Below are 231,496 nucleotides of genomic sequence, written 5' to 3'. Positions count from 1 at the left end.
GAATTCTACAACCCTTCAAGCATTCATCCAGCACCACAGAGTTATCACTCGTACCAAGCCCAAAGTGGCCTTACACCACCCAGAACATCAATCAATTTGATTACGAGTCCAATCTGCAAAGAAACCAACGTCCCCTAATACAAGAAAGTTCCTCCGAGCACATCGGTTACAGCAGCCAACCAGCAGCTGCAGCAATAGTGAACTCACCTTATTCCCAATTTGTGTTAGCAGCAGCCCTTTCGCTAACGGACAGTAGCATTTCGCAAGCTAACTAAAATTTTTCAGATATTTACAACTAATTATTTTCTTTTTGGGCCATTATGAATTATTGTAATGAATAAATTACCTTAATGTTACAGCGAGCTTTTCTTCTGGTGAAATCGCATCCCTCACTAAATATTCACAAGGTAATAAGTCATCTTTGACTAAAGATAACAATTCATCAAATGATGTTACATTCATACGGAAGTAATTAAAAAAAACTGTTTAGGGTGTTCCCTCAATTTTGGGTATAGCGTCACAAATGAACCCATGGTTAATCTATCATCTATTACAGGATGCACCCACTATCTTCTTTGTCTTCTTCGCCTTGCGTTGTATCTACGGTATAACAACCAAAGACATGTTAACTCCTCTAACTCCATAGTGGCACTGGTAGTAGACTGGTTCAACTAACGCCGCGTCTAGCGCTGTCATGTGTACCGGATTCACATTTGCTGACGCGCGCTCAACGCGGCGTCTAACGTGTACGTGCACCTACGCAAGACTTCAGTGCTAATTTTTAATGTTTATTATTTCACGGCCTGAACATTTTCAATGCGACTATGACGGAATTACAAGGTAAGTTTACAATATTTTTAATTTCGTTCATTTGTAATGGACATAAACTGGAAAATCACAAATTTTTATGTTTTTTGATAACTCATTTAACTTATTTATAAGGCAACTTTCATGAAATACTGCGTTATTTAATTTTATGTCATCAAATAAGTTTTTCTATTATAGTTTTGGTAAATATGAGATTTGTCGTTTTAATACAACAAAGACTAGAATTAAATTCTTAAGAGTAAATTTAAGTCAGCAAAATATATGATAAAATATTTAATTAGGTCATTTAGTATTGTATAATTTAATTATATTCAATAAATACAGTTTAATTTAAATGCAATAAATAATATAGTTTTATCACGGGCTAGAGCATATCACATTTCACTATGCTAAATTAAAGGTTTATAACATGATTCCGTTTCCAAGATACAGTGATCGATCAGTCAGGCAGTTCTTGAGGGAGGTTGGTTGACTTAAAAGACAAAAATCTCAACAAAAGACCTAATGCACCTTCGATGACTGAAGTCTATGTTTAGCGGACATAATAACTCGTAGATATAACACTATTATTGTCTGGTAATAAATGTACTATTTTATAATATATATTATTACAACCTCATATATATTTATAGGACAAAATTAAAGTCGTGCTACATTTTGAGAACTAAATTTGTATTATCTTCATCCATTCATAATACTGTGGTTCCTCTGAGTCGGGTTCCTGTTAGCGCGTTGCACAGCACTTTTCGTAAATCTATTAAATTCTTCATTATTTAACTTGGCCATTGGTAACACTGCAGGAGTGGAGGTCCATAATACATACTTTGGATTTTTATAAACTGTTGAATATATTGTACAGTATTAATACCATGTCAATAAAAATATGAAAAATCAAACGTACCGTGAACTACTAATTAAAGTGGAAATTGTGTGTAAGAAGTATTTTAATCCGATAGTTAATTAGGAAAAGTGTATAATTACGCGCGCACTGACTGGAGCGACCAATGTCGTTACCGAGTGCGTAGTTCTCACAGCGAGTTTTACAGACGTTGGGCACATCGGGGGTGCTCGGCTCGCTTCCCACCGCGCCGTGTGGGATTGTTCAGTCCTAGCCAGTGGCGTAGCCAAGGGACTTGGGGGGATTACAGCCCCTCCCCTCTTGAAATATCATTTGGGACCTCTAAGTGTAACGAGAAAAAACGTAACAGTTCAATCTTATAAAAATAGACATTTGCCAACCATAAATTTCTGCTTAATGAAAAGCACAACCAGTATTTATCTTCTACTATTGTGTATATACATAATACCTCCTTTCACCTGTTTGAAGGCCAAGACTACAATACTGACCTTATAGGCCACTCTTAGTATCGGTTAGAACCAATAGGATGTTTTGAAGTCCGAGTCGTTTATAGTTATTCAGTTCAATAGTAAAAATGGTCCTAGCATGCTGTAATATTAACCTATCCGCCATGTTGGAATTCAGTAAAGAGATTCGTATTAGGACGAGGCCGGTTTTTGGACAATTTTACCGGGGCCCCACCACACGTCTATGAGGGGCCCTCCAAAGCCGAGTGCGGCGCTGGTTGAGCACAAGATGAGACAGCATGGAGCGGATCAGAGACCCAATACAACATCCCTACACCACGAATAGGCTTCGTCTAACTGCAAGTGTGGACATAATGTTGGAATTCAGTAATGACGGCATAGCGTGCCAACTCCAAATAGTTTGGTGTCGGCACGAATCACAAGTGGAGAGAACGTTTGTTTTACTTAAATTGGCGCAAACTGTGACCCATTTAGTTATTTATTTTATAAAAATAGTCACAGTATTTTAATATATCTTTTCTAGAAAACATGTAACATTGCTCTGATCATTCCACAAGAAAATTAAAAGAATTAAAGTAATATTCCGGGTATCTTATAACCAGGCCCACATAAAAATATATGAAGATTAAGAAAAATAAACAATTAAAGTATGTACATAAGACGTAACTGAAGGGCATAATTTGTAAACAAATTGTATTTTCCTTAAGAAATTAGAAGATGATAATAATGTATACATATTCATTTATATACTACTGTAAAAGATCCATTCTGTTCTTCATCAATGTTTGTTTAGGCGTAGTTACAAAATTGCATCAACTCTTAATTTAAATAATGTCTCGTGAAGTAATGAAAATTTGAATTCCTATTTTTCTGTTTTAGGGACTTTATCTTAATACCTTAAAATGAACAAAATCAACCCTACAAATAACCTACTATAGTACCTTAAAGTTTGCATACAAAATGGTTTAAATTATACGCTCTTCATAAAAACTACATTAGTGTAGCAGCCGTTTTAGATTTTCAAATAGCCTGTTTATAATTGATTTATGCAGCATCCACTCCAAAAAACCAAATATTTATATCAATATGACGACATATTTTCAAAATATATTATACATTTAAATAAAAATAATTAATTATAATTAAAGTTAAAATAAACTGTGCTAACCTCATTCAAAGTTACATTTCTGGCTGTTAAGAAAGTAATAATGAAAACTGCTGAACTATATTACAGTTAAGATGTATACGGAATCAAATGCTATCAAACGCTTGCCCAACTAATAGGGTTTCCAGCAATACCAACGAACCTTTATTATGTATTAGGCAGGCTTATGAGACTTACAACACCTTCAATGTTGAAAACAGATTAAATCCTGTCTTAAAATGTTTTTCTATGCTCTTTATAAATCCATATTTGACTATGTGTGTGAAATTTTCCAATATTAAACACCGACTTAAAATACGAACGCGTTTTACAGTGCCTTCTAGATTAAAGATACAGTACAAGATACATGACTGTGATTTTTACTATCCACTAACATAGTGCAGGCATTCGTTACCTTGATTATGCCTTCCCTGGATTGTTTATTGTTTTCTTACATCCATATACACAATCTGTTGTACGTATATAGTTTCCATTTTTCATGGAAAATTAACTTTGGAGCATCTTGCGCAAAAAAGTAGATCTCATGAAATGCTTTATAGAAATTTGTGAATACAGACATACTTATCTAACAATATTTATCATTGTTAAGACTAAAAGAATTAATGCCCAAATTTGGTATCTAGGTGTAAAAACTTGTACAGATTGGAGATCATTTATGTATATATTTTTATTTTTCCTTAGAATCGACATGTTTTGTAAAACAATACACATTTTCTTTACAACAAGTTTATTGGTTATATCATTTGAACATTAGTAATCTATTATGTACGTGTTTTATAAAAATAAACTTTTTTAATTATATAAATGCCTTACGGCTGACTTGGAATTACACCATGGAGTCAATTTTCACTTGATAAAACTTTTGCACTGATTTCATCTGCGATTGCCCTCAATCATTGTCCTAGATTAGGCTATACGTTTCTTTTTATGGTTGTCAGAAATCGACATTTCCTTATTTAATGTTGCGTTAAATCTGGAGAATTTTTTTTAGTTTTTCTGAGGTATCGTCATCCGGTATCCTCCTTATTTGTTGGAAACATGAGTTCCTTGCATACTGTGGGCATTTCATTAGAAGATGATCCGCAGTCTCCTTCACTCCTGCAGTGCAATTTAAGCACAGAGGAGTGAAATAAAGTTATCAGATGAAGAGTCTTGTTCACTGTGACATGTCCTATTCTTAATCTGATTATATTTACTATTGCCCTTCTGCTAAGTCTCATATCTTGGTACCATGGCAGTAAAGGACTGATAGGTTGTATACTCCTATACCACCTGGCCTTTGTTGTGTTTAGTAACAAGTTGTTTTTTCTTCAAGTATCTTCCTCTTTTGGAACGATTTGATAACGGAAGGGCCATGAGTCAGATATAAATTCAGAAACAATGAAAACGTCTGATTTTATCATGATCAGCATGCAGGTCTATAATTTGTAAAATACGGCGGTACGTACAGTAAACAATTTTGACATACCTTATTTAGGTTCTACCACAAGGGGTTTCCAAAAGTTGTTGACCTAAAACGCCCGCCATTAGGCCTATAACCGGCTTATTTTCGGTAGCAGCGCCTTTCACACTAATCAAGCAATATAAGACTTACCCCAAATGCTACGATTTTACGCCACAGAGTATCATGTTTCAATTTAACTGTAATTATCATATAGGGGGCTCGATTAAAAAATAAACTTTGATAGGTACTACTTATTGATAAAAGTATTTTAATCAATAATATACTACAAGCAACTCCGTAGCCAGATAAGGGTTTGAGGGTTCACTACCACTCCCCACCGTCGAATTTCACTACAGTATATTATTATAGCTGAAGTTTCATAAAATCGAAGTTTGATACCTAACTAACCACCCCCAAATATTTCTTTTTCTAGGTATGAACTCGATTACACGGGGTTAAAAATGAAGAAGTAAATCTTAAGAAATAAGAACAAATAAACATTACGTATGTTTGTAAAACAAACATTAAGCATTTATTATATAACTTTACTGAATGAAAACTATTTCTGCATGAATATTAAATAATAGCCTAACGTTTAATTTTCTACCATAGAGAGAACGAATGGCATGTTGAGTGGTTGATCCTTCTTCAGTTCACGAAATATTATTAGTATAATTTTTGACAGAACAACACAAATTTCCTTTTTGGAGCTACATAATAGGCCTACCTTTACATAAGTACTAATTTGGCTGTTTGCGCGTTCAAACGAGAAGGCGTCGACCGCGGCAAATTAACAATATATACTAAATTAAATTGGCATTAAAATTCACTTTTTAAATAGTGGTTTTTAAATGACCAACATAATTATTTTTAAAACTCGATAAAGTGACATTGCCAAATGTTTTTCAACCACTCTGTCAATAAGTTAAGAAATAACGTAATAACGACTTTATACATATAATTCTACAGTAGTAAAATTGCATACTCAAATACAGCACGCTAGTAAATATCTTGTACAATCATTTTATTTTAAACGGATAACGCGTTTCCGAGTTATGAATGTTCAAATATTGCAATATGGTTGAAGAGTGCCAAAACCAATACCTGTTTTCGTTGTTAGCGTCATAAAAACTTGAAGTTAATAGTTGTTATTTATTTGCCTGATATGTATAAACACAGAAATAAACAAGCAAAATTTTAATGAGACCTCGATTATATAATTTTTTTATCCGAGAGTAGATCTACTTCTTGACTGCCATTTATTTTATCGATGGTGTTCGGTGGTGCCAAATTGTGAAATCAACCACAATGGCTGAAATACATATTCTTACAACACAATGATTGTATTCTAAAAAACCGATTGAGAGGAAAAAAATAAAATCATGTACTGATTACTAAGTGATAAGTTTGCATAACTACTTCTGCCCATTCTTAGGACTGGGATGAATTCCGATCGATTCTTAGTCGCGGAGTACAAGCTTGCAACAATTCAGTGTAGTCATAATTTAGATTCGTACACTTAATTATTTTACTAGGGCACTCCTTTTTAATATAGGCTAATAATGTTTGCGATTTTAGTAAAATCTGTTTTAACTACGGTAATTTGTTAAGTCTATGGATTTTATTACAACTAACACCTCATTCAAGTATTCCCAAAGACAACCTACCACCAATACAAGTTTAATGAAAATACATGTTCATTAATTCATCCGTCGCACATAGCATTATATATATAGTATATAAGTAATCTCTTGGGTAGTGTATATTGTGTTTCACAGACCTAGAAGATAGTTGATAGAAAAATAAAGCTACAAATAATTATGATTTCATATTAGCCTAATACATACGTAAGAACATGAAGTGTAGATGGCCCAAGATTCCATGTAAAGTACCAGGACTAAGTGTTTATATTGAAACACTCTGTGGATGACATCAATACAAATGAGGAATTTCAATGTGATAATTGGCGTTAAATTAAGTGGAGTGGATGCTTGTACATGACAGATGTGACAATCATTGGGTTACTGTATACCTATAAATTTTAATTATACTTAAAATCCACATTTTGCTATGCATTTCTGAAAAGAAATGTAAAGGTCTTTAATGAGAAGGCAATAAAAGTAAAGTAAAGATTGTCGTAATTTACCAGGTGAAGTTAGGGCTAAGAACCCCTCTCTAACACTTAACCTAAGGACCAACGGCTTAATCGTCACTTCCGAACCAGCACCAACGGCCGGGTAGGTGAACAGCTGCAAGGATAGTATCGCTCTGTGGCCACCCTCTAATCAGCAGCTACGCTCGACGATGCTTGATTTGGTTATCTTGCGATAAACGTTCTACCCGATACACTGCGCTGTTCTGTCAATCTCATAGTGAAACATCCTCAAGTGTTTTAATACCTGCATGTTTTAGAAAAAATCACTATACCAAAATATAGTAATTTTTAATTTTTATCAAATTTATATATATTTAATATCGTGTTACAATGAAACATTTAGGTTCTGCAATATCTGCTGTTTAAGAATCTTGTACAAAAATATGGAATTTTAATACCAGACTAAAGAGGAGATGTCATATTCTGCGAAGTAAAGTATTACAAAAAAGTATTATTGTAAAGTATTACAATTTTGCGATATGTACTCTTCTTTTCAGAAGCTTAACTTATACCAAAGTATGGAATAATATGAAATTTTTAATTAATCCCATGGTTGAGGTACTTTATTATAACATAAATATGTTTTATTCGCTACATCAGTGCTTCCAAAAAAGGCACATTGGGGCGTCGCTGTTGAGCAACAGTGATTAAGAAAATATATTCATGTGAAAAAAGTAAAAATATATATTTATTATTGCTAGACTAGATTTATAATGTTATATTCAATTATCATTAATATACCCATAGCTCCATAAATTACTAAATCGATTGATTATGTTACTACTTCTTAGGACGTGTTACCTTTACAACAGGACACACTACACACAGACAAGCCAATAAGCATGACACTGACTGGCAAAAATGTGTAGCAATATGTAACCTACTGATAGTGGCAGGTCGAAAAAAGGGACTTAAAGTTCGGTTCGAGTGAAAGTGACCATTAATCAATTTGGTCCCATTGCATGATCCATAGAGAAGCATTAGCCGCTGAACATCTCATTTAGGAACTGCACAATATAATTAACATTTAACATTTTTATTGGTGCAATAAGCTAAATTTAAAACACTGCTAAAAGGTAAGACTTATTGGACAAATGTACAAAGACATGGGATCTGACCACTCATGTTTTATTCTACAGTAGTATTTGATGGTTGCATTTTGGTAACTCAGGGTGTTTGAGCTGAGGTACGAAATATGTTTGCTTACGAGAAGGATACAAACATGTTATTGCCGATAAAGATTTTGACAAGAACTTTCTGTTGAGAATAGCTTTTTTTACTGAATTGTTTGAAAAGTTGAACATACTAAGTAAATAATTGCAAAATAAGATAAGAACACAAATATCTTGTCAGATAAAGTAGAATGTTTTACAAAAAAATTGATTTGCAGAAAGCTATCATAGCTAAAGGTAAATAGATTTTCTGCCTTGAAACCGTATATTGAAGACCTTTCCAAACTGAGTGTACTCGTATTTTGATGAATATCTCCTTATCGACTATGTCAACTCATAATGAGGGTAACAAATTCATTTAACAAAGAAATGCATCTAAATGTTGAAGAGAGTTAACAACTGGTTGAATTCCAAACTGATACTTTGTTAAAGACTGGATTCGAAACGAATATTTGCTAGACTTTTGGTGTAACATGGAAGAAAATGAATCTGCTAATTGCCAGGAAAGCGCTGCTTGTGTTGATGTCCTTTGCAACGTCCTATCTTTGTGAGGCAGGCTTCTCAGCTGGGAGTCATCAAATCAAATTACACATGAAACTTAAAAAAATAAGTGTGTTGAACATGAGTCCAGATTTCTATGTACTAATTAAAGGAAAATATCTCATCCTTCGCATAGACTTTTATCAAATATGTCCGATTGACTTGTGTAAAACTTTAAATGAATATTATGAACTGTGATGAATTTGAGTAGATATAATCTGACTGGCTAAACTGTAATTTGTATGAAGGAATTATTAAAACAGTATTTAAAATGTTTAAAGATTTGTATTTTACTTACTTCCCTCCATATATTTGTACCATTGTACTTTGTACTTGTACCACTTCATGCCAAACAATAACATAATAATAGTGTTTTTCTTTAAAAATCGGTAATAGTGAATAATAGTTTTTACTTGAACTTTTTATGATGGCTAATTTACAACAGGCATACAGTTAAATATTTTACCAATGTAAATGAATTATTATGTGAACTATAGAGTCACAATACTTTATCACTTTTGTTTCAGGATTGTCTGGAATGCAATTTAAAAAGAATATGTTCATGGTCTCCCTGTTTTCAAAATGAAATTGTGTGTAACTGTTAATAATTTACAATTTAATGGTTTTCATAGGATTTGTTTCTTTTATAAGCACAGTTCTATCGACTCATACTATGGAACAACCAAAGTTTGTTTAGTTAGTAATAGGGTTGAAGAAAATGGCTTAGTTGATTTCAGTGGTTTTGGCATTGTTTTTCCACTCTTTAGCGCATACAGAAAATCATCCAATTTTAATCAATGTTTCCAGTAATGTTTATATCTGTTGTAAATAAACTTTATAGAAAATATAAACAAATCATAATATTTTCCTTTACTACAAAATACAATTACTAACGTTTCAAACATTGTTTACAAGTAACACACATGATTATTTTACAACGAAATACAAGTTTCCATATTTTCAAATTGGAAACCTAATGCATAGAAGAAATTCAAATAAAACATGTTTTTGATGCATGAAATATTACAATACAAAGCCAAAAACAACGAGGAAGGAAAGTAAAGGAAGTAAAAAGACTGTTTGCAGAAACCTACTCTGTGGTCGAGTGGTAGGGCTGCCGCTCTCTCTCTAATGAGATTGATTCCCGGAGAAGCCACGGACTACTTTAGTATGTTAATCAATGTACTTTGATAACAACACGGCTAAACATAGACTAATCAATATTTCATTACATTAGTGTCTTTTTCACTGTTTTTTGTAATGACATTTTCTGAGCATATATTGTTAATCATGGATAGTAGAGACAACACCAAGACCACTAGAAGGTGGGGATAGAAGGGAGGGTAAGTTAGTAAGGTAACCACTTTACATAAAGGGATGATAATTACTGTGCTTTCTTTGAAAATGAAATCCACTGTTGGCCAAAATTAGTTTGCAGGCTGAACAACTTGCATCTTTCTTGGTGATCTCTATGAAGTATTTATATCCATTTTAGTGATCTTGATCTATTACTATTGTATGCAGTTTAGACACGAGTGTTGGAAAGATAATGTCCTTAGGAAACCATATTGTACTGGTACAGAACTGTTTAATAATTACTATTTATTTACTGCATAATAATTTACTATTTATGTGGAACAAATGAATTCATCACCATTTCTGACACGTTTTCAGAACATATAAATAATCAATATTGACAAGTTAAGTGCTAAAATAGAGCGCAATTATTCATTTATCAACTACACAACAGCAAAGAAGACTTAAACTTTGCCTTCATGATAAGGAATCAAGGACGTGATTCTAAGACTGCCTTCATGGTTGTGTATTATGTTACAGCAGTTTTTTAAATTTTAAATTATGGAATACTGGACTATTATTCCTTTCTGCTTCCGAGGGAACATGTTTCAATATGTAACAGTGGCTATCACATTGAGTGATTTGTATTATGGTTAGTTAAACACGATTTGCCAATTATTTACGACATGCTACTTATGACTTTTACAGACGTTGTCATGTTTCTATGGGACTAAAGTATTATAATAGTTTGTGACATCTTGTGTTGATGTACAGGTTTTTACTTCTTCAAGTTTAACAGTAAAAAAAATCATTAAGCTGTCCCAAAATTGAGATTAACCCATTCAGTACTTTAAGCTGATATATTATAATATGATTTGTTAAAATAGCCAATGACAAATTAGCACCAGAATTCATTTAAACAATTTCTTCGTTATATTGAAAAATAATTTCTTTTTGAAAATGTTCAAATTATTTTATCAATATTGACATTTTTGTACATCAGAGATTTGAAAACAATATCAGATCTTATGTGAGTTTTTTATTTTAAAGTAACTAACAACTAGTAGCTATGGTGGTCAGGGTTGATTCAATGTGAACTAGAGTTGAACTCAACGTTCTCATTTACAAAAACAGAAGTTGTACCACATAGGATTTTTATACCATATTTTTTACTGAACAACAAGAACAATAATAATAAGAAAAAGAAACCTGAAGACAGGTTTAGGTAAATAATACTCACACATGTAAAACAACAAACACGATTTATTAATTAATTGTAACCATATTTACACAATTTTCACACATCTATTACGAGCTACAAAATTAGCAAACATGTATATTTTCTAAACAAGATTTTTTATAATGGTAACATAAAACATGGTTTTTTATTTTCACTTCAAAACATTTTCATAAATCATCTTGTATGTAAATTAGAAATTATTTGTACTATGTGAATAATATAACCATTCACAAATACAGAAAACAATATGTTAAGTATTTTCTATAAAATATTTTAAACAATCAATATTTATACAGAATCAAAATAACGCAATAACAAATAAATGAAACAGTTTACACCTAAATTTATGAAAACATTGTGCAACTGATACATAGACATGGAAAAAACAATTCAGTCAAAAAACAATTAACATTAATCTACAAATTTGTTGCAACAATTCCCAATATACTACAATCCTGACAAAAGGCTACGCATATTTATAAAGAAACCAATATTGATGGGATTGCAAAATTTGGATGATCCAAATATAAATATTTTCCAAATGGAAAATATTTATCAATTACCACTATTAGAAAAAAAAACTTGTACCAAAAAGCATGAAATAAATTTTAAAAATTAATTACAAATGTATGGTTTCTTAAAGGATTTTCATAAATTAATGAATCACTTTGTAGTAGTATTAAAGATGTTCATGTAACAAAAATTAGAACAATATAAATTTGTTCCAATGTTTTTCTTTAGAATCTTGAATCTTGTCAAGATCAGTATATGGTAGTTATAATTGAACTGGAATTATATATTTAAAATTTATTTCACTGCTCTCACCACTTTAATCTTGTAATGGTCAGTGAATTAATGACCTCATTAGCTGGCTTCATGTGTGAATGAGCACTATTAATGCCATGCTCTTCATCATTTTAAACTATTAGTTATGTTTTTCGTTATATGGTATATTAAACTTGTGTTGATTAGTGCGCATATTGGGTTTTTAGTCAAAAAAAGTGAAGTGGTGACCCGTAAAAGTTGTAATGTAAATATCAAACTATATTTGTGTGAGTTTATGTTTGTTATATACATACATTAATATATATTATATTTTAATTATAATTGACCATTACTTAGTTTCAAAATACGTAATACAATTATTATTTTATTAAATTTTTCATTGAACAGTATTTTACAAATCTAAAAAGATTAAAACTGTCTTTGAAAGTTACTGTGAGGTAATGTTTTAATGATTCAAAAGACAATAATTCATCAACCGCATCATTTAGCTGACAACTTCGGTGTAGGTGGATAACCAATAAACTAAAAATTCTGTTTCTTTGGAGCTAATATGTCAAAAACATATTTGACATCATCTAATTTAAATTTCATTGAACATTTAAATTTGCTTATCTTAAACTAAAGGCTGTATTTGAAGACTATTATATTATACACTCTCCTGAAATATTGAGTTACTTGATAAAACATGTTCCATCTTTATCTACTACTATGACTGATTATTTTTAGCCAGACTAAAAATTAAATAATAATCTAAGATCTGAGACTCAAGCACTCCAGGAAATGTTTGATAAGATTTGATAACTTTAATCAGGATAAAGAATAAACCATACTTTTACTACATAAAAGGTCTAATATAACAAAACCAAATAGGTCTACTTAAAAGGTCTACTTTAAAATACTTTCTAAAAATAATTATTCACTCATGCAAACATTTCTAGACATTAAGCTCTTTGCAGATCTAGAACTATTTCTAGACACACAAATAATTTGGAAACTTCTAAAAAACTTCTGAAAATTATGTTAGTTACCAGGTTTACACGTTGAAAATACTTCAAGGCTAATTGCATGATTTTATTAATTTTGATTAATTCAGTATTCTAAAACATTAAGTGTGTAAATTCAGGAGAGTAAATGATTTCAAAACCACTGATGACTTCAAAACTCATGATTCAAACTGTACAAGATATGTACAGTTTATATAAATAATGTTTTGTAAATTAAAATTAATTTATTGAGAGAAAACAATACAGGTATAACATTTCTTTGTTTGTTTTTACCTGTGCTACAAACATGAAAAAAGAAACAACACTTTGGCAAATTATAGGTAATTAAAATACTGAATTTGTATGAATGAAAGTGCTTGATAGAAAAAATACAAATGATTTTCAAATTGGGCGTTGGTTCTTTCCACTGTAAAATGCAATGTTCAATAGATTGGATGTTGCCGCTCAAAGGGCGACAAGTTATATAGCGTAACTAAACAACCAACCCCAGAAGGGTTCACTTCTGACTGGTTTATCCCTTCTAGTTGACTCTACACTGGGTATCTATAATACTGATATGTTACTTAACCCTTTTAGTGCCAGAGCCTAATAAAAAGGTTTGTCCGAAAAATGCCAGAGATTTCTCTCACGGTACTGCCGAAAAATTATAAGCCTATTTCAGTGATTTTGTAACATCCGTAAAATCAAATCTGTTTTAGACAGGCTCTTAATTTTTTAACTGTTTTTACAGATAAACTATGTAATTAAAAATACATAAAATATGCATATTTGCTACTTTACTATTTAAAAAAATATACAACGGTACTTACCAAAAGTTTTTGAACATTTTTTCCAGTTTTATAAACAAAATAGAACTTGAAAATAAATTTCCTCAAAACAACTGATACTACTATGTACAAGAGTACTATGTACTAAAATTTGTACACATACACCAAACAGTATTTTACTACCCACAAAACTGTTAAGATTTGTGTAAACATACATTTTCACTTTTTCTCGTAAGCCCAATCTAAACTCATGAAATTTCTAAATACACTCAATAAAATTCACAGGCTATCATTGAGTTATGAATAAGTTGAACACTTGAATTTAAAAGTAATTTAATTTTTAAAATAAAAAAATTTCCTACAGTACATATTTTTCAGTTTCACATGAGTAATAGCATTTTTTTAAAAAAGTATGGGTAGAATACAGTTAGTGAACCCGGGTTTTTAAATCAAAATTATGAATTGATATTTAATTATTATACCCATAGATATATTCAACCTATAGTAATTCATTTGAACAATGCCTAATCATCTGCACCAACTGTACACACATTTTCATATTCTAAACAAAGTTTGTTTTGTAAGTAACTTCTGTCAATAAGAAGGGTAGTTACATTTTACAAAACTACACAAAATAACACTAAAAGATGATTTACGGTTTTTTATCGGTTTTAATAATATGCTTGTTACGTTTTCTTTATTATTCAAATGACATTTTTCCTTTCACCTGTTTTAATTGAAGAGAGGGCTTCTTAGCCCTAACTTCACCTGGTAAAATAAGACATTCTTTATCTTTTTTTTTTATTTTTTATTTATTTATTTTTTATTTGATTAATGGTTATGGTTCTTTTATTATTTATTACATTAAATAATTATTGTTTAAATTATTTCTATTAATTTGAACATGTGACTTTAATTTAGTATTATATATATGTTGATATCAGTTAATAGTCCTGTTATTCGATATATATCGAATAACAGGACTATTAACTGATATCAACATATATATATATATATATATACAAAGTACCGATGATTATAATAAGCGATATAAAAACAACATCTAATTAATCTTACAAAATTGCTATAAATACTTTTGTCTTGTAATTTGGTTTATTCTGATTTTTTATATGCAAACAAATTTATGTAACAAATACATAAAAAAATTATTGCAGTACAATTTTTACCTCAAACGTCTGTATATACGGATGTAAGCATTTTTCATTAGTTTTCACGTCAGTATTTACAGACATTGGCATTTCTCTGTAGTTTCTCAAATGTCTGTATATAAGGACATTGGCACTAAAAGGGTTAAATCTGGGCTACCCTTTGGATGTCCAGGAGCAGCACATTACTAACATGAATGTCGAGACATTGGGGTGCAAGAGTTAATCAAAAGAAGATGAACGCTGAAGTCAGTGGTTACTTGCAGTTGTTAGCCTACATATAAGAGCGTGATTTTGTTTTGAAATTAATTTTGAAATTTAGAATTCATGATGTGAAACTGTATCTTTAAAGACTATCCTTGACAGAAATATGTATTTTAAGGATCAATACTAAATTAAGCAATGCAATTTACATTTTAGCAACACACTGTCATTCTCAAACTAGAACTCAGAAAAGTTAATAAGAAAAGTAAGTACAAAAGAATGCAACAGTTTTGTACATCTAACTTACAACTAACAAATGCTAAATCCTATATTTTAATCTTTTAAACAGCCATATCTTAAACACTCTTATTTACAATACAGGGTTTCCGATTTCAATCAATTCCTAAATACCATGACTGTTATATTTTGTTACTTCTCATCTGATGCTATGTAAACATTTGTTAGCGTAAATTGTCTACTATTTTAATACTATATGTTAGAAAATATCTATTTTCATAGAACTGGAATAGTCATATTTGAACCACTCATCTACAGAATTTGCAGTAGTCACCAATTCATTAAAATGTTGGAATAATTTAAATAATCTATAAATTAAAATGTTACAGTAGTCATATAAGCTATTTATCGAGTGTCATGACGTGCCAATGTACAGTATTTGTGTGGAAAATTTTCTGGCAGAATAAAATTCTTATTCTTATCAAAATGTTCTTCCACTGATTTTGCTGTATTCATACAACACTCAAGCTTATGTTTAGGGCCAGTTCCAATCCTTTAAACCAATAAGTTTACTACCACAAATATAATTTAATTGACAATTAATTTTTCAGGATAATCTTTTGCATATGACTATATAACAGCCTGCATCAGAACAGGCTTATACGTAAAATGAACACAACTCCACAGTAGTACTGATTAAATAAAATTAATCTCTATAATCCAATCAGATGTTTTACAAATAATTGATCATGGTAAGAATATATATAATACACATGTTAATTGTCTGTCTTGCAGATTTTTGGAGTTATCAGAAACAAAAGAATATTAAAATTGTCAGCTGTTAATTTGAGACATAACGTGAACTCTTTAGTGTCCTCCAATGCCAGTTTAGTTAATAAAATAGCAGGTGCAATATGAATGGCTCCTTTCGTAATCCAATCTCCCATCCAAACACAAACTCATTTCTCCTATGTATTGCCTCTTCCACTATTTCTCTGATAGGGTTGTAGAGACAAACGATCCCCCAACAACAACCTCTATGAGTTCAGAGTGTCTAAGAAATTATCTTATTAGACCATTTGGAAAAGGATAAAATGATTCCAGGTGAATGGTAAGAATTCCTTTGGGACTAAATGGAGAAAAGATGGACAGTTTACTTAAAATCTTTTCTCCATTTAGTCCCAAAGGAATTCTTACCAAGCCTGGCTCATAAAAAGGTCAACTCATTCTTCTAAAGTTTTGACTGGCTAGGAATAGATATTTTATTAAACATATGTTTCAAACTGCGGAAGCAATATGTATTTTGTGTACTTTTCCACAAAATAGTGATAAACATATAGTGATAATCCAAACCTCTGAAAATTAGTGTCAGATGCTACTAACTGAAAATAACTTCAGTATAAATTAGCCCTCTCATCATTCTGGTTCCTTACCTACCACCTCCTCATAGTTCGTAGAGTTTACTTACTTTCTGAGTAACACAAAACAACCTTTAGTTCCTAAACAAACTAAATTACTATTTATTTTTCTTTACGCCTTTCCACAACTTTCCCATGCGAAGGGGTTTCTTGCTGTGACTAACCTTGGCCTTATGGTTATGATTTATGATTTACATTTATCAGTACTACTGTGCATCCTCTCCTTTCTGAAAAACTGTTGTTTAGGTCAATCATGATCGACAACAACCATCTATACTCAAAACAGGAAACCCTGAGAGCTACACTACGACAAATAATTTGCTAAGCATTCGTAACTCTTACAGTATCCAATACTGTATGGAAAAGGCAGTTGGTAGTGGTGGGAGTCAGTCTTGCTAGGTTGAGGACCCTGTTTAGAAGCCGGTGGCACCCAACATGTGCCTGATCTGCTCGAAGGACAGCCAGAAAGTAAGGGACCATGGAGCCATCCTGATCCACACTGGCAGGAACCCCTTGTAGAGCGCAAAGGCTCCCTCGTTGTGCACAGTCTTCATCAGGCAGTCAATAGAGCTTTTGTAGAGAACACCCCTGCAATCACAGCATAACAATGTACCTTTATTGTTTCCAACACTCATAATGAACTACAATGTAAATCTTTCATTATTATTACTAGGTATCTCATCACTCCCCTTTAACACCTCTCCTCCAGCATCCATTTATCTTTTATCCCCAAATGTGACAGCAGTTGGATATCTGTCAAATTGGGTCATTATTCCGAGGTCATTGATGGATATCAGGTCTATTTATGTATACTCGTGTATTATGACTTTCGAAAAAGTTAATATTATTTTAAAGCAATATATTTTGTATATATTTAAAATATTACAATATTTCATTATTAAAGATTTCAAAAATAGTTAAAGCTCAAGTCCAAAATTAACCACTGTTCTGGTGTTCTTGGCTTATCAACCAGCTCAATTACCATTCATCATTGTGTAGTGATGAATAAAATAAAAGCATTCAATCCAGTACCATTTCACATGCTTTTACCCTATCTCAGTAAATTTGCTCAGTGCAATTTAGGTAACAAAGCGGTGTGATTCTAGATGATGCATCATATTTATAGAGAAAAAATACATGAGGTTGAAAGGGAGCTTGATAGGAAAACAATTAATGATTAGATAAAATGTGTTATACATGCACTTTTTTCATACTCATTATTTCATAATAATTCAAATATTGTATTAATTAATTAATTAAACTAACTGTTATACAACGTTGTGATGAGTCTATATAACTTCTACTAGAAGAATATTTCTAATACATTTGAGGGTGAATTTACTAGATGATTCAAGATGTCTAATTTCCTTAATAAACCAAAGTGTAGTTACTTATGTAACTAAAAACTATGTCTTAATGTCAGGGGAGACAGGAGGTAAAAATCCTCAGGGCCTGGCAGCTTTAGAGAAAACTCACAGCTTTTAATATAATAATAGAACAAAGATTTAAGTTTCAGATTTTTTAACGTAGGCCTAAATAAGAGTTTTTATTAATAATTTATAATCCACAGTGATACAAAAAATAATAATTTAGAGAAACAGAGGAAGTTATTCTGATCGGTAGGTGAGTCATAATATAATAGCTAAGCTATCCGGAGTCACACCACAGCACACGATCCTCAAGGTTGATCGATCTTGGAATTTTATTGAGTTTTTCACTCAATGTATTGCTAGATTAGACATGACAACTGTCGTACAAAATTACTACAACATGTAAAAATTCGTTCAACATTTTTTCATCAGTTTAAAATAACTCTAAACACACTAGGAAATAGTGTAGAAAGAGTACAACCTTTGCGTTTGGTTGTGGGGACTACCAAACACAACATTACTATATCCAGTTAGTTTAAAAAAACCTCAATATTTAGTCTCACACTTCTTATTTAAAAAGTGTAATAAAATAAAATTATGATGATAAAAATTAAGCAAACACAATAATCTATTAGGTTACAAACAATGTACCAATTGTTATTAACTTTTTCGTACTGTTCTCATTGTTTATACCTACTTTCTTCCACAATGTAATGGTAAAGGTAATTACACTTCAGATATAGTATACATACTAGTATATACAAAAATATGGCTGTTTACTACAATATTTAGTATCTAATTATTAAGTACACTCATTTAGTATAACATGAAGAGTTTATAGGTAAAAATAATCTTTCCAGCTCAGTCAGAAGAAATAGGTAAATTTCATATATACTTAAACACTATTGATTTGTTATCATAAGATTTACATATCTGGAAAACTATTTGAAATACAAAAAAGATTTTTTATGAGAAAACCTTAAGGAAAGTAAGTTAAGGAAGTAAGGTGTGGTTATAAATATTCCAGAAGACTTTTTTCTAAGTTTCATAAATAAAGGAGTTCTAAATTTTTCAAAGTTTGAACGGCTGCTATAATGGGGCAAAATGGCTTACCAAGCTGGCCAATAAACTTAGTTAAGACATTTACAAGATAAATTTTTGTACCAAGCATGAACCAAATTTTGGTGATAAAAACATTTCTGTGTGATTACATTTCATGTAATCGATATCTCGAGGACATGTACAAAAGAAGTGTTTTGTACAATGTCAAATGTTTTGAAAATATTAGCATTCCAGAACACTTTTGAGCCATATTGAAACGAAATGGTACACCAGGCTAACAAACTTAGCTGAGATATTTACAGAATAAATTTTCGTACTATGTTGCGTATAAGTTTCAATATGTTTGGGCTATTTTGGGACAGTTATCATTTCCACAGCATGCATTATACAACATAACATTTTGAATGGGGGTAGTTTTGGGTTGTGGGGGTCATGTTTGGTGAAGCTATTATAGAAATGTCTCTAAGGTGCTACTATGAGGACAATTAATTACAATGGCCTGATTTTGTAAACAACATCTAACTAAAACTAGATTCCAGTATATGGTGGGCCCTGGCCAGTATTTAACCCCGGGGCCCACCTTGGCTCTCGGTGGCCCTGCTTAATATCGTCCTACCAAAACATCTATAGAAATTAAATTAAGCAATTTATGCAAAATTATTCCCTTTAGCCATACTTAACAAATTAAAATTTGATGCATGCAACAGTTTATGTTAGTCCAAATATGGCAGGGAACAACCTGACACATACCGGCCCTGTGCATCTGTAGGCTGATTCATTATTCTGGTTTTCACTACGTCAGCAGGGGTTCCCATTGTGGCAGCTACTAAACCAGCACAGGCACTGCAACCAATTCATGACAAGATGAAGGTTCCATCAGTTTAAAATTAGATGAAACAACCATTTAACAATAAATAAGATAGACAACCAACATTTAACGCTCCTTTTGGCAATCATGGGAAAGTAATATGCTTTGAAAACGTACTAATTTAAAAAAAATAAATCTAAGATAGCCATTAGCTAGCAAAATTTATGTAGTTTTTAAAAAAGATGTAGCATTTGATGCATTATGTCGAAAACATCCTAAAGTTACAATAAAGATTAAAGATGTATAAAACTGAAACACTAACAGCAGATATTTAGTATATGTCCGTTCTATTAAATACAAATACAAACAAAAATATATTGTATTGTGATTACGCATTTGAAAACTGTTGAACATAGTGTATAAATAATAGTTTAATCATAGCTATTCAAAGATGATATTACAATACTAAATGTAATGACATAACACTATATAATACTAAATAAAACAATAAATACAACAATCGCTAAGTAATTTACTGCAATCAAACGAACCACGTCGAATTGGCATGACTAAAACAAAGTTGAATTTCAAAAGCTAAATACATCACGGTTTGAATTCTGGCAAAGAAGAAAAATTTAAATTGTAGCTTATATTCTTATCCTTGAAATGTTTCTTTAATCATGTTGAAAAGTTATATTTCACACTATAACAAATACAGAAGTTAGTACATGTTGATTACAATAAGAAGTTAAAATAAGACAAACAGCCAGTTTATAATAAAATGGACATTTTAGAAATGAAGACGAAAAAGGAGAGGTTGAAAATAAGTTAATCATGAAAGTACAAACGAGGAAGAGACAATGATCTAACCAGGAGAGCATGCACACTAGATGATTATCAGGTAGTGATAGTTAACATAGTAGCTATAAAATTAGTTAGGTGACTATCAGGTAGCGATGTATAGCTCAGTATAAACTGCTTGGCAGTGTCGTATATGGTGATGTCTCTGAGATTGACAAGAGGCTGTCCTCTGCATGTTAGGGATAGAGCCCTTCCACAAGCTCCATAGTCCTCCCTTGCTTACAATTTTCTGGAAAGTGTGGACTGTACCATGTACTCTAATGCATCAATGATAAACAACTGACCTGGAGAGCATGTGCACTAGATGACTATCAGGTAGCGATGTATGACTCAGTATAAATTGCTTGGCAGTGTCGTATGTGGTGATGTCTACGAGATTGACAAGAGCTGCCCTCTGCATGTTAGGGATAGAGCCCTTCCACAAGCTCCATAGTCCTCCCTTGCTTACAATTTTCTGGAAAGCATGGACTGTACCATGTACTCTAATGCATCAATGATAAACAACTGACCTGGAGAGCATGTGCACTAGATGACTATCAGGTAACGATGTATGGCTCAGTATAAACTGCTAGGCAGTGTCGTATGTGGTGATGTCTCCGAGATTGACAAGAGCTGCCCTCTGCATGTTAGGGATAGAGCCCTTCCACAAGCCTCGAAGTCCTCCCTTGGTTACAATTTTCTGGAAAGCATGGACTGTACCATGTACTCTAATGCATCAATGATAAACAACTGACCTGGAGAGCATGTGCACTAGATGACTATCAGGTAACGATGTATGGCTCAGTATAAACTGCTTGGCAGTGTCGTATGTGGTGATGTCTCCGAGATTGACAAGAGCTGCCCTCTGCATGTTAGGGATAGAGCCCTTCCACAAGCTCCATAGTCCTCCCTTGCTTACAATTTTCTGGAAAGCATGGACTGTACCATGTACTATAATGCATCAATGATAAACAACTGACCTGGAGAGTATGTGCACTAGATGACTATCAGGTAGCGATGTATGACTCAATATAAACTGCTTGGCAGTGTCGTATGTGGTGAGGTCTCCGAGATTGACAAGAGCTGCCCTCTGCATGTTAGGGATAGAGCCCTTCCACAAGCCTCGAAGTCCTCCCTCACTTACAATCTTCTGGAAAGCGTGGACTGTACCATGGACTCTAATACATCAAAACCTGATTTAAGGCCACCAATATAATAATAATACAAAGTACACAGTAATTGATTAGATACAATATATACAAACATACACCTCATAAATAGGTTTTAGGAATAACTGTATTATAGACATCTGGCATTATTAACCCTTTGAGTGCCGGAGCATCGATGTCAGCGATCCCGCATTATATGCAAGAAATGCCAGAATCGCTGTTAGCGACTTCTGCAGTAACGCTTATATTTTATATAGTATTTATCTAAATTGGCTCAATGACTATACATACGCATTCCAAAGGCTTTAACGTAACTTTTGATGTAGGTTTTGTTGCATTTTGGTTAGATTCAGATTTTTACGGCGGTTGTAAAGTGAGCGCATCAGTCGCATGTAGAATCGGCCGCTACGTGGACGAGCCGTCACGTATTTTGTTTGCGCTACTGTTTATTTCACAAATGATATTGAAAGCTTTTAAGTGTAAATGGGTTTGTAGTGTTAGTATCTTCAAATTATTTCGTTTGTGTATGTTGTTCTAGTCTGTGTGTAAGTAGAACAATGACGGCCGCGAGTTACGGCGATCGTAAGCATCTAGTACTTTACTAAATACGTTTGTATAGTTTTTATGTTTTTGTGTTTGTTCAGTGATATTTATAAACAATGAGTCGTAAAAACATTGCTGACAATGAAGACCTAGTATTGCAGGCATTAGATTTAAACATTATCAGTGTAGACAATACACAGAGTGTTAGGTTAGGTTAGAAAATTTCTAGTATTGTAGTGGTTCATATTTTCATATTTATTTTCCAAACTTTATTTATAAGTATAAAAAATGTTTATATGTCTTTTTGTAAAGAATTAAGTGAAGTATAAGATAGAATAACTAAAAATAAAAAAATGAAATATTTCAATAACACTAAGTTGTGTCGAAATAAAAAACTAAATCTTTTTGCTCATAAAGTTTTTGTTAATGATTTTTTTATTTGTGTAAAAACGTTAAATAAGTGATCAATGTATTATATTTATAAATAAAATATATTTATCTAAAAAAACTAAAACCAAGACATTTTACCAATAAATAAATTTGTTATGAATTTTTAACCAGACCCTTGCAGAATCAGGCATTTTCGCTCTGCATTTTATGCATAACATATAGCAAAATGCTGCGGCACTCAAAGGGTTAAGTGTTACAATAACAGAAAACATCATTTCAAGGACTGGTGTATCTGCCATCTTCTTCAGCTATAAAATTCTATTAAAAAAGTGAACAATTCAAGATATGCTGATTAACGCACCAATATCATAGTGTACAACATTGCTATTTGGTGTATTTATTGCGATGTGGTCATTTTTTATAACCTTTTTCATGCTTAACACATTTACTGTAAAATTCATCAATAATATTAATAAAATATGATAAAACTCAACATTCATGTGTATGAGTCAGAATTGATTGTTAAATTGCCACAAAACAAGACACAAAATTAAAACAGGTTGTCTTCCAAATTCTTAATAGGGTATTATAACACTGTCACTCAATTCTAAATACTTCCTCTTAATTGGTAGGATGTAACACAAATATTTTTCCACTTTCCTGATTGCCAATTTTGTAATCAAAACCTATATTTTTTTTAAAAGATGGACATTAAAGTATCATTACTCCTTACCTAGGTGCTTTTCCCATTAATCGGCGTTTGCCTTCCATTTGTATCTGCACCTTAACAAGATCGGTGGGGCTGGCGATAAACTGAGCCAGAGCACCCGAGGTAACCCCAGCAATTGCTGATTTCCTGGAAACAACAGGAAAAATACTCATATTTCTATCTATACAAGAAAGTTCGTATTTAGGCAAGTCAATTAAGCTGATTGTAATGGCGACCATAACTTTAGTCTAAAGTTCTATCTGAGATAATGAGGTAGTTGGCATGGTAAACATTGGTCCCAAAATACAGGAATTTGGGGGAATATGTCTTTGTTTGAAGGAAAAGTGTAGATTCAGCAGTGTTTATAATCCGACAACTAATTTATGCCTGAGCTGATGCCCACTTAAATCTAATAAAATATTGGGTTTTTATTCAAAACTTTAAGTTTTAGAGGGTTAAACTGAGATAAAAAAAAACAAATATTACTACATAATATTTTGTAAACCAAACTGAAATAATTCACATATCTTTTTATTTTTTTTACACTTATGTCAGAGGAAAAAAGCCAGAATTTCATTATCTTAATGTGGAATAATTTCTTTATCTCTAAACAGCTATTTTTCAAGACTAATTCAAGTACCCAAAACCAACATTATGAAATGGCAACGTTACCTTGTGACACCTCAAACTAAAGCTCATAAAAATGCTGTAGTTTGATAAAAAAAATTGGAATTGGCTAAGCCGTTTGGTATCAGCAGCCAATAATGTAATTTCTTACACAACAATTACTCAAAAACTACTGTACTACTGCTAATAACAACTAAATTACTCGCTGAATACTGTTGTGACACTATTGTTGGACCTGTATTTATTGAAGGAAACTTAAATGGAGAATCGTACTTAGATTTGCTAGAAAACACTATTGACCCTGTTATCGTGGAAACACTTAAAAACCAGGTAAATGAAGTAGGCCAGTTAAATTTTGATGCGAATATGTTTTATTATCAACAAGATGGAGCTCCTCCACATTATGCTCTTCCTGTGTAACAATAGCTAGATGCACACCCGGATCACTGGATCGGTAGAAGAGGATCAATTGAGTGGCCGGCAAGGTCTCCAGACTTAACACACAAACTTTTTTGTCGGGGTCACTTGAAATCAGTACCGGTATTTTGTTTTAAACACCCCACTGATGTCCAAGACATGAAAACAGGATCACTGCTGAGTGCAGACGCTTAACCAGAGAAACTTATAGATAGGTTAGGCAAGAATATGAAAACAGGTAATTGTTTTTACTTGATCAACAATGGCTACCAATTTGAACATTTGATTTAAAGTTGACAAAGAATTTACAACAGTATTCAGTGAGTAATTTTGTTGTTATTAGTAGTAGTACAGTAGTTTGTAGACTAATAATGGTTGTATAAGAAATTACATTATTGGCTGCTGATACCAAACGGCTTGGCCATTTCAATTTTTTTAAAACCAAAATACAGCATTTTTTATGAGCTTCAATTTGAGGTGTCACAAGGTATTAGTTCACATTTCAAAATTTTGGTTTTGGTACACGGGGGGCATGGAAGTGAGCACTCCCATTTTAAAAATAATATTTTTAAAAGATTATAAATATTTTTAATAGTTTTTTATAACTAAGAATTCATCTTCACTTTCTAGTAGTTCTTCATCTGAATGTTCAGGTGATGATTCTTCATTGCCTGACCATTGGCCACATTTGTCACTTAGGGGGTAATTTTCTAAGTTTTCATGTTTTACAATTTCATGTAAAAAATTGTAGTATACGTTGGATCTAGGATCATCATATTGAACATCTCTGCTTGTTGACAGCAGATCAGACATATTAGAAATATTAAAACATAAATGAATATTACAACATTAAACTACATTAACTTCTAGCTGGTTTATATCTTCCAGTTGAACCCACACTGGGTACAGCAAAAAATGATGTGTCACTTAAATCTGACTAAACTTATAGATGTCAGGAATGTCCATCACTGACCGTAAATGTTGATATTCTGGCTTCCCTTCTTCTGACGGGACATGACATTAGTGCCCTAAATTTTTCCTCATGAATCTAGACAGAAGGTGGCTCCTACCCCAACCTTACCCATCCAGAATATCCAGTACTCCGGAAGCAGCGCAAAGATCTTTATAGGACTAGGTGCTATTTTCTAAGCTTCTTGTCCTAAGAGAACAAAAAAAACCTACATAACACGAACAGAAACACCCGATTATTGAGAGCCATCATTTGTAGCCAAAGAATGCTAACAGAAACACTTGGTCACTCTGACTCACAATTCGCACTCAGAAATCAAAACACGATCTCGTATAGATGTACAATTTCACTAATGGATCGATAGCCAAAAGCGGTTGTGACTAGGCCAAAATAGGTTCTAGTTGAAGAAAGAGTAAGTGGGCAGCTACTATGACGGACAGCGTCACACGTACTGCAGGGCTACCAATACAATAGAGTTGAATTTCCTAGGGAGTCTCACTCACAGATTAGTGCTTCGGTAAGAGTGTTAACATGCTTTTTCAGTTGATAACATTTTATGCTGTAATGCAACATTAGAGACAAGTGGAGAAATTTTCAAAATAGGAATAGGCCTTTATGTTAACCAGGGACTCTAAAAATGTGCATTTAAAATTTCAGTACAATCTGTACAGTTTTTAACGTGATTGAGTACACACACACACACACACACACACACACACACACACACACACAAAACAAACACATACGCAGAGAGATATCATTAGATATTTATATTATAGTATAGATTAGATGATAAATTGTGTCCCTAGAATTATATATCACCCTTTTAAGTGCTTAAACTGTTTTCTAAAGTCAAATACGTACACTAAGCTCCAGGCTGTTTATAGTAGGTTGCAAGTGTTTGTGAAAAATTGTAATATTGTAAATTAACTATCCAACCCATCTTAATGATAACAACTCAACTTACCAAATAGGAAATGCTCCTGTACTGTCTTTCTTGAGTACATTATCACGCATCTTTTCATAGGCGACAATACGAATGCCACTGTAAACCACGTGTCGGTATATCGCTGGTGTCACTCCTTGCCAAAGCTTGGGGACTCCTTCTTCCTGGACAATACCAAGTGCCGTCTTCAACATCCCACGGTATGGTGCCTGGAACAAGTACAATACAATTGGTATCTGCAAGACAGTATTTCAAACATTTTAAATTACAATTAAATAAAATATCTTGGTCTTTTAAAATGTAATTTTGTGTTACATCATAGACCTATCTGGGTATAGGTTTGAGATTGTTACACTAAGATTGTGAGTATTTACGGTTTGTAGCAGTTCTATGAAATTTCCTTTGTGATACTTTTCGAATTAATATATATATATATATATATATTAAAAACTTGAATATTTTTTAAATTATACTTTTTTTCAATTGTTGTTATCGAATAAATTGAGGTATATCAATCATACAAAGAGGATTGAAAGAGATATGTGTTTAAAATTAAGCACCTAAAAAAACTGTTCCTAATGTTGAGATTTTGAAGTTTTTGGAAAATCAAGCCAAAATAGGAAATATTTTGTTTATTCACACATCATCAATCCCTTATTATTCTTGCAGTGACATCCCCCAGAGAAGATTTCTGGGTCCACCACTGACCTACATTAATATTTTATGCAAGTCTGCATTTGATAATGTTGTGTGAAATGCACGTTGTAACTTGTATGCACACACAAGGATAGCCAACTAGATTCCTACAAGTGATAGGTATTCCTCGAAATATGATTCATCATCAAACTCATCTTAAAACAGTTTTTTGAGGTTATAAAAGCCTAACTGGTGGTGTCTATTTCCCATTTAATTGATGTAGAGTCTTTTACAAAACTGTATATAATGTTGTTTAAAAAAAATTATAAATCAGGATTTGTACAGATTTATGGTACACATTGAAAAGCATAAAATTATAATGAAACAACTTAAATAAATTATATTATTTCCACACTCTTTTCACATTACTATTTGAGCTCTGCTACAGTGATATAAAGTCAGTAAGGTTAAGCTGAATTACATCAACTGAAAATTCTATATACTACATTAATACAGAATTCACAACAGTGATAAAACAAGGAAGGAATACAACACACCACATGTCACGTAACAGGTTTCACTAAGGTTGAATGTTTCATTCTTGTACCATAGAATACATTCATACATTCTCTTAATGTACCATCATAATCCTCATTCTTGTCTATATAGTAATCCAGTTTAATTCAAAATTTTAAGTCTACAGATAAAATATTCCTCTAAATGTATTGCCACATGATACATTCACATTTTTGTTAATTAAAGTGGGTTTCATAAAGTTTAAATAATAAAGGTCTACACAAGAAGTCACCATATAATGCTATTGTATCATATGTACTAGGATAGTTTACAAATTTGTGTATTCTGCCATCTTCACGTTGTCTCGTTGCCATTACGTTTTCGTTCAGTTTGTTTTCGAGATATCGTGTGGATAGATAGAGAGATAGATGGAAATGAAATTTGTCCAGCCCCTCGAGAGATAGGCTTCGCTAATGCTCAACCAAACATAAAAATGACCTCAGGTTGTAAAGTTGCAGATAGCCTCTTGGATGTAGGGGTTGAGTTCCAGACTGATTCATTAAATTTACCAAGCTATGATCAAACTGACATGACTACAGCTGTAAAGGAACATAACCTGGTTTTTTTCAAAATCAATTAGGAATTTTCCTAAGAAAGAAATTGATCATAGGTCATAGTAATTTTGGTGGGTGTCGAAATAGGAGGGTTTTAATAGGTTTAAAACTATAAAACGATAGTTTTTTTGCACAGATTACATGTTACCTAACTGTTACGATATCTGATAAAAATAAAACTGGTGCCTCGATTATTTTATGTAATGATTTTAATGTAGATATTTTAAGTGACAGCTTGCATAATAGGGTTTTAAACAACTTGTTTTTGAGTTTTAACTTGAGGAATACTGTGTATGATATTACTAGACCTAGCCTATATGGTTATTCTGTTGGTACATGTATTGACAACATAGCTGTATCTGTGCATCCTGATAGAATTTGTTCTGCTTTTGTGCAACCAATGGCAATGTCTGACCACCATAGCGTGGTTTTTAAAGGTAAATTGGATCCATGTCAAAATGATGTCTCAATTGGTAACAAAAATTTTAAAAGTAGGCCTAATTTTAAGATATCCAGATCAATTGATAATGTCACTAGTGCATATTTTGGGTTCCTGCTAAGCAGGGTTAACTGGTTGGTATTGTATACGTTAGGCTCAGTTAATGATAAGTTTGAGTTGTTTTTAGCTAAGTTTTTAGAAATTGTTGATATAGCCTGCCCTATTAAATACAGTAGGGTTGTTAAAAATAAGCCTAAAAAGCCAAACTGGTATAATGAGCAGCTTAGATTAGTGAAAGAGCAATGTTTGTTTATGTATGAATTGTTTAAAAATACTGGTCAGGTTTGTTTTAGGGATTCATACAGAGTTCTGAAATCAAGGTATAAATGCAATGTAAGGCAAGCCAAGCGAGCTCATTATGGTAATAAAGTTAAGAATGCTATAGATAAACCTAAAGCAATCTGGTCAATTGTAAAAGAAACCTTAGGTGCTAATGAATGTTCCTCTGTTAGTAAGGTTGATGTAAATTTAACTAGTAGTGGTTTTAATAATTTTTTCGTAAGTAAAGTTGAGTCTATTGTCCAAGAAGTGCCTCAGCAAATACATGATATGTCATACTATCTTGATAAGTTAAGATTAACAAGTGTCATTAAAGGTAATAATGTAAATTCAACTTTTTCATTTGGCTGTGTTAGTGTTGAACAGGTTCATAAAGCTATTTTATCTTTGAGTAATAGTTCATGTTTAGATGTATACAATCTCAACTCTCATGTTTTAAAATTGGCATCACCATTTATTGCTGAAATTTTGTCATACTTGTTTAATATCTGTATTGAAGGGTGTATTGTCCCACAATGTCTTAAGTTAGTGAAGGTTGTTCCCTTGCATAAGAAGGGCTCAACAGGTGACTATGTTAATTATCGTCCCGTGTCAATAGTACCTGTTGTATCTAAGGTTTTTGAAGTTCTTTTAAATAACCAAGTAATTAAGTATTTTGAACATAATAATCTTTTTTCCAATAGTCAGTATGGCTTTAGACCAGGGAAGAGTACCAGTATGGCATTAGTCGATTATGTGAAGGAGTGTACAATTAATGTAGACGCAAGAAAATTTGTGGTTGGTAGTTTTTACGATATGTCGAAGGCCTTTGACACTATTGATCATGTGATACTTTTAAATAAACTCAAATTTTATGGATTTGATGAAAAGTCTGTTAAACTTGTTCATTCATATTTATCTGATAGGTTTCAATCAGTGTTTTATAATGGTTGCTTCTCTCAATACTTGGAAGTAATTACAGGTGTGCCACAAGGGTCAATATTAGGACCAACTATGTTTATTGTTTATATTAATGACTTGCCCTCTGCCCTTAATAATGTTTGTGTATCATCTTTTATGTATGCAGATGACTTAGCAATACAAATTAGTTGTTCAAATATAAATCTAGTAAATCAAATAATGTCTCATTTTAACTCTGTAGCTGAGGATTGGACTGCGGCCAATGGTTTATGTCTAAATAAAGATAAAACTCAATGTATTAAATTTAGTTTGAGTAACTCTATTGATGTCAATGATGTTAAGTTTTTGGGTGTGTTGTTGCAGTCAAATATTAAATGGGAGGCTCATATTGTAAATGTCTGTAATAAGATTTCTAAAGGTACCTTTATGATTAGAAGACTGAAACAATATGTAACTCTAGATGTATTATTGTCAGTATATTATGCATACATACAAAGTCATTTATCTTATGGAATCATTGTTTGGGGCTGTGATAGTAATATACAAAAACTTTTAATCTTGCAAAAGAGAGTTTTAAGAATTATGTGCAATGCTAGCTGTAGGACTCACTGTAAGCCTTTATTTAAAGATTTAGGTATTCTGACTGTTACATCATTGTATATACTACAGTTATTATTGTATGTTAGGATAAATTTAAATGTTTTACCTACAAATAGTTCAATTCATGATCATGATACTAGACAAAGAAACTTGCTTAGAATCAGGCAATGCAATTACCAAGCAACCATTAAATCAACATATGAAATGGGGATTAAAATTTATAATATGTTACCTAGGGAAATTAAATGCTTAGATGACAATAAATTTAAAATTAAGCTTAAGTCATTGTTGATTGAATTAAGTATCTATGATGTAAAAGATTTCATTTTATATTGTACTAATTATTAAATACATTTATTAGTATCACTGTTTAAATATTGACGATGTCATACATGTATACAATGTGTTTATGGCAATAAAGAATTTGACTTTGACTTTGTATACACTTAAAACCAACCGCCATACAAATAAATAATAGTTATATAATCATCAGACAGGTAGATAAAAAGGGTGAAAGTCACCACTCTGAGTCTGTATATGGTTAGATTATGTTAATTTAACAATTATTTACATGTCAGATAGTTGGTTATAATTGGTTGGCTAAGAAAATCACTACCTGAGAAAAAATTGTTCATATCATATCCTTTGATATTCTTCTATTTCAACCTCCACCAAAACTAGGACGGCTGTCAATTGATTTTTTTTTTAGTTTCTCTAACAATATCAAGAAAACCCAGATTGTGTGCTTATACAATGCTAATTGGCTCTCTGCTCCTCAACGACAATAAGCTACAATGTCAGGAAAGGCTTCCTTGTATGTAAATTATTGTAGCCTTATCCTATACTGGCACTAAGGTTGTATTAGGGTATTTACATCTGAGACAGTAGCAATGAGGAGACAGGTTATCTTATCTACTGACAATGAATGGTATTTCTCGATAATTATAGTTGAATTGATTACAAAATAGGACTGGGACCGGTGGGGGGGAGCGCGGCCGACGGCTGAGAGCAGCCAATCAGCTTTGAGTAAACCGCACAGCGTTGCCGTTTTCATATCCGCATGTGACTCCTCAGTCTGTCTCTGCCCAGAAACCGATTCGTGCGTTTCACTTTGTAATCTCGTATTCTGTGCAACTGTAGTGGTGTTACCGTTGTTTAACAGTCCTTTTCAGGACTTAGCTGTGACTTAGGCCTACAGTAGTGTAACAAACTATTGTGTACTTTCATAACCTTCGTAATGGTAGTTAATGATTATTTACATCATGAATGCAGAAAATCAAACTGTGAATCGTCGTGGGCGTCCGCGCATTCATCTTAAGCGTTTACATTACAAAACGTAGGACGTGGTGTACCTCTGCGCACTCAAGCCAGAAAACTTGTTTGCACTGCCAAAGAATATTTCCAGCAGGAAAAAACAAACAATGGGCCACTCTTACTCGTTGCCAAAGTTGTACAATGAACTGCAGCGGCCCTGGGCATAAATAAAAATACCGTTGTAAAAATTTGTTTAGAGAAGAAGAAAAACATTGATGAGAGAGGAAGTGGAGAAGTACATACCCCAAACAAGAAGAAACTTCCACGTCAGAAATGAGTTACAAACCTGGATAATTTCCAAAAACATGCAATCCGTCGTCATGTGTATGCATACTATAGACGAAAGGAATATCCAACTTTAAAAAAAACTAATTCAATCATTGAAGGATGCTGATTTATTTAACGGCTGCAAATCTTCTCTTTCAATTGTTTTAAAACAACTTGGCTTCAAGTACAAGTCAGTTGGGAAACGGAAAGTACTTCTTGAAAGACCAGATGTAGCTGCATGGCGCTGTAGATTTCTTCGTCAAATGAAGAACTTAAATTTAGATGAAGTAGTCTGGATTGACGAGACATGGGTTAACACAAACCACTCCCAAACAAACGCTTGGACAGATGACTCTGTACAATGTCCGTACCTCTCGGTAAAGGGAGAAGAATGATATTGCTTCACGCTGGTAGTTCTAAAGGGTTTATTCCAAACAGCCTTCTACTTTTTTCTTCGAAAAAAACGAGTGATTACCATGAAGAAATGGACCACAAAAAGTTTTTAGGCTGGTTTGTAAACAATCTTCTTCCAAATTTGGAAGAATCCTCAACCATAGTATTTGATAATGCTAAGTACCACTCAAAAGTATTGGACAAGGCCCCAACAATGGCTTCAAAAAAATGTTTGATGGTGGAATGGCTAAAGAAATTCAACATCCCTTTTGATGCAGACATGAAGAAAGCAGAACTTTTGGAAGTTATAAATTTAACAAGCCTCGCTTTCCAAAAAATGTTATTGATGAGATAGCCAAGGAACGTGGCCATACTGTAATTCGTTTACCTCTGTATCACTGCCACTTCAATGCTATAGAGTTGATTTGGGCCCAAATCAAAGGACACGTTGCAAAAGACAATAAGACGTTTACATTGATGGAAGTAACAAGATTAACCAAGGAAGAGATAGACTTAGTAACAGGAGATGAGTGGAAAAAAATTGTATCACACACAAGGAAAACTATAGAGGATGCGTGGGAAAATGAGGGTGTGCTGGAAACTGCAGTTGAAGAGCTCATCATCACGTTAAACAGCGATGACGACTCCAGTGACGACAGCAGTGCTTTTTCGGATGACCAAAATTTGGGAGAAGATCGGCCACCTGCTATCAGATGAATCTCAAAATGACAATGAAGATGAAAGTGACAGTGGCTTAAGTGGAGTGCAATAATTATGCCCAGAAGGTAGAGTACTACAATTTGAGGAATTTTAATAAGTGTACGTAATAAACAATTTCAGAGTACAGCTACTTAACTATACCTAATTAAACGTTATTGTTTTGAATGACAGTAATATGTATATAAATAAAAATATTTAACGTTTAATGCTTGTTGATTGTTTTCTTATCCTGCTTACTTTGATAGATTTACTATTATATATATATTCAATTTTTTGAAAAAATAAACCGAATATATTTTGAATTCTATTTCCGCATGCAAATACGACAAAACTATACACTTAACCCTTTCCGAGCCAATGACGTTACTAGACGTCATGCCTAAACTAGCGCTGAAAGCCAACGACGTCCACTGACGCAAAATCAATTTTATTTTTTTAATATTATTTAAAAGCATTTCTGGGTAAGAAACTTAGTAAAAACTGTTAAACAAGGGACAACCGTTTGTGTCTATTTTGAAGGTCACGGCTCTTGTTTGAGCGACAAAATGGCGGGCGGCCGGATGTTCATAGTCTCCCGCAGAGCCAACGACGTCTACTGACGCACGCTCAGTCTGCCTGTAGCCTTCCGTGAGGTTAGATGTTTATTCGCCCTTCCATTTTCGATCCGCGTATTTATCTTTTCAATTTTGATGTTAATCAATATTTTTAATCAAGAGGGGGTTGCGTCGTGAGACGAAATATGCCTGCAAGACGTGCGCGTCGAAGCCTGCCTTGCATCCTGACCTGTGTTTTGAGCTGTACCACACACAACAAACCTACGCCTAAGGATCATATATATGTAGCTCACTTTTAATAAGTATCATTTATAAGTTATCTCATGTTATAATATTGTAAAATGTAGTGTGTTCTTTATTTTATACTTGGAAAATTGAAATTTTTTAGTTTCATTGCTTTTATTTAATGTTTACATATATACATATATATATATATATATATATATATACATTTTGTAATATTAATATATATATATATAAAATTTATATATATATATAAATTTGTACAATATTCTTTATATTTTGTCTAAATAAAAATTACTATATGCTTGTTTTTTGTAAAATATTACAATAATTGTGGTCAACTATTGTTAATTTTATATATGAACACATAGAATGTCAAAATTAAATTTTTTCCATTTTTCCAGTGAAATTATGATTTTACCATTTTTTTGCTTTAAATTAACAATAAAGAGTGAAAAAAATATGTTGTCATTTTTTTACCTCTTATGTTATAAGAATTATAAAAAAAATTTGTTTTGGTATGTGGGAATTTTTTTTATTTTTAAGGTGTATGGCTCTTAGAAGTAGTTTTGGTTATTTATTTGTGGCTCGCTAACGGTTTAAAAACCCATATTCTAAATCATTTTTATGAATACTGGTTTAAAATTGCATCATAATTATTATCTACCCAATTGTAATGATATTTAAAATAAAATGTGCAAGCAAATATTTATGTCATTATTTTAATCAATATTTACGTGAGTTTGTTTCATTTATGAACACCAAAACGGAAAGTATGAGCAAACAAGTTCATACAAGGTCATGAGTGAAATTGATCATAATTTTGTGTAAATGATCAAAAGTCACTAAAAAATATTAACCGTAATGAAGTAATTAATAGAATAATAATATAATCAATTGAAGATTCAATAAACGGACAGTGAAACGCGTGTGGCTAGCAGATCTGCTGTACCCTGTAACACCAAGCAACGTCAACGTGGCAACGCCGCTCCCTCTCCTATGCCGAGCGCCAGTCCTATTTTGTAATCAATTCAACTATAATAAAAAGATGCTTGATATTGACATGGCCTTACAATAATCTGTTATTACATGACAAGTAAATACTTCTTTGAAATGATCACTGGCTTATATATTCTTAAGGCTTAGTATCTTGTAATGATGATTTGTTATAATCAAGTTTTAAATTATGTGCAAGGGACATGGCATTCTTTGAAGACGAGACTGAGCCAAGCTGATTATGTCTGTTATCAGAAAAAGAAAAAGACTTCTCTCTTGAGTCCAAAGCACACAAGAGATGACTCAACAGAGTAGTGTAGAGAACCTTTCAAGTTTAAATGCACAATAAATTGTCTTAACATGTTGACGTTAGTAATGTGCTGGCTAGTGTAACGTAAGTCATTCCATATAGAGCTACAGTGAAGGTGTTAACAGATTTCTAAATATAAATAAATTGCATTGTATGTTTTTTACGTAATGCAGAGAGTTTCCTCAATTCTTAAAATAAAATAAAAACTATAAAAGTTTATCACGTAACTAATTACTATAAAATGGAAATTCTACAAATTTATATTAAGATATAACATATTTGTAATAAATAATGCAGAGAATTACATTATTAGTAACGAATCACAAAAAAATTTTAAATTTCATTGTTAACCTAATTATGTTTTAAATATGTACAACTACACGGTTATATTAATGCCATCACAGGATTAGCCTGAGCTGAAACTAAATTTCTAGTATCGTTGATAATTACATAAAAAGTTTGTAACAATCTATTCTATAGAATCTAAATTAATCACAAATTCTGTAATACAATGGTCTCTGAAAATGAATGCTGGGATTTAGAATAGCCGTTTCTAAAAAATTATTCAAGATAACTTAACTATTTAAACGACAAATTGAAGTTGAAATAACTAAGTTTTGTTATCCATGTAAGCACGGAAGGAAATGTTTGTAGATGTTTTAACCAGTTTCGTAACACAGAAGTGTGTTGAAAGGACATGCAACTGTCTAGCCAAAAAGAAGTGACGACAAAATTTAAAAAATCAACAATCTTGCATCAGAAGCGAGAAAAAAACAATTGTCCGACGAATTCTTCAAATAAAATACCTAAATCAACAGTTCACAATGTTATTCTTAAAACATTGAGACTTCATGCCTACAAAATTCAGTTAAGACATCAGATTAAATCCCCCAATCACCTAAGTGTACAGACTGCCAGTTTTATGCTCAATGAGATTGATGACAATATTAAAAGAATATTCTCAGACCAAGATACATTTCACACAAGTGGTATTGTTAATCGTCAAAATTGTCTTATATGGGATTCACAACAGCCTGGCATTGTGCAAGAACATATGTGCAAACATGACCTTCAAATGGAGCTCACGTTGAAATGTACTAAGGAACAAAAACAACATTTTTCTCTTCTCTTAAATTTGACGTGTAGTTATCTTGAATAGTTTTTAAGTAACGGCAGTTCAAAATCCCAGCATTCTCTTGCGGTGAACCTGAATAATTATATAATGTTATTATTATACTACACAATTAAAACTATTCAGTGCATCCGAAAACTAACACAACATACAGACATTTTTGTCACAATATACCATACAATGACCAACTACCTATGCTACAGAACCATACATAGTAGCTCAAATGTTGTCCAAAAATGCAGATCCTGCTGCCAATGCTAAAATGATAAGTTCCAAGTCTGGCATAAATTCTTATCTTTTCATACTAAAAATTGTATTTCCATTATACCACTAGGAGGTCTTAAGGTTGATGTTGAGATGTTGTTTTGGTACCCATTGTTTCAATTGTATTTCTAGATACAAAAAGAGTAAAAATTTGGATATAATACTTTTATACACATATGGCTTATACATTTTTAACCATTTCACTTGTTTATTAAATAATTAAAAATGTAATAAACTGATAGAACCTTTTAATAAATAACCTTTTCGATTAAAACATATTTGACTAAGAAAATTATGATCTATTGGAATAAAGATTTATTTGGACTTGCACGATGAATTTTGTCAAAATCAGATAATCTATAAGGAATATCATTGTAAACATCCTAATCCGAATCCTAATAATATTATAAATGTGGAAGTGCCTTCGTTTGTTTGTTTGTTTTACTTTCACACAAACTATTCAACCAATTATACTGAAATTTTACGTGGAAATTCTTAGGGTCCATGAGATGAATATAGGCATATTCTTATTTAGAAAATTTCTCCAGGCTACGCCCCACTGGTCTCTACAGCACTTAAAAATCCCATCTTTGTCTCTAAAGTTGTGAAATATTAATTGGAAGGGCCTGTCAAATGTAATCAACAGGTTCTGTGTAAACATTATACTATGACAGCACAATCATGTGTTTAATTAGTTCAACTACTATTTAAAATCTGCTTACATTTATAGTATGAAAGCATAACAAAAGTAACAACATTTCTTATTTCAACATCGTAGCAACAAGTCTAACCAATTAATGTATTCTGTATTTTACCTCAATGAACTAAATGTTAATGTGTTCAAGTAAGGTATTGAATTTAGTTTCTTTAAGACATTGTGGGACGGCATATTTACAACACCTTAAGAAACAAAAATGTAGGGACTGGGCATTATTGTGATTCAACAAACCACTCGCGACTACAATTGCAGTGAGTCCATGATTATAGCAAGTGGAATCAAAAAGCAATACATGAGAAAATAAATGTAATTTTTATGACTGAAAATCGCTGAGGGGACATTGAATCCATTTCTCATTGATGAGGTATACAATACCGATTAGGTATATAAATACTGATATAATTCCTACACTGAACCGAGGAAATAGTATGATTACTATTGAACATTAGTTGGGAAGCATGAACGTGTGCTTCACTGTATCATGTATCATCTTTAAATATGGATGACAACTTCATATGTAAGTATTAAAATATGTTGTATTATTGATGTTGATTTTAGTTTTTAATTTACAATAACAATATCTACAAAACAACAATAATGTTTTGAATCCAACCTTATTAAAAAAATTATACATCGGTAATGTAATATATATATATATATATATATATATATATATATATATATATATTGTTTCTTGGGGTAAAATGGTATCCTCCAATTTTGTGTTGGAAATATAATTAACTAGAACTAGAAGTGCAAAACCCAAAAAATAAAAATTACTTGCAATTTTGCTTAAACTCTGGACCTCTTCATCATGAACACTGAAAAATAGGTATCTGACGCAAGATATATAACTAATTTCATTTTTAAAATATCATAGGATCTTATCGTATTACATCATAAGTGCTTTCACTAAAATGCTATGAACTTCTGACTTTGGAGTTCCTCTAAATTGATCTAAAATAGTCAAGTGTTACTAAAATCGTGGGAGTTATTCAATCAAATACGCAGAATGTTGCATATAAATTGCGGGGAAAGCCACAGGTATGTGCTAGTGTTATATCATTATATGTTATGTTATAATTATACCCTATAACATATAATTGTTTAATACATAATGATGACAAAAGTCTGAAATCCTGTTGTCCTTTCCAAACTGTTTGATTACAGTCACAATCCTAACTGCATAAATCTTGTAAAATAAAAATTTCATCTTTTATAACTTTTAAACCTAAAATAAGATGTATTTTATGCTGCTTTTTAACGTATAATAAACAATATAAAACAATAAAAATTACTTAAAATTCATTGTGCCATTTAAAAAACTTGTTTTTTAACCCAAAAAACATAATTTTCAGGAAAAGTTTAAATAATAAAGACATGAAAAACATCATCTGGGTATTCACTTATTGGCATGGCAAATTTGTCTCTTTAATGTAATTACTGCTTTTTCTTATTTAAATACTGAAACAAATATTTTTATTGAAAACAAGTAATTGTTGTTTTACTATTATAATTCTTTAAATTAGTCCATTTATAGAGGAATAAGAAAAAAATATAATTTAATACACATTTTACATTTATTTTTTTTGTTTCTTCCACCTAATTAAAAATGTTCCGAGACACAAATTATTTTCTTGACATAAAATTTGTCTTCTGTAAATATTTTAGATTAAAACAAAACAAAAATGGTGAGAAGGTATGTTTTTTTAATTTTAACAGATTGCATGGCAGATGTGCATTATTAATAGTGAACCTGTCATGGGAAGGGAGGGGGTTTACTGTGTTGTTGGGAAAAGAAGAAGGGTGTAAATTGCTTGAGACAGGTCTAAGTGAGTTACGTATTTGTATAATGTTTTGTTACGGGCAATGTATTATTTGAAAATATTATTTAATTAAATTGGAAAGTGGTAATCTTAATATAAGAAAAGCTCGTAATCTACTCTAGTACCTCACAATGGTAAGTAGCCAAATCAATGCTATCTGATGGCTTACGTGGGAAACTCCATTAGTGCCGGCTGCCAACTCCCCTTGGATCTGCAGCCGAGTCTTGGTCAGATCCAGAGGGTAGGTTACTGAAAAATAACACCACATATTGTCGGCAATACCCTCACTCATGTTCCAATATACTTGAGCGATGCGTCAGTAACACATCAAGAAGAAAAGTTTAGAGGTATTAAACATTGAAACAAAACAAAACAAAGACAACTGAAGAATGAACAAAGCTTGTCTAGGAAATATTCAAGCTTGTGCTGTATGTACCTTGAGGATGAGTAATGCTGCAAAAATTGTGAACCACTATGATCAAGGTATCTCTACAAGCCAATGCTCCTCCCACTTCTGGAAATCTTCCTTAAACACAAATGTAGGTTCATCGTTGCACTTGTTTTTAATTTCTCCTACTTTCTCAAATCTAGTGCCTATAAGGGAATTTTCAATTAAGGAAAAGCCAAAAGTGACAAAGGAGCTATGTCAGGACTATAGGACCTGTCAAAATTGTTGCATAGAATCAGATAGATGAGGAACCTATGTGGAGTCATTGCCAAAAACCTCTCTCTAGAGTTTTCACTGTTTAAACTAATTTTTAAATCATTGTGTACAATTTTACTCATAAAATATCAATGTCGCTGCGGCCTTCTTAAATCCATCAAACACAGTTGAGTAACAGATAAGGCTTTCCATATAATTCCCAATATCTTGGTGAATTGTTTCAGTCAATATTTGACACAAATTTTGTTCATTATACAACACATGCTGATATACAAAGAAAGAAAAGTACTGGTAAGGGCTACCTCTTTACTAGGAATAGCTGTTAAGTACAACTTACTACTACTCAAAATATTACTTCTTACTATTACTTGCTCCAAACACAACATGTTACTTACTATACAAACCTAAATTCAGACTCAATGTTTCTATGAAAACTTAAAACCTTAGCAGATGACCAAAAATTAAAAAAATATTTAGGTTTGGGATGATAATTTTTGATAAACACTTTTCCTGACACATTTTGATGTAAAACTTAGTGTGGTAGTAAATTTGTACCAAATAATTATTTTGACGGTTTTGTAGGAGAAAAAAGTATACTAATACATCTGACTGTAATGTTACCAATTCAAAAAACAGATTTCCCTTAAAAATAATTATAATTCATGTATTGCAAGTGTTTACTTACATACTTATGTTTTTACTTTTCGTAAATACATTGGTATGGTGTTGATCTGATTTTGTAGATATATTCGCAAACCGTCTACTACAAACACAGTCTTTTGCGGATGTATCAGCATCCGTCTGCAAAGGGTTAAAGAAAGGGAAGCAATTTTTTCATCATTTACTGTCACTTTAGGTCACTGATGCTTTGAAAATACAGTAGGACCTTGATATATCGAACCTCAAGAGGATTTACAAAACTTTGATATATCAAGAATTTCGATATAATGAGGTTCGATATATCAAGGCTGTTTGGGGCAGACTTCGATATATAGAGGTTTACAACTGTTGTTGTATTATTCATTATATCAAGGTTAACTCTGACAGACTTCGATATATAGAGGTCCACACCCACTACAATAATACAGTACAATTAAGAATCGTACATTACTTTATCGGGAAATGTGAATAAGAAATTATAACAAGTACACCATACATCAATTTAAATTTATTTATTTTTTAACTAAACGTATAGAGTAATATTATTACATAAATATGAATATGAAATACTGTAACGTCTTAAAAAGTTATGTTGTACAGTATAAATACACAAGTCTGAAATACGGTTCTACTGTACTGTATTTTAAATGTTTAAAATGCTACTGTAATGTACATGTCATAAAGAGTTTGCAAAACTTATTTACTGTTGTTAAAAAAAATCTGAAATTGTAGTTTGTCTACCTGTGAAAGTCACTTTGTCCAACGCGTCGTCTAAAATGGATAAAGACTGGATTATTTTGTCATCCATAGACGTCTTCTTTTGGAGGAAACTTCGCAACGTGTTGATGGCACACCGGGCATCGCGAAGGGTGGGGTCAGGCGTTTCGACTTCGTTGTCGTCATCATCCTCGCCGTCCTCGACTACACTGTCTTCTACACTCGTGTCCTTGGAAACGGATGCAATAATGTCTGCATCGCTTAATTGGCCGCAAGTAGCAAGCTCGTCATCGACGGCCACAAAGTCTTCGAAAGACAGCCCTTCCAAAGTAAGGGCCTGAGTCACTTGTCTCCACAGTACAGGACTAGCAAGTTCACCGTTATCCGTTTCAACAATTGAACAGTCTTCTACAACACTTTCCTCTTCTTCGTCAACTTGCTGTTTAAAGCCACTTTTCTTGAAGCAGTTCTTTATAGTATTTTCGGTAACATTGTTCCACGCCTTAGAAGCCATCCACATTGCATCAAGTATGCTTATTTTTGTAGGGTTCTTGTCCTCGAGGTCACGAAGGAAGAGGCGTACAACTTCCTTCCGGTAATGAACTTTAAAGTTCTTAATTATTCCTTGATCCAATGGCTGTAGCTTGGATGTGGTGTTTGGAGGTAAGAACTCGATTTTTACGTTTTTCATTTTTGGGATGTCACCGTGAGCAGTAGCGTTGTCAATAAACAAGAGTATTTTTTTCTTATTTTTCTTCATTTGTCTGTCCAAGTCCGTTAGCCATTTCTCAAAAACCCCTGAGTTCATCCATGACTTTTTGTTTGATGTGTAGTCCATTGGAAACCTTTGAACCCCTTTGAAACACCTTGGATTTTTAGATTTTCCTATCATCAATGGTTTAAGGTTCACGGTGCCAATTTGATTTGTTCCAAGCAGCAATGTAACTCTTTGTTTACTATTCTTACCTCCGTGGCAAGTGTCACCTTTAAAAGTTAAAGTTTTGTCAGGAAGACACTGGTAAAAAAGACCTGTTTCGTCGGCATTAAAAATATCGTCAGGTTTGTATCCCTTGACAAGATCAGGCAGTTTTTGCGACCATTCTGTGCAAAAATTGTCATCGACACTCGCACTTTCGCCAGTCACCTTTTTGAAAATCATTTCATTTCTTTTTTTAAAGTTTTGGAGCCAACCGTTGCTTGCTCGAAAGTCAGGTTTATTTAATTGCGCAGCAAACTGTGCTGCTTTTTCTTTTAAAATTGGGCCACTTACAGGAAGGTTTTTATCACGGCACTGTTTAAACCACTGATAAACACTTTCATCTACGTCCTTGAATTCGGGTCCTTTTATTCTCTTGCATGAAGTTCCTTGGCATTCATATTTTTCTCAATTTTTCAATATGGTCGAGAGAGTATTCGCTGGTATAACAAACTCCTTTGCAATGTCACTCTTTTTCTTATTCCCGGCGTCCACAGTCTCTATAAGTTTAACTTTATCTTGATAAGATAAAGTTTTCCGTTTTGCCGTCGCACTTTTAAACAAAACAGTGTCACAGTTGAAAATCTGCCACGCACAATAATTCACTAAGATAACCTCAACTCGCACTAATCGCGGTAACGTCCAAATTAAACTGAGGGTGGAGTGGTGATCCACCACTGGCGTCTACAGAAAACAAAGGAGTGTCGGTGGTGGGGGTTTCAAGTCTCGACATGAAAAATACGGTACCTACTCTACTTTGATGGTTGTTCGTTTGCACAACACGACAATACAGTACTAAAGTTCGTTTCGTTGATAAACTGAAACTTCGATATGTTGAGGTAATTATAAGAAAACTTCGATATATAGAGGTAAAAAATAGGCAAAATTATTGGCGAAAATTCGATATATTGAGGTTATTTACTTGAAATCTTCGATATGTAGAGGTAAAATTAGCATTGAAGTAAATGGGACATTCAAGGGGAATGACAAAACTTCGATTTATCGAGGAATTCGATATATTGAGGTTCGATATATCAAGGTCCTACTGTATTGTTAAGGGGGTATGGGTTATTTCATGTGATGACTATTGAAGAGTCAGGGATGTGTGACAACTTTTAACAGTTAGGGCTCCAGGGAACCTAAATTTAAAATTTAGTTGTTTGAATGCTACAATGTCAAAAAATTACACTGTGAGAAATAGTGAGAAATTGTCAGCCTTGAATGTATTCAAATTCTTTCTTAGAGAATTTATGCAAATCAAAACTATTTGAGGATTCACTGAAGATAGTAGACCAATCGCTGAATTAAACCACTTTTGTTACCAATCATAAAAAAGAATTTATAGAAAATATATAAGACAAATAATAAGAATTAAAGAGACTTGAGCCAATAAAATATGGACACACACAATGACCTTGAAATCCAAAACAATAAATTGGAATGATCATTTGGCCAAATGTATCTATTCCTTACTCTCTACCCAAACCTCAAGGGTTCCCGAGCAGCAATGCTAGTAGTAGACCCAGGCCTTCCATGGTGTGGGCTGGACAGTGTAGTCTTAAATTACCAGTGGTGGGATGTGTACCAAGTATTTCAGCATTTCTTGTTTTGAAACGGTGTGGTGTTGTGATTTTTTTTGGTTTGTGCTTCCCTTACATTCATGCTGGTTTCCAATTACATGCTCGTGTTTTTGGCTTTGATGGGGTCATCGCCATGTTTTTGTATGATTAATTTTATGTTTCGGATTTGACTCATAACGGACAGAACAAATACCAGGTCTTGCACTCACCATTGTGTTTCTGTTGTAACACAAAGCAATAGAAAGTGTTCAAAATTCTGTTATACATATAACTTATCTTTTTTTATCCAATAATATTTAAGTCCCAGATGATTTTATTTACATAATATGCTGCTGTGTCAGCCATATAACCAGATATTGACATTTGCTCATGTTTCAATTTATTTATTATTGCCAGTTTGATACATTTTTCATTCATCTTCCTTAAGTGTGAATAACTCTGTAGTTATGGTGTTATTTTGATCTGTCAGCTGGTATACTTTTATGACATTTTAAGTTATATCATTGATTTATGAAGCGCCGTATTAAAATGTTTTTGTAAAAACAACACACAATACAACTGTCTTTATGTGTTATATGCATACTTTGTGCTTTTTTAACTTTATACTTATGATTATAATACTAAAAATACAGATATCAAAGTTTATTTATATTGTCATTGTTGCAATACACCAAAAAAAAGTTCGAAGGCACAATGTTGATATTATTTTACAATTATATAAAATTACTTAATCTTTTTGACTACAGGTAACAATTTTTAAACAGAATGTAAATCTCTTTTACAAACTGAATTATAATTCGGAGCTAACAGAGTTAAAACAACGACAAATAAATGTTAAAACTGGAAAAAGATTTGAATATTGGTTGGATAGTTGGTAATAATTTCTAAAATACTGTAACATCTTTTATACTCACTTTTGAAGTTGTGAATTTCTACTTTTATTTTCTTTTTACTTCTTTTACAATACCATGATTGCTTTTATTGTCATACAGGGTTATTCCTAAATTTTACAATTTCAACTAAGTTTATAGTTAAATTTCTTTAAATGTATTATATATGGTTGATACATATATAACACAAATTCAACTACACATTTGTGTAGTTGCCTACACACAAGCTGCCTAAGTAATAATTTTCTTAGCTGCTATATAGTGCAACTTAACTACTTAAAAAAATACGTAACTCAAATCTGACATCCAACAAAAGTTGTTATCACACATTAGACCTAGTTAGGCTACTACCATTTGTTGCATACAGAAGAAATTGATTTAATAATTATTTAACTATTTTTTATTTCTTGCAAATTATGAAAGAATTGTCAATTTGTCTCGAAATAGGTGTGGTCTCAAAGGCTAAAACAACAGTTTTAGCACATTTTAAAGTTGGGATACTACAATGCCCCTTGCTCACTTACACATCTCCGCTATACTGGCCGCCACCACGGACACCAGGTAAGTACACCAGAAGCTGTCGGCATAGTTGTACTGGGGAGCCTTGTGCTCGAGAGTGTTGTGGACCGCCATCTTGTCAGCGCTCCATTCCTGGCTGCTACAATACAATGGATAATTAGAAAAAAGTGCAATCGATTAGTAAAAGATTACCCTTAAAATTCATAAAAGGGCCAACTCTCCTTTCTAACAATAACACTATGTCTAAACATGAGCCTACACTAAGATAATATACCAATAATATAGTTATTTACATACTACTATGACTAATTATAATTACTAAGACGAAGAGGATAAAATGAATGTTCAGTAAAAAAATGCATGATATACAAAATTTTGGACATTCCAAACTCTTGAAGTTGTTTATATGAATATGTAAATGTATTTATATTGCCATCACACAATGGTTTCTTTTTTAATAAATTGTATTGTGGTGTGGTGTAATGTTCTTGTATTATGGAGAAGGAAACAGGATTTTTCTGGAAATTTGCCATCATTCAGTGAAAAAAAAAAACTTTTCTTCACTGAACGATGGCAAATGTCCGGAAAAATCCTGTTTCCTTCAAAATCCTTCCATCGTCATAAATAAACTTCAAACAAAGAATAATGGAGAAATTATAGAACTTGTCTCTAATAGAAATGTGAGCTATAAAAACTGATGAGTTATTCACCCTTTATATTAAAATGCAAATTATAATTATTGTTACTCAAAAACTTGGATCACTATTTTTAATTTATAAAAAACACATTTTTAGGAAATTATCGATAACTACCACTTTCTCGTAGAATCACACAAAAGATATGGCCTGGTTGTATAGAGTCAAAGTCAAAGTCAAAGTCAAAATATCTTTATTACATTATCTTCAAGATAAGTACAGTGTCATAAAGTTTATCTTAAGAGCTAATGCTGTGGTAACATTTTACATTTAGTTACAAATTAGAAGTTCTGTCAAAGAATTCGTTTACAGAATAGAAGGGCCGGTCTTGTATCCGACCGGTCGCTGTAGAGAGCGACATTACAACAGAAACTCGATAGAATACTGATTCTTGGAGGCTATCAGGTCACTGGCTAACCTCACTCCGACAGAGAGTTGTATATAGCTCTGTAGATCACTGACAATTATGACTTTCATTGCCCTCTATATTTACTCAGTAGTTGTCTATACAGACCAGAAAAAGCTCTTAAAAGGGGAAAATATCCACTTCTACAACACACAATATTGCAAAAATCCTTCATACTTTGTGCAGAAAGTCTTCAATGTGATTCCACAGAATCTGAACATTCAAAGGCCTACAAATAAAAGGACATCATCAAACTAGCTAATGATGCAACCGTTTCACTCAATAAACAAATATTTTGAATCAAGATGATTTACACTGTAAAGCAAGACTAGAACTTCAAAAAAACTTTTGTAACTCATGTAACTTTTTAATGAATGTATACTTCTTAACAAAATCTTAAAAAATTTTTTTTTTATTTATTGGAAATTTTAAGATTTTCTATTAAAAACGTTTCTGATCTAGCGGTCCATCACAAAGATCTGCAGTTGTTTAAAAACAATTCTCAGTGAAGAAAGACTACTGGCCCAAATGTTATCGAAATTCCAAATTTCACAAATTCTCACAATACAAGGGAAGATTTTATAATCAAAAAGGTACACTGTATTTTACACAAATCTGTTGATAAAATTTAAAATGTTTAAAACCGTCCTTTAGCAAATATCTAAGAGGTAACACTAATTCAAGTACACAATTCCATCTAAATCCATTTGATGGTTTCAGAGATACAGTATGTCACCGAGTGGTATTTGTCTGATTAATATTTTTGTTTATTGCGAATAACTCTAAGAACTACAGTAATAATAAAACTTTAATTACTTAGTAATACTATATTGAATGAAAAATGTGGAAACACACACAAACAGCTGATTATGTTATTACAAAAATGATAAATTAAATACCAACAAACTCCATATTGTAATTAAATAAATACTGTAATACACTCTGTAATTCTATAATCACCTATTTTTGCATTTCCCATCATCAGCACTTCGAAAAATCAATGACCTTTTGCTCATCACAAAACTCCAATACGTGTCAAAACAAATTCATCACCTTCAACACTTGACCACAAGAAATAGTTGGCTAGGCCACAGACCATGCAGCAATCGTAGACCTTTGAATGCCTCTCTGTTTGTAATCAATTGGGTCAAATTATATTGACATCGGCGTCACACTGTGCCATCGTGATGTGATGTACGATTCATCTACTATCTCATTTCATTAGTGATTGTAAATATTAGTGATATAATCTCTTATGTCCCAAATAAAAAATATTATCTGTCTCAATGAACTTACTTAGTTTATGTAAAACGTATCTTTTTGTTGCTGAAGTATTAATTAAATTCTTTTTAATGTATACACTTGAAAACCCTCAAAATTTGTCATTGCACATTTTAGTCAATATTGCTCACATTTATCAATAAAAACTTCATTCTAAAAAAGTTAGAATAGATAAGTATGTAATAAGTTAGAAATAAATGATAAAATAGTATAAACAATAGAACAATTTAATACAGTTGGGACTGACATAGCCCTCAGATCCCTTTACAAGTATTGAGTTTTATTAATTTTTTTACTTGCTCTTATTATAAATGGAATAACAACAAAAGAATCTGGTGGTTTGGATATAAATTTTATTTTCAGCAGAAATATCAATTGCATCTCTCATCTGCTCATAAAAAAGGACATTTGTTGAAAATACCTGTTTTTTTTTTTATTATAAGTAACAAAATGATAAAGCTGATATTTGTATGCACTGAAGCTGATTATGACTAAATAAAGTTATGGCATACAGATGTAATTGGTAAAAACCCAGTTACACAAATTCACTTTTTAAGTATTAAGTTATTTACTCAAAAACCTATTTTATCCAAAAATAAAAATAAGCTAATAAAACAGATCCAATAATATTCCATTAAATTTCTATAATGTACAGGCCACTGACCAAACAAAAATGCACAGCGTATATTGAGGAAAATTTATTTCACAAATTAAAAGCCAATATTAAATTTTAATTAAAATACAAAAAACCAAATAAAGCTGTAAAGGAAAATACTATATGTGTACGGTGGTGGTGAAATTGCACATATTTAATACATAATTTTCCTTTACTATAACTTTTTATTCTGAATTTTATTACTGAAAACCAGTAAAAGATTTTTTGTCAGAGAAGTAAAATTAATTAATATAAATCAAAGCTAATAAAATTTTAATCATTACAATAGCTGACAAACTCCTATTAGACTGCGGAAGGCACACATTACTACTATTCCTGCTGTCCTAAAGTCGGTACAAGAATCGTGTCGCAGTTAACTTGTTAAAAATCTATGACTGGTAATACGATTGTATGTGTATTCTACCACTGAGTCTAACTGGCCATGAAGTGGTCGATTGCACTTAGTAAGCAACCAGATTGACCAGAAATTTACTGATTGATGCTCTTACGGTTAAATGGTCAACAACACTTATAATTTCTACTATTTAGTTATTGACAGTGTAAGTTATTGTTGAAGTTTCATAGTTACAGTATTTTATTAACATACTTTACTGTTACTTTTATGAAGTCTACCATATAAAGATATTAACAAATTATCCTTAACATTATAGTCACATACAGACTAACCTGCCTAGAAGGATAATACAAAATGTATTTCTTTCATGGTTTACATACTAAAGAATGATATAAGTACAAACCACACAAGGAAATTATTCCAAATTTCTCAAATGTGTAATGTAGCTTTGTTTTTCAGTATGCCTTTTTCATTAGATTTATTTTTGTGTTTCATAAATACTTTGCTTGAGCTGGCTCTATTGCTCAATAGAATAAATAAAACACACACACACACACACACACACACACACACACACTAATGGAAAAATCATGATATGTTACACTTGCATATTTTCATTTACACATTGTTTTAACTGACATAAATATAAACTGTAGTTTGTTTAAAACATAAATTAATTATACAATTACTCCAATTCATTCTTAAATTCAAACGTATTACAAATAATTGGACTGGTTTATTTGTATATTGTAGGCTATTGTATTATGGAATGAGAAGTCTATATTTTCTATTTCTACTTATTTATAGTTTTGTTTCTATTTATGAGCAAGACATTATCCTGTACACCACTTATCTAATTTCATTGCTAGTGTTGGTTACATAAGGCCATTATTATCATATTTGAACTAATGAGGGAATATCACAAGCATATTATAGTTCTGATCTATCATAATGTAGACCATTGTATGCCTATTTTGTAATTTTTCTTACCTGTCAACCTACAAGGTAGTCATGTACCAAATTTACAAACAACCCACACTAGCAAAAACATTATATGTGAATATTAATTTGTTGATTAATTAAATTGATTTGACTAAATAAATAATATGTAGGGTCTTAAATTGATTTATTTCAATAGTAAAAATACATTAATTATTTATATTACTATAACATTAAAGTTGCATATTTGATTCAAATTATGAAATGCTCAGCAACAAATAAAATATTTAATCTTTTAGTTTCTTTTTTAATGTATTTTTCCAATAAAGCTCAACTTGCCAATTTTTATAAATACAAGACTGATTACATAAAGAAAACAATTGTATGTGCCTATATCAATCCTCTTAACTAACTATATATCAGCTAAAGTAGTTGAACATATCTGCTGAATCAGCTGATAATCCACCTGTCTATATGTAAGGCTAATGTAATGTAAGGTATTGGCCACTTAACAGTGTTGTGTTTTGAGAGAAAAATCTAACACACTGTACTTTATAATTGTATAATTCAAATAATAGAACAATTAGCCCTTTGTGATCGGGAGGCCATTAGTATGACCAAAATTATCTCTTACTCAGTTAGGATGGTCTCAGGTGGTAGTACTTTCAGCTCGCCTAGGCATCTAGATAAAGTCTCTAAACGTTCTCTTCTTTCATTACATTTTTTTAAATAAAATAATAATTGTTTCAATGGTTTTTTTTTATAGCAACATTACCTTGCATACGGTTTGCTAACAAAATGGCACAAATATACAATTTCTTTTGTGAAATTCTTGTCTGAAAGTTAAATTTTAATTTTAGTAAAAAATGCAATAGAAACCGTAATAGCATACAGATGTCTATTTTGATGAAATTTAAATAAATTAAAATACAGTATTTTTTTAAACCACAATAAACAACTCATAACTCATATTTTTATTGAATTGAATATTTTGATTTTCTTCTTTTATAATCAATTAAAAGCTTACTTAAGAATACAGTAAGCAAGTCACATCTACACGATAATTCTTTTTACAACAAAATTTTTTTGGTTTTATGTAAATTAACAATTAAAGCGGTTTGGTCCTGAATTATTCTCAAACTTAGATTTTGTAGAACTCTTTTTTTGTAGTGCAGAAAGAATAAAAATACAGTGTCTGGAATAAAAAAAAGGAGAAAGTTTGTACAGTATATCTACATTACATATTTTTAATCAAAAGGCAACATAAAATCCTCTACAAAAAAAATTCAATCAAACATACAAAAAAACTTACATTTTTAGATATATAGAACTAATATTATAATTGATTACAATAATATAATTAAGATTAAGAACAATTTAATTGATTTGGTTTACTCCTCTTCATTCTCCTAAAAAAGACTGCAAATGTCCAAAGGAACAGGAAGAATTATATTAGTAAACAGGACTATGAAAACATACCTCATTCTGTTGAAGACATGAGCCACTGCTTTCACTACAAAGGCCAACAGGCACACTGAAGCAGTACTGTTAAGATTGTTTGCTTTCTAATTATGAAGGCTGGCCTGTCCATAACCTTGGGTAAACACTAGGTAAACACATAATTTCTCAAGTCAGAACACTTCCTAAATATTCTCTTCACTTTACATACCAAGCTTTTAAAACTACAAAAATTTCTATAAACTGAAGAAGAATCGTTAATTTTCCTTAAGCCCTTTTTTGAGTATATCTAAAATGTAAGTACATAACTTTTCTTATGAAGTTTGAAAACATTCTTATTAAAAATTAGTATAAAAAACAATATAGTTATTGATAACCCTAAAAATACTTATATCCATAAACATAACTGTAGGAAATCTATATTTCTCCCATAGTCAGGTTGTTTAAAATACTGGCTATTTTAAAATCTTCGTCATAAATCTCACAAAAACCAATATTGAAACAGAAAATGGTACAAAAACACTAGTTCATAAAAAGGCAAACTTCTCAACACTATTATTGGATGATACGAGAAAATTAATTTTTACTATTTAAATAAACATATACTACATTTAAATTTGTAATAATATAATTTCACAATTATTTGCCATATGATTATAACAAATGAGATACTAAACATTTAGATTTCCATTTGCTAGTTTTATTATGTCTGGACAATTTTAGTTATCAACCAATACAAATTTAAATTAATTTGTAGTAAGATAAACTTTATGAGACACGTGATACTATAATTTGTGTTTTTAAGTCAGGCATTTTTCAAAATTTTGCAAATTTTTTAAAGATAGACAAACAAACACTAAAGTAAACGTAATAGGATAGTGATCACAGACACTATTTGTTTATATCTAAAGCCACGTTTACACTGGAAACAAAACATGTTTATAAACATTGTTTCTGGAACTTTTGTTCCAGAAACAATGTTCCTGGAACTTTGTTTATAAACTTTGTTTATATTTTGCTACTATCATGAAATATTTTGCACACAATGTTCCTAAACATTTTAGGACAGCCACTCTTGAAGATGTCGTCTGACGAGGAGGATGTTCTTCTTCTAGCTGCCGCTACCTGTGTTTTGTTATGTGACAGAGAACCCAGGAGGTTCTGGGTAAGGCCTTCACTTACGTCACAAGGTGTTTATAGTGGAAGTGACCTATTCAAAGACCTTAACCCTAGAGAGCTAACGTGTTCAAAAAGTTACGTTAAAGCTAACGAATCGTAAAAATTACGACAGGATTCAAAAAATGTACGAATACATTTTATTGTATAAAAATGCCATTTAATTGCGCATAAACACTTATAATACAGCTTAGTAAACCTTTTTAAAACTAAGTCTATGGTTAAATCTCATCTATACAATGGACACAGCATCTTCCGCGATGCTCGGAACAGATTGGCTTGACACATCGGCAGCAAAAGATTGACGTCATCCTCCGTTTTGCTGATGGACATATTCCACAAATTGTTCGACAGGGGTGTTGAGGGGCATTAACTTTGTTTGTTTGAAGAGGTGTCTTAATTATTTCAGCAATTGATTGGCGGAGTTTTCTTGGCAAGTTTGGGTAATTCATACTGTGCTGAAGCATATATGACCATGGTGTGATGAGGTCATATTGGATTTACATTGCAAAGTTTCTCCATGAAAGCGGTTTCGGGCCCATTTTCTGGTTACTAGTGTAAATAACAGGAATTTACTAGCATGATATTTATCATGCCAAAAAATACACATGATGGCCACCGCCTCGTCTTTCGGCTGCGTCTTGCACCTCGTCATTTCACGGCACATTTGATCCAAAGTATCAACTGCACCTTTGGTTGCGTTGTATGTCTCAATGATTAGAGGTTTTTTTGAGTCCTTATCAATTGATGGCTTTTCATGACAAGTCGATAGAAGCAACACATTTTTGGAATTCTTGACTTTGTATGAAACCATTGTTTTCATTCAATCGAAAAAAAAAAAAAAACATACTGACAACTTGTTCTACCAACAAAACGCATAAAAATTTTTTTGGTAGACCTGATGATTTATGTTTCTCAATAATGTTCCTATATCTAAACGTCTTGTGTTTCCGAAACATTCCACAATGTTTATAAACACCCTTTGATCTTACCGCGTTCTACGGGAAACAAGAAACATGTGGAGAAACACTGAATTTCTGTTCCGAAACATTGTTTACAAATGTAGTTCTACTACATAAGTTCTACTACATAACTACATCAATAGTTATTCTTCGATTTGAGGAACATTGTTCCGAAACACTGTTTATAAACATGTTTTGTTTCCAGTGTAAACGCGGCTTAACCCATTAACCCCCCATGTTTCAAAGACCTTGCACACAGAATATCCTAGGACTCACTGAAAGTTGTAATAATGCTTCTTAGGCTGAGACCATTATGTTAATTACAACATAACATGGCTCACTTTTAATTATTGTTCTCCCATCTCTTAGCATTTTTTATAACCCAACAATAATTCATTGCCTTTAAATGTTTCTATTTTATTGTTTTATTTAAATTAATAAAAATAATATTTTTTTATAATGGCTATTATTTTAAACATTTCATGAAAATTAACAAAACACAGAAAATGTAAAAAACCAAGCAGTGTCTGGAATGTTCATTCCAATTAACTGAGAAAGTTTCTAGAACTTTCTTCATGTATACTATATCAATGAACTTGTAGTTATTCACTATAATAATATAATTTTTTTAAATTTGATACCATTTTTGTTTTTTGACACATTTAAAAATAGCTGCTAATTTGAAACTATTTAGAACATTATTTTTCGCATTAAATTAAGTGCCAATAAGACAAAATACAACGTAAAACTGCAATGATTGTTTTTTACAAAATCATGAACACTTTATTACTTAAAAGTACTTAATTCAAAAAACTTTTAATTACAGCTTAGCAGTCATTAGACTGATGTCAACAACGGATCAAATTAATGCATCTGAAAACTATGTTGTAATGAATGATATCAAGGTCATTCATCCCAAATTCAGGTCTAAACCTTTGCTGATCATCTACAGAGAAAACTATTTTTCTGAAACATGGGAAATATATAGCCATTTAAATATATAGCCATTTAAATTAATAGCCATTGAAGTAAACCATTAATACACAAAATTCAGGAAATACATGCAGTATCTATAAAACAAGATTTTAGTGAAAAAAACCCAAAAACTATTGGAGTGACCAATGTTAAAAAAATGTATGAGTTATAAATAGCATCTAGTAACACATATGAACATGGATGCTGAGCTGTTCACTTTAAGTATGTTGTACTATGCAATCTTTGCTTATCCTGAGCATCATGTAAAACCTTGACTGCACTTTACAGACACTTAATAAAAAGACATAAGAATTTTCTTAATGAAGTATGTATTATAATGGTTTTATTAATTCAACTCTTTTACATTAGTGTTTAGTTAACATTCAGGATGTTTAAAAAATAAAATAGAAAAAGTATGTAATACAGTATATCTTCTTGGCTAAGTAGCATAACTTATGTGTAAGTAAAGAAAAAAGTTCAAAATATTTCAAAAATGGTATGTAAGTAAATACTTTAGTTAGACTGGTAAATCACTATCATAGTTCTACGACATAGGTATATTACCATATATTTTTATAATATGTTTTCTTTAGAATATGACCATAGACATATGATTATATTTCGACCTTTTGTCATAGAACTAAGATAGTGTAATAACGCCCTTCAGTTACATAATGATGTGGACTCTTTGGATCTTAAGGTTTGCCAAGTTTATAGACCTACCTGCCCTGAATCCAAAGTGAGTCTGTCAGTGAATTAAAGTAATAAAAATACTGCATAAATTGCTTATGCATGAACGACTCACATTTTTAGAAATATTGAAATGTTACACATTCACTACCAGAGCTTAAACAGCAGTCATTTGTGGGGCTCACATACTAACCACTGAGCCACATGGTAATCAACTGATGGTTCCATAGTACCGATCATTGTGCTACTTGAAAGCCACAGTGTGACCCAGTGGCATAACTTGGTCTTGGCTTTGAGGAGATAAATTTGATTGAAGAGAATAAATCTAAATTAAAATATATATAAACATATATATATATATATATATATATATACAATATAATATATAATATACAATGTATAATGCGATTCAATGTTTATTGAAATTAAATAAGGCAATTGCCATTTATACAATTTAATGTAAATAAAAGTCGTTTGACAGGTATTTGGTCTTCCGATCATATGTTAGTTTGCTTATTTAAACGCATATGTGACAAATACGGCCAAATACAAAATAACTGACTCGGAAAAAGTAAGCGCTCTGTGGTGTAATGGTAGCACATTCACCCGGCAAGTGAGAGATCCGGGTTCGACTCCCGGCGGAGCAAGTACTTTTTGCGATTCAATGTCTATTGAAATTAAATAAGGCAATTGCCATTTATACAATTTAATGTAAATAAAAGTCGGTTGACAGGTATTTGGTCTTCCGATAATATGTTAGTTTGCTTATTTAAACGCATATGTGACAGATACGGCCAAATACAAAATAATTGAATCGGAAAAAGTAAGCGCTCTGTGGTGTAATGGTAGCACATTCACCCGGCAAGTGAGAGATCCGGGTTCGACTCCCGGCGGAGCAAGTACTTTTTGCGACTCAATGTTTATTGAAATTATATACAGGGTGAGTCAGAAATATGGTAAAATATTTTAAGACGTGATTGTAGAGCTAAAAAAATAAGAAAAAAATGTTATATAAAGTTAGGTCCGGAAACGCTCCATTACCGAGTAATGGCTGGCGAAAGATTTTGCTTTGTTTTCAGTTCACCTGGTGAAATTAAGTGATTCTGAAAGGTTTTGTTCTTACTTTTTAACTCAAATAAGATGGATATATGAGGAAAATCACCTGAAAAAATCAAATAAAACCACTCTAGAGGTTGTAGTGTGATCAGTTTTTGAGAAAAAGTATGAAATTTGCCCAAAAATCTAATAACAAAAATACCATCTAAATGTTTGAAGTCGAATAACATTGTTAAATGACCAATAAACAAATTGTTTTTTCCTAATACAGATTGTAGAGAATTTAATTCTGAAAACAAACCGTAAATTCTAAATTTTTACTCGTATTCGTGCTTCCTCCCAGGCTTAATGGCGTGGTGTACTTGAACTTTTAAGAGACGAGCTACCTAACCTGCTTGATGATGTACCTCTGCATTTGCGCCAAAACATGTGGTTTTATGCATGACGGGGCACCTGTGCACTACTCTCTGGCTGTTCATGGACACCTAAATGAGAGTTTCACAAATCAATCAATAGGCCGAGGTGGACCAGTTTCATTGCCAGCAAGATCACTGGACTTAATCCTTTGGACTTTTTTACCTTTGGGGACATTTAAAAACATTAGTTTACTCTTCCCCAATAGATACCATTGAAGAACTCCGATTAAACATTTCTAATGGAATAGAAACCATTAAGCAGACACCTGGAGTTTTTTGAATGGGTCCGAAACTTGATGAGAAGATGCCTGAACGCGTGCATTTTGAACGATGGAGGTCATTTAGAGCATCCTTTTTAATCTTCCGGTGAGACTAAAAGCGATTGTAGATGTTTATTGTATTTAAAAATAAAATTTTGAATTAAAAATGTTTATTTTTTCAACCAGCTGTTACCAATCAGATACTCATTCCTTATTATAAAACAGCAAAAGTTTTGCTGTGTAGTGTAATACGTGGGGGAGTCAATTTTCATAACTTTTTGACCACAATTAGTTAACTTTGTTTATTACGGTTGTTTTCAGAATTAAATTCTCTACAATCTGTATTAGGAAAAAACAATTTGTTTATTGGTCATTTAACAAATGTTATTCGACTTCAAACATTTAAGATGGTATTTTTTTGTTATTAGATTTTTGGCAAAATTTCATACTTTTCTCAAAAACTGATCACACTACAACCTCTAGAGTGGTTTTATTTGATTTTTTCAGGTGATTTTTCCTCATATATCCATCTTATTTGAGTTAAAAAGTAAGAACAAAACCTTTCAGAATCACTTAATTTCACCAGGTGAACTGAAAACAAAGCAAATCTTTCGCCAGCCATTACTCAGTAATGGAGCGTTTCCGGACCTACCTTTATATAACATTTTTTTCTTATTTTTAGCTCTACAATCACGTCTTAAAATATTTTACCATATTTCTGACTCTCACCCTGTATACAGGGTGATTCATGAAGTTCTCCCCCCCACTTCTAACAGCACATTGTACTAGTAAAAATAATGAAAAAATGTTATATAAACATAGGTCCGAAAACGCTTCGTTAGCGAGTTACAGCTAGCGAAAGATTTCGCCTGAATTCCTGGGTAAAGAGTAAAATAAAGCCATACTGAACTTTTGGAAAGGTTAATTAAGTAAGAAATATCGTGGATTCTTATGTATTTTTACCTGATAAAGCTAATAAAATAGGTTTCAGAACTGTACCTGTAGTAGTTTTTGAGGGATTCAGGGTTAAATGCAAAAAATTGGGGCACGAAAACAATGTTTTTTTTTAAGTTTGATGTTCAATAACTTTGTTAAATTGGTAATAAATACATAAAATCAACAAACATTAATTGTAGAGAATTTAATTCTGAGAAAACTGATATAATCAAAGTCTAAAATAAAATAGAAATAAGTACCAAAAAAATCGATTTTATTCAGTATAATACATTACTAGCTGTAAAGAAATACCGTACGGTATTTAGTTAAAATAAAACAAAAACTAAATGTTTGTTCCTTAATGATATATGAACTAGCTGTAGAAGAATATGAACTACTTTACCCTAATAGGAGGATTCCAGATACCAAAACAATTTCAGGAACTTTTCGTACTCTTCGGGAAAACAGGATCACTACTAAGTACTAGAACCAATTAATGAACGAGCTGTCCAACTTGATGATGATATTGTTATTAATGCTGTTCATCGCAGTCCAGGTGGTAAGTACACGACGTATTTCTAGGCGGATAGGAGTTTCGCAGTCAACGGTGTGGAGGTCACTTAATCGAAACAAATTTTATCCGTTTCATAAAACAAAAGGTTTCAACATCTACAGCTAGGGGATGGTCCGCTTCGCTTGGAGTTTTGCAACTTTTTGAATATTTAATAATCAACTCTACAAGCGTATTTTGTTTACGGATGAGGCACAATTCACTCGGGATGGTGTCAATAACTTGCACAATGAACACTCATGGGCAGAAGAAAATCCACATGAGGTAGTGGAACAGAACTTTCAACACCGATTTAGCGTCAATGTCCTAGTGTGGCCTTTTGCACAATCGGCTGATTGGACCTTTCATATTACCTGGACGCCTAAATGCTGAGTTCTATTTGCATTTCCTTCAAGAAGAGTTGCCGCAGCTGTTAGAGAATGTTCCTTTACATCTCAGACAAAATTTGTACTTCCAGCATGACGGAGCACCTCTCCACTTTTCACGTGCCGTTTCTGCTTACTTAAATCATCAATTTCCTGGACACTGATTGGTCGTGGAGGGCCTCACCCTTGGCCACCAAGATCACCAGATCTATCTCCATTGGATTATTGCATCTGGGATGGATGAAAGACATTGTATACAAGACAAAAGTGAATTCTCGTGATGAATTAATTGCCCGTATTATGGATTCGGCTGTGCAGATACAGGGTCCTGAAAAATTAAAGAACGCAACAAAAGCAATACACAAACGTGCTGCAAAATGTATTGATAATGATGGCCTCATTTTCGAACATCTATTATAAAAAGGTGCGTACGGTTGGCCCAACCTGATTAATTTTGCTTAAAACTAGTAATGTATTATACTGAATAAAATCGATTTGTTGGTACTTATTTCTGTTTTATTAAGACTTTGATTATATCAGTTTTCTCAGAATTAAATTCTCTACAATTAATGTTTGTTGATTTTATGTATTTATTACCAATTTAACAAAGTTATTGTACATCAAACTTAAAAAAACATTGTTTCGTGCCCCAATTTTTTGCATTTAACCCTGAATCCCTCAAAAACTACTACAGGTACAGTTCTGAAACCTATTTTATTAGCTTTATCAGGTAAAAAAATACATAAGAATCCACGATATTTCTTACTTAATTAACCTTTCCAAAAGTTCAGTATGGCTTTAATTTTACTCTTTACCCAGGAATTCAGGCGAAAATCTTTCGCTAGCTGTAACTCGCTAACGAAGCGTTTTCGGACCTATGTTTATATAACATTTTTTCATTATTTTTTACTAGTACAATGTGCTGTAGAAGTGGGGGGAGAACTTCATGAATCACCCTGTATATATTGTATTAGTTTTAATGGTTTGGGAGGGTTCTATCCCCTTAGTTATACCTTCGGAGTGAACATTGCAGACCTATAAGGCCTATATTATAGCTAGGAACAGTATTGACATTTAACTCATTCACTACAGAATTTACACAACAGTCAATTGTGAGACCCACATTACTAACCATTACATCATTTGATATTTACACTGTTCACATTGTATACTACAACTATAGAGCCATTTGTTTGCTCACTGTCTCACCTTTTTCAGCAAAGTAATCTTCAATGCCAAGTTTCTGTAGTGTTTGTATAGCGAAGTCAATTGTTGGCCTGATATCCTCATATATAATTACGGGCTAGTCGCTGACAGCCCCTTAATTATTTTGCTTCCCTTGTTGACATAAACTAATTCCTGTGAAGGGCTTTGTTAATTTGGTCAATAGCAATAAAGAAACCTCTCATGGGCAAAAGACACATGAATTTGAAGTAAACCTGTTTTATTAGCTCTGTGCATCTACTAATGTTTCTAAATTTTGTTTTTTTTTACTCCTCTTTGTTTTGTTGACCATCTAGTGTCACTATAACCTTTTAATGTAATGCAAAGTGTGGTTAGGATTACCTGCCAATTCCCGGTAGAACCTCTAAATAGGGTGATAAACTAACTTATGTACTATTCCAAAATAATGTAATGATCAAGGACGAGACAACTGCTCCATGTGCACTGTCAGATTTAAACTGACACAATCAGCTGCACATTGCACAAAATAAGTTTTGTCAGAGGTTTTTGCTTGCACTCCATTATATTTTACAGGCATATTGCTGCTATTATTGAAATCCTATTTCATCATTTACTAATTCTCAAACCATTATCGCTTGGTTTTTGCAGTATTTCCGTAGAAATTCCTTATCTTGGGTTCTCATACATGTTTATGAAATCTATAAAGCTCTCCTTGACTTAACACATTCTTCCTGACAAATCAAAACCACAAATAAGTGAGCACTGTCTGCAGTTTATTCAGATATGGTAGAGAAATATTGTCCACTTTTTATCAGATTCAAGAATGTCTTCAAATGTATGGGTTTATTTTAAACTGTGGGAGATAACTAGCTTGGCAAATTTGTTTACTTAACGTAGGCCATATGGCTAACTTAGAAGACAGACAGCTCATCCCATACGCCCTCTACCCTTAATCATATCATATGTCTCCTCTTCTCTTCTGCACAAACTACAGCCACCAGGGCTTCTGGATGTGATTCATTGAACTTCACAGCATTATATGATAATGACACCCATTTCCTTTGTTTTTCAGACTTGTAAAATGCTAGAAATCTTTTTACTTGTAGCCTAGTTTAAGACTAGCCAGTGTAATCATATATCTTTATTTTATCCCAGTCTATGTTTTCGAATTTTATAATGTAAAATTTTTTCAATGATATAAGTATTAAAATATGGTGATACCAATAAATGTGACGATTAAGTGAAACAGTAACGACAGTGCCCCCTGTGCCAGGGCCCCTGACAGGAGCTTCCTCTACCACCCATTTGCTATGCTAATGAGAGCCTTAGTTTGTTTAATATCATTTATAAATACACTGTTATCTTGCACAAAAGGCTAGGAATATTATATTTTTTTTAAATTAATTTCAGCAATAATGGGCTAAAATAAAAAAAAAAAAACATAACTAAACAACATTTAATTAGCCATCATATATCCTTCGGATAAAGATCATTTAGAAAGATTAATCATGTACTATTGTGATAATAACCATTTAGGCTGTCCATTATAGGCCTACAAGGACATTATCATTTCCGCAAGAGACTTTTACACAATTAATTGCTATTACATCAATGCAAAATGAAACCAATAGAAGACGTAGCTGAAATGCATATTTGATCCTACTACTGATAAGTAGTACAGTGGTGGAAGAATAATCTGCCCACCTCAGTATGTGCGAACTGACAACACATCCACTGAGTTTATAGTTTGCTCTTGTCTGTATTATAGTACTAAAAAAAGTGAACAACCACACGATTTATATACCATTCAACACAAGACGAGAAGCTGAAAAATGTAATACCTTTATATTTTTTCTTTATGTTAATTGTAACTTCAGTGACAGTCACCGAAAACCAGTAACTTAACTAATGCTAACATGTTTGGCTTTGTTAACATAATTGATTTGAGATAAATATATTAAGTTTATTGATTTATCTATTAAAATATTTATAAGAAGCACTCAATAACATGTTATGATAAGTTTGATGTTTTATTGTTTAGTTTTAAATGTTATAATTTATTTCTATAAAACAAATTATGAATTTCACATATTATTTCCAACTGATATAGGCTATTATGCCATATATTAAAAAATAAAAAAACATAGGTACATTCTTTAAAAAGTAGAATAAATTTGGAACTTTCTATGCGACCTTGGGTATTTTAATTCATATAATTATTTTTCCTGGATATACTCCCACACTCTTATTATTTTGTACAACTGATTTTATAATTTCAACTTACGTCTGCAGTATAATAAGCTGCCAACAAGACAATTGAATCAACTATCCATTAGAAATATCTAAACTATCGATTACTGTACAGTAAAAACATATGGTCATAAATATTTATAACTAATAATTGCCAGCTGTTTTTATTTTACAGAATAACAATATTGTTTAAAATTAAGTTAATTAAAACAAAGTAAAATTATTTGCATATTGAGTAATGACATCTGCAAGGACGATGGCGATGAACAAGTGATTTGTACCAAAATTTATTTTTAAACATTCAACAATTTTTCAAATAGCTACAAGACTATGATCTTGCTCCTTTAAATCTAAAGTGTCCAGTTTGTAGTGAGGAGATGAAAACTATAACCAGGCTAAAGGTGGAAATCAAAAAGTGTTTCCTTGAAAGGAAAGTCAAAACAAACACGACGTTAAAAAAACTCAATCAAGAGGACTTTTTGAACACTAAGTAAATTTGGTTTAGTGTATTAACAGTCATTTTCTATTTTTTTTAATGTGATCTGTCATTGGAAAAGCTGGACGTCGTGGGATGTATTCTGAAGATGGGAAAATGCAGATCTTAAATGCACCTGGCCATCAGTGCGGGCTTCCGTGCCCCAAGCTTTTGGAAAAAAAGTAACACTTCCCTTGATACCTAAATTCAAGCTCAGATCACGTGAGCTCTCTTAAATGTTAACTTTTAACTTTTTCTACTTATAATATCGAGGATTCAATACTTATGGATATCAATGATTCGATTGATTGGTGACCGCTTATAAAACTGCACCCCAATCTACAAAGAAAATTTGACATAAGCTATTTATATTTTGGAGAGTATTATAGGCCTACGTTATAGTATATATTATAAATTTCATTTTGAATAAAAGGGGAGAAAAGAGGCCTACACTCGTTTTTCAACTGCTATTATCGATCAATTCAATATATTATCTAACTTTGATTTGTAAAAGTAGTTCACAATAAGAGTTATAATAAATTACCGTAACAAGAAGGATCTCGTATATTACAATTTTAAAAACGTAAATTTAACAATAACATTAAAAAACAACAAAACCGACTATGGGCTAGACTTAGATATAAAAAAACCTTACAATATTTATAACTTGTTCAGCGTGATATCAATGAGTAACTGCTTTTGTGAAATGAAGGAAAGAATTCTCCCAATGTTTTACCAGGCGCAAACCCACATGTTGAAGTCACTTAAACAAATCTCGTCACTTGTGAAAAAATATCTCACACACTGTATTTTCCTCACATTCATCGCCATTTTCAAGTCCCAAAATATTAGTTACTTGTTGTTTACATTCAAATTACTTTAACTAATAAGTTGAAATCATACGGTAAGTTAAATAAATTGTAATATCGAATTATTTCTTTGGATAAAAACAATCGAACCATTTGATAATAGCAATTGAATAACGAGTGTTGGCCGCTTATTAAAGTCTATCCAAATTAAATGATTTACTACCAATTATATAAATATTTACAGTAAACAACGATTATATACACATTTTATAAATATGGTCTGCAAACAGGCTGCCTTTTACAGAAAAATCAACAGTTGAGTCCAGAGTTACAATAAAATTAGTGAGATAAATTTACATTAAAATTCGAAAGTTTGGTAAACAGATAGGCTATAAGACAAAACATATACACATAATACTTAAACATACTAGAAGTTTATAGTTCTACATACTGGGATGTATAGTATCTTTCATTTTCTGATAACATGTAAACTAAACATTGTGTTATAAAACATTTCAATAAAATATAAATATACACTCTGTGTTCCAATACTTATTGATAGTGCTTCAGAACATTAATTACACTGTAAGAACAATACATAATGTATTTTTGTTCACTATAATAGAGAGTTCTTTTGTTATTGTCAACAACAATTCAATAAAGATAATATTGTTATGTAGGCTCAATAATATTATTCTCAGGTAATCCATTAAAAATTATGACTTACTTTATTACAGTAGGCTCGCCAGAAAATATGATTGGTAATTATCATATTAACCGCCGGGGCGGAAAAATACGAGTTTTGCGTTCTTAACTTATTGGAATCGTCCTATATAAAAAAAAGTATAAGGTTTGATGGGGTGGAAATGAGAAATAACGAAGTTCTAGAAAATAAAAAATTAAATAACTTTCCAGTAATATCTCCATGTTCTACATCCACGTCTAGCGTCACGTGACCTTTTGTGGCCAATGATTGAACCTCGTGATGACGTCATCGGTTGCGCCGCCATCTTTGCAAACGTAAATGAGAAATTACAGAAATGAGCAGAATTTTGATCAAAATTAATAATGTTTTTCTTAATTTCGAGAAAAAAATTAATTACGAGTGCCTCCGGCCATCAGCGCGGGCTTCGGCAGCACCTTCGGTGCTGCCCCGCGCTGATGTCAATAAAAGAAAAACATCCCTCGAGATAGTACCTATCAGTAAAATATAAAATTCTAGAGGGGCTGATCAAAAATATAAATTGAAATGTAATGCAAAGGCAATTATGTAAAGTTTAAAAACTAAATAAATCATTAAAAAACTCAAATATATAGATGGATATTAACAGAGAACACTTACCATTAGTGTGTTGGCGGATATAGCTAAACAGCAGCAACAAAAAAGTGGTCTATCACAACGAAACGACACAGTCTCCCGGTTTAAAAACACCACTCGACCGCACGACGAACAAATACACTCATTTTTAAAAATGCCCTGTTCTATTAAAAAAGAGATAATTTCGTTTCGGTTAAAACGTAAGCTCTTTACGTGCCCTACGAAACACTCCGACACACACACAATTCACTAGGGTTGGTTGAACTAGTGGATGGTTGATTCATCATTGTAAACTCACTCACTCAATCCGACCTACTGAACACGATATCTTGTGTAGAACTGACCTATGCCCCGGACAACTCAGATAACAGGTATGCTATCAGGCTGCTATCAGTCCCGGCCGCAGATAATATTCAAGTAAACAGATTATCCAGACACAGCACACAAACTGAACATTAAAACATTAGAAACTTTACCACTTATCAATATACCCCCTAAAATCATGTTATTTGTCATTTGCACCCCATAGTACTATATATATTTTTTGTTCAGGAGGGTGAGCAGAATACGTTGGTAACGTCAAATTCGTAATTTGCCGCCCCGGCGTTTAATCTTACTGGTACCATATGATTTGTTAGATATATTTGACCAAAACTATAACATATTTCAGATAGTGCTCTATAATGTAAATGAATACCTTTACATAAAACACTACATCTTAAAATCAGCTGATATCAGAGAAAATATTAACACGTCCTTCCATAACCTGTAAACATTACATGACAATATGTATTCAGTTTCTTAGTCAAATTTGAATTGACTTACATGATATTATATTGAGGAACACAGTATTACAAGTAAGCTCATTCGGCAATCTTATATGTCTTTGCTAATTTTCTGATAATCTATTTCTGTTTGTTTCACTTTTCTTTCAATAAACTGAATTTTACATAGACCTTCTTGGAAAAATGATAGCAGACAGCTGGGGGGCTGGGGGCTGTTTAGGACTTTTTCATTGCCTAATAGTAGCTCGACTTTAGTTACCTATTTATGTTACCTATATTCTTCTATGAGTTAATTATATGATACTAGTTGCTCGTAACCGTAATTACTGCAGTTTCTGAAAGATTTTGCTCTTTAACATGAATCAGTAGTATTCTAAAGTAATTCCGATGTATATAATTTGGTTCAACAGCATACACACGTCCTATAATTTTGTTTCCATCTATTTGTCAGTTTCAATGTGTAGTGATTATATAATATTGACGAGATTCTTGATCTTGATTGTTGTCAAACCGAATTTGTTATCAGCATTTTGAAGAGATACGGCCTCTTCTCCAGGTGTGTAATAACTTGTATGCAATCATCTACGTCCAAGAGAAGACTAGTTAGTGATTGTTTATGTGGTACTTCATTTTGATGCAGTCTCCAAATACATCTATGAACTCTTAGACATCTCATATTTGAATAACACATTATTCCTTCATTATACGTTTCATTTGTTTAAGTCTAGTTGCTTTTACTATAGTATACTGGTAAACAAAATATTGTTAAAACAGTTGTCTACTCGAATGTAAGTGAGAAATATCATACCTAATAGCTAATCTGATAACTCAAAAATTGCAATAGTTTATTTCTTCTTGCTATACTATGTACCATGTTTTTATCCATCTCGAATCGCCATAAGGAAGATATAAAGGATATATCATTGGATCACAGTGGAGGCTGAAGACAGAGTCATAGCAACTTCGAATCTCTTTCTCGTCCATGTAAAACTGTATGGCGATGTTTTGACTCATATCTAGATGTGAACACTCCGGCTATCTCATCTGCAATGAGTCGGTTACAGAAGCGTTTGTCCCGTGAAATCTATCAAATTTTATCAACAACTGAAATCTAGTTGGCGAGTTTTGATTTTGTTCATTTAATAACATCTGTTTTGCACGTATATATGTTCGACTGTAAGAATTATATGCTTAAATATTGGTTATAATTTTTAAAGTTCCTCCATTCAAATTTTGGTTGGTAATAGTACTTTGGTATTATCTGGAAGTAACTATTTTTGGAAGAGTTTTTCTTATTTAAAAAAACTACATTATTAGAACGAACAGACTTTATTTGACTTACCGTGAAAATAACATGTCATAAGGAAGGAATATCCCAAAAGAAAGTGATGTCGGCGAGAAGGAGGCCACTCTGCTCCTTTCTATCATTTGTTATTAGGTTATAATAAGTAGGTAAATACATAGGTACGTATTATAAATATAACAAGTTAACAATTACTTACGCGATCTCAGATTGAAGTTAGGTACCATCTCGAGGGATGTTTTTCTATTTTCGCCAGAAGAGCGGAGAGGCGGAAGGTGCCACTGATTTTCATTTCCGATCGTTACTTTCCCTACCTCAGATCACTTACAGCTCGTCCATCGTGATCTGAGATCGTTCATTTGAAAGATAGATGTGCGAGATTTTCTATAAATTTGTCATTGCACCTTAAAAGTATAAGACCATTGCCAGGTATATCTTTGGTACATGCTGGGAATGTTGCTAACATCAAGTTTACTTTGAACATGTTACTAAAATTCTGGTTGTTTATTCACTAACATATTTCTTATGGAGATTTCTTCAATTTTAGGGGCATGTGGAGCGGAGTCTAAATAATTCTCATAGTCAAGCTAATAATCTAATAAAGATATATTATTCTTTCACAGCATGAGAAATTATCTGAGAACCGATTCGCTTACAGAATTAAATATATAGATATCCATATTGTTTTATAGATACGCCATGTTATATTGAGAGGCAAGGCAATTCAAGATAGACAGCCGCCTGACTGGTCAGTTTTGGGACACCACCTCACATTCACAGTTACGCTGGGCTTGAGTCACCGTCATAACTTGAAAGCCAACCGATCCGAATATTAATTTATTGTAATATTATATTCTTAATGTATAAAAAAAAACACGAGGAAACTTGAAGATTTATATGTCATTTCAATTTGTATTTTGTTTTCCATGACTACGTTAACTACTGTTATTAACTTATTGAAGTATTCGGACTTGTGTGAAGAGTATGCTGAAGATAGCCTTGCAATAATTATAAAATGTTAGTAAACGTAATAGAAGATAAGTAACCAATATAAGATCTATATTCAATACCACTAAACTAATTCTTCTCAATATTATTATAATGTAGTTTTTGTCCTTTTATTTAGACAGTCAAAAACAGCTATTGACTTCGGCGATGTTTTCGGTTAATTGAGGTCCAGATGAGAAGTTAGCCTGAAGTTAACAGTATTTTGATAATTATTTAGTTTTATTGATTTTTCTATAAATTATCTACATATTTAATTTAATTACCTAACTAAAAACTAAAGAAAGTTCTGAACTTTTTCCCAACATTTCTCAAACTTATATACTAGATATTTATAAACTATCAAATGCCCGTTTAATGTAATGTCTGATCTGACCGAACACGCACAACAAATTAACGTTATTCGAAACACATGATTTTCTGGCCCATTCTTAGGTCAACGCTATCGCGGTATATTTCTCTTAGCGTTAGCCACATGTTTAATTGCCCGATTAAACGCTTAGAGATGTTTGAGCTTGAAACTTTTCTTGTAGATGAAAACCAAGTATAAATTCGTTTCATTGCAATAGGACTTCAAATAATCGGACAGCGCATATAAGAAGGAATGACTCCCTCCCTGAAAACAGTCTCCTTCATAGTCTCACAGATTCTCTCCGTATTAATATTCTCTTATTGCTTTTCATTTACTTAAAACTGATATTTTGGTTCCTAATTTCTTCTCCCCAATTTTCATAAGTAAAAACTTTGTGGAATACGACCGCAACAGGCGTCTGAATTTCCGATTCACAAACTCACCCCTTGTTCCGTGAGAAGTACTCGCGGCAGTCTATGACCGATACTCAACCTTTTTTGCGACGGCGACGTCGCATCAAAATAAGCCTGTCAGATTAGGTAATACCATGCCACACGTTAAAAGCTACAGCAATATGTCCTATCCACTAAAAAGGAACACGGTGTCGCTTATAAGGCAAAACATTGGTCACAAGTAGAATTAGTTATGTGATGAAAGACTAATGCAAATGGACAAGGAATTTTTTAAAGAACTGTATTTTAATGTCGGGCGCTGAGAGTTTCATTTCATCAATTGTCGCTTGTGAGGAAACAAATCGCTGGCGATGTATCTTTTTGTAAATTGATTGAAACCCCCTATTGACCATGAGTTGGACACTAAACACGTGAAGAACAAGCGGAAAACGATTCTGCATGCTGATCTTGAGAGATGCTGAGTTAGTATACGGGATGTGTTACATTTAAAAAAGCAACAGGAAACTATTTTGATTCGTTTTTTGCATCTCCAACGACAGGTTTGGTACACTATTATACTGTTTTGGAAGTGATTGTAACGGTTCCCTCTGTACAAAAATATTCAAAATTATTCCAAGCAACACATCTGCGTTCACTTGTTTCTCGAAGAACTATGTTGTTTTAGAAAACATTATGAATCGTAGATACATAGATGCAAATCTTGTTTCCAAATGCTTGCATAATTTTTGATAACACTAAAAATCCAAGTAACCCCTGACATAACCAAATTCATGAGACTAATTGAATGCAAATAGTTTAGAACTATTTCTACTGATTTAGTTAGCAAGGGAATTAATTCAATTATTTTCATCATCGTTTAAATTCCACTCTACATACCTTACTCTAAATTCTTTATGAGTTGACCTGTCTTGAGAAAATCATTTATGTCTTGAAAATTTCTTATTTTTACTTCATAACAATTATATATTACTCAAAAAACTATTATCTCTTATTTCTGGTCGTATCATAATTGCATCGTTTATTATTAAAAACTGACAGCCAACACCTTTGTCGAGATAATTTCGAAAATAACATTGTAGAGAATATAAAAATAAATAACTTGGTGTAAAAACGCCACTTTTAGCATGGTGTAACATATATTATATGAGTTATGTGAATATGTGATATATATATATGTAAATATAAATCTGTGTTTATTGTACAAAAGTCATTACTTATTTACTTCAAATTACATTATCACATACATTACATTACACACATTACATTACATACATATTTACTTCAAAACAAAATCAAGGTTTCATAATAAAACAGTGAAGTCATTACTATACCTATAATTTTTTCCTCAGTTTTTATAGGTTTAATAAACAGTTAAGTGCTATATTTCAAACCGTGTTTGTATATTATAAATTCTAATAAGCCTTTCCAAATATTTGAAAAGAAATTCTCATCTTCTTTCTAATTTAAGCCTTCTGTATTTGTAAAACTGTTATGTTTTACTGTTGTTTTTGTTTGTTTATTAGGTTTATTATTGTGTTGATTGTGGTGTTAATTAAGACACCAAGGTGAAGAAATCAAGGCATGAGCCGGGCCCCCCACTTTGAATTCTAGTGAACTACAATTGAAAATCCGATTTACGCCACTTCAAATCTCTAGTGAATCAGACAGTAGTAATAACAAAGAGTTTTGGTTTCCCAAAATGTAAAGGGCCAATGTTAAAATATCCGCTAACCTCTAACTAAATCACATGGAGTGAAATACACCATCATCGAGCGTAGTGTTGCGCATATTAAAATAAAGCTTTATGAAAAATTCAAGTCTATAAGTCAGTTCATTTCGATATATCGTGCGGACAAAGAGATATAAATACAATTTTTCAGTCCCTCTTCGCTAATGCTCAGCCAATATGTAGTTTCTCAATTTAAAAATATGATTAATACTTTATACTTATTTTGCACGGAGTAGGCTCCTAATCCTCCCACTAAAAACGCAGTTTACGAAGTATTTCACTTCTTAAAGCGTGGACTACTAGGTAGCCAACTAATTTTAGTCCCATAAGTATAATTAAAACTTAAAATAATGTTACGCCTTTAATTTTGATCGTTTAATGACATTAGTATGCATCCGATACATTTTTTAGGTTTCGATATTGTTATCGGTTGTTCCGAAGATATCTTACTGTTTTAATAAATTATTTAAATGATCTGAAAGTAAACTGTAAAATAAATACTTAAAAGCTTTAAGATACCAAAATTATTAAAATGTGGAGATAATAATTATCAACACGAAGGAGATTGGCCTCTCATTACAAAGATTGTTTTAAGGCTTCTCCTTAAAAAAAAAAAAAAAAATATACATTTAAAATAAAACTAAATAATTACCGAGAAACTTCTTACGCAATGGATGAATACTGAAATGATCAAAATGAAGATATTTGTAACGTCATGTTTGAATGACATAAAGAAAGCAAGAAAGGTAACAAAACAAGTGTACATAAAATAAATTTACATTTGAAAACTGCGACTCTTAAAATTAATTGGTCTTATAATAATATGAAATTATTATATTATTAATAACATTGATTATACTGCTAATTGCGTAAGGAACATTAAATGTTCATAATTAATAAATATTATATATTATAATTTGTATTAATTATTTATTTTCATTTATTCAAAGAGAGGCATTTATCGTAATTTTACAACCAAAATAAGGCTGTAAGAGAGTTTGAGTTTTAATATTAATGTAAAAGTCAATGCCAGTTCGTTGCATCCAGTTCATTATCTATATTTGTAGTTAACTTTTTACGTAATCTTGCATTGGCTGGTCTCTATGTTTCCTCAAAAAGTTTTTGTCATTTAAAGTACGTAATAAGTAATATTTAATTTCATGAAAACAATGAGAGTCATCGAGTGCTCCGAAAATCCTGGGTTCGAATCCCGTTTCGAGCACAGTGTTTTCTTAGGCTAAAGTTATCTAAGCCTAACTTAAAGTGTTGTTTTAAACGCTTTGGGCATGAGTTTTAGATCATCCACAAAAAAGAAATTATGTAAAATAATGATCGAAAAAATACAAACATGTAGAAGGGCTGTTTGCAGGGGGTGGTCCAACCCACAACCACAACTGGCTGGTACATTACAAAAACAAACGGCAGATTTATTTGAATGCCCGAGTGACTAACAGAAGAATGTCATAGTGAAATCCCAGAGGACAGTGGCTTTAGTAGTGGTGTAAAGTTAGTTACAGATCATTCGTGTCAGTTACATTAGATGGATAACCAAAAGCTCGGATTCTTTCTCGTTGTTTTGATTGGGGGTGCAATAGCAGTATTTTTTCTATCTGTTTCATTTGGCCCATCTGAGTGCGATGGTAAGTCTTGAATAATTCTTATAACAATATTTCAATTAAAAGTTTATATGTAGTCTTACGATATTTACCTTCCTCAAAATATAACTAATCAATCTAATTATAAATCCTAATAAAAAATGTTCTTATACTTCATTTTGTACCTATACTAGTCATTATAAAATATTATGAAAACAAAAAACAAGCTCATCTTTGAAATTCAGCCCTGAAATCAATTGTTATAGTTTAAGGAACATTTTTATGTGTTGTAAATTATTTTGGATCTACACACAAATTCCAGTTGTATACATTCATAATATTATTTATATAGAAAATAAAAATATACTTAATGTGTGTTAAACTGTTATACTCCAAAATTAGACGAATAGAAATAATACATTTCGGCTGTGTCTGGTTTTGAGTGATGAATCCTTTTATTACTTATTTTTAATATATGAATAGCAAATAAATAATAAGCAATTTGGGTTTAGTAAATAATTCCTTCTTGAGATACACATTTTGCTTAAACTTGAATTAATTGTATGTAATGTGTAATAAGTACAGAAAATTTAAGCTTCCAACAGTCGGATCAATATGTAAGCTCCCGCGCGGCGCCAGTAAAGAGTATTAAGACCTCAATACGTTTTACAGAGAGAAGTAAATATTACTAACCTATCTCCCTAGTTAGTTTTTTTATAAACGCCAGTTAATCATCGTTCACATTAGTCGGATTACTTGATTCCAGTGTTCTCGACGCAAATTAATCGAATAATCTAACCTGTGTTTATTAATAAGAAACGTCATAATATATATATATATATATATATATATATATATATATATATATATATATATATATATATATATATATATATATATATATATATATATATATATATATATATATATATATATATATATATATATATATATAGTATGACTCAGCTAAACATTTTTGTGTACATAACGTTTATATATAATCAAACAGCGTGCTTATTTGAAATTAGTACTTAAGCTTTCACACCTGAAATACTTTTTTCCCAGCAGTCACAATTTAAAAATTATTAACGTAAATTGGTTTCTAACTAAAAAGGGAACAAATACTTTTATAATTTATTCAGTATGTTGTATGAACATGACAACAAGCCGTACATTTGTAAAGCAAACACAAGAACAATAATCGAACTGGTATTTTGATTATTAAATACTATTTTCAATTAAATTTACAATTCATTTTACAAATATTTAATATCATCATGAAAGAATAAGTAGTCTATAAAAGCATTTTGTTCTAAAGTTAATAAAATTAATTAAATCAGAAATTCACATTGGATGACCGATTTAGTCATGATTAAATATTCCGCTTTCTCAAGGCAATTATTTATATTGTCAGCAAAAACTTACATAACTGAATTGGATTTATTTTTTAACGGACTAACTTACTCTATATTTTTTTGGGGGCGAACTATAAAAAAGAACATAAATTATGCAAATAAGGCTTAATACGTTAACAATGCACGCACTGTTTTATTTATATCTGATTTTATTATATCAATATTATAATTTTCAAATTTAGCGAACTGGTAGATTACCTTCCATTCGACTACGTTTTGTTAGAGAATGAATTTTGTCAACTTCTGGTAAAATAAGACCTACATCTTTTAAACCTCACTTCTACTTGCGTAAGTAGAAATACTGTTACCTTCCCACTTCCCATATGTATATACTGCACAGGAAATGATAGGAGTATTAAAGACTATAGGTTGTTCTTAAGATTCTTAGGCTGACATGGCTTCCGTATTAAACTATCTGAATAGAATAAACTACAATTTGTTTGATTTTATTTTTATTTTCAGACTGTGCTACTTTGCCGATCTGCGTGTCAGTAAATGATAGCATCATAGAGGTGAATCCCTCCGAAGATACTTATTACGTTCTCGCTTACACAAAGAAGCAGGCAAAGACATTTGATTTCCATTTTCATAGACATGAAGTGTATTGGATCGAGAAAAACGATGGGGAGTTCGGGTCTGCTTCAATATACAGGTAGGCTTGAGTCGTAGAAATGCTAAGTTTCGGGCGAATAGAAAAGTGTAGCCTATTGGGCCTAAAATATATAATTTTACATACTTATGAAACATAGGCATTTTAGACAAATGTTGATGAAACCTATTTAAAACCAATAATAATAAAATGTATTAGCTGTCTGCATTTTTACAAACGATACAAAGTACAGTATAACTAATATAAATAATCGAAATATCTCAATATATATATTCTCAGTTATTGTAAGCTTTAACTAGTTAATTAGTTAGACCGGAGATAACTATTTATACGAACTAACTGTGCTGAGGCCGGGGAATTATTACAGTTAGTTCCGAGGTCTGACACTAGAGGGCCGCGCCATGTAACTTTGATTGTTACCTTTAAAATGTTTACCATTGTTTTAGTTACTACTGTTTTTCACTCCAAATATAGTAGCATTTACTTTTTCCGTGTCTCTATTTAAAGCATTGATTGTGTTGTCTATTGTGTAACTATATAATGCCATAAATAAAACATACTTATCTTAGGTATTATGTTTTATATATGCTAATACAATAAAGCTATAAATGTATAATTAACACAATGACTACTCCTAAATACAGCAATAGTATCAAAATTTTTCTCTATGTACCACGAAAATCCAAAAGCTTAATTTTTTTGCAGTGAATTACTTATCTCGTTTACTGGCACTGGTTCTGCAAAAACACTAACAACTAACAAAACAGGTCAAACATATTTCCTTCAACTTCTTACTATGGAAAAACAAAATAGAAGATAAAATGTCACTGATGATAATACAGTCACGACAAATAGCGAAAAGAAACTCCGAATACAAACTCACTTTTCAGTAAGACATTTATATAGTTTGTAAAATGCTATATGTCAAAGAATCTTAGACTAGAGATTCTATTAAAATATGGTCATTTACCATGAAGAGGCAAAATACTATTGTATTCCTACCAGAATAGGCTTTAAAAATTATATTTTTCATTTTTGCCACCAAATATTGCACATTCATTCCAGGCCTGAGGCTATTTCGTCTGATTTATGTTTCTATATCTGTCAGTTATTAAAGTCACTATTTGTAAGAGGGATTTCCTTGATACTTTAGGTTTCCTTTCTAATATTTATTCTGTGACCTAGGTGGAATTTCAGTAATGACAATTAGAAGAACTTGTACTGCATTGGTTGAAAAAAGCATAATTTATTCTTTTTGGTATGATCAGCATAATGTCCCATTTACATTCCATGGAAAAGTTAAAAATGTGAGAAATTATAAAACTATGTCACTATTATCAATGACAAATAGTGTTGACCCTATTCACAAGATAATTCCAGGAAACAGAAAAGGGTGCGGAAAGATTCAACGTTACAATTGGTTTTTTAGAGAAAAGTACATTCGACTGATTTCTATTGATTTGTTCAGCTATCAAGTAAGATTAGAGGGATTTTAAGTGGCCTATTTTCTTTGGAGAGTTTTTTTTAATGGATATATTAGTAACTGACTTTAAACATGTTCTCATCAGAACCACTTTACTACTTATGCCAGGAGAGGCGATTTTGTACAAAACTAGGAACTAGTGATGGTGGGTACCTATGGGAACACCACTGATCATCCTTATTTTGTTGTTAAGTTGAACATTTATTTATCCAATATGCAATGTTCATCCTGATGGGAGCAGACTATCCCAAAGTGTAATGTACTTGAGCTAAAGCTGAAGTTCACAGACCTGTGGACTCAATTTCCACCTAGCCATAGCTTGTAAAAGCACTGAAAATCCTCAATTCTCTTTAAATTTCTGTTTTTTGGATCTGGAATTTGAATGTGAATTGAGGATCTAGCAACAAACATCTGATACCTCTTAACTGTGACATGTTTAGCGCCCCCGGTTTGTGCAACCATATCTTTAAAGTGGTCGTGCTCGCTTATACGTTGATGATTTCGTTGAAAAAAGTACCATTAGAATCGTTATAAAAATTTCTAAATATTTGGTATCTTTTAAATTTGTTAAAACCTATGTAAAACAGCTGATGAGTATAAAAAACAAAATGTTGGCTGCTTCCAGCTTGTACAAGAGTACCTTTAAAGTGGGCGTGCTCGCTTATGCATTGACGGATTTCATTGAAGTTGTAAAATACTGTTGGAATTGTAATAACATTATTCAAATAGCTGGTGTCTAGAACATTTTTGTAAATATACTGTTACTGTAAAAATGTTGAACAGACGTAATTTTGTTAATGTTAAAGAAAATGACAACCATTTGTTTTATATTCCTCTTAGTTATTAAAATATATGTGTCAAATTTGGTTTCTTTAGCTTTACTAGTTTTAGATCATACATTTTTAATAACAAATTGCGGCTAGCAGCTAAACAACACATTTTTCTACCTATGTTTATATGGAATTTTTTGTTTTAAATGATGATTACTATCAGCCACAGAAGTTTGTGACATCCTGTGCAATATTTGGTGGGAAAAATAAAAAATATTATTCTTAAAGCCTATTCTGGGAGGAATCAATAGTCTTTTGTCTCTTTATCGTAAATTACCAAATTTGGATGGTGATTTTATGAAATTGCGATTGAAACCATATAATAACTGGATATATATATATATATATATGTGTGTGTGTGTGTGTGTGTGTGTGTGCGCGCGCGCGCGTGCGTGCGTGCGTGTGCGTGGGTGCGTGCGTGTGCGTGTGCGTGTGTGTGTGTGTGTGTGTGTGTGTGTGTGTGTGTGTGTGTGTGTGTGTGTGTGTGTAGATTCCGAACATTCTATATGTACACTCAACACTTACAATTTGTACATTCTGTTGTAATAAAACCATGAAGCTGTAGGGTTCAGTGAAAGGTAAATTCAGCTGGTCATTAGAGTCTATATCTTTACAATAAAACATAGTATTTTGAGTTGGTACAATTGGTAGTTTATTATAATTTGTGATAGTGAATATATATGTTAAATTGACATAACCAAGTTATAATGCTGCCATAGGTCATCGTTGGAGACAAATCCAGCCCCCCTCAGCATAGCAAAGGGTCCCATCCCCCTGGTGGGGCAACGGGGAGGACCACCACTCCTCGTAGCAACAATGGGTGCCTGTGGTGGTCTCTCGGTGGACTGGATCCAAGAACACATCTATTGGATAGATGAAGAGTGGGGTAACATTGTTATGGCAACATTGGATGGAAGTCACCAAAGAGTGGTCTACACCAATGACACCTTGATCTCTGGCATTGCAGTGGATGCAGTCAGGAAGTAGGTTGTGTTGAAGAAGTAATACTGGACTCCCAGTATTGCCTTATCACATTGCTCAATCAATTACTATTTAAATGTATATTAAAACTAATTATTATAGTATAGTAGTTGTAATCACTTATTATAGGCAACCATCAACCTATTGCTTGAAATTTGCTTAAGTATGAATATTCCAGAGAATTCCATGACGAATAAACTCTCTTTTTACTTTTTACTTTTTTTTACTTACACTTTTACACTTTTTACTAATAATCTCACTTATTCTGATTTCATAATTTGATATTGTCTCCATTACCATGACATTGTGTACAGATCTTATATTAAAACAGAAAAATTTAGTGTGCTCTTAATCTACTTTATATAATATCCTTAGTTACTACTCACCTCATTTCTGAGTAAAATCCAAATTCCTTATATTCCAATTCAAATACCTCATTGCCCAATATCTTCCATTTTTATAAACCAACATACGTTTTCCAGACATATTTTCTGGCTAGAAGGGATGCAGGTGAGGAAGAGACCACCCCTATTCTCTTTGGAGATCAAGATAGCCCATCTCTGTGGGATCAAGATGAAGACAGTGATATCCTCAATGACCTGGCCATCACGACATTTTGGAAAAAACTTTTTCTTAGATGTTCCTGAGGGAAAGATCTATTTCCTGCAGCGTCCAGGCGAACTTGCCGTCAGCGATTATCGTGGGAAGGAAAAGGTTACATGTCTAACACATCATACAATCAAAATTTGACTGCATTTATCTCGTAGATTTGTCTATCTAAATACTTATGTTTGTCTACATTTTAGATAACATTGTCACAAAATGCATATGCAGGTTAATCAAAATACAGAACAACTGTATAGATATAGTTTAAAATCTTAACTTAATGTAGGAAAAATATAAAAAAGAAATTTGCTTTTAAACTATACTAAAGACAAAAATTAAGCAAGAAATAAACATAGTCATATAATACAACTGTTCTACAAACCCTAGGTTACAATGCAACATAATATTTCACGGTTCTTACTCTTACTTTTTAGTAATATATTTTTAAATTTGTAATGCATTAATTAGATTTATGCTTACTGATTACAATAAATGCACAAATAATTTGAACCGTTATAAAAAACTGATTGATTAATATGTGATGGATAAAACTCCTTTTTAAACACAAAACTTTGAATAAAGGTATATTACTTATACTTTGTTGTTGTTGTATACTTATATTTTGTTGTTTGTAGCAATATAATTTTTATGAGCAGTGGTCCTCGAAGAATCTGAAACTGGCTTTCATCTTATATAAACCTATTTCTCAAATAATAAAAGTAGTTTTGAATCTAAAATTTGAGTTTTCCTATTCAAACTGCGTCAAAACTTTGCTTTCATAATTCTTAAAATATTTCGGTCGGTCTGTAAAGTGTTATCTTCAGTCAACAGATGTTAAACCAAAAATAAGCTCAAGCTAGTTTCATACTGAAGATAGCTACTCCATCCTGACACTTAATTGTCTGAAATTTACTAATATAACTATCCATTTAAAATGTTCAAGTACTGTTGTTTATATATATATATAAATGAAAATATCTCTAATGACCATTCTATGCATTAGTTTATAGAATTAACTTTTTTTTTTTAAAGGAAAGTGTGAAAATCTTGCTCCCGGTCCCCGTAAGCTTCAGTGTCACCAGGAATGTCTTCTTCTGGCTGAATGAAGTTGGTGATGTGTTTGCTCGATCGAAGGAAGGCGGAAAGATCTTCCAAATACTTTCTCTTTGTCAGAATTGCACCATCCAAGATGTAAGTTAATTGTTATCACCGGTTGACCACAATGGTTTATGTTTTTTTGTTTGTTTTTTTATTTGAGTACATAATACATGCTTTCAGGATGTGTTTTAGAGCAACAATGTGTGAAATTAGAGTGTCTTGTGCTAGTTATAAGCAGCTTTGTCTGGTTCCATACTATAAACTTCTCTGGTGATTATTGTTATTGCTTCTATCCCAATTACTAGTAGTACAGTAGATAAAAGTTATCTAATAAAAAAGTAGGCAAACAAGTAAAAAGTAAAAAATTTTGAATTTAATTTCATATCTTACAAACATATATTTAAAAACTAAAAAATATAATAAAAATTAGAAGAGAAAAAAAGTTTTATAGTTACAAATAAATTTCTTTGCTTATAATCAATTCGGTTAACTACAAAATTTCGTTAATTGAGACCAGTCTGGCAGTCTCTTATATTGCACAGTCAATTTATACATAGCTTTAGAATGTTGAGTCAACCGACAAGCTACCACTTCAATACTTTTGCAATAGAATGATTCTAATTTTCTAGTTAACTTCTAGAAAACAAAAAAACTCTAACTCTATCTCAAAAATAGAGACATATTTCATTTCAATACACCTAAAAATATTGCTTAATTATTTTTTCTTTTGAAGGCATAACTATTGTAGTTCAAACTACAGTATTCAATACTTGCAATATAGTAGTACAACAATTAATTTGAACCTACCTTTGGAATCAACCCATTTGTTTGTATTGTAAACTTTGTATGTTTTGATTCCCAGAGGAAAGCACTCTTAGACACTAACTTTCATCTGAGGGCAATTGACGAGCGGATGCAGCCAAAGATGGAATACCAATATTGGGTTTTGACAGAATGTCTACTGAATTACACAACATCCACAGACTTTTGCCCTTGTCCATTTGGTTATAAAACAGGGCAAAAGAATGACACCTGTGAAGAAGACGGTAAGTGTATTAAGATCAATACTGTTCTTTTACTGATATTTGTTTGTCATCGTTGTAATGTAAACACTAAAGATACAATTTTACAAGTTATGTTTTATATACAGTGTGGTTGAAAAGTCCTGGAACAGTTTAATAATGTCAACCACTTCTTCTAAAGCAACGAGACTTGGTATAATAATATCACCCGCATAAATCTAATTTTTTTATGCGATTGTCTGTTTTTATCTCATTAGGAGAATGGCCCGCAAGGACTTAGGCCTATATTAGAGCACAGGTCGAGATGTGATGTACTAATTTCCATAATTAAGAAAAACTAAAGTGCTGCCATTTTGGATAGAATAAACCTTTTGAAGTCCGGTGTGCGACATTGTGTTCTAGTATAAAAGACCTATAGTTTTATACAACTCGATCTATGCTATAATTTAAAACTATTTTCTGTGGATAAGATAAAACCAATCACATCAAAATGAACTAAATCTCATTGTTTTACAAGAAATTATTTAAAAAATTATTATTACGGTTTGGGACTTTTCAAACACTCTGTATGTCAACATTGAAGAACTTTTTAAAGGGAATGATAATTAATTGTATTTTTCTGTTACATTGTATGTAATTTTAATTAAAATATTTTAAACCTTGTTTTAATACAGAGAATAATGGATTTTAAATATTAGGAATTTTCTTGGCTTCGTATGAATCTGCTATTCAAATGATTTCTACAAAGGGGGAGAAAATGACGTTGAACTTCAAAAAGCATGGGAAGTTTCCCGATCTGGATTTCCATTATGAGAAAAAGCTGTTAATCTGGATTGACTCTGAAGAAGGAAGAATTTACAAGTAAGTGTAAACAACAAGTTGAATAACACACTTTAGTTTTTGATTGAAAGTTCACTAATGTTGATATAAATCCTTAATGGCTTCTGGAAAAAAGGCCTTACTAAATGATACCTCAAGAAGATAAAAGTTTAAACAATCAAAACCAAATCTTTAAAGACTGTAAATAATTCAAAACTCTTTATGTTCATATATCATCAAGAATTTAAATTTTATGGATGGCTTGTAAAAAATCTGATGATTGCATTGGATTTTTCAGAGCACCCATTTTCAATCTCTCAGACCAATCTACAGTAAGTCTGCAAGTGAGAGGGTCTCAAGGAGTAGCTGTGGATTGGATTTACAACAATGTCTACTGGAGCAACAACAATGCTCAAGGAGGCTGTGTTGAAGTTTGTCGTCTTGACGGGAGTGCAAGGCAGCAGATATTATACAGAAACCCCTTCAGTCAGTTAATGTCCATAGCCTTAGATCCTATTGCAGGGTAGGTTCTTCAATCATTTTGAGCTGACTCGTTTAGCACCAATTTGTTAAATACTAGACTTGAATGAAGAAATTTGAATCCTTGAACAATCCAATATAACATGTTTAGCACCTTAATAACATAAAAAGCCCACAAATATATCATAGATGAACATAAAATCAAATCTATTGTTATCTTACAATATTATTGCCTTTTATTGAGACAAGTTTTACAATATTATTAAAAAATGTTATGCAATGTTTGTAATACAAATCTGACATATTGAGACTTGTAAATTCTTCTAAGCTAATTACCTAATATTATGAGCTCTTGCAAAATCATTAGTTTTCAACGATAGGTAAAAACGTTTCGTGAAAATAAGGATACCTCTTCAGGTTTAGAGGATAGGACTTTAAGCATGACATCTACTCTTATGTCATAGATAATGACTCTGGCTAACTTTAATTTCAGACTGATGTACATCTCCAACTGGACAGGAGGCAGCATAGAAGTATCAGGGATGGATGGATTAAATCTAAAAAATTTAGTACGAGGGTTATACAGTCCTCAAAGTCTGACGTTGGACTTCCACCGATCGTCTAGGACACGCTATGAGGCAAGGCAGCTGTTCTGGGTTGAAACCAGAGATGAGGCTATCATCATCAAAACATGCTACTTGAAGAACAAGTAATTGTTGCATCAAGCTAGTGTTCAAAGTTAATTATAGATAGCTTAGATTTAAAGGGTCAGAATTAATTGTTTTATTTTAGCTTCCAAATCCTTGTCCATTTCCCTATTGTTGTTCTTTTCAACTAATATGTCTTCATCTATATGTCTCACCCTAAATTGGATCTAAGTTTGTATTGGCATGATTAATTTTGTTAATGGGATACTTTTGTCTTGAAAATACATCTAAGCAAGAGTTTAAAGCTCATATGATCCTGTTCTATTTTATTTCAGTAATAATTTGCTTAATTAGTCTTCTATCCAGACCTTTTTAACCTATTTTTCTTATAATAAAATCTAATTTCCTACAAAAAATGTTTTTATATTTAACCTTTTTAGTACAAATTCCTATTTAAAGTTGAAAGCCAAAAAATTTTGCATGGTTTTAGTAAACTACATCTTCTATCATCTTTGTTTTAGAGTATAACTTTGAATGCTGTACTGTGGTAACTTTTTTGCTCAACTTTATTGCTATAATATATATTTGTATACATATCTTTTTCATAGTTTACACTCAAGAACATGTTTTACAGAAGAAAATTCTCTTTTTATTGATGATTTTTTAGATAAAAGATTTATTTACTATTATTATTAGGAAAATCACAAACCGTTAGATTATTCCAACCACTCAGGCAAAAAATTCATGCTATATGCGCTTTGAAGTTTTATTTTATTTAATAATTATTAATTTCATCATAATTATTATAAAAATATAAGAAAATAAATTTTACTCAGACAAAACCACATGTTGCTTCTTTTGCCTAAGTCTGAGTCATAGACCCCTGGTGTTGAAAAGTAATTCACTTTTAAAAGTTGTCATTTAGGTAAGAAACTCTTTACGGTTTAAAATCTGTAATAAATATCCAAAAATATTTAATTGAATTTTAATTTTCAGATTGAGCTGCCGTAAGTTGTACAGTCCACCACAGAGAATTGTGACGACTGCTATGACTTTGTTCAACAATAGGATATATTGGGCAGATCGACACACTATCCAGAGTATCCGGCAGGATGGAATAGGACGACCAAAGAAGATCCGAGTTTCCAGTAGACACATGGTAGGTGGAATTCAAAGAATCAATCAATAGTTAAAAAATAAGGTCTGCGTACAGAACTATGGCGTTATAAAATTCTATCTGGTGTAAGTCTTGATAGTAAAAATATTTATTTTTGTTTTGTTTAACATATATCTTTGATGAGGTTTCATCTGAAAATCTAACACAATTACGGAATTAGAATCTGGAGAAATTTTCCTCCCAACATGTGATCTTATTTCTTAGTTTTCTTGTATGCTTCACCGTGTTTTATATTTTAGAGGTTGACATCTAAAGATGAGAGCAAAAAAAGTTGTGGAAAAATTGTGTTTTAGTTTTTATTATGATGATGAATATCTGTGGTAATTCTACCAACCCTACAAAGTTATAACATTTTTCATAAAAATGCATTAGAAAAGAACAAAAATGTTTTATGTTGTAATGGATATACTTCAGCTTGTTCAGCATTGTTTTATGATTTTAAAAGTTTTAACATTAATGTGTAATATATGTATTAGTTATTCAATTATATATTATTGTTATGATATACTGTTTAAAGACGTTTTAAGTGAGAAAATCTGTTTATTTACACATAAATCTTTTATGTTTATTTAAAAAAAGTTTATAAATTGTTATTTTTTTTTTAATTACTAAATGTTAGATGACTCCTACCACCTAGGCAAAAAAATACATGTACTACGCCTTCCATAAGTTATATGAACAAGTTATTAACATTTAAAAGACTTAAAAGGATACTTAGCAACTTGATATACTAGTTCTTGAAGCTATAATTTTTTTAGTTCCTGTTTTAAAGCATAATGATGACAAACGACAGTAATCCTTTATCTTCTTATTTATTGGTGGTTTCACAATATATTTTACTTTCAAGGATCAGTTAATTTTCACTTTACAAAATGTAGACAACTTTATGCAGGCTTTGTTGTCTGCAATGAGCTTGATAAGTTCAATAACTACATTCCATTAGAGTTAATACACTGTGATATCTTCAACACTAAATGGTTTCATGTAATACTATGTTATATATAGTGTATAATTTATACCAAATGTATTATTATTTAAATGCTAAATACTGCACTGAATTGAATTAAAAAGTATGATACCTCATTTTCAGATCCCTCACTCACTCCGGATGTACCACTCTAAGGCACAACCACCAGGGGAAAATCTTTGCCACTGGGGAAAATGTCCTTACCAATCCCTTTGTTTACCCTCCGCCTCGGAATATACCAACCAATTTACTCGTTGTGTACGGAGAAATGCCTATCATCAAACTTATGGCAATTATTTTAGAGGCGTCTAAATTAATCTAGACTATAAAATATGAATAATATTTAGTTTTTTATTTATACATTAAGTTTAGATATTGGTTAAACAGTTATGGGTAATAACTAATTTTAAAAAATCCATAAATTAAAAAACTTTATATCAGATTGGAAATGACAAATTACTCAATAGAGCATTTTAAAGTAAATAATAATATAAATGATTTATTATACAATTTTGGGAATTTTTAACTCAGGCAACATTAAATAGAGCAAATTAACTTTTGAATTCTTGTGATGATTTAACATAAAATACATGCTTATATTAAAATATAAAACAGTACTGGTTCAATAAAAAATAACAACCTATCCAAAAATAATGTTTACTTTCTCAATTTTGTTCTTCATGTTTATTAAATTTATAATTTAGGTTATTTGTAATAGATTTAATTATACTACTTAAAATTTAGCAAACAGCGTTTTTGGTAATAAATTGTTAAATATGTTACACTAAAATTAAGTTTTATCTATATACAGCTTATCTAAATTTACAGTCTTGAACACTATATTTTATATTCTTTTAGAAGAGTATGTACAGGTCCCAAATTTAACACAGTCATTATTTATGAGAAAAAGTTAAATACAATGATATCTTTTAAAACAATTTTTAAATTATATTTGATTAATTTTATTTATTTCACCTAAACTGCCCCCAAAAGAGCATTAGAAATGTTCATGCCTATTTTCATTGGTACTTGCAGGTTTTGGACGTTCCGATAGTTCATTGTCTCCCAAGCTCTTAAGGCCACGTTCAACAACCCAAAATTTCACTGTGGTAAATGATGGTGCAGAGTCCCCATACACAGAATCCACCTCATCTTTGATAGGCGAAGGCGTATTGCCTTTCAAAAACAAATATTTAATGACCGCTTGATACTCGATTTAGTCCATTTTCACAAAAAAACTTACTCAAAGAACTATTACATAAGAACTGCACGTCTAAAATGGCTGAAACTTTGGCAAGTAACTGTCATTTTTTTCAGACCACCCTTGTATATTGGCAACTACATAGCAAAATTACGCTCTGTACTTACTAAGCACATTATATTCGGCTGCCCTTTTATACTAAATGTTTATAGCTATTTCAAGGTAATACGTTTTATGCAATAAAAAGATGGGTTCTCAATCAAAAAACTCCATGGTTCACATGATTAAAGTTCTTGATAAATCACAAAATATACCCAATTGCAAACTGCAGTTGCCAGTTATATACCTTCCTTGACACAAGGAGAATTGAAATGGTTATTCGTTGCTTTCTGAAACTATATTGATGATTGCAAATAATATTTCCAGATACTAAAACACAACATTTTATTGCTGATAATGTTTCTAAACACTACCTACGAAAAAAGGTTAGTAAAAACAAAAAAATTGTTAACAATTTTATGTACATATTTTACCACTTTCTTATATGATTTTAGTGTTGTATATACCAGAGGATAACGGGAAATCCCCTAAATTAGTGACTGCCATAAATGGTTTTAAATATGTCAGAACCATTTAAAGCAAGAGTAATAAAAACTATGTCCTAATTGTAAAGATTTTGTTGTTTACAAAGAATTTATAATTTTTTTAAATATCATCTTTGGTAATTAAATAAAATTCTGAAAGAGAATCATATTTTTTTGTTAAACTCACGAGATAATAAGGTGTTTTAAGGAAAATGAGCTATTTTCATGGGACTAACAAACGTGTTGTTATTCAGGGACATATCCAGTATCACAATTACCAATGTCAAATTTTGTTTTGGTTGTATTGTTCACCAATTTTTGTCTCGCCGAAATGTTTGTATCATTCTTTTATGTATAGTTATTAGCTACAAAAATAGTATTTTTATTCAACTACAACATTGCATTACTAAATATAATGTTTGATTTTTATATTTACCAGATTAGACTAAATTATTTCTTTTATGCATAATATATGGGGAGTGATTATGAAATAGTTAAATACCAAACATCATGAAATAATTAAACACATTGAAATAAACAAAAATGTTCACAGAAATGTGTCTTAAAATCTGCATGTTTCCATTTTTTTTTTTTTTTACCTTAAAGCGTATTTTTTAAGAAACCGTTTGAGCAATGAAGTTACAATTTTGAAAATATGGTATCCTTATCAATGAAAAATAATAATGTTTTTTCTGAACAAAGTTCAAAATTGCGGCTTGCTGATGTTAATGTTTAATGTTACATTCCACAAAATCTCACCCAGTATAAAACAGTAGAAATGGTAATTATGTAAATGTTACACTAAAACCAACAATCTTATATTCATTAAAATTGCATACTAAAATTGCATACATTTTTCTTGTACTAGTTACATGTGGAATCATCAGTGATAAAAATAAAAAAAGGTACTAATTTTCTAAAACAGGCTGCCAAACTTTAAAACATTAATCATACAAAAAAAAGAATATCTATAACATTTGACATTGTAAAGTAAATTTATTTTATAAAAATTCATAAACTTTGAGTGTTATAGAAAACAAAATTAGCTAAAAAGTTGAATTATTCTTAAAATTGAATATCATTAGCTGATTGTTAAAATAGGCAATTGTTGAAAATGGCTAGATGTGTTTTGTGATACTTGCATAAACTATGCTAATACTGTGAGAAATATTTGTCATTTTATTTGATGATAATAAATTTCAATGTACAACCCACTAATGTTGTGCATAACAGCTATTCATAATTCAGTTATTTAAATGACTGTTTAAACAAATACCTCATTTTCAGGAAGTATGGGACTTATTAGCTAATTTTGTTTTCTGTACTTTTATGCTTAGTATATTAATGAGCTATTGTCAAATTCAACACAAAATGTCATTTTATATTCTGATGTGTCATCAGTGGTGTTAAAAAAATTATTTTGTTCCGTACACTAAGGAAACAATGGTAGAATTATTAAATAGAATCTCAGTAAATAGTCTAAAACTAAACACTAATAAAACTCAAATCATAGAACTTATCAAAATGAACAAACGAACCAATTTGTATCCTTTTATAAAATCTCAGATTTATCAAAAGTAAAAAGTACAACATTTTTGGATTAGAAGTAGACAATCATTTAAACTTACACAATTTTATAATTAGTTCGTACTAAACTCAATAAAACTTATTTCCAAATGTTAGTTTTGAGAAATCTAATAATTGATTTAAACACAAGAATAATGATTTACTAAGTTATTTTCCATTCAATAATTGAATATGGAATTTTCTTGTGTGGCAACGCCAGCTAAGTTGACACAAAAGCGTTCCAGTTTGCTATTTTCAATATTAATTCAAATTAAACCTTATATTGTGGAGATAATAATATTATATCCCTTCTTTATATATTTTAAATCGATTACTTTTCATAATCCAAAACTTAGATTCTATGTTTCAAAACCAGCATGTTCACCAGAACTGCACATGAAACAGAACTGATTTTCAATACCCAATCCACAGATTGAAGTTAATTGGGAAGTCACTTCATTTCTCTGTGAAAAGTTGTACAGTAATCTACCTAAACACATTAAATGTATAAGTAATATAAAATCATATTTTTAAAATCAGTAAAGGCCTATTTGTGTGATAAAGCATTTTATAGTATTACAGAGATTTTTTAATCATAGCTGGATGTATTTGGACTATCCATTGTATACTATGTTAGTATTTTAAGTTTTGACAAATTTAATTAATTATTATAACTGCATTTAGTTTTAAGATTTAGGTTAAGGAATTTGACAATGTCACCCCGGTTTTGTATCTCTGCTATGCATGTAAGAGGAAAATGTGACGATCAATAAATTTTAATTTGGATTTGAAATTAGAATTTGTAATACTTAGAAGTTTAGACAAAATTTAAAAATTATATTTTCTATACCACTTGAAATGTTACATACATTTTTAGTATGTTTAACAATGTCCTGAAGTTTAGCAGCCTGTATTAAGATTAACTTCTTTATTTAAGTTTGGTTACTAATTATTTCATTATGTAATTTACCTCAGAAAAGTCTCATAATTTTTTTTTTATTGTATCAGAAACAAAAATACTATTACTTTAAGCATAACATTAGAAGCAATGATCGTTCTTATAAAGTTTTTATCGGCCCACAATTTTAAACTTTATGTATCTACAAGTATTATTTTTCAAAATTTCAACTTTATATCTTTAACGGTTACTAAGAAATGCACTCTTTTATATATAATAAGCATTTAGGATTATTTTATAGTTTATTAATATTTTTAAAAATATGCCATCCTGTATTTTAAAATCTCCTTTTTTGTTTATATACGTATATATGTTATAAAGTTAGAGATATTTTTAACTTGAAGAACAATGAAGCATAGGGGAATTATTTTATATCAATATAATTGTAAAGTGAGTATTTTAAAATTCTATGTAAATAAAATTAATTTATGTATGTCAAAGTGAGTTACACTAGAATTAACTTTACTTAGAACTAGCAAAACCACACAATAACATAAGGCTCTTGAATTTTGCCACAAAATATTTATGTTAGTAATCTAGTGCAAATTAGAGAAATTAGGTACGATAATATATTTTGTAAACATATATATTTGAAGTAATTCAAGAAAATGTGCCCATAAAATACTGAAAGATCAAAAAATTATTTTTGTAACTGTAGATTCGTTTGATCATTGGAAGAAGTAAGCAAAATATTACACTATACACCATTATCTTGTTTTGTATGTAGCATTTACTGTTGTATACATAATGCTACGACTCAAAGTATATAAGAAGCAATAATTAATTGAGGCATAATTATGTAGTATAGAATAAAAGTTATATTAGATTGTAAAAAAGTTCTTCATTTTACTTTAATTTATTTTATATATTTCCAAAGATTTTATTATTTAAGTTTTTTAATTGATCAGTATATTGGGAAAGGCAAGAGAAAACAATATTTTGTTCAATTCACATTAAAATATAAATGTTATTACATATGTGTCATATTATTTTCTTAGATTTTAGAGAGTAATCTATTTGTCAATAAAGATGAGCAATCATACTACTACTGATTAACATATGCTTAATTTGTCATTTTTAACAGAGTTTTTAAATAAAATATGCCTTACAATTTAATAATAGTGCAAACCCATGATTAATTTCCTGCTACAAGTTGTGAAAGATGGTTAAATTCATAATAGTAAATTTACATTCATTAAGTCGCACTTTGTATATAATTAATAGAATTAAAAAAATTTTGATGAAAAATTGTAACTGATTTTTAAAAAACTTGCCTCACAGCTTTATAGAGCTAACTTGATCGAAGCAACTTCCTCAGAACATAGACTACAATCCTCTGCAGGGTTTACAGTTCAGTAAATGTGGTTCCCATGTGAAACTAAATCATCTATTGGGGCACACAAGTTGTAATGAAGAATTGAAAACAGAGCAGTTATTCGAAGTATAACGCAATATTTCTTTTCCTACAACACTAGCATCAGTTTACTACTGAATCCACAATTGCAGGTTTAAATTTTGTATTTTAGCTAAAAATTAACGCTTAAATAGTTTCTATTTTTCTTTTTTAAGAACACTCACACAAAAATGTTCTCAAAAACTACAATTTTTGTATATAAAAATTCCAAATGTTTCCCTTTTTTTAAATGAATTTTGGCAGTTAACAAACTCAATCATGATAATCCAGTAATGAAGGTTTAACCCGCTGCAGATCTCTGATATATCCATCATTCCAGATCAGGTTACAAAAGTGATCTGCTTTTAATTTTACCTATTAATAAGCTCTAATAATGACTTTTATCTAGCGAGATCGTCATTACTAATCTACTGAATGATTTACAATGGTCTTTCTTAATTTTTCTTTCTGCTATATAGCCTTACTGATCTATTGTTTTGTTTCACAACAGCAACTTTTTAAAATTTCATTAACACCGAGCAGCTCAATGCAGAGTGAAATTACAGTTCTGCTGCTGATGCATAAATTAATTTGCGCCCACTGGGATATATCCAGCCAAAAAAATCAATCCGCAATGAATAAATAAAATATGTTAAAAAATGTGTTCTTTAAAACTGAAACAAAACACACATATGTTCTTGAAGCTAAGGCTAATCCATATTTCATCCTTTTGAACTTGATTGATCCAATATGTTATGTTCTCTACTAGTATTCGGTAACAAGATGGTGAACATTATGTGAATTACTAAATTAAAAGTGTATATTATATTTTTTGTGATCTGAATAAAACATTGTAGTTAAAATATTACCTTCTATCAAAGTGTAGCAAGTTTCAAATAATTAGTCATGGGTAGTATACTTTAAATATTATTAATTTAATCTGATATGTCCATTTTTATAAATTTAATTCCTTTTGAAAATTGATAATTCTCAAATTACAATTTTGTAATAATAATTTTTGTACAATTGAACGATGTTAACATGGAACAGCCACAGTCAGGGAAAATTTAACAAAGAAAATATTTATACAATTTTCTTTTATTATAGGTAGAGGATTTGAAAATGTAAATTTTTTAACATCTAATTTTTTGGAAAATAAGTTTTTGGGTTACTGCTCTGAGAACCGTTTATGTATATCATGGTCATTAATCCTTTTCAACAGAAAAGATCCACCCATGCAGTATCATCTTACCACTGAAAATGAATTAATTAATCAGTGTGCCGTAATAACAGTCATTGTTTGCTTTCAACAAACTTTTAATGACAATGTTATCAACAAACAGCACAGTCACTGATTTTGAATGGAATGGGATGAGTAGAGACTGCTATGTGCACATGCATTGAGTTACCTTGTACAACTGGGTTACCAAAACTAGTCGTGTTACCTGGAAATTTGAGATAAGGTGATCCCACTTAACATAGTTCTAATGTGCAACAATTATTTCTTCCTAAAATATAAATACTAATTTGACTGATAGTTTATTTTAAGTGTAATTTGACTGTAGTAAATATTCTGTACTATCAATAAGTTTGCTAACATTTCTACACTACTGTAAAATGTTAATTTGCTAACATTTCTACACTACTGTAAAATGTTAATTTTAAGTATTATGGTGTGCCCTAATATTTCCAGAATTTTGTGACAGAACTGGGAAACTCGTTATTGAATTTTTTACTCATTGTTGCATTTTTGTATGTACAATCATTTACATATGTAGGTAAAGTTAGAAGCTGTCTGCATTTTCATAAGTTCAGAAAATATAAAAACTGCCTTCCATGTGTGATTTTACCACAAGGAAAAGTTGGAATAGCATTTTCTAGATTAAAATTACAGCTAAGCAAAACAGTGGAGGAGAACAAGACAAAACTTACCTTTTTGAATGTGGAATCTTCTAAAGTTGGTTAAAAATATTACATATTTAAGTTAGACTTGTAGGTCTTGTAACTTTGCATTTGTCAAACTCAGTTATAAATCATTTAAAGTGAATTCAAACTTTAAAAATTCATCATCAGCTTAAAAAAATGTGTATTAAACTTTATAAACGTATAACCTTTCAACTGTTCAGAGATTTTATACTGCAAGTGTATGTATGTGTCTCTGTATGTGAAGGCAGTAACTTAATGAACTTGTTATTATTGTAAATAAGGTTTTTGGAGAAATTTTCAGTTTTCATTGTGCAATGTTACTCTAGAAAGTTATGGACACGTTCTAGCTTGCGTTTATTTAGTAAAATAAGCAATTCACAATACTAAGCAATTTCAATTCTTCATGTCAATTCTACGCAATTTGACAATAACTTTAATCGAATAAGATATTTTTAGTAGGTTTTAAGTATTTCAGAAATATATGTTACAGATAACGACTAGCCCACATGTTACATGCTATAGGATCATATGTGATTTTTACTGTATACAATATTATGGCAGGTGAACAGGCAATTTAATATAAATGTGTGCATGTTTATTATGTAAGTGCCATATATATATATATATATATATATATATATATATATATATATATATATATAAAGTAATCCTTTTGATACAATTTTATTTTCAAATAAAAGCACAGACTTTTATCAAATTTTTTCAATAATTTAAATCAATATTAAATTAAATCACTTATCATATCTAAAAACAGCCTTTTGTATACTGTCGTATTACAAGATGTACTTCACAGTCGACGGGGGCATTTGAAATATGCATTAACAGGAGTAAAAACAAGCCATTTTTTTCCCCTAACCGATGAAGTTAGATATTGTGCAAGCATGAGACACCAAATATAGTGCTGCAACAGTGGAATTTTGAAGCGATACTTAAAAAACACACTTTATACATTACAAAACATATCAAATTTAATAACATCATCATCAATTTACATCATTTTGATTGCACTCTTGAATGGTAAGAATATAGGAAAACCAACCTTTTGGGTATGTCGTGATCCCTTCTTGATTCACCAGATTTGTATCCAGTTTTCCCAAATGTGTTTTCTATTACAGGAAAAGATGAGTTAGGTAAAATAAAATATCATGATAATCTTAGAGACACCTGAAAATAGATTGTAACTGCATGGATCTCACTATTTAAATCAAGATCCATATTTAACTTTTTATTCTATCTGGTTATACATGTATATTTACATAAGACACATGTCTGATGAAGTAACACATACATAAGCATGGGAAAACCCGAAAACTGACATTAACAACCGTTTGATTGATAACTGATATAAACCGATACAAGGTAGCTTCTTCTATGAAAAATTATAGGTAGCTCTCTAATAAATAACACTCTGGTGCTAACAATTGAGTTACTTTAAAGGGGAAGAACCAAATCAAATTGCCAAATTTATTGACATTACAAAATGTAGCTTATATTGTACAAATTTTACAAATTTATAAATAACACACCACATAATACTAATTTAAAAAATGTCTAAATATTATATAGTACAATACTATCAGTCTTTATACTAACGTAAATGTAACATTGTATATTGTTCACTGTAATAAACATTTTTTATATATTACTTTAAACTTAGCCAGCTTTATTTATATTTTTATTGTATCAGGAATTTCGTTGTGTATAATTTCCTTCTTTTGAGGAGTTTCTTTTTCATATTGAATGGTTCTGTGCATATTGTTTTATGAAACAGTTTGACCTATTTCCTTTAATCTCAATGACCCCATCCCCTTGCTGATCTTTATCTCATTGACCCCATCACCTTGCTAATCTTTATCTCACTTACAATATCCAATAACGTAAATGGCGTTTTATAGCATTTTTATGAAGGGTGGTGGATTTAAAAGTAATTTACCAGAGTAAGTAACTCTTGATATTGGTTTATGCATTGCATAAACAAAATTCAGTGATTGGAACCATTTCTGGGCTAGTTGTTATCTTCTATGATGCATCTATTATGTTGATGTTGTGATATATAATGTTAAAGAGAAATCAAATAATAAAACTGTTGACTGAATCAATATATCTCTAACTATTTTCACCTTCTCATCATGTAATTAGTATGTAAGAGGCTCTGGATTTATTATATGCCAACTGTGATGTGGCAGTTGTTCGCTACTGATTAGAAACACTGTAAACCAGAAACAGTCTGCAAAAGTGGGGTTACATGTGTGAGTGGTTCACATGATCCAAATGCTATCAAACTTGATAGTCAAATCAAATCAAATCTTTATTCACATATACATTGAGTACAGCGATTGTGTCATTTGAATTACAATTGTTAAGTTCGAATTAGGTAAAAAGTATGTACAGTGAGAGTTCAATAAAAGTTTCAGGAGAACACTTTCAAAGCTAACACAAGTACAATCCCATATTGTAATTTCTTTGTCCTTGAATACCTATAATGACCACAAGTAGGATTTAAGAGGTGCCATATGAATTTAAGTAAGTGGACCAGAGCAGAGGGAGCTGCACAGGGTTAGGTAAATTGTACATTCATTACATATTTTGGAATTATATTAACCTTCCTTATTTTTATTCATCAAATAATTATACTATTTCTTACTTTGACTTAAGCTCTAATTCACTTTCCTCTTAGTGCAACATCTAGAATATGACACTAGCACAGACGTGACTCCTGGAATCTAGTCACCTGAAGAGATAAAAAAAAGTCGGAGATTAAGAAAATCAAAATGCACTCTACATCGTTTTGACATCAGAAACACCTAAACTACAAAATATAGGCTTTGAAGTTACGTTGTGTGTAAAAAACTTGGTTGCTCCACTGAGCTTAGAGATTGTGTCCAAAACATTGTAGTGAACTCAATTATATGTATACCCGATGAGACAATTAGAATACCTCTTAATCTAGATTACACTATACAGGGTGTTCATTTGAAAACTTCAAACTTTTATTAAAAGACTTATAGCCTAAGTATCAAAATTCTGTAAATGGGAGTGTATAGTACTAATTGGGGAAACAAAAAACAAATTATTTTTAAAATGGGGGTGCTTACTCCCCATGCTCCCCCATACCCAAAGCCAACATTTAGAAATGGCAACTAATACCTTGTGACACCTTAAATTGAAGCTCATAAAAAATACTGTATTTTGGTAAAAAAATTGAAATTGGCCAAGCCGTTTGGTATCAGCAGCCAATAATGTACTTTTTTACATTACAATTATTAGTCTACAAACTACTGTACTACTGCTAATAACACAACACCATTACTTACTGAATGCAATGATATTGCCAAAAAGCAAAAGGTTTTGTGTAATATTAACATAATTACTAATTTCACTATCAGTATTTGTAAGTAAACAGGAGGACAAGCAAGTATCTTATCATTCTTATCTACAGTATTGTCGGAGACTTGTGCAGTAAGCGGCTATCTGGTCATGTTTCAACACACCAAACATTTGGGAATGCGGTTTTGTTGAAATCCGATTAAGTTCCCACCACTTTTCATAATATCCAGGCTCCCTTCTCCCCACGTCAAGTTATACGATTACGGTTTTATTCTTTATAGATTAGCAGTTAACGAAAGGAACGACTGAACGATTTTGGGGACCTATCATAACCTAACACATAGAATCTATAGTTTTAGTTAGTTCTATATGATGTTAAGCTATTTTTTATGGATAAGGGTTTTTAAATGAACTTAATTTAAATATTATAAGTTTTAAACGATTCTTAAAAATAACACATCTGATTTGAAAGAAAATATCAAATTTATTTAGTTGGCAGGAAAAATGAACAAAATATTCTAGGTGAACGGGTCCTTTGAAACACTCTGATCCAGATCACTCGTTCACCTGACTGACCTGTTCGAATTGAACGGATTAAGACCGAACAACACATCTCTACTGGCCACTGCCACTAAGTGGCTAACCTCACAATAAAATGCAAGCTTCTTGGATACGTCTATGGCTACACGAGTCTGTTCAATTAATATTTTACACTTAGACTACAACACTTGTATAGGCCTACACTACACACAAAAATAAAATATAGTTAAAGAACACCTAAGTAGCTGTAGTGTAAGCAAAACTCTGTGAGCGAGACATGATCCACACAGCTGATAGTCAAGAAGATACTGGTCCCACTCCCCATCACCGGAGGAGAGCCCCTCCTGCGCGGTGCTACTCAGATATTTGCTTCTGCTGAGGTTTCTTAGTGAGTGGTTCTTAATATATTAAGAAAGAATTTTAGCCACTCTTTCAAAGAATACCACCTGCATCTTCTTCTGAACGATACTTCCCAAATAGCAAGTTAATAAACAAGGGTTATTTTTAGTGAAGTTGCATGGGTGCGACCATGATTACAGCTTCTTGTCAAACATTAAACATGTGGTGTGTTTAAATATAACACATTTAAGATTCATTCAGATTCTTTATTTACATTTTCTTAGAAAATAGAACAAAGGTCAAGGAGCAGTGTTTATGTTACAGAAAAGAGTAATAATAGTCAGTATTTGTAAATTCTTCATATTATATTGTCTTCAATAGCCCACAGCTCTCTCCAGGAATTCTTTCACTGAGTAGAAGGCTCTGTCTTCCAGCTAAGCTGTTACTTGTCTACTCAGTCTTTGTCCAGTTTCCTTCTAGAGGTGTCTAGGCATGTTGTTGTATAACAAGACTCCTTTGTAGTTATGCTTTCATAAAAACTTAAATGGTGAGTTGGTAGTGAAAAATCTATAGCTTTTCTAGGGTTGTGTCCATGTAGATCTCTGTGCCTGTCTTGGTTGGTTTATAGTGCATGTGAGATGGTTTTTCTTATTTACAGTACCACTACTGTTAATATTTCTAGTTCATTGAAAGATTCTTGACAGCTATCTTGTTAGTTTAACCCTGCAAGGCAGCGAATCGCTCTTTTCTACTGTACAAGCACTCTTTCCAGATTTAATCTTGTTGTTCCACCCATATTGCCATACCTTAGATAGGATCCAAAAAGTGCAAAATATGCAATTTTGGCTGTTTTAATCCCACTTATTGTTTGGTTTGCCTGATGACATATGTTCCTGAGCTGAGTTTTTACAAAGTTGGTCAGTATGAGTTCACCAGGTCAGGTTCTCATTTATCAATGTTATGAGGCTCTTTACGATTTCTTGTTTCTTCAGTTTAGGTAGACCAGTCTCTATGTCATTTTTACAAATGCTATAAATCATCTGCAGAGTTTTTTTCTTGTTCAACACAAGGTCATTTGAGTAGCAGTATCATTTTGTCACATTAAAGGCTATGTAGGCATTGATGACAAGTTGTTCATTTGATTTTTATGCTGTTGTAATGACAGTGTCATCTGCAAACATAACAGTCTGGTAGACATCTTTAAGTCGGTTTGGTAGGTTGTTGTATATTGTACGCAATATAAAAACTGTATTTTAAAAGAGTACCAACATTTTTGTATATACATTTCTTGCTTTTATAATTATTTTAATACATTAAAATGTGTATATAAAAAAGTGATGTTAAATTGGAAATATCCAAGCTTGTCTGCCACTGGGAACTGATATTTTAGGTCACCTATTTCTAATATTGCCAATCAAGAGTCCTAATTAAAAGGAATTAGTATTGTGGATACTATTGTTCTCGCAATCAGTTGTTTCATAACTTATTACATGCTTTTCTCAGTTACCTTCCATAAATTCATATTGTTGGCAATTCAACAAAAGGAAAACGGAATACCTCTAATTTAGGTACAGTTGATAGAAATCTGCTTATTGGAGTCCCACCCCTCTCCTGGGATATTTCTTTATATATTTGATAATGGCACTCGAATCCACGGACTAAGTTCAATTGGAATTTAATTAATGACACAGATCAATTAATTTATGTTAAATGATTAGGACTTGTAAACGAATAAATATTGTGGAATGTAAATAATATGGGAGTGTATTATACTATGTTTGACTATATTACTGTACTTAATGTTCATGTAATAAAGAAATATTGATTGATTGATTGATTGATGAATATCTCTAAGGACTAGTAAAAAGATTCAATTCATCTATAAATTAAAATTACAAAAAGTCTTTAAAGGGGCTAAAAAAATATTTGAGCTTTAATGATGGTTGGACAGCAAATAACTTAATGTTACAAACATAGTTAAAATTGTTACTGTGTATTTCTAATAGTTCGAATAAACAACTATTAGAGACCAATATGTATCATCTTACAGCTGCCAGGCATTGTGTAGAGAAGGGGCTGTGTGGCAAATGATAGCGTGGTAGTTGAATGAAAAGTGAGAAAGTGACAATTAAGGAGTTAAGATGAAGATATTGGTTTGGCTTTCCAGCAGAGGTAAATTATTCTGGTTCCTGTCTGAATGTCTGGATTTAATGTGGGTGATCATTCATGTGGGAATGATGTGTCAGTGACAATAACGGAGTCATTTAGTGCCAAAGTTGATCTATTGAATAGTAAGTCACAGCTGGAAGTTGGGATTATTCACTCCATCCTTCAGACCTAACAAGGGCCAGAAGTTAACGCTTTTTAACTGAAGGAGGATTTTCAGACCTACATAAGTATATATTTTCTTAATAAGGGATACGAGGGTAACTTAACCATTTAACGAGTATAGGTGTTTGTTACAAAATAGTATTGACGATCCAGAACGTCATATTAAAAATCATGTGAAAATAGTAAGGACGTTCTAGAACATCAATGAATTATGACATATATTACAAGTACTGGCTCTTATGTTTTTCCTCTATGGAAGAAATCCGCCCACTGTTCCTAACCTTAAATAACTGAGCGCAGTTTCCCGCATAAATACTGTCAGCTGCTTTCAACTACAGAGCGGCTGTAAAGGTTTTTCACAAGGCAAGACCACTGACTTGTTGAATGAAAACTAAGACGTCGGAGTGTCAGCAAAGGTTATTAGAACACTAATGCAGCCCTACTTAGGACGTAACCATGTGTTGTACGTTGATAACTGGTACAGCAGTCCCGGCTTGTTCAACTGGCTTCTTGAAAATGAAACAGCAACTTGTGGAACTGTAAGACAAAACCGGAAAGGTCTCCCTTGCTTACCCAAAAAAATGAATAAGGGAGATTGTGAAATTAGGAGCCAAAAACACATACTTTGTGTAAAATGGTGTGACCGCCGAAATGTAACAATGCTAACAACAATCCACAAGCATGAAATGATTCCTGTGACTAAGCTTAGAAAGACTGTAAACAAACCAAGCTCTGTCATAGAATATAATAAGGATACGGGAGCAGTCGACCGCTCTGACATGATGATATCTTTCAATGGCAGTGCAAGGAAATCAAAAAAGTGGTACCGTATATTATTTTTCCACTTGATTGATATTGTTGTTTTGAATACATACAACATGTTTGTAATCAAACAAAACAAGAAAAGTTAGTTTTGTGACTTTAGACTAAACCTCATCAGTGGTGTGCCACTGTGTATACATCCATGTTTCGAGCACTTTCACATAAAAAACTAATTTTAGCCTTTGTGTTTTCTCAACAAAAGTAAATTTTAGCTTTTTATAGTAATAATATCTGATTTTCATTAAAAAATAAAACAAAATTTTTCTTACTATTTTGGGAGTGTATTATGTTTCACATCCTTACTCCTATGAACAATTAATTATGTAGTGATGTTCCAGAACGTCATTACTCCTTAAAGGGTTAATAATGGCACTGAATATTCTGTAGTTCAGTGTTAATAATTAGTTGTGTTTAGGTCTTTATTAAGTGCATGTTTTAGAGTTAGTAAAGTTGACACACAACATGGTGGTTGTGATTCCTGACTTACACTTGTCACAACGCTCTAGTATGATTTGTTTATTTTAACCTAGTTTTTAAGTATGTGTTGGCTTAGTTATTTACCTGAAGAAGAGATCAGATTGCAGATCTCGAAACATAGTGTTACTGATTTTTTTGTATCATTGAAAAATGGTAAATGTCCGGAAAAATCCTGTTTCCTTCACAATTTAGAGGCTGAAAATTAAAAATTAATGAAGGCAGACAGTCCCAAAACAGCTAATTTTAGAATTGAGATCATTCAATTCTAATTATTGTCATATTAGTTTGAAACTGTTTCATTAAGTTAAAAATCATACATTTACTTGGCCAGAAATTATATAAACTAGTTCTTTCATACTTTAAGCTAAAATAAAGCAACAGGATAAAAAAATACACACAATAAGAGTTTTTCCTTTATTATGTCTTTAAAAATTGTAGTTACAATTCAACATTGGAAATCACAATTCCTTTTTACGACTTAGTAACATATTTACTGAGATAAAATTTCAGTTGAGTTTTCAATTTGTATAAACAAACCCGGACATACTAACAGGGAAAAGACTCTAGGAATGGGAAAATGAAATCTCTATAGCAAATTATAAATATAACTTAACACTCAAACGTTAAAATACATAAAACTGAAAGTAAAATTATAGCTACAAGGTGAAGTGGTTCTATCTAGGATACACTTGCTCAAAATTGAACACATTTTCAACAAATCTAAAGTTTTTGAAATAAATTAGCAATGAAAGATTGTAATTTATAGCTCAAAATCGTGTCACAAATCTCCAAACTACAGTTCTCTACTAAGTTGACAAGAGCAATATATACACATCATTCAGTAAAGTAAGACGTATGTGAAAAATAAATATTAACACTTACATTAAGTCTCACATTTGTACTGTTGTAGACTTAGTTGAGAGAAAATAAATCAGCACAGAAAATAAATGACTGAAGGAGAATAAAATTAAACAAAGAGTACACTTAGTTTGAATGAATTTAAACCCAAAATTTTATTTTGAACCTTAAAATGTATGGATTAGAATAAATCATAAATGGTAATTTCCGAGTATTTTTTCAGCCGTGTTCATTGTGAAGTTCACTTGGCTTGGATACTTCTTGGCTCGGAAACCATAATGGTGGTCCTACCTGGAAATTGTAAGTGAATAATTTACATGATTTCCATAATTTTATTTCATTAAAAAAACTTTGAAATTTTTATTGTTGTAAAACTTTGTGGGTAAAAAATGAACTATAATTATTATTTTAGACAAGAGTAGAAATTATTAATTGTACATTCGTCATAAACTCACAATACTACTATAAAAGTACCTAGAACCTAAAACGATCTGAAATAGAATAACAATAAATTCTTAGTCCGGAGAATGTTTTAGTATACTTCCTAATTGTGAAATAATTAAGATAAAATTAACCCTTAACACAACAGAGTGTAATATGTTTGATCACAACCATAGGATCAGTGTTAATATTTTACATACGAAGCGTGCATTTCCAAAATGTTATAAAAGTCAAAATGAAAATCAAAAACTGTTGTTGATAAAGAGAAAACCAAGTTCATTTCTTAAAAAAGTACTTTTCCACACAATATAATAACAAAAACATCTACTTTATGTACTAATTAGAAAAAGGTTTAAACAAAACTATCTTCGAAAATAAATTACATTTTCCAAACTGTCTATGCAAGTAAAAATAGGTGCCTTGGTGCAAGCACAATATGGTAATTATACAGTTTCCTAGTAGTTAAGTTAATTTATTGGTTTGGTACAAGTTCTTGGTCAAAATGTATTAAAAATAATCCCCAGCCTCTGGAGAAAGAAATTGCAGCATGCTGGTTATGTCAAAAATATGGTACTTACAATATATTTCTACAATAAAAAGCATTTAATGTGTTTTGAAAGTACTTACAATGTTTATGAAATCGCTTCATATACAATTTTCAGAAACAAAAATATTGAATTTAGTATTTTTATTAAATGTAAAATAAGAAAAAGAAAGAAGAAATCTTATTGTGAACTAAATTAATAACAGTCTGCAATTGAATTATATACAAATTAATTCTATTTTAGACTTAGTTTGGTGTACTATAGAGTATAATATTCATGGTTCAGTTCTATAACATAAACTATTTCCAAAAATGGGAACAAAGTGATTAATAAACATTGTATTATATGATGGAGCATTAGGATAAAGTTTAGCACAATTATACATTATACACTATTCAATGATGACAGTTTAAAAAGTTAAATGATGTATTTGTTGATCAATTGCACTTAATTACACACTACACAAAAAGTTATATGTTTATTAAAACCCATATCATATGTTGGATAGCAAGGATTGATTTTATGGCCCTTATTATTTATAGTTTACTTTATCACAGAATGTAGACATGGGAACTTACTTAGGGCAAAGATGTAAATGCCTATGAGAGCAGAGTGAGAGAAGGTTGATGGACACATTTTAAAGTGTGTGCTACATCTATATCTTGTCTGCACCAGCAACACACCAAATGAGAGAAAATTTAAAATTCCCCTTCACTTCCATACATATTTTATACAGTTTATTAGTACATGGACTATGTCAAGAGAGCTCTGTATCAAGGAAGATATTGTTGAGGACAATCTAATATTGCTAATCTAGGTTACATGCAAAATTTCAAATGTATAACAGAGGATATTTCACTCTAGCAATGTCTTACGGACATCATGCACAACAGAAATTTTCACACCTCCCCAGAAGACTAAAGAAAAATTGTGTCAGCTTGCTGAATGATAGGCCTTAATAGCACTCACTCCAATTCCTTGGTTGGACATGCACCATCATAGAACTCATTCTTGTCTATGTAGATTTTCATGTAAAATTTTATGTCTAAAAATGAAATATTTCCAAGGTATTTTTCCACATGATCTATTAACAATTTTAATGGAGGATAACATTGTTCTGGAGGAAACTGATTCTGCTGCATTTCCAGGTATACACACCTAGATAAAGGGTTAACCTGTAAAGTTCACATTAAAAGTGTATGTGCTAAATTGGCAACTGGAATTTTTGTCCTTCAAAATTTAACAAAGCTTTGTATGTCTGATGTTTTAATGATGGTTTACTATGGATTAATATGTCCATACCTGTCATATGGAATTTCTCTTGTGGGGCAGTTGTACCTTATCAAATTTGGAAAGAGTATTCAGACTGCAACAAAATCTGTTTGAATCTTCGCAAAATTGAAAAACAGAGAGTCTACCCAGCTTGTATATTTTAGAGACTTAATTTTACTGTTGATTTCAGTGTATATTGACACAGGTCAGTGATGTACATAGATACGAGACAAGAGTTCAGGAGCGCTTATGAGTCCATCAGTATAGAACAGCAGTATTTGAATGCCTTCCTTCGAAAACCCTCCATGAAACACTAAATTTAGAAACCAATCCAAAAAAATTAAAATCCAATTAAAACACAACATGGTTGTGCTTTTTACTCAGTTGGTGAGTTCATGGAGCACACTAGGGATTTTTTGCTGAATTGTTGCTAACCTTAGGATTGATTCCAGGAATTTTGTTTGTTTGTATGTGTATGAATGTGTGCCTGCATATAACTGTATGGAAGGTCAAGAGAATGGATTTAGCTTTTAAGATAAATGCCGTGAAAAATTGGTATTATTATTGATTATTGCAATAAAGATATTCTATTCTATTAAGATGGATTTCATAACAGCTTAAAAAATAAAAGTCCACATGTGTTAATTTGTCACATGTTAACACATGTTAAATTCTCATAGGATTGTAATCACTTTGTTTGAAAATTGATTTATTCTGCTATTTTCTCATTGCTATCCTATAAAAACCAATATAAAATATTCTAAAACGTTCAGTCACATTCCATGGAGTAAAATGCACCATAGTCAAACTCGTATTGACTATAAAGGAATGAAGCTTTATCGGTTAGTTCCCTTTGAGAAATCATGCAGACAGACAGACCCCCTTTAGTTATAGGCTTCACTAACGCTCAAGCCCACAAGTAGTGAGTGACAACTATGAGTTACCTGGGCAGGCGGCACATGTCACACTGTGTGAGTGCTTGTGGGTTGAGGAAGGTGCAATGTGGACAGGTCCACTCCTTTCCTCCACCGTGATGGGCTGGCGGACTGTCACTAGCTGCTATCATCTGCTCCAGATTAGCCCAGTGATCCGCAGCAGCCCAGTCTGATGCAGCCTCCACGTCTCGTGTTCTAACTGCCTCCAACAATGCTCCCATCACATCCTGAAACGCATATGTTGGAATAGAGATCAATACACAACAAATGATTTTACTGTGTAGTTTTTAATGACACAATCAATTTTAATATCATTCATGAAGATAAACTGGCTCTGTTAAAATATCTTCCTATTTAACACAAACTACAGCAAACAATTCATCATCATTTACTGCATATCTGTCAAGGGCGGATATAAGGGAGGACCGGACTCCCTTCCCCCTGAAATGAAAATAAATAAATAAAAAAGTGCTGCCGCTTTGATATTGTTATTGTTAGTGTTAATTAATTGTAAAACAAAACAATGGTGTAGCGATATGGCAACGTTGTGTGGAACGTTCTTGGCGGATGCACAGATATCTGAACTGGCTTGTTGACTGATCGGTGGCGGCTGTAAAAGCTCAGTGTTATGTTGACACTGACAGGTCTAATCTAACCTAGAAGCCATTTTGCCTTGTTTATTATTTTCGGTGAAGCATCAGTAATAAACTGCATTAAAAGGGGTTGAGTTTGTTTTATTTGTTATTTGTTACAAGCTTCAATTTAAAACTTTTTGCAAAAATACTAACCATTGAACCTAGTGAAGTTAACTGTGCCGTTAGCAATGTTGTTGCCGATTCTGTTATCACTATTACAAGCATCAATCCATTTCCACTTGGAAAGCAACCAGTTAGGCTTATTACATGTAAGAACAAACAAATATGATATTTTACACTATTGCTAAAGCAACTCTACTCAAAGCTTAACAAATGAAAAATGGCTGCTATTAGAAAAATGCAATCATTGACATAACAATCAAGGGGTTAAATAATATATTTTATAACTATGAAATATATTATTCTAAAGCAAAGCAAGGTATCCACTATAACACAGAATTAAGAACAAATAATCTATGAATGTAGTAAACTGGTATGTCTCTCATACTCGATCATGGTTTTTTCATTATTTGAGACATTTTGACCAAATCATTTACATTTAAACAAGTTTCCTTATCAAGTCATATGGACTAATTATTGAGCAACCACGGAATACTAGAACCAGAATCAAAGAACAACGCTAAGTTGTAACATTAAACTTTGTTACCCCCTCTGGTATCCTACCTTCATGGGCAGATGGTCCATCGTGGCAATGTACAACAAGAAGTGGAAGTCTGATGCAGCGTCAAGAAACTGTTGACGAGAAAATTGAGCGAGATACGCAGTGAGCGATGAGAAATCCTGGATATGGCCATCTAATAGTCTGTGGAACAAGGCAGTATATTCAGTAAATTGAAGTGGGGACAGTTTTAAGTATCTTTTAGTGCGTAATACTTGACATAGCGCTCTGCAAGAAAATCTTTTTTTAATTCATGCAATTGAGTGATGATAAAAATGGCTGAAAATTTTATAAAACTGTAGCCTACTCTTCACAAATTTTGTTTGTATACAATGTTAATTTACAGGAAACATAAAGAAAATTCAAAGTCTAATATACAGTTTTTACTATTGAGTAAAGTACACATATATTTAATCACTAAGTTGTAATAATTGGCAAAAAAATAAACAAATAAAATGAGATAAATGAAATGATCACTAGATGATTTATTAATTCTTAAACACCTTGAGGCTAGTATACAGCTTAGTGGTGATAACTGACAAATGCCTGTTTGTTTTTGTTTGATTATATCTCTTAGCACTTACGTGACTACTTTTGGTTGACTGTGGATTGTTTACTGACATTAGGTGCTATTTGTGTAATTGTTTTTATTAGCTATGATCAACAATTGTATTATGGATTGATATTATAAGAAAACAAAGAATTGACAGAGGACTTGCTCTCAAAATCCTCCCCTGCACTCAGATAATTGGTTCAAGCTTTATCATATTATGACCAGTTATTAAAGAACGAGTACTCAATATCTAGTATTTAAAACATTTACTTGTCCATACCTCACCCAGACGTAGCTTATGGAATATTAATATAATGCACTACAGCTAAAGAAAATTTAGACAAAATACTATTGCAGCAAAAAAGAGCGATAAGAATTATGAAAAATCTAACACAGATAGATTCAGTCAAACATATTTTCCCAGAAATGAAAATTTTTAGTGTCTAATAGTTTACATGTGCGTGCGGCATGTGTGTGTGTGTTTGTGTGTATAACTTCAATATGTAACAATTAGCCATACTTATAATATCCAATTTAAAGTTGATAAACACAATTTAAAATTGTATTCTAAACAAAAACTTCTTATACTGGACATATGTTTCTAAAGTTATTATTCAATTCAATAGAGTCAGAAAAGAGTTTTTCAAAAACTTTTAATTCATTTGTGTTCACTGTATACTTTTGGGAACTGTGAGCTCAGCTAGCTGCCGGTCAGCTCTGTGATATCAAGATATAGTAAGAAATTGGGCTTGTATGGGTTAAAAGTACATTTAATAAAACCGTCTTGTTATTCAATTGAGGAGCTCTTTGATGAGAAGTTAATAAAAGAGATACTTTAATCAATTTAATTAGACTAAGTTAGATGCAAGTAAGTTGTAAGTATTTAATGTATTTGTTTGATTTTATTTATGTGCTATGTTTTGTATACAAAGAATAAATAAATATATTTTGAATATGACTTTGTCTCTTGTATAGAACATGCATCCAAGTTGTTGCCAATAATTTGGGTGGTTGTTCACTTAGTTCAATAAACAAAACAAAATAAATAAAAAATAAAGATATGAACTGTTCCAGAAGAAAACATTTGTTTTGTTTGAACAAAAGGTGTGTACAACTCATGTGTACTACATCGCAGCATTACAAATATTTAATTCGACAGTGATAATGAATGTAATTTTGATGAACTTACATAAAAAAATCTTCTGGTTATAAAGGCTGTTAGAGTTGAGAGCAATGGACATTTTTGATAGAAAAGTAAGATAAAAAAATGTGTACTGCTTATTTTGGAAGAAGGAAACCATACACTGGTCTTCACTCACCTGTTTTCAATGGGGAAGGGAGTGATGTTTGACTCGGTATGGAAAGTGTATATTGGTGTGAGTGGAGTTGAAGTTGGAACATCTACTAGCAGATATTCCACAGGCAGTGGTCGTGCCAGGCGAGGAACCTCATTCCCGTAATTATCCTTTTCCTGCAAGATGAAGAACAAAAGATTATTCCTGATCCCGAAAAAACACACACATACAAATTCTATTAATCTCCAGTAATTTTTAGAAACCGTAATAATCAAAATGATCACGTATTTTAAACGTAATATACACAAAATTCAGAAACTTGAAGCAAAAGAGTGTCATGCTCTGAAGGATTTTGATTTTGAAACCTAAAATACGAGTACTAGCACATATGATATTTTAGTGTAATGCCGCCATTTCCCTCTTACTCTCTATACATCTTATGCTATTCTTGCACCAGTTTGTATGTCATTAACCTTTGAGGCTGCAAGATCTTTGGGATATTAAGTGTTCATTTAGTTTCTATTTTAATTATTTTCATCTATAATCATCATTTAATATTTCATTATAATCATCTTGATGTATATTTTACAAGATTGGAAGAAATAAGGTATAGTCATACTGTAATGTTTATTACATTATGTTTACTTAATTGCTTACCACTTACTAAACTGCAGACTGAAATATAGTTGTGAGTACTCTGAGTAAGGTCGATGGAAATAGAACGATTTTTGCAATATGGATACATTATGACAACTTTCTGCAAACCTTTGTTTGGTTTAATTTGCAAAATAAAGGACAACATATACAAAACATAAACCTAACTAAATATATAGTGAGAACACTAATGTTACAGTAGACTACACATCATAATTATATGTATGTATAGTACACCCTAAATATAAAGTAAAAATTAACAATCAATTTATTTTATCACTCATTATTTTTAAATGTGTTTTATGTTTTGTAAATTATTTTATTTTAGGATAAGAATAGCTACATCTAGCTTTATTTAATTTTAATATAAATAAAATTATAACCTGTACCTCTACCATTAGAATTTAATAATGTTTTATATATATATATATATATATATATATATATATATATATATATATATAGTAGCTGTTACCCGCGGCTTGGGACGCAATCTTTAGAACCGAAGTCCCTATATTACTTAGTAAAAGCAATTATGATGTAATATGATGGGAGTCCTATAAAAATTTTAAAACGTAAATAGGCATACATCAGGTAGATATTATTTAAGTTCATGGTAAATAGTATCAGAATCTAACTTAATTATTATATCATGTTTGGCACGTGTAGGAACATTTCTGGTTCTAATTCATTAACGTCACAGCTGAATCTGCCTTGTCATCCCGATCAAGAAAACACAAATCTGGGATCACACAGGTCTCGGAAACTTACTTTGGTCAAAAAGCGTATATTTCCAGTCCTTGTCATATATTTCAGGTCTAAGATATTTCCAGTACCATATATTCCAGATGTTGCCTTGTTGTTCTGACGAAGAAAAGATATATATATATATATATATTTATAACTCGAATTTCAAGGGAACGGCTGTTTTCTTCGAGTTACGTATAGTTCGACTTAAGAATAGTTCGAGTTATAGAGGTAATATTTCACTAAATTCGACTTACAGAGGTAAGCAAAATAAAATTCGAGTTATAGAGGTACAAATAAACTATGTTTTTTATTCCCTACATCCTTTACAAATGGAGTATGTACTGTAACTACATACAGCATTTGTACTTACTGTCACACTGCAATGTATGCCTACAATTCATACGTACATACAATTCAAATTTGAAAATAATCCGTAATCTTTTTCTGCCTAAGGTTTTTCCAGAATTTAAGACTATAATGTTTTCAATAACAACAACAGCAGAGAACACGTTGTCTGGTACGTCACTTGATTGTTCTAAGTAGCTACGTAAAGTGTTCACTGCGGCTTTGGCTTCCTTGTTTGTGATGTCCGGTGGCTGCTCCATGCCGTCGTCATTGTCATCATCAGAGAGGACGTCTTCACTTGTTACAGTTGCGATGATGTCTTGGCCCGATAATGATCCGTAGACTGAAACACCCTCGTCGACATTTGCAAAATTATCAAAGTCTAAATTTGGGAGCTCGTTATTTATCACGGTCCACTCAGCTTCAGCACTGGGAAGTCTCGGTTCTAGTTCATGGTCATTGTCACTTGGAACATCTTGGTCCCTATCTATTGACTAAATGCGTGGGAACTGACTGCACACGGCACTGACGTTTGGCAGACAGTCGGACAATTCAGCGACATGTCCAGACCTGTTCGGCTAGGTCTATGATCTAACACAGGTTCGCTGTAAACACAGCACAGCTTCGAGTTAGCGAGGGTTGATCTGAAAATTTCGAGTTGTAGAGGTAATGTATTTAAAGACCTCGACTTGTCTACTGAACTTCGAGTTATAGAGGTAATTTTTCTATCACTTCGAGTTATTGAGGTAAAATTCGGGTGCAAAATTAATTCGAGTTATGCATGGTTTTTTTTTCGACTTAGGCAGTTTTTCTCAAGGGAACGGAAAAAAATTCGAGTTATCAAAGAATTCGACTTATTGAGATTCGAGTTATCGAGAGTCGACTGTATATACTTACTTACATAGGACCAAGATGCCTACTTCGGTTAAATTCACTTACTACTATGTCACAGTTTAGCTTGCCATATTGCCTCGATCAAAATACTATATACGTTTGATTATCTAGTTCTTGGAAATCTATTTTGGTCAAAAACGTGTTGACATAGTTGAGTTTGCCTAGTCCTGAAGAAGAAAATACACACATAAGTAGGACTGAAAAGCCTATTACGACCTATGGGGAAGTCCTACCTACTTCTTATGTACTTTCAGTATAAGAGGAAAATCATTAATAAGGTTATGCAACATTCCAAAATAATCGTTATTAAAGTTTTGCGTTACACTTGTTTTTTGGACTGTAGCCAGGGAAAGAATGAATCGTTGAGGCATGTTAATATTCATTTTTCTGTTTTTCCATAAGCTATTGTTAAAATGTAATATCATAATGTCAAGGAAGCCCACCAGTTTAAAGTAACTTATGTGAAAATATTCATAACTTTGTTCATTAAGGTTAGTTTTATAACAGTATTAAATGCATTAGATGATTATAATTTGTCACTGGCGCAATCGGGAGTAAAATTTATATATTAATATTTTATTTACTATATGCATTACACTACCGATCAAGCACTGTTTACTTATTATTGATAAAATTTAAATGTAAACAGATGTTTCACAAAGTTTCTCGAACTGTAGCTGTCAACAGCTGTTTAGCACCAGCTTAATTTGAATTATGAAATGTAAAAAGTAAAATTTTTTCTGAATTCCAAAATATTCCAGGTAACTTTTCTTAACTTTTTCTTCATAAAAACCTTCCTCGGATTTCAATGGACATTTTACAAAAAGAATTAACCGAATTGGTCCAGCCGTTATTGAGATTAGCGCTTACCAACACATTTTGCCATTCATTTTTATTTATAAGAAGATATATACATAACATACATGTACATAACGGATCACGTGTGAATAACATTGATTATTTATCAATGACTTATTAAGTTTATAATTTTTTTTAGGATAAGTATTTTTAAACTGTATAGACAGTTACCTATTCATTGTAGATCTTATCTACTACAATTATGTAATGTTACTGACAATAAATTTTGATTTCTGATCAAAACAAATTTTCTGAAATAAACCAATTAAAATTAATAAGAAAACTGTGACTGTCTATTTATATAATCATCGATTTAAATGCATTTATTATGCATATTTATATATTACAGAAAGTAATCAGTTTTTGTATGGAAGTGCTACATTAGTAAAAATGTGTATTATGTTTAATACAGCTTTCAGATTAAGAAAAAATAATTCAAATTAGGTTATTTCATTTAAATTTGGTTTACAATCCACTAAGTTTTTATTAATACATTATTAAGCTTCAAAATGTTTTTAACCAAACGTAAAATACAAAAAGATATAATAAAGTTAAATCGAGTTGCTGTTCCCGCCAATGGGAAATGAAGAGAAAAATGGCCGCATCGAAACAACGCGGGAGAGAACAGTTCAGTATTAATCCGCTAGGTCGCGCCGAGAGATATTTTGATTTTCGAAGCAACAACAGTCCGTCCGCCATGCTAAAGTGGGTAAGCAGTTGAGGAAAATCATGATGTGGCAAGAAGTGAATTAGTAAACAAAACATTGACAAGAGTGTTTGTATATTAACCAAAGTTATGTTTTTACAATGTGATATGTGTAAAGTGAGAAAATTGACGTGACATCGACTAGTGAATGTTGGTGGATAATCGCAACAAACCGCGTTTTGTTTTCTACCGACGTAACAGCTCGTCTTATTACGTTTGTGTATTTTCCTCCGCGGATACGACTTTCTCCTTTTATTTTAACGGTACGAATGCTTTTATCAGCAGTGAAATGAAATAAAATGAATAGCGTTGTATTTCTATTTATTGTATAATTCTTTAAAATATTGTAGCCTTCAACATTATGTGTGAAATGAGCCCTAATAGTTAGCATGACGTTTGAAAATAGTACTGGCTTATATGAGATGTCAACTTTATAGGCTATGAAGCTGAGACCTCTTATCTCTTTACACGTAGCATAAAGAACGTTTCCATTTTCGGTTTAAAATTTAAAATGTTCTAGAAGACACGAATAATACATTTACAACACAATAGTTATATTGATTTTGTAACATTGTGAAATTTACCCAAGGACTTGAACATAGCCTAAACAGATGTAGCACTAATGAAAATCAACCACTAGTGATACAATCCACACTGATAACCTTTGAACTTAACCAATTAATATATCTTTTGTTTTCTAACACAGTTTTAACCTCAATTATGCAATGAATCCAATAATATAGGCTAGTATAATAATTAGTCAATCTAACCTTAAAGTTTATTGAGCATTTACAAGCATCTAGATTAAAATATAGGCTTCTGGGATTGAGTGATCAGTTTAATTTTGTAATTGATCACATATGCTTATAAATTATAGTAAATTATTAGTGTGTTAATTAAAAATTCTATATGATGTTTACCATTTCGGTAGGATACTAGTTTACAGGACCCATTTAGCATTTTTGTTAATATTTCAAAAGGAAAGTGTTTATTACCTTATGATAGCATTATAATTAAAATGCCTATGTGAGGAAATGCCTAAAAAGAAAATTCTCCCTTAAGGTAGAAAATCTCTTGGATAGGATATTATGACCTCAGGTGGGGCAGTAGGGTATTGTTCTAAGTTAAGGCCTTGGGTAAACGTGAAGTCACGTAGTTACTTTAGGGAAGATTTTTCTTAGTTTCATGTACAAACTAACATTTTGTACTATTAGGCTCCATACTCATATTTTATGAACATATATGAGAAGGTTGAACAGAGTATAATAAGCGATGTTGGTTTTTATACAGCTTAGTATGATCATAGGTACTTGAATACGACAACTATTATTCAAAATCAATGTAGCTATCTAAAACATTAAGTAAAAATCCTGTTTGAAAGTAAAATAGGCCTAATCATTCATTTAAATAATAAACAAACCATAACTACAAAACAAACAATTAGGACAGGAAATAGGAAAATTTTGTAAACTAATTGTACATTCTCTCCTGAATGGCCAACACTTATTATTATGTAACAACGTCATTTTGTTTAATTTCCTAGTTACTGCCATTTTTATTTAAATGAAGTGGTTTTCAATAAAGTATATTTACAATCTGAAACAGTTGGTAAAGGTCATTTAAGGTAATTGTTTAGATTAAATAATTGGCACTGGTTGATTGTATCATGGTTGTATTTGCGTGATATAATTTCTTAATGTCGACTTGAAAATCAGGTCCGCTTATCGTACTCAACCTGAGAATGTTTACTGTTAGCCTACCTTGCACCTTGTTTATCCTGTAGACTTCCGATAGAGAACTAGAAACAACTGCTTGTTCTTCTCATATGGAAGTTTTGAATATAAGTTGTAATTTCTTATGATTACTTATTTGAAAGGGGTATGATTTGTTTGTCCAAAATATTGATCTGATGTGTAAAAATAATTTTTGAACATGAAAATACTTTAAATCGTACTTGAAATTATTAACATTATTTATAGTTTTAATTCAGTTTAGTAGTTGATGAACATTTTCCTCCATAAATATTTTGGGGTTTCATTGTACATTTTTGAGGTTATGTTCAGAAAATTCTTTTAACTCTTGCGCTATTCTGGTGAAGTTAAGTTTCCTACTATAGTATAATGGGACTCTAAACCATAAAACCCACCAAAAGGGGGAAGTAATTAAAGTAACCTTGCTTAATAGTAGATCTATAGGATTTAAATGTAAGTTATAACACTAAAATTAAAAAGCACTCCTAATATAGCATCACATTAAAATTTTATTTTATTTTGGTTTAAAACTCAGCAATAATTTTTGTAACAACACATTAAAATGTGTGGATTATATGACCTAAAACCATTTTTACAGTATGTTTCCTGTAGTACATTTTAATTTCCACAACAAATTTGTAGCTAGGTGTTCACAAATGACATACAATAGAAAAATAACATGTATGAAATTTAGGTTATATGCCTATCCCAAATAGCCTATTGATCCAGGCCACTCAATCGTACATGATCAGACCTTCTAGAACTTTGGAAAATATTAACTTACGTTTAACGTCATGGAATAACTTAGTTGGACAAAACGGTAATGCTCAGTAAAGAAATCAAGTTTTAAACAACAGTTTTTTTCTTTTTCTTATTCTTATGACTTCAAATTCAATTATAACGGGTGCTTAATACTGTAGATATAACTTATATGAAAAAGGGATTTTGCTTTCATTTTGATATACATATACAAATAGCTGCTCGTGCATAGTTTTAAATCTTGTTAACATGACTAATTTAAAAATTAATTATGATAAGTTAATTCTTTACTAAAATTAATTTCACACAGTTACAGATTTCTATTTTTAAAACCAAACCAAGGTTAGGCCTAGGTAATCCTACGAGATCCAAATTACTTTATTTTTAAAACTTAAAAGAATTATTTTTTAATATAGTGGGAATAAAAATAACCAAATTACTTTACAAAGTTGTCATGTTAAAAAATTTCTTTACAGGCAAAGTAAATTATTCCGACTTAGTCTATTTTATTTGATTTACCTTATTTTGGTAAATTACTACAATGCTATTTCTACAATAAAAACATGATGTGTATCAAAGGATATAATTAAATTGTGAATTATTCATACAGATTTAAGTTATATTAGGCAATAAAAATAACCTAATTTCATTTACTAATTTTTTTTCACATCATTAGCCGCCATTTTAAAAACTTATAGAAAAGACTATGGTGTTGCACTATTTACATTTTGTTTACTAGACAACGATAATCAATTATGCCCAGTAAAAATAATATCCTACTATAAAGTAGTATAACAATTAATCTTCTTTTGTTATAAAACAACTTTTAAGAACTAAATTACATTACTTTAGCTAGACATAAAACCATAATTAGATTAACTTCGTTTATACAACCAACAGTATGCAGTGGAAAACACAATGATGATTATTACATTTATGTAAGTATAACTCAGAGGAATCATACTGGAAATGAAACTAATATTTCAATGTGAGAGGTCAAAACAAAATCACAATACTGTCGAAAGGTGAAAGTGAATTATTATAAACATGTGTGTAGTCTGTCATTTGATAAAAGTCCTTTAGTTTCAGTAGGTGTTATAATGTTGGTTATTGAAAGAATCTATAATTAGCGACATGACATAATATGTTTTAAATATTTCTAAATTTGCATGAATAAAGAATAGTCAACATTCTCATATGCAAATATTTGAAACATAATCTACATGAGCTTTTATATATAAAACCAAATACCTAATAACCAATTAGTAATGTAAAGAGCTTCTGAAGCAGAATCACCTTGTATATTTATAAAAAATATATTTAGCTAGCCTCATTTTAATCTTTCCAAATTAAATATATAGACAAAATTGAAATTTTGGTCATGTATATTCCACTTTAGGAAACAAAAATTTGTTACAAAATATTAAAATAATCATTACTTTTGAGTCTAGTTTTCCTTATAACAATTTATTAAATCCATGTCTGTATAAACTACAGTTAGTTGGTTATAGTTACATTTTCATACAAGATGTCCCACAAAAAATATCAATTTTCTTAAGACTTGGGAACTTTCGCTCAAAATCTTTACACACAAAAAATATACGTAAAGGATACACAGTTTTGACGATAAATATTCAAAATAGGTTTCTTTGAGGATGTTTATGTAGTAATACAGTTAATAGTTAAAACTGCATTTTGGTAAAGTAAGTGTCAGCAAATTAAGGTTTTTATTTATAAAAAGAATTTCAATTTTGTTCATAAGAAGAGTAGACTACTACTCATTAGGTATTAGTTTTATTATTTTCCTGAAATAGACATCTTCAATATTACGTTAAGATCCATAAGGATTTGATTTTTCAAAATAATGTTTTATACCAAGTTTTTATTTGAACAAAAATCCATTTATCATGTCATCCAATATAGTGAGGCCATAATTGAATGATTTGAAGTCACTCATTTGATGGGGCACTAATTTTCATATTATATATTATTAACATCATCATATTTAGCCTACTTGAATGTCTTTACTCTGCTTAAAAAATTAACTATTGCTAATATAATTTTATGTAACTTGACATAAAATGCAACATTTGAAGTAGGGTAGCGTTAGTTATTTGCAAGAACCAATCATACATTAATGTGTTTCTTTTCATTAATACAGTCATAATGAAAGGGAAATAACTTCAGTAAGTTGATGTTCCATATTATGTTCTGTGACTACAAATAGTTAAAATTATTATATAAAAAAATAGTGAGAATGATGGTAAATTATACTAATGGTACAAAACAAGATTCCAAAATACTATACTCTAATCATTTAAAGATTTATTTAGGCCTATTTTCAGATAATCATGATAGGTGTGTATTGTTGTGTAGGCCTATATCATCATGAAAATTAATGTTTAACAGTTTAAAAACTCAAAATAGTATTAAAAGGCTAAATTTGGGTAAGATTACTCAAATTATAGTGTTAAATAATGTTGTAGTGAAAAACCATCGATGTCGAGAGAAGAGAGCATCTAAACAGTAATATAACAAGGTTTTTCATTGTAACAAATTGTTTTAATTGAAATTTGATTGATTGATGGAATATATTTTTTATGTAGCAGTATTTAGAAGTATTTAACTGAATTTCTGTTTAAAATCAGCTGTTGACTGAAGATGGTTCTATACAGCAAGGCCGAAATAGTTTTAGAATGGTGTTTTAATGTGATGTGAACTGGAAATTTTAATGTTAGTAATGTTACTTATGAGTAGGCCTAAAAACTAAAAGTTATTTACCACCCATATTATTAGATAATTCAATTAATTACCATGATAAAGAGTTAATTAATTTCCATATCTGGTAAAAATGTACCCATTGAAAGTAAACTAAATATCACAGGTCTTCTGACAATAAATTTAACTTTCTCTCCTTACAAAAGCTTGGCATGATGGGACTAAACTTCTCAGATTAAGCTGATTACTCCACTGTGCATTACCACTTCCTATCAGATAATCCCTTTGGTAAATAATAAATGGCCTAAATTAAAATGATCAAAAGAAGATTAATGTGACTGATAATATTTTATAAGCAGTCATTCACGCTAATCTGAATTTCTTTTAAACAAGGTATCATGACAAATTTTATCTCAGTGAAAATATTTTTGAGAAATGAATACTACAAAGAGGATTATGATGGTATATTACATTTTCTGTTAGAGCTTTAAGGGTTGTACATAGCAATTAGAAATAAACTATAAGCTAAGAGTTTTAAATTTTCCTAACTTTAAAGGCTCAGGCAAAGTATTATTGCTACAATATAAATGTAAAACTGTATTCTGCAGACAAGCCTAAACTACTAAAGTATAGTATTATAAAGACAATAAAATAATAAACACATTCAGAGGAGGATAACGAAAGATAATGTAAACTTCATAGTAGGTTAACGAGTTATTTAAAAATAGAGACATTTTTTTTTTTTTAATACATACAATGTTGCTTGTATTAGTCTTTTATGTGGTTTTTGTGTTACTTTAGTTCCTTATTTCAATGAATATAAACAACCAATTAATAAAGTACTATACCTTTATTGCATGCTGTATGTAAAACTAACCAGCATAATTATTTCAGATTAAATTAGGATTTAGGATCCATTAGAATCATTGCAAACCATTCTGGAAATATTGATTCTTTAACAAGTATACACTTTAATACAACTAATAATACATTTAGTCAAATACAACAGTCTTTCTATAATAAATTATACTTCACAAAAAGACATAATACAATATTCAAGCTTGTTTGAAAAGCTAATCTGTCAATAGCATACGGTATGCCATGCTGGAACTTACTATGTTCAGTTTATTTTATTGGATTTTTCCATGATCAAACTAATGTTATTTAGATTTCAGAATGTTACATAAAATCAATGCCATGAATTGCTCTAAACATTACTTACAAATCAAGGTATTAATAACAAAATGTTATTGATTTCTACTCTATTTCCCGTCCCATTTTTTCTCGCTTTACAACCTAGCTGTGAATCCCCTGGTTGATTCCTTTCATTGTTTCTTGATCTAACCAAGGACTCAGTGCTATATCTGACAAAATCACGCCATTGGCTCCACAAAAGATTATAATCTGTTTATTCACCTAAATACAACAGTAGAAAAAGTTAAGTACAACCGCTATATGACATATAATTCAGTACATCAAGCCACCTATGTCTGGCATAATTGAATGAGATTTTTTTCTGGTCATTCATCATTGTAGTTTAAAATAAAACTGTGTAATTCCTGGACTAAAAGGTAGAGTACACAGAATTTTTTTTATAATTAATATTTCGCACTTGGTAGGAAAATTTAAAATAGTGTAAATGACAGAAAATTAAAGAACTTTTCAACTTTAATCAATTATATGTGCTTTAAGCTTTTCTAAATAAAAATTTAATTTTTGATTATGGTAACACATGTTTACAGATATATGTTAGTTGATGGATGGTTAATAGAACAATTGGATATAACATAGTTGTTTACTATCAGAATGTGACTAGAGAGATTTTGTAATGCTGGAATGCTAAAACAAGCATCCCAAATCTTTCAGATGCAGTTTTATTTGCATTCAGTATATACCTAAAAATTCCATTTAAACTAAATTTCAATATGGTACCTTTAATAATTTTGTGTCTTCTACTAGCTAAACAAGTTAAATTTTCGACTAAAATATACAGTTGTCATGTCAAGATAATTGTTTGTGAATGAATTATTTATTGTTTACATCTACAAGACAAAGTTATTTATGAGTTTAAAATAATAGAAATTTTTAGTAATGATATTCCTAAACTATAACACAATTTTATGTTGTGTTGATTCCAAAATGCCAAAAATGTAGACTATTACATATTATGCTGTTTAAAGAAAGTCACATTTAAAATAGAAGGGTTTTATATTAACACTATAACTAATTTATTGCTATTATAAGTTTTCAACAATAATTCTGTAATAGCTTAACAGACAATTTAAGAATAATCCAATAAAAAAAGAATACAGTTAAAATTATTAGTATTTTAGCAGATTTACTATGTCCTTGGTAGATATTTCAAGACCTAACACTATTGTGTCAGTTTTAACATTGTTATGTAGAAATACTATTATATTTTATTCTAAATGTGTGAGAAAAAATAATACAATTGTTCCTTTCGTTATATTTGCCGCCACGTTAGAGAATTTGCACATTATGAAATGTAGGTCTAGCTAGTGCTAGACACAATAAATATTATTTTGATCACCACCATAAAAAAAAACAGCAAATAGTGAGAAACAAACAGTCGAACAGTAAAGTATTGATCGCCGTGGCAAAACGATCCCTTCTAATTGATCCGACTCCTGAACTGAACAGCTATGAATATCATCTTATGTACTTTTCTCAGAGAACCTTAATAATAATTATTCTCACCAGTCAAGATGTTAAGGCCCAAAATTACGTAGAACCCAGCAATCAAAAGCGATCTGACTTCTACGTTTAGGGTGGCTGCATGACTGATTCATAGCTGCTTATGCCATCTTGTTGTCTTATACAAATAGTTAGTTGTCTTAAGAATCTCAATAGTAATTCCTCTCAAAAGTCAACATGTTAGGCTCAATGCCTAAACTACTTAATGGAAGAAATCAAATGCCATCCTAGTTGACTTAGGACAAAGGAAATGTTATGATTTGACAGAAATGATCAAAGCTATATACTATAATTCATCCTCGTATACAAATGTTTCATATTTCTGTCAACAAATTAATATACTGAAATTTAAAATATTTCATGTAACTTATGGTCATTTTATTTCAATTTATTAATAACCTCCAAAAGTTTACTTAATTATAAATAGCTAAAAAGCACCACTGTCTTTTGTTGGAAAATGGGAGAGAGAAAGCAAGATGGCAGATCAGTTCAGTAGTTTAACATTATTAAAGAAAAATGCACAAGTCGTATTTACAACGTAAAAAGTATTTTAGACGTCACATTTTCTGGTAAACTATATTTTACTAGACTTTTTAAACACATTCAAAAGTAACTAACTTTTTTGATATAATCTCTGATATCTTGATATCTGAACTTCTATCTCTTCACTAAACGGGCAAAATTGTACATTTGGGTTATTTAATATGATTGTTAGATGTTTGTTTTCAATACTAGTAAATGTTTAATCTTCAATATAGTACTTTTCATATTTTTAGTCTCTACACACTTCTTTTAAATTACTGTTGTTAAAAAAAATTTGGCCTAAACGTAGACTATTGAACAAAGATAATTTTCACTTTTTACTATAATATAATAATATCTTATTTAAGTTCTGTTATTCTCCTATTCATCTCCAAAGTGGATTGTAACATATGAACAGTCTATGAACATTTTTTTCTTTATTCTTCTTTAAATCTACTTGTGACATCTGTCTCTATAACTTTCCTAGTGCTTTAACATTGTGTAATCACCGCACACATCTCTAACAAGATATTTAAAAACAAACAGTCAGCTAGCTGTAACCTTATATTAAATAAAGAAAAAGAAAACCAATACATTATACAATCTATAAACTGCTATATTCGTTGAATAAGTACTAAACATACAATACATCTGCATCTAATATGCTTTAGGAAGATACATTCATTTCTTTTGGATTGATAAATACTTAAATGATTTTGTAATAGTATTTTTTATGAATACATGTTTTTTATTAGTTTAAATTGTTTATAATGAATATTACGACAAATTTACATTTTATTTTAAAAACTTATTAATACACAAATGTTTTGGCCTTTCAAAATTTCTTTTACCTACAATTAATTAACACCTTCTTGGAGAAATAAATATAGGTAAGCCTTAATTTATTTATTTACTTTAACACTTAAAGTAAGTGGACAAATATTTCTAAACTGAACCAAAATCACAGGAATAAACAATTATATGAACATGTAACAGAGACAAAATAACCAGAAACCTATACAAATCACAAAATTTAGCCCAGAGTAACCAAAATAGAGTTTTTTTTTTCTTTTCACATTTAGTGATACCAGTGACAAAGGCTTCAAAGGTACACCGTTATGTGAAAGCTGTGTGTTAATGCCTTTTGTCCGAATGGTAAAAAACACAGGTTGAGTGAAATACCGCCACCTTGAATTTGCATATCATTTACATCTCTTTACAAGCTAAAATATTACTTACAGTTGAAACAGTTATTTCTTTGAACAAAATAGAATGTTTCAAACTAATAACCTGTTATTAGTTATACATATATTTTAAAACATGTTTATTATTTAGTATTTATCAACAATTTAGTTACATACTAAACTATTTCTTTGGTTTTTTTCACAGCTAAATTATTAAATCAGTGATTTAATAAATAAAGATTAATAAAGTTGTAATGTAATTTGTCTTCAGGAATTACAGGAAACAACATAATATAAATTTCTTTACCAGAAAATAAGCAGAATAAGTACAAAGAATTTTAAAAATTTTCAAAATACATTTTGTAACATGGAAGAAGGGTCTAATAATTATCAAATACAGAACGTTCTACAGAGCCAAGAAATGTTACAATGCCATTCATTACAGCTCAAGAGATAAGATGGTTGATTCGATATTGTTGTCATTGTTCAATCATACAATTAATAGTCTGGTTTATTGTGCTCAAGCTATATAGAAAATAAAATTAAAAAATTTGTCTAACACACAATAAAAAGAAATCATGTGAAGCAGATGATAGGTATGCAAAATTAAACTGGAAATATAAAAATATTTTCATTTATTTATCTTTGCAATTACTTTATTAAGTTGATTCGTTTTTAATCAGTAGATTATCTATGCTTTTCCCTTTTCTGTAATTATTGTTTCCTTTGGACATTAATTTGTTTTTTTTTTTCAAAAGTTCAGGACCAAAATTGGTACTTTTGTTAACACATCAGTAATTTTGATTAAAAACGAATAGAACACTACATTATTGATCAATTTGTTCGATGTCTAAGGAAAAATTTTAGACATCGAACAAATTGATCAATAATGTAGTGTTCTATAACACATTCCATATCTTATCCCCTTTTTGTTTTTTTTTTAATGATGGCATAAGCTCATGCTATAGTATTTATAACATATATTTTTTCACCCAATAATAAATGACAGAAACAGTTAAAGTCATAGATGTGAAATAAATCTATGAAGAAGAAAAAATAAATTTATTCATAATGCTTACCTGAAAATGTTTTTATACAACTGATAAGACACAAAACTCCTTTACCAATTTTGTTTCCTAATCCTTTCTTATCTCACTTTATTAGAGTAGCCTGTGGTCTTTAATGAGATTGTTTTTATAATCATTTTACTTAGTGACAGAAAAATTACAGCATATCCTTCTTTAAATTAATATCTTCTTCTTTTCATAACAGATGATGGAATCAACCCTCAAGGATCTGGAGGAGTTGACCCTGTGTGGCTATTGCAAACAGAAGTTCAATGAGCACGACATGGTTCCCAAGCTGCTAAGCTGTAAACACTATTACTGTCTCAATTGCGTGCAAACATCTATGATCAAAGGAAGAGAGGTAATTATCTAAACTGCACTTTATAACTGAATCATATTTTCAAATAAACATAATTACTAGAAAGGTAGGCACTTTTATAATGCAACACACTTATTCCTCAGGTGTTCTGTGTAACCTGCTGGAAACGCACTGAACTATTAGACCAAGGGCCTGAGACGCTGCCTACCTACAACCCTATTCTCGTGCTGTGCAACAACTTCAACGCAATCAAACTGGGTGCATCGGCTGCTGTAGGTAGTGCAACCACTAAACCGCCTGATAAGGGAAAAGTAAGTAGCTGAGGTTCCAAAATGACTACTTTTGAAAGTTTTATCACTGCATGATATGATGAGTACAAAGGGTGTTTATCATTTACAGATATTGCAAAGTGAGAATTGTCACACACACGGGATGCCACTTGCCCTATGGTGTCACACGTGTTGCAATGCGATGTGTCGAGCCTGTGCAAGCCAGACGGACCATCCTGGTCATCAAATCAAGAGTCAAGTCGAAGCGAAAGAACAGCTGGTTTCTGAAGTGAGTTAAAAAGTCAAAGAAATGAGTTTTGTACTTTATTAAGTTTAAATTACTAAACATATTCAGAACATTATTTTACATATTACACTTTTTCATAGGTCCAATGCGAATTGATGGCGGTAAACAAGATGCTAACGGACATCCAAAGACTAGCTATTCAACAGCGCCAGTTCCTGCTAAAAGTACTGGAAGCCTGCATCACACTCAAGACGCATGTTGAGACAGACCTGCAGAGCGGGTGGTCTCATGTCCCAGAAGTGGCGGAAGCACGTGAAACTTTAAGCAAAGCCAGAATTGGACTGTCACATTTAGAGAATCCTGGAGAGGCTCAGTCTCTCTTCAGCACTCTCTCACTGGAGAAACAACGTTTACAAGCCAAATACCAGGAAATGGTTTTGCAATGTCAGCTGGACGATCTAATCGGAAATTCTGGCGTTGTCTTTGATTTCCCACTTTTGAAACAAGCACTGGCCAACATCCACGCAAATATTCATGCACTCGACTCACCCGTTAGTCAGCCCTCAAACCGTAACCATGTCGCTGCCTCGCACAATCCAATTCTATTTCTTGCAAACTATTGTATGTCCCAGCTCTACTCACGTCACGTCCTCTCCAAGCAGCAACAACAACAGCACCTTCAGCACAACGGAACTGTTGAGTATGTCGTCAAGCCACCGCAACCCACCTTCGTCCATCCGGAACCAATTGGAACCATTGTAGCTGTGCAGTCACCACAGCAATCTGTTGTCACATTGAATGTGAGACCGCCAAGCCCTTACCCACTTTATTTCTTCAACATCGAAGTCAACGGAACACCTCACGGACGTATGGTCATAGAGACGCGCCCCGATGCGGCGCCCAAAATGGCTAGGAATTTCGCTGTCCTTACCACCGGTGAAATGGGCTACAGCTACAAGGGCTGTGCAATATTCCAGTGTTGGGAAGGCGAATCTGTCATCACTGGTGATTTCGAGTTAAACAACGGTCGTGGAGGGAGGTCGATCTATGAGGAAGGCTACTTTATGCCAGATGACACAAAGTTTCCTGCAGTGCGAGGTGCGGTTGGGATGCGGCGAACTCAGAAAAGGCATGATAACCTCGGTATGGTTGGCTCACAGTTTCGTTGTATTCTGCAAGAGATGAGAGGCTTCACAGCTATATTCGGACATATAGTTGAGGGGTTGGAACTAATTGAGAAGATCTCTACGTTTGGCGACCAAACAGGAAAACCAACCAAGAACGTTGTCATCACCAACTGCGGGAAACTCTGAGAGTCAGGGTGACACGTTCGTTCGAGCGAAAGCGGATGAGAATTTTATTTCATAACATTTTTTTGGGGGTTCATTTTATTTTCTCTTTAATAGGTAGTTTACTTCACCCCACATTTATGATTATCATTATATATGTACTATTTTAGATATTTTGGTTACTATTGATTTTGGTTTGCAAGTGAAAACCTCATTTTGTTATAGTAAATAATCTATATTACAGCTTATATATATACACGGTGGGTCACACTGTTTTAAGTTTTACCTTGGGGATCAACGGATTTATTGTATATATATATATGAACCACTCGGTGTGGAATGCTTCACCCTTGCTTTATATTATTATATTAGTATAGTGCTACCGAATTGTGGTACTCTAATCGATGTGTATCTTTCGATGTGTTCCAAAAGCGAGTTTTGATCTCAAAAATTTCTTGCTTTCTCAGTACCCTCGATGTGACTCTTATGGCCTAACAGTACCCAGAAAGTATATTTTGGAATTTCGATTGAATAGTTATAGTGTATAGACTTATTTTTCCATAATCGGTGGAACATATTCTCATAGCTTAGCGTATTTCAGATATATCGAACCAAAAGGTCTAAGAAGGGAGAGGTTATAATGTACAAAGAGAAAATATTTTTCGATACATTCGACAATTCTTTTTGAGACTCCGATATTTTTTTAAAACCGCACGCAAATGAGAGAGATTCTTTCACCGAAAATATTTTCTACTTTCGAACGATGAACGTCAACTCGTATAGCACAACGAAGCGTAAATGTTTTCATAAGCTGGTTTCGAGACTAACACATGGGGAAATTCGTTGTACATTTTTTCGTTTCCTTTCGATTGTACATGACCACCGAAACAGTTTTCTTGATGGAGAACGAATATATTTTCTCTAGTGGACTAGGTTAGTGTTAAGATTAAGGTTCGCCATAATTATCTGCCCGTAGCCTGTCGTCGTATCCCATTTCCTGTTGATGCGCGCTGTGAGAGGTTTATTTTTGATTATCATCGGAATTGTAAAATACTTTGGTGTCATTCGGGCCGATGTTTTCGCATGTTAGTGTAGTGTAGTAGGTGGGACGATCACCGCCTTGTCTCGTATGTGTAGAAGGCTGTGGCCGTCATCGTTAGTGTAACCAGGCAGTTCTTTTCTTACGTACGGTAAATCGTGTCGAAACTTTTCTGCAATCTTGTCGTAGATTATAAACATATCGGTTTAATTTTCCTTTACCCGTTAAGATCGCGATGTAATGTAATAACGTGAACGAGAAAGCTTTTCTACCTGTAAACTGTGTGCCACATAGATATACCTTGCTTGTACCCGGACGTACATTCGTAGCAATGTATATATATGCGGGTGCCCAGTACGTTTTGATTTGTCGCCCTTTCGTAAGAACAAACAAATATATATATTTTCGTCAGATAATTTTTTACTTGTAGGTGAATGCTAGATAATTCTTGAGAACCGATCATTGTAAGGAATCATATGAAATGTTTATTCATATATGTTAGAAAGCGTTAATAAAGAAAGTTATCGTTATTATTTTTCCAATTTCTTAACCCTTTAAAATACATGGAAATTGTCTGGACTATTGATACACTCCTTATATTTCATTTAAAGAAATAAAATATAAACGTTTTCAAAACTAGTTTTATTAATAATATACTTATAAATCATGGAATTTGAAATCACTTGTAATAACACACTTTAACATCAAAACTCATAATTTAAATACATTGTTTCAAATATGAAAACAATAATGTTACATAACAAATTGTTTGGTGTATAATATAATTAAAACATTTTAACAGTACATGCATAATTCAGGCTTGTGTATCAAAACCCATAGGTCCAGTAAAAAATGACTAAAACTGCATAAAAATTGGAAAAATTTAACTGTACCTATCCCATTGTTGAAATGATTTCAACTAAGAAAAATTGTTAATAATTAAAAATATTAAAATAATGACCAGCAAATGTAGTTTATTGTGCCTTATATAATTGCCAAATGAATTGTGACAAATTTCATTTAAATTAAATTAATTCAGTTTACTTCACAAACATTGAGACGCAAATGTTCTGATCACATTTCTTAAAACAAATTCCGTTCCGGTGTAATTTTTAAAGAAAGTAAAGTATTTTTAAATAATAATATTTCTGTATATCACCTGTTACAAGAGCAAGTAAAACGTCCACCTTTGTTTAGTATTCTACTAATGTTGAGAGATAAAACGTATTGGCAATGTTATGCGGATGTACGTTACAATAGTTTTACATCATATTCATTTTAGTGGTATTAACGCTAAGAAAGTGATGAGCTTGTAAAGGGTCTTGCTGTTGTAACATAGAAATCTTGCCATTTACATAGGACAGTGTAAAGTATACAATACTATTAGAGCTAAGCATGATGAAAAAAGCTTAGAACAGAAGCACTCAGTTTTTCTTTTAACTTTGTAATCTTTCATTGGGCTTAAGTGGAAGAAAGGTCTAGTAAAGTACATCACAGCCTTTTTCAAATGATGTAAATATAGCATGAACTAATTACCAATGATTATTTTAAATTTTTAAGTTTCAACAACATAAACATTTATATATTTTATTTTGAATTATATTAATGAACTGTATTAAAACTAATGAAGTTTTCATCCAAAAGCAGTCAAAATTAGAAGAAAACAAATTTTAATTCAGTTGTTATAAAAATTAAATTTCAACTACGAATACTCCTAGTTTTTTATAACAGGTACATACACATGTGTGCGCACGAGTGTATGCATGTGCGTTTGTGATTAATTTACTAACTATCCAAATTTATAATTAGTTCAACAGTTAAATACTATTTTATAACAAAACCAATACAATTTCGTGATAATCATTGACACTAAATAGTTTGAAAAGGTAACAATAATATTTATTGAAAATTTCCACTTATGTATATTTTAATATAAAACCAATAACGAATTTATATTATTATATATAAAAAACTATATAAACTTTATTTAATATTGAAAAATCAATGTATAAAAAAGTCATTCCTAAATTTTATTTTCTCAACAATATTTATAAACTTTAAGACCTATTTTACACCACTTAAGTCCACCAATAGTACAATACTACAGTGCTGTACTTATTATATGACATGCAGATTTTTGGAAAACAGTATTAGTATGATATTTAACTAATTTACAAACATTAATTGGCACTTAATGGTTTTTTATTTAAAGCTGATTTCCGATGTATAGCAGCAGCCTAATGTGTGAGGGACATTCCAGTGACAGTTTTCTGTAGTCACTTCTCCTTGAATAAATGTTTACTTCTCTGTGTCTCTGATTCTCGAGAAATAAATGTAATTTCAGTTGACCTCCTGTCTTTCATTTAATGCACCTGTTACGTTCTTGAACGTATTCCATACCTGTTCCATTTCGGTACCTTGATATTCTGTTATCTGTTACAAACTTGAACCGGTATTCCATTCTTGTATCAGTTCTATGTTCAAACAAACTTAGCAACTTCAACATTGGGAAGATTAGTATCATACCTGTTCCATTTTTATTGTTCTTTTACCTATTCTATTCTTGTACCAGTTCCAATTTTGTAATTTTACTGTTCTCGTGCTTCTTATATTTCTAGTATTTATTTTATTTTCATACCTTTAAACATTCAATTTGGTTTCAGTCATTTTGTGTCAGAAGACAGTCATGATCATGGTTGATGACGCATTCAGTACAGATATTGCTTTTGTGATCTTCAGTTGAAACTATTTAAAATAGTTTTGTGTTCTCACTAGACAGAGCACATTTTATCCTAGATTTACGACTTTACTCAAGCTTTTTATTTAGCTATATATCAAATCCATAAGTAAATTAAATCAACAGATTACTCCCACATTCCATAACACGATATATCTTATATTTATTAACATCTGATAGATATTTAAATTGTATTTAACTATTAACTACATACATTTCATTTGAAAACTAAAATGCTTTTAGTTTTTTTTTTTTTTTACTAAGCAAAATATGATTTTAATGTACAATGAGTGCAAAACAGTGGGCCACAAGTGACATGGCTGTTTTTTGGGGCCCTATTATAACAGTGAATAGTTCGTTATTTTATATAATGTAAGCAAATTATGGTACGTGTACATATTATTTTGGACAATTAGCTACTTTTGTACTACGTTTTTAAAAGTGGGTTATGTTAATGTATTTTTAATTTCAGCTACCCTTTAAGACAAGGTAAGAGTACACCATACCATGTGTTGAAATAGTCTTTCTTGAAGTATTATACAAAATTTCAAGTCTAGCTCAATTTATTTTCAAAATATTTTATAGAAAGATGGGCTTTTTGACGCTCAGCCTAATCCCATAGCCAGACATTTGCCACCACTGAACTCTTGTCTTGTCTATGTAGAAATAATTTCATGCACAACTTAACCCTTGATGGGCCTTGGTTAAAACACTCCTTGGCCTGCTGTTTTTGGTTCATTTTGCAATTATTTTTTTTTATATTTATAAAACACAGCAGTTACCTGCGGCTTTTAAACGCAGATTTCAAAATCGAAGGGTGTACCCTTTCTGGTGAAAGCATTTATGATGTAATATTATGATAGAGCCCTATGATATGTTACAAAGAGAAGTAGACATATCAATTACATATTATTCCAGTATTCATGGTTGAGAGACTCAAAATTTAAATAAATTTTTGACTGATTCTATTTTAGATATGTCTCCAAAATCTAATTTGGTCAAAGAGTGTCAACTTCTGTCTGCATAAAGTGCCAAGGTTAGAGTTTGCCTTCTTGTCCCAATGAAAAAACAACTTATATAGTACGACTGAAATGTTACTGCGGTTAAAACAAGTCAGTTCTAGTTGATTAAATTCATGTCCGGTCTAATTTATTTACTTGACCAAGAATTGACATACATATGTTGGTTTTCAAGACCTACTTGGGTTCAAAAAAGGTCTACTACCAGTACTTGTAATCTACCTCTGATCTGAGATATTTTAAGTACTAAAGTTAAAGTTTCTTTTTTTGTCCCAGTGAAGAAAATATATTTACTTATGTAAGATTGGCAAGTTACTATGGTGAAAAAGAGTCAGTCATTTCCAGTCTAATTTATTAGTGGCTCCTCAGTTGAGTTTATGTTGTACCAACCAAGAAACTATACACATACTTGGGTTTTGGAATCCAATTTAGAAAAAAGCGTCTATTTCTGACCTACAATGTTTCTAGTGCTATAAGTGATTGTGATTTTTTGCCCCAATTAAGAAAATGTGCTTAAAAAGACTACTTAGGTCAAATAGCATCTACTTACATCACTAGCATTCTGCTTCTGGTAAAAGGATAGAGTGTGCCATCCCTTTAAATTTCCTTTAACTAAAGTGAAACCGCCATAAATAATGTCAAGGGAGCCAACCAGTTTTAATTACCCCACATGTAAATATTCACAGCTTTTTTCATTAAGTTGGGTTTTATAAAAGCTTTAAAACAGTATTTTCAATACATTAGATGGTTTATTTGCCACTGTTGAAATCTAAAGTAAAAACTGGATAGTAAATTTGTCTTTGCTACTGATCAAGCATTGTGTAAATATTTAATATTTTCAAGAATTTAAATGCAAACAAATGTTTTTGCCTCTTTCGTGAACTTCAGCTGAAAACGTCAACAGCTGTTTTATGTCATTTAACTTTGGATTATGTGTTGTAAATAATATTATTATAACTATTTTCTTAAATTCTTACATATTGCGAGAAACTTTTCTTATTTTTCTCTTCATCAAAACCTTCCTCGGAAAATAACAGATATATTTAAAGAAGAATTAGCTGAATCGGTCCAGCCATTTTTGAGGTTAGTGCTTAGCAACACATTTAGCAATTACATTTTATTTATAAGAATATATACTATTTGCCTAAACCTATTAGTATAGATAGGCTATCATTTTGTCCAGTATAATGTCTAGATTGTACATATATGATAACTACAAATTTGAAATACAAATGGATCTTTCAAGGAAAAATATAGAACATTTTTGATCGTATAAGTTTAAATGTATAAAAGTTTCTAAACTATATAGATACACAAAAATGTAAAGTTTGTTGAATTAGTAAAAAAAAGCAACAGTGTAAAAGTAAAACTTTGTCCAATTATATTTACATTTTTTAAATAAAACTATGCCTTCATAATAATACATATACTATAGCAGATTATTATCTACTCAATCGGATAAATATATAGGAAATAAATTGATTTTACCAAATAAATCCTACTTTAATTCGGTAGAATTTTTAAATTACCATAAAACATCAACAATACATATTTTGCTAATTTTTTCATTTTCAAAGGTAAAGGAAAAATATAAATAATTGTTGTGTACCTTTAGTCTAAATGAATAAACATTTCATAATTTATATCTTTACATAGAAATGTATTTAAGTATTAATATACTATATATAAATTATTGATTATTATAATCAAACGAGAGACAGTTTTTCAAGGGCTGATTTACAGCTGTTAAAATTTTTTCGTAGTTTCTAAATTTTTGCAGCAAAATTGTAATAAATACTTTTGTATAAAGTGAAAATTGGTATTAGGCTTACATTTTTTTATAAATTACATATATAAAAGACTATTTGAAATTAAAACACAGAATTACACAGCTATTGAATAATACAGTACAAATTTATTGATGATGACAAACAGTAGTATTTGAGTGAAATGGTATGTCAATAACCCAAATAATAAAAAACATTATGTACACAACACAACAGGTAGTGCGCACACCCGATGTGAACCAAACCTTGAGTTACAATAACCAAGGTGACGTCAGCACAAACTCTACAAAATGATGAAGTTTGAGAATGCAAAGCGAAAAAAGTACAAAGGATCTGACCAGTGGTCAGTGTATTCAGTCATTAGGCTCCCTCTTTCAACAAATGTGTCATTTGATTTTATACAATAAGAATTAGAAAATTTGTTACTATTTTGCCAGTAATTCTATGGCCCTGAGAAAAAAAGAGATGTTCTAAATGGAGGTAAATTTAAAAAAAATCATAACACGAACATGGTTTATTCTATCTAAAAACTGATAATGGCTGAGTTTTAGTTTGTGTTTTCAGGTTTCCTGTGGTATTACTCGGGTGTTTGTTGTGTGACTAACTGAGCGGATATGGAATTTTTAAAATGACAGACATCTGAGCAACGCACAGCTCTCAGTTTTAAAACACAGTAAAAATAAATAAATAATGTAATTTAATAGAGATTTATTTATTACATGATAACAGCAAGTACATTTCATTGCCTTTTGAATGGTGTGATTATACAGGGTGATTACCGGGAAACGCATGTTTTTAACTTGCGTAGTATACAAGGAATATCGGTCGGCGACGGCCGGAAGTTGTTGCGCTGTGGAGGGGGGAGTGTGCAGTTTCAGTTGTAGCCGAGATGTGGAACCTTGAGTATCGTACGTTTGTCATGCGACGGTTTTAAGCAAATGTTGAATCAGTCACTCAGACTCAGCGAGACTTTCGTGCACATTTTAACATTGCACGGCATGGTGCTATCCCTGATCTAACACGATATTGCGTTGGATACATAATGTTAGCACAACTGGGTCTTTACTTAAGAAGAAACCTCCTGGACCGGCAACGACAGTTAGTACCCCTGAGACAGTTGAAAGAGTGCGCCTTGCAACAGAGTCCTAGCCGCTCAATTCGGAAGCGGGCATCTGCTCTCGAACTTCGCCCATCCACAGTTAGGAATATTTTGGTCACACATCTTAAATTTCATCCTTTCAAGCTGGCACTATGTCATCAACTGAGTCAAGCAGATAAGAAACAACATGTACATTTTTGTAACACAATGAGTAAAATTTTGGAAGAAAATGACGAAGCAGTTAGCCTCATGAGTGATGAAGCGCATTTCAACTTGGATAGAGCAGTCAATAAACAGAATTTACGATTTTGGTGTGCAGAAATCCTCAAAACGAAGCTGAGAGACCTCTTCATAGCTTACGTGTGACTGTGTGGTGTGCGGTTAGTGAAAAGGGGATCATTGGTCCTTATTTTTTGAGGACAACGATGGCAGAGCAGTGACAGTGAATGCACAACGGTACATGGTAATGTTGTAAGAATATCTCTTGCCAGAACTGCGCCTCAACATATAGCGATACGTAATGTTCGGTTCCAACAAGATGGAGCAACAGCCTATACGGCTCGCATTATGGAATTCCTTTATACGGCTCGCATTATGGAATTCCTTCGGCAAACATTCCCTACAAGAGTGATCTCACGTTTTGGTGATGTCACTTGGCGTTCAGATGATGTCTTACAATTCCAGATTTCTTTCTGTGGGGATTTTCGAAATCTAGAGTTTACATAATCAAGCCATGAACAATAGAGGAACTTAAAGAAGCTATTCGCCAGTAAATCAACGCCATTCCTAGAGATACGTTAGCAAAATCCGTAGCAAGTTTTAAAGAACACCTTCAACACTGTATCCAAGCAGAAGGCGGCCCACCTTAAAGATGTAATTTTTAAATGCTAAATTGTAAGTAATTTTATTTTGAAATTGCATATTGTGTACACTGTTTTTACACTCATAAATACATTTTTTGCTTTGAATTGCCTGAGTACTCATTATTTGAAAAACATGCGTTTCTCGGTAATCACCCTGTATTTGGATTTTGAGCAATATTTCATAGTGAAATATTGATATGTAACAAGCCTGGCTTGAAGAATAACCAGATTATTCTACGGCCTTTAAACATACAGAAATAAATGGTTTTGAAGAATAATCTGGTTATTGTATGGTCCATCAAGGTTTAAAATTTGTAGTTCAATTCATTCTCAAGATATCCTGTGGACATAAAGGCTTCACAAATGCTCAGCTTAATCTTATGGAAGAACGTGAACCAACACAGATAGAACTCTGGTACATATAGAAATTAGTTTCATGTGAAATTTTAAATTCATAACAACTGATTGATCAAGAGTTGTTAATATTTTTAACCCTCGAACTGGCAGTAAATTTTTTCTCAGATAGCAGGCCATCTTTTAGTATTTTGTACCCGTACTTTTAAACATTTTGTAAAAAAATACATTTTTAATATAAACCTATATGTGTACTACATTATGTTTTTCAGGAAAATGTGGAGAAAACTATGAAATAAAAACATTATTTATAAACCATAATAAAAAATTATTACTCTTTTTTTTAAGTTGTGGGACTCCCTCTAGTAAAATGTAATATTATAAATATTACAATCTGAGACAGCCAATTTATTCTTCATTTTATCTAGTTTAAGAAAATATATAGTGGTATCCATGTTCTCCTCAAGAAAAATTATGTATATTGTAAAAACCACAAATAGTACGCAAAGGCTAAATTTGTTACTGTGGATACGATTTTATCAAAAATTTACAAGTATTATTCCAAAATAGACTAAAATTAGAAAATTATGTTTGCTACAAAACAATACCTAAGTTAATAACCTACTTCTAGATTTTTATTATTTTTGAAAATTGGTGGGATGACAATAATTTGTTTTAATTAACAAAAAATACAAATAAAATTTGTACATTAAATATTCCCAAAACAAAACATATTAGCCTATATATCAATGCTATAACAAGCTAAAAAGCCAACATTATAAAAAGCACAGCAATTCTTTCTCTTTAAAATGGTATATAAATAGTGGTGGTAGGGTTGACTTATGCACTATATTAACTGTAAAAACATGTGATTAAAATGTTGATTGCCCCTTTATAACGACACCAGTTCGAAGATAAATTGTTTAAAACTGGTGTTTCATCAATAAGAAAGTTTTGTTCTGTCTATTTATGTTTGTTAAATATTGTAAGTGAATAAATTGGAGTTAAAAAGTTCAATGGTAAATTTGAATCTTTGATGGATTAATTTTTAATTTTACTGTAAAATAATAAATATTCTGACATTGTATTTAATACAGGTATCATTCTGGTGCCCGAAAAGTAGTTGCATGAAATCCCATGAAACTGTTTTGTGATTGTCGATATACTGTAATAAATATAGAAAGGGACTATTGATATAAGACTGCATTTTCAAAATAATTTATTGTCATCATCTAAATAACATTGTTTAATGTTTCTTAGTTTGCTATTGTACATTTCTTCTGTTTTTCTATGCAGATTACTTTTCCATATTTCTTGTTTAATGTTCCATACTTTAAATTAATATCTAATCATAGTTATAACATTTATTGCCAAAATCAAACACAAGAACATGAGTGAAGCCTAATGGACCACAGCACAGTTTAAAATATATGACATTCCCCCTCTATGAGTTCTACTCAGCAACAGTTCAAGAAAGAAAACATTAATAAATTGAAGACACTACTTCAAAATGAAGATTGGAATGATTTATATGAATCCCAAAATGCTGATGATGCATATATAATACCTTCTTAGCAACACTGACAATGGCCATGGATGCTGCTTGCCCCATGGTGAGGACAAAATCAAAGTCAAAACAAAAGGGGAGCACTTGATCTTAAGGCAGAATATGTCAAATGTCTGAATAAACATCACCTTACAGGGACTGATCATACAGCATAAACAGTCAAAGCCAAAAGTACTATGATCTATGACTAATAATGCTAAGGCGTCAGCAGATTACATTAACAAATCTAATAATAAATGTAAGGCTGTGTGACAGATAATAAATTCTGAAAGACAAAACAATAAACAGCAGAAAACTCAACTAAATCTGAAAGTGGATAACAGGGAAATGAGTAACCCAAGGGAAGTGGCAGAACACTTCAACCATTTTTTTCACCGTCACAGCGGATAAGACACTTGACAACAACACACATCACATAAAAATAGCCAAGAACATACTAGTACAACCTATGAAAAGCCACCTCACATATCTGCCAGACACTGACAAAATAAATTCCAAGTATAATCAAGAGCTTTAAGCCCAAAACCTTATCAGGAGTAGAGGGAGTCTCATCCAAGTTATTAAAACAAAGCTGTAAACTATTATATTACCTCTGATTTTTATAATCAATACATCATTAAGATCAGGAAAATTCCCAATGGCCTTAAAATTTGCCAAAGTATATCCCAAGTTCAAAAGCGGAAGTCTAAAGCAAGCCAGTCACTACAGACCAATCTCGCTCATCTCAACCTTCTCCAGTGATTGAATGAGTTGTACTTAAAGAGATTGTTGGACTATTGTGTGCGACATAAGTTACTGATGACAAGACAACATGGTTTCTTAAAAGAACAATCAACTACTACAGGAATAATTGAATTTGCCGAGTTTATAATTGACAACCTTGAGAACTATAGTTACAGGTATTATGCTTGATTTTAGTGAGACATTTGATTGACTTGGCCATAACTCAATTTTAAACAAATTTGACAACCTGGGTATCAGAGGTCCTGCTCTAAACTGGTTTAGGAGCTACCTTGAAGAACGCAGCCAATTTATCGAAGTCAAACATACAGAAAGAGGACTAACTCGTACTATAAGATCCAAGCCACTTAGTATAACCAGAGCTGTACCTTGGCCCTGTGATATTTATTTATTTTAATCACAAATGACATGCTGCAATACCTGAATGGACTCTGTCATACCTGTACGCTTATGTATGCAGATGACACCACCTTCCTGTCTTCAAGGAATTCTGCTGACCAACTGGTAGTAAGCTCATATATAATATAATTGAATATGACTTACCAATACTGCCAAAAAATGACCTTGTGGTTAACACATCAAAAACAAACCAGTTAGCATTCGGCAGAAGTCGAAATCAAGTTCCAAATCTTCCAAAAGTTGGAAGTGAAACCACAGGTCAAATTTCTAGGAGTGACTATTGACGAAAATGTCATGGACATATTATGTTAAAGTCCTTAGAATATAAACCTTTACATTTTAAAACGAATAAAAGCCATCAGCAACAACAAAATCAACACACTTGCTCTCTTTGAAACACACATACAATACAGCATAACTATCTGTGGAGGATCATCTCCAGGGAACCTACAAAGAATTCTGCGTCTTCAGAAACAAGTGATGAGGATCCAAAATTGCCTGGGACCAAGAGACACCTGCAGAGGATTTTTTACAGACCTCAGAATTACAAACGTCATATTCCTCTATATCTAGGAAGTTATATTACATGTTGATGGGAAAAACTTTACCTCGAGCAGCCAACTACCATGACTACCGCACCAGACATACTGCAGACTACCATCTCACGCTGCACCAAAAAAACCTGTCATATGCAGGTCAGAAGCTGTTCAAACTACTACCGGCAGAAATGAAGATTCTCTCAAGAAAGAAGCTAAACAAATCGTTGAATGAATGGCTTCATGACCTTCTAAACACTGAAAGAATACCTGCACTGGGAAGATTTCAAAAAAGGAAATATTGCATTTTAACTTTATAAACACAACTATATGTATTTTGTGCAAACATTATTGTAAATATCACATACAGACATGAAATGATTGTAAACTGACGCTATAAATTTTTCAAAGATATTGTAATAAAGAGTTTCTGATTTCTGAGTGAAAATAATAATTTGGACCATGATCACAAATCTGTGTTTTATCTACAAGACATGAGAGTTATAATCCAGAAGTACACTACCTTGTGATGGTGGATAATAATAAGAGACAGGGTCAAATATTGTGGCTTGTTGCAAGACAAAAACTCATGTCAAAACAAAAATGTTTTGAATTATAACAAATCTTTAGAATATTCATCAACTGATGGGACTGGGGAAATAAATGACGCAAGTATATCAAATGACCAAGTTTATTTTGATTTAGTGACAAAGTAACTAAAAATGAATCCAATAATCAAGAACTTCAAAAACTATCATCAATGATAAAATTATTAACATTGGCAATGGCAACAAATGTTATATCAGTACAGAACAGCTTTAAAATAGTACATGAAACTGTCTTTGTAGACAGTAATTGTAATTTAGAACCAAAATTAAAGCCTGCTAATTCTAACTTAAAATCAATTCAATTAATTAAATCCAAAATAGGTTACAACACTCCCCATTTGTTTGATCAAAAATGTTAAACCTACTATTAATTTAGGAATTAAATTTAAAAACATCTCAAGTTACAAAACTAAAATGTGATCTACACAACCACCACTGATAAAAATTACATGATATAACAATTGATTTTCACAGTTAAATTGATTCAAAAATAGAAAATTTAGGGTCAGAGATAGAATATTTAGATCTTTCTCATAAAATATATTAGAGTTAAATATTAGGGGTTACTGATAAGGGAAAACTATTGAAAATCATTCAAATGCAGTTAAAAGTCTTCGACAGGACATTTATTAAAACAAAGTTGGATGAAGTTTCAACTACAGAAAAATCGCCAGGCATTGTGTATCTCAAAATAGTGATGCAGGTACCTTAACTACACACTCTAAATGGAATTAGTGGAAATTTGTTGTAAGATTCTTCAGATGGCAACTGTCTCAAATTAAGTAATTATGGTTGTAAGTGCCAATCTATAATACATTATAGTGAGTTACAGTTAAAGACTACTGGACCAGTTTGCTTTCCAACTTGTACTTATAATCCCCTGAATTTAACAGAAACGAAACCTTAGGGTAAATCAATAAAACAAATTCCAATAATTTCAATAACAATTTGATGAGTCAAGCCCTAAAACTGTAAAACAGGTAAGAAATTCAATCTCTACCATGTCAACAACTTACACCAAGCCTAATGAAAACATCAAACCTTCTTTTTATTTAAACTATTCAAGTCCCTACTGATGTGTGGTTCAAGAAACACCATACTGACAACCCTAGTTTTGGTGCATTACAGCAATGCTTTTTACTTGTAACTGAAAACAACTAATACCAAATTCCTGAATCATATGTAAAAGTTCAGATTTTTCAAAATTGAGCTGGCATAAAAACCAATATAGAATTATTATGCTACCTCTAAATGATGTAGACAAATTCTACTTTGATGGATCACAATATTATCCACTTGATTTCTTGTTAGAACTTTAAGATTTTATCAATACCAGAGGATTTAACTATGAAGATCACGTGCAGTGGAACTCTGTTACATCAGTAACAGAAGACAGCTTAAATAGAAAGCTCTTATTGGTTCTTGATGACAAGAAATTGTTTCATTAGTTGAAATGAATTTGTGATTGAGTTTGGATCAATGTTTTGGTCAGAGGATGTTATTTGATACTGGTGTTTGTGACATCCAAGAAACATCAAGAACAGCCTATTTTAACAACAAATACAGAGTTTACAAATATTGTTATCCATTTGAAAGTGATGAATATGCAATAATGACACTAATATATCATTTTGAGCCGACAATTCAATATGCTGTTATCTTTCAGAAAATAAAAGACCTGAAAGGAATTCAACACCCCTTACATCAATTTGAGAGATGTGGTCCATCATGTGATTGGAAAGGAAAGTAGTACAGTCAAGAGAGAAAGGATAGTAGAAATCTATACCAAGTTTTGTCTACTACTACTGATAAGAATCGCCCAAATACTACTAAAGAAACACATTACAACCCTCTGCTTGAAGTTTATTTTTGATGATGGAAGGATTATGAAGGAAACAGGACTTTTTCCGGAAATTTGCCTTCGTTCAAAAAAATCAATAACACTATGTTTCGAGATCTGAAATCTGAAGAAGAGATCAGATCTCGAAACGTAGTATTACTGATTTTTTGTTTCACTGAACGATGGCAAATGTCCGGAAAAATTCTGTTTCCTTCACATTACAACCGATATGACAAACAAACAAATATACCAACCAGCTTAAAAACCATAATCAAGTGTCAAATACACTAAATCAACTATCTAGAGCACAAAGAACCTGATACAATAAAGACGGATATCCTAATAGGGAAAATAATACAACAGAAGAAGAAAATTCTAACATCAATCAAATGGAAATAAGTGAACTGAATAATGAAAATAAAGGAAAGTAGTACAGTCAAGAGAGAAAGGATAGTAGAAATCTATACCAAGTTTTGTCTACTACTACTGATAAGAATCGCCCAAATACTACTAAAGAAACACATTACAACCCTCTGCTTGAAGGTCAATGTATTACAACATAAATGGAAACACTACTCATCTTCAACCTTCTAAACCTTCAAAGAATTGCTAGTTACTGACATAATCTTTACTTAAGGCAAGATAAAAGTGCTGTTTTTGTGTTTGAATAACAGTATCAAATGAAATTTTTAAAATCTTGTTAGAAAATTATGTTATTTAATGAACATCATTACTTCAAACACAACTTGATACAGATATAGGACATGAACTATGGAAAACTTAACTGAGAAAATTTCAGATAAGATGCTGCCCTGCAGAATGGTGACTGTAGAACCACCCTACTCGTATTTAAACTCGACTGTAATAGTTAGTGCTTACATTTTCAAATAATATTTCTAACAGAATTTCTTATACCTGGTGAAGCAGACCACCTATCTGCGATGCATAGCGGCTGAACCAAGAAACCTACCTTCTTTATTTTAACGTAAAACCCCCATATTTCGGCCCTAAAGAATTTGAAAAAAGAATTTTTAACATCCAAAAATTGCACTTTTGGGAGGAGAGGGGTTGTATTGATAGTTTTATGAAGATTTTTCTATAGTTAGATGCTGTAATTTAAGTAATTATTCCAAGAATTGTCTCGGTTCAACCTACTTTGGTCCAACAACTATGTTATTAAACTAACCTTATTTACAGATATTCAAACTATAATCTGTTGTTTTCCAAACAAAGTTCTGAAGCTAAACCCTGGAACTAAAGTTTATTACAGCACTTAAGGTTGTCCAAATGTCAGTATCGCACACACTGGCTGTTAGGTCACATGAAGCATGATCATTTTCTGTTTTCTACCGTTCCTGCGATAACAGTCCCTTGTCCCCAATCCACCTCCACTCTGAGTAACGTGGAATAGTTATCTTCGTCCCACCTGCCCTTCATCTTTCTCCCAATCCTCCTGAACCCTATATTTGGCAATTTCTACAGTAGCAGAACATTATTTCAAGTTATGCAAGTGTTCTTTTAGAAATTCATAATTAATATTTTTATACTGAATACATCAAGTATTTGGTATTGCTGTCATCATAACATTCTGATTTGTATTTATATACCGGTACCCATAAATATGCATAAATGTTTTGTTATATATTAATTTTATGAGGTTGAACGTGCAGCTGTAACATTTATAAACAAAAACTTCAAGTATGACAAGAAATGTGAGAAAATGTTGCAAAATTTGATGTTTACAACTTTACAAAATAAAACACACTAATATGTAACCATTCCTTTTCAAAAACTTGAATGGCCGTTATCTTAATAGAGAAGATGAAAAAGTGTAAGTATAATAAAAGGTGTCAATAATTACTTAACATTAAAAAAGTTGTAATGTTCTGTCTACAGTAGTTAATATTTATAATGGAGCAGTTCTGAATAATAAATAGAAACAGTGCGGAAATAGCAGTGAACTGCTGTTCACCAATATGATTTCTGAGCGATACAAACTAAAATTGGTACCAAGACAATACTTACACATTAATTGGATAAATTTCCACCAGTAAAAAGTGTAGTTTCTCAACCAATAAAAGGTTTCAAGATGGTTTCAGATTACCCACATTTGTGCCAAATTATGACATAATACAAATTTTATGAACATGCATTCTACAAAATATTAAGTATAAATTAGTGTATAGACAAATAATTAATTAAAAGCGTTGAAATCCTGTTATCCTTTTAAATCTTACATCGATCATAGTCAATAATCAATTTAAAACGGAGAATTTATATGCTTATTTTAATCATTGTATATTTCAAGATGATTAAGAAATAGCAATGAATCATTTTACCAGATTAATCCAATAGATAGAGAATTTTTATCAGGACAGCCATAATACGAGATGTGTTTTTTAAGTAAATACAGTTTTAATATTTCTTCGCTGCAGTGCCGTGGTTGGTGTCCCACGCTTTTGCACTGTCTACCTTCATCTATTGGCTACCCACAGACACAATTACGGCAAAAATAAACTGTTTTTACATCTGTAAATCCATACTTCAATGTCTCCATCAATTGAGAATTCCGCCGACTGTGAAGTACACGCTATTATTTGTTTTCTTGAAAGGTGTGAAAACAGTTGAAATTCACCATCAAAATTGTGAAGTGTATGGACAAAACATTATGAGTGATGGGGTGAGATTCAAATAGGTTAGAGCTGTAAAAGATTGCCAAAAGAATGTTTATGACCAACGATTTCGTGCAGATGCCTAAACAAAAAAACCACAGAAGACAACCAAAGAATTGCCCTACTCCAAATTATAATATAATTAAATGGTTAATGCTGAGTGCGGCTAATAATTTTATGTTGAATGTTGGTGTTGAGAAGGCTGCTCTCAACAGCATGGCTTTCCTCCATGGTTGTTTTTATTCTACGAGCTAAATAATTAAGTTCATGGCTGAGTATGTCATTTGGAAATAAAAATGTATATTGCACTGTATATACAACGTATTTGATTTAGTAAAATACCCAAATTTTATCTTATGAAAGTATGTAGCACTAATTACATTAGTAAACTGTAGAAGTAGATTGGTTGGTGTGCTCTTTTGAATAAAGTAGGCTAGTTCAAACATATTTGACCTACATAGATTTACTTGGTTCTTTTTCACTTCAAAACTGAATATTGTAACAGTATGATAGTAAGAAAAAAATAAATAAATAAGTTATTACTATAGAAATGGCTTATTGAACTGTACATAAATGAAAAAAAGAAAATTTACTGTCTGGACCTATTTACAAAATATACACATCACCCTACAGTTATGCTTAGGCTTAGGCCTACTCTTTGTAGTTTTTTGTAGTATAACACTTGGAAAAGTTAGGATGGAGTCCAGGTCTGCGTGGGCCTAATCCTACCTGGTGCTGAAGGTTGTTGTTCAGGCTCATTGTCATCTAAATCATGATTACTTACTACAATTGTGTCCTCAGAAATTTCAAAATTAGAATTTACATCATCATGAACACTATCAAAATCAAACAGTGCATCCTCAACGTCTTCATCCCTTGATGTCTTAATGCCTCGGCTCGTTGACGTCATTTCAATTGAAAATGAAAAGTCACTTTACATGTATCTTGTTGACAACTAAATAATCCTAATAAACCTGTATCTATTCCTGAACAAACGAATTCAAAGCAAATATCCAACCAAACAGCAGCAGATGCTACAAGTCGTTGGTCAACTGAAAATATAATACTATGCAGGTTTTCATCTACGCATTGTAATAATGCAAAAAGTAAAACTGTAGAGAAAGGTAACTTGTGTCTGGTTATTAAAAACACTTTCACAAGATCTTCAGATACATTATATCGAACAAGTAATACTCAGAATGATTTTTTTGCTAGATGTGCTTGTTGCAACAGATGTCGAACTGAGTCCAGTCTTGGACCGAAACGGTTTATATAGTGATGTCGAAATGAGTCCTTCTATGGACCCCAAAAGGTTAAGATATTACATTATGTAAGGTCACCTTAAATTATTAAACTGTGCTTTAAATTACACTAGGTAAAGTAGTTTAAATAAAATTACAGAGACATATTATTCGCTCCAGTCTCTAATTGTGGAGAAAAATAGTACGGTTGATGCTTTTATTCAAATAATACATATTTGTGAAGAAGAAAATTTAGAGGTAAATAAGAAGGTAGTTAGTTACATTAAGAGTGCAGCATCTTTTGAATTGCTTTTTTTATAATAATAATAATAGAGTGGATTTCAAGTCTGACAATGGTACTCACTGGAGTTTACATTTTATTGACATTAATGCTAAGTCTGGGCACTATTTTGACTCTCTCTTAAACAATAATTTAAGTAATGCCCAAAATACTTTTGCGCATAAACTGAAATTTGAAGAAAGCCTGTTTTTTAAAACTTGCTTGTAGTCAACAGAAAACGATTTTGAATGGGGTATATATGTCCTTGTAAATACCAGGCTTTTCTACGACGGATATTGTCGTGTTATTATGACAAGTAACACTTCATTTAACACATTCGCTGTGGGAACATACGTTAAAGAGAACCCAAAAAATGGAAAAATAAAAATTCATAAAAACTACTGTAAGTGTTCTGAAGATCAGAATATCGTCCCATTTTGAAGTTGAAGTGGTCTTTCTGTTGACACCGAATATTATGGTTTGTTAATCGCCGGCGTGTAACCCACATAGTTTGACATTTCCCGTCACGCTCCACTACCGTGTCAAAGTCACAGTTTTTTTGTTTCTTAGTAAAAACCGCCTTTTTCAATGTACAATGTTTATTTTACAAATTTATTACAAATAATGCACATTAAAAAATTATATTTCCATATTTACAACCCCCTAAACCACCTATATCTCAGCAAAATTTACAAGTTGTCATGGTATGTTTGGAAACAATTCACAACACACATACGGTTGGTCAGGGCAGGTCTTTCAATAGTACGGTATATTTACCCTTTTCCCATCTTTCCAGCATATGCAACATATTTTCCTTTTTAGCCGGTTTCTGTTGTCTTGATCAGTGTTTTTCATAATCTTATGCACAGTTTGACATAGTTTTATGCTGAAGATTGTACTAGTTCTACTTGCGCCGGCACTAAAGGTGTTAGTGATTGGGGACTCTGTTGAGGTACGTAGGTACCCTTTGTGCTGAGAATGCAGTAACCGTTGATGTCTGTCCCAGAGCAAAAATAGTGCATGTTAACTAAAATATTTGAGATGTGTCTTCCCAGCCACAACTTATTTTCATTCATGCTGGGACTAGTAATTTGGTACATGTGTACAATGATGGTGCTGGATATAATAGTGACTGGAGAAAGAAGGCTGCTCTCAACAACATGGCTGATCTGCTGAGTGCGGCTAAGAGTCGGTTCCCTGAATCTAAGACCATCTTGAGTGGAATCCTGAAATGAGGAGACATCAGCAATTCATCCATTTATCTTTTTAACAAGCAATTGGATCTCATGTGCAATAACTTCAGTGTGGTTTTTGTTGATGCTAATGACTCAATAAAAAGATATCACTTGACTCGTGATGGTTGTTATCTAAACAGAATGGACAATCACCTAAGCAAGTTTGTTTCCTCTCATATTGAAGGAGGCATGAATGTAGTGCCTTCAGTGGTCAGCTCTTTACTACTTCCTCTGACCCCTACTTCATCGGAGACCGCAGCCATGGACTGTCACCCCTCAATGAATGTTGTGCCCTCAGTGGTCAGCTCTTTACAACTATCTATCTCCTACTTTGTTGGGAAACGCAGTCATAGGCAGTCATCTCTCTGAAGATTACCACATTTCCTGGGTATCTCAGAAACTTGGCTCACTCCTGATATGTCTTCGGATTGTTATGGTTTGAATGGCTATTCATTTTGGCATTTCGATTGGATGAGCGGCTGTGGCCTGCCTTCAAATGGTAACAGAGTCAACATTTACTTCAAGGAAATATTCTACATGAGAAGGATCTATCTTAATCATGTTGATGGTCGATTGGAATGTATATGTGCATTTGAAAAAGTTATCGGGTTTGACGTGTGTGGTCTACAAGCCTCAGAGTATCCCTTATTCATGCTTTACTTCTCTGTTCCATGTCCTCTTCATCGACATTCTCACAAGTTGATAAGGTGATTTTTATGAGCTACTCTAATGTTGATCTTGGAAACAATAAGTCGGAGTTCAAGTATTTCAAAAATCTTTTGGAATCGATGAACCTTGTTCAGATTGTCAACAAGCCAACCCGCGAAATAGATAATACTACAGTCTTAATTGATCATATCATCGTTAGGATGTTTCCTGAGCAACATGTCTGTTGGTGTGCTTTACATATGAAATATTTTGGATTGTCGAGGCAAGTATATCACTGACCACAAGCTGGTTTTTTGTGACTGTCCTACAAGACTAAGGGAAGGATGTAGAAAAAATTAATTTCTAATAGAAATCTCGCAATAGTAGATCTTCTAAAATTTTCTGGCTATAGTTACATAGATACACTTACTATAGATACATGTGGGGCGTGGACCTAGCTTCATAATCCTATTGTTCTTAGAGACAAGAGAAAAGATCTATTTTTTTTTTGTGAGATAAAGTTGAACTATATTCTTTACGACTTCTCATTTTTTCCAAACTCGTAACTCCACTTGATGTCTCTCTCTCCCTCTAGTTAATTGAGAACAAGTAAAACACTTTCTTGATTCGAAATGTTCGGATGTAACTCAAAAAAGTTAATCTCATAAAAATCTACAAACCCAATTCCGAATCAAAAGACATTTTTGTCCACCTACCTTGTAGAAGACATCTGGAACATACTGCTTGTCTGAAGACTCCCGGATGTATCCAAGCTCCGAGGCATCCTTTGTGGGGACCAGACAGTCATCCCTCACCAGTGCCATACATTGGTTGCTGACGCTGTAGCCTTCCATGTGCACCTGGTTGGTTGCATCACCTGTGGCAGAAAAGTATATCATTTTGCAAAAATAATATTCTAGCCAGCTAAAACTGGCTTATCCCGTACCTCTCTGCACGCCTAAACTCTATATTTGGTTGAAAAACCCATTTACTCTGTTTTGCAGCTCTCTGACCCTCTTTGTTTATTTGGGACAAAGTTCCTTCCCTGCTCTTGGCTCCTATTCCTTGGCCACAAGGAACTTTTGTCTTAGAAGCTTTCTAGATCCTCAACCTTAAAAGCTTCATTTTTTACATTATTCCTTTTTTAAGTCTTTTTCTAATATACAAGAAATGTTTAATAATTCTGATAAAAAGGTAGCAAAATATATCTTTTGTACGAAAGTCAATTTATTTTTCAACATTTATTTTTCCTTTTACAGCTATAAAATTGACATTTCATTTTCCCCTTTGTGTAGTGTCTGCAATCTGATACTGTTACAGACTTGACTCCTGGAACCATGAGTCATGTTTGTCTGAATAAATCCATAAAAAGTCTGTGATGAAGAAGCTCAAAATCAGACATCAGAGACATTTAACAAGGTATAGTGTAATCTACCTGAAGAGACATTCTCATTGTCTCTCAAGTGTACAATTGAGTGCACTGTGATGTTTTAGACTAACATCAAAGTAACATCTAACAAACAAACATCTAATCTCTAAGTACAGTAGAGCAACCTAGTTTTCATGAATCTCTTCAGACAAACATGACTCCAGAATCCAGGAGTAACAGTATTAGACTCCAGACATTGCACTAAGACAAAAAGTTGTTAGCGCAAGCACCGAACAGGCACTCACTGATGATCTTTCAGTCCTCGCAGATTACAGTAGAACCCCTCATATCCGGCCACCACGGGACCGAGCCCCTGGCCGGATAACGATTCGGCCGGATAAACCAACCTACAGTACACAACACTTGACGAAAAAAAAAATGGTACTGTACTGTACTAACCGCACTGGAAATAATCAAGAACTGTTTACATGTTAAACCTATTAGCTCAACTGAGGACAACACAGGAAAATGTAAACAAATAGATAACCAAAATAACTCACGGGTCGTGGGAGACTAGTGCGTGCAACTGCGCGTCTGCAAGCCGTGGTAAATAAATTTCGATATTGGCTTCCGGGAAGTGGCCGGATAAACCGAGGTGCGGTAAAACCGAGGCCGGATATGAGGGGTTCTACTGTATTTTAGAGCCTGGAAGCTAAATCCAAATCCTGATAAAACTGAAGTATCATGTTTCCACCTAAATAACAGACTGGCGAACTACAAGTTAAATATAACTCTTGATGGTGTCAAATTGAAACATAATGAACATCCGCAGTATCTGGGAGTTACCTTAGACCGATCTCTCACTTTTAAAAGTCACCTTCAAAAGACAGCAGCAAAGCTGAAAACAAGGGCTAATATAGTACAGCATCTTGCTGGATCAACTTGGGGAGCCAACGCTAAAGTACTGCGTACCACTTCTTTGTCCCTTGTGTACTCCGCTGCTGAATATTGTGCTCCTGTGTGGCTTAATAGTGCACATGTGCGAGAGGTCGATGTCGTTCTTAATAGGGCCATGAGGACAATTACTGGAACTCTCATGGCAACACCAACACCTTGGCTCCCAGTGCTGAGCAATATAGCACCACCTGAGATTAGACGCAAAGAGGCTCTTCTGAGAGAGTTCAATAAGATCGTGTCCAATCCCGAATTGCCCGTTACGCGCGACCTTCCTCAGCAAGATAGCCGGCTCAAATCACGCAAGCCATCACTACGAACAGCATCCCAGTTGATAGAGGAGAACTTTACGCCTAATGCTAACTGGGCGTCATCCTGGGAATCATTCGATGGACGGAACAAGTTCTTGATATCCGATCCTACGAAAGCAGCGGGTGGCTTGGAAATTCCTCGAAAGGAATGGGTTTTATTGAATCGTTTTCGAACTGGGGTTGGGAGAAGCAATCACTGGAAATTCAAGTGGGGTATTACTGACGACCAGACGTGTGATTGTGGCGCAAACTCTCAGACAATTGAGCACATTGTAAACGACTGCCCTTTGCGATTGTTTTCTGGTGGTCTGGCTGGTCTGAGTGGTTTAGAGGATGGGTCTCTAAACTGGCTCAGTAATTTGGATTTAGCTTTGTGACGGGAGATTTTAATATTATTTTTAATTTATGACTCAAGAACTTTGTTCTTACGTACTTTTTAATAATTGTAATTTTTAATTTATTTATTTATGGATAGCTGCCTTTGTCCCCCATACGATATATATATATATATATATATATATATATATACTAAGACAAAGATGAACTGGAACTAAATTTAACATTCACATTGAATTAACCCTTCATACCATAGTTATGGCATGTGTACAAAATTGACCCAACTACTTTCCAATTTGTTTAATTCAACAGAAAAATAGCTTTTGTCAAACACTGCAAAATACTCTGTCGTGGCTACGACCACTTCTGTATTTGATGAAATTTGTATACACTAAGGAACATTTCCAAGTCACTCTATTCTATATTTGGTGAATAGTTGGATATTCAAATGACAAATAGTACATTGTTGTCATTGAGACTACTGCTGTGTAAGCTTAAGTATTGTTCAGGTGAAACAATATGTATGCAAATTTTTGTTGATCCTCAATCAGCTTTTATTTTAAATTATTCAACAAAGCAGCCTTTGTCCATGAAATCTATTATGATTATATACTAGAAAATCTCAAATGACAGTGGCCTCTACTTTCCAGTTGACAAACCAGTATTTGCCACTAATGGTGGAATTTCATTAGTGTCTATTGTATTGATGGTATTTTGGTCTTTAAAGTGTACAAATGGATCAACTTTTGATGGTCATAAATGTGCAAAAAAATCGTACGGAATGCACCTTAACAATACTAAAACTCTAAGGCATCTAATGAGAACGATCAGCCTCATGCTCTCATTGTGTAAGAAGGTATATACTGTAGTCATCATGCTAATCCAGATGCAAATGGCCTTCAATCCATGTTCATATAGTTAATACCTTCTCTGCAGTTATATACTGAGTAAGACCGATCAGTCTCATGCTCTCATTGTGTCAGAAGGTATATACTGTAGTCACCATGCTAATCCACATGCAAATGGCCTTTAATCCATGTTCATATAGTTAATACCTTCTCTTTAGTTATATACTGAGTAAGACCGATCAGTCTCATGCTCTCATTGTGTCAGAAGGTATATACTGTAGTCACCATGCGAATCCACATGCAAATGGCCTTCAATCCATGTTCATAGTTAGATATAAAACATATAGTTAATACCTTCTCTGCAGTTATATACTGAGTGAGACCGATCAGCCTCATGCTCTCATTATGTCAGAAGGTATATGCTGTAGTCACCATGCTAATCCAGATGTAAATGATCTCCAATGCTTATGCATAGTAAACATAAACTTCATCGAATTCAGTTGAGATTTGTGCAGTAATTCAAATGGAAATGTTGTAACCTTTCACAGTGAAGGGCCTTATTTTGCCTGATGCTCAAGTTCCACTGCCTCAATTTAATATTGCTGTCTGCTTTGTGCTGCCAACTAGTAGTGAGTCTTAAACTTCTTACTATATATTTTGGACCCCTGCTTCTATATTTTGGAAGTGTGTCTCTTTTTTTAAGTACAAATGCAACATTTAAGTGGTAGTAATGTACACTCTTATGAAACCAGAGGCAGGGACAATTTTCGCACTGCAAGACACAGGACGGTAGTTCATGAACGCTTGCCTTCACAGCAACAAGTTGTTGTTGTTGTTGCTCAATTTGTCAACAGACTGCCGAATTCCATTAAAAGTGCAAATATGCCCAAAGCATTTAAAGCTCGTCTGAAATCAGCCTTAATCCAAGCAGCATTTTATAATACAGATGAGTTTTTAACACACAATTGGGAGACCGCTGAATTGGCTGACTGACACTGCGGCTAGAGTGGACAAATTCGAATGAACGAGATTAAGAATGGAAACTATTGTATGTATGAATGAGTCCAATTGTCGTGAATGAATGTTAATTTTTAGTTGACATATAAAACTGACAATTGCAATATAATTTAGTACATTGTTTACGCAATAAAATATTTATTATTATTATTGTTATATAATCTATTGATAAGAATGTATTACTTGTTGTTTCTTGTTAGTGATACTGCCTAAGGAAAATATAGGAAATGTTTTGTATCTCCTCCATTGACAATAAATATATAAATTTATTCTATAATAATATATCTTTTTGCCTTGTGATGTCTTCTCAGTGTATTTATTGAAACTATTTGTAACAATATTAATTGTTTACTATTTACATGACCGGTGCAATTGTGCCGGTTACATAGTTTTACCAAAATGCATAGTTGGTTCTAGTTGCTAAGATAGTAAAGGTCCTAGTAGTGGGTAACATGATAGTGTAATATTTTGATTGTACATGTTATGCAGTTGATGTGCATTCATCGAAATCATTTATATTGTGTGGACAAAGAATTTTCTGTACCACCTGAGGGTTTTTCTTTAAAATGGGTTGTATGCCATCATATAATCACCACAGAGGTTTAGGCTTAGTACAAGCTCTTTTGTCCACAAAGTCCATCATGTTATTTTCGTGTTCAGTCAAGCGTATAAGAGAGACCTCCTTCCACTATTTGCATAGCGTGGGATTGTCTCACCCACACTATGCATATATATATATATATATATATATATATATATATACATATATATATATATACATGTATATATATGTAATGGTAGCACATTCACCCGGCAAGTGAGAGATCCGGGTTCGAGTCCCGGCGGAGCAAGTACTTTTTGTGATTCAATGTTTATTGAAATTATATATATATATATATACATACATATATATATATATATATATATATATATATATATATATATATATATATATATATACACTATTTTATGTATATATTTAAATAACACTATTAATGATTCTAGATTTTATTAGACAAGGTCTGTTTCTTTTTCATTTAATTTTATACATCTTAACTGTTGTACACTCATTTGAATGTTCATTGTTCATTCTTGCAGATATTTCTCAAACATTTTAATTAATTACTGACGATAACTAGAATTAATAATTGGTTACTATCTTCTTGCTTAAAATTGAGTTAAGTACTATGATTGCAGCAATGGGTGATCAGTTGGTACCAAATTGTTATGTTTTCGCTATAATTGTGTTATTATGTTTCATAGTTTTTATAATATTTGGTGATATAAGTTGATTTATTTTGTTTATTTGTGTTATTTAGTTTTCCTCAATAGTTATAAAAAATCTGAAAAAATGTAGTGTTAATACAATGCAAATAGTATTAAAACCTGTTGAACCCAATACTGAACTTCAACTTGTCTGTCAGAAAACCTAGCATATAAAGGTGTTAGTATAATTTGTGATGGACCATCATTTTACAAAACATTCCTTATAATTAAAAATTGAAAACTCAATCCTGAGTTCTTCATTATTAGTTAAAGTACAATGAAGGTTCTTACTGCTAACTTTCAAAGAGAATGAGGAGGTCCCATTCCATAACTAGTAAGAGTCTCCAGTGTTCTGAAAATGTGTAAAGATTTTGTTCATTCCCAATACTGGTAAGGACATATATTTTAATTAAAAGGGCTTTAGTACTATCAGATTGGTGGAGAGATACGTGAGAGACAATGTTATGACATTACTTCTGAAGAGTATCTGGACCTGAACTATTCAGATTGCTCCTAATCAGTTGGTATGTAATTGGAATCAGTTTTAGAATCAAATAGTCTGTGCCAATTAGTGTTTCTAGATGTTGAGAAATAATAATTAAACAAGGTATGGAGGATAAACTGATTCGATGAATCAATGTTGCACTCACCTGTAACACAGACAGTGACGAATTTTGAACCAAAAAATCCTGAAGAAGAGAAGCGGCAAGGGTTGGGGAACTGGTTCTGGTAGTGTCCCGCCATGATACACTCCTGGGCGGAGAGAAAATGTGTCTTCACATTCCTCACATGCTTCACCTGCAACAGGAACCTTTGCATTTAAAAGAAATCAAAAATAAAAATGGGAGAGGTGACTTAATGTACTTTGATTTCATGAATGATAATACAGTTTTACTTTATCAATAAGAATACCTAAATATGTACTATCTATTTATGTTATTGTTACATTTGATTTTATTTTATTTTTAATTGCTTAACCTGAGTTGTTTTTTAAACCAATATCCAAGCTGAAAACCGGTCAAAAATAAAGACCTTATTTATACATTAAAAACATATTTTCTCATATTATAATCTGTATTGATAAATACAGTGATATTTTGATGCTGTGCAATAAATACAATGTTATTTCTAATCCATTCTAAACAGCAGTGAACATTGCATTCTATAATATTTAAAAGATCCTCCGTTTCGTAAAAAAACCAACTGAATAAAACAAACAAAACCTGGTAGTAATGACAGAAAGATAGAAGGAATAGTTCTTTATCTAGTGAGAAGAATAACTATGAAATAGTTTTGACTACTGTCGGATTGCAAAGTAACATGATCTACACAAAAACAAACTGTTCATATGTAAGTACCACACCCAGGAGGAGAGTTTGCCGAACAAGGCATTCATGTGCAACCAAACAGGGTTAAGATACAATATGATACCTTAGGGTTGAAAGGGCAAGATATAACCCCCGTCACCATGACCATGAGGATCTATTGTGGCTTAATCCTGAAATTTTGACAGCACAGATCATCCTAGGGCTCTTGATGAATTTCAAGACATCCCCAGGAGCTAAATTCCCATCTCAGCAAGTTTTATAAAATGCCCTATAACAGTGTCTCTACCTAATCCGAGCAATTGCTTTGCAGACACAAATGATGTACATAGCAGTCCCCATGGACTCCCTGCAGAAGCAGAGACACAGATACCCATCTCAAATGGATACCCAGTATTAGTTAATTGGGTAACGTTCAGTCAACAGACTAGAGAACAATCTAATGTACGAGGTCTACTGAGCCCAAGAATAGCTTTGCTGTCTATCAATTTGGGGCCTATAGACAACTTTCACTTGTCTCAGACCTGGGACGTTTTTCCAGTAGAGGAAGTCTCCACAGCCATCCATTTCATGACAGCATTTCTGACTTGACAATTAGCCATACCACCAAGGTTTCTGGACCTACGAGTTGTGACATAGCCCCAGGTCTTGCCAACCCCTGTCCACTGTCTCATTTCCTGCAATCCACTCATGCCCTGTTACCCACATAAGAGTTTGTTATTGGTAGCAATTGCTTTAAGTAGCATTAGATAGTCTCAGGCCAATTTGGACATAAAAAGCAGTTGCTGAGAGATCTTGACAGTCTGATTTAATATAGATCTTAGCACCCTTCAGTTTTGGAGATAAGTTCTGTACAGCCTGAACTTGGTGCCAAGCGACTTTCACTTCTTTCACTACCTAAAGGAGTTTCTCAGCAGTAAGCACTTCAACACTGATTAAAGGTATTAAAGAATATTCTTAAAAGGCATAATTTTTATTACTTAGTAGATTTTCCAACAAGAGTTACTTCAAATTCATCTACTGCTATAGATAATATTGTTACAAAATTTTGATAAGTCTCTAACACAGGTGACTGGTATTGTAACTGCACTGTCAGATCAATGATGGACCAAATTTTTGAACTCAATCTACCAGTTGTGAATGGTCTATGAAAAAAAATTTTTTTTTTTTTTTTTTTTTTTTTTTTTTTTTTTTTATTTTTTTTTTTTTTATGAATATGTAGAGTTTAGGGACTTTTTCGAAAAATAATATGAGTGTTTTTAAGAATGTCTTGTCCAATGAAAATTGGTTGACAATGTATTTAGCTGATGTAGATAAAAAGTTTGAGGTATTTAACAGTATTTTTCAATACAACTTTAACTTAATTTTTCCTAAAAAAAAAGTAAAAAAATATCTTGGTAAAAGTAAATGCAGCTGGATTAGTGACAAATTGATTATGGAACAGAAGGATATTGTTGAGCTTACAAAACAAGCTAAACGTAGTGGTAGTGAAGATTTCATGAAATATTGTAAATTGAAAACCAAAGATTACAAAACTAAGCTAGTTAATGCAAAAAAAAAACCTTTTATGACAGACAAATTTAGAAACTCAGATAATATCAGTAAGAAAACATGGCAAATTATAAATAAAGAGATTGGAAAAAGTTCTAATGTCCTAAAGGGTTCTATAAATTGTATAAAAAATGAATAATGAATGTAATAATATCAAGACCCTTTAAAGCATCTCAAATTGTTTCAATAACTATTTTCATAGATGTAAATAGGAGATTTAATCCAAAATACAGCTAAGGAACCACAGTCCGCAAGTCATTCAGGTGCAAATGTTCTAGATCAAAATCTTATACAAAACCCTTTTCGGTGTAATCCAGGTAGATGAAAAGGAATTAGATAGAAATTATTTCATCATTAAAAAATAAATCATCTGTCGGGCCATGACGAAGTTCCGCTGAAAACTAATTTAAGTATGTTGGTAAGTCCTTGTTGAAGCCTTTAGTTCATTTAATTAACTCGTCGCTTATAACTGGAAATTTTCCCTGAAGTTTTAAAAGTGTCTAGAGTAATACCAATTTTTAAGAAGGGAGAAAAATTTAAAATGAATAATTATCGTCCAGGTATCGGTTTACCTTCTTTGTACAAAAATTTTATGAGCGAGTTATGTACAGTCGATTAGTAGATCATCTAAAAAACAATGATTTATTTGATAGGCAGCAGCATGGATTCCGTAAAGGTAAATCCATTACCTTCAGCTCTGCTAGAATTTACGGAAACTATAATAGATTCTATAGACAAGGGGGACAAGTCCAAAGGGTTTTCATGGACCTGTCAAAAGCATTTGACAGTATTTCTCACCAAGTCCTTCTTGGACAAACTTAAAGTCATGGGTTTATCAAACCTTTCTCTAAACTGGTTTAGATCATACCTCTCGGACAGATCCCAGTATGTTGAGATTACGTCAAAACAAAATACTCTAGTAGTAAAACATAAATCTAGCACACTAAAAATCAAGCATGGAGTACCTCAGGGTTCTATTTTGGGACCCATTGCTGTTTTATGCTACATCCAAGGAATGCCCTCAATCTTAAACAACATTAATGGTACAAAAAGTAATTTGATCTTATATGCTGATGATTCTAACTTTAATTGTGACTGCTAAAAACTTATGAAAATCTGGAAATAGCCTGTAAAGAACAATTAAAAACCATTCAAACTTATTTTCAAAGAAATAGTCTATTTTTAAAATGGCTGCAAGACTAATCAAATGATATTTTCCACTGTACAAAGTAAAGATATTTTAGAAATACCAATTTCAGTTAAACAAACTAAAATTGAAAAAATTAATAGTATCAAAATTCTTAGGACTTAATGTGGACAATAATCTTAGCTGGATGGTCACATAAAATATTTAGCGAGCAAAAATTTCATCAGGGCTCTACATCTTGAGGCGCATGTCTTTACTGTGTAGCACTGAGACATTAAAGTCAATCTACTATGCACACGTGCATTCTCATTTAGCTTACGGGTTGGCCATTTATGGTGGAACATCTAAAAAAAATCTAGACACAATTTTTGATAACTTCAAAAAAAAGCACTAAGGAACAATTCTAAATTTAGAAGAGAGAATCTCGTAAAAGAAAAATTTTCCACTTTAGAAAATCCCAACAATATATGATCAATACATTTTAGAGTGCATTATGTGTGTAGGTAAGTAATCTTGACAAACTAGATACGCGTAGTAATATTCATTCTTATCACACTAGACACCGAAACAACCTAGATTTACCCCAACACAAACTTAGTTTCTACAAAAAGAAAGCCACTTATATGGGCATTAAATTTTTAAATCACCTGCCGACAAATATAAAGAGCAAAATCTATGAAAAGGGCTTCCGGTGTTTTTTAAAGAAATATTTGCTGCAACTGGCCCCTGCTACTCATTGGACAGAGAGTTTTTTTCCTAAATCCCTAATAAAATATTTATATTTGAGATGCTTTTTGGTAAAATAATAGGACTTAGTATAATCTTAACTCAGAAATGTCATTTTTTATTTATTTGATTTAAAATAGGCTAACTAAATTTGTAGTTTAGGTTAAATACATAATTTATGTACTATTCTACATATATGACACTATTCTTGTATGTATGTAACAAACTGAAATAAAGAATTGAGAATTGAGAATTGAGAATTGAGGTTTCACTGACAAGGTGAAAGAAGCAGTGAAAGGTGGCAGACTTCTACAATTCGGCACCCAAAAGCTCGTAGAACTTTACGACAAATGTTTAAACAAAAATGAAAACTATGTTGATAATTAAAGAAAGATGTCAGAAATTAAATACAATTAGTTTTTTAAAAATATGTAATTATTTATTTTTATAAGAAATCGGACCTTACTTTCCGGATGACCCTCGTTTGTTAGTCATAAAAGGGTTAAAAACTAACTCAAATGAACACTTAATCTTTCCACACAACTACAAATGTTAGAAGGCCTGTATTAAAAATTAAAGTCAAACAAACCCAACAGCTGAGCGAGTTTTGTGCTAAAAATTTAATTTTGTTTTAATTATTTATTGTACGTCTTGTGTTTATTTGTAATCTGTGATTTTGTAATATCTTTGAAACTTTACCATCAGATCTAAAGACAGAAACACAGATAGTTATAAGTCAATATCATAGCTCTATGTAGCTTTAAACTCAGATTGCTTCTATTGGCTGCCAGATTTAATAGAAACAGCACAGCTCGTTAGCCTCACTGTTCACAAAATAATACTGTGATTTTGTCTGTGTTAAGTTTTATTTTTTGTAAGTTTTTTCAGTTTCCATTTTTAACAGAGAATCTTGCTTGTAAAAAATATAGTGGTGCAAGTTTTAGTTGGCTGTAAGGATATTTTGAACTTCATTCTGTTATTCTATATGTGCTGTTTTGGAGCATTTTGACTAAGAGGAAAAAAAGTGTGATCAAATAAAAACAAATCATAATCTGTAATAGTAATAGTAACTGTAATAGTTAGGAGTTTAACACATTGACTGCAACAATGGCGCAGAAGCGCAGTGAGAATAGTTGGTCTCGCTCAGTATACAGCAGCAGTGAAAGTGTTAATTACTAAAAACTTTATAGCTGCCATAAATGTTAAAGAATTACTAGCTAATTTTACAACCAGACAAGATATTCTCACTTATTACACCAGGAAAAATCATATGATTGTTATACTCTCAGTCAAATTAGAAAAATGTAAAAGAAGCCACAACTTTTTGAAAATTAAGTTTTTTAATAAGTTGCCTGAGAAAGCTTGGTTGAAACAAAAGTATTTAACTCTGTACATGCATATATGGCCAAACTGTTATATACTTGTTCATATTGTTGACTATTTTCTATTTATACATTAGGTTCTTTATTGTTTTATTATTAGTCAACAAAATTAGTAAAGGCAAAAATAGGTGACAAACATTAAATATGTCTTTTAAAACACAATATTAAGAATAATTTCTAAAACAATAATGAGTATTGCAACTGGAGTGAAAACGATTGTAAAATGTTTTAAGATCAGGATAGCGGAATACCTACCCTTCTTGGATTCAGTCTCACTTAAAATAGATCATTATAGCTCTGTTATTCCTAGTAAAACTACTACAGCAAAAGTCTAACAGAAACCGTACAACTTTAATTTACTTTACTTAAGTACAGTTCTTTACAGTTCACATTATTCTAACTAACCGTTCCTTTCTGAAGGTCCTCAGGTAGAAGATCTGTGAAAATCCAACCAACTCTTCGAAGCCCCAACTGTGCTGCCAAATCTTCTACCAGTTGTTCTCGTTCATCCGGGAGAAGTTGTATACGATCCCTTGAACTCTCCTACAACAAATTCCTCATCTTTATTTGTTTTCATTTTGCAAACTGCATCTTTCTTAGCTATGTTTCTACACTAACTATGGTATCTACCTATATTTTGACATTTAGTTTTTAAGGAACTGCAGATTAGAAAATATAGAATAATGAATGAAGTTGTTCTAAAATCACAAGTAGATTCACCACCCAGTTTTAAGAAAAACTAGCAAGTTACCCGTGGCTTCGCACAAATTTCATAGGCTTTTCATGTGTATAAGCACTGGTTCACACGAATTATTATATTTCCAATGCCAATGGTGAGTTTGTCTTGTTGCCACAATCAAGAAATTATGTCAAAAAGTGTATATTTATAGCCGTTATATTTTACTCCCTTCTTAGTAATTGTTGTGCAATAGTTGATTTTGCCTTGTTTTCCTGATCAAGAAAAAAATGTGCATATACATATAAATATATACTATTTTTAGTAAATTACTGTACTAAAAATAATATATAAAGCCTCTAGGCACCAACTCTCAAAGTAAAAGCATATAAATAAATAAATAAATAAATATATATATATATATATATATATATAAGTATGTATATATATATATATATATATATATATACATACTTATATATATATATATATATATAAGTATGTATATATATATATATAAACCTAAACACAGGTCTGACACGCCTACTTCAGTCATAAAGCACCTACTTTTAGCCATTGCAATTTACTTCCAATTGACATGCAATCAATAACTCTTTACTTTCAGATTTATTTATTGAGCAGTTGTTGTGAAAAAAGATCATTGGTTAGCTATTGAAACACTGAATACATTGATGTATGGCAAAGTTATTTTGGGTTTCAAGTTAGCAGCAATGAAAATCTCACATTTCTGTCAAAACAAAAGTGATGGAAGGACCATTTGTGAAGCCATGCCACACCATTTTCACGTTCAGTTTGCATGTTCTCTGTTGCTTGTAAATTAATTGTTAGTAGATTTCTAAACAATGTGATAGTGTGTATAAAGTATAGTGAAGTGTTTATGCAGTGTGTTATTTAGCTAATTTTCTATGCTTGAAGGTAAACAAGTGTAACTAGACATCTATGACATTTTTTGGACAATTATTGTAACATTTCTTATATGCACTTTTTTATTAACTATACTAATTATATACAGAAATGAAAAATATCAAAACATTATTTTTATTACCTTTTCAGGTTAGAAATTTAAATTTACAAGTAAGCAAAATCAGTAGATTTTCATAAACGATTACCTTTCTTTTCTCTATTTCTATTTATTATTTAAACTCATATCTAATGGCGTGTTTGAAAGCTTATACAGCCCAAAATCAATTAAAATCTGAAAACAAAAAATAATTGCTTATTGTGATAATGTTAAATTTTAGAGTAGAAAAGTTTTGATTTTCAAGAATATATTTATTTTGATCCTCCAAATAAAAATTAAAAACTTGAACATTAAAACAATACTATTTTTTCAAAAAGGCACAATTTATCAGCTATACAATAACCTTTTTTTTAAACGTTAGTTCTCTACACAGTTTTCTTCAGAATTACAAAGAGTATATATTTAAAACATTTGTTTTGTCCAATTAGGACTTTTTTGTGAGATTATTCCTACTAAAACATACTACTCACTACCAAAAAACTAAATACAGATATTTGTTTCTTATAAGATTGAGGTAATTTTTTTTATTTTGGTTTAAAAAAAAATATTGATCTTACCATGCTTATAAGGAGGTTTAAGTTATAAATTTAGTGTGCAACTTCCACACAGTTTTAATTTACCTCATGAAAACTTGTTGCGATTATTATTTAATATTTCCTATAATACTACTATAATCTAAAATTCCAATTCCTGACAATAATTTTTTTGTTTAAGGCTTGCAAAGTGCTGAAAACATGATGAACATTTTTAACTTCTACTATGGCACTCAGTCTAGGCTTTAAAAGTGTATTATTAATAATTGATAATTAAAAAAAAAAACAAGATTAAGACAATAAGCCATTCTTACTGGGACACACTGTTTTGAGAACTAGTGGCTGCCCTTCTCTTTAACACTCAACATCTCTATATTCCTTTGTTCATTATAGATGATGGATCATTTGAATGGACAATAGGATTATGGATATTTATCATAGAATAAAAGAAACTTTTGGACAAGTTATTTGAATTGTAACACTTGGCAATGTCAAATGTAGACACAAGATGTGTATTGTAATTTTTAACTATGGAAAATATTTATATTACTGTTATTCCTTCAAATTATATATTTATAACTAAAATCATGTATGAATGTTTACAAATCAAAAGACATGGTAATAATGAATCATTGTGTTCCAGCCAAACTTAATGACCAAAAATATTGTACATCAAGATGTAAACATGAAATATAACATTACAGAACACTGGTTGGTTGTTGTTAAGTTTATCTTTGGCATGTTCATTTTTTGGTTTTCTAACTTTCTTGCACACTTAACCTTATGTTGTAGAGTTTATTTTATGGGATTTGACACTTGAAAAAAAGAGCAGAGACACCAGTTCTCAAAACGTATTTCGATATTTTTAATACATCACAATGTAAATGTCCAAGGCTCTGTTACCCATTCAATGAGTTTTTAAAATGTGGCTTGGACATTATTCTAGACTTCCTTTATACCGCCTTATTATTCTATAAGATTATTAAATTAGATATGGCATAAATAACTGTAGATAAATATAAATATAGATGACAAACAATCACAGGACCTAGGAATAAACATTTTCTCTTTATTCCCAGTAAAACTGATGAAGCCAAGAACTAGTATTAAGAATTAATACATCACTGTTATTTATTACATACTATTCATTTTAAAGAAATTAAGTTTGAAATTACATAAACTTAAATTGGGACTATTTGAAGTTTTATTTCATTTTCAAATTTTTTGTTTATTATTTAGTAAGAGTACCTGAGGGGGCTCGTAGATGGCAGCGACAGTAGCTCGTATGCCCAGGGGTACATCTGCGTGAGTCTCGTATCTTCCATACAAGAAACCTAATCGTTGGTGACCAGAGACTCTCCAATACTGCAGGAATCTCTCTACTAGCTCTGCGTTCTCAAACATCACATTGTCTACATGGCGGTACGTCTGGAGCAAACAAATCAACAGGATCAAAAATCCTGACAATTTTCAAATACACTGAAAATTTTATAATATTTGAGACATAAAATTTTGCACTAAACCTGCAATACCTTTAAAGTATGGCGATTTCATAAATATTGTTCCTCTATACGTGTAGATGTCATATCTAACAATGTTATTCATAACATAAGAATATTCTACAAACAGGTACTCTGCATAGTTTGTATACTTTATTTCCGTGCACAATTAAAATCTAGCTCAGTAAAGAAAACCAATGGGAGAAGTTTTAGGTTAACCCTCCAAGTCCAGTATGCCCCCTAAAGAGAACTGGTTTGTAACCACATGTTTGCATTGGGTGATACAAATTTTACCACTCTATGACACCTAACTTTCTATCCTATTCTCCTTATGAGTAAAAACAAAACTATATATATAAAATACCATTTTAGCTGTATTTTTTTTACTGAGCTGTTAACAACTTGAATGTGAATCCCCTGTAGTAACAGAAAATATTATCAAAGTATCACATGATATGTTATTTGGTTCATTGTTAAACAGTATGGAAAATACATGAAGTTTATTCACACAGTAAAAAGAAAACAAAACAAAAATAGAAAGTCAGTGATAAGTTTGATTTCAGCGCACTCATGTGTTGTGTAGTACCCTCCCTACTTCACTGTAATTTTTATCATTTAAACATTGCTATGAAACCTAACTCAATGAAAAAATGTGAATGCATCATGTGGCAAGATATCTTGAGGAAGATCTCAACCAAAATGATGATTGACTCAGTTTTGTCAGCCAATAATACATCAACACTTAAGTAGTTTAGACTGGAGTCAATATTAATAGCTCTTTCTACGGATATTTGGGCTTTAAATAATGACAAGAGTACACAGGACATCTACACTAATTCTAAACATCGTTATCAAGTAGTCACATTGACTGGACAATAATACAAATTTCACATGACAAGATTTGTGATCAATTCAATCAAGCCTGACTATCCCTGGTATAAGTTAGCTAACGGGTCCTATAAAGGAGAATCTCATAATGTAGATTTCACTCACCTGTCTGTTCAGAGTGACAGCGTTGGGCTGACAAAATGAGCAGATACCTCGTGGCCAGGGGGGATGTTTTTTACAAGCAGGTCCTGGCTTGATTCGACATGTGATGTCTTCTAATGCTGCATACTTTCCTCTGCAAATGTTCACAGCTTTAAATAAACACAATCCACAGATTTATAACTTTCAATATTTTAAAGTTGCACAATACCACTTACTGATTCACTTACATTTACGTGCTTCCGGCCATGGATAGAAAAATCTAAACACAGGAACCTTAAAAATATGTTGTTCCACGATCCAGAAAAGACTTAAAACTAACACTTAATACCATATTTGCCCACTGTTGACATAGTATTTTTTTATAGGGGAGAAGTTTAATAGTATAAATGGGATTGATAGATTTTAGGTGGTTATATCGGTACGTACTGCACCATCTGAGACACTGTCAGTTTTTCGTTTGTGGTAGCTTTGGTTATGTCTACTGCTATGCTTGATTTATGTTTCAATACAGAATGCTGTTACTCCAAAAATAAGTACTCCACAAGCAATACAACAGAATTTCATTGATAAAACGTACTTACGTGTTGAGTTTAAGTATGAATACTATTTAAGTTAGTTTAGGAATTTGAACTTACTTGTGGTCTTAGAATTAAGTTAAAATTTGATGTTAGTGGGCGGAGGTTGACTGCATCTGATAATGAGTATTCTGGAAGACACTGATGATATCCTTGATCCAACTATTTTTATAGATCTCATAGACAATGCTACACTAATCGATGGCAATAATGACGACAAGGAGCCATCATCAGACAATCAGCTCAGAACTGGTGGTGAATTGATTAGGCGTAGGATTACTGAAGATGGTTTGGTTGAAGTAAGATATGATAAAGAAGCAGACATCGATAATGAACAAAGCAATAATGCAGAAAAAATTTGCAACAAGGGGCACTTTAGAAGTACTTTATTTATAAACAATACTCTTGAGTCATATAAATAAGAAAAAACAAAAAATAATTATAATAAAAAAGCCTAATAAAGTAAAACAAACTAAATTTAAAAAAAGAAGCAAAAAATAGAAATTCAGCCAATTATTCGTACAAAAACTGAAAAAGTTGAAAAGGTACACACAGGGTAAACAAAGACATTTCTGATGAATCAGCATTAGAGTTAATTAAGCCATGTTTGAAGGCCAGGATTACAGTTTAGTTAAACATTTTCAATATTTTTTTAACAATGTAGATTATTGTTGATTTCAAAAATCAGTTACCCCATGAAACAGGAAATACGTCTTTTACAATAATGTAAACAGGAAATACGTCGCTCACAACAACAAACTACTCATTTGCTCTTTGCAATTATTTTCCTCTCTGGGTTCTGGGTATAATGTTGTGTCAAGAACTTTTACGTATTGAGAAGTAGCTGAGAACATACACAATATAGCAGTCACAAAAGCAATTATTCACTGTAAATCAATTCACTTTGGTTACAAAATTCTTGTAAAAAGATTAGTATACACTGTGCAAATACAACCATATCAGGGAAGAGGAAGTAGTGGTAAGAATCCAGAACTTGGTGTTCAAGGCTATGTTGTACTGGAACAGTCCATGAATACAACAGTTGAATCCCCTGATACATCTAAAAGTATTACAGAAAAAACAAGAGGCTAATATCAACAGAATAAGAAGCACACATTACACTTGTAAGCTACAATGATGACAAGTGTTTTTATAATTGCCTCCACTGTATTAGATGACCAACCCACAGGAAAAGCTAAACGATGGTCAAGTTCTAAAATCAAAAAAATTCTAGTTGACCAACCATAACAAGTAAGTACCTTAGAATAACACTATCACGTAATAACTTCAAAATTATATGTACACTATTTACAAAAGAAATTGTAAATAGTAAATATGTAATTATTATACACACCATACACAAACATACGCCAATGCTAGACCACATCGCCTGAGCTTTGTTATTCAAAGCCATGGAATAATAAAATACAAAACGTAAACATAAAAACAATACATCGACCATAAGTGAGATTGTCGAACATCGCAACATCCAATTATGAGGCACTTTTGTTAAACACGCAGCTTGAAATATCGATCAAAATGAGCGTCTATACTGTATGGACATCAGCATTTCCAGGAAAACTGCTGACGACCATACTGTACGGACGTTAAATAGAGTAAATACGTTTGTTCAATGTGTACTTCTCACATGAGTTTATTGTAAAGAATTTACTTTATGTATACTTCAATAACAGCTTTTACACATGTGTATCATATGTACGCTTTACTACAAATACTAGATCAGTTCATAATAGAGATGAAATATGAAATAGTCTAAACATCAATAGTCTAAGGTTTATTAGGATCACTTTGCCTTAGTTTACAATTACAAATGACTGATAAGAACATTTACAGCTATAGATATTGAAGGCTTCATGCCAGAAGGAAGTATTGACCAACTTGCCAATTTTGAGATATTCTGAATCTTCTAATCTTTCACCATAGACTACAAAGTACAATATTTTTATGGGCCTAACTTTGTTATTTAAAGATACAAGAGGAACTTGCACTGGGGCATATGTCTATTATAATATAAAATTGATGTGAAAAAATGTCTGAGCCTCATACTCAACTGTAAAGTTTAAAATTTGGCTGATAAGGTTTGTCATGAAAACCTAGTATAAATGGTTGTATTAAATATATTATATACAACCACTGATCTTAAACTTTCATTGCAGACCTGAATGAATCCTAACTGCCAAAGCGCCTCCTTGTTAATTTGATCCTTTGTATTTAGAACTACTCATTAATCAAAACTTTTGTAATTTCCCCACAATATTTTACTTATGGAGTGTGGTTGTACATACTTGTCCTGACCAGCAGTTAGTTTGCGCAGGTATGCGTGGAAGGACATGTGTTTGATGTTGTGTTCACGTAGGTAGCTCTCATCATATGGCTCGATGGATGAGCAATTGAAACACCGACTATTTCCCACATGTTGACAGCTGAAACAAAAGAAGACACTCAAATTTGTTAACAATATTTTAAACCACGAAATGGATGGGACAAAATGTGATTTAGACTAGTCTTCCTAAACTTATTCTTGATCGAGGATGATAGGACAAAATTGAAATCAATCTTAACAACAATTTTATGAGATTTTTAAAGAGTACTATTTTACTGAGGGTAACAATACTACTATGTCCTGTTTTTATGTCAAGTAGATTAAGTTATCAGATTTAATAAACCGTTTAAAATGGCATAATTCACATCAGCATATTATAAAATTCTATAAAACACATATTTAATTTTGATTCTGTGCAAGAAATACAATAAAAACAAAGACTTCCTGGCAGTAAAATCCAATGTTTACTGTAAAGGGGGGAAATATGAACACATTTTATTCAACTATTGCACACTGAAGAAATACAAAAGCAGTAAATTGTAAATTCCTACAATTTTCTAATTGAATAATTTTAGGTACATTGATTTAATGTACAATTATAATTCATACTGGCCAAAAAGAAGAGTAAATTTTGACTAATCCTTGCTTAAACAATATTCTTTATGATTTCCTTGAGCTGAAATCTGATTTATGTGCAGCCATAACTCACTGTTTATCCCTGTTGCGGAGTAACCGACCATCTTGCTGCCACAGCGCCAGGTCCACATCATCCTCTGTAACAGGTGTGGTTGAGTTGTTTGTCTGTGTGTGATTGGTTGACAATCGTGTCGAACTGGTTGACGGTGATGCAGGCACCGAGCTTGCCTTCGACGATTCTCCTCCTGTTGGTAAAATTAAACATCAGTAACTGCTGTATTACTATTCAGACTATGTCTTTTGTATTTTCTTGTATGTTGTACTCAAGACTGTCTTAGCACCAAACAAAAATATTACTTTCATGCATAAAACAATACTATTAAAAATGTTAAGATACCTACAAATAGAGTAACTAATTATTTCTGGCTAAGTTCAAATTTTGTTATACCAATACTAGAATCAGAATCATTTTTATTGCCAAATTACAGTTCATACAATAAACAACAAAGGCAACGTCACAATTTCAATTAGGCCTAACCTATTAAGTTTGAGGCGGAGGTATTAGTAACACTGTAGCTTAAAATCAACAAATGTCGAACTGAATTAAAAAGCCTTAAAACTTGAATGAAAGAACTAAAACTTAAAAACACATAACTAAAAAACAAGACCAACAAGCCATTCAATGATTAAAAACTCAAGAGAGCAGGTAAAGAAATCTAGTTTTAATATCACAGTTAAACAATTAAAGGTTAAAATTAAAATAAAGGTAGAGTTTCTAATTTAATATCACAGGTCAGCAAGAGTAAAATAGGCCTAAAATAATTATTTAAAATATTTCATCTACTGTTGTTTCACAAAACTCTTGTAATTTATAAAAATTATTTTTTACTAACCAGCTATGTATCACAGCCCTAAAAGTTCTTACATCTACATGTTTTGATACAGGTAACTTATAATTGCTAAAACTGACAGACTGTTTTGGGCCTTCCTTAACCTACATTGAGGTTGGTAAATCTTAAGGGTATTTCTTTTTAAATGAGCATGAACAGAACTTCTTAACTGATAATTGAGAATGTCTTGTTTTACTTTAATGCAGTTACAGAATAGGAACTGATTGAAAACTGTGAGTATTCCTTTACTAGTAAATAAAGGTCTACAATGAGCTAAAAAAGGTGAACCTGTTATAATTCTAATTGCCCTTTTCTGTTACAATAACACTCTATAGACATCCTGGCCATTTCCTCACAAAATTATACCATATAATACAATGCTATGGAAAAAAGCAAAATAAGCTAATTTAAGTTGGGCTTTGTTAACTAACTTTTTAAAAACCTAACTTGGAAACCTCTTCCACCAGCGGAGCTTGAATGGTTCACAGACGGCTCTAAAACAAAAAGCGGCACAGGCGCTGGAATTGTGGGAGTGAGACCATGTAGGGAGCTGGTGGTCCCTATGGGTCCGTATCAACAGTTTTTCAGGTGGAGGTCGCAGCCATTATGGAATGTGTTCGTGAGAATTTTCGTCTGCGAATAATTTTCACGGATAGTCAGGCAGCACTGATGGTGCTGGACTCTTGTGTGATCAAATCCAAACTAGTTTGGGATTGCTATCAAGCTGTTTCCTCCCTTGCCAGAATCAACAATGTGACCGTTTGTTGGGTTCCTGGTCATGGGGTGATCCCTGGGAATGAAAGAGCTGATGCCCTGGCCAACCGGGGCTCAGCATCAATTATGACGAGCCCCCAGCCATTCTGCGGTGTTCCAAGGTGTAAATCCTTTAGGGCTGTCTCGAAATGGGTTCGGGCGGAACATGAGAGAAGGTGGAGGCAGCATCCAGACATGAGAATGGTATTACAGTCGCCTTCCTCCAGAGTGGCGTCGGACCTTCTCTCACTAAATATATCAATGTCTTCTCGGGTTATAGGTCTTATCACGGGACATGGTCAAATGAGGAAGCATCTTCACAGAGTTGGCATCCTTCAGGAGGATCCGCTCTGTAGAATGTGTGATGAGTAGGATGAAACTGCCGAGCACCTACTCTTTAATTGCCCTTCAATAGCAAGGGAGCGGTATGCCATCTTTGGTAGTTTGGACAAGGGTGGTGAATTTCCCCAGGAGGTCCTGATAGGTTGTTTTCGGCGGTTTGTGGAACTGCTGAAATCATAGACTGGTAGGCCTCATGGTGTGCAAAATGCCCTTGAGGCTTAAGTGCATGGCAGTAGACCGCCCCAAGGAAAAAAAGTTAAATTATTGGAAAGTAAACATAAAACTTCCTGTTGTTACTTTAAATTTTTTGACTTAAATACATTTTATATTATTATGCTGAACAAGTTTAATATATTCACACTGTCAAAGTAGGAAATATAAAATTATGGAAAAACTAAAAAATGTTAAAATTAGATTTATTGTAACTTAAGAATACGTGTCAGTCTCCTGTTTAACAATATAAATTCAGAGTTTTATAAAAGTTCATTTGATAGATTACTAAAATTACAATGTGTTCTTTACTGTCTTACTTCTTTGAACGGTGTTGCTCGCAAATTGGACAGTCAATTGCAGTAGTTGGTTTTTATCTTTCTTAAGGATGATGAGAAGTGGAATAATGTTTTTTTTCTGCATAGATTTGAAAGAAGCTCAGATTCCCACAAGTTCACAAATGAATGAACAATGTTTATCTGGAGCTTAGAAAACTGCAGATGCGTTCCTGCAGTATCTTAAGTCCTTCAGCAAGCTTCACGTCAGTTAACTGGTTATCCTCTAATGCTCATTGTAATTTCCTCTACAAAATATTCGACAATTGGCATTCCTCCACTTTTAGTTTGTTAATTATACATGTACACGGTTTTCCTGTGCATTTACTGAACATTGTTAAAGGTGAGGAAAGTCAAGTTCTTATTAAAAAAAGTTATGGTACTCAACTTAAAACTATTTAAAGCACAAAGACTATACATTGGGATAAAAGAAGCCAAATGAGCAACAAACAAGCCAAATTAGCATGTTCAAATTCTAACAAACTAAAAATTATATTTACATAAAGCAAAATTCACTATATAAAAATTATAATCATAAAAATATCATTACATTTCCTGGAATAGTAAATTTAACACTTAATTTTTTTGTATGTACAGCACAGTGATACAATGTCAGTTGAGAGGCGTCAGCTGTTTTGACATGTTTGTTGCTCCTGGCTCATGCATACATACCTTTAAAGTAGTTGTGAAGCTTATAGATTGACTGACTGTGTTGAAAAAAGTACCATTGGAATTGTAATAAAAAATGTAAAATGGTTGTTATCTTGTACATTATTTACAAATATACAGTTTTTTATTTGACTTTAAAAATTGTCAATAGTAAAAATTGTCAATTTTTATAGTACTAAAGCAAATCACACAATTATTTTTTTTAAGCTTTCCTCTTTTTAACTATATGCAAAGTTTGGTATCTGTAGTTTACTAGTTCAAGAAATAATATTAGTTTTGTAAATAATTCAAAATGGCAGCTAGCAACTAAATTAGAGATTTCTTTACCTATGTTTATAGAACATTTTTTGTTTGGAACGATAAGTAGGTACTACCAGCAACAAAAGTTTGTGACACACTTTTCTGAACACTCTATATACCCTATATTTATATATATATATATATATTTATATATATATATATTTATATATATATATATATTTATATATATATATATATTTTAGATATATATTTCTTGTGTTCGTGTGTGTAATTGAACTCCTCCTAAATGACTGGACCGATTTTGATGAAATTTTGTGTGTGTGTTGAAGGGGATTCGAGAATGGTTTAGATTCATGATTTGGTCCGATTTAAATAGTTTATTTAATTAATTTTTTATTTATAAATTGTTGTTGATGTTTCATACATACACTTTCAGCTGAAGTTCATCAAAGAGGCAGAAACATTTTTTTCCATTTAAAATTTAGAAAATTGTTATAGTAAAGTGCTGATCAGTAGTGTAATGCAGATTGCATAGAAGACGTTATACGTTAAAATAATATTAAACGCTGTTATAAAAACCAACTCATTGTACAAAGCCGTGAATGTTTGCACATAAGGTAATCGAATTTGGTTAGATCTAAGGTAAATGAAAAGAGCCGAAAGAAGACGCTTTATGATCGAAATTGGTTTTCGTTGATACATTTTCTTAATCGGAGTACAAGGCAAACTCCACAATAATACTGGAAATATCGTAGACAGAAAATTAATTTTAACAGACCGAATTTGATTCTTTATAACCTAATTAGTTAAACCTGGAGGGAATCAGCATTAACCAAACAAAGGAAGTGAAGTATCTGGGTTTAATCCTGGATGAGAAGCTCACTTGGAACTCCCATATTAGAAACAGGACATCCAAAGCAATAATGGCCCTTGGGGCCTGTAAGAGACTCTTTGGATTCAAATGGGGACTTAAACCCAAAATGATATATTGGATTTACGAAACCATAGTAAAACCAATGGTCACATATGCTGCTCTAGTGTGGTGGCCAAAGGTCGAACAAACAACAGCTGCAAAAAGGCTACAGAGTCTTCAAAGGTTAGCTTGCTTAAGCATCACGGGAGCAATGAGCTCCTGTCCAACACTAGCAATGGAAGCGGTCCTGGGTTATACTCCTCTTGGCCAGGAAGTGATGAGAACAGCTGCGATGAGCGCAATGAAGCTACTAGGAACAAAGGTAATAAATGCTACCTCCCTAGAAGGCCACATAAAGATATTGGAAAATTTTCCTGAGGCTGAAATGCTAACCAAAGTATCTGATACTATGGTTAAGAAATACTCCTTTGAAAAACCATATACGGTCTCTATCGAAAGTAGGGAGGAATGGATTAAAAGGGAGGCCTACCCTAAAAAAGGAGTCCTGAAGTTTTTCACCGATGGTTCACTCCTAGACTCTAGGGCAGGATATGGAATACATGGACCTGGAGTTGACATGGCTGTGCTCCTAGGAAGACATGCCTCAGTTTTTCAGGCGGAGGTCATGGCAATAGATTCATGTTCCAGAAGACTCACACAGTTGAGGACAAAAGGATTATCATACCTAATACTCTCTGATAGTCAGGCTGCACTGAAGGCACTGGATACCTGTTCGATTGATTCGAAAGCGGTCTGGGAATGCAGGAATGCTCTAGCAGAGCTAGCAACAAATAACAGAGTAACACTCGGTTGGGTGCCGGGTCATGAAGGAATTCATGGGAATGAAAAAGCGGACATCCTCGCCAAAAAGGGAGCAGAATCCACATTGGTGGGGCCTGAGCCAGGTTGTGGGATAGCCTTCTCCAACATTAAAGCTCTGGTTAAAGATTGGGAAAAGAGGACAAGATACAAGAATTGGAGTAGAGCCTCGGGTTTAAGAATATCCAAAATGTTTATCTCTCCTTATGCAAAAATATCCTCAGCCCCAAGGACATTAGAGAACAGGAGCCCTTAAATCTGATTGGTTTTTGCAAAAGCCTCGGTTTTTGAGGGCACAAATTAAAGTAAGGGAGGCGCAAAGGTCCTTTTAGGACTAAGTGCGGGGACAAAATGTCCTCTTCCCTCAGAAGGAAAAAAAAAAAAAAAAACCTAATTAGTTCATCGAGATTGATCCAGTTAAATTAATTGTACTGAATAACTTATCAACACCTAGCAAAAACCACGAAAGATAGAGACAGGAAATATGGTACATACCTTCATAATACGCCCAAGAGGCTCACGAAGGAACGCCTATCACTTATCTCAGGAATGTTTAGAATGTGATAGAAAAAGAACATAAACACAGTACCCAATATAGTGTACTGTTTTTCAACAGGAAATTGCGTGCGAAGCCGCGGGCAACTGCTAGTATATATATACAGGGTGTACATAAAGTCCTGCACTGGTATAATATTTTCTAAACGATAAAACAGATAAATGAACAAGATTTGGTACATCAATACTACACCTAAAAATCTACTTTTTGAAGGAACTATCAGGTTTTCTGTAATATCATGGGGACGTCCCGCAAGGAGTCGGAAGGAAATCTTAAATAGGAGCATAGGTCAATATGCACATCATTTTAAAAGGGCTTATCTAGCAGAGTTTAATGCCGCAAACCGCACTCAAAAAAGATTGATCCAGTACAAAATGGCGGCTGTTCAAAGGTTTTACTCTGGTTACATTTCATTAGTAGCCATAACCCCGGTTAAAGCAAAAACTGCAACCAAACGAATACTGCAGATAAATACTACATTATGATTGTCAGTTGTACAGAAGTGAATTATGACGTAGGTTATCCTCAAGGGGTACAAATATGGTCCTAATATATTGATAACGGGGAAAACCTGATAACAGTAACAATTAAAAAAAGCTCTTATCTTTGGGTCGCAGTTTGGACTTTCCAATTAGCCAGTCTATTCATAGTAGGCTATTCTAGTTTTCTTGTTTTAGTAGTGCTGTCCAACCTTTCTATCAGTGCACTTTAGTACAAAAGAGTTTTGTCGTATTGCTTGTAGTTCTTCAACTACACTATGTTGCTTGACGAACGTGAACGTATAACACTTCTTATGATGGTTGGTTGGGGAGAAACAACGAACGATCACACGAGGAAGCATGCCATTTATTTCATGACTTACTTTCACGAGAGGCAGCCAATTTCTAGAACAACTGTAGGGAGAACTGTTCAACGCTTTATGGAAACAGGAAGTGTTTCCGATCGTCATAGGACAGGAAGGCCGCTACTGCGACAACTGAAGGCAACTCTTTAGATGTATTGCACTCATTTATTGAGAATACGCAAGAGTCCCTACGCTCAGCAACACAAATCATGACATCTCTGTTACGTCTGTTAAAAAGATTCTGAAAGGGTCTAATTTTAAGCCTTATAAAGTTCATTTGGTGCACGAACTCAACGAAGTTGATTTCGATCGACGTATAGAATTTTGTGAAACTATGATGGCCAAAATAGATTGCAACGAAATTGATGCAAACAATATATTGTGTTTTCAGACGATTGTTCATTTATGCTGAATGGAAGTGTAAACAGGCACAATTGCCGTTACGTACTAGAGTAGCGAAAATCCTCACTGGATGCGGGAAGCACATACGCAGTATTCACTAAAGGTGAATGTCTGGCTTGGTGTGATAGGTACCCCAGTTGGTAGGTCCTTTCTTTATTGAAGGAAATTTAAGTGCAATATCATATTAACGTTTGCTAGAAAATGAAAATTACATCAGCACTTCGAAACATGTTTGGAGAACATTACCAGAATATCTGGTTTCAACAGGACGGAGCACCCCCACACTACGGCATTGACGTAAGAGCCTATTTAAACACTGTTACCAATATATTAGGACCAAATTTGTAACCCTTGAGGATAACCTACGTCATAATTCACTTCTGTACAACTGACAATCATAATGTAGTATTTATCTGCAGTATTCGTTTGGTTGCAGTTTTGCTTTACGGGGTTATGGCTACTAATGAAATGTAACCAAGTAAAACCTTTGAACAGCCGCCATTTTTGTACTGGATCAATCTTTTTGAGTGCGGTTTGCGGCATTAAACTCTGCTAGATAAGCCCTTTAAAATGATGTGCATATTGACCTATGCTCCTATTTAAGATTTCCTTCCGACTCCTTGCGGGACGTCCCCATGATATTACAGAAAACTGATAGTTCCTTCAAAAAGTAGATTTTTAGGTGTAGTATTGATGTACCAAATCTTGTTCATTTATCTGTTATCGTTTAGAAAATATTTATACCAGTGCAGGACTTTATGTACACCCTGTATATACACACACACATCACATATGCGTGCATGCACACGCAGGATACACACACCACACACACGCACATTTAGACAATAAAATAGGCATTCACACTACCATAGTAATGTAATGTTTTTCTTATTTGCTTTGATGAAAAAGTCCTTCTAGGGTCCTTAAAGAAAAACTTCCAAATACTTTGTATATAGTACCTACCAAAACTGTTGCTATTGCTGGTGCCAGGCTGGTCCCATGGCAACGTACCATTCAGTGGCACCATGTACAGCATGTCACCATGCCGGAGGCCAGTTCCGGCCACAGTCCGACTACGAGAGGATACTAGCTCCTCTTTCCGATTCTTCTGGCGATAGAGGGCGAATGTGAAGCCTGGCAGTGAGAACACGTCATGAACCTAAAACATTACCTAGTAGTTAGATTACCCCTGGACACTACCATATCTTGTTGCTAAAAATGTATGATTGTAAAATATCAATCCTTTGGCACAATCTTGTCATATGGATGTTAGAAACCTTTCATTAGATGAATCTTTGTTACAGCGAGTGGGGATGGTCGAAAATAAATGTCAACGGACAGTTATCAACATCTCTCTCTCCCTGTCCACCACCACAAACTGAGACATTTTTATAATGCGTTATTAATTAATGAAGTCAATTACTCGTTAGATGTTAATAATGTAATAGCTAACTTTCAAGTTAACGTCTAGTTTGATGGTGTTCTGTTATACATTATGGCACAGTGAGAACCTACAGTACCTAGAACCACTCTAAACAGCTTGAGATAAATCACTCACTTTTCTTAATTACAATCCTTCTTCGGCTATAAAAAACCACTGTGATTTTTATAAAATGAAAATTTGTAATATGTAATGTATACAAGATGTGGCTATTAAAAAACTAGACTGAAGTTGTAAAACATTGTATTTTTATTTATACATAAACACTTAATGTCACCTTCAATATACACTCCTTCTCTATCCCTACAACACTCCACCCTGTTGGAAACAGTGCTGAAAGTCACCTTCTTTTAGTTCTTTCAGGACACATGCCGCTTTGTCTTTTACAGCTTCTACAGATTTAAATCTTGTCCCTTTTATTGCAGATCTCAGCTTAGGGAACAAGTACAAGTCACATGATGCAAGATCTGGTGGATACTCCAACATTGGAATACTGTACTTGGCTAGAAACCTCTTGACAGATAACGCGGAATGAGCTGGTGCATCTTCCTGGTGGAGAACCAATGATTTGTCCTTCCACATTTAAGTTTTTTTCCTTACTCTTTGAAGCATTTTAGAAAGGACTTCAAGGTAGTAATATTGATAAATGGTTTGACCTTTAGGAACCCAGTGAAGGTGCACAATCCAATGAATATTAAAAAAAAAACCATCATTGTTGCTTTAAAATTTAACTTGGCTATTTGAATTTGTATGGCTATTGGTGAAGTTGGGCTCTTCCAGTGCATGGATTGGTACTTCAATTCCAAATCATAAGTAAAAACCATGTTCATTACATGTTATTACCAGTTCCAACAAATTTGGGTAACTTTCAATCACGTACAAAGTGTCAGTACAAACATTTTTGCGAGCTTCTTGTTGCTCAAATGTTAGAATTTTAGACACCATTTCAACAAACACTTTTCGCATGTCAGAATTGTCATGTACATATTCTTTATCAATATCTAAACTTTCACCAATTTGCAAATACTTAATCGGCAGTCAAACCGAATCAAATTACTGACTTTTTCATCATTTTTTTCGTTGATGGACAACATTTACCGTCTTCTCTGCAATCTTTAAAACTATAAAACAATTTTTTTTTTATGCTCGCGATTAACTTTTACTGCCGTACACTTCTTTCAGTAAATTATAAGTTTCAATAGCAGTTTTTCCAAGTTTAAAGAGAAATATCACAGTAATTCGTTGCTCTACTATTACACTAACCATTTTATCTGACAAAACAAAACAACAACAATAACGCAAACGTAGGTTCTGACTAAACAGTGTTGTTTACAAAAGCGAGATAAGATGGATACTAAAGAGAAAGGTTCACACCAAAAAGCTGTTGATTATTGGTGGTTGACACATGCCTTCTTGATCCACAGCAGTGTCGGTCTCGTTATTTAATAGCCACACCTTATAACATACTTATTGGTGGGAAAGGTTGATTCTTTTGGTAACTATTAAAAAAACTCTGTAATCATCATGTAAATCACAAATCACTTGCAAATATAATATTTAGCTCAATTTCACCTTCCGCATCATCAGAAACCTGACAATTATGCAGACAAGACTCTTGCAATCAGAAATTTACCTCCATTTGTAGAGATCCAAAAAAAGTCAGTGACGAAGATGTTAAAAACAAACTATTTGGATAGTTTTGACATCAGACACATAAGCCTCAAGGGAGCTCTGTCTGATTTACCCAGCAGCTATCCAGGTGTACAGGTACTCACATTGTGTCTCATAAGCACTATCAAGAGCACTAGAATGTTTTTGACATCATCCCAAAGCACAGCGGAGAAATGGAGCCTTCTACAATTAACATAGCTATGGAGGGAAGGGTTGATTCAATGCGAATATTGTTTACCTCCATTTTACCTTCCGCTAAGTGCAGTGTCTGAAATTAACACTGGTGCAGACTTGACTTCTGGAATCCACGTCCATCCGAAGAGATAAAAAAAAATGCATTGACAGAGGTTAAAAACAAACTCTGCTGTGAATTCTAGTGCAACGTCTGCACTAGTGTCAGATTTCATACGCTGCATCAAGCAAAACGTAAAATAGAGTTAAACTGAATATAGAAATTTAAATTAATTAGAAATAAACTAAATCATATGAATATTTACATGAATATTAACTTCCATAATATTTACCAAGTTAATATCAAAGGATAAATATTATAACAGAGTATTACATGACAAAACATTTCTAAAATATTTTTGAAAAATGCAGGATGTACAGAAATTAGACATATCCTTCAGCCACTGATAGTGACAGATTTAAAATATGAATAGCACCCATAAATAAACTAGTAAATATTATGATTACCTAAGATAAAACACGTCACTGAACGTAATCTTTAGCTACCTTACAAGCATTGTTAAATCAAGAGGCCTACTACAAAACGAATATTCAGTGGAGTACCAAACATGAAAATATTTTAACATTTCTAATCAGTTTAAACTTGGAAAAACTGCTATTGAAACTTATAACTTACTGAAAGAAGTGTACGGCAGTAAAAGTTAATCGCGAGCATTAAAAAAAATTGTTTTATAGTTTTAAAGATTGCAGAGAAGACGGTAAATGTTGTCCTTAAACGAAAAAAATGATGAAAATGTAGAAAAAGTCAGTAATTTGATTTGGCCTAATCACCTATTTCACTCTATTGCATGGTGAAATCCCTTTCAAACATCCTTAAGCAGCTGCATCCTTCAAACTTCAGAAGCATCTTGAGTATCATCTTAATTGTTCTAAATGTTCTTTACTTTACATGAGGCAGCAACATTAGTGCAGAAACAGAGTGATCAGGAGATCATGTATGTTATTGACTTCTGACAATAGAACAAAGTTTTAAGAGTGACTAGAGTTTATATTTTATTTAACCATTCTCCCCTACATTAGAGTTAGTAAAAACCAATGAAAAGTATTGAAATATAGATGTAATTGAATCAGGAACAATGGTTTAAATATTCTAAAACACTTATAAAACAACTAATTTGGCTCAAATTTTTGTAATCTTAAGTCGTTTTGGGATTCTTAGATATCTATATAATTGTTTTTCATACCATTAAATAAAATAAATTATTAAAAAGTATTAAAATTGGGAGGGTTAAATAAAAGCTAGCCCACGATGCTAGCTTCACAACAACTAACGGTGCATTATGTACAGTATTATACATATGACACCATCTTGGCATCAGCAGGCCTGAATATGTTAACCAGTAAAACCCCCTCTTTTTTAATGTATAAAAGTAAGAAAGATATTTTACTCACCTTTTCGAAAATGGTGACTGTTGTGTCATTTGTATCTACGTCAATCCTCTTTGTGCCATCTGGCGATTGGATTCGTAGAATCTGCCAAAAGAAATACTCTATGAGCACTGAAATTTAGTATCAAAATTGTATTGAATACTTATATGTATAGAGGTTAAATAAAGAGACAGAAGGGCATTTGTTAATAACATTAAACTTTTGCATAGTGGTTTCTTTAATCCAATAAGATTTTAAGAAAATCATCTTTAAAGTTAATTAAAGGTGATAATGTTTTTTCTTAAACATGGAAATTGTGAGTTTTCACTACTTTTTAATGCTGCTTAAAAAACTTAATCGAATTTCATGACACTATTTTTGCTTTTCCAACTACTAGAACAACAATTTCATGTTATTAATGTAAAATTTATAATTATTAAAGCTTCTTAGTTATAAACTAGTATAATACATTTTAAGAAATGTCTTAGTATTCTTTAACAGAGATTTATCAGATGTGCTTATATGTAGCACATATTTTAAAACCCAATGTATATGTTTTCATTTATTGTCAACTGCCAGATAAACTAATACCAAACGAAATAACGAATTTCCAGTAGGCTTCACTAAAAGTTTCCAAGTAGTTTTCTCTCAGTATAGTCAGTCACCAGAACAAATAATGAGTAAGCCAAGAGTTACATTGTTCATTAGTAAGTACTAAAACTATTTTAAATATTAATGATTTCTTCAACACTGTAGACTGCTCCAGAGTACTAAAATTTTTCTGGCTTCCTTTTGAAAGAAATTTTGTTGTTATATGTTTTATTGTACTCAGGTAATTATTCAACTTAGAACAGCTTAATTGAAAGGTATTTAAAACAAGATAATCTGTGTTGCTAAGGTCAAGGAATCAGGCCTATCATGAAAGTTTCTTCCCTCACACTTGAAGCAAAAATATTGTTGCATTTATAATAAATACACGAGTCACATTCTTCGTTTTTAAGCCTCTAAAGACATTATAACATGATTCTCGTTGTTACATTCTTTATCTCATAATTCTTTTTACTTTATTATTAAAAATAAACAATCCTTGAAAATTAATATTATTTTAAGTTATTGTTTTATGAGATTTATCATTCAAACTGGACTCATAATATACACTTTGAGGTAAAACGAGATGGGTGATGATCTGTAGAATGAGTGGTGTGACCATTGTAGTTATGTTACTAAGATTGATTCATCCTTAGATAGAGACATGGTCAACATAGTCATATTGAGTGATCCTTAGACATTAATGACAAGTGTAATGATTAGTTTTGTTGTTTAAATTAAGTTATTTATAATACAAAAACTGGATAATGAATTGAATTATTACTTCTTAACACTATATTATAAATAGGTTATTCACAGCCAATTGCATATGTAGTAAAATAATTATTTATTGAGGAAAATAATTTAAAGAATCAATTTATAAATTTAACGAATAAAAGGATTATTCTTCTATTAAATAGGGTTTATTTTCAATAAAAACAAATCATATATATGAAAAAATATTAAAATAGCGACTTAAGTAAGCGACCTATACATCAAGATATTAGAAATTTCAGCATGTAAGAGCCAAAAATAAATAACAGAAAACACTACATACTTGTATCAAATGATTTTGTTTGTCTTCGGATACTACAGTACAAGACATGTAATTGCAAGCTTGGCCGTATGGGCAGTTAACACTCCTAACTTCTCCCCTCACCTTGCGGTGTTGCCACATTATTATATCAGGTGATTCTCAGTATGAGGCGATGGAATGACGTTTCGCTTCATTCCGGTTGTTTACATTCGTTTCGTTCTTCAATTATTCTGCATGTTTTTATTTTATTGTAATTTTTTCAATACAATAAAAAGAAATTGATTGTGTCAAAATGTTAAACCCATGTTCATTTAAATTGTGCAAGTAAAGGATTCAGGAAGATAGATGATGAGAAGTTAAGATGAGCAATAACAATCACTCGATTGTTGAATTCAATTGATTATTCCACCACTAGTTATTCTTCCACTACAGTTGGCAACACCACACCACAACTCAGACTTGCATTGATATGTCCTGTATTATAAACATTGTATTATTTTTCATTGTAATCATAACAGTAAATATTTTATGTACTTTTCAAATAATCCTAAAGTTCTCCCCAAAGCTTCAAATGCACTCTTAGTAATTTACTAGTTTCATATTTTTCTAGTTAATGTACTGTCACACATATGTGGTTTGTTTCCCTGGTTAAACTAAGGAAAAGGTTGACCAATCTAACAAAAAAACAAATAAATAAGACGCAAATTTAAATATTTACTGACTTAATTTTAAGAGCTGGCTGTAGTAAAGTGACTTTGAGATTTTCCCCATAAGAACAATGTTAACCCTCATGCAGTTTTACATCCTTACTTTTTAATTGTACAATTGTGGGAGATTTATAGTTTTAAAGATAAATTAATAGCCAAACTTTATTACATTATTTGGGTTATTCAGAAAAATAAATCTCAAACTTTGTTGTACTTCATTGTTTAAATGCTCAAAAGGTATATACTTTACAAACAAAAATGTAAAAAGCATTTGGATGCATGTTAATTATATCTTTAAAATGAGACATCTCCCGTAATGCTATTAATCAAAACAAGGCCGTAAAACTAAATGAGATTTAACATTGTTCTTCTGGAAGAAATTCAAGGTTTTTACCAAAACAAACACGAGTAAGCAAGAGGTTCCATTGTTCATTGGGCAATACCATAGAAAAGGAAGGATAAGAAGAATAAGAATCATTATAGAATACATTCCAAATTTTCTTTGCTAGTCATGATATAATTTACAAATTGTTTATGATGAAGCAAGCCAGTAATAGTTAATTAATTATTACAAAAAAAGTAACAACATAAATTAACATATCACAGAAGATTACTACACTAAACTCGCCAAAATATCCAAATATTTAGCCTATTTGCATCATATAAGGCATATAAAAAAACGATACCTCAGAGTGAAAGTTGCTGAATTAAACTGCTTTGACAGTATGTTTATATGAATGTTCAGATCATAATCAATATGGACTCTTAAAAAGTTTATGGACAAAGTACTACTGATAATATTGTCATCAAATTGAAATGTTATTGGTAGAGTTTGGCAAGTTTAAAAATTGAATTTTGCGATGTTTGTTTCACAATGATTCAGATATAAATTATTGGTAGAAAACCAATCCAACATTAAAAATGATGAAACAATGTTGGATGATGAAAAATAATAATGTGTTCAGGAAGATTGTTTATGTAAACGAGAAAAAGAAGAGGTCCAACAGATCCCTGAGCCACTCCGGTTTTAACCACAGACAATATTGTCATTCAAATTTGATTTAAACCAAAAGTACCAATCCAAGAAATCCATAACCTTCAAGTTTGTTCAGAAGTATATTTTCAAAACACTTCACTTATCAAAGATATTAAATCATAGAACATTTTTACATAATTTGGGAATGATAACAGATCTCAGGTTCGATTAGGTCAGCACTTTTAATGGTGGATGATAAATTGTGCAAGATTTAAGTCCTGATCGACATCCAAGGTCAAATTTCACAGACAACATCTGTGCAGTTTGTAACCTTATCGAAGGTGGCCATTGACTCACTTTTGATGAAATCACTTCTGAAGTGGGTACTAGCTGTGGGAAAGCGTCTTACAGAAAATAGATATTGTGTAACCATGAGAGATGTTATCCCTTTGCAAGACGAGGCCAAGCCTCATAAACCAGTTTTCACAGAGGTTAACTGGAGTGCTTGTACAATGAAATCCTTAACCCCCAAATTTGTCCTCATGTGACTATTTTTTGTTTGGATCCTTAAAGCAGCAGCGCAAAGGAGATGATTTATAGATGGTCAAGAAGTTGAGGAACGCTTTTGTATTCCCTTGTCAACTTAACTTCAAAATTTCTTCAAATAAGCGATCTTTAAGCTTCCAAAATTAATAAAAATAGTGTATAGCATACCAGATAATATACTAAAAGAAGTTAGAGATGTTTTGTGTATTCTTCTATGAGAAATATATTTATATAATAAAGATCTGTTTTATATTTGACTGATTCTCATTCAGAAATGATACTTCAACCAAAATTAAATATTATTACAAATCAAATTATCAAATTAAACAGAAGCTATTTATATATTTAAACTAAAAAATGAAGTAAAACTTTAAGAAGTTTATTTTTTAACAAAACATGAGGAGTATTTTTACAGTAGGCCTATTGTTTTGAAATTCCGACCCTGCCGCAATGTGGTCGGTGTACTGCGCTTGTGCACTGGTTACCTTTATCTGATGGCAAGCATCAGACGTCATCATGTCAAAAATCAATCATTTTATATGTACATTTAAAATGCCTCCGTAAATTAATTGGTAATCCTGACTGTGAAACACCTGCCGTTATTTGTATTTTTAGCACTTAGGGTGTGAACCAGTTGTAATTCATTGTCAGGAATGTAAAGTGTAAGGAAAAACATGATGATTGATAGAATGGCATATAAATGGGTTACAGTTTTAAAAGAGGGCTAAAAGGATGTTCATGATAAAAAACTGGAGTGAACGACCCTTAGTGACCATTGACAATTTGGTTCAAAAAGTAAATGATAAAGTGAAAATGAACAAAAATGGAGTTTCACAATTTCAAATGGGTTCCTCAAATTTAAAGTAGTGTTATCTATAAAATTTTTACCAAACATCTAAACTAAAAACAAAAATTCACTTTGCTGCATGACAATGCTCGCCCCCACATGCAGTAAAACGAACTCAAGATCTCCTCACGATATATGGCTGGGAACAATTTGATAATAATCCGTAAAGCCTATGAACTACCATGTATTTTGCAACTGAAAAAGTTTCTTTAACATAGCAATGATGACAATTGCGTAAAACAACTATGTTGAGGTCATTGTTAAATTATGTTGCAAACTTATATGATGATGGTGTACAAAGCTTGTTATTCAATATGATAAGTGCCTTAGTACCATAAAGATGGCAATCATTAAGAAAAGTGAATAGAAGTGTGTTTTCATATAAAAAATAAATTAGTTACAAAATCTTTACTAGTATTAATATACCTATATATAAAAACGATACTTACTTTAAAAAAAACACACCTGTTTCTTACAACAGAAACACTACGATTAGATATTTCTGTAATTGTGACGCATAACAAGGCAGATGTCTGCAATTCTTTTAACACTTCATACCATCCAATGTATCATAGGGGGGATCACTAAACACCAGTACTTTTGTATTAGGTATTTTCTTACCATCCACATCCTGTCCTAAGGTATCCTTACCTAAACTAATACCACATGCCTTACCGTCTTTGACTTTGTAAAAACACTTTTGTATTATCAGGAGGCCACAATTTCTTAAAGTTTTCACTTACCGGAGACCTAAAAAAACTACATTATCAGAAAGAACAGACTTTATTTGACTTACTGTAAAAAGTACATGATGATCGGTTGGTTCTTGATTTCTGCCTCATGAAAGGAAGCAATATTGTCAAGAAGTAGGCAACTATGTCACTATCTAATACTTGTAATTAGTGATATAATTAGGTTTAGATTAGATTATCATAAGTATTTCACTAGTAGTACCAAAGTTAAAGATAACCTTTATGACCACTCACGTGATCTGAGCTTGAATCTTGGTACTATCTAGAGGGATGTTTTTCTTTTTTCACCAGAAATGTGGGGACTGGCAAAAAAAGAAAAACATCTCGATATAATATCTAAATTCAAGCTCAGATAATGTTAACACTCGTTAGATTTTATATTTATAATATGTACGTATGTATTTACTTACTTATATAGCTTAATAACAAATAGTAGATAGGGACTGAGTGGCCTCCTTCTCACCTTCCTTTTGGGAGGCAGAAAACAAGGACCAATCATCAAAATGAGTTATAATTTTCACATTAAGTAAAATAAAATGTTCTTCCTAATACTATGGTTTGTTAGAGCCTCTGGATAATACAAAAAACCACTTTAGCTATACAACATATACCACGGTACAACAAAATCCGATGTATCACTTAAATATTGATAACCTAATGATGTCCAGGAGCATCTCACTAACTGCAAATTTCAAAATATTAAGGTAAAAAGGACTAGTAGATAAACACTCAATCACTTTTTTAACCTCAAACTATTCACAAAGTAGATTTTCTATAATTAAAACTTAGGGAATTATACTTATTTACTGTCGCTGATTTGAACATTTATTTTCTTAATACATTCTATAAATAATTTAAAGAAATAATTGTTTTTGTTTTTCAGTCGTAAGATAGATTTCACTGTTTTAATCATATCATTGTAAGAAAAATTACCATCCACATACAAGAAGTATCCATTAAATATATATCTTTGAATTTACAATAATTTTGAATATCGTAATCATTCCTGATTAAACCTCTCCAAGTTTGAAATATTACATGATTCCTAGACCAAGGGTTGTTTTTCATTTATCACCAGAACTACATAGCAAATTTTATATGGGCAAACATGAATAGTTTAAGATGAGAATTGTTATTTAGAAATGAAAAGTTATATTCTTTCTATATTTGGACAGTCATTTGTCCTGTATTTTTATAATCAATCTTCAGAACTTTAGAAAACAAAAAAACTATGAACGATACACTTGTATTAAAACTAAAAATAGGTGTAAAATTATCTGTATAATCCATTTAAGTGTTTTAAATCTGAGTAAAAAATGTTTGGTCTGATTTTTCACTGATGTAGATCAAACTATCAGTTTCATAATCTGTTTTGGTCTAACCAAATGTAGACAGTTCTCTTAACACATGGCGAGTAAACTGGACCTACTATACTCGTCTAATGTAAACCAGGCTTTAATGTTAACGACTACTAAAAATAAGAGTGTTATTTCCCCTGCATGTATGAGGCTGGAACAACGCTAGCCTCCTTCTCTTACAAGGTGATAGAGTGCTTGTTGTCCCCTCGGATTTGTCATTGGATCTCTGACAGGAGGCGACCCCAACTATAGCTTACTCATGCTAAATATTCTGATCATTTAGGAAGCAGCACAAAGGTTCTTTTTGGGCTAATTGCAATGATAGACATTATCTTCTCATTTTAAGTTAACATACGTTCAATCAACTACAAATGAACATGAACTACATACTGTTTTCAGTACACATACCGTCAATAATAAACAAAACATAAGAATTGGATATTAACAGTCTCAAAAATTCATTAAGCTATACCTATCAATTAGTCGGGTCTAACAAAACCTGTTTGCCCACTTACCACAAGATTAAAATTGATTAAGTAATAGTGCTTAATAAAACTCAATTGAAACCTAGTTTGGGCTCAACTCCTTGGCTTTTGAATGCTTCTGGTGAACCAAAGCACCTTCCTTGGTTACATTTGTTCCAGAACACTCATATCAGTTTTAGTTTAAACCTCTAGATCTATAATATGCAGCAGGTACTTGTTCAGAATTACCCTACTAGTTGTGGTTTGGCCCAGAATATCTACCCTGTTGGTTCAAAAAGCATTTAGCTCCATAGAATCTCCATGCCAACTCTGATAAAACATGTATTTGACTTTGAAACATCTAATAAACCACAACAGTAAAACAGTCTTTACCCTGGAATTCCATTACCTTGGTTCTGATTGGTCCAACAATGAACTTGTAAGCATAATTTTCTTTTAATCATAATGTAAATTCAAAGGTTCAATAGTAGCCTAAGCAAGGAAGAATTAAATAAAAACATTATATGTGTTGCAAATACTAGATTAAAAGATACCGGTATCATATCTAAAACATTCACATTGTACCTACTTTTGACAAACAAAAAACTCTTTTAAATATTGTTTTGATCAAAAAGTTTTATAACAAATCAAGGCTTAATCAGAATGTAATGTGTAGGCTAATTTTATAAACAAATAGTGATGGTTTGGTATTATGTGAAATAAATAATAGTATGCAATAACAAATTCCAAGAACACAACATCCAGGAAAAAGGATAAATTACTGTATCGAGTTTAGGCCTATCTAAATTTATAATAATAATTATAAATAACATCATGGATCAAAATAAAAATACTTAACAAACAACAAAATCTTAACAATTTGTCAATAAATAGGCTACATTTCTCATGATATAAAATGTAAGAATGTGATGTTGATACAACTAAAAGTTGTTTTGTATGCTTCACCTCACATTTGTTGATCTATCAATTTAAGACAACTTGATCTAAATTAACTTAATTATATAAAGTACATGGAAACCAAGAAAAATTCTAAACTACACAAGAACCTAAAATAAACCAAGTTACAAAAAATTAAGAGGCAATTGTAAACATGGTGTTATTTAGATAAAATCACAATTATACTCCTTACTATTAATGTTTAACATAGTTTTCGAATTTAATAAGTGCACATTTGATAAGTCAACTAATGTTTACCAACCTAAAAATTATATTTTGTTTGTGCTTTGTTTAATAGATTTGTGTTTACATGCAAATGGGAAATCTTAGGGTTTCATATTGACTGTGTTAATTTTTTCATGGGTAACCAAAAGTGGTTTTTAGGGTCCACAGTCATAGAAATATCCTCAACTTATTGAGTCATAATATAGAAAGTAATGACAATGCAACAATGGAATGTTTACGATTGGAAGATAGGGCTACAACCTAGTAGCCTAAGTTGGTCACCACAAAGTGACCTACTATACGACAAGCTAATGTTATTATTTTTAAAACCACACAGTTACAATAAAAAAACATTAAATCGATAATTTTAGAAGGATATAATGCTTACAATATTCTTTGACTTGGACATAATATAGCATTTATGTAACGCTGATCTTGCTGTCACGATATGCCTGAGCTTTTAGATCAGCTGTTTTTGATATCTCGCCATCCAGTTGGTATTTTTCTATTTCAGTGTACAGGTAAGTTAAATGCTTTTGGAATTAAATTTGTCAAGCTATGACTTTTTAAACTGTTATACGTTACTATACATATAAGTCATATCATATATACTATACTATATGGGTATTTGTAAACGGAATTGTATATGATTCAGATCAAGCCTAATAATGTATCCTAGATGTATTATATAGAAGAATAATTAATCATTTCCTATATTCCAATTTCAGTTACAAAGATAACGTAACAACTAATTTAAAGACACTAAATTCTTGTTTTGTAAATTTATTCACAAAACTTGATAAGCAGTTAGAAAACTTCACTATCTTGGCCGCTATCAATTGAATGAAGAAAAATTAAATCTTTTTATTTGAACATAATTTAGTTTTTTTTTTTTATTTTGAACGGAAATACATGTAATTTTTACAATATTAATAGCTGACTCACAGCAATAAACATGTAATAAATTAAAGTTAAATAATAACTATATAATTCAACCATGGCAGATAAAAAAACTGTCTGCAAAAATATAGCTCTAGTAAAAAAATTACATACAATAAGTAAATAAATTAGTAACAAAGAACATTAACATAGTATACGAGTATATAACAAAAACAAAATAACAGAAAACAATTGAATTACTAACAATCAACAAAAAATACAATAAACGTTATAGAATAACAAAAGCAATACCGATAAATGCTAAGATAAGTGACCCATGTACAAAAATAATACTCCAACCGCAACGGTGTAGATATAACACAAGCTTTAAACTGGTTAGGGGAACAGGAGAAAAAGTCCTAGTGACTAGAAATGAGCTTGCCCAGCCGTTGTATCCCCTCCATTGTGACGTTGGACTGCAGGAAAGATAATGGTGCCTTCTCTCACACAATTCCAGGGATCTTGTATGCCAATGACATGTAAAGTGCACACTTCCAGAAAAATGGGGAATCTATCAATGTGTTGACAAGCTTATATACAGAAACGTGGCATCTTGAACGTCTATTCTAGTCTCAAGGAAGTTCAAATTTAGGCATTTTGCAAGTCGGAGAATGGTAATTCATTATAGTTGTATTCCAGCCTGTAGTCAACAACTATAACAAATTTTTTCTAGACGGTAGAAAAATATTTAAAAAAGACAGATGTGCGCAGAATATATGGCTCGTAATGAAGCTGAACCACTTAGATGGCGAGATACCCTTGACAAATGTTGGCAAACCGTTGTTAAATGATGACAAACAATTTTAAGAAATATATCCACATTTAGACTAATGAGAGTTAATTTATGACTTTTCGCCCACAGTAATAGCTGCATGTCGTAAACTGCTTAAACTGTTTGCTTTGATGCCTACTAGATTGTTTCTTGTTGAAAACGAATCGCAATGTCCGTTAATCGGCTAGAAGCTTGAATGAGTTTTTTTTTTTTAAAGAAAACACATACACTCGATTTATGGAGAAATTCCATTATGGCAGCAGCCTCTTTCTCCACAGCGTAATGAATCCTCTCACTGTTTGACAGGGGACAGGTTACGAAAAGAAAAACCATGCCGTTTATCCTGACTGAGTCTTGGCGAAATCTGAGGCATCCGTTTCAACAACGAGAACAGAGTGTTGAGTTTTGGTTGTGATTATAGCATTGATGATGCATTCAAATCGATAACAAAATTTGTCACACTATAAGGAATTTTGTTGAACTCAATGAGTTTTTCCACAAGCTTTTGGAGCTGTTAACTTTTTTTTCTACCAAAAACAGAAATCTGGCGATAAGCTGCTTTTAAGTCAATACTGGAGAAAAGTTTTAAATCTTAAAAATTAAGGTATTATTGACAAGGAATAGGCTATACCAAGGTAAATTTACTTATTATTTGGGAGTAGTCAATAATGATTATTTTTTTAGATTTTTTCGTTTAGAATTCTTTAATTTTGCATGTTACGAGAGTTAGTTTTGATAGTGGTTCCTTCAGATAGTAGTTTGGAAATTTCAGAATTACTCAGGAACTTGGAATCTTCCTAGGACATGAGTTCTGATCAAATTGCAATATGTCTGATATCTTGTGTAAAGTTTGAAAACAACTTAGCTCGCGGACTGAAGCTGGTATAAAATTTGAAATTTTAAGAGAATCAATGTCACTAAGAGTAAGTAATTTCAATAATCTCCGTCAGAAGATTTTCGCCAATCGGCAAGTCTGCATATAACTCTTTTATTGGTAATAACTTTTAAATATCATAAATGATCTGGACAGTAATAGCTCAATCGTTGAAAGTAATATTATTAGCATATACTCGTAGTTAACAAAACTTTCAGAGAGAGGGGGTGGAGGAGGGAGAGGGGGAGAGAGAGAGAGATTAGATTAGCACAGAATAGTCTATTTTATTACATACTTAAAAAAATAGTTTTGTGTATCTTTTTCCATCCAATATGTGATACAATATCTTGGGATTTTTTACAAACAAGCGTGATTTACCTCATACGTACTATAACATCGTCAACTCTTATTTAACATGCAGGACATTTATGATAACATCTCAATTTGTACTAATTAACCAAATGAGATTGGAGTCGTGCGTTCCCAAAGGAAGTGTTTTAGGGTAGAATCTGTATGTGCTTTATAATGCAGATATTCCATAAAATCCAAACACCATGGTAGTTACTTTTGCAAACACACTATCCAGAGATGAAAACTCAGTTGTTGTCACTTTAAACCTATAGAGAAGCCATAATGATATTCAAATGTGCTTTCATTAATGAAGAATACAAGTCAATGAAACGAAATCTACACGAGTGATGTCTACTCTCAATAGAGAAAATGCTCGATGTTTTATTTTCAATCGTGTTTTCTTATCTCAAGCTGACGGCTTAAAATATTTTAGACATACATTTAGATAGGCATTTGACTTGGAATGAACGTGTAGGAATAAAAGAATTCTACCAAATTCAAAAAGAAGAAATCGGTTATTTGTCATATATTCAAAAACTTCATTAGAAAAATCTGATATATACAAAATTAAGCTAAAACCCTTATGAATTTTCTGTATTTAATTTTTTGGAGCAGCATGTATATTGAATATTCAAATAATACATTGTTTTAAATTATAAATACTTTGAGATTGTATTGGCGCTCCCTGATATGTGTCAAAATAAGTCTTAACAAAGATTTGGAAAATACGACATTAATACAGTTCAGTTTCAGACTTCAAGACAAACTAGACATGCATTCTAGCAATGTGGTCATAAAATCGTATAGCCAAAAGTGAACAAATTCTACTGTAAGGGCCAAACTTGCTTGACTTTTCATTTAGTTTCCACGGACTAGTATTATTGCAAGGAGTATTTTTGAATAGTGCCTTGCTATACTAATTTGTTTATAGTATTTACGTAATGTTTTGTATATTTGATTGTAAAATTAATTAGTTATACTTATGTCTATAATGGATTATTGTTGCGAGAGTAGTAACACGTACACGTTCATTTTTCTCTGGGAAATCACTTAATTACTTGTTTGATTTTATTTATGTTGTATATATTTGTGTTTTGATTTGTTAAAGCGGGATGTATTAATCATGTAAAGTCAGTGCGTTAGCTTAGTTTCAATTGTGAACATTCCTTGGTTTGATATATTCCGATTATTTTTTTATGTTAAGGACTTGTTTGTTTATCGTTCTTCCATTATGGAACAGAACGCTCATGAACATGATCATAATTACAGTTCCTCATTTAGGAGGAATTCTAACATATTGGAATTAAGTCAGGACAAATCATTGGATTGTTACATTTCTGATAACGAATTAGAATATTGGCAATCAGTTAAGTCAAGAAACACTAAAAGAGATATTACTTCTTTGCCAGACTAAGAACTCAAGCGCCATTGCTTAAGTAAAGCTACTGGACAAAGAAATGACGACACTGTTCGACTCAGTAATAGCTATGAATTGCTATCCTCTAACAAAGAAAGTTCTATGGATGAAGATATCGTCACTAACAACCTAATAACAAATTCTAGGCCACCTCCCATATTTTTGCCAGGAGTGAAAAATGTTTTACTGATGATCAAAGCCCCAGAGTCAATAGTAAGTACAGTCACGTGCAAATTAATCTGAACAGAGAGGTAAATTTGGATTTTCGGCGTTGGCTAACCTGCAGATGTGGTGTTATTTCTTTTGTACCTGTGATTCATTGTTTTCTACATCACTTACAAACACTTTTTAGAGGTAAGTTATGTTTTTATGTTTGCACATGGTTAAGTGATATTACTGTCTTTGTGTCGTCATTTTTTAACCTTCCGATTATTTTGGTGAGTTCTTGGGGTTATTGACGTGACAAACGTCTTAAATTAAGGTTGCGGCTCGGAGTCACTCATGAAAAAGTGTAACGCCCGGTAACGTTACGATGCCCGTCCAGTGGGTTCCGCCGCACGGGATCCGCACGGGATAAAGTCAGATAACTGTGGGTCCCGCCGCACGGGATAAAGCAGATAACTATGTTTATTCGTGAAAATGTGGAGTGCTTAGATTCGTCATTTACAACAACTACAACAATAAAGGTAAATAATTGTAGCACTGATATTTCATTATCGTAAACTATGATTTGATTGATTAATTGTTAGATTGACAACACAAAGTTGAGAAACTGAGTTTTTATAGGTTTATGTCATACTATTGACAATGTTGATAGTGTTAAGTATATTAATTAGTTTAAATCACTCTGCAATCAATCGTAATTCAGTCGATTGAGAAGAAACAGCGCGTATTGCTAGTCAATACATTTTAAAATAACAAATTATAACCTCGTAACCTGTCATAACAGTGCGATAAACCGAACCCAATCACCACGCGAGTTAGAATTTAACTGTGTTTAGCAAAATTTCAAACTTTAACTAAAAATTATCAAATTCTAACCATACGTAATGTTTTATTTAACTTAAAAACTAACCTTTCAATTCACTTCAAATTAAATGTTTTATGTACAATGTTTTAGTAAACAAAATATATTTCTATAGTTAAAATTTGTTGCAATTCTTATTTTTTCATATCATTCAATTGTTTAATTGTTGGTTTTCCTATTGTTTGCATTCAATAATATTATGTCGATATCAATAAAATAATATCTACCGAGAGAAAAAGAGATGATTCTACGTAAAGACGTCTGTCACAGTAACCGACTTTACAGGCAACCATAATTTTTTTTTTTCGATATTAGTTTATTATATATGATGGATCCAACTCCTAGGAAAAGAAGCAAGATTGTAACTCTGCATGAACACACTTATTTGACTCAAAGACAGATTGCTTGAACAATGGTGTTAGTTTGGGCTCTGTAAATAATATTATTATAAAGTTAAAAAACGTAACCACCCGGTCAATCAAATATCTCCTAAAATAAAAGGGTTTTGTGGAAGAAAAAAAGAAAAACTACAACCAAAGATGATGTAATTTTGTTAAGAAATAGTAAACTTCACCCTGAAAAAAACAGTTCTTGATCTTAAAAAAGACTTAGAAGATACTGGGGTTCATATTCATGACTCAACAGTCAGAAGACGGCCTTTTTGACCGTTGACAGAAAAGCCAGAAGGCCAAGGAAAAACAACTGTTAATAGCCGCTATGATGAAAAAAACGGTTGGCTTTGGGCCAAAAAGTACAAATTTATAGGAAAGTTGAGAATTGGAGAGGAAGGTTTTATTATTCTGACGAGAGTCATTTTGAAGTCCAATGTAGGAATTTTGTCCCATGAAAGAAGGTCAGATAATGAACCTGTGTCACCGAAAACATTTGCAACAGTAAAACACACCCAGTTAAAAAAATGTTTTGGGGTTGTTTTCGGCTTAGGGCCTTTGGTACCAATATCTGAATGATGAACAGTGAATAAATATATCCCTATTCTAACAAAGTAGAGTGATTCCTGAACTTAAAAAACTAGAAGCTGCAGACTATCACGTAAAATATCCTGTGTTTCAACAAGATCTTGCACCCTGTCACGCATCCAAGGCAGTTTAAAAAATTCATGGATGAACAGGGTAATTTTTGTGCTTGGAATGGCCTATGAAACTCGCCTGATGTCAATCCGATAGAAAATCTCTGGTCCATTATGTAAGAAAAGGTTAAGAAAAAAGAACTGCACAACTAAAGAAAAGATGATTTCAGCCCTGATTCAAATTTGATTTCATGACCTTTGAAATTCAAGAAAATGTGCAAGAAACTGATCGATTCAATGCCAAAAAGACTATGAAATGTCAATACAAGCAAAAGGAGGCCACATTAAGTATTAAATGTATGTATAAATGTGAAAACTTATGTAATTACCTAATAAATGTTTGTTTTTAACTGAAATTGGTTTTGTTCAGATTAATTTGCACATGACTGTATAATTGAATACTCCTATAAGTGTCTTAATCAAGACAGAATTAAACTTTTTTCCATCTTCTCCTGACGCTTACCGGAAATAGTCAAAGGACTCACAGACTTGAGCGTAATTAATTTTCCATACTTACCAGTTAAAGCAAGAACGACCGTATAGGGTTGTGCTGAAGAATATGCATTAGTCTATTTCTATTGAAAACCTAAAAGTAGCTATTGAAGAAAACGGCCACAAAGTAAGAAATATGATCAATGTAAGAAATAGAATCACAAAGAAACCAATGTCTCTGTCTTTTTATTGATTTGGAGCCTTGTGTTCGTAATGAAGAAATATTTCAAATTCAGTATTTACTAAACGCTAAAGCTTTATTTGAACCACCTAATAAAAAGAAGGAAGTTGTTCAATGTAAACGTTGCCAACGTTATGGACATACTAAATCATATTGTCAAAATACATTTCGTTGTGTTAAATGTTCCCAGGATCATGATACAAAGGTTTGCAGTAAGCCTTCAACAGTACCCCCTTCTTGCGTTTTGTGCTCTGGTGAGCATCCGGCTAACTACAGAGGTTTTCCTGTATATAAAGAAATACAAAACAAACAATTCCCTCCACGTAGAAAGAAGACTTTTGAAACCAACCAGGTTTCGTCGTTCTAGATGAAACAACCCAATTAATGTTAAAGAAAACCAGTCCTCTCAAAATAGTTTGGTTACTGAAGGGGTACCTTTCGCTCAAGCTGTACAGAATAAATGACAGTTTTCCTCCTAGGGAACAAGAATCTAACGGACACATAGATGAATCTGAAAGTTTGTCTAACATAATTCAAACATCTTTTGAACGATTTGAAAGTATTGTATCTAAACAAGCAGAACAGATTAGTACGTTACTTAATCTGCTGACTACTATTTTTTCTCGTCTAAAATGAATATTCTTCTCAAAGTCGCTTTTTGGAATGCCAACGGTTTGACTCAGCATAGTCAAGAAGTCCAGCTATTCATCACCCAACATAACTTAGACGTTTTACTTATTTCAGATACTCATTTTACAGACAGAAGTTATTTTAAAATTCCAAACTACACATTATACTATACCAATCATCCTGACAATACAGCACATGGGAGTAGTGCCATTTTAGTAAAAGACACAATTAAACATTATGAACTACCCAGCTTTAGAGAGAATCACCTTCAAGCGTCCAGCATTGTTCTTGAAGATTGGTGAGGCCCTATTACATTTTCAGCAATTTATTGTCCTCCCAGACATATTATAACCAAACAACAATTTGAACAGTTTTTCATTATATTTGGAAATAAATTTATAGCAGGAGGTGATTACAACGCGTAACACCCAGAACGGGGTTCTCTTTTAGCCACTCCTAGAGGACGACAACTATTGAGAGTTCTAAATGATAATCATTACAATTATCTTTCTACGGGTGAACCTACATACTGGCCATCTGATATGAGAAAAATTTCAGATTTGTTAGATTTCTTGTTTCAAAAAGTATTAATCAAAACTACCCAGATATCAAATCATGTCTTGATCTATCTTCTGATCATTCGCCAATTATACTTAATTTAAGCACAGAAGTATTTAAAAAAAAGTCAAGTCAAATTATTTTACATAACAAATTTACTAACTAGGTTCGATTTCTTGATTCATTAAATGAAAATTTGAATTTGAATATTTTGTTGAAAAGTGTTGGGGATTTAGAAAATGCAACATACTGCTTTATTGATTGTTTGCACTGTTCTGCCAAAGTGGCTACACCCTTACAGCGTTATTCAAAAGTTGAAAAGACAGGGTTATATTACCCTAACTACAGCAAGAAAAAAATCTCTGAGAAAAGACGATTAAGAAGAATATAGCAAAACAGTAGAAATGCAAATGATAAGGCAAACTTCAACAGGGCAGTTCAACATCTGAAAAGATTAGAATAGTTGAAATGATACGGGAGTGCTTAGAAAATAAAGTTATTGTTCGGCTACATTTTTAGATGTGAGTCAAGCAATTGATAAGGTGTAGCACACTGGTCTGTTATACAAAATTAAGAAGTTTTTTCCTCACTCCGTTTTTTCAATTCTAAAATCGTATCTTTTAAACCGATTTTTTTCAAATAAATATCATGATGTTCTTACTCAGCTACATTCAATAGACTTCTGAGTTCTTCAATGAAGTGTACTTGGTCCTTTTTTATACTTACTATATACCGCTGGCCTCCCAGAAAATGAACACACCCAAATTGCAACTTTTGCAGATGATACTGCAATTTTGTCAGTCCATAAAGATTGTGTTCGAGCATCACATTACTTACAACAGAGCTTAGACGCATATTGCTAATTGGTTTAAGACATGGAGAATCAAAATTAACGAAAATAAATCCGTTCATATAACGTTTACGTTAAATCAAAATTTATGTTCTCCAGTTACATTGAATGACGTTCATTTACCTCAAGTAACTGAAGTAAATTATCTGGGCATGCGCTTAGACAGAAGGCTTACATGGAAATCCTACATTTGGACAAAGAGACAACAGCTAAATTTATAAACAAATAAAATTAATTGGCTACTCAGATCTAAATCAAAACTCAGTTTGAAGAACAAGATACTATTATATAAAACTAACCTAAAACCTGTATGGACCTCTGGTGTGCAGTTAAGGGGCACAGCAAGCAACTCAAATCTGGAGATACGTCAATGGTATCAATCAAAGTTGTTAAGAAAAAGTGCAAAAGCGCCATGGTACGTATCCAATAAAATGTTACATGGAGATTTGAACATCCCAACAATCAAAGAAGAAATAACCAAATTCAGTCGCATTTATCTTTCAAGATTAGAAGATCATCCAAACCACCTTGCGGTAAATCTACTTGATAATTCTAAAAATGTGTACAGACTCCACCAAACTACTATTCTGGATCTACCTGTTTGGTTCTTGAATTAATTATGTTAGTATTAGCAATGGTTAACATCTAACTCAATTTTAATTGTTAATTTTGTTTCTGTATATAATATTTACTTATTGTTCTTCTCAAACTGAAAAGATTGCAAATAAATAAAATGTTGTTAAAAAAATTTATACTTATAAACGATGTGCTGGCTTTGACTGATGATTTTTCAGTTATTACTTTCGTGGTATGTGAAGTTGCATAGAATGGTGAAATTCAAATAAGTTGCCCAATACCACGTTTGCCGTGGCTATATGGCCGGCCACCTTCTGCCGATTAGACGGACAGTCAGTGGCGACGTCATCATGACGTTTAGATGAATGGACGGCTATATATTTTCACACCACCGCCTTACAAATATAAAAACACAATTGATTTTACTGTATATGCATTGGTAATGTATTGAACGGTAACGCATCTAATGTATTTATATTTCAGCTTTCTGTAATCAAAGTGTCCGTTTAAATAAACTAAAAAGAAGGATATAGAATAACTAAAAATTAATTATTTACGAGAATCTATACTCCGTAGTTCATTAAGATATAGTTTTGTGTCTTTCAATATAACTGGAACGTATAAATTAACAATAATTGAGAGAAATCATAATTAATTATAAATAATGTTGTGTTTTATAAAATGTATGTCCCTCAATAGCTTGAAATAACTGGAACATTGTTTTGTTTCCAGCTAACTCCCAAATAACTATAATTTCATTGTACCTGTACCTATTGTAAGTGATAAGGGGGAAATTGTTCGTCTGCACAAATATCCCACCCTCGGCACGTTTTGAAATATTTTAAAATTAAGTCTTGTATTTAGTGATTAAACATAGGTCTATTATTAATCACGTACTATTGGACTTTAGTAGGGTTGTACATTCTTATAGAAGGAACATGGTACAGTTTATAGTATGTAGGCTTGTAGGCTACAATCTACATCATTACCTAAATGTTCGTTAATAAATCTTACGATCTCACGTTAACGAGCACATGCAAATGTTCTAGAATCACTTATTCTTAACTGAATATTGTATGTATTTTCTTCATTATTGATAAAGGTTTTTTCATCAAAAGAATTAACCTCTCTACAACCCGCCATTTTTGTATACCAACAGACATATCACATGCTTACTATAGAGTCACCTTAACAATACGTCACAGTCTGTGACGTCATAGTTGTTGCCGTTTCCCGAAACAGCGATTGGTGATCGTTCACGTAGTCACTCCAAATACCATAAGATAAGATAAGATACGCTGTGGCTATATGGCCGGCTACCGTCTGTAGATTAGACAGACGGGCGATGAGTGGTGACGTCAACCGTGACGTAACGAAAGGGCAGCCATAACTGTCACCTTTACACCACTGCCTTAGAAATATAAAAAACACAATTTGTAGACTATTTTATTAATTGCATATTATGCATTGGTAATGTAATAAAAGTGTACGCTTAAATAAATTAAAAAGAAGAAATATACAACTAAAATTTAACCATGTACCAGAATCTACACTTCGTAGTTTATTAAGATAATAGTTTTGTTTTTCACAATTTTTCTGGAATGTTTCAATTAATAGTCATTAAGAGAAATCATAATTAATTATAAATAATTTATGTCATATTAAATATGTATGTCATTTAATAGCATAAAATAACTGGAACATTTGTTTTATTTACTAATAACACTCAAATGGTTATGATTTCATTGTATATTGTATGTAAGTGGTAAGAGGGAAATTAGTCTCTCGTCTTGGGATATTTGAAAATTAATTCTTCCATTTACCGATTAAAAATAGTTTTATTATTAATCACTTATGCATTATCGGACTAAGTTCTTATAGAAGGGATCTTGGTACAGTTTAAAGTATATAGCATACAGCCTACATCACTACCTAACTTTTCTATTGTTTTCGCCAAAATACTGTCAGTTATACAAACGTCTGGGTGAGTCAGACAGATGTAAAGTAACACTTAAACTGGAACTTGAAATGTTATACATCAATGTATAATTCTCATTCATTGTTATAAAACACAGGGATGTGTCATTACGATAATAGATAGGATTATCTAGAAATGTTGGCTTCTTACACGAAAGAATTTTGAGCTGTTAACTTACCATAAAAAGAAGCCTGAATATGTTCATTAAGATGTGACTGGCCAAAAACGGAAAATTGCGATAAAGCAATAACAGTCTAGAGAAAGTTATAAGTTGTATACGACATCTCAACGAAACAACTGATGGCATCTCACACCCAGCATAACTGTCGTAGGTCTAATGCATTTAACGTGGATGATACAGACAGTTCTTTTCATTACCACAATCCCTTCCGCTTTCCCATTACCGTACAATAAATCTCGGGGACTGATGTTTCCTCAAGCTCAAAATTCTTATTTAACAAAAATCGATCATGAAAATTCCTAAAATTGACTCTAAATATGAAACTTGAATTATTAATTATAATTAGGAGAGGCAAACTAAAATAAAGCCGTAGAATGCATTATAAAACAATTATTACAATGGAATTAACTAAGAACTTACAATATTTATTAACTTAAAAAAATGAGTAAAAATAAGTAATTCACATAGAGTTGTAAGAGGGATTGGACGTAAGTTACCAATGCGGTATAATGCTGTTACTAAAATGTGACAAATAGCTCTTTGTAAGCACCAAAATTAAATAGTTAGTTATAAAGTTTGCATGATAATGTTTACAAGGATCAATACTGTGCACTTTATGATCAAAAGATAAGATCACTGTATATTTCTAAAGATTTAAAATTTTATACGTACTTGTAGTTTAATTTTTGTTTGTATTCACACTTATGGAGTTTAATCACAACTGCGAAGTTTGGTGCACAATATTGAGTATATTTAGGGTATAGACCTATTTCATCAAATATATAGTTCTTCACTTTTAAATTTCTGTTTGAAGCCTTATAAAATTATGTAATTGAATCGAATTCAAGATCTTGTATAAATGATGTTTGGTGTGTAATCTACTGTATACCGCTTATATTGATCCCAAAACTCTCAAAGTAATAACCATGTTTATGTATATACTGGTTTTAATTATGATCTACAGATAAAAGAACATTTGAAAGGTCATAATGAATTTGCACAGAGACAAAGGCGGTAACTTGCTTGTTTGACTATATATACTTTTATGCTGTATTGTACACAAAATTAAATGAAAAGTACGTAGACAGTAACGTTTACATATAAGTTGTTGGCTGCCAAATTTTATATATACCCTAACTGTTTGTAGTTATCTCTTTTAATAACAGATAACATGTGTACGTACTGTAATTAATTGTATTAGAAAAAAACTAAACCAGTGTTGGTTCAGAAGAGGGAGTGAAAAGAAAACTTTAAAAACAAATTCATGTTTTAAATGTATCTGTATAAGAATTTTAACGTAACATTAATACATTTAGCATCAATTCACAACTTTGACATTCATTACCTTTCAATAACTCTCTAAGTAATTATGGTTTACTTTTATATTCAGCAAGTGTCTAACCTAGAGTATTATGGGTTCTAGGCAAAAATAAAATTAATAGTTCTAACAACCAACTAGTAACTTAATTTTACTTTTCTGTTCTTTCTCAACTCAATGGAATGTTCAACAAGTTTGTGTCGACGTGGAACCTCATCTTTATGTTTAATGTAATGAATAATTTACAATGTCAAATCTCATCATTAATTACCAAATGAATGATATTTATTATACACCACAAGTACTAGAGCTGTCCTCCTCCGTAAACTAATGGTTATAGTCTCGGCTCTCTAACTGAGAGATCACGGGTTCAAATCCCGGGGAGGGCCAATCATGTATAGACACGAAACAGTGTACTTTGAAAAATAATAAACCAGTGAACATCGCAGCCTACATAGCAGAAGCTGAGGCTTAAAAGAGATTAAAAAAAAGTACTAGAGCTACTTCAAAACCTTTGACGTCACAGTCTGTGACGTCATAGTCGGTCCCGTTCTTTGAAACCAAGACCGGTGACCGGGCATATAGCCACTCCGGATAAGATAAGATAACCAAGTCGGATAAGACAAGCCTAGTTAGAATTAACAAAGTTATAGTCATTTGAAACAGTTCTTCGATGACTAATTGTCAACAGTTATATTATCATCTTAATGGTGTTTATGCGATTTCATCTTTGACGAACATAATTTGTAAAACCAACTTTAACGTCAAGAGGTTAGATGAACAACACTTATTTATAAAATAACTGGTATCGTTCCTCTAGTTAAGAATCAGTTCTTAATAATTATTTATTACCGGTACAAACAGCTAATACATTTATGGGCATTGACAACGATTTAATACATATTTGGTATTTATTAAGTTTAGGGGTAGGGTATGATAAGCGGACCCGGATTTTTATATCGAAATTGGCAAACGATATTACTTAATTATAATTATGATATAACCAATCGATACTGGTTAATTATTTTGAACAATTAACTTAATCTATATCAACAGCTGTAAACACTTTCAAGTAATACACATAATCGTATTATTATTATTATATATACGATTACGTGTATATATAACAATAATTATTATTATACACACACGTAATAATATATAATTACGTGGGTATAATTATAAACAATTCAATAATTATGACAAACCATATGAATTGTGGCTCATAATTATTTATGAGTTTTCCTGTTTGATCGATTTTGTTCTGGTTCGTTAATTATTTATGTAATTTCTTATTTATTTATGAGTTTTATAAATTGATAGTCTATGATTCAAAATGCGAAGATTAGGTATCGATGATTATATTCTTCGATATAAAAAAACCGGGTCCGCTTATCGTACCCTAACCAAGGTTAGTAATATCCATTTTGTCACATTAAAATTTGTTCAGAAATCATATAACCTTCTATTGTAGAAGGAGAACATTTGAATGAACATACATGGAAGGTAATTGTGAAAGTAATGGCTGGAGCGACAAAATATGAGTTTTGCATTATTAATATAAGGCTTCACGGGGTAGAAATGAGAAATAACCGGCTACGTGCAAATCTAAGATTTCAAGCTCCTTGGTAGCCTAATAAAAAAAATCTCACCACTTAAAACCAGATGTATTAAATATCATAATGTAGTGTATATTGTGTACTTTCACTCGGTACATGCAAATGGTGTGTCATCCTAAAGCTATTTTGTATATTTGTGGAAATCTTAAAAGTTCGGACCGTCTCCATGTATATCTAAGAATACACACTCATTGGTAGCTCAATAACACAATACTCAATATGTTACTCAATAACATAACACTCATTGGTTCTCAGTGCGTAAAACCAGATGAATTTTATGTACGGTAATTTTGTAGTGTATATTACGTACTTTTACTTGATATATTATGTATCTTGTTGGAGCAGTTTTGTATTTTTGAGGAAAAAGTAAAATTTGGACCATCTACATGCAAATCTGTGAATCTGTTATGATTTTCTAATCTGCCGCTGAAAATAGCTAGCTATAATGTTGTGACTTTTATTGTTTAGTTTTGTTCCAGCTGCTGACAGTGTAATTATAGATACATTTTTATTTAGTTATGTAATTTTTCATCCTTAAGATTGTTTTTATTTAGGGAACAGATTTGTAAGTTTAATGGTTAGTTTTCAATGACTGTCATCCCCCAATTTTTCTCTTGCTTTGTACGTGGTGGGAACTGACTATGAAGTACGGTGGTGGAGGTAGTTAGGGGAAACTGTCCTGGGTGGAATCCATTGGCAGTTTCACACCAGTGAAAATAATAAGTAAAAAGTAACACAGTACATAAATATAAACACATATTGACATTTACATTTCAGTTAATAAAAATCATAGTTATTTTTTATTTGAACCTCCAAAACCATATATTTTTGTTTAGGGCAAGCAGAATACATTAATAATGATGAAATTTGTATTGGCTACTCTGGCTGTTAACTTCATTGATACCATAACTTTTATTGTATAACCTCTTGGCTGCTTGTACCTTTCTTAAGCAGCTTTGGTGCCGTCAGCTGTCTGCAGTCTCTTGTTCTGTCAGTTTGCTTGCTACTGTATCTAAGGATTGGGGAAAAATATTATTTTAGTGTCTTGTTTTATTATATTTACCTCTAAAATGCTAAAATCCCCTAGTATGCTTGTAGTTACAGTTAGGTACACTTCCATAAGTTAGATTAGTTTTATAGACCCACTAGGTAAGGAAGGAGGAGGAAGGCATCCACAACCAATTTAGAGTAAAAACTCGTTATGTATATTGTGTCATATTAAACCAGCTATTTGATGGATATACTGCATCAACTGATTTAAAACAATAAAATCAGGTAATATAAAAATATTCTAAAAATAACACTACATGGATAAAAGCACTAATTACAAAATTTATGGTGATAGTGGCAAATTATTAAACAATTGAATGGCTGCAACCGGAAATTTCTTATTTTAGAAGAAATTCGACACCTTGGAATATTAAAATCATCCGCATAGCAAGTAATCAGATTGTGGACTTCACCCCTCCTATGAAGGTTTACATGGTCATCCCTGATGAAAATCAAAGAACTAAAAACATACTGGAAAGACAGTCAAGCAAAATACTCCCAGTCTAACAATAATTGGTCTGCTGTGATCGAAATGACCAGCTGATGTGTTATCGTAACTACCTTTTTATTAAAACCTGAGAACCCTGTCAGCCCTAGTAGAATGTCCCCACAGTATTAGGCCATATGTGAGGAGACTGTGAAAGAGAGCATAATACACAGTCACCATGTGTCACCAATGTAACTATTGTCCACCATGTTCTTCAACCTTCTAAGTAGGTACAGTTCTGTTGCCAGCCTCCCACATGTGTTTTCTATATGGCAATTCCAGGTCATCCTCATGTCGAGCCAAAATCCCAAGAGTTACAAATTCCGACCCTCTATGGTGTCAGCCAGCGTATTCAGTGAACAAAACAGATGTTTGTCTTGTCCTCATTCAACATAAGATGGGTTCCCTCGCACCCAGCCTTTCCCAGCCTCTTCATAAGACAGAGCCAGCTTATTGAAGTGCAGCCTCCGGGATTCTCCCTCTTGCTATCAAAGTGGTATCATCTGTGAATAACATGCACTAGCCACCCAGGCGGAGATCGTTAACAAGGACCAAGAATAGGGTCCAATACGGATTCCTGGGGAACACCATGAGCAAGGTGGTGAGCATGAGATGAGGCTCTTCCCATTGACAGAAATTGGTGTCTAATTGTAAAAAAGTAGCATATAAAGAAAAGATTATTAATACTTTGAATACTGGCAAATATACAGTTTTAAATAAAGACACAACTGATTCCTGTGAACGTAAAGTAGTGAACACCTTAAGAAAATACATTTCTCAGATAAATTAATATATAAAGTAACTCCACATCATTCTAAAATCCCCAATATGTCATCTCTTCCCAAAATCCACTATCTAGCAACCCTCTCTGTCCTATAATTAGTTCTTGTGATTCACCTTACAGGGAAGGTCCTTTAGACATTTTAATACCGATGGTAGTAATCACTTACTCTTTTATCAAAAAATTTAGTGATTTAGTAGAGAATCCCTTAAGTTGACTGAAAGTGACAACCTACTAAGTTTTGATGTTGAAAGTCTGTTCAGAAGTGAACCAGTTCCAGAAACTCTCAGAATGATTGAATCATGTCTCAAAGAAGACCAAACATTAGATCTAAACTTCTCATACTATTACTTATGGAACTGTTAGAAAATACAACATTAGAACTGTGTTTAAAACATATAATACTCTTTGACAAAGTGTTGAAAAAACAAAAAACAAAATAAATGGCACACAAAACTTAAAAAAAAAAAACAGTATAAAATTTAGTTGCAGTAGAGAATACATAGGGGAGACAAAAAGACCATTCAACCACAGAGATAAAAGAACACAAACACAAGAAAGGGGAGAAAAGTAAACATTTTCAGATCATTGTTGGTCCAAAAACCTTTGCATGAAATAGAATAAATCCAACCCAATACATGGGAAACCACATTTTTTTTAAAGGAAATTAATCGAGGCTTCATATATTATTTACCAGACCAACTTACCAACAGACCAACTATCAGTTGAAACAAGCCACTTTTGTTGTGAATTCTGAACAATTAACTAGTAAGGCAAGCTAAGTATCAGACAGATTAGAGATTTGTGGTAAACCAACGTAAAGTAACAATATGGTTTTATGAAGTTTATTTAGAACTAGCTGTTTCCCGGGGCTTTGCACGGTTTTCGTAAGCTTTGCCCGTGTATGTGAACTTCTGGTTTAATTGAATTATATTTACAACGCCGATGTAGAGTTTGCCTTGTTGCCACGATCAAGAAAATATGTTTATGTTTATAGCCATTGTTCACGTACATGTACTTTATTATAAAGTGGTCTAACACTCAAACTTTAAGTTCAATCAGAAATGTATCTTAAAGACAAATATACATAATAACTTAGTGCCTTCAAATAGTGTTTGGCTATGTAATATACGTAACTGTCTCGTAATTGTAATTTATAGTGTGCAGGCACTTTGAAACCTTTTATCTTTTGCAGCGCCGTTTGGTGGTGTGTTACATCAATGGGCATAGCTTATAAACCTTATCCGTGGAAAAATACGTATACATACAAAGTTTCATAATGGTCTGTCTGATATTTTGCGATTCCATAAAGGACAAACACACAAACATTCATTCATATATATATATATATATATATATATATATATATATATATATATATATATATAGATGAACCAATAATAATTTTAAAAAAACACTCACTTTCTTTTTTGCCGCTATTATTTTTCATTTCATGAAGCTCACCATTTACTATTGGCGTCTAGTCAGTTCTCTGTGGGTGGTTGGTCAGTTAGATCAGACCAATTTTTTTACCTCAGTTCAATTGTAATAATTAAGATTTTGTTTTTATTAAGTTCATGTGTTAAGAGATAGTGTGCATGGAGTTAACACACAACAACCATGTTGTGTGTCCTGATTTATTCATTTCACTACGCTATGGTATGATTTGTTTATTTTAATTTAGATTTTAATTATGTGTTAGGTTAGTTGACCATGCGAGGAAGAGATAAGATTGCAGATCTTAAAACAGTGTTACAGATTTTTTTAATCACTGATTGATGACAAATGTCTAGAAAAATCCTGTTTCCTTCATACAACAAGTGCTCGACTCTGTTTGGTGAAAAGATTAAAAAATATAGAAAATTCATAGTTTTCAGATATATGTGATAAAGGTTTTATATCTTCACCAGTTTACTGTTTATTTCAAAATGGATACTTACTTTCTGGATAACCTTTGTATAAAATTTATGTTGCTTTTGGGTGCTCTTTAGTCTTTATTGTTTACATTTCTATAATTTTTGACATTGTGAGTTAAAAGAAGCATTTTTGAGCCCATAATGTAAAGTTCAGGATTGATTGTTAATAATAAGCGAAAATATAATTTGGCTCAATTATGAGTCTTGAGGAAGCCTAGAGAAGAGTGCCTTATATTCTTATTTATTTTATTTATATTTTACTGTATTGCTTTCTATTCCACTTAATAGAGCGTTAAAAATATGGAATCACGTTTCAATCCTCATTCTTCCCTTTGTAATAGGTACTCACAGAATACAGGGCTGGACTACACGTAGAATTGGGACTTCTTGTCATTCTCATCCTGGCTGCTGTGGTGGATATATGAGTTTTAGAAAAATCTGTGCCATTTTGTTTCATGTGCTTATGCTTCTCTGGGCATTTACTGATGTCATTCATGAAGCAGTTGATATCCTGAACTGTCACTCGATTGCCATGGCTGATATTTATGTTTATTGATATTTGTGTGTAATTTGAGGTTATAGTTTTATGTTTTTGTGTGTCAACAATACTTTATGAAGCATATACTTATGTAGGTGGTGGATAAAACTGGACTGCTGTCCTGGAACACATAATTCTCTTTCCACCATGGACTATACATTGAATAAACAAAATATGGCATAATGTACTGATTTATCGACTATGCACTTATAAATGATATAAATTAAAATTATTAAATGTATGATTTAATTGTTCACAACAGTAATGCTCTACTTTTTGTATTACAGGATTTTGAACTGCGAGAGCTTAAGTATAAAAAATGGTTGAAAAAGAAAGTCATTGTTTTATTGTTGGTGAAAATCAGGTATGTGAGACAAAACTAAAATATGAAGTGGCTAATTTAATTCAATTTTAGTGTTTGTGAACTAAAAATAAAATAAAAGTCAGTTATTGTTAAAACTATATTTCAAAACTTTGAGTTGGGTCAGACATTATTGGTATAGTTTTTACCAGACAATTATATTTAGGTAAGCATTTAATTATAACTTAGTTTCATAATTTTATTGTTTTGTTACCTTTTAAAACTGTTGTATTTCTTCTTACATTTACTACTACTTTGGCATCTAACAAGAAATTATTTTACACATATGTGATTTTCAGCTAGAAGGGATATAAGCTGAAAAATATTCAAACTACCATTCCAAATAAAATAGTGTAAACTTTACACTATAAAAAATTGTTTCTTTTTAAAGTTATGATTTGAGGAGAAGATAAAATTGGAAACTTCTCACTTGGTTACAAGTTGCAAAGTTGGTAAGACATATCATTGCCCAATTTTACAGATCAATTATTCTACAAATAATTTACTATAAGGGTCACTTTGAAAGTTTTGTGAGTCGTATGAAGAGTTTTTCTGTTACACTTATCAAACGTTAAGAGTAATCAAAGTAATCCCCTCCATTGTGAATATGCATTGGAATTCGGATTTTCCACTTGTGTAATGTACTCAGCCACTCAATCTTTGGAATGTAGTTAAAATATTTACGAGTCTCGTCAAGTGATGAGATGATGAGGTGAATAAGGGGGTTGCTCCTTCTTTTTGATACTTTTTCAGCCAAAAACTAACAGATTTTTTGCAGTTGTGTGAGGCATTGTCATGGTGGTGCCAAATCAGGCTCTTAATGTTCAAGGCCTGAACAACTTCTGGCAAGCATTGTTCATTGTTTATTGCTATGACAAACTCTATTCCTCCAGCTTGATAGCCTTCACCAGTTCTGTACTCCTGAAATAGCATAAATACTTTCTTCACCGATCGATGGTTTTTGACAATTGAGAAAGGCTGATCTTCAGACACCTATACGTATAACTCTCTCCTCAAGTTGGAATGTCATAACATGCATGTATGTGGGTCTCATCACCAGTGTCAATTTTGAAAATAGTCTGATGACCACTAATACTAAGCAGTTGAAAGGTCTGCTGGCTGTATTCACATGCTTAGCTTGTTGCTCATCTGCAAAATCGTGAGGTACCCATTGAGAAAAACTTTTTCTAACTTTTAAAGTCATGTAATATTATTCACACTGATGTGGATCTAATCCATAGGGAAGCTTTCGTCATTAAATAAGTGCAGTGTCTGTCCTCTTAGATCATAGCTCACATCTTATCAATGTTTCCGTGAGTGACAGCAAAATGCAGCCTTCCTGAATGTTTGACGTCTTGAAGCGAATTAAGGCCACTTAAAAATTCAGAACATTCAAAACCAAAGGCAATTTTTAGACGTTTGACACCATAATACAAACCAACCTTAATATCAGAAATTCATAGCCTGAAAATGTTCTTTTGATAACTCCATGAAGTTGATGTTTCCGAACAGACAACACAAGTACACTGATGGCAGGCGCTTGTACAGACAGATAAGAATGATAAGATTATCGCAGTACACACTGCCTGTCAATATCTCAACACCTTCAGAGTGACCCTCATACTATAACACAGTTTTCTTATTTATTAAAATATCAAAGTTCAAACACCATTCTTTTACTATATATAATCACATATATATTCAACCAGAAACAAGGGATTCATCATTCCACAGGAACACCTACATAAAGTCAATAGCATACGTTAGTCCAAAATATTCAATGTTCTGCTGCTTAGTTTGAAGACCCTTGTAACAATAATTGATAAAACATGCATTTTATTCTGTGGACAAACTGTTGAACAAAACTCCTAAGTCAGGTTCATTAAGTAATGGTACCTATTTCAACATACACAATATAATATACTCATAGGTTCAATATTATATAATAATTATTTAATGACTATATTATATACATGTTTTATGACAAATAAACAAATTTATTATTGTTATTATTATATACATGTACTGAACAATAAAAATGTTTATATGATTTTGATTTGAATGTTCCCAAACATCTAAAATAAAATTAAATAATTAATTATATACTTAGGAGCAAAAAAAGGTAGGTAAGAATTGCCTCTAGCCAATCCAACTAAGCCAAAAGGGTTTAGGCCTCAGCTATCATCATTATACAATTATCATAAAAGAACGTGCGGTTTCGAACATGGTTTATAGAAAATTCGAATTACTTATAGTTAATATTCTTTATTCATCTAATTTGTTGTCTCGAACAGTTCTTTTTACATAATTAATAAATTTCAGTATGTGCGTTCTTAGTCATTCGACAAATTTCAAAACGATACTCAACCTCTCTCCAGACATTCGATAACATTTCTTCGGTTATGGTTGTCATTGTTTCATTAATCCTGTGTTTTAAGTGGTTCAGGTCACGAGTTTTTTGTGAATAAACGTCTTTGATGTACTTCCACCAGAAAAATCAGAAGGTGACAGGTGTGGACTCTTTGGAGGTCACAGCATAGGTCTTTGCCGGCATATCCATTGATCTCAACATTTTTCGTTTCTCAAAAATTCAAGCAACCATGACCAATGCACTGAATTGTGGGGGAGCACCATCTTGTTGGAAATGAAGTTGAATGTTTTCGTGTTCATCTAGTTGAGAAAAGCAATAATTGGTTAACATGTCAAGATACAAAACTTAATTAATTTTTTTTCAGCTAAGAAGAAAAGCCCTATTACGTGATTTTTCATCATACCACACCAAACATTAACTTTAGGGAAATGACGCTGTTTCTTAACAATTACGTATGGTTTTTCAGAGCCCCCTATTGTTTATTTTGTGTTTTTTAACACATCCATTCACATGGAAAGTAGCTTCGTCTATAAAAATTATATCATATAAAAAAGGATTCGATTTCACTTATTCTGTCAAAAATTTCAATACCGAAATTGTAACGGTTTACACAATCATTGGGTTTCTATCTCTGCATTATTTGGATTATATAAGCGTGTAATTAGACTTTTTTAAGTAAAACTTTCTAAACTGTTGTTTTTGGAATATCTAATTCAACACTTCGAAGAGGTTTGGACATCTCAGGACTTCTACTTGCCAATTGTTTAATTAGATAAACCGTTCCGTCTGGTAAACGTAGTCTGCCGTTGATTTCTATTTCTTAACTGATCCAGTTTATTCGAATTGTTTAACCAACATGTTGTCATTTTTCTATGGTGAATCTCTTCCAAATTCACGTTGGAACACACATTGAACTAAAATTACAGATTTTAATTCAGCCAACAATAAAATACACTTTGATTTATCTTTATCAGAGTACATAATAACTCACTAAACTCACCACAACAACAATACAAGAACTGATTTTGAGGTTAGAACAGCTTATAAACAAACTTCTGGTTTGGAGGCTTTCAGAGATACCAATATAACATCTAGAAATTTCCCTACTATATTCCCACGAATTACTGAAACCGCACAATTCTTTTATGATAACCCTGTATTTAACACTCCAAGTGTACATTGGTGAGTAGTGTTTTGTAAATTGTAAGCACTATCTCAAAAATTCATAAAAAGTATTACTTGTTACTTATGCATTTGCATGCCTGAATTATAGGGCAAATTCTAAAAAGTAAAAGGAGCTCATTTTTGTTCAATATATTAATTTGTTTGTTTGAGAAAACAGTTATTTACCTGTGAAAAATAAACCAACTATGCCTTTAAGATTTTGTTTCTTTTGAAAACCTCAGATTGTATAAACAGTTTAAATTTATTTATAAAAAGAGAAAAATATATAACTTTAATTTTTTGCCATGTACTATTTGTTTAGGAAAATTCTATAAAAAAGAAAATAATAGAACAATTATTTAGTTTTGAAAAGAAAAATCATATAGTATGTTTGAGGAATCCATAAAAACTATTCAGTAACTAAATAATAAATAAAATCCTAACTGTACAGAAATCTTTGATAATTATCTAAAATTCCTAAATAAAAAGTGTAATTACTTAAATTAAACATTTTATTTCACTATATTACTTTAATAGATCTTATTGTAGTTACATTTTAGTACATTGGTTGTTTATATTATATTTGTTGTTTAGTAAATCTTTATTTAGGTATACCAAATTTAAGGAAAATATTTGAATAAATCATTCAAAAAGTAAAATAAAAGTAAATTTATAGGCTTAGTATACAGTATAATAATGAACAGAAAACATTTTAGTTATGTCAAATATTCAGGTAAAAACAGGACTGGAACCTATACAATCTAAAATAGAACGAACATTGTAGTAACTTGGGTTACTTAGAAAGCAAATTTCCTCACAGCTTGAGAAAGTTGCAAAAATATTATTGTACTGTTAGGTTAAGTAATGGTATTTGTAAATATTCCAGGAAAAGATTTCGCTATCAGAAGAAATTCTGGAGAAGTGCTCGGACTCTTTGCGAAAGTTATTATTGGATGATAGTACCATGGAAATGACAGATGTGGATCCAGTTGCCTTTACAGTAGTATTGCAGTAAGTTTAGTTTTAAGTTAAATTTTTATTTTTGGAAAATGTGTGTACAAAGTGTCTGTGTATTTTTTTAAGTTTTAATTTTTTAGTTATTAAGTGCTTAACCCTAAGACAGTTTTTCTGTGATAGGAGATAATTATAGAAATTTTTTAGCTATTAGAGGCAAACGTGTAATACTTGCTCAGCAGTAGTATTTTCTAGGGATTGTAATTAAAAGTAACAAAACCAGTCTACTAAAAGCTTAATTTTAAAATACAAAGAACAATAAAATAATTTATTAAATGTTTAATTGGTTGTTTATTGCGCTTTTGTAGATAACCGCAGTTACAATCTGTTTGTAAAAAAAAAAAAAACAACACCTAACTAAGAGGGCTGTCCAGAGAGTAACAGATGTTTGGATTTGGCATAGAAATGGTTGGGACTAGTGCCACCATCTTGATGTCAGAGTGTTCTTACACTCAGTGTGCAACCAGCTGTGGTAGATTGTGCATTGTATTTTGTATACAGTGGAGTGTTAAAATGAGCACTGCAATTGAAAATTCCACCAGTTTTGAAGTGTGATCTGTGATAAGGTTTTTGTTGGTAAAAATCACAAATCAATCAAAATTTATCGCCAAATTTGTTATGTGTACGGTCAAGAAATAATGAATAAAAGTCGTGTTGCATTGATTTAAAAAAATGACGAACCAGCGTTCACGATGAGCATCACAGTGGTAGGCGTAGTCTTGTGAGTGATGAATTGATGGTGAAAATAAATGAAACAATCCATTGAAATTGTCATTTCTTGATTACAGAAATCTTAGAACATTTCCTCTAAATCTCACGTAGTTTAGTTCATAAAGTTGTGGTTGGTAAACTTGATTACCAAACAATTTTGTGCCAGGTGGATTTCGAAAATGGTAACAGAAGACCACAAACTTGCTGTAGCACTGACATTTTTTGAAGACTACAACAAAAAGGAAAACAAAGTCATCGATTGTATCCTAACTGTTGACAAAACATAGATAAATCACGTCAGAGTGCGAGTGAGGAAAACACATGCATTTGTCCAAGAAACCGAGGAAGTGGCTGTAAACACTTTACATCATGCCTACTGGGTTCTGGGACCCTCGGGAGTGATTCTCATTGAGTTTCTTGAATGTGGCCAAACTGTCAACTCAGAGAAGTATTGCCAAACACTCAAGAACTTAAGATGCACAATACAAAACAAGCATCGGGGATAACTCAGCATGTAATTACACTTCATTTCTCTTACAATCTGTGGTGAACAATACAAAAACTGATTTTCATTTTTACACATACCACAACCCTGGTAGGAAAGGTTGATTAAATGTGAATAATGAATTTAACTCCATTTCACCTTCTAATTTATTAGAGACGAGTTTGAAATCTGACATTGTCCCAGACTTGACTCCTGGAATCTGGATTCGATGTCTGTCTGAGAGATTTAAAAAAGTGCAGCAATAAAGATGACCAAAATATACTTTTTTTAAATTATTTTGACATCAGACACCTAGTTGACAAAAGAGTTCTGTCTTGTTTACTCATACAAATTTCTGGAATCTGAAAGTGAGTGGCTTAGTAAAGGATTTTCTTTGTTTCCAAAAGACTCAATGGAATTTAAGGAACTGTCTGTAGGTCGACCCTTAAAAATCTTTGTATTCAAATAAAAACAGAGTGGTGCCTTTACTAAAAAAATTCATCTACAGAGGTAACTTACTATCAATGCTAGTTACAGTTCCTAATTAGACGGTAAGAAGCAAGAAAGATCAATAAGAAACATGAAATTATTAAAGGAAGAAGGTACATCCACTCGGAATATGAAAAATAACCTCATACCTTAAAGAACACACCTGAAGAAGGATTAGCTCTTTTCATTGATAGCAAATTTACTAAACATTCATATACATTTATGCAACAAGCAAAATCACACAACACAAAAATCTATCCTATATACAAAAATATTACCAAGGCCAAGGAACAGTGCGATACAGATTGTGAAAAAATAAACATAACAGAATCACGTGCACAAGTAACATTGGAGTGTATTGTTGAACATACAGAGAAAAGATTAGTTATGCATTAGAATCCCAGTTTCAAGATACAACTGCATCATTTGAAGATGTACTTCAAAGTAGCTTATTACTCAAATTTAAATGGGGATGTGATTGCAGTTCTAGCTACTTACTGTACTAACAGAGGTTCATTAATCATAACGTTGTAGAATAATTTTTGTTTTCAATATATATTGTGCCCCACAAGTTATCATTTAGAAGTAACAAGGATTATAATTTGAAGAACTTGAGTCCTTTGTATACAAGATTTTGTCACCCTATGAAGATTTTAAAAAATTTTGGAATTGACCAGAAAGAAAACAAAATCAATCCAACATTAGAGTGACTCTTTCGTCTGTTAAAAGTTGTTTTGGGTTCTAAAGTTAGCATATTTACGGATTTAAATCTCACGATGATACATGAGAAAGCAGTCTCTGCAATAACAGAGCCATCTATAAAGTCCTGTCCTACCAGTAAGTCAACACAAAAGGGAATGAACAATTTAGAAACTATTAACAGGAAATGAAAATACTTGTAAATTTAGATTTAAATATGTGTTCTAATTTGCCTTGTACGAGGGCCATCCGGAAAGTAGTACCCGTTTCCGCCGCGTGAGGCGCTGACAACGCGAGTAGCCGCCGGTCAAGGTCAGATCGCTTCAGTGGCTTGTCTGCCTTCTCTGTTACAAGTTCCGTGACGCTAGCATTGCCTGTGTTGTTTCTGTGGCAGTTCATAATGTTTAAAAAACGCTGCCAGTTGTGAAGTGAGGGCTGTAATAAAATTTCTCAACGCAAGAAACGTTCGACCTTGTGATATTCATCGCCAATTAAAGGAAGTGTATGGAGACAATGTGATGGAAGAGTCATCTGTTCGGCGCTGGTGTCGTAATTTCAACTTGGGGAGGGGGAACACACACGACGATGAGCGTTCAGGGAGACCATCTGTCATTACAGATCAACTGCTGAGGTCAGTAGATGAATTCGTGAGGAACGATCGGCGCGTCACAATTGATGACATCTGTGAACATTTCCCTAATGTTTCTCGAACAATTGTTCATGAAATTGTCAAAGACCATCTGCATTATTCAAAAATTTGTGCAAGGTGGGTCCCTCGCATGCTTACAGATGAGCACAAAACCAAGCGTATGGCTGCTGCATTCACATTTTTGGAACGTTATTCTGATGAAGCAGACACGTTCTTGAATCGCATAGTTACTGATGATGAAACGTGGGTTTGTTATGCTTCACCTGAGAGTAAACGACAGTCAATGGAGTGGCATCATACTCATTCACCAAAGGAACCAAAAAAATTCAAGACTGTTCTGTCCACCAGGAAACTTATGGCAACCATTTTCTGGGATCAACGTGGTGTACTGCTTATTGATTTTATGGCCCGTGGAGATACTATTAACGCTAATGCGTATTGTGAAACATTAAAGAAATTACGGCGGGCAATACAAAATCGACGGAGAGGTCTATTGTCTGATGGCGTCATTCTCCTCCATGACAATGCCAGGCCTCATGCAGCGGGGATAACACAACAACTTCTGCAGCAATTCAATTGGGAAATTTTCGACCATCCACCGTATAGCCCGGACTTGGCCCCTTCAGATTTTCATCTCTTTACAAAACTTAAAGAGTTTTTGGCGGGAAAAAGATTTGACAGCGATGAATAACTTAAAGAAGGCGTGACTACGTATTTCAATCGGCTGGCGGCGGAGGAATATGACGCTGGAATACAAAAACTCGTCACACGTTATGACAAATGCTTAAATTTACTTGGAGATTATGTGGAGAAGTAGTTTAAGGTATGCACTTTTCAATTCAATAAAAATGTTTATATTTGTTAATATTTACTTCTGTGTCTTTATTTCACAAACGGATACTACTTTCCGGATGGCCCTGGTAGTACACATTTCCATTTTTATTGTATAGGACTGATAGAAACTGTTTTTACAAAATTGTCTGAAGAACAGAAATTAGGCTTGCCGTGCCTAGAATGGAAAAGTTCTATAAATAGGAAAATTAACCCCAAATTGAACCAAGCCTTAAATGAACCAGTACATTTTTAGGGTTTGAAATATCTGAAAGTTTTGAAAGTGTGATTGGAAGTGTATTCTGACACATTACAGGTCAAAAATTGAAAACAATTCTGTTATATGTCAGCACCTCTCAAACTAATAATGACATAAAATTTATGGCAAACCACCGCAGGAAGAGAATACAAACCACGACAAGGAGTAGATGTACATCTTTAAAAATTTTTATTAGAAAGCTGTAAAAGATTGAAGTATGATTTTGATTGATATGAGATATTTATTAAATTTAGCATGTACGTATAAATTTATTTTGAAGTATCTCATGAGGGCCTTTTCACTTTGTAATATGGTATTTAATTTCTAATGTCTTTTAAAACCAGTCAGTTATGATTTTCCCCCAAAAACTGTGTTGATGATCTAAAAGACAATGTAAGAAATTGCTCTAGTTATCTTCAGGCAAATTTAATTATTTTTATTCTATTAAAATTGATAACACATACTTTATCTATTGAGAACCCACTTTAAAAAATAGATAAGCCTAATTTTTTTCAGAATGTATATCCTTCTTTATAAATACGGTGTGTTAATATAAAGAACCTTTATAAAATTAATGTTTAGCAGATATTCTCAGAAAGTTTTCCAAAACTCACTGTGTAGTCTTTGTCTGGATTATGTTTTGCAGAGAATTATTTTGGAAGTAAAGCTCTGAGCACATGTGGCAATGATAGTCCTGTATATCACAGCACATATGCGTTGTCACTTTAAACACTCATAATCTGTATGTCAAAAATTCACAGTTATATAGCTTGTTAATATTCAAGTTTAAAATATTATACATAGTATTTTCATGAGGATACTCCATGTTGAATGCCATCTTTTAATTAGTTTACAATTAAATAATTATTTTAAATTTCATGACATGGAAATGCATAAGTGATTTTAACTTGATAAAATATTAAGTATGAATCACAATCAGTTGTATAAAACGTATACATTTTTTTTATAACATTTGGCTGGCATAATTTCAACTGTCTTTCAAAAATTTCAATTTTAATCAACAAATTTAACTCTTTAAAAGTTCATTTAATGTTTTTATGGACTTCTTTTACTCATGTTCAGTTATTTGATTTTTTTTAGTTTAGTTTAGGACCCTTATCATTTTATTTTTATCATTTGGAAAGGGGAGAGAATGTCATGTCTTTGAGCATCTCTTCACCTTTGTCGTAGGATCCCATGATCAAAATATATGAATGATGGCTGTTGTTTAATGGTTATATCTTTCAAGAGTATTTTTTAATTTTCACTCAATGGTTTGCCTGAAATACGCACAACTCTCTCCAGTTGCTACCATTATGGAAAGCAGAGAGTTCTGTTCTATTTTGTAATCAAAATTTTTATTGTACAAATTATTTTAATATGTTCCGTTTTTAGGTATATATCTGGAGTTCAAGATCTGGGAAAGAAATTGGAAAGCACAGACCATCTTTAACATCTGCCAGTTAGCTAATAAGTACTCTCTAGATGATCTAAAAGAAAAAATTGCCAGTCAATTAATGCCTTTTGGAGTTTATGATTTATTTGACGCTTTATATTGTGTGGTCAAATATAATGTCACTTGTTTAGAGCCCACTGTTCGACAGGTAAAATATACGCATATACGCTATATACTTAGTTGTTGTATGGCAATTGCTCTCGTTTATTATCATACTACTGTCTTTTTGTCTTTGTTTTTTCATCTTCATTTACATATTCTGTATCTTTAGTACTAAACCCTCATCTTGTAATATCTAAATGTAATCCGTCTCTATCAATATGTGGTTGTAATTTGTCAGCCGTTTTCCACATTCTACCTAGCTACGCAGTCAGTTTCTCAGACTTGACTCCTGGAATGTAAAAAATTATTGTTGTAGTGCATGTTTTACTAGGTTGCGTGAAACTTTACATTTTGTGTTGATTTAGAATTCAGATCATATCTTTTCCTGAAATTCCTACATTCTATTATAAAAGAGATAATGAGTACTTCCATTAACAGTATTGTTTTTTGAATCGTTCAATAAATCTCATCCACACTCCAAATATTTTGCATGAGGATATGTTTCATGTTACTGAGATTTGTTTCCTTCACTGAGTAGTTATGAATTTTTTGATTCATTCAATTTGCAATTAGCCCTGTTTACAATGTGGGATACCAAATCATGGAAGGTGGCGGAGGTACCCTGTTGCCAAATATGGAGCAAGCAAAGCGAACCACTCTGTGGCAACACTGCGGACACACTGTTGCCTAGTTCAAGTGTCAAACACTGAATACTGTGCACACTGAGCACAGTACCATATCGCACTATGCTCTACGTGCTACATATTTTTTAATATATGCTATGATTTTACAACATGTATTTAAAAAGAACGTTTCTTTGACACATAAGAACGTGTAGAAAATTCAAATAGGTGTTCTTATGGGAAACACTCCGGATGTTTAAATTTTATATACCTTGTTAATTAGGCGAGAGCTAACTAACAAAATGACTAAACCCAACTTATGTAAATTGAAAATTTAAGAATGTTTTATGTGCTGAGGGGTGAACTGAATGTCATCAAAACCACTGAAGCTGTAATAAAACTATTCACATAACATGTTAAAACTGTCTTTACATAACTAATTATTTTAGGGATAAGTAGACATTCACATCATATATTATACACATTTCACTATCATTTTTCAATTTCTTAAAACATTTTACTATTTTTATTACTTATTTTTTATTTTTGTTTTGTTTATAAATAATATAATATTAATTTCAGTTTTATCCTTACAGTTTGTAAAAAGTATTTATTACATCACAATTATATAATTTGTATATTTTTATGATATAGTCTATATTATGTAGGAAATGACTATGCTGCTTTATTAACAAACACATTGTAAATAAATTCTCAGAATATTGTGGCATTATCCCAATTACTTTTGTTGGGATGTACAAACCCCCTCCCCCCCCCCCCCCCCCCCCCCCCCCCCCGAAAAAAAGAAAAAGAAATCTTCCATCTCTGGTGTGATAACACACCAAATTCTGAGGAAATAAAATTGAAACTTGTTTTCCTGCTACATATTAAATGGGTTTGAATAAACAGATTGGGAAACTGACTACATTCTCAAGAGAATCGTAACTTATTCTTAGAAATTTTAAATCAACAAAATTTTATTTAACTTTTCAGAAGAATTTAAATCAATTTTTAAGATTTTTTACCTCTTTTACAGAAGTTTTGAAGGTTTTCCAGAAAATTACATAGGTTTGGTGTCAGAATGTTCTTGGGTAGTGTACAGTTTATATCCCTCCTACCTTCTCTCTGTGATATATGAAAAAGTGCTCTGCAGCAGAAAATCCTGCCACGTTTATGATGTTTAGTGTTTAGGTTTCTGTTAGAACCACAAACAAATTAGAATTTATTTTACTCACAAAAAGATTTAAAATGATTTAGAATATGTGCACTTATTTAAAAAATTGCTGTAATAATATTTACAATGATGACCACATTTGTACGCATAGCTTTGTTACTGATGAAGTGGAAATAAAATCAATTATAACGTTTGTAAGCATTATTGATGTATTTTAGAACTTTTGCAAAAAATGTATACATCAATTTTTTGCAATATGGCCGTCAACTTGGTTTTTTTCTTATGGTACACCCTATATTTTATTATTATTGTTTTCAATTGGAAAATTAATTTGAATACTTTTTTATATTTCTATTATAAACGGAGATGAGAACATTATAGAACTTTTGGAACATTTTCTCAAGTTTCATAGAGTTTAGATCATAACATTATTATTGTGGAAAAGCTTTGTTACCACAAGTTTTGTGCTATTTCAGTTCTGTAAATTCTAATTAAAGACTTCAAAATATAGATTAGGTTCAGCTTTTTGTTTGTGGTGGAAGTAGACACTTTTAGATTACCACAGGCTGGCATGTTGATTTGCTGTTTGTGAATTATTCATTTTATTCTTATGACTAAGAATAACTTTGGAAAATGTTTTGTAATAAACTATTTGCTATCAGATCGTACAAGAGGAAACCACTCTGATATTTGAACAGCCTCAGTTCAAATCTATTGACAGAGAAGCTTTGCTGTATATCCTTCAGCAGGATACTTTGGGTGCAGAGGAGATAGATGTGTTCAAAGCAGTTTGTGCATGGGCTACCCAGCAAGGTATGAATTTATTGTGCATGTTAAAATAGACATTTCAGCATGAACATAATTTCATATTTCTCATTCAGAATGGAAAAATACGAGTTTCTATGTGTATAATATTTATGTCTTGCATAGTCACAGCAATAATCCAGTCGTTCTCTTCTCATTTTTCTTTCATGATAGTGTAAAATGTCAATAAGAAAATATTCTTTTGAAGGCATGCCTCCATTTTTAAAGTGTTTTTATTAGTTTGCTTTCTTGTCACTCTCAAGTACAAATTTGGAAACTTGAAAGTTTGAATATAGCTTAGAACTAGACCACAGTATACAATAATTACACACTGTGTGTGTGTGTGTGTGTGTGTGTGTGTGTGTGTGTGTGTGTGTGTGTTGCATTAATTATATTGCATAATGTAAATATATTGTTTTTACCTTGGTCTAATGGGCAAACATAATGGTAACAAGAAAAATGCAGAATAAGCCACTTTTTTGTAACGAGTTGAATTTAGGAATTTATTTTGCAGAAATATATTCCTTGTAGATTGTTATGGAAGCCTGACGTTGCTTGTCCCAATCCTTATACAGAGTGGCTTTCTTAAACCATTGTGATCTTGGTAACTATAAATTTTACTGCAAATTGTAAATGGGGAACCTTTTCTTGTGTATTAGAGACATTAAAAAATGTATACATCAATTTTTTGCAATATGGCCGTCAACTTGGTTTTTTTCTTATGGTACACCCTATATTTTATTATTATTGTTTTCAATTGGAAAATTAATTTGAATACTTTTTTATATTTCTCTTATAAACAGAGATGAGAGCTCAAAGTTTTGAGATTGTTTTTGGAGTTTAACAATGAGAAAATGCCTTTTTAAATAGATTTCCTTTTGAATAATCTAAACTCTAAATGAAAAATAACAAGTGTGATAATCATAACATTTTCAACCAATTATAAACTCGATAATCTTGAAACCTTTCTAGACAAAAAATGTTACAACCATAAAAATTTCTTTGTTAAAACGTGGACTTCATTTAGTTACTATAATTCTGAAATAATATTTGTAAACATATTCACTTATAACGGTTCAGTTGTATACCTCTATAACTTTAAATGGCAACTATGTAGAAACCTAAAACTTGAGTTTAAAAAGTAGGAATGATTGTTGCTTGGAATTACTTAACAATTTTATGAAATTTTGATTTATCTTATGAAATACTCAAAGTAAATATTTTACCCAAATGTGAATGACCACATCTTGAAACATTTTATTTGTTAAAACTGGCTAGTAAACTTATCCAAACTGTATACAAATAATGCCTCTGTACAATGTTTAGTCTGTACCTATTAATAACTATGGTAGTTATCAATTTAGTATATTAGTTAAAACTTTGTACACCTGCTGTCTGAAAACTATATGTAATATACAGGGTGATTGAAAAGTAAGTTGCACCCCCTCTTAACTTTTTTGTTATTTTAGACATATACAATCTGTTTGCGGCAATCTTACTAGTTACAAAGGGCTACACTAATAATGATAGTTTTCAAACTTTCAAATTTTTTACTCTCAGAGAGGTGGGGAGCAACTTTAAATGTTCAAATAGCACATATAGTCATAAGATATCATTTTAAAGGTCTTGGTAAAGGACCTTTAAAATGATATGTTACAATTTTATATATATATATATACACACACAAACATATTTTGTTACAAATATTATTGTAAATTACTTCATAATCCTAAAACACTCTTTTGTTTTGAGCTATAATGAATGTATTATAACTATTCCTTTTCTAAATTTTGAATGGCCACCATCTTGACACCTTTAGACATATCGAAAAAAATTAAGAATAAAAGTTTGTTGTTTTAGAATTAAGTTATATATAATGTATTGGTTTGGGCCGCCATCTTGAAACTTGTTATTGGTGAAGACTGACAAACTCATCCAAACTATGTGCAAGTATTGTCTTTGTTCAAAGTTGTGTCTGGATATTTTAAAAATTATAACAGTTATCATGCTCATAAGCTTGTGTCATATTGCATAAGCCCATACATACATGTATGTACATAATTTTTCAGATTATGGTGGTTTTGAATTCTGGGGGTCATGATTGCAGAAAAGTTTTAAATCTGGAAATTCCATCTTGAGGGAGATTGCAATAGGCATATTTTTATAAAATCTACCTAATTGTCATACTATCTATAATTATCTTCATATTAAGAGGTTAAAGCAATCCACTTGAATACAGGTGTGATTTTTAATCCAACACCTGGTGCAAAATGTAAATTATATTTTGCGCTGTGAATCTCTAGTAGTCTCTATTTTGTAAGGCATCCTCAATGTCTTCTCAGTTGAGGAGACGTGAATGCATCTTTAATAACTATTAAACTACAAGCTGTGGGGTATTCCTGTTCTAGGTTACCTGCATGTTGATAACCAAGATACCAACCTAAAAGAATTGGAGGAGCATTTGAAGTATTTGAGATTGTATGCCCTAATTCATCAGGTTCAGGATGTGACACAACCTTTAAATTTACTTTCAGAACAAGAACTTCATCTTTTCAAAGAATTCCAAAAAATCAATAAAGAAGAGTATTCTACTTCTAAGTTTAGTTTATCAATGAAAGCAAGAGACCAAGCCTTACCTGTGGATGGCCTCTACGTGATGCTGGGAGGGGAGGATTGTATCATCAGTACATGCAATAGCAGCTACATATTTTGTATGGACAGGACTGTACGACTAGATAGATTTGTTTGCTTTGGGCGAGGTGCAGAAAACCCTTACAAAGTGGAAGTCACCATTGTCGTGTCACTTGTTGCGGCCTACAAGTTTACAGAAAAGGCTCGGATGTCAACAAAAACCAAAGTTTTAAAAAATGGGTTGATCAATGTTAACTTGACTAAATTGAATTTTGAGTTTATATGCCATAGTCAATACAAGGTGGATGTGATCTTTGATCAACCCCAACCAGCTCGGACGCTGAGAGGAAACTTGAAACAGTTCATTGGCAAGTTAGGGAGAGTTCAGTGGGCCAGTTGTGGTATCAATCCAAACATCTTGTGTCCACAGACCGTCTCATACTACAGTCATCTGGCCAAGGTTCAGTTCCACAATACGGGCAAGAAAACGAAAACTAAGAAGTAAACAAAAAAAAATTATGGTTGCCTGTAAAGTCGGTTTTACGGGCGAAGATTTTACGTGACAACGTCTTTTTCTCGGTAGAATATTTATTGATATGAATATTATTAAATTGCACAATAGGAACAAGGAATTGAATGAAAATAAGAATTGCACAAATTTTAACTATAGAAATATATTTTGTTTACTAAAACATTGTACATAATTTGAAATTAATTAAAATTTGTTGTTGTAAATGGTAAAGTTGAATAAAACATTTACTAAAATTGGAATTTGAAATTCTTGCTAAACACAGTTAAATTCTAACTCCGCGCGTGGTGATTGGTCGGTTTAGTTCGTTTGTTTGGTCGCACTGTTATGACAGGTTAGAGGTTATAATTTGTTATTTTAAATGTTTGACTAGCAATACGCGCTGTTTCTTCTCAATCGACTGAATTACGATTGATTGCAGAGTGATTTAAACTAATAATTTACTTAACACTATCAACATTTGTCAATAGTATGACATAACCTATAAACTCAGTTTCTCAACTTTTGTGTCAATCTAACAATTAATCAATCAATCATAGTTTACGATAATGAAATATCAGTGTACAATTATTTACCTTTATTGTTGTACATTTGTCAATAGTATGACATAACCTATAAACTCAGTTTCTCAACTTTTGTGTCAATCTAACAATTAATCAATCAATCATAGTTTACGATAATGAAATATCAGTGTACAATTATTTACCTTTATTGTTGTAGTTGTTGTAAATGACGAATCTAAGCACTCCACATTTTCACGAATAAACATAGTTATCTGCTTTATCCCGTGCGGTGGACCCACAGTTATCTGCTTTATCCCGTGCGGCGGTCCCACTGGACGGGCATCGTAACGTTACCGGGCGTTACACTTTTTCATGAGTGACTCCGAGCCGCAACCTAATTTAAGACGTTGTCACGTCAAAATATATAAAAGAGGAAATAGTAATGTTTCAACTGAAAAGATAGAAATTTGAGACATGCATACATTGCCATACAGGAGGCAACAAACAATAGTGTGGTTCAGAGAGATTCAGTACATTCCACAAAGTTCTTTTATATATTGTCGGATTATGCCCTTTATTAGTTTTCCAATATGTACTAAATAGTGAAATAATGATATTATTTATATATTATTATTTTGTATTACAGTAGTGTTATTTCACAATTAGAATGTAACTGTGATATTAATGGAAACTTGTAAATGCTGGGCTTTTCCCATTGTCTTAGATAGCTTTATGAAAGACACAAGTTATGTTTAAGTGTAAAGTTAGAGTTTTGTTTTTACTAATTTGTAATGTATTATATATTATTGAAATAATATCGCTGACTGTATTCATTGAAACTCCTTTATGGGCTAAATAATATTGTTTGAGAATTGGGTGGTTATTAACCACTTTTATACATTTTGCAAACCAGCTTTTAAAGTATCAGGCTTTTAACATGTTAATTATGGTGGACGCTCTAGTACACTTGCTGTGTTATGAGAATAATTATCTCACTCAGTATAAACCACCAATGAAGGTGTTAACTGCATGTATTAAAGATGGACAGTTATTGTACAGTAGTTTAACATGTTAACTGCAATATTCGCTCTGTTGTCTAATAAAAATAGTTATCTTTACTCAGTATAGATCAGCAGTGAAGTTGTTAATCTTTCTTTCCCAAAACAGTTCAATAGTTATGATGGATTTCTTCTATATCTACAATATAAGTCTTTTAATGCTCTACAAATACAGATTGGAGCATTATCCTCTATTTCTGTTTCTTTTACAACACCTCCTCTTACGGTTTTATGCCTTTGTATAGTTCAATATTTGTAGATGTACACTTTGAGTTCAATCATTGGTTTTGATTTTTTATCAGTCCTGACTAATATGGTTCTCTCTGGCTGTCTTCCTTGTAATAAGTTACCTGTTGCCATGTTATTTTAGTGGTTACGAATCCTATTCTTACATTTCCATTGTATGATTTTGTATTAATACAACTATAATCTCCTGTTACTCTATATTCCTATACTCTCCAGACGAGAAATCGTGTTTATCCTTCCACCAAACCTCACTAACTCCTGCTTACCTATTCATTTCTCTTTTCAAGCTATCTAACATGATAAACATAATATTGCTATTAAAGAAAACTTGAAGATTTATATCTAAAAGTTATGTTCTACTGTTGTAATCTATATAACTTTGACAGACTATTATAAGAAAAGCAATAAACTCTTTCATAAACAATTGAGAAAAAATGTTTGGTTGAGTACAAAAGTTTCAATTTTAATTTCCCTAGTTAGGCATTTTGTACTTTATTAATTTTTGTAAATAAGTTATTTGCTGTTATTAAATAATTGTAATGCTTAATATACTATTTAATATAAAAACTTGCTTTATTAAGTTACTTAATAAATTTTTTTAATGCCGAAGTGCGTTGTGTTGACAAATTAGTTTCGAGGTGTAGATCTTGATGAGTTAGTTTTTGATGAAAAGTTGTTTGCTATCCAATGTTTATTGCATCAATCTGTTTTGGTTCTAATGTGGGGGTGTAGTAATTTATTGAAGCCCATGTTGATTTAGCTATTATGTCATGGTGTGGTGTAGCAAGATTTATTATAATTGCTCACATGTAGCTCCATGTCTTAAACAAGATAATCAGAACATTGATGTTCTAAATAATGTAATCCTAGTAGTCCCAATATGTAAAATCTCTGTTCAGTGGATGATCGTTGAGTTTATGTTTTGATCAATCAATACACTTTGATCCTTATTTTCAATTAAAACTCATCATTTAATTTACCTTTGAGTATAATTTCAAATATATAACATGAATTCAAATATTAACTTATATCACTTACAAACATACAATTACCAAATTCTGATGATTAAAAAGAAATCCTCCTTTTATGAAAATTATGTTTTATTATAAAAAACAATTTATCATCCACGACTGACAAGATACGTTGTTCACCGTCAATGACTTGTTCCCATCTGCCAATCTTGGTCGTTAATTCATAACATTCAAACTCCCATCGCGCCATCGGCCATTCCTTTGACCAATCTGAGGCCAGCTTCATAACCATTTCCCTTTATGGTTCGATGGCCAAGTGTTCTTTTTCCGTGAAATACTTTATGTCTTAAATATATAGGTAATTTAAACCCTAATACAATAATAATATTAATAAACCCTATAATATTATAAATACGAAAGTGCCTTGTTTGTTTTGCTTTCATGCGTAAACTATTCAACCGATTGTACTGAAATTTTACATTCTTACGTTCTCTGAGATGAATTCTTATTTCAAAAGTCCTTTCAGGCTACGCCCCACTGGTCTTTGAAGTAGTGAAAAATCCCATTTTGGTCTCTATAGTTGTGAAATATTAAATAAAAGAACATGTCTAATGTATTCAACTGTTCTGTGTAAAGATTATTCATTATTTACAATTTGTTTACATTTGTAGTGAGAATATTCGCTAAGGAATAACAAATTTTTGTAACGCCGTTTTTAGATTTCAGCGATTATTTAAGTACTCATCTACCTTACAAAATGCCCTTAAGATGGTTGGAGTTTTACTCCGAAGACTCTTTGAAGCAGTTGCCATGAACTGTGCTAGATAAAAGTTCGCTGGACTGTGCTTTTGAACTAATTCACCAATTCCAACTCTAAATGTTCTAAAATATTAATAATATTTTTCAGTTTATAAAGAAACAAATGTGTAGAGTCATTGTTAATGTACTTTGAACTGCACATTTTTATCAAATTATCAATTTATCAAATTAAATTATCAAATTTAAGTATTAGATCTAAAAGACAATGTTACTATCTAACTTTCATTATGAATTTAAAGATTGATATAAAACCTATCTTAGTTCACTTCTGACAGAAGTAGGCTTCTCTGATCTGTGATACATATTTTCTTGACCAGGAAAAAAGGCAAAATTAAACAAAACATATGAAGAACAAAGTAAATTACAAAGGCCATAAATATAAACTTGTTTACATATTTTCTATATTAGTGCAGTCATTGAAGCATTATTGGTCCGAATTTTTTTACTGTGAACCGAATTGCATACAATTTTGGAATTAGGTCCATCTTACCCTTAACTTCAAAAGTGAAAATGATTTGAACTCCGCAACCACCCTGGAGGTGGTTGCCACACCCCTTCTCGGGCGGTGAATTGTTTTTTTCTTCTAAATAACCTCGGATATCGATAGAAGGCCTAATTTTAAGCAAAAAATCATCTATACAGTTTTTTCGAAAAATCCAATAATTTTCAAGTTATTGGCAATTTAAAATTCGCATTTTTTCACGTTTTTTTTCATCGGTTTTTTTTTGCAAATATCTCCAAAATATATACGTTTATTGAAAATATTATAAATAACAAAATTGTAGTAGCAGGTAAATAAATAAACAATTTGGGTTTTTATAAAGTATTCTAAGTGCAATATTAAGCTAGATATTAAAGATCAAAGCAGTTTTTTTTATTGTGTCTGAAATTTAATCGATGTGGTCAATGCCATCTAGCGGCGAGCAGATGCATTTTAGGCATTCTAATAAAAAAGGGTTTTGTAGTGCTTGAAATAAGCTTTAAAATGAGCACTATTAAAAGTCTTTTTGCACGTAATAATAAGTGAGCTGTATTGAAAATAAGAGGAGCATCTAATGTTTTTTCTTTTAAATCAATGGGTTTCATAAGTGCCATTTCCACCAAAATTAAAACTAATCGTATTCCGCCTTAGAACTAACTTTATTATGAAGAGTTTGATAGATTTTATCAGTTTGGGTGCTTCAGGATACATATTTAAAAAAAAAAGTCACGATTAAAAAAAATTCAAATTAAAAAGAAAACCATCTTTTTTCATAATATCTCCAAAATGACGACATATACGTATAAAAGTGTAAGAATGAAAAATTTAGGTATTTTTCTGACAAACAATTTGGGTTTTTTGTTTTTTCTGTCAAACAAAAATTGACGGAGATATGATTGTTTAAAGAGCGCGTGGCAGCGCAATCACAGCCTCTCTTAAGCCCTTTAACCCTTCACCGTTTGAGAAAAAGGTTTTTTTTACTACATATTGCAATGAAGGATGTTGTAGCTCTCTTAATTACCTTTACAATGGTTTTTTATAAATTGTGATAGCATGAAAAATTGAAGGAGTTATGGTCCAAAAACTTATCATATTTTTTTTCTACTTAGTAACTGAAAAATTTCGGAGTGTGAATATCTGGAGCAATGTGAAAGTACGCAGTATAATAGAGACCCAAAAACTATTGTAATGTGTACATATATACATAATATGGCTCACATATTTTTTGAAACGTAGGCATGAATATATACCAACGTTCTTATATGTATATATAACACATTTGAGTGAATTTTATATAATTTGTAAATAATTTATTCAATAAATGGTAATTTTTTTACTCTAAATTAAATTATTTTTAAATATATATAATCAATATATATTTACTGTTTTAATTTAGGGGTAGAAAAGCTTAAGAATATGATAATCATTTTGAGAGTGTGGAATAATATTTAAATCCTTTTTATTTTACAAAACATTTTTTTTTTAATTTTTTATAAAGGGGTAGTTTTCAAGGGTTGAAAGGGGGTTAAAAATTTGATAATTATTATAGAGAATATAAATATTACTTATTCTATACTTACATCTTTTTATGTCATACCAAAGTATTTTTTTGTGATTTTTTCAATTAGGGGTTGTTTGCAAAGGTTGTAAGATTTTCAAGGGGTTGAAAATGATTTTAATATGAGATAATTGTGTTAGAAAACACTTTACAATTTCACCACTTACTATTATACATGTTTTCTAGCGATAAAATGGCTCAATTTCAATTTTCCCATTAAGGGGTTGTTTACACCCCTTAAACATAATAGGCGGAGTTCAGATCATTTTCACTTTTGAAGTTAAGGGTAAGATGAGCCTAATTCCAAAATTTCATGCAAATCGGTTCACAGTAAAAAAAATTCGGAGGTAAGACCGTATTTTTTTCGCTTCAATGACTGCACTATATTGGGCGAAGAATTAAACTCAACATTGGGGTCAGAAATATCACTTGAACCAGAAGTGCAAAGGAAAAGATAACTTGTAGAAGTGCAGATATAACTTTTTCTACTACAATGCAGTCTAACTTTTACTTTATATTTAAAGACTTTTATGAAACCTAATTTAGTTGTCTTTTGACAAAAGTAGGCTTCTCAGAGCTTTGTATGTATATATTTTCTTGATCAGGAAAGAGGCAAAATCAGCTATGGAACAAAAACTACTAACAACGAAGTAAATTAAATTGACCATAAATATACACTTTTTAACACTTTTTCTTGATGTTTTACATGTATTCGTGATGTGGGAAGAAGGCAAACTCAACACTGGCATCGGAAATATAATTATATAATATCATCGGTTATTATTATATATATTATATAATTCACTCGAACCAGAAGTGCTCATACAAGTGTAAACCTACAAAATTGCGTTCTAAGCCGTGGGTTAATAAAAATTAATTAATTAGCTAGTTGTTAATATAAATTTAAATTAATATTCCCCATTTATTAAAATAAATTATTGTTTATTTTTAATCTGTTATAAATTTATTAAAATAATATAATGTAAAATAAATTATCCGTTACACTGGAAGTTTTCATAAACTGACCTGGAAAAGTCAAGGAAATTAAAAGGGTTTGGTGGACACTCTGATTAGCCCATTTAATTGTACTATATAATTTTAAATTAGATCTTAACAATTTATCTTCAATTCTTAAAGAAATACATTAATTGGATTATATATTTTTTAAATCCTAAAAAAAATACAGAGACAACTTGGTTAAATTATTCTTAACTACTTTTTTAATCTTAACAGATCTGATCCCATTATAAATATTTTTGGTATATTATGTATTGTAAATATCTCACACTTCTGTTATAAGTTTCATATAAAATTTGAGATTTCTTTTGATCAATATGTCTGTTGAAACAAGTATTGTTTGTTTCTTAGTTTTGGATTTAAAAAATTGTTTTGTACACATTATTGATTTAAATATATGTAATACTGTTGAAATTCCAACTTCATTAAAAATATGTTTATCAGAATATGTATTATAATAAATATAAGCTATTGTAAGTAAACAAATAAATAACCGGTGTAATGTAAATAGTTAAATCTAATTTTCATTATAGATGTTAGCAATATACTCGTAGAATTCAAATTAATTAGTTTACTCTGGACCACTCTGGACTTTTTCTTAATTGTGATTATATACATGTAGGGTACCTACTAGGAAACCAGCTCAATTGAAAATATATAAGGAGGTATACAGATATGGTACACATATTAGTTTACCCAGAGACACATGTGAAAATCTGCTGCCCATGCGCTATTGCGATAGTGCCCTCCCTCCCCACCTATAACTGATGACTACTATATTGCTCCTACACCTTCAGCATACTATTTTTGATAATGCAATAGTATATGAGAAGATATGTGATAAAATGCCAAAATCTGTTATCACATTCATTTACCATCTGTTACCTTGAAACATTCAAGTTGGGCGCTATTTAGCGGTAAACGGAAGAAGTGTGAATGATAAATATACAACAGAAAAGTATAAAACATTTATACTGATTAAACTGTGACCATGACAAAAATACCCAATATTTAAATGTAATTTATCAAAATGAGATGCTTATTAAAAGTGAAAGTGGATCCAACTCTTAGAAAATGATTTAGCATGGTAATGCTATATCTACAAATTGCTTCACAGAACCGCTACGTAACAAAGTGTTGCCACTCAGTCCTCATAAAGGGGTGTGCTGTTTATTCTCTTTTAAAAGTCAAAGCCACCACTAATTCTTTAAGGTACATGAGATGGCACTACAGTTCACAGTTGAGTGAAAATCGAGCATTGCTGCTGCCGTTCATGTATTACTTTAAAACTGTGTTCCATTAGACAAGAATGATATAAATTAATTTAATTCAAACGTTATTCAATGATGAATTCTTGTTTAACACCTTAACTGTTACATGAGTCATGTACCGACTTTAGGACAGTGGTTATATTACGAATGTGCGTCCGCCGCAGTCAATGTGTTAATGAAAATAAATCAAATGTTATATCCATCCCAGTTAAACCTTTTATAGAATTTGAATACAAACGAAATGCACAGGATGAAACAAAATACAATTATTACAATGCGGTGCTTCTTGAAAATTTATTTTAAATAAGAGGTAACCTCTGAAACACACACGATCATAAGAGTTGCACCGTAAGATATTGTGTGGAATGTGACTCAGCTTTTGGTATATTTTACACTTTCGTAGCAAATACCAATTTTATGAAGCTTTTGTAAATTTTTTTTAGTATTTAAACATCTGATTATGTATAAACACATAATTTTGTATATGTTCCTGTTAATGGTTTTATGTGTTTTTGTAATTAGAGAAAAAACTACCTTACAGTTTTTATTTATCTATAACTAACATTATAACTGCGGAGGGTTAATCAACCCAGTTCCAAAAAATCAATCCTATTTATGTTATATTAACATGTAACAGCCCAGTATAGCCATATGGACACAGTAGTATGCACAGCATTTACACCCCAGTGTGGTACTCTCATGACAAAATCTGGGTTATTAAAGATTAATTATAAGCATGCATTAATTTTAGTTTTAAAATAATGTATCTAAAGAGGTGTTTTTGTCTATTTTAGTGTTATTAAGGATCATTTATTAAATAGTAAGTTAATATAAAAACAATAATTTCGACAAGTTTATACTTTTTTTGTAATCTTTGCTTGCATGATACATTCTAAACTTTCAGATACAGGAGCCTTTCATAAACATGAATATTCAATCCTTCTCTAAAAGTTTAGTCTGGTTACGCCAAGGTACATTGTCAATTGAAGTTTTAATGAATTCAACATGTGGGTATTCCTGTTGCAGGTTATTTGGATAGTACCAACAAAATTATCAACCTAGAAATGATGAAAGGACCTCTCAAATATATCAGACTTTGCACACTGACTGATCAGCAAATTGAAAGAGATGTTAAACCAATAGTTCTTTTAAGGCAGGAACTTGATAACTCTAAAGAATTTAAAGATTTGAAGAGCCTTCCAGAGACCTCTTTGTTTAGCATATCAACCCAGAAAAGATGCAACCCTTTGGTTCTTGATTCCCTTTACACCAGCCTCGGAGAGAAGAGAAGTAATATCGATAAATGCAGCAGCAGCTACATCTTCATTATGGACAAGACTGTAAAGCTAAATAAATTTGTTTGCTTTGGTAAAAACTTAGAAACGCCTTACATAGTGAATGTTTCTGTTATTGTGTCACGGGTTGGTGGATATTTGTTTAACGAGGAAGCACGGTTCTCAACAAAATCTGAAATTTTGAACAACGGAATGATTAATGTTGACTTGACTAAACTGGATTTTGAATTCCGTCATTACGATCAGTACAAAATTGATGTGATCTTTGACATTCCCCAACCGGCACGGACACTGAGAGGGAGTTTGGAACAGTTTAGTGGTAAGTTCGGGAAAATTCAGTGGGCCAGTTGCTGCATTAATCCAAATATCTCATCCCCGCCCACCGTCTCGTACTACAGCCATCTGGCCAAAATTGGGTTTTATTCATTAAAAGACGAAGAAGAAGAATCATATCATAAATCTGAAGATTGAACTCTGTACAAAATGCTGAAGTTAACAAAGGAGAATATATAGATGAAAACAAAATTTCTTATATGCTATATTTAGATACAATTTATGGTGCTGGCTTTTTTGCCTTTTCTAACATGATGTGATGTAAAGCCTCATATTAATACCTATTTATTACACAATATGTGTATACAATATTACTGTAGTAACTAAATATTTTTACAAATAATTAAAAAATTACATTTACACACATAGACAATATTTAATAGCCATACATCTATGAGATAAAGGGGAATGATACCACTTAATTAGCAGATCGTAATATTTTACTTTAGTGTGTCAAGTATAACTTTTAGTAGCTTTCATTTTTATTGTATGATATTTGTCTAATATATTCAATATATAAGATATATATTTACTATTCGTAATATGTCATATGAAATAAGTCATATTTTAATAGTGTTGTTTAGTAAAAGTATCAAATCTGGTTTAAGATAACCAATCTTTGGCAGGAGCTAATGAAGACAGTCGCACTAAGCGCAATGAAGCTTCTGGGTACAAAGGTGTAAAGGTTACCTCCTCAGAAGGTCATATAACCCAGGAATTTCCTGAGGCTGAAATGGTAAACAAAGTGTCAGAAGGAATGGTTAAGAAATACTCCTTTGATGAACCATACACAGTCTCTATCGTTGATAGGGAGAAATGGAGTAAAAAGGAGGTCTACCCTACCAAAGGAGTCCTACAGTTTTATACAGATGGTTTGTGCCTTTCTCTAGGGCAGTATTCAGAATATACAGACCAG

The 231,496-nt window shown here is 32.0% G+C and overlaps 5 protein-coding genes across 12 annotated transcripts; 3 read left to right on the top strand and 2 right to left on the bottom strand.

Moving 5' to 3' along the window:
- Nucleotides 1–11,171: 11,171 nt before the first annotated feature.
- LOC124354072 (mitochondrial uncoupling protein 4) lies at nucleotides 11,172–65,935 on the bottom strand. Of its 6 annotated transcripts, XM_046804256.1 has the most exons (9): nucleotides 65,252–65,402; nucleotides 64,029–64,061; nucleotides 45,392–45,525; nucleotides 39,550–39,629; nucleotides 26,621–26,808; nucleotides 23,664–23,786; nucleotides 21,809–22,006; nucleotides 19,931–20,023; nucleotides 11,172–17,336 (listed from the first exon to the last, which is right to left on the bottom strand). In XM_046804256.1, exons 3-9 carry the CDS (start codon nucleotides 45,498–45,500, stop codon nucleotides 17,162–17,164), a joined length of 966 nt encoding a protein of 321 aa, XP_046660212.1. In that variant the 5' UTR covers nucleotides 45,501–45,525; nucleotides 64,029–64,061; nucleotides 65,252–65,402; the 3' UTR covers nucleotides 11,172–17,161. The 6 variants fall into 6 exon arrangements, with proteins under 6 accessions (XP_046660212.1, XP_046660214.1, XP_046660215.1 ...); XM_046804258.1 differs by lacking the exons at nucleotides 64,029–64,061; nucleotides 65,252–65,402 and adding an exon at nucleotides 65,445–65,935; XM_046804259.1 differs by lacking the exon at nucleotides 65,252–65,402 and having other exon boundaries at nucleotides 45,392–45,522; nucleotides 64,029–64,048.
- Nucleotides 61,317–84,378, top strand: LOC124354071 (low-density lipoprotein receptor-related protein 4-like). Its single transcript, XM_046804253.1, has 11 exons — nucleotides 61,317–61,601; nucleotides 73,679–73,868; nucleotides 76,859–77,122; nucleotides 77,603–77,834; nucleotides 78,759–78,917; nucleotides 79,687–79,870; nucleotides 80,545–80,707; nucleotides 80,964–81,188; nucleotides 81,639–81,854; nucleotides 82,789–82,951; nucleotides 84,060–84,378. Exons 3-11 carry the CDS (start codon nucleotides 76,956–76,958, stop codon nucleotides 84,246–84,248), a joined length of 1,698 nt encoding a protein of 565 aa, XP_046660209.1. The 5' UTR covers nucleotides 61,317–61,601; nucleotides 73,679–73,868; nucleotides 76,859–76,955; the 3' UTR covers nucleotides 84,249–84,378.
- Nucleotides 84,379–99,821: 15,443 nt separating this feature from the next.
- LOC124354069 (nuclear protein localization protein 4 homolog) lies at nucleotides 99,822–185,567 on the bottom strand. Of its 2 annotated transcripts, XM_046804250.1 has the most exons (14): nucleotides 185,444–185,567; nucleotides 176,624–176,704; nucleotides 172,831–173,026; nucleotides 164,947–165,118; nucleotides 164,200–164,337; nucleotides 161,322–161,451; nucleotides 160,078–160,257; nucleotides 156,984–157,121; nucleotides 151,098–151,245; nucleotides 145,063–145,223; nucleotides 106,659–106,810; nucleotides 104,792–104,930; nucleotides 103,482–103,699; nucleotides 99,822–100,570 (listed from the first exon to the last, which is right to left on the bottom strand). In XM_046804250.1, exons 1-14 carry the CDS (start codon nucleotides 185,462–185,464, stop codon nucleotides 100,567–100,569), a joined length of 1,878 nt encoding a protein of 625 aa, XP_046660206.1. In that variant the 5' UTR covers nucleotides 185,465–185,567; the 3' UTR covers nucleotides 99,822–100,566. The 2 variants fall into 2 exon arrangements, with proteins under 2 accessions (XP_046660206.1, XP_046660207.1); XM_046804251.1 differs by lacking the exon at nucleotides 99,822–100,570 and having other exon boundaries at nucleotides 103,478–103,699.
- LOC124354070 lies at nucleotides 110,805–127,068 on the top strand. The gene is made up of 5 exons (XM_046804252.1): nucleotides 110,805–111,104; nucleotides 121,763–121,918; nucleotides 122,020–122,187; nucleotides 122,276–122,434; nucleotides 122,533–127,068. Exons 2-5 carry the CDS (start codon nucleotides 121,763–121,765, stop codon nucleotides 123,703–123,705), a joined length of 1,656 nt encoding a protein of 551 aa, XP_046660208.1. The 5' UTR covers nucleotides 110,805–111,104; the 3' UTR covers nucleotides 123,706–127,068.
- Nucleotides 185,568–198,840: 13,273 nt separating the features above from the next.
- Nucleotides 198,841–230,944, top strand: LOC124354068. 2 transcript variants are annotated; one of them, XM_046804247.1, is made up of 6 exons: nucleotides 198,841–199,057; nucleotides 204,965–205,041; nucleotides 209,460–209,584; nucleotides 215,105–215,313; nucleotides 217,727–217,877; nucleotides 229,979–230,944. In XM_046804247.1, exons 4-6 carry the CDS (start codon nucleotides 215,227–215,229, stop codon nucleotides 230,716–230,718), a joined length of 978 nt encoding a protein of 325 aa, XP_046660203.1. In that variant the 5' UTR covers nucleotides 198,841–199,057; nucleotides 204,965–205,041; nucleotides 209,460–209,584; nucleotides 215,105–215,226; the 3' UTR covers nucleotides 230,719–230,944. The 2 variants fall into 2 exon arrangements, with proteins under 2 accessions (XP_046660203.1, XP_046660205.1); XM_046804249.1 differs by lacking the exon at nucleotides 229,979–230,944 and adding an exon at nucleotides 220,277–221,090.
- Nucleotides 230,945–231,496: the final 552 nt, after the last annotated feature.

Source organism: Homalodisca vitripennis, chromosome 2 (assembly GCF_021130785.1).
Source record: "Homalodisca vitripennis isolate AUS2020 chromosome 2, UT_GWSS_2.1, whole genome shotgun sequence".
Taxonomy (NCBI): domain Eukaryota; kingdom Metazoa; phylum Arthropoda; class Insecta; order Hemiptera; family Cicadellidae; genus Homalodisca; species Homalodisca vitripennis.
The sequence above is the reverse complement of the archived record's forward strand: the minus strand, read 5'-3'. Positions and strand labels throughout refer to the sequence as shown.

Excerpts from the sequence above, each read along its gene's own strand:
- LOC124354069 (XM_046804250.1), bottom strand. The coding sequence starts at position 185,464 with ATGTCCAAGTCAAAGAATATT. Across the intron at positions 173,027-176,623 it reads CAGTCACCATTTTCGAAAAG|GTTCATGACGTGTTCTCACT; the intron begins GTGAGTAAAATA and ends GTAATGTTTTAG. Across the intron at positions 151,246-156,983 it reads AGGACCTTCAGAAAGGAACG|GTGAAGCATGTGAGGAATGT; the intron begins GTTAGTTAGAAT and ends TTCCTGTTGCAG.
- LOC124354070 (XM_046804252.1), top strand. The coding sequence starts at position 121,763 with ATGATGGAATCAACCCTCAAGGATCTGGAGGAGTTGACCCTGTGTGGC. Across the intron at positions 122,188-122,275 it reads AACCGCCTGATAAGGGAAAA|ATATTGCAAAGTGAGAATTG; the intron begins GTAAGTAGCTGA and ends TATCATTTACAG. Across the intron at positions 122,435-122,532 it reads AAGAACAGCTGGTTTCTGAA|GTCCAATGCGAATTGATGGC; the intron begins GTGAGTTAAAAA and ends ACTTTTTCATAG.
- LOC124354071 (XM_046804253.1), top strand. The coding sequence starts at position 76,956 with ATGGGTGCCTGTGGTGGTCTCTCGGTGGACTGGATCCAAGAACACATC. Across the intron at positions 77,835-78,758 it reads ATTATCGTGGGAAGGAAAAG|GAAAGTGTGAAAATCTTGCT; the intron begins GTTACATGTCTA and ends TTTTTTTTAAAG. Across the intron at positions 81,189-81,638 it reads GCCTTAGATCCTATTGCAGG|ACTGATGTACATCTCCAACT; the intron begins GTAGGTTCTTCA and ends CTTTAATTTCAG.
- LOC124354068 (XM_046804247.1), top strand. The coding sequence starts at position 215,227 with ATGCCTTTTGGAGTTTATGATTTATTTGACGCTTTATATTGTGTGGTC. Across the intron at positions 215,314-217,726 it reads TAGAGCCCACTGTTCGACAG|ATCGTACAAGAGGAAACCAC; the intron begins GTAAAATATACG and ends ATTTGCTATCAG. Across the intron at positions 217,878-229,978 it reads TGCATGGGCTACCCAGCAAG|GTTATTTGGATAGTACCAAC; the intron begins GTATGAATTTAT and ends TTCCTGTTGCAG.
- LOC124354072 (XM_046804254.1), bottom strand. The coding sequence starts at position 47,503 with ATGAGCAAAAGGTCATTGATTTTTCGAAGTGCTGATGATGGGAAATGC. Across the intron at positions 39,630-45,391 it reads GGCCAGTATAGCGGAGATGT|TAACCTACCCTCTGGATCTG; the intron begins GTAAGTGAGCAA and ends GTTATTTTTCAG. Across the intron at positions 26,809-39,549 it reads GCACTAATGGAGTTTCCCAC|GCACCATACCGTGGGATGTT; the intron begins GTAAGCCATCAG and ends TACTTGTTCCAG.